This window comes from Orcinus orca, chromosome 16 (assembly GCF_937001465.1).
Source record: "Orcinus orca chromosome 16, mOrcOrc1.1, whole genome shotgun sequence".
Taxonomy (NCBI): domain Eukaryota; kingdom Metazoa; phylum Chordata; class Mammalia; order Artiodactyla; family Delphinidae; genus Orcinus; species Orcinus orca.
The window spans coordinates 79,573,175-79,798,231 of NC_064574.1; the positions used below are offsets into that span (position 1 = coordinate 79,573,175).

General features: G+C 54.5%; 9 protein-coding genes across 37 annotated transcripts; 7 read left to right on the forward strand and 2 right to left on the reverse strand.

The window, feature by feature from the left end:
• Nucleotides 1–5,373: 5,373 nt before the first annotated feature.
• ZP3 (zona pellucida glycoprotein 3) lies at nucleotides 5,374–12,526 on the forward strand. Its single transcript, XM_004268822.1, has 8 exons — nucleotides 5,374–5,699; nucleotides 7,693–7,811; nucleotides 8,523–8,626; nucleotides 8,703–8,880; nucleotides 8,974–9,091; nucleotides 11,605–11,696; nucleotides 11,833–11,960; nucleotides 12,296–12,526. The coding sequence occupies exons 1-8, from the start codon at nucleotides 5,391–5,393 to the stop codon at nucleotides 12,511–12,513; spliced, it is 1,266 nt and encodes a 421-aa protein (XP_004268870.1). The 5' UTR covers nucleotides 5,374–5,390; the 3' UTR covers nucleotides 12,514–12,526.
• A 10,224-nt stretch (nucleotides 12,527–22,750) lies between these two features.
• Nucleotides 22,751–56,637, forward strand: DTX2 (deltex E3 ubiquitin ligase 2). Of its 4 annotated transcripts, XM_033426370.2 has the most exons (11): nucleotides 22,755–22,902; nucleotides 24,095–24,259; nucleotides 35,209–35,565; nucleotides 37,469–38,105; nucleotides 44,439–44,539; nucleotides 49,427–49,567; nucleotides 51,928–52,001; nucleotides 53,120–53,278; nucleotides 53,966–54,127; nucleotides 55,355–55,444; nucleotides 56,093–56,637. In XM_033426370.2, exons 3-11 carry the CDS (start codon nucleotides 35,298–35,300, stop codon nucleotides 56,318–56,320), a joined length of 1,860 nt encoding a protein of 619 aa, XP_033282261.1. In that variant the 5' UTR covers nucleotides 22,755–22,902; nucleotides 24,095–24,259; nucleotides 35,209–35,297; the 3' UTR covers nucleotides 56,321–56,637. The 4 variants fall into 4 exon arrangements, with proteins under 4 accessions (XP_004268872.1, XP_033282261.1, XP_033282260.1 ...); XM_004268824.4 differs by lacking the exon at nucleotides 24,095–24,259 and having other exon boundaries at nucleotides 22,751–22,902; XM_033426369.2 differs by lacking the exons at nucleotides 22,755–22,902; nucleotides 24,095–24,259 and adding an exon at nucleotides 24,285–24,951.
• Nucleotides 56,638–56,721: 84 nt separating this feature from the next.
• Nucleotides 56,722–63,565, forward strand: UPK3B (uroplakin 3B). 2 transcript variants are annotated; one of them, XM_004268827.3, is made up of 6 exons: nucleotides 56,722–59,847; nucleotides 59,998–60,147; nucleotides 60,385–60,622; nucleotides 61,858–61,937; nucleotides 62,676–62,805; nucleotides 63,275–63,565. In XM_004268827.3, the coding sequence occupies exons 1-6, from the start codon at nucleotides 59,766–59,768 to the stop codon at nucleotides 63,432–63,434; spliced, it is 840 nt and encodes a 279-aa protein (XP_004268875.1). In that variant the 5' UTR covers nucleotides 56,722–59,765; the 3' UTR covers nucleotides 63,435–63,565. The 2 variants fall into 2 exon arrangements, with proteins under 2 accessions (XP_004268875.1, XP_033282266.1); XM_033426375.2 differs by lacking the exon at nucleotides 63,275–63,565 and having other exon boundaries at nucleotides 56,722–60,147; nucleotides 62,437–62,819.
• Nucleotides 63,566–72,848: 9,283 nt separating this feature from the next.
• On the forward strand, nucleotides 72,849–79,642 carry LOC101277338 (uroplakin-3b-like protein 1; the record flags this gene model as incomplete). The annotated part of the gene is given in 6 exon segments (XM_033426802.2): nucleotides 72,849–73,338; nucleotides 74,851–75,003; nucleotides 75,173–75,392; nucleotides 75,961–76,037; nucleotides 76,313–76,433; nucleotides 77,283–79,642. Coding segments are annotated over 6 exon segments (1,170 nt in total), but the record flags the coding sequence as incomplete, so codon positions are not given.
• Nucleotides 79,643–94,305: 14,663 nt separating this feature from the next.
• RASA4B (RAS p21 protein activator 4B) lies at nucleotides 94,306–124,710 on the forward strand. Of its 14 annotated transcripts, none has more exons than XR_007472005.1 (22): nucleotides 94,307–94,548; nucleotides 98,767–98,823; nucleotides 100,259–100,372; nucleotides 100,870–100,931; nucleotides 102,075–102,204; nucleotides 104,335–104,416; nucleotides 105,002–105,133; nucleotides 105,356–105,447; nucleotides 106,755–107,275; nucleotides 107,592–107,656; nucleotides 107,976–108,088; nucleotides 108,337–108,529; nucleotides 108,759–108,896; nucleotides 109,486–109,630; nucleotides 109,864–110,033; nucleotides 111,688–111,825; nucleotides 113,001–113,136; nucleotides 114,945–115,065; nucleotides 116,408–116,472; nucleotides 118,521–118,627; nucleotides 118,973–119,122; nucleotides 119,504–124,710. XR_007472005.1 is itself a non-coding variant. In XM_033426381.2 (21 exons), the coding sequence occupies exons 1-21, from the start codon at nucleotides 94,484–94,486 to the stop codon at nucleotides 119,003–119,005; spliced, it is 2,679 nt and encodes an 892-aa protein (XP_033282272.1). In that variant the 5' UTR covers nucleotides 94,307–94,483; the 3' UTR covers nucleotides 119,006–124,710. The 14 variants fall into 14 exon arrangements, 10 of the variants coding, with proteins under 10 accessions (XP_033282269.1, XP_033282272.1, XP_033282270.1 ...); XR_007472006.1 differs by having other exon boundaries at nucleotides 119,544–124,710; XR_007472004.1 differs by having other exon boundaries at nucleotides 118,521–121,531; nucleotides 122,015–124,710.
• POLR2J (RNA polymerase II subunit J) lies at nucleotides 124,573–128,579 on the forward strand. Its single transcript, XM_012532653.3, has 4 exons — nucleotides 124,573–124,709; nucleotides 125,914–126,003; nucleotides 127,433–127,607; nucleotides 128,387–128,579. The coding sequence occupies exons 1-4, from the start codon at nucleotides 124,657–124,659 to the stop codon at nucleotides 128,420–128,422; spliced, it is 354 nt and encodes a 117-aa protein (XP_012388107.1). The 5' UTR covers nucleotides 124,573–124,656; the 3' UTR covers nucleotides 128,423–128,579.
• A 317-nt stretch (nucleotides 128,580–128,896) lies between these two features.
• On the reverse strand, nucleotides 128,897–135,456 carry LRWD1 (leucine rich repeats and WD repeat domain containing 1). 2 transcript variants are annotated; one of them, XM_033426388.2, is made up of 16 exons: nucleotides 135,322–135,456; nucleotides 134,577–134,811; nucleotides 134,361–134,477; nucleotides 133,771–133,911; nucleotides 133,421–133,525; nucleotides 133,037–133,159; nucleotides 132,844–132,958; nucleotides 132,535–132,644; nucleotides 132,127–132,334; nucleotides 131,551–131,623; nucleotides 131,316–131,456; nucleotides 129,957–130,172; nucleotides 129,780–129,871; nucleotides 129,440–129,595; nucleotides 129,248–129,360; nucleotides 128,897–129,153 (listed from the first exon to the last, which is right to left on the reverse strand). In XM_033426388.2, the coding sequence occupies exons 1-16, from the start codon at nucleotides 135,399–135,401 to the stop codon at nucleotides 129,007–129,009; spliced, it is 2,172 nt and encodes a 723-aa protein (XP_033282279.1). In that variant the 5' UTR covers nucleotides 135,402–135,456; the 3' UTR covers nucleotides 128,897–129,006. The 2 variants fall into 2 exon arrangements, with proteins under 2 accessions (XP_033282279.1, XP_033282280.1); XM_033426389.2 differs by lacking the exon at nucleotides 129,957–130,172.
• ALKBH4 (alkB homolog 4, lysine demethylase) lies at nucleotides 135,400–213,127 on the forward strand. 10 transcript variants are annotated; one of them, XM_049698874.1, is made up of 6 exons: nucleotides 135,400–135,735; nucleotides 138,656–138,853; nucleotides 141,818–142,036; nucleotides 146,590–146,684; nucleotides 152,061–152,185; nucleotides 212,919–213,127. In XM_049698874.1, the coding sequence occupies exons 1-5, from the start codon at nucleotides 135,400–135,402 to the stop codon at nucleotides 152,164–152,166; spliced, it is 954 nt and encodes a 317-aa protein (XP_049554831.1). In that variant the 3' UTR covers nucleotides 152,167–152,185; nucleotides 212,919–213,127. The 10 variants fall into 10 exon arrangements, with proteins under 10 accessions (XP_049554831.1, XP_049554826.1, XP_049554824.1 ...); XM_049698869.1 differs by lacking the exon at nucleotides 212,919–213,127 and adding an exon at nucleotides 197,820–198,367; XM_049698867.1 differs by lacking the exon at nucleotides 212,919–213,127 and adding an exon at nucleotides 192,398–193,183.
• ORAI2 (ORAI calcium release-activated calcium modulator 2) lies at nucleotides 144,642–154,480 on the reverse strand. 2 transcript variants are annotated; one of them, XM_004268833.4, is made up of 3 exons: nucleotides 153,745–154,480; nucleotides 150,234–150,471; nucleotides 144,642–146,482 (listed from the first exon to the last, which is right to left on the reverse strand). In XM_004268833.4, the coding sequence occupies exons 2-3, from the start codon at nucleotides 150,456–150,458 to the stop codon at nucleotides 145,943–145,945; spliced, it is 765 nt and encodes a 254-aa protein (XP_004268881.1). In that variant the 5' UTR covers nucleotides 150,459–150,471; nucleotides 153,745–154,480; the 3' UTR covers nucleotides 144,642–145,942. The 2 variants fall into 2 exon arrangements, with proteins under 2 accessions (XP_004268881.1, XP_033282283.1); XM_033426392.2 differs by having other exon boundaries at nucleotides 150,234–150,519.
• Nucleotides 213,128–225,057: the final 11,930 nt, after the last annotated feature.

A 225,057-nucleotide genomic window follows, 5' to 3' on the forward strand; every position in this document is an offset into this window, starting at 1 on the left:
TGTGCTTTTTTGTTGGGGGAGGGCATGGGGGTCATATTTAGCAAATACCCTTCACCTCACTTTGCCCTGGGAGGCTGTATTTCCTTCTAAAAGTTTTAAAGTTTTGTTCTTTCACATTCAGCTCTTTAATCTCTCTAGAATTCATTTTTATGTATGAAGTAGAAATCCAGGTTTTTTTCCCATATGGATAATACTTGTCACAGCTTTTCTTACTGAGTTGTCCATCTGTTCCTTCTGTCATGTATCATATTTCCACTTATGCAAGTGGCTGTTTTGGGGCTCTCTCGTCTATTCCACTGTATTTTTTTCTTGTCCTACCAGCACCCTGCTTTCACTACCATGGCTCTATAATATGTCTTAGTATCTGTTAGGGTGTGTCTCTCACATTGTTCTTTTTCTTCAAAAGTCTTGGTTTCCTTGGCCCTTAGCCCTTCCATATAAATTTTAGGATCATTTTGTCAAGTTCCACACAAACACACAACCTGTTGAGATTTTGATAGAACTTATAAATTAATTTTGGGAGAATTGATATCTTTGAGGTTGCATTTCCCATCCATGAATATGGAATCTCTCTCTGTTTAGGCATTCTCTGATGACTTTCAGTAAAGTTTCATAAATTATTTCTCAAAGATCTTACACATCTTTTTGTTTCCTACCTATAACCTCATACTTTGTTTCAGCCACTGCTTTTGGAAACTGGTTAACAGCCTTCTTCTGAGAACGAATCCCTTTGTCCTCTCACTTGAATCTGACCTAGAAAGGGTTTATTTTTAACCTTTTATTTTGAAATCCTCTTTACCCTTTACCCAGATATAGCAAATATGAACATTTTGCTACATATGCTTTTTCTATCTCTGTATGTATGTAATATGTATACACAAGTAATTTTGTGTGTATGTACATATATACCCATACACATATACACACATATGTATACACATACATGTGTGGTATACACATACATGTGTGTTACACACATATTTACACATACATAACTTTTTTCTAAACCCTGGGTATCATCTCACATCAGGAGGCACGTGATGTCCTTTTATCCCACCAAATAAATAATAATGTTTATTCAACTAATAGTTTGACAATGTGGCTAAAGTGCTATTTGCCAGATTTATCCACTGTAAAGTAGCCACTTATTCCTTTGTAATTTTTTTTTTTTTTTTTTTTTTTTTTTTTTGCCGTACGCGGGCCTCTCACTGTTGTGGCCTCTCCCGTTGCGGAGCACAGGCTCCGGACGCGCAGGCTCAGCGGCCATGGCTCACGGGCCCAGCCGCTCCGCGGCGTGTGGGATCCTCCCAGACCAGGGCACGAACCCGTGTCCCCTGCATCGGCAGGCGGACTCTCAACCACTGCGCCCCCAGGAAAGCCCTGTAATTTTTTAAAAAATTTATTTTCTTTCTTTCTTTATTTTTGGCTGCTTTGGGTCTTCGTTGCAGCGTGTGGGCTTTCTCTAGTTGCGGCGAGTGGGGGTTACTCGTTGCGGTGCGCAGGCTTCTTGTTGTGGAGCACGGGCTGTAGGCGTGCAGCTTCAGTAGTTGTGGCACGCGGGTTCAGTAGTTGTGGCTCGCGGGCTCTAGAGTGAAAGCTCAGTAGTTGTGGCGCACGGACTTAGTTGCTTCGCGGCATGTGGGATCTTCCCGGACCAGGGCTCGAACCCGTGTCCCCTGCATTGGCAGGCAGATTCCCAAACACTGCACCACTAGGGAAGCCTTTATTCTTTTGTAATTAATAAAGAATCCTTAAGGAGAAACTTCGAGACTATGTATTCTAACTTCCATCAACTAGTTTTGCGTTGTTTTTATTGTGGTGAAACATCCATAACATAAAATTGACCGTTTTAACCATTTTTAAGTGTACAGTTCAATAGCATTCAGTATAGTTGTGTAACCATCACCACCGTACATCTCCAGAGCTTCCCCCCCAGCTTTATCAATATATAATTGACATAAAACATTGTATAAGTTTAAGGTGTACAGCACGTTGATTTGACTTTATACTGCAAAATGATTATAGGGTTAGCTAACATCTTCATCACAGAATCAGCTCATTTTTTTGGTTTATCATGGGATATATATATATATATATAAAATTTTTAATAGGTGATAGCGAACATTTTAGAAGAGTTAACTTTGGCTGCGCCGTGTGGCTTGCAGGATTTTAGTTCCCCAACGAGGGATTGAACCCGGGCCTTCAGCAGTAAAAGGGCTGAGTCCTAACCACTAGGCCACCAGGGAATTCCCTATCATAGGATATTGAATATAGTTCCCTGTGCTACACAGTAGGCCCTTGTTGTTTACCCTTATTTTTTTTTTGTTTAGTCGCGCTGAGCGCCTTGCGGGATCTTAGTCCTAACGGGTATATAATAGTTTGCATCTGCTAATCCCAAACTCCCCATCCATCCTTCCCCTACCCACTATCAGCTGATCTTTAAAAGGCTCTAATGCTTCTTGCCTGAATCTATTAGTACTGTGATGATTGCAAATGGTTATTTTCTGAATCTATCTTCCTTCCACGATCATTTGTTGGCATTGTATCGTAAGGAAGTTTCCCTTTTATGGGAAAAGTTTTCTCATTCGTGGGTTTTTATGTTTGTTCATCAGCATAGACACTCACGAATTCTTTTTTTTTTTTTTTTTTTGCCGTACGTGGGCCTCTCCCTGCTGTGGCCTCTCCCGCTGCGGAGCACAGGCTCCGGAAGTGCAGGCTCAGCGGCCATGGCTCACGGACTCAGCCACTCTGCGGCATGTGGGATCTTCCTGGACCGGGGCACGAACCCGCGTCCCCTGCATCGGCAGGCGGACTCTCAACCACTGCGCCACCGGGGAAGCCCAGGAATTCTTATTTTATTCAATGTGTAGTCCTTACTGTCCTTATTCATTCTGATGTACAGTTGTCCCCAATTTGGCCAGTCACCCCCCCACCCCATTAATTTGACTCCTGTGTTCTTTTGACACGTTCTCATCATTTTGCGAGCATTTTAAAATTTTTATTTATTTATTTATTTATTTTATTTTTGGTTGTGCTGGGTCTTCGTTGCTGCGCGCGGGCTTTCTCTAGTTGCGGCAAGCAGGGGCTACCCTTCATTGCAGTGCGAGGGCTTCTCACTGCGGTGGCTTCTCCTGTTGCGGAGCACAGGCTCTAGGCATGCTGGCTTCAGTAGTTGTGGCGCACAGGCTCAGTAGCTGTGGCTCGCGGGGGGTGCTTAGTTGCTCCACGGCATGTGGGATCTTCCCAGACCAGGAATCGAACCTGTGTCCCCTGCATTGGCAGGCAGATCCTTAACCACTTGTGGGCATTTTCTGGCATGACAAGATGTTCCAGATTCACCCTGTCTTTCCTGGCCCTAGCCCTGGAATCAGCCATTTCTCCCAGAAGAGCTGGGTCCTGCTTTTAAAGAGGAATAGTGTTTAGAAACCACTATCTGGGCTTTCAAGAATTTTAAGGAAAATGCTCTGAGCCGGTGGCCGTGCTTTGGTGCATTCTGGACACCAGGGGGCAGCACTTCTCAGAAAAATGTAAAAGACCCAGAATCCGGTCTGGGTTGGGTTCCTGGGGGCTGGACTGGCCATGCTCCCTGAGGGAGGTGTCTCTAGTCCTCCTTCTGGACAAGGGGAACACACATGCTCACCACCACCCCGTGTACGTCCAGACTCTCCCCCATCCTCACCCAGATTCCCCCTAGCAGTACATGCCTCACCCCCGCCCCCCACCCCCCGCATAAATTTCTGTCTTGTTTTTCCTGAAGCCCTCTAAGGGGGGTTAACTCCAAGGCAGAGAGGGAGAGAGGCTGACGGATGTGAGGCTTCAGGGAGGCTCATCCCCAGCCCACCACAACCAACCCACGGCTGTGGGTAACAAGTTCTGAGGGGTCCCTTCCCCTCTCTCCAGCTGTCTGTCCCTCAGGGGCCTCAGGCCACAGCTGGCTCCCTCCCTCTGGGCCTGCTGGGCAGGAAACCCAGGTGGGAGGGTTTCTGCTGCCGTAGGCCACTCAGGCGAGCTTGGAGCCTGACCTCTCACCTGCTTCTCTCTGCTGGCTTCCTCCCCCTCCCCCCTCCCCCCACCCGTGTTGATCAGGTCAGAAGAAGTTGTGCAGGCAGTCTCTCCCCTGCATTTATTTATTTTTGCAAGTAGAGTATTAAAAAAAAACACCAAGGAAGTATAGTTAAGCGACTTAGATGTATGGTTCAGTCACATTAGAAACAAGCATTTGCTGGAGAGTACACACTTCTGCCCCTGGCAATTCAGTGCCGTGAATTTTTCTGTATTCTTTCTCCCCTCCTGAAGGAGTCTCACCCAGGCCTGGCACAGAGTAGGCCATGAGTACAGGCTGACCCTGTCTGTCAGTCCTTCTCTACCTCCTCCGCCAGGACTGGTGCAGTAGCCCCCTGACCCTCGTCTCCAGTCCTACCGCTCCCCAGCCAGAGCTCGCCAGATGGTGCATCTGCTTCAGTACCCTTCTGTGGCCTTCCCCGCCCCGCCCCCCAGAGCAAAGTCCAGCATCTCAGCCCAGCACCTTCACGATCCTGCCCCACCCACCTCCCCAGCTCCCTAAGCTGCCACTTTTGCCCCCCTGGGGACCTGAGGCTCCAGCATCTCTGAGTTCCTGAGGGTTTCCCCCAAGCCCACCCAGTGCCCCATCTACACCTTTGTTCACACAGCTGCCTCTGCCTGAACCGCCCTTCCCTCCTACCTCCCATAAAGTTAAGCAGCGGCTCACAACATACCCTGGTCTCCTAATGATGCCTCCGATTCTCTCTGAAAGAGCTCCCATCTCTGATAAAATCCTCCTCATCCTTCAATCAAGGCCTTTCTCCAGGTCCCCCCACCCCGCCCCAGCAATCCAGGATATCTCTCAGCTCCCTCTCTAGGCAATGAGGGCAAGGCCTTGCAAAGGGTGGGCCCCTAGGGGTGGGAATAGGGAAGGGGTGAGAAGTTATGACTGACTAGGCTGCCAAACCTTAATGTGAATACACATCACTTGGGGAGATAGCAAACAATCAGATCCTGACTCCATCATCCTGGGCTGTGGCTGAGAGTCTGCATTTCTTTTTTTTGAGGGGGGGGGCGTGCCACGCGACTTGCAGCATCTTCATTCCCCAGCTAGGGATCGAACCTGGCCCCCCCTGCAGTGGAAGCGTGGGGTCCTAACCACTGGACAGCCAGGGACGTCCCAGCGTCTGCATTTCTAACAAACTCCCAGGTGATGCCGATGCTGCAGGACCGGGAGCCACTTTGAGCAGCGGAGGCCTAGCCCACTGGATTGGCTGGGGAAGGGAGGCAACTGGGAGCCCAGGTGTGAGTAACCATCCCCCAGGGTATAAGATGGCGGGGGTGGCGCCTGCCCCGGAGTTGCCAGTGGGAGCGGTTTCGTAGGCACCATGGGGCCGAGCTGTAGGCTCTTTGTCTGCCTTCTGCTCTGGGGGAGTCTGGAGCTGTGCAACCCCCAGCCTGTCTGGCATGATGAATCCCAACATCTCATGCCATCGAAGCCACCCGCCGTGATGGTGGACTGTCAGGAGGACCAGCTGGTGGTTACTGTCAGCAAAGACCTTTTTGGCACCGGGAAGCTCATCAGGCCTGCAGACCTTACCCTGGGCCCTGACCACTGTGAGCCGCTGTTCTCTATGGACACAGATCCCGTGGTCAGGTTTGAGGTTGGGCTGCACGCATGCGGCAACAGTGTGCAGGTGAGGCTTGGGCCCCCTCGGCAGCCCCGGCCTCGGTGGGATGACGTGGGAGGGGGCCGGTGATGGGGAGTGTGGATGCAGAGCCGGTGTCAGGCGGGGCTGGGGTGAATTCCTTTCATTTGTGGGGTCGGGTGGCTGGAGTAGTTGAGGCCTGAAGCTGGGCCTCAGTGGCATGGGGATGCGGGGGAGTTCCTGCCTCTAGCTGCCTAAGCTGGGGAGGTGGGGTGCAGTCCAGAGGTGGCAGTGCACTTTGGGCCAGACTGGGCACCCCCACTCCGATTCCTGAGGATTTATGAACCCCTGGAGGGCATCCAGGAGAGATGTAGCTGATGTAGGGGAGGAGGGTGTGATAGGATCCCCTGTGGGTAGCCCAGCCCTTGTGAGGGGCCCTAGAAATTTGTATGGAAGAGATGAACTTTGACACCTCAGAAAGCTCGGAAGTCATCTCAGAAAAAAAACACACCAGAATTTTGGCCTCCCTCATTCATGTTTAATGGCTTTGAAGCCTTGAACTAAAAGTGATGTTGAGGGAGGGGTCAAAGGGCATCGTGTTCATCTGTGTTGAAGAGGCTCAAAGTGGGTCGCATAGGAGCAGTCCCAAGTAGGGGGCATGTACAGGAAGAGAGCTGAGTAATATTCGGGCCAGACGCCTCCCAAGGAGAGTGGGGAGGGGCAGAGCCTCAGACTAGAGGAGGGGCCTTTCAGCAAGGCAGGGCCGGACCGGGCCCAGCTGGTGCACGATTCCCTGGACCGACTTCTGCTCCGGCTCAGAGAGCCTGTCCTTCCCTCTGTCATGCCCCCCGCCCACCTGGCCTTGAAGCACCGTCAGCCCCCGGAGTCCTCCTCTGGGGCTCTGGTCTCAGTGTGGTGCCCAGGGCTGTCCTTGAAGCCTCCTGGGCCTTGTTTCCCTGGGGAGAGCATAGGGAGGCCGCAGGAGTTAAGGAATAATCCTAATCTAGTAACGCCCAGCCTTGGGGCATTAGAATCACCTGGGGAGTGGTTAAAACTCCTGATTCCCACAGCCCACCTTATATCGGAATGGAAGTGGGGACAGACATCAGTAGCTTTAAGATCCCCAGCTGACTCCACTGTGGAGCACAGCCTGATGACACCTCTCCCCAGGACAATGTTGCCCAGTCTCGCCAGATGAGAATCCTGCGGGGACGGGGTGGCTTCCTGGGAACGCTACCTGTGCCGGTTCTCGGGGCCCACACTCGGTTTAGTGAGCTCTGCTGTCCTGAAATTCTTTCCTTTTGAACAAGGAGCCCCACGTTTTCCCTTTGCACTGGGTCCCACGTATATGCAGCGCTCCACCTGGGACCCTTGCTGATAGACAGGATTCTCCCCTGACGTTTGAGCGGGCGGAGGGCAGGGCAGCCGTTCACTGGGGGGCCAGGGTCGGGGGGCAGGTGCTGCAAACTGCCCCAGCAGCACCTGCTTGTGCTCTTCCGGCCTCAGGCAACCGCTAAAAACCAGCTTCCCCTTCTGTGAAATGGGCTTGAGAATAAGTCAGAAGGGGGAGGGCGAGTTAGGTAGTAACTGCTGTGGCAGTGAGTTAAATTCCTGGAAGTTTCTCGCCTCTTCCTGGAGGCTTTCTTGGCTTCAGGCCTCTCCTGGAAAAGGAAGGGGTGTGTGTGTGTGTGTGTGTGTGTGTGTGTGTGTGTGTGTGTGTGTGTGTGTGTGTGTGTGTGTTAGGGTGGGGTGAGGGCAGCAGTCTGAGAAGGGAGCATACACCCGATGTCTCTGGTCATTGGGCGCTGCTTGGTGATGACACGGAGCTGATCCAGACTCCCTGCGGTGGTGTCACCATTTTGGGGTGAAAAGAGGTGCGAAGGGGGTGCCTGTCCAGGCTCTCCCACGTTGTCAGCGGCAGAGCAGGCTTTGAGCCCAGGGCCTGTGTTCTCTCCACCACCAGCGGACGGCCCTCCTGCCCCTGGCCGGGCACATCAGGGCAGGTGATGCCGGGAGAGTTAACCCCTCCCCTTTCCCTCAGGTGACCGATGACGCCCTGGTGTACAGCACCTTCCTGTTCCATGACCCCCGCCCTGTGGGAAACCTGTCCATCCTGAGGACTAACCGCGCGGAGGTCCCCATCGAGTGCCGCTACCCCAGGTCCGTGTGGGATGGGCCTGTTGCTGCCCCTGACACAGAGGTCCCTCGGCAGGCACGTCAGCCTCCTGGCAGCATCTAGCTGTGAGGAGGGGGAGGTGCTTGGGCTGCGGTCCCTGCCCTCAGTCCTGGCGGGAATGGAGGGCCTGCTGCCTCTGCTCTGAGCCTCTGAAATTGGTCCGGGCCACAGCTGCCTCTTGGTGGAAGCTGCGAGGCTGCCCGGCCACTGGCGCCCTCAGAGCTCAGAAGTGGTCTTTCAATAGCGCAGGGGTGGGTTCCAGGCTCTGACTCTGGCCATCACAACCTGCTCTCTCCCTCTGGCTTTCCCGCAGTGGCTGAGCAAGGGTGGGGAGGCCCCAGCATGAAGCATGTGCCTGTGAACTGGGGCATCGAGGTGGGAGGACAGGGCGACTGGTTTATAACTACAACACCTGGTCCTGTGCTGGGCGGAGTGTGAAGGCCTTGAACCCTGCCCTCCTATCTGGGAGTGGGGAGGGGAGATGGTGTTGATACCACGAGGAAACAAGGGATGAGGCATGTGTGGAAGGGCTTCCCAGAACAAGATCCTGGAGAGGGGGGCCTCGGACAGTGGGCAGACACATCTGGGCAGAACCGTACACACCCCAGAGGAGGGCAGTGTGTCACTAGTAGGGGCTGCAGCCCAGGGACCTGGAGCCCCGGGCCAGGTGTGGACGGTTGCTGTTCTCTTCCCAGGCAGGGCAACGTGAGCAGCTGGGCCATCCTGCCCACCTGGGTGCCCTTCAGGACCACGATGTTCTCGGAGGAGAAGTTGGTTTTCTCCCTGCGCCTGATGGAGGGTGAGCAAGGAGAGCTGGGAGGGAGCAGCCGGCAGGGGGCGTTCTGGCAGACCCTCACCCTGGCCGTGCCTTGCAGAGAACTGGAGCACCGAGAAGACGACGCCCACCTTCCAGCTGGGAGACAGAGCCCACCTCCAGGCCCAAGTCCACACCGGCAGCCACGTGCCCCTGCGAGTGTTCGTGGACCACTGTGTGGCCACGCTGACGCCGGACTGGAACACCTCCCCTTATCACACCATCGTGGACTTCCACGGGTAAGGCTGGGCTACCTCTCTAGGGAACGCTTGTGCAACACGACCTGTGTCACCCTCCTCAATCTTTAACTGTTTCACTTGTTCTCTTTCAAGTTGTCTCGTGGACGGTCTCACCGATGCCTCATCTGCTTTCAAAGCACCCAGACCCAGACCAGAGACCCTCCAGTTCACAGTGGATGTGTTCCACTTTGCTAATGACTCCAGAAACACGGTAATGGCTTAAGAGCCTGGAATAAGGCTGAACTCATAGGGTCAGGCTGACCAAGCTTACTAGCCGGTGTGGTCACTCACTAGCTGTCCCCTTAAGCAGTGATTTAATAGTTCTGCCCTATCCTAGTAACTTATCAAGTAGAAAAAGCCATGGGCTCTAGTGAGATCTTTGGGAAGGCACAGGCCCTAAGAGACCGGTAGAAAATCCATGAAGGATGGAGAAATTCAGGGATCCTGGAAAGAGAACGAACTAGGAGAATAGGAGCGCAGGAGACCTAGCTGACAGCTCACATCGGATGAGCACCAACGATGCAGCACCTGATGACCAAGTCACTGACTTTGTCCTCACCAAGGTCAGCAGGGCCAGAACCCAGACGGGTTGAGTAAAGGACTTAATAAGAGCAGGTGTCAGCCTTCCTGGAGGCTTTCTAGAAGGGCAAGGGAAGCAGGGGTGAACTTTTCATGGTAGGTAGGCTCTCGAACTTGATCACAAGCTAGACCTGTGACTTTTTGAAACCTGACTGCATCAGCATCACCTGGAGGGCTTGTTGAAAGAGACCACTGGGCCCCCCACCCAGGGTTTGGTTCAGAAGGTTTGGAGTGGAGCCTGAAATCTGCATTCCTAATAAGTTTCCAGGTCCTGGTGATGCTGCTGCTCTGGGGTCCACCCTTTGAGAACCACTAAGCTAGGAAGCTCAACTTGACACTCAGGGTGGCAGAGGGGGGAGGGAGCTAAAACGTGGATCACTCGTGATGGCTGGGCAGGAAGCACAGGTAGGACTGGCCTCTAGCCAGAAAGTGCTGGTAGAATCTTACAAACGAAAATCAAGAAGATTTAAACAAGTTTCCTGAGATAGGATTGGGAGGATGTGAACTTTGGAATAGCTGGTCAGGAAGGATTAGTGACTACAGCAGGGGTTTTCAGCTCTGGCTCTGTACTAACCACCTAAGGATCATCAAAATACTGATACCTCCCATATATTTTCATTTCACTGAGGTGGGACCTGGCATCAACTTTTCCAGTTTCTTAAAATCTTCAAAAGTGAAGCCAAAAGGATTTCACAGCAAACAGCTGTGTACCTACCATCTAGGTTCTACCACTAGTATCTCACCATACCTAGCCACTAGTCTCTTTATTTAGAAATGCATCAGGAGCCCTTTAAGCTCCCTGGCGCGTCTAACCAGCGGCTACGTTTACAAACTGCCAAGCCAGAGGCTTACGTGGCTGGCTGGCATTGAGGGACGAGCGGTGTGAATTTTTAGACTTCGCTGTTGCTACCTCACCTCACCCAGAAGTTCTGTTCGGAGAACAGAAGTTATCTGCTACAGATGGTAGACAGATAGAAGAAGGAAGGGCACAACTGAAGCAACTGGGAGATGTCCTGGAGCTTTCTGATGGCAGGTCCTGGGTTGAATGGGGCTGGGGATAAAAGAAAATAGACTCGGGAATGGTGCCAGTGCCCAGCTCGGTGACCCTGGGGGGCCCAGGGTAGAAGATGCTGGTTGGGGTAGGGAGTCGACCTCACAGGTGGTCCAGGGGTGAGGAAGGAGGGGATGAGGCTTCACACAGGTGGTGGCCATCAGCATGGGTGACGCTTGAGCCGGTATCTGCCTCTCCAGGGATGGGCTGGGGGTGGCTAAGATCAGAGGACGATCCTGATCAACGGAAGGCAGCCTTGAGCTCTCGGACGGCTCTCCCTCAAAGGTGGGCGGGTGGCTTGGCTGATGGCGCGGCTATGGCACAAGGGAGAAAGCTAACGAGGAACCACCCTGGGATCTGAGGCCCCAGTTAGCATCGGCAATATGTTCTGGGAAGAAGCTGAGGCTCAGAGCGGTTCCCTTCCTGGAGTGGGAACACTAAGGGACGTGGAAGCCCTTCTTTGGTGAGGGGGCTGGGGTGTGTGTGCAGATGGAAGGCAGAGGCAGCCAGAAGTGCAACCGGGCTGGTTCAAGTTTCGGAAACGGTTACCCTGCAGGCACGCTTGGCCACTAGGTGGCGGCCGAGGCTTGTGGTTCTGCAGGAGACTTTAGGAAAGGCGGTGCACCTCGGTTTCTTTGCAGGATTTGGGGTGTGTGTGCATGTGTGTGTTGAGACCCTGAAGTATGAAGGGGGACCTCTGACTGTGGGGAACCTCTTCCAAAAGGATGCAGGCTGACCTGAGCTCTGGTTTTGTCAAAATCCCCACCACTCGAGCTGGTCGGGTGGGATTTTGGCCCTTGTGGACTTGATTTCCTGTCCCTGAGGTTCTGCCTTAATGGGCCCCGGGGCTTAGGCATGCTAAGTGATTGGAAAAGTAGGGGAAAGACCAGAGGAAAAAAGATGATGGTGCCGATTTAGAATCCAATTTGCGACTTGCTCTGAAGTTTGAGGAGGGTTAACCTCTGAGCCTGCACTATCCCATCGCTAAAGTGGGCTTCCCCTCCCCCTCAAGGGTTAAGGGTTAGAGAAGAACTGGCTTACTAGTCACTGCACTGCGTAGAACTCCACCTCGTAACAGCTGCTCTTATTTCCAGATATATATCACCTGCCACCTGAAGGTCACTCCGGTTGACCGAGTCCCGGACCAAATAAGCAAGGCCTGTTCCTTCAGCAAGTCCTCCAATAGGTGAGGAGACCAGATTGGACATAACCGGGGTAGCAAACTGGCCACACTCCTGTTGATTCCCCCAAGGTGCCTACTATCAGCAAACCGCTTCCTGCAGACTGCACAGCCGTCTGACCCTTGTGTCTTTCCCTCTCAGATGGTCCCCGGTAGAAGGCCCTGTTGATATCTGTCGATGCTGTAAGAAGGGGAGCTGTGGCGTATCAGGCCGTTACAGGAGGCTGCGCCACCTGGAGGGACAGTCTGTTCCCCGCAGTCGCAGGCATGGTAGGTCTCCAGAGGGCCCCAGGTCTATTGCCCTCCCCTCAGTCTAGGGCACCGGATGTCACTCTAGGGTGACACTTGTTCCCCATTTAAGGCTGCTTACCCCTAGGGGGATGCCATTTCGGGGCTAAGTGAGAGAGGCCCCAAGCCTTCACCCTGCTGTCGGCTGGGGCCATTCTGCAGTCATCCTGGAGTCGTGATACATAATCAGGGGTGTGGGAGAATAATGCAGCTGTTAGAACTAAACCTACTGGTCTAGAACCCACTGAGCAACCCCAAACCCCTAACCTGACTCCTGTGTGGGGACTAAGGTGACCCTTGGATGTCTTGTCTTTCAGTGACAGAAGAAGCAGATGTTACAGTGGGGCCACTGATCTTCCTGGGGAAGACTAGAGACCACAGTGTGGAAGGGTCCACCTCCTCTCCCCCCTCGGTGATGCTGGGCTTAGGCCTGGCCACTGTGGTGTCCCTGACTCTGGCCACCATCGTCCTGGGTTTCACGGGGAAGCGTCGGGCTGCTTCCCACCCCGTGTGCCCTGTGTCTGCTTCCCAATAAAAGAAGAAAGTGACCTCTGGGGTGTGGCACCGTAACTAGATGGGGGTGAATTGGGAGGGGCTGTGTAGGGGCGGAGGGTGGACTGTAACAGGGTCGTGGGTGCAAGCAGCGAAACTGAAGTACCATTGTGTCTTTAGCAAGTCTGTGTATCAGAGCGGGTGGGGCTTGTCTTCCCAGGGCAAGTATAATCCCACATCTCCAAGGAGGCCGAGATGAGAGGTGCTGGGGGCTAAAGAAGGGTGGGCCCTGCCAGCCCCGCTTCTAGGGGGCCAGAGGGTCCTGGCTCTGGGCCCTATGGGTCTGATGCCAGGGCTGGGAGCAGGGAGGAAAGGACTTCTAGTCGCCTTCCCTAATGGCAGCAGGCACGAAGCCACATGTCCACGTGCTAGAAGCCCAAAGGCCAGAAGTGATGGTCTAGGGCTTGGTCACCTGGGACCTGAAGTTGCTGTAGGGGAGCCCTTCTGGGGGGTGAGTGTCGTGGCCAAGTCACCAGCTGTGGGTGCTTCAGGCCTTCCTGTGACCGAGGGAGCTGCCTCCCGGCCTCCCTCACTTTCATCACTCCCCCCCAGAAGCTGCCGTGCTCCCCCAGGCCCTGGCCACAGCCTCTGGGAGTGCTCAGCAAGGGAATGGTGCCCCGGTGGTGCCCAGGAAGCTTGTGGCCCCTCTCCAGGGGAGGTGGCCGTGCTCCCGCTGTTGAGGGCTGTGACGTCCCCACCATCGGCTGCCCCTTAGCTCCCCAACCTCACCACCAGCTGCGACTCATTCTCACTGGGTGAAGATCTCCTTCACCGTGGAATCCCAGCTTTGCCAGTCACCTGCTGTGAGCCTGGGCATCCTTGGGGGCAAAACGGGGCTGGCACCTGCTGGGCAGGGCTGTTAGGCATAAACTGATTGGAGTCAAATGGCACTTAAATACGTTCAGAGCAAGATCTGTGAGATTCTGGGCCTCAGAAGTACAGGAAGGCCTAGGTCCTTCCCCTCCAAGCATGGTTTTATGAACACCATTGGGCATCACCTGGGGATTTGTGGGAAAGGCAGAGTTTGGGGCCCCATCCCAGACCTAAGAATCTGCATCTCAACAAAATCCCCAACTGATTCAGGTGTGTGAAGTACTCTGGGCCAGCGGAGTTCCATCAAGAAGGAATCCTGTCCCCTGCCCCCATCAGGTGTGCTGTACAGGAGTAAAAGACTCAGGGGTAGAAAGGGTGGGCTTCCTGGAGGTGGTGATCCTGGAGCAAATCCTCAAACAACGAGCAGGTCCTAGCTGGGCAAAATGGGGGAGGTGGGTGTGGAGGGAGGAGAGGATGGTGAGAACCTGTGGCTGTAGGAATAGAGGACCTGGATGTCCAGTAAGGGGGAGAGTGGAGAAGCTGGCCACACAGGGCTGATAACATGAAAAAGAGCCACTGAAGGGCTGAGTGCCATGGATGGGCCGTCTCTGTCAGGGAGATCGAGCAGCAGAGTAAAACCTGGAGGCTGACAAAAAGCCAGCCTGGCTCCCTGCCACGGCCGGGCTGGCAGGTCACTTCATCTGTAAGATGGAACTGTCTGAAGACTGAGTAACAGAGCACTTGGTGGAATCCTGGGTCATGCAGCACGACCCCTGGGCCAAATGGCCTGTCTCACATCCCACCCAGCTCTATCCCTGCCCGAGCCCGTTTCCTCCTCCTAAGAATCATCCTGTTTCAGATGGGGGAGTTCTCGACTTCAGGATTATGGTGAGGATTCATGTGACACTTGGAATGCTGTGTGTGTTCAGAGCTGGTCTCCAAGCAAAGGCTACTCCCAGGACCCCCTGGGAGACGGTCCTCGCTAGGACCACCCACCTGTTACTTGCCCTCATTGTCCTGGGTGTTGCAACATCTCGGGAACTCTTTTCTCATTCAACTTCTGCTGTTCTCAGAGGAAGTGGCTGCGTGTGGTATGGGGAGGAAGTGTGCCGAGGATGTAACCTCAAGTGTCAGCCCCAGCTAGTTCCAGGAGGTGGGTGCCCTCAGGTCGGGCGGAGAGGCCACCTCCAGTGGTAATGTCAGAGGACCCTGCCTTCCCGCCTCAAGGTGGAGCTTCCGCGGGAAAGGGAGGAAGATGGCAGGCCCATTGCTCAGACCGCCTCTTTCCCGGGCATTTGGGGAAAGTCCCTATTATATCCTGGGGAAACTCTCGGTTAATCAACACTTTGAGTGTTTAAAACTGCGCCCAGAGTCACATAGCACATCCTGTGGGCTCCAAGTGCACCTGTTCACTCTCTTGGGCGACCCCACACTCCACCCTCCTGGACCAGCTTGCAGCTCCAGCCTATGGGTGTGCCCCCATGGTAAAAAGTTTAAAAAATAAGACAACTTAATCTTAAAATTTTGCCTTCCTAATAGCAAGGGGTAAAAAGGGAGATATGAGCTATGTTAAAGAACAACGAAAAAAAATCATCCCACAAATATAAAATTAAAACATGTCAGAGATCTTGTTTGAACTCATTCATTGAGGGAAACTGCAAGGTGGAAAAAACCGGTTCAAAGGAGAATCCAAAAAACAGATTTACAAAGGTGATCAGGAATGCAGGCATGAATTTGCTGATAGAGGCAAAAATGGCTTTCACAGACAGAAATCCATTGCATCTCTATGGGTAAGAGTTTTTGCATTACTATTGATTTTGTAAAATACCTTAGTCAAAGACTAGGAAAGGCACAGATTCTTATAGAATCAGATACCTAGGTGTTCTCTAACACCCTTCCAGATTAACTGTTTGCCCATTTCAAAATTGTCTTTTACAATTTTTCCTGACAGGTGTGAGACTTATCAGGTATTTTAATCAATGGATTCTGAGCAGTTCCTAGGGGCTAATGGAAGTTTCCAGGAGGAGGTTGGATATCACCAGAAAGATAACACTGTGCCTCCCAAGGGACCACCTGCCCTCAGCCTTCAGGTTAGGACACCTTGCTTGTCCACACATCACAACTGATCCCTTCTCTTGAGCAACTCAAGATTCCAAATGAGTGTTAAAAATAAAGTTCAGGGCTTCCCTGGTGATGCAGTGGTTGAGAGTCCGCCTGCCGATGCAGGGGATGCGGGTTCGTGCCCTGGTCCGGGAAGATCCCACATGCCGCGGAGCGGCTGGGCCTGTGAGCCATGGCCGCTGAGCCTGCGTGTCCGGAGCCTGTGCTCCGCAACAGGAGAGGCCACAGCAGTGAGAGGCCCACGTACCACAAAAAATAAATAAAAAATAAAGTTCAACTGAGTAAATTTAATCTTATTGGCTTCATTCCACAATTCAGGAGTTCGGCAGCATTCCATCTAGCAAATAGAAAGGAGCTCCAAAGAGCTGTACAAAGTGAAAGGCTTTTATAGGCAGAAGCGGGCGGGAAAAGGAAGTTTCTAGCAAAGAGTGGATTGTTTCAGGCAAAGTCACCTTCCTATGGGGGACAGAAAGGGTCTATGGGGCGAATTACTTCAGTAGTGCTGGCCAGGTAATTCCAGATTGACTGGTTAAAGGTTACTTTCCTGGGAGAGGCTGAAACTGCAATTAGGTAATAAGTCTTGGTTTGCTGACATGCGGCTTAGCACAATTGACTCCATTTTGGGCCTGATCTCCGGTGGCCTCGGCCTTGCAGCAGCTTGAAGCAGGGTTTCAGTTCCTGGCCAGTGATTGAGGTCGGGTCACGGCAGTGAGAGCACCAAATCTTAGCCACTAGACCAGTGGTCAGTGACAAGGCCCTGGCCCGTCAGCTGTGTAGAAATGAATTTCCACACAGAGACGGAAAGTAGTGAAGCAAGTGTTTATTAGGAGAAAGAAGTGTACACGTGGATAGACACGCGGGTGGGCTCAGAGAGAGAGTGACACACTCGTGGCCATTTGAATCACTCATATGGGGCATTTCTTCTGGGTTTCCTTTGACCAATCATGTTGCTTTACCTGGTTCTGAGTCCATATTTGGTATATCTCAGGGTCCTCCCTGTGTGCGTGTGTATCTCTTAGCCAAGATGGATTCCAGCGAAGAGGCCTATGGGTAGTTGACATCACTTACTATGAGTTGGTGCCCCCTCCCTTTTTGACCTCCAAGGAGCCTTTCTGTGCATGTGTAGTCAGGGAGGTCTCCTTGATTTCAAGAATAAGGAATATGTCGTCTATTATCTCTTATCTGGGCAGGGCCCAGCCTCCTCCATCATCCTGCTTTTATGGAGTTTCTGTCCACAGGGGAGAAACTGTTCAGCTTGGGGCCCATCTATCTCCCGCCTCAGGCTTGTTGTCTTTTTTTTTTTTAACAGCAGGGTGCTAGAGCATTAATTTATAATAAGAACAATAACTGTGGGGTGGAGGCTAGAGGTCAAGTGGGATTGCTTAGATTTAAAACAAACTTCTCCAATGAATTAACTGTGAGTTCACATCAGTTATTTCAGACTGGCAGCAAGGGAACTAGCAAGAAGGACAAACCAGTTCACCAAATTGGGCTCCCAGGGACTGGGAATGACATAAGATGGTGCTTTCAGGTGAGACTGCTTCCCTCCTCAGGGCTGCAAAACCACTGCGATTTTGTTGGCTGTGTAGGTCGCACCTGGGTCCTGAGCGAGGCCATCACCCAGAGATGCCAGGTGCTGTCACTTAATCAGAAATAATGAGCAAGGCAGCTGTGGCTTCTAATCAGACGAGCCCTCCAGAGTGTCAGATGGAGACCCATTAGCTGAGGCACCAAGTGGCAAAATTCTGCCTTTCCAAGCAAAACATCAGAAAGTGCTCGAGCCCCTCAGTGGTGTCGCTGGGCTCTAATGTCTCGCCTTTTCCCAGGTTGAAGTCGATCTTTTCTTGCTCCAGCGTGAGCCAGGGGCTGGTTCCAAGATTGGAACCTTTGGAAGCAGTAAACCCTGACACCTGGAGTGGAGTTGAAGAACTTTGTTTTTTAATCTAAGTTCCTTTGGCCCCCACCACTCCGCCTTCTATGGCCACTTCTTTCCTGGGCCACATCATTCATTCTCAGTTGCTTGGGAGCCCTCAAGGCCGGTGGGTGGCACAAATGCTAGCCTGTGAGACCTTAAAAAATAAAAGTCTTCCTGGGACTTTCTTGGTGGCACAGTGGCTAGGACTCTGTGCTCCCAATACAGGGCGCCTGGGTTCAATCCCTGGTCAGGGAACTAGATCCCACATGCATGCCGCAACTAAAAGTTCACATGCCACAACTAAGGAACCTGCCTGCTGCAACTAAGACCCAGTGCAACCAAATAAATAAATATTTTTAAAAAAGGGCTTCCCTGGTGGCGCAGTGGTTGAGAGTCCGTCTGCCGATGCAGGGGACACGGGTTCGTGCCCTGGTCTGGGAAGATCCCACATGCCACGGAGCGACTGGGCCCGTGAGCCATGGCCGCTGAGCCTGCGCGTCCAGAGCCTGTGCTCCGCGGCGGGAGAGGCCACAGCAGTGAGAGGCCCGTGTACCGAAAAAAAAAAAAAAAGAGTTCTCAGCACAAGAAAAATTAAAAAAAAAAGTCTTCCCTTCTGGGCAGACGATTTAGTACAGAGCCTCCACCTGGAATGTTTCAGCTCCCACAAGGCATACCTAACCTACTCTACTGTGTGTATGTGTTGGGGGGCATTCTCATATTTTTGTGATAGAAAAAATCAGCATGAATGCATACTAAATAAAATAAAAATCCTCAGCTCATCCCTTACCTTCTTGGAGCATCTTAGGTTTCCTCTCAGAAAATATCTATGCCTCCAAGCCTGTGTGTGCATTTAAAACACACAAACGTACCCCAGTGTTCACTGTAGCACTATTTACAATAGCCAGGACATGGACGCAACCTAAATGTCCATTGATTGAGGAATGGATAAAGAAGATGTGGTACATATACACAACGGAATATTACTGAGCCATAAAAAAGAATGAAATAATGCCATTTGCAGCAACATGGATGGACCTAGAGATTGTCATACTGAGTGAAGTAAGTCAAAGACAAATATCATACGATATCTCTTACATGTGTAATCTAAAAAAATGGTACCAATGGACTTATTTACAAAACACAGAGTCACAGATGTAGAAAACAAACTTATGGTTACCAAGGGGGAAGTGGGGGGAGGGATAAACTGGGAGATTGGGATTGGGAGAGTGGGATATAAACACTACCATATATAAAATAGATAACTAATAAGGACCTACTGTATAGCACAGGGAACTCTACTCAATACTCGGTAATGATCTACATGGGAAAAGAATCTAAAAAAAGTGGATATATGTATATATATATAACTGATTCACTTTGCTGTACACCTGAAACTAACACAACATTGTAAATCAACTGTAGTCCAATAAAAATTAAAATGCACACACACACACACACACACACACACAAGTGCCCATTCTACTCTAACCCTCTGCTCTGAAAGTTCCTTTTTTACTTAACAATAGATCTTGGCTACCAGTTCCATCAGCACCTGTGAGTCTTCCTCATTCTTTCTACCTAGTGTTCCAGGGTTATTTAACCAGCCCCGTTCTATGTGTATTGGCTTAAAGTTCAGTTTGCAAGTGGCCAGTCCAGTTTCCCTCATTTCCAGCTAACTGAGGGACAGCCTGCTGCAGGCTCAGAGCACAGCACACTCACTCTCTCCTGCCTAAAACTTCAAAGTCCCTGTCCCCCATTCTCCCTCTCGCTGTTGTCCTATTTCGCTTCTTTTCACGACCGGAACTCTTTACTTTTCCCCAAATAAAAATAGTCTTTCTTTTTAGGTTACAAAAATGGAAACTATTCATTGGGACACAGTGAAATGCTACAGGAAAAGTACAAAGAAAGTGACTATCACCTGTTCCCCCCGCCCTTTGGGCGTCTTCCCAAGCGCACACGGCCACGGGCATCCTTACGTAAGTGGCATCATTCCACACGTGTGGATTTATCCTCTGCCACCCCCTTCAATCTCCTCCTCCCATGTGTGGAACGCAAAGATTGCTCTTGGAACAGCTGCCTATGCTTCCAGACTGCATTCCTAACCTCCATGGCCTCAGCTCCTGCCTCTCAATGGAAGCCACTGTGTGGTCACCAATGGCCTTCCTGTCCCTAAGTCAGAAGTTTGGGACCTTTCTGGACATCAGCCGGTTGACTGAAAAATGAGGGAACCCAAGACTGGGAGGCAGGAGCCCTGGGTTCTGGGATGGGCTCCCCACCAGGGGACCAGCTGGTTGGGCCTCTCAGAGTGTCTGTCACCACTGAGCTCCCCCTTCGTGGAACCCTCCCCTTGGTTCTCTGCCATCATGTTCACTTGGTGTCCCCCAGTCCAGCCTGTTCCCCAGACACTTCTGCTTCTCATCTGTCCTTCAAAAGTCAGCATTCCTCAGCCCTGGACTGACCTTTGCGCCTCTTCTGCGGTCTTCCCAGGTGATCTCAATTTCATCGCCTGTGACTCCAAAATCCCCATCTCTAGCCCAGATCTCTCCAGAGCCTCATACCTGGCTGTTCGACCCCTCCCCCTACCTCACACTCTGCGTGAGGTTGACTGACTGACCTCCCCACTTTTCTAGCATGCTCTACCTAATGGGAGGACACTCCCATGCACCCAGTCTTCCAGACCGTGTCCTACTTCCTGTCCCTGTGGAACTTCGCCTCAGCCTTCCCCCTGGCCTCCCACACTGGTTCTCAACCTTGAGCCCCTGAGACTTCCCCAGAGCTCCAACAGTCTGCGTTTAGAGGTCCTCCCCTCTCTAGAGCCTAGGTTCCAGAACCTTCCCAGCCAGCCTCTCACCATTGTTCTACCCATTTGAGTGTCTACGTGTATGTGCAGTGGGGTTTTGGACAAACACTCCAGTGTTTCACTGAGGAAAAAGGAAACACTTAAAATATCTTTTGGGTGTTGAAAGGCTTTTCTAATGCTTCAGACCATTTCATCTGCATCCCCACCTTTCCTGCAGTGAGGCCAGCCATATGCGGGTGCTCAAGTCTGGAGTCAGACACTACCTCGATATAAAAACCAGCTCTCAGGGCTTCCCTGGTGGTTCAGTGGTTAAGAATCCGCCTGCCAACACAGGGAACACGGGTTCGAGCCCTGGTCCGGGAAGATCCCACATGCTGCAGAGCAACTAAGCCCATGTGCAACAACTACTGAGCCTGCGCTCTAGAGTCCGTGAGCCACAACTACTGAGCCTTCGTGCCACAACTACTGAAGCCTGCGCACCTAGAGCCCATGCTCTGCAACAAGAGAAGCCACCGCAATGAGAAGCCTGCACACCGCAGTGAAGAGTAGCCCCCGCTCGCCACAACTAGAGAAAGCCTGCACGCAGCAACGAAGACGCAACGCAGGCAAAAATAAATAAATAAATTTATTAAAAAAAAAAGACCAGCTCTCAGCTGTCAACTATGTGACCTTGGACACATTGCTTAAGCTCTGTGTCCTCACTTAAGCCTCAGTGTCCTCATCTTTTTATTTTTATTTTATTTATTTATTTATTTTGGCTGTGCTGCATGGCATGTGGGATCTTAGTTCCCGGACCAGGGATCGAACCCGGGCCCCCTGCAGTGAAAGCTCAGAGTCTTAACCACTGGACTTCCAGGGAAGTCCTCAGTGTCCTCGTCTTTAAAATGGGAGTAATGAGGGAAGCACCTACCAGGTGATTTAGACATGTTGTTAATGATTATGGCTGAGAAAACTGAGGCTCTGAGAGGGGAAGGGAAGTGGTCCCATCCTAATCTGTAGCCGCGGCAGGCATCTAGTATAAATCACAGGTAAAACGCTACCCTTCATTTCTCAATGGAGAGCTGGCTCTGGGCATAATTAGAAGAACCTGACTTTGATGCCTCCCCAGTCTCAAAGCCTATGTCCTCTAAGTCACCTCTGGGTGGTATGGGGAGCTGACCCAGCTCTTGTACCCAGCCTAGGGTACAAGAAACTGGGCCCGCTGCAGTTGTTCCTTCTCTTCCTTCACTAGCTTTTGGTGGGTTACTCCCCCTCTCTCCTCCTCTATAAAATGAAGTGTTTGAACTGAATGTTGGGGGAGGGCTCTTTCCCCATCTCCAGCAATCTGAATCTTCCTCAAATCCCTGATAAAGTATGAGTGACATTAGATTATGTAAGGATATTCAACTAGAGTTCAAGATTCAGAGGACTCTGAATCCCCTGGAACTGTATGCAAAATGTATGTGTATACCCAGGTGTGAACACATCTGAGCATTTTTCTGGGAATAGCTTTCTTTAGCTTTCTACAGGAGGTCTATGATCCCAAAAGATTAGTCACCAGTCTGGTTTAGGCCTCATCACCTTCGACCTGAACAACAACCTCCAGACTGGTATCCCCACTCCTTTCTCTATCCTCCACCCACCGCAAGGGTATCCTTCTAAAATGCAATGCCTACTCTCATTCCCCTGCTTAATCTTCAATTGACTCCAGTGGCCTAAATTTCTTGCATGACATATAGAGTCCATCATAATCTTACCCAGACATTTCCCCATATCCTGCCACACCCTAATCCATTTTCTCTGTCCTCACCCCATCCATGTACCCTCTGCCTTGGCCACATAGAACATTTCCCTGCTTCCTGAATGCGTCAGGCACTTTCACATCTCTCATCCTTTGCAAGGGATTCCCTGTATTCCATCTGGCAAACCCCTATACAGGCTTCAAAATCCAATTCAGATGTCACCTCCTTTGCGATGTCTTCCTGACCTCCCCCCCACCCCGCATTAGGCACCCCCTTCTATGCTCTCACTCCTTTATCACATTTATCCTACTAGATTGTAGGTGTGTGTTTTTTTTAATTTAATTTTTTATTATCTATCTATCATCTATCTATCTATCTGTGGCTGCGTTGGGTCTTCGTTGCTGCACGCGGGCTTTCTCTAGTTGCGGTGAGCGGGGGCTACTCTTCATTGTGGTGCGCGGGCTTCTCATTGCGGTGGCTTCTTTTGTCGTGGAGCATGGGCTCTAGGCGTGCAGGCTTCAGTAGTTGTGGCACGCAGGCTCAGTAGCTGTGGCTCCCGGCCTCTGGAGCACAGGCTTAGTAGTTGTAGCAACGGCTTAGTTGCTCCGTGGCATGTGGGATCTTCCTGCACCAGGACTCGTACCCGTGTCCCCTACATTGGCAGGCGGATTCTTAACCACTGCGCCATCAGGGGAGTCCTGTAGTTGTATGTTTAAGTGTCTGTCTCCCCAGCTAGACACGAAGCTCTCTTGGGATACATACCCCCTAAACAGGTGAACGTCGAGTTCGGCCCCGCCCCCCGCTGTTCCGTGGAACTACGTTTCCCAGAAGGCCCAGCGTCCTGGGCATGCGCACTGGGACGCAAGGAAGGGACGCTGTTTCACTCCGGCTGCCTCTTCGTTAGGCTGGGAGGCAGAGCCTGAGACGTGCCCAGGCCCAGCGGGGGCTGCAGCCTGAGCTCGGCGGTGTCGTCCGCCTGCCCCCCCGCCCTCCTCAGCCTCGGTGAGAGGGGCGGACAGGCCACCTGCTCGTCGCCAGGGCTGGGGTCCCGGGGACGCGGGGGAGACCGAGCCGATCTGGGACCGGAAGGGGGCGGGCGTGGGCGTGAGGGAAGGTTGGGCCGGGCCGGAGAAGAGCCCCGGGGTGACGGGGGAGGGGGGGGATTGTGGGGACCGGCCTTCGGGTAGATGTCCCGGAGGAGGGAGTTGGGGGAATTGGGAGACGCTGGGAGCTTAGCACCGGACCTGGTGGGAGGGTGAACGCCGGGGTGGAAGCCGAAGGGCTACCGGGGGAGGGGCGCAGACACAGAGTTTGGTCCGTCTGTGGGAGTGTACCCTTTCTCACCGGACTTGGAGGAGGCGGTGGTGATAATGCCACCGGCTGCCCTAGTTAGCGTTTGGGTTCTGCTGGGGTCTGCCTCCCGGTGGACGGCTCACTGGAGCCAGGGGCTGTACTTTAGGGGAGTTTGCCTCCTTAGTCTAACTCCTAACTCGCCTTATGTAGGGTCTGACTTCCAGGAAGTGCCTATTTCCTGGGACCCTGGGTCACTTTCTTGCGGAGGGCATAAGGTATATGCTGTGGAAAGGATTTAGGACGCTTTTTTTTCCCCCCTGAAACTACCCTTTCTCAGCCAGCTGCTGTCCCCCACACTGGTTCCTCTTCTTTAAGTGCCAAAAGCAGTGGAAATAGTTTGTGCAGGGACGCTTGGACCCTTAAGAAACTCAGAATATTTCTGCATGCTATCCTAGCTCCTGTAGAGTTGTAGAAGGTGGTCTTTCGGGTAACCAAAATCAGGCTTTACTTAAACCATCAGTATGACTCTAACTGGGCTTCTTGTTCATTTGCCATGTGACCTTGGCCAAATTTTTTCCGTCTCAGGTGTGTTGATTCCCTGGATACCTACACTGCAGATCGGCTTTCGAAGTCCTTTCAGGCCTTTCTGTGGAAGGGCTTAGTGTGTGTGTGTTTGTTTTGTGGGGTGGTTGTTGTTGTTGTTGTTTTTAGCCATCCCCTTGGTTATTGAGTGGGTGGAGGGAGACTACTGTACCTTCTGCTCTGCCCAGGCTGTTGGAAAATGAATCTGGTGGTTTCCAGTCCCCAGCCACAGCACACAGACTGGACATCTGTGAATTCGTTTTCACTAACTCCTGTTTCTCAATTTAAAACCTGATCATCTTCTTCCTTGTTGGCAAAGGTGCCTTGGAATTTGTGTTGCTGAGTCAGCAAGCCTTTCAGATTTGCCCGGTTTTTGTTGTTTGAATTTTATATCAAGATGGGAACTCAAACAAGTCATTCCTCCTAAGGATCTGGTATCTCCACCAAGAAGGCACAGTTTGTGCCAGCTCTCCAGAGAGAAAAGGTGAGAGCCCTGGGGACTTTACATTGCTGCCTTCCCAATCTGGTTTTCAGTAGAGAAAGTGGGCACTGGGGAGGGTGGAACTTGAGGTCCCCAGGATGAAAGTGAGCCCTGGGAGTTGATTGTTGATTGCCAACTGTCTCAGATAAATTCAGGTGGCTTCCTTCCAGCAGCTTCTCCTGTTTAACCAGTCCTAGAAGATGCTTTCCGCCTTCAGACGCGCTTTATGGGACGAAGGACACGAGTCACAGTTTCTGCATTTGAACTGGAAATTTTAGTTTCTTTTGTTACTTGAACCTTTACTGGGTGCCTCCTTTTTGTCAAGCCCCATGCCCAGTGCTGGGGTTACAGTGACCAGGAGCAAAAGTTCTGTCTTCCAGGAGCTCATTGTTTGGTGGAAAAGATAAACAAACCATAGACAGTGACAAGGTGTTGTCAGTGTGATACATGTTGAGGAGTGGATAATCACAGGGCGGAGCCCAGCCCACCCTTGCCCAGGAGGGAAGGTCCAGAAGCCTCCAGAAGATGATAGCTAAGGTTGTGAAGAAGGAGTAGGCCCCAGGAAGTAGGGGAGCCTGGCAGAGGAGTCAGTATACGCAAAGTCGTGAAGAAACCTGGCATATCTGGGTCACTGTAAGCAGCTCAGTGTGGCCGAAGCGACAGCGTGTGGATGCGGGGCCGAGAAGCCTGGAAAGGTAGGCAGGGGGCTGAGCGGGGGCTTTTAGGGGTCATGCCAAGGCTCAGGGGAACAGAAGGATTTTAGTAGAATTCCAGGAAGGGCATTTTTTTTTTTTTTTTTTTTTTTTTTTTGCCGTGCCGCGCGGCTTGTGGGATCTTAGTTCCCCGAACAGGGATCGAACCTGAGCCCCCTTCGTTGGAAGCTCAGAGTCTTAACCACTGGACCACCAGGGAAGTCCTAGGATGGGCATTTTATGAGCCATGGCTAGAAATGAGCCAGATGAGCTCCCTGGCTAGAAAGCGTGGAATGGACTCGATTGGTCTCTTCGTGACTGTTTCCGTACACCACTGCCAGCTTCTGGTAGGGGGAGGTAGACAGGGGAGTTTGCCCTCTGGCTGCTCCGGGTCTTGTGAAAGAGAGAGAACTGTAGAGGACAGACAGAATGCCGTGGAAGTTGGTAAGAGGGGATTTTTCTTTCAAGTGGGCACATCCCAGCATCCTGGAGGTGTTTAAATGGGGCCTTGAAAGTGTGGGTCAGCTGAGGATGGGTGGCCAAGTGGGTGGGATTCCGGGTAAAGTCGAGGCACGGAGTTGGGGAAACTGGCGGTATGTGGGGTAGCAGCTCATCACTTACACTTTTTAGGAGGGGTCGGGGAGGGGAAGGTGTAGATGGAAGAGGATACTGAAGAGAGATGCTCTGGCAGCTACTGTTGATAGGAAGGGACCAGAATGTGATGGGCGTTCAGCATCAGCCGGAACGTGAACATTATTTCTAGAGCTCTAGGGGAGGTGCGGAAGAGAGAGGGTCAGAACTGCATCGGGAAGCTCAACCTCGCACCTGTCTCTAGGGTGGATGAGGAGAGACAGGAGTTGGAGAAGCCAGTTGGCAGAGAGTGCTTGTCAAGGTGAGAGGCAGAAAGGTCCCAACCAGATGCTAGCAGTGGGGTCTGAGGAGGCGAGGAGAGGGCAAGCCAGGGCAGCCGCTGGGCTGGGGGAGAAGGCGGAGGAGGGCCAGTGCAGAGCCAGGGAATCCAGGAGGAGAGGGGCGTCAGCAAGGAAGGTGGGTTTGGCTTCAGACCTGTTGAAGGTACCGAAGAGGCCGTCAGGAATGGGGCCACGGGCGAGGGAGGAGCATCCCTCATTCATTGCACACACGCTTAGGAAGTTGTGTGCCCGGGCTTGTGCTTGGCACTTGGAGTACAGAGAATTAAACAGTCCCTTCTGTGTGTTTGTTTTAATTTTCACCGCAGGTAAACGGAGAACTAGATTAATAAACACTGATCACCGTTCACGCCCAGCTTGCTTTCACTTGTTTCCGAAGTTTTTTGTTTTTTTTTTTTTTTTTTTTTTTTTTCCAGTACGCGGGCCTCTCACTGCTGTGGCCTCTCCCATTGCGGAGCACAGGCTCCGGACGCGCAGGCTCAGCGGCCATGGCTCACGGGCCCAGCCGCTCCGCGGCATGCGGGATCTTCCTGGACCGGGGCACGAACCCGTGTCCCCTGCATCGGCAGGCGGACTCTCAACCACTGCGCCACCAGGGAAGCCCCCGAAGTTATTTTTAATGTGTTGTAAGTTCCTGCATTTCAGCCATCCACAACAAAAGCCAGGATCTTGAAACAAAATACACATCCAATCATTTGATCTTTCCTCTCATTCCCATCCTGAGATAACCATTATCCCCTCACTTTCATTTTTATGTAGTTTTACGGTACCTGTGTATTCCTAAGGCACTTAAAAAAATATCGCTACAGTTTGTCCATAGTATTGCATGTCATCTGGTTCATTTGTCTTGAATATTGAATAATATTCCATGGTGTGGGCAAATCACAGTTTATGCGTCTGATCTTCCGTTGATGGGTACCTGCTCGTTTCCAGTTTTGCTGTCACGCGTGGACTGCTCTGAACATTTCCGTACACGTTTCCTGTTGCACATATGCAAGAGGTTTTGTTGGGTATGAGCTGAGGGGTGGTATTTTGCTGGGTCATAGGGTGAATAAATGTCCAACTTTCGTAGTTGTTACTAGACTTCTTCTGAAGTGATAGTACGAGTTTTCACTCCACCAGCAGCAGAACGTAGGCCTTCCACTTGCTCCACACTCTTGCCAACACTTGGTATAGGCTGACTTTTTTTTATTTCTGCCAATGGAATGGGTATAAAATGGGATCTTTGGGATCTTGATTTCTGTGTCCCTGAGCCCTGATGTCGAACATCTCTTCATAAGTTTATTGGCATGTGTGTTTCCTGTAAATTATATGTTCACTTTTTTGCAATTTTTCTGTGGGGTTCCTGGCGCTTTAAAAAGAAAATTGACTGTAAGAGTTCTTTATATATCCTTGATTTTAATCCTTCGTGCTTATTGTGAATATCTTTTTCCAGCTTTTAACTTTCTGCCTTCTTTGAGGCATGTTTTGTTGAACAACCATTCTTAATTTTAACACAGTGAAATGTATCTCTTCATGTATAGTCAGCGTTCTGTGCCTTGTTTGAAAAATCTTTTCCTGACCATAATCCTTGCCTTTTAGGAGTCTGTGCCCTAGTGGAGGGGACAAGTAGATAATTGCACTCAGATGTCACATGGACATTGGTGGTTAGAAGAGGCCACTTCTCCGTGCAGGGCAGGAGTGGATGTAGGAAAGATTTCACTGGACAGAGAGTCTCAGGCTGGGAATTAAGAATTGAGTAAGTGGACAGGTGGGATGGGTACTCATGGTGGGGGGTGAGGGGCATGAAACAGCCTGGCCGGTTCTGGGCTCTCACTGGAGTTGCCGATGGCTGGAGCAGAGGGCTTAAGGGACTCAGGCAGGACATCTGAAGAAAGATCTGGATGCTCTGCGTGCATGGGATTATGGAAGCCATGGGAGCAGATGAGAGGGTCACAGGGGAGGGAGGAGAGAAGAGAGGTAGGCCAGGGCCCAGCTGCCTGATGCAAGGAAAGGGAAGCAGGTTGGGCTTCCCTGGGGGTGGCCCTCACCACATGCTGCCTGCCGTGCTGTTGGATGCTGTCTTTCACCCTCAGGTGTTGGGCAAAGACTGACATGTCTACAGAGGGCAGGCATGTCATAGGGGAGGCTGGCCAGAGGCATAAGCACTCTCCCACTTTTCAATAGAGAAACGGGTTCAAAGAAGTATTTCTCAACTATAGTTCAGTGGGACCACAGTGAGGTCAGCAAACCGTGGCTCATGGACCAAATCCAGCCCACAGCCTCTTTTTTTTTTTTTTTTTTTTTTTGTGGTACACGAGGCCTCTCACTGCTGTGGCCTCTCCTGTTACGGAGCACGGGCTCCGGACGCACAGGCCCAGCAGCCATGGCTCACAGGCCCACATGTGAGATGTTCCCAGACCGGGGCACGAACCTGCATCCCCTGCATCGGCAGGCAGACTCTCAACCACTGCGCCACCAGGGAAGCCCCACAGCCTTTTTTTGTTAGTAAAGTTTTATTGGGACACAACCACGCTGGTTAGTTTATGTGTGGCCTTTGGCTGTTTTCACACTACAGTGGTGGAGTTGTGTAGTTGCAACAGACACCCAGTGTCCTACAAAGCCTAAAATATGTACCTTCCGGGCCTTTATAGGAAAAGTTTGCCGGCTCTGCCCTGGAGAGTTGTGGTAACTGTGGTAACCTTGAGAGTAGTACCGGCCACCACAGTGCTGCAGCTCATCGTTGCTGGCTGCATAACGAATCTGGGTCAGGCCTGCAAATGTTGCCAGGTTTTCTGGTTTTCAAGAGAAGCCGGAAGTCTGGATTTTTTTTTTTTTTTAATGGTGGATATTCCAGTTTTTAAACATTGGCTCAATTTGTAAAAACTAAAAACTGTGTAGTAGGTCAAGCAGACACATCTGGCAGGCTGATTCGTCCGCATCAGTGTATCCCTCTGCAAACTGATTTGGGTTTGCTTACACCTGTGGCTGCTCAGGCAAGTTGTTTATCTTTTGCCTCACTTTTCTCATCTGTGAAATGGAGATGATACCCTTTGCTCAGGAATGTAAGGACTAAATGAGAACACTTATAAGATACTTAGCACGGTGCCTGGTACCTAGTAAGCTCTTGGTTGGTGGCCACTGGTGTGATTATGGCCACTGTGCCTGCCACTGCTTCCGCTGCTCTCCCATTCTGGCCCCAGGATAGGCTCTGACGACCTGTGGGTGGTCAGGTTGCTCCTGGCAAAGAAGGAGCAGCAGGCTCTTGGTGCTGGTGGAGGAGGCTGCGCACTGGGGAACTGTTGGTCACTGGGGCCTGCCTCCTGGCCGCTGTGTGGCTTTCTGAGCCCCATTTGGAACGTTCTGCTCTGACCTGCCCCTGGAGGGCCCTAGTCGGGCACCAGCCAGGAGAGGAGTTATTTCCCTTCTAGCAGCCCCATGTGCAAGGGACAAATCATGTGTAGTTCCTTCCATCTCTCAGGAGCCTAGTCAGGCCTGGGTGGCACCAGCGTAAGCCATCTCTTTTCTAGACAAAAGCCCTACCTTGCAGTGCTCCCCTGTTGTAATAGTTTGGGCACCTGGATGGTGTGTTTTTTGCACTTCCTTGGAACTCATGGGTGGGACATGGTGTCTCTTGGCAAGGAGGTGCCGTGGTACTTTGACAGGCCTGTTAGTGAAACTCCACTGGGACGGGAGCAGCCGTCTGAAGTAATGATGGTAAGTAACAGTGGTGGGGTTTGTGTCATATTTACGATCTTTTGAAAGTGGTGGGCATTGTAGCGGTTTGTTTCTGAAAACAAAAGTAATAGTTTCCCACTTTAGAAAATGTGAAAAGTTCAGATATATAAGGAAGTTGAACCAAAGGTCTCTAATAGTTTCTGCACTCCAAGGCAGTCCTTAGCATTTTGGTACCGTTTCTACCGCGTTTTCTCTCTGCTTCTCTTTTACCGAGTTAAAATAGTGCTGTGGGGAGTATCTTTATGTTGAAGTTTTTCTCTCATCTCCTTTGATAGATTTTTTAATGATCATGTCAAAGCAAGTGAACATTTTTAAACCTCTTGATACGTGTTACCAAACTGTTTTCTGGAAAGGGTTTATCCGTCCCAGAAGTGTGACATCTCAGGGTACTCTCGCCAGCACTGAGTACTGAAATTATTTTTACTGCTTTGACAGGCAAAAAAATAATAGGCCATTGTTTTAAATTTGTATTAAAAACAACACGTCTAGCAAAGTAGAACATTTCTTTGGTGTGTTTGTGTGCAGTATTCGACTTTCCCATCTCCGTGGGAAGGCTTTCTGACAGTGCCTGGATGGCCGGCTGCCCTGTAACAAGTCTTTGAAGGTCATGCTCTGCTTACCGGTCATGCGCACCGTGTCAGCTGGTGGGGTGTGGAGTTGCAGGCCCATGCTTCTTGGAAAGCACCTGAAAGTGACGCAGCATGGAACTAGGGTTTGAAGTCCACCCGGTCTCACTGGTCTCCAATCCGTGCCCCTCAGAACGCCTCTGTCCCGCACAACAGCTTCCTGGACCTCTCAGGAAGTAGGAATGGAGGGCAGCCCTTGTGTCCATAAGAGCACCCCACTCTTCTGCGTTTTACATATCGATGGGCAGCGTACGGTCACATTTGGAAAAGGGTTCTGCTGCTTATGAGAGGCTGGAAAACCCATCCAACCGCCTGAGCAGTGGAGCCCAGGAAAGGGGAGGTGACTGTCCCAAGGTCACCGAGCATGGAGCCAAGGGTGAACTGCCCAGCTCAGGCCTGGGCCAGGCCACTCTGTATTTTGGTGGGCTTTGGGGGGAGGAAACGGGTCCTCACATGTTGGCAAATTGACAGTCGCCCAGTCTGGGCACCAGTTTAAAAGCCACGCTCGGGGCCTTCTTCCCGGAGGCCGCAACTGTAAGGGATCCATTTGTGTGGTTCCCCTACCCGTAGGCCCACAGTCAGGCAGGATGAGTTTCACTCAGATTCCTGCGTCAGCTCAGGTCTTGTTCTAAAGCTTTTGGAAATCCCCTGGGAATAGAAAGACTCTTGGACACATGCAACTTTTTTCCTTTGTGTGAAACCCCTCTCTGATAGGACAGTAGCGTCCCTCTGTGCCTCGGAGCCATGGGGCTGTGCACAGGCGTTTGTGGCTAAATCTGACAAGAGAATGCAAGAGAAGGCAGGATGGTTTTTCTCGTGGTCAAAGTTGTTGATACATTTTTTAAAAAATTTTTATTTATTTATTTATTTTGGCTGTGTTGGGTCTTCATTGCTGCGCGCGGGCTTTCTCTAGTTGTGGTGAGCGGGGGCTACTCTGCGTTGTAGTGTGTGGGCTTCTCATTGTGGTAGCTTCTCGTTGCGGAGCACGGGCTCTAGGCGCGAGGGCTTCAGTAGTTGTGGCACGTGGGCTCAGTAGTTGTGGCACGCGGGCTCTAGAGCGCAGGCCCAGTAGTCATGGCACACAGGCTTAGTTGCTCTGCGGCATGTGGGATCTTCCTGGGCCAGGGCTCGAACCCGTGTCCCCTGCATTGGCAGGCGGATTCTTAACCACTGCGCCACCAGGGAACCCCTTGATACAGTTTTTTAAAAATAACTTCTGTTCGATCATAATAAGTAATATGATCATTGTAGAACATTTGCCAGTACAGAAAGAGGTAAAGAATAAATATCCCATAACTCCATCACTCCTAGTAAAATGTCAGAGTTGTTCCTTTCCACCTTTTACAAATTAGCTTATATTAGAACCTGGTGTCACAGACTGGCCATCTGACCTTGAGTAAATTCTTAATTGCTTTTGGCTTTGGTTCTCATGTCTGTAAAATGGGGATAATCTTTACCTTCAAGGGCAGTTGAGGGTTGAGAGAGCTGGATGGCAAGAGCACCGGACAGAGTGCGTGCCACATAGTAGGTGCTCAGTAAATGGCACACCCGCCCCCTTGAGAGCATATAGTGTATATGGTTAAATATCCAGTATTTTTAACTTGTCAACAGCATTATCCTAGGTCTGAAAGCCTTTTAAAAACATTTGTCAAGGCTCGTATTCCATCATTGGGGTGTACCATAATTTATTTAAGAATTCCCGTATTCCATTATCATAAAGTGTTTAGGTTGCCCCCAGACTAAGGCTGTTTTCCCATGGCCAATTAGAATAATAACAATTTTCATAATTAAGAGCACCCTAAATAGCCCCATCATTAGGAGCCGAAACAAATTAGGTTTTTGAACTGCAGCTTGGGGATGGCTGAGGCTGTAACAGAGAATGGGTGCATTGACACGGCCACTGCGTGTGCATGGTTGCTGCGTTCCAGGGGAACATCAGTGGGTGTTCTGGGCATCGCGCCAAGTGTGCCCCAGGCGCCTGGAGCAGAAGGTGCTCCTCTCTTTCGGCGCGTGTGTTTTAGACCCTCTGGGATATTAGGCATTTGACGAGCTGCAGCCCCAGCTTTGGGTCAGCCCCAGCTCTGCCCTCAGGGAGTTCCTGTTCAGGGGGTGGTGAGAGGGGGGACAGATACTGAAACCAGTAAATGCAGTATGTTTGGATAAATGGAGAATGCAGTGAGGACGCACAGGAGGATGGGGTCAGCACTTTCTGTTAAAGGTGTGGCTCAGAGCGGGGTGCCGTGGCTGAGTCTGGAAGGATGGGCACATTGCTGGGGGCTTAGGCGCAGAGAGGATGGAAGTCTGGACGTGGGCACCAGCAGGATCAATGTCTGGGAGGTGGGAAATGGCTCCGAATGTTCTGGCACTTGCTAGAATTTGATGCATGTGGACAAAAGGTGGAGGCCTTGGTATTAGTGGGGACAGTGGCCGGTCGTGGAGGGGCCGTGTGCTGTGTCTTTCTCATCTCTGGGTCTCTAGTACCCTGACAGAGCCTGGACCGTCGTGTGCCTGCGGTCTGTAGGCCAAACACGTTCATGAAGAGCTTAGCTGAAGTTCTCGAGTGTAGTTCTCAGGCTGTTTGGCAGAGTTATCCGAGTTGGTTCATCTGGGGGTGTGTGGACATGCTGGAACATACCACGTGCGCCTGGTACATGGGAGGCCCCTGCTGCCCGAGAGATGAGTGACGCCTGCCAGGAGGTGCCGGGGGGAAAGTCTGGGCTCAGGAGTAATTGGCCCTGAAACCAGTCCTGTGATTTGTACCTGGATGTGGGTCCAGAGACCTCTAGTTGCAGGCGCTGAGCTAATAAGCTCGCCAGCCATCTCGAGGGCATCCCGGGTCTAATCCTCCATGGCGGGATGTGTGCTACTGTTGGAGCGGTTGGCAGCTCAGGGGTGGCCCTGGCCCCCCTATGTGTGCTCAGAGTTATTGCAGGCCTGACTCATCGCCCACGTTCTCAGGCCGGGTAGCTCAGTGCCGCCCTGGGCCGCCACTCCTCACCTAGACTTGAGGGGTGGGAGGTGCTGGGTTGGAGGGGAGCAGAGAAAGGGAGGGAGGCCAAGATTGGCTGATATCGGCTGTGTGCCTGGAGCTGTTCTGGGTGCTTTATACACACCTATCCATCTGAATCCCCTAGAAAAGCACTTAGAATAGAGGTTGATATGTCCACTTCCAAGCGAAATCGGGCTTGGAGGGCTTAGGTACCTTCACCAGGTGACACAGTGAGTAGAGTGCAGTGAATATGCGGCGTGTGGACACCACAGCCTGTGCCTCTTCCCTGTCACGTGCTCCTCCAGCTCTGCCTTCCTTGTGGGGCAGGTGGTATCGGCCTTCTCACTGAAACCCTGCTGGAGTACAATCTCAGGGACAGCAGCGAAAGCCCAGGCAGGGTCCCAGCCTCATTAGTGGCCATGAAAGTGAGTCACCAAAACCACTGGGGCCTCAGTTTTCTCATCTGCAAAACAGGGACAAAATTCAATGTCTGTACTTAAGGGGATGTGTGGGAATCGGAGCAGATGATGTGACTGGGAACCCTGTTGGCACCAGGGCCCTCTGTGGACGTAACAGCTGAGGGTGCTCGCAGCTTGAGATGCAGGCTCCTCTCTCCCTTCCTCCCCTCCCCCCACCGCTTTCCCTTTTCTCCCTCCCCCCTCTCTAAGCAAGTGGGGTGCAGAGAGGCTGAGAGGCTAGAGAGGGCTTAAGCGTCCCTAGGATTTTAACGTTTATTTAGGCGGAGCCCAAGGTAGAGCTCATGCTGAGCTTTCCTCGCTAAGCAAATGGGCCTTAGAGCCAGTTGATCTGGGTTTGCACTCTGTGCTACCACTTACCAGTGTATGTGGGACCTTCAATAAGACCTTGACTTCTTTGTTTTCCTGTCCATAAAGTGGGAGAAATACTGCCTTGTCAGTCTGTTTGGCCCCGTTCCTCTCTCACCCTAGGAGCTTCCACAGACCCCCTTTCTTCAAACAGCTGCAGGCACATAGAATCTTCATCTGCCTCCATTCAGTCGTGCTTTGAGCTAATCCATGTATAACACGTGCTACATGACACGGCCTGTGCTGGGGCTGGCGAGGTGGCTGTGGACAAGGCCGACTCGCTGGGTGTCTGCCTTCTGAGGGGGCAGAAAGACAGGGACCGCCATATGTGTATGTGGGCGTTAGAGTTCTGGTCAGGGCCGTGGAGGAGAAGTTCACGTGATGGATGGCCTGGGAAAACGCTGAGTGATGCAACTGGGCGGGAGTGACTGGGAGAAGAATGTCTTGGGAGATGGGTGTAAAGTCTTTGGAGCTGACCGCTGGTCAGCAAGGCCCAGGCCCAGGGAGTGGGGTGCAGAGAGGCCAGAGAGGGAGGGCTTCAGCACCCATAGGATGTTAATGTCTATCTAGGGTCTGCCCTCTGTGGTTAATGGTGCGGGAAACCAGGGCAGCCTGGAGACCTGGACAGAGCTAGGACCCACCCATGCTTAGAGTCGCAGCTCTTGGCTGTCCTTGAGCCCCTGGTCCTTTCTGAGACATAGTTTTTTTTTTCATCTATAGCATAGCAGGTGTTAATATGTGTCTCACAAACAGACCTGCTTTGGAAACCTGTGTGGCGTCCTCACAAAGGTATAAGGGGTCATGCTGGCCTCAGTCCACAAAGGATTGGGGTGACTCATGAAAATCATATAGTATAAGAGGATACACTTAGTAGTTGGGCCAGAGGGAAATTATTGGTAAAAGGACAGAAGCAGGGCTGACAATTAGCACCCAGAATTCACCCACTGTGTCTTCCTGGACATTTGCAGAGGTAAGGAGGCTGCTTGATTGACTCCGAATTCTTCCTGGCTGCCTAAGCAAAGAGACAGGATTAGGTACTTGGTTCACGATGCCCTTAAGGTATTAGGGAAAAAAGTGACTGCGGAAAAGCACGATCCCCCCCCCCCCCCCCCACTGAGACTGACTCTGGCAGGGCCACCGTGTGCGTCGGTAACTGCGTGTCTGTCTTGTTTCAGGTCTCCTGGAAGCGCTGGGCAATGAACCTGAGACTGCAGCCCAGAGTGGTCTGAAGTCGGTGGGGAGAACAGAGGGAGTCCTGGGGAAGATGGCCATGGCCCCAAGCCCTTCCCTGGCTCAGGTGTACACCAGCCCGGTGGCAGTGGCCGTATGGGAATGGCAGGACGGGCTGGGCACCTGGCACCCCTACAGTGCCACTGTTTGCAACTACATCGAGCAGCAGTTTGTCCAGCAGAAGGGCCAGCGCTTCGGGCTGGGGAGCCTGGCCCACAGCATCCCCTTAGGCCAGGCTGACCCCTCACTGGCTCCTTATATCATCGACCTCCCCAGCTGGACGCAGTTCCGCCAGGACACTGGTAAGGCACTTCCTGCCTCGAGTATGTGTCCAAGTGCCTGTTTCGGGCTGGGCGTCATGCTAGGTATTGGGGGTCACAGAATTGACTCTCAGTGTTATCCTGCCCCTGAAATGCACACGGTCAGAAGGCAGGTGGTGGGAGTGATAGCAGTGTGAGATGTTCCTTAGTGGTACGGGGTGCCTTGGGAACACAGTGCAGAGGCCGTTCCAGCCCCTTTCCCCCTTGTCTCCCAAACCAGAAATGCCTGCTTCCGCCCGCAGGGATTTGAGGGTCTCGCTGGCAGCAGGCAGGCAAGCAGGCCGGCTGGCATGGGGGTGGCACACCATGCTAGTTAAGAGGGCCTGGTGATGGGTTCCAGCTCCTGTATGATAGCTGTGTCACATGGGCAAGTTACTTCACTCTCCTGTGCACTCATGTTTCTTTCGTGTGTGTGTGTGTGTGTGTGTGTGTGTGTCTTTTGCTCAGTATCACTGAGAATGGGGCCACCAACTTCTTCCCAGAGCTGTGCACTATCCCTGTAAATCGGTGGTTTTCAGCTGGGGGCAATGTTTGGAGACATTTTTGATGGTCAGGACTGTGGGGTGGGGCGCTACCAGCATCTAGTGGGTAGAGGCCAGGGATGCTGCTAAACATCCTACAATGTACAGGACAGCCCCACAACAAAGAGTTATTAGCCCAGAATGTCACTAGTGCCGAGCCTGAAGACTCCTGCTCCAATCCCTGTAGCAGCCTCCTCGAGGGTGTGAGGACTCAGGCTTCCAGGCAGTGGATGCAGATAAAAGTCCCTGCCTTCATGATGTTTGCAGTCACTGAGAAAGGCAGCGCAGAAGATAAATGATTCGAGAACTGTGTATGAGTTAGGTAGCAATGAGTGTTTATCAGGGAATGGATGTGTAAAGCGCAGGGAGAGGTCGTTTTGAAGTTTGAGCTTGGGTGGCCTGGTCACCAGGAAGGGCTGGGGACAGATAAGGAGGGAGGGGCAGGTCGTTCAGGGCTTTTCCATCCCTTTAGGGACTTCGACTTTTCTTCTGAAAGGAGGAACCCTGGGAAAATTAGGGCAGAGGAGTGACGTAATCTGATTTGGGGGTTAAGAGTATCCCACTGGCTGCTGAGGTCGGGAGACCAGGTAGAAGGTAATCGCAGTGATCACCTTTTGACAAGTACTGTTGGAAGCATGGCCCAAATTGACTTTTTTCTTTCTCTCCTGAATCGTCAGGTTTGGTTTATTAATATAAGCTAACCACAGGTGTTTGCTAATAGTTGCTACCTGGGAAGTCCAAAGGAATCTAAGTACATCCATGTAAGAGAACTGTGTAACAGTTAATAAAGAGTTTTACAAAGTTTTAGAGACATAATAAATACTTATGGCATAATACATGAAAACAGGAAATTTTTCAGTATGATTGTCAGCTACACCTAAACATACATGCCTAGGAGACTAGACGGGAAGGAATATGTTACAATATACGATATATGTCCTGTGCTTTCCTCTTGGTGGTTGGATTATGGATTATTTAATTTTCTTCAGACATTTTGTTTTCAGTTTTTTAAGTCAGGCTACATAGGTTTCATCCTTAGGACTATTTTGAGCCACAGCTGGTCTTTGACCTAAGCGTCCAGCATCCCTCACTCCTGCTGAGAAGCGCTGGCCCCTCTCTGCCACTTGATCCCTTTGATCCACGGTTTCTTTGCGTAGAGAGAGCTCTCTACCCTTCACCCCAAATTTGGAGAGAATAGTCAATGCCAGCCTTTAGGTCAGACAGCAGCATGACCATATATGCACCGTGATCATGTTGTTTTATTTTGGTTGTAGGAAAAAAAGAATTTTTAAACTCCCTTTTTTTGGGAGGTGGTGAGTGGCTAGCAGATGAACTTTATATGTGCAACGCTCCTTTTAAAACAGGCACCATGCGGGCTGTGCGGAGGCACCTGTTTCCCCAGCACTCGGCCCCGGGCCGGGGCATCGTCTGGGAGTGGCTGAGTGACGACGGCTCCTGGACGGCGTATGAAGCCAGCGTCTGCGACTACCTGGAGCAGCAGGTGGCCAGGGGCGCCCAGCTCGTGGACTTGGCTGCCCTGGGGTACAACTACACCGTCAACTGTGCCACCCACACGCAGACCAACAAGACTTCCAGCTTCTGCCGGAGCGTGCGGCGCCAGGCAGGGCCCCCGTACCCAGCGACCACTGTCATTGCCCCACCGGGCCACACGGGAGTGGCCTGCTCTTGCCATCAGTGCCTCGGCGGCGGCGCAGCCGGCCCCATGTCAGGCCGCTACCGCCACTCCATGACCAACCTTCCTGCCTACGCAGTTCCCCAGCCACCCCACAGGACTGCCGTTGTTTTGGGGGCCCACCAGGCCTTTTCTCCGTACAACAAGCCCTCACTCTCTGGGGCCAGGTCTGCGCCCAAGCTGAGCACCGCCAACCTCTGGGCTGGGGCGCTGCCCTCCCTGGGGAACCAGCCCCTCTACCGCTCCAGCCTCTCCCACGTGGGACCTCAGCACCAGCCCCCAGGACTGTCCGCTGCCGGCGCAGCCAGGTATCTTGTGTTACGCGGACGGTCGTTTTGTCCACCCGCATGCCTTGTTAGCGTGCTTGGGTTTCTGCTCTTCTTTAGCTGGGAGGACTCCCCCCAAATGCCCGCAGGCTCGGCACCTGCCTCCTCGGCTGTCCCTGCTGCGTCATCCCCTCTGCACGTGCCCCAGCGCTGCACGTGTCACGTGGTGCTGAGGTGCCGCGCCGTGCACAGCCTTGTGTCCCGGGGAGCCTACCTGACTTCTGGCACTTGAGTGCTGGTAGTTGCCCCATGGGTTAAAACCAGTGATCCTTTCATTGACCCGGGAGAATTGGGCTCTCTGAGCAGTTAAAGATTTTTTTGGCTGTGCCTGTGTGCCACATAGCTGGGGCCGGGTACCTGAGGACATTTCTCTGACTCCGTCTATGTGCCTGGCCCTGGAGTCACAGACATGGAAGGTTCAGCCCTCTCCCTGATCCCACGGCCTCATCCAGGGAAGGCTGTGAGCCCAGCTTTGGTGCTTAAAAGTTGGTTGAGGAGAGAGCAAAGTGCTGAGTGTGTTGGGGGTGGCAGCAGGTGACATAGGGCAGCTGCTGTGCTGGTGCAGTCCATGTCTCATAGGGCACCCTGAGATGATAAAATGGGCCCCGTCCAGACCAGGTGGCGCTTTAAAGTGGGGAAACCCCTGAGTGGCCAGTGGCGGGTGCATCTGGGATGCTCAGAGACCTGTCACTGATCAGGGGCCTCATCATCGATTATTACTGAGGGTCTGGGGCCTGGAGAACATTTTGAGAACTCAGAGTGTTAGCCGGGATGGGGGCTGATTTCTGAGAGAGGGTGACCTGGGCGGGCGGTGACTGGCTGTGTAGGCCTGTGGCCGCCCTGTTTCCCAGGGAGTCAGCCTCTCGGTGCCACGTCACTCACCAAGCCCGCCCACCAGCCCACCTGACCACAGGGGGCGCTGAAGCGCCCCAGTGTGGCCGAGACTTCCTTGCCAGCTTCTAGTTAGGCTTCAGAGGACCTTCCAGCTTCGATAGGACAGTGACAGCTGGCACTCACCAAGCACATGTTATAGCCAGGCCCTGTTCAGCAGGCCGTGTGGGTGATTTCGTGAATCCTCCCAATGGCCATATGGTAGGGGGTGTCCCCAGCTTACAGGGGAGAACATTGAGGCTGACGAGGTTGGCAGCACAGCCAGGAAGTGGCAGAGCTGGGATCAAACCCAGGCCCCTTGTGGGGCATGTGGAGTTTTTTTTTTTTGAAAAAAAATTTTTTTTAATATTTTTTTGTATTTTGGCCATGCTGCGTGGCATGTGGGATGGTTCCCCGACCAGGGATCAAACCCGGGCCTCTACAGTGAAAGTTCTAAATCCTGACCGCTAGGCCATCAGGGAACTCCCCACGTGGAGTTCTTGAAGCTGTCTAAAAGGCAGAGTGAGAGGAAGGCAGAGGGCGTCCTGAGGGGTGCGCGCAGAAGCCGCCAATACATGGAGGAGGGGATGGGCCCCCTGGGTCTGGGTGTCTTCCTACGTGTCCTCCAGGAGTTGGGGCACGTGGATCTGAGATCTCTCTGGGAATCGGGAGCACAGGGAGGTATGGCCTGGGCCTTCTCTGTGGGCTTGCACAGAGACATAAGCAAGCTGGGCTCCATGCCAACCCAGTCCCTCCCAGTGCTCTGTGAGGCCCCTCCCATTGCTCTGTGATGCCCCTCCCAGTGTTCTGTGAGGCCCCTCCCAGTGCTCTGTGATGCCCCTCCCAGTGTTCTGTGAGGCCCCTCCCAGTGCTCTGTGAGGCCCCTCCCATTGCTCTGTGATGCCCCTCCCAGTGTTCTGCGAGGCCCCTCCCAGTGTTCTGCGAGGCCCCTCCCAGTGCTCTGCGAGGCCCCTCCCAGTGCTCTGTGAGGCCCCTTCCAGTATGTGAGTCAGTCTGTTTTAGAGAAAAACATGTCATGTTTGCCAGCCCAGAAGGATTATCAGCAAGGTTGGAGCTGCTTTTATGACTAGGTCGGCTTTGCCTAGCCTCCTGGGGCTTATGTTCTTACAAATTAACTGGCAAGTTTCTAGATGGTTCTAGAGCTGGGATGCTGGGATTGAGCCAGGCGACTTCATGGGCTTTGTTGCTTTCTTTTGGTATGGGGCACCCATCAGTCTCCCCTGATATTTCTCTGGTCTCCCCTCCCCAGCCTGAGGGCCCAAGAGGCTACTGAGGTGGGTCCCGTCAGTGCCATCCAGGCCAGTTACAGGATGGAAGGCTGCCGGGCCAGACGGCCTTACCTTTGCTGCTGAGTCGTGCGTGTTGCTGCTTACCCTGCTGCCCTGCGTTGTAAACCAGGAGGGAGCTGGGCCAGCAGGCTCTGGCAGGTGAAACAGCCTCAAAGGGACCTGCCGCCTGAAGCGGGTGTTCACCTTGACCTCCTGCAGCTCTTCAGGAGCTGGGAGGGGTGACATTCACTCGCAGGGGCCGGTGTTCTCCTGTCTAATTTGTAGTGTGGTTCTCTGCAGGTAACCCTTCTCTAATGGCTGTTGTAGAGCCAGAGGGGGTTTAATAAATCCCTGACCTCTTAACCCAGCAGGGCCGGAAGGATTTGAAAACACCTGGCACCTTAGTCTTCTAGCAGCTGTGATATAGTTCTCAAAGCCAAGTGAATGGCAGCAGCATCAGGTGAAGGTTACCGCGTGTGTGGAGGAGAAAGTGTTTACTGGTAGCTGTTGGGAAGGACATGTGAGTCAGTGAAATCAAAATTTGTGGAACCCATGTGGTTTTTTTTTTTGTAACCCACATAGTTTCAAATCACTTCTTGCTCAATCTGGGTAAAACCTTGGCTGACTGATTTGCCTGTTGCCCCAGGAGCCTTTCCGAGTAGGCAGTAATCCATGGAGAAGACACATGATTTGTCACTGAGCCGCTGGGTTTAAGTAAATTTCCTAGTAGCTGAAGTTTATCCCTTTAAGCACCAAAACTTGTGTTTCAGTGATGTTGGATGGAAGACTTTCCAAAATGTGTCACGCACAGATTCTGTAATAGAGGGTGGGCCGGCTGGTTTAGCCTTCTGATGGCTCGGGGTGGTGATTAGGGCCAGCCCTCTGTTGCAGCTTTGGTGTGGCTAGGCCTCGGGGAGCTTAGTCCCTGCACTAACCCGGCCTAGGAAAACGGCTCTCAGTTTGCTTCCGTCAGCTCTGTTCTTGCTGCTGCTGTTCTCCCAGCCTCTGAAAGCACCCCACGCCCTCCCAGTATCGGCCAGGCTCTTCAGACTTGTGGGATTGGGGTCCTGGGTTCCAGTGGGTCCTTGCCCCTGACTCGCTGTAGGCCCTCGGCTGCACTCTGTCCTCTTTCTGCGTCTCTTTTCCTCTCTGAAGGTTACAGAATTGGGCGGGTCAGTTTCTGAAGTTTCCTTCTGCTCTGATAGGGCTGTGGATTTCAGGATTTGGTGAGGGCCCTGCAGCTCTCCCGGAGCCGCCTGGCTCCGCTCAGACCTAGGAAACAGTGGGCACTTGGATGGTGCTGCAGATTGAGCCTCGCAGACACCCTGGGGGCCTTGGGGAATTGTTCACATCTTACAGAGAGAGAAAGTAAAACTCAGAGAGGGGACTCGACATGCACCAGGGCACCCAGCTTTTAAGCGCTGCGGGGGCTGGAAGGGGGTTGCCAGGTTCCACATCGTACGCTTCTTGTACTGCGCGTGCTCAGAGGTTCCCCGGTGGGTGGCAGCCTGTGGGGAGCTGGACCAGGCTTTGTGTGCCTCACTGTCCAGCCTTCTAGCTCTGCCCCCTGTTTGGGACTGTCCAGTCCTGTCTGCGGAGAAGACTAGAAATCTTCCTGTCTCGTGTTCCCAGCTCCACTTGGAAGCTCCTGGAGACGGTCCCAGACAGGCAAGGCAGGGAGGGCCTAGTAGGTAGAGCCAGGAACCCAGCAGGTGGGACGGGTGCATGAGGCAGGTGAGAGGGAACTCTCGGAAGGGCACTTCATGGGCATATGGTGCCCCCACATCGGGGAACACTCTGCCAGTTTGAGCCCTTTAGAGGACGGTGCAGGGAGATCAGCGACCTCTGAGGTTCTGTCCACCCCTGAGAGTCCCCATCTTGGGACCCACTGGATCCTTTTACTGCTCTGTTCCTTCTGATCACAGCAGAGAAATGCATGGGGGAGGAGCTGGGGAAGGTCGCAGGGCAAGTGACAACATCGTGAGACCCCTAAGCAGATTGAACTTAGCCATGGTTTCTGGTCCCAGTTCCAGGGTGAGCTGCTCATTGGAAGCCTTACTGCCTGTCTGCTTTCTGCTCTAGAACCTAGGCCTTCTCCCTCAGATACGTGCCTCTCACCAGCAAGGGAGGATCCCGCTTCTCCGACCCCTGCTGGGCCAGTGATGCCCAGCCCACTGAGTAGCCCAGTGCAGTGGCAGAGCCAGGCTTCGGCTTTCCAGCTTCCTGGTTATGGGCTGAAGCTTAGTGCTCCCTGTCGGGTTGGCTTGGGAGATGAAGGATGCCTCCAAGGGCTGTATCTTCTCAAATTCTTCACTTCTAGAACCTGAGAATTGAAGAAACAGGCTCAGGAAGGGGGTGGGGCGTGGCTTCAAATTAAACGGAGTTTAGTGGGGCCAAAACCTTAGCCCTATGTCCTACACACCTAACCCCCCCCCACCCCCCCGACCCCCACATCATCAGAGCGCCCTGATCCAGTTCCATTGTCTTCTTGGGGCTGAGGGTAGATAAGGGTGGCAGGAAGCGTGGCCGCACAGGTTATTCTGTTTGGGGAGAATAGTCCAGAAATGAAAACCAGTACCAGCCAGTATGAAATTTTCTGATTTGGGTCAGAACCAGCAGCTCCCTATTGTGTCCACCAGTGGGACCCGTGACCCCAGGCCAGCAGTAGGGAAGGATCTGGGCAGCTTCCAGAAGCATTTGCCGTAACCAGGTGGTTGCTGGTTTGCCGACCGTTGTAAGGGTGGCACAGCAGACTGGAGGCGTCCATCGTTTCCTGAGCACCTTCCCAGCTCCTGGATCCAGGCTGGGCCCAGTGGAACAGAGAGGAACATGCCCAGGGCCTGTCCTTGGGGAGCACCAGTGGAGGGACTGCGTGGAAGGGTTTCAAAACCCTTCCCACTGCGTCACCTTGAACATGGGCAGTGCTGGATTGGAGGACGCAGTCACTGGGAGGGGGAGGAGGTAGCAGGCATGGCGGGCCATCTACGCCAGCTGTCCCCAGGGCAGGGCTCCCTGAAACCATAATGGCACGGGTTTATTACCGTTTAAAAATATAACGGCTTAAAACCAAGTGAGAGACCTGGAATTAGTCACTGTGGGAAGCAAGACCTTCATTGAAAAAAAAATTTCCTGTATTTTGAACTAATTTGGGATTTACAGAAAAGTCACAGAAATAGTACAGAGTTTCCCCACCACCCTTACTTGACTTCTCGCGTTAACGTCTTTCGTAAACATGGTGCGGCTCAGAACCAGAGAGAGGCTCACCACTGGTGCAGGACTGTTAGCTAAAGACTTTTCCCACTTTCATCGGTGTTTCCTCTGCAGTTGTCTTTCTGTCCCACGATCCCACTTTGCGTCCAGTTGTCATTTCTCCTCCTCCACCTGTTCCTCCTCCTGTGGCCTCCTGTCGAATGGCCCTTAATTTGGGTTCGTCAGACGTTTTCTCATGACTGAGGTTATGCTGTTTTGGCAAGAACCACAAAAGAGGTGTTATTTCCTTCTTGGAGCATCTTCTCTTGGGGTTTCTGATGCTGGTTGGTCCTGTTACTGGTGGTACTGGTCTGGACCACTCAGAGTGGTTTCTGCTGGACTTCCGCTCTGCGGGGAACCACAGAGCCCTCCTTTTGATGAAGCTGGTGAGTTCATAATTCTTTTAGGTTTGTCTTCAGAGTCTCTGATTGTCCAGGAGAACATTTTTTGACAGCCAAAGCTTCATTCTCGATACCTTGTAAAAAAATGAAGTTCATCCCCAGCAGTGTTCTTTCGTGTCGCTGCCCCGTCCCTGCCTACGGTTCCTTCCCCTCCCCAAGGCCCAACTTGGAGTTTGACTTTTGTTGCTTGATTTTCACAGGGGAAGTGATGGCGGGCCGGCCTCTGGCTTAACATCAAGTATTCAGATTCTCTTTCTTGGTTAGTTTGGGTCTGAGAGGAGTGAACATCAGATCTCTTTGCTCCTCCTTCCAGATACTCTTCATCGGGATCTTTTCTTTAAAAAAAGAAAAAAACAGAAGCCCTCACTGTACAGAGGCAGCTGCGGGAAGTGAAACCACAAAGGGGCCTCGGCAGCACCCGTGTCTTCCTCACTCGGTGTTTCTCCGGCTCCTGTTTCTGCTAAGTTGGCTCCGCACATTAAGCTCTGCCCTCTCTTCTCCCCAAGTGCCTCCCTGCCCAGCGGTCCAGTGAGCAGCCCCAGGAGCGTCCCCGCCACGGTGCCCGTGCAGATGTCGAAGCCCAGCAGGGTCCAGCAAGCTCTCGCAGGTAGGCAGGCTGCTCCCTGGTCCAGGTTCCAGAACAGACTGTGTCTGGCAGGACCAGGACTTGGGGGCAGGGGAGAATGCGTGGGGTAGGGGGAGGAGATTGTGGGGCAGGGGTCTTGTTACCCTGTGTGTTCTCATGGAAACCCAGAGAGGCTCCTTGGGGGGCGGTGCCTTTTTTCAGTGATGGTGTATCCCCCAGCGGGTGAGCCTGGGTGGCTGTTCGTTTGTCTCGGTGTTGGGGCGGGCGGGGGGTGGCGGGTCATGCCTAATGACGGTGGGTGCCCTGGTGTGGCCTTTCCCCATCTTTTACGTTTTCACATCGCCTTGAATTATGGTTCAGGAGTCACTTTGCTGTCCCCAAATGCTTTAGGCATTTCCCTAAAGGGGCCCCCTGGGGAACTCATAGAACTCTTGGCTGGAGTTAACATTTTGAGTAAGTGCTTTTGTGTCTCTCTAGATCTTTTGTTAACCTTACACCTTTGAACTGTTGTTTTTTTAATTGATTAATTAATTTATTTATTTTGGCTGCGTTGGGTCTTCGTTGCTGCGCGCAGGCTTTCTCTAGATGTGGCGAGCGGAGGCTACTCTTCGTTGCAGCGCGCGGGCTCCTCGATGCGGTGGCTTCTCTTGTTGCGGAGCACGGGCTCTAGGCGCAAAGGCTTCAGTAGCTGTGGCACGTGGGCTCAGTAGTTGTGGCTCGTGGGCTCTGGAGCACAGGCTCAGTAGTTGTGGCGCACGGGCTTAGTTGCTCCGCGGCATGTAGGATCTTCCCGGACCAGGGCTCGAACCCATGTCCCCTGCATTGGCAGGCAGATTCTTAACCACTGTGCCACCCGGGAAGCCCCAAACTGTTTTTAAAATTCCTCTTGCGGGTATTAGGAAGCCACTGAAAGTTATTTTTTAACTTATGGGAAATGTAAAATCGTACCTGAAGATACACTGAGGAGTCTGGTGAGCCTCCATCATTTAAAGATGGAGGCAGAGGAGTGAGCTAACCAGACTGGGTGTTGGGTGAGTCACTGTGGTAGCACAGGGGGGATTGGAGGGGACCAGGCCTAGAGGCAGGGAGACCCTGTGGACCTGGACTTCATGCCTCAGGTGGGCCAGCCACTGACTAGGGTCGTGGCCGTAGATGGAGGTCAGGGCTTCTGACTTGGTGGTTGGATTGGTTGTGAGAGGGAAGGAATGGAATGAGGCCTGGTGTACCGCTGCCGACAGAGATAATAAATCATCATAATTAAGGAGGAAGGACTAGGGGTTTTGCATGTGTGGTAACTCATTTCATCCCAGTAGCAACTCTGTGGGGGAGGAACTTTGATTCCCATTTTATGTTTAAGGAAAGTGAGGCTCAGAGAACTCCGCAAACCTCCCAGGGCCAGCCAGCCAGCCCTTGGCAGAGCTGGGATTCAGCCCCAGGCATTCTTGGCCTCAGAGTCTGGGCTTCTTGCTGTGAGGCGATGGGGCGATGGGTGGGGTGATGGCTGTGGCTGTCGACAGGCGGAGCTGTCCCAGAGGCAGGGAGGTTTGGATGAGCAGTTCAGAAGAGCGGCGTGGGGTGGAGTGGGGCGGCCCGTGCCCGCCCCCCGGGAGTGAGCTTACGGAGACCCGGTTGGATGCCGGGAAGAAGAGCCCTTGAAGGACATGGAAGGACCAGTCAGAGGCGGTGAGGACGGTAGAGTGGGGCCGGGAAAGCCCCAGGAGGGGAGGCTTTCAGTCTGTCAGCTGCTCAGCCATCAGCCCTTTGCTGGGGCAGAGAGAACAGTGAGCAAAAATGTGGTGACTCGGAAGTCCCTGCCCAGTTTAGGTCTTCTCGTGGCATCCGACGCCACAGGTGTTTCAGGCCTGTGTGTGTGTGTGCGTGTGCGTGCGTGTCGTGCTGGTCTTGTTGGAGAGAGGTTGTGGGGGAATGGGCCCAGCCTGCACGCGCCCAGCCCCGTTCAGCTCTGCGGTCCCTGAGGCCTTAATACCAATGCCGTGATCACCTCTGCACACAGCTCAGAAGTGGTCGGTGCTGAGGAACTCTTGAGGCTGGACCCTCTGCAGGCCACATCCTCTGTGTCCCCTGCCGCCTGGGCTCTCACAGCGATCCTGGAGGCAGGCAGGTATTTTAATCTCCATTTGCTTGTCAGGGAAACAGACCCCAAAGGTTCAGGAACTGGGTCCCAGTGAGGAAAGAGTAGTAGACGGGCCAGCGGCCAGACGCCGCCCCGCCTGAATACGTGGCTCTGGCTCGTACCTGAAGCTGGGGCCGCTGTGTGGGGCACCAGGGAACCAGGGATCCTGCGCCCACCCCCAAGAAGCAGGGTCTGGAGAGACCTCTCAGCTGGGCTGCAGTTACAGATTCGATTATGGATTTGGGAACGCGCTCGCCGCATTGAGGTGAGCACCTGGGCACAGGGGTCTGCAGGTAGGTCTCCAGCCCGCGGATGTACTGCGGAAGGGCTGCGCGCCCCTCTCGCTGGTGGAAGATCTACCTCCGTGTCAGCCAGGCGCCTCAGGTGCTGGCTTTGCTGCCTGCAGCCCGGCCAGGGCCTCTTCTTAAGGGGGGTGGGGAGGAGTGGGCCTCCGAGACCGGGGCCAGGCTCCCACCCTGCGAGGGAGGAGGAGTGTCTGCATTTTACGCTACCAAGACCTGCCCAAGATCGGTCAGCCAGTGGGGAGTGGTACTGGCCTTGAGCCCAGCTTGGTAAGGCCAGGGCCAGCGGAGGGTAGGCTTGGACCTGAGCCCTGGTCACTAGACGGAAGGCGAACGCTGGACATCAGAAAGGGGGTGTCTGCACATCTGCCTATGTGCAGGACCTGCCAGGGGCTCCGGCAGATCAAGACGAGAGCAAGAAAAGCCGTGGCTATCCGAGCTGTTACGCCGATTTGGGGGGGCTGTCCCTGAGCCCTTGCTATTGGGGAAGATGTGATGGCCCCTCTTGGTCCCCCCCCTCCCCCCACCGCCCAATCCTGTCCGACGCCGCTTTTGTGAAGTGTTAGCTCTGGGGTGATTTTCACACTTTTTCACAAGAAGGCAGACCTGCAGGGCATGGGCTGCTTGCCTGTGGACGTCTAAGTTAGGACTTCGCTGTCTGTGTCTTGAGTTCGGAGGAGCAGTTCCTGCATTGAGAAGGGCAGGAGCGTTGTTCACGCTGGCCTCTTGCGGGGCTGATGTGGTCGCCTCAGGGATGTCTGCTTCCCAGCAGGCAGGGACCGGGCACCTCTTGGAGCAGCATGAAGGAGACGGAGCAGGAGGGGGATGTGGCTGTTTCAGATGGGCAGTCAGGGAGGGGCTGCCGCTCAGGGAGGGGCAGCCAGTGCAGAGGGGTCTGCTTGATGGGCGGGAACTGGTGCATGTTGGGGCAAGTACAAAGCTCCAGGGTTCTCCTGGAGAACAGGAGAACCTAAGGGATTGTTCTCTTTTTTTCCATCTATCTGCCCCCTGTGCCTGCTTGTCATTTGGCCCACCTGATGTCTAGTCCAAGGGAACCCACAATTTGAGCCCAGGAACAACCTTGGGATGCTGGTGGCATCGAATTACCTGATGAGCGGGCACCCAGTGTCCAGCCTCGGTCTTCTGATGTGCACTTTGGTGTCTCCTGGGTGTGACCACCACAACGCACCCTGTGCTGCCCAGGCTGCCGGCCTCTGCTTCTGTCCCTAACTGGGCGCATTTGCCCCATTGAGAGCCTTTGTTCTCTGGTGGAGGCCACAGTGGGCCCCAGTGGATCCTGAGGCCAGATCTCTCCTCACCGCTCTGGATCGCCTCTGGAGTGGGCAGCAGGTCCACCTGGCTTGTCCGCTGTGCCCAGACCCCTTGCCAGATTCTGAGCACCTAGAAAGCCCCCCTAAGGGAGGTGCCCGAGGGGAAGCCCAGAGCTCCCTTCCCTGGGGGAGGAGGTGCTTTTGAGACTGACTAGGGACAGGGAGGATTGGGTAGAGGGTGCTGTGGACAGCAGGGTGGCTGAGAGTGTGGCAGGAACGGGGACTCCAGCGGGAGGACGTGCTGTGTTCCAGGTCCCTGGGGAGCGCGGGTGAGGGTCCGGCTAGGATGCGTGTGGAGCGCCAGGCTGAGGAGTGAGGCATCCCTCCTGCAGGCATCAGGAAGGAGGGACAAGGTTGGACAGTCCACTCGGCGCGGCTGCCTGCTGCGCTCCCTCACGCTGTGGGCTGCCCCTGTGCTCCCACCCAGGGCAAAGGGGACCAGAGAAAGAAGCCACGGCCTGGGACCTCAACTGCTCCAGAGGAGCGGCCACAGGGGCCATGGGGACGCCTCGGTGGGGGAGCAGGCCCGGGGCAGCATTCCTGCTGGCCCGCCCCGCCCCAGCGATGGCGCTGAAGGCACCTAGGCGGGCCAGGTGCGGCGTGCAAAACAGGCAGCGCCGCACGGGGGCAAGGTGAGCAGGAGCTGAGGGGGCGCGGCCGAGGGGGCACAGAGCGAGGACGTGAGCTCCAGCCCATCTGCGTCTCCATAGCTTGGCTGCGCCCTTCTGTGTCGCCCGTCTGCTCTCCTTCCTCATGCCTGGCACAGAGAGGCGCCCACCAGAACTGCTGAGGAGGCTTCCGGGGGTGGCGTTCTGCCCTCTGCCCTCCCGAAGCAACAGACTCGCCCACTGCATGCTCCAGGCACGGGCTGATGGGTTGCTTGCACAGACCCCTTTGGAGCTTGGGGCCAAGGCTCCCACCAGCCAGGCATTTCACTGGTTCCCGACCCAGAGCTTAGCCCTGCCGGCCCGGATAGGCCCTGGCAGCCTCGAGCAGCCGGATTCCCCGGGGAGATCGGCAGGTCCTGATGGCCGTTGACAGTGCCAGCTGGACACAGCCGGGGTTTGTGGAGGTCACATGCTGAACGACTCCTTCTAACGTTTCTCCCCTCTCTGCATGTCTGATCTCGCACCCCGTGTAGGCATGACGAGTATTCTGATGTCAGCCATTGGACTCCCTGTGTGTCTTAGCCGCGCACCCCAGCCCGCCAGCCCTCCCGCCTCCTGTCTGGCCTCTAAAAGTCACAGCTCAGTTAAGAGATTGAGGAAAATGTCCATGAAAGGTAGTTCCTGCTCACAAATACTCTCTGGCCTCTGCTAAGCCTCCTCCGAGTCTTGCTGCCTCTGACTCTTCTGCACCGAACGCTCTTCTCTGACCACCACGGCCCTCCGCCGCTTCCTTCGAAGGGCCAGCCCATGTGGGGCTACTTCAGAGGGGTCCCCCGATGACCACTGCCCTGGCCGTCACACGGCCAGGGAGGAAGGGGTTTCAGAACCGTTGGAAGGTGCTGTGAGCTTTAACAGAACTCAGGTGGAGGGGCCTGTGGGTAGTAAGTTCTAAACCTGCCATTTCTAAAGCCGATGATGGCTCTGCTTCCATCGTTGGGCCAGAGAAGTGCGACCGCTCCGGTGACCTTCAGGATGGTGTGAGAGGGGGCATGGCTCTGGCTCCGCCAGTCCTGGGTTTCCAGAGCTCACGGGCTTTGTGAACTCACCCAAGCCTCCCGTTCATGAGCGGAGCGCCTCCTACAGGGCAGGTTGCTTGTGGGAGGAATAGGAAGTAAATCGCTTGGGAAGCGCCTGGCAAGTAGTAGTAGTACGGTGGTTGCTCTGATCCTGTTCACTGCCTGTCTAACCCCCGCCCAACGGGGGAGGAGGGAGGCCAGGGAGGGGCGGGGCTCATCCTGCCCAGCCCCCCCCCACCCCTAGCAGTCACTCCTGCCCTGCTCCCCCTTCTTACTCTGCCTCAGAGGCCGGCAGCTTCCTGAGGCACTCGGGTTTGCCCCGGGAAAACAAGGCTCTCAGCAGACGCTCTGGCCTTCCTGGGCTCAGATGTCCCTTTCGTGGGGTAGGCGGTCACCTGGCTGGCCCCCTTTGAGAAAAGTGGCTCCTGGAGAGTTACCTCCAGTTCTGAAAGGCTGCCTGGGCACAGGCAGGCAGAGAGGTAGGGGTGCTGAGCCAGGCCTCACCGGAGGGATCCCAGGGTCCAGCTGGAGACTGGCCTGTCCCTAGTCGATGTGACCTTCTAGACCAGTCTTTTCTAGAAGGCCTCCTCCCCTCAGTCAGAATAGAGTCCCAGCCAGCAGGATGGCCACCCGGTGCCGGTGGGGACTGTGCTTTTGCCTGGCTTTCTCCCCAGCGACCAGAGTCAGGGTCCTAGAAGTCTGTGTGTATGGGGGTGCGTGTGCGTGTGTATGGGGTGCGTGGTCTTCCTTTGCCTCTAGCTGTTTTTCAGGTCATAGCAGCTAATGCCCTTACAGTGATCACGGCTTTGGTTGGTATTGGGTCCACTTTTTAGATGAGAGGACTGAGACTCAGAGGTGACCTGATTTGGTCCCAGCCCAAGAGCCAGAATCCAACCTGACATCACCAGGTCCCTGCCCCTCTGCTCCCCTCATAACTGTCACCTGGCCTTCTCTGGTCTAGAAGGAGCTCAGGCTTGTAAGTCTTTGCAGCCACAGGCTGATGGCCGTGAGCTTGGGTTCACACCAGAGCCCCTCTGGTCTCAGGGTCTAGGACCAGGAGCTCCCCCTGACCTTGAGACAGGATGACAAGCCCTGCCGGGATCACTGTCCCCAGGCTGCGCTGGTCTCCCTGGTCCCTCCCCTGTGCTCCGCTTTGCTGTCCCTCTGTGATTCTGCAGCTGCCTCTGCCTGGAGAACCCCTGCCATGCTGATTCTCTAGCTGGGGGCGTTTCTTCTCCTTGGGGTGGGGCCTGTTTGGTGCAGGGCCTCCGCTCCGGGCTTCCTGCACAGGTGCACACAGAGGAGTGGGAGGTTTCGGGAGGAGGGGTCGGGGACAGAACTGTGGGCAGCTTAGGAATGGAGGAGGCATGTCACTGACACCCCACAGTCCAGGGACAAGCCCAAGAAGACTGGTTTGTTGTGGCCATGTGGCCGTCACCTGCAGTTGGTGTGCACACAGATGTCCCCATGGGGTAGGCACGCACTGCACACTTGACTCAGAAAACTTACTTTTCTTACCGAGACTTTCTTACAAGAATGATGAAAGCTGAGTAAAATAACACGGCCAGAATGTGCTCCAGAGTATCTGTTTTAGAAGCTGCTGTTTGACTCTTCCGCATGTCCTCTGAAGCCTGGGACGGGTTTCCTGAGTGAAGGTGTGCAGGGCCCCGTCGTGGCTCCTGAGGGCTGTGGCCAGCTGCTGTCTCTGCCCCTCTTCCGTCTCCTCCAGGGCTCCTGGGGCCGGGCCCCCGGCGTGGGCCGGGAAGGGCTCAGCTGGCAGAGCTCCGGAGCGTTCTGCGCCTGGCCCAGGCCTCTCCTCTCCTACACGCTAACCTTCCCCTCTGAGCCGCCCTAACATCCCTCCCAGCAACTTGGACCGCTCCCTGTCGTCCTTTCTCTCTCGTTCCAGCATCTCCAGTTCGCTCTCCTCGGGACACCGCTTATGTTCTCTCTTTTAGGAGGGCCTCCAAAGCCAGAGCCAGAGCAGGTGATAAAAAACTACACAGAAGAGCTGAAGACGGCCCTGGATGAGGTGCGTGTCACGGGAACCACGCTGCTTTTGGTTTTGTTTGGAAATGAGGGGTGGCTTAGACGAGGACGCCAGCCTGTCCCCCGCTGGAAGGTGCCTCGTCCAGAGAGCCGTCCTGCCCCCCGCTGTTGGGAGGGCCGGTCGGGGTTCCTGTGACTAACCCAGCCTGCCAGACCCCCGTCACGGCTGCGCCTGGGCCTCTCTCTGCTGAGCCTCGCTTCGGGGCTGTGGCACCACTTTTCTCCGATTTGCGTGGAGGGTCCTGGAGAATCTGGAGGGGCGGGGGTCAAGGTCATTCGTGCCAGTCCAGAGCCGAGGACTCTCTCACCTCTTTCTCCTGCAAACTGAGTGCATAGGAAGCATCTGGTTGGTAAAGGTTTGGACAGAAACCTGAAAGTCATCCTCACGTCGGCCCCTCCCTCCAGCCTGCTCTGCCCTCCCCCTTCACAGCTGTCTGTCTGTCTGCCTTTGTGCTCACCCAGCACAGCTGGGCTGCTTTGCCCCCCGCCACCACCCCCCCCCCCAAGCTGCCGGCTACACAGCCGACACGTGGCCACGATGACTTAGTACCCGCTGCTCACAGCCTCTCAGCCGGGCCCCGACGTGTAAGACGAAGAAGCCCCAGCCCCGAACATGGCCGTCAGGGCCTCCTGGGATCTGGTCCTCCCCCCACCTCGCCTTGTCTCCTGCACCCTGGTCGCCCCTTGCCCTGCAGGTGCGCCGCCCCTCCCAGCGGAAACGCTGGCTCCTGCTTCAGAACGCTTTCTTCTCTCTACCCGAGGGCCCGTTTCCATGCTTGTGCGTCTGACAAGTTCCCTTTCCCTTGTAAAGCCCAGCGCTGAGGGCCCCTCCCGTACTTACCTCTCTGCCTGGCTGTTCTGGCCGCCCTCTCCGCCTGTGCTTCAGTTGTTACACCGGCCCCCACGCTTGGTGCCGCCTGCCGTCCCCTCTGCTGTGGTGACGGTGAGCCCTCTGTGCTCCCAGCCTCCGGAACAAACAGCTGTCAGATTGAGTTAGACTGGGGTGAGGCACTTCAGCAGACGAAGGTCGGTCCTACAGGACTCACCCGCTGTGGCACAGGGGCCGTGGGTGAGCGTTCCCCGGGTTGGGTCTCCCTCCAGGACTGCATCATCTGTATGGAGAAGCTGTCCATGGCATCCGGCTACAGCGACGCGACTGACAGCAAGACCTTTGGGCCGGTGGCTGTGGGCCGCTTGGCCAAGTGCAGCCACGCCTTCCACCTGCTCTGCCTGCTGGCCATGTACTGCAACGGGAACAAGGTACCCATGGCCCACCGGGGCCAGGGGTGGGGGTCGGGGTCTCCTTCCCGCAGCCTGTACCCGTCATGTTGCACTTAAGCAGGTGACTAGGGCTGCCGTGTGAGGGGCCCAGGGCCTGCTCGGAGGCAGCCTTGAGATGTCTGCAGCCCTGGCCCTGCAGCAGGATGGGCCTGGGGGTGGCAGGCGATGCCTGGCTGCCCTGCCTTTGGTGTAGTTTAGCCGGAGTGGACAGGTTAGGGGGATGGAGAGAACGAAGGCCCGTGGTGGGCCTTGGGGCCTGGCCTTTGCACAGTGTCCCCGTGCCATCGTGTACCAGCCAAGATGCCAGCTTATCAGTCCATCGTTCACAGGGTTTTCCTTTTCATCTTAAACATGACTCGGCTGTGCAAGCTTTTGGTCATAAACCTCATTTTCTTACCTGATGCCAGTCTCTGGGTACCTTGTCCCTTTAATGAAAATTGCATGAGTTTCTGGGTTAAAACTTATCTTTCCAAGGAAGCTTCTAGAATAAAGTTTCTTTGCGAGGAGGCTGCCTGGGAGTTGGGCAATGCGCCTGGGACCCACTGTGTGACTTGGGGCCAAACTCGTGTCCCTGTGGGCCTCTTTCCCATCTAGCCAGCGGGGTGGCTGGCCTGGGTGCCCGCTCAGGGGCCCCGGCTCAGTCCACGGCATTCTGCCTTGTCCCAGGATGGAAGCTTGCAGTGTCCTTCCTGCAAAACCATCTATGGGGAGAAAACTGGAACCCAGCCCCGGGGGAAGATGGAGGTGTTCACGTTCCAGGTGTCCCTCCCCGGCCACGAGGACTGTGGGACAATCCTCATAGTCTACAACATTCCCCATGGCATTCAGGTAAGGGGCCCCGGCACAAGAGGAGCCTCCTCGGATCTTTCTGGAATCAGCCCTTCTCGGGTGCTGTCCTTTCTCTTCCGCCCCCTCCTAGCAGTCTGCGCACCCCGGGTCACTGTGAAGGTGCCTAGGCTGCCAAGTCAGGCCACCAGCAACCAGGAGGCACTGGTGCTGGGGGCTAGAGCCAGCTCCTAGGGTTGTGGAAGCAAAGAGGTGGCCCTAGCCCTTTCCTGAGCCAGGGAGGGCTTCCTGGAGGCAGAGGCATTTTCGCTGGACTTGTACTGGGTGGAAGGCCAGCAAGCGTCTAAGCAGGAGGAGCGCTTTTATTGGGCTGGCCGGCCGGCGAGCCCACAGGGGCAGAGCACAGGGTGGGGAGGGCTGGCTGGCCTGACTGCTCTCGAGGGACTCGCTCAGTGGCCTGATCCAGGCCTGCGTGGGGCGTGCGGGGACAGGAACCCAAGCTCACTGGGGACCCAGACGGGAGCCCTGGCCCCTGAGGTCTCTGCCTTGGACCAGGTGGGGGGATCTCAGAGCCTGGGCAGGTTGGGAAGATACTGGGTAGTGGGGGCCAGGAGTCTGAGGGGATGTCACTCGGTTTTGTCTAATTATGTGCTTCCCCTGGTTTCCCTCCAGTTCTCTGTGGCTCAAAGTGAAATTTAGAAACACTCCAGACAGCAGTAGAGCCACAGAGCGGGAGGGGACTTTGGAGTTGTACATGGCGTGTCACCATGTGGCCGAGGGCACAGCAAGGGCTGTGCGCGGTTCCAACCGCCAGCCTCTGTCCAGCCTGCCGCCACTGTCTCGGGCCCCACTCCGGCCACTTCTAGAGCGAGAGTGGAGGGGCTGTGTGCCCGAGTGAGGGTGTCAGGCGGCGGGCCCTGCCATCCGGTCCAGAGAGCCCCGTGCTCAGAGGGCCGCCAGCGAAGCAAGCGCTTCCGTCCCAGCCTCTAAGAGGTCCGGGCTCTTCGGGGAAGGGGAGGGAGTTAGCCGGAGTGTCTGACGCCAGGCTGAGCGGCCCGGGTTCAGGGAGGGCAGTCGTGGGTGGGCGCCGTGTTCACGGTGGGTCTTCAGAGCGAGATGTGAGACGGCAGTCGATTTGGTTGGTCACTTGAGCGCAGCAGTAGCCCCACCTGGAAGGCGAAGGGGTGAGGCTGGGCACCCGTGTCCGAGCACCTCTGCAGCCGGAGGGCCCCTCGGCTCCCACTCCCCGCATCTGTGTGCCTCCTGCAGGGCCCGGAACACCCCAACCCTGGAAAGCCGTTCACCGCCAGAGGGTTTCCCCGCCAGTGCTACCTTCCGGACAACGCCCAGGGCCGCAAGGTGAAGGCCCTGCCGACGCCCCTGGGAGTGGCCCCCCTTCCCCCCGGCTGGCAGCTCTGGGCCCAGCTGTCTGTGTGCGGTGGGAGGCGGTGGGGTGGGGAGGGCCCAGCTCGGCGGCCACACCAGATCTGCCTCTGCTCACCTTACTGCGACAGGCAGAGGGGGATGAGGCCTGGGGGCCGGCTGGGGTGTGGGCCACCCCTTCCCGGGGACCTGCTGTGCGTTAGGCATCCCAGGTGCCCGGGGTCCAGGGAGAGACGAGCTGACCTCACAGGTGCTCCAGTGGGAGGACGGGATGGGGAGGCGCTGGGGCCGTTCTACCTGGGTGGTGGGGGCGGTGGCCTGCAGAGCCACCTCTGCACTGAGACCTGAGTTGGGACTTCCCAGCTCTCCGAAGGCCAGGGAAGAGCATGCCAGGCAGACAGAAGAGCCGGTGTGGTGGCTTTGGGGTGGGGACAGCTCCGAGGGTGTGAAGAGGCTTAGGGAGGTGAGGGGGTGTCGGGGTGGGTGTCTGCTCTCCAGGCCAGCCCCGGGAGCTGGGGTTTGTTCTAAGCGCTTGTTCACGGCCACCTTCTTCCCCCCCCTCCCCGCCATTCCCTCCCCTTCCCCCTCTTCCTGCCTCCCCACCATCCCCTCCCCCTTGGGCAGGTCCTGGAGCTGCTGAAGGTGGCCTGGAAGAGGCGACTTATCTTCACAGTAGGGACGTCCAGCACCACGGGGGAGACCGACACGGTGGTGTGGAATGAGATTCACCACAAGACAGAGATGGACCGCAACGTGACAGGCCACGGCTACCCCGACCCCAACTACCTGCAGAACGTGCTGGCCGAGCTGGCCGCCCAGGGGGTGACTGAGGACTGCCTGCAGCAGCAGTGAGCTGGGGGCGCAGGCATGCCCCCCCGGAGCCCAGGCTGCTCCTGCCTGCCTGTCCCCATCCCCCGGCCCCCCCAGGCCCGGGTCTGTGTGGGAACTGGGCGAGCCTGGGGGTCATACTTGTGAGGGCTTTGGATGCAGCTACCTCAGTGCGTGGGCCCCTCCGTCCTCGGTGGGCCGCGTTGGGCCATCGGTGCTGGGGGCCCTGCAGGGGGTGAGGAGAGACTGCCTGCTGTGCCCCCAGCCAGGGGCAGGCCTGGGTCTGGGTCAGCTTCTCATACCTCAGATGTTCTATTTGCAATAAATGCCCTATAGCCAAAGTCAGCGGGCCCTGGTGGGTTTGTCAGTGGAGAGGCTGCGTGTGTATATGTGTGTGTGTGTGTGTGTGTGTGTGTGTGTGTGTGTGTGTGTGTGTGTGTGTGTGTGTGTAAAATCTGATGTGTGAAGGCCAGCACACACATGTCCTGCTGCGTCAGAACAGGAAGGGGCCTTACAGGCTGCCCATCCAACCCCCTAAATGAAGAAACCAAGGCTACAGTGAGGCCAGGAGCCGGGCGCTGACCTGAGCTGCTCCCGGGCCCCGCCCCAGTTCTCCTTGCAGTGCGCAGTCCAGCAGCTCTGCCAGGGCCCCTCCCATCTCTTTCCCCAGGGTTCTGGCTTTCTAAGCACTGCTCACATGGGGCAGGTGCTGCTGTCTTCATTCTACAGGTGAGGAAACAGGTTCAAGGGTACAGTGACAGCGGTAGAGCCGGGACAGGAATCCCGGACAGGATTGATCTGACCCCATCCTCAAAGTTCTCATCCTTCCCAACCTTCTTAGAAGGAGGATCCAATACTCTGCAGGCTTGCTGTCTGCCTGGCGGGGGTGAGTGTGGCTTGGGGCTGAAGAGACACACACCCGAGTGACGTAAGGGATGTGGGGGAGGGGGTTTGCGGGAGGGGGTTTGCTTTCACAAGCCCTTCTCGTATAAGAAAAGGACTGAAATTCTATGTTAGAACGTGCTGGTACAAAGATGAATATATGTTAGAGCATTTTCTTTCATCTAGAAGTTCCTTTTTTTTTTTCTTTCTGATTTTAAAAGAAATTTAAGCATTTTTGTGGACCCCTAGCAGTATCGTGGGCCCTGGGCACTGTGCCCACTGCCTCGTGGAGAAGTTGGCTGGGGAGGGCAGGGAGGCCTCCATAGAGAGGCTGGACCCCAATCCTGTTTGGTTCCACGGTGAGACTCGCTCCACTGCTCACAGGGCACAGGAGTTGGGTGGGCACCCGAGTGCCACCCTTATGCTCGGCTCCCACCATTACAGCACAGTGAGAGTCAGAATCGGAGAAAATGTTCGCAAATCTTATGCCTGATAGGGGTCTCGTATCCAAAAAATATCAAGAACTCTTACAACTCAACAATAAAAAGACAGATCCCCAATTTTTTTTAAATGGGCAAAGGACTTGAATAGATATTTCTCTGAAAAAGATACACAGATGGCTGACAAGCACATGGAAAATGCTCAACGTCATTAGGGAAATGCAAATCAAAACCACAAAGTGATACCACTTCATACCCATTAGGGTGGTTATTATAAAAAAAAAAAACAGGGAATAAATATTGGTGAGGATGTGGAGAAACTGGAACCCTCATCCACGGCCGGTGGGAATGTAAAGTGTAGCCACTTTGGAAAACAGCTGGGCAGGGCCTCAGAAAGCAGTTACCGTATGACTCCGCAATTAAAACTACCAGGTGAATATCCAAGAACTGAAAACATGTCCACGGTAACACTCACAATAGCCAGAAAGCGGGAGCAACCCAAATGTCCATCAGCTGATGCACGATAAACAAAATGTGATGTGTCCATGCAACGGAATGCTGTTCAGCCAGAAAACAGAATGCACTATTAACACATACAACATGGATGAGCCTTGAAAACATTATGCCAAGTGAAAGAGGCCAGACAGAAAAGGACGCACTGTGTGATTCGCTTCATATGAAATATCCAGAAGAGGCACATCCAGAGAGACAGAAAGTAACTTAGTGGTTGTCAGGGGGAGGGGGAGTTGGGAGTGACTGTTTTAATGGGGTGGTGAAAAGGTTCTGGAATCTGGTGATTTATGGCCAGTGAAATTTAAGAGGAAGTCTACAGGGGCTTCTAGGAAAGCTTATGTTTTTCTGATAAAAGAGAGAGATTGGATAACACCTCCCTGCTCCTCCCTTCTTCCTACTTTGATTGAGGATATGATGGCTGGAGCCACAGCAGCCATCTTGCTACAATGAGAAAAAGGCCAAGAGAATCTCAGAGACATTGACCCTATCGTCATTTGACCAAGCCCATGCCAGCAGCTGTCCTCCTCCAGGATTCTTGTAAATAAAAATAAACCCCTCCTTGTTTAAGCAAAACAAAAACAAACCCCCCCCAAAAAAACCAAAGCCCCCAGAAAACAAAAACCACTGAACTGTACATTTTAAAATGACATGGTATGTGAATTATATCTCAATTTTTAAAACACATATAGGGAATTCCCTAGCAGTCCAGTGGTTAGGACTCCACGCTTTCCCTGCCGAGGGCCTGGATTCAGTCCCTGGTCAGTCAGGGAACTAAGATCCCACAGGCCGTGTGGCACAGCCAAAAAAAATTAAAATTTAAATACTTAAAAAATAAATACTTAAAAATTTAAAAATACATATATAGTGAGAACCCGTGGGAGTAATGTAAGTAGGGCAGGTGTCCCCAACCCCCAGGCCGAAGACTGGTACCCATCTGTGGAAAAATTGTCTTCCACGAAACCAGTCCCTGGTGCCAAAAAGGCTGGGGACCACTGAAGTAGGGGGCTTGCTAGCTGTCAAGGGCTCTACAATCCTTTCTCTGAGTCCATGTGATTCCTTTGGACGAAGGAACTGGGGAGTGAGGGAGGATGTGGCCTCGTGGAGGAAGGGCAGGGTGCAGAGATGGCAGCAGGGCCAGGGGCGGTGATGGGGCTGGCGTCAGACAGGTTGGGGCTGCCCACTTCCTTCCCTGGGTGGGGATGGAAGGTCAGAGGGAGGCTCCTGGCACCTGGGGTGCAGGAATCTCTGGCATGTGGCCCTGAGCCCTTGTTTCCAGAGATCAGCCTTCCTCCCCAGGGCTGGGAGGCTGGGTGGGACCCAAATTCAGACATGGGCCCCTGGGGTGACCTGGCCTGCATCTTGGGGGTCCAATGACCTCTCTCGCTCAGCTCCAGCGGCCCTGCTCCTGCCCTCCTAACTGGCCCTGGCCTGCCCCACACCGGAGCCCTGCCCAGCTCCCTCCCCGTGGTGGGCTGGGCTGGGAGGAGGAGTGAGGGTGAACTTACAGTTTCAGGTCTTTCAAGCCCTTGGCCAGGGGGCAGCCTGACTAACCAGCTCCTCCAGGCCCGCGGTGTTGGGGGAGGGGGTGAGGCCGAGCCCCAGGCTGTGGATGCGTGGGTGCTCTGCAGGCCATCATGGGGCTCCCCTGGAAGCAGCTGCGCCCTTGTCTGCTGCTCCTTGTGGTGCTGGTGTGGCCCCAGCCCTGCATGAGCCTGGGTGAGTGGAGGTCCCGGGATGGGTGCCCCTGGCCAGATCCAAGGGGCTGGGGCACCTGCCGGGACCCTGGGAGCCCGCCCCCTCCGATTGGGAGAGGCAGCCCCAGGGGCAGTGGGCCCTGGGCCCTCACCCCTATCTCCTCGGCCGCAGAGCTCATCCCCTACACGCCGCGGATAACAGCCTGGGACCTGGAAGGGAAGGTCACGGCCACCACGTTTTCCCTGGAGCAGCCGCGCTGTGTCCTGGAAGGGCACGCCAGTGCTGCCAGCACCGTCTGGCTGGTGGTGGCCTTCAGCAACGGTATGTCCTGGTGCAGGCCTGGGGCTGAGGACAGCTGCAGGGGCCCTGGGAACCCGTCACAACTGGGTGTGGATTGGGAGTTTGGGCTTTATCCAGAGCGCGCTCTGAGAGGTGACAAAGTCTCATGTGAGGCTTGGAGGGCCAGGGCTGGAGGCCTTGGACCCAGCCAGGGGCTGTGGCGAGGTCCCGTCCGCTCCTCCCCTCCGGCCCCAATCTGTTTGTCCCTCACTCCTGCAGCCTCCAGGGACTTCCAGAGTCCCCGGACACTGGCTGAGATCCCAGCCTCCCCGAGGCTGCCGACGGATGGCCACTACATGACGCTGCCCCTGACCCTGGATCAGCTGCCCTGTGAGGACCCAGTGGGTGGCAGGGGGGGCGCCCCGGTGCTTAGGGTGGGCAATGACGCCGGCTGCCTTGCTGACCTCCAGCAGCCACCCTACTGCAACGCCCCCCTCCCCGGCCCTGGACCTTACAGGTGGGTCACCCAACCTGGACCTTGGGAGAGGGCTGTGCTGGGAGAGGAGGGGTTTTGGGGACCAGGGCTGCCCCCCCACCCCAGCCTCTCCCCAGGCCTCTGTCCTGGCCCGTCCCCTTCCCGGCTGCAGGCGGAGCAAGCCCCTCCCCTTCACAAGCCTGGGTTTCTTCCTCTGTGGGGTCCGACCAGCTGGGGGGGGGGGGCAGACAGAATGTGGCCCTTCCAGGAGGCCCACGAGGAGGAGATGGGCATCGCAGAGACGGTGGGGTGGGGTGGGGTGGGGGTTGGGGAGGAGTCTGCAGGCCCCACAAGGGGGGAGGGGAATGCTGCAGGGCCCACCGTCCCTCCCACAGGTAAATCTGGCGGGAAACTAAGCCTGGGGCTGAGGGTGGAGCCGGGGTGGGAGAGCAGGTGTCAGACGAGGGGACAAGGCCAGAGGTCTTCGGGGAGACCAAGTGCGGCTGAGGGAACCGGCAGGGGACGCAGGCAAGGCGGGCCGGGGCGTAGGCTCCACCCACGCCTCCCTCGCCCTCTCACCCAGCCCGGCCAGGTCCCCTCCCGCTCCCCGTGGCCACTCCCTGGCGCGGCCTCCAGTTATACCTGCCGCCGCATCCCTAGCGGCCCCCGGAGCCGTCCCGTCAGTGCCAGCCTGCCTGCGTTCCTTGCGGCTCGGAAACCTTCCAGAGCTCCGCCCCCCACCCGCGGACAAAGATACAACCGAGGCTTCGCATGGCTCCCGGTGCCCCCCGAGCTCAGCCTGCCCCCTCCCATGATCCTGGGCTCCGAGTGCGCCCTGATCACAGCCCTCCCTTCCTGGCCTTTGCCTGGGGTACCCGCCCTTATAGGGGGGCCTTCCAAGGCCTCACAGACTCCTCACAGCCAGCAGTTCTCTGGGAAGCCAGGGCCCCCCAGCCCCATGCGCCCCGCTGAGCCACCCTGAGGCACCCTGCATGTGACACTTAGTAATCGGGGCCACCTAAACCAGATAGAGTGTCTGGAGAGCGCCGGTTCAGATGGTTTGGGGCTGCTGGCACAGGTCACTGTGGCCAGAGAGGTCTCCGGGGGTCCTTAGAGCAGGGCCAGGCTTCAGCGGTGCTGATGGGCCCCACCCTCCCCTATACATGGAAAGGCCCATAGCCTGGCCAGCCAGCAACAGCTGCCTGGGGCCTGGCCAAGGTGGGTGCCTCGCCCAGGGCAGTCGAGGCTCGGAATCTCACCCTTCCTCCTCTCCCCAGGGTGAAGTTCCTCCTGATGGACTCCAAGGGCTCACCCCAGGCCCAGACGAGGTGGTCCGACCCCATCACTCTCCGCCAAGGTAGCGCTGGGGGAGGGGTGCTCCGGCTCTAGTCTGCCCCGTGTGGACTGGCCGCCCTCTCCACCATGGTCGTGCTCAGCCGGCCCCCGCCCCATACAGAACCTCGTGCTGGAGGCTGGGGCACCGGGTCGACCCCATCAGCAGAGACACCGGCTCTGTCCACCCCAAAATGTTTGCCAACCCTCGGGTGCCCCGGGCCCCAGCCCCGTCATAGACAGAAGCAGTCTTCTCCTCCTTCAAGGAGCCAACCCTGTGCCCAGCACTGCCAGGTGGAGGAGAAGGGCCAGGGCAAGGAGGAGGCTGGAGTCGGTCAGGGCCGTGGGTCCCGGGATAAGGAAACTGCACGTGAAAGGCTGGAGTGTCCCACATGTGGGCGCCCGGGAGATGGGCTGAGAGGCCGGGCTGGTGGTGTTGGTGGGTCTTGTCATGTGAGGGCCTTGAATGCCAGGCTCCAGGAGCAGGGCAGTCCTGAGCTCTGTTGCCACGCTTCCTGCCACAGGTGGGGCAGTGGGCAGGCACATTGGTGGGAACAGCCCAGAAGGTGAGACCAAGGCAGAGGCTGGAGCGATGGCTGGTGGTCCAGGCTGGCAGAACACAGATGCCTAGCTGAGAGGGACAGATGGATGGGCTCAGGAGGCTGGCTGGGGATGTAAGGCAGTCAGCCTTGGGTGGGAGCATGGTGGGGAGGTGACCGCCCTGGGGTCCAGGGGCAGCCTCTGAGAGCCACTGTGTGTGCAGGGAAGTTCCCAGGCTCCATTGACACGTGGCCAGGCCGGCGAAGTGGCGACATGATTGTCATTACCTCCATCCTCTCTTCTCTGGCCGGTCTCCTGCTCCTGGCCTTCCTGGCAGCCTCCAGCGTGCGCTTGTGAGTGCTGACACCCCCGAGGGCCCCTCTCTCACCCAGAACCCCTTCCCTCTCACTGGTCCCAGCACCTGGAAGCCCTCCATGAGCCCTGTGGTTCTGAGGTGGGCGGTGCCCCTTCCAGGGATGTGCAGGGAATTCCCCGCCCCCCCCCCAATATCTCTCACCTGGGAGGTCAGGGAGGTGGTCCAGCAGCTCCTCTGACGACAGGTTCAGAGAAGGGGCCACCTCGTTCTGACTGGGCCCTTCTCCTCCCTGACCTTGTTTTCTCTCCAATGAGCCCTCTATCATTTCAGTGAACTGACACCCAGGTAGTCAGGGTGGCCACCTGGAGGAGGCACACCTCCAGTTGGTTCTACAAGGGAGGAAAGGGAGAGCAGAGGCTGCAGGGGGAGGGCTCTGGGAGCGGGGAGCTCGGCAGCCTACTCCACCCAGCAGAATGACAGCTGCGCCTCTTCCTCTCCCCATCCAGCTCCAGCCTGTGGTGGCCGGAGGAGGCCCCAGAGCAGCTGCGAACCGGCTCCTTCATGGGGACGCGTTACATGACCCACCACATCCCACCCAGCGAGGCTTCCACGCTGCCCGTGGGCTGCGAGCCTGGCCTGGAACCCCTCCCCAGCCTCAGCCCCTAGCCTGGCCCATACAGCTGGGGCCGGGGCAGTGGGGGACCTGCACCTACGTGCCCCTCCCCCATCGCACCTCCCCACCCTGCCTGAAATCCATCCCACCACTAGCAGCCCTGCCTTGGGCTTTCCCAGTTCCCCCGCTCCAGGCAGTGAAGTTGCACTCAGGGGAGGGCTGTGGTCAGGCTGGGCATCCAGCCTCCGCCTCCATCTGCCTGAGTTCTGCCTGCCTCGAGTGAGGCTGAAAGGTGACATGGAGAGACCGCCCTGACAGGAAGCTTCCAGGCCCCAGGAGGAGGCCTGCAGGGGGCCTTGTCTGCCCCGTGCAGGGGGCTGGGCTGGGCCCATCCTGGGGTATATGAGGCCTCCCTCTGCCCCTCTGTCCCATCCACCAGCGGCTGGGGCTGCAGTGGAGCCTTTAGAGGTTCTTCCATTTTCCCTGGACGGGGGCCCTTTCTGAGGGTGGCACTCACCAGCTGTAAGGTCTGACAGTGTAGACACACGTTATGACTTTCCGGCCACCACTCCTAACCCCCTTGCACACGCTGATGGCTCACACACTTATCCACTCACTCTCACGCCACAAACATTTACTGAGCTCCTGCTGCATGCCCTGCAGTGTCAGACGCGGGCCCTCACGCAGAGCCCGGAGCTGTTCTTGGGAGCTCGCTCACTCACTGCTCTGAGCCTCAGATGACCACGTGTCCTGATGTGACTTGTTACTATTGGGAGGCTATCACTCCCTCACATTGTCACATACCCATGGGCTCACACTCCTCAGACGATCACCCCAATGGACTCTCTGGGGTCCGAGAGCCCCCATCACCCAGGAGGATACACTTAACTCAGCAGCGTCCGTCCGCCCGCCCGCCAGGCCGGTGGTTCCCACTGTGGCCACAAGGGGGCGCCAGTCCAACGCAGCCGCAGGGTCCCGCGCTTGCGCACTCCTATGAACTGCTGCGAGTCCCGCCGCTTGACCCGATGTCGTAGAGATACCGCCACTCAGGGGGGTCTCTGGAGGTCAGGGCTCCAGGTCCCACCTCGGCCAAGCCAGAGGGATGAGCAGTCACGCTCTTGCTTGAGGATCTACGATGTGTCGTCTGATCCGCACAGCCGCCACCGTTTTCTGGACGGAAAAACTGAGGCTCAGTACCCTCCCCGCCGCGCACTGTCCACTGTCACCGCACCACGTGTCCCTGGACCCAATCCCGGCCCCTCTAGTCTGACCGCGGCTCCCAGCAGGCAGGCCCCCCGAGGAGGGTGGCCAGCGGGGGCCCCTGCTTTTTGGAGATGAATAAATGCAGTCTGGCTCCTCCATCCTAGCAGTGCCTGTGCTGGTTCTGGAAGAGGAGAATTTACACGCAGGGCCCAGCCTGGCCCCGACACCAGACCCGGGACTGCCCTGAGCCTATGCCCTTGATCGCCAGCCCTAACTATACATTGAGGGTGCCCCATCTCCTGACGGGCCCAGGGAAACCCACCCACAGTGGGGGGCAGGGCCAGGAAGCCTCCCACCAACGCAGGTGGGTTTAGCAGTGCTCCCTCCCAGGCAAACACTTTAGGGGGGTCTACTTTGAAAACCCATGCACCCCTGGTCCCTTGTGGTCTCTCCCCCACCCTGCCTGCATCCCCACCAGCCACAAGACCCGCTCTAGGTGCAGACAGAAGCAGATTGAGATGCAGTCAGGAGCTCAGGCCCTGGTGTCCTGGGTGACACCTGGCCATGGGAACCAGCCCCTTCAGTCAGCCACTTTTGAAATTCTGCTACTGTAGAGCCCAGGACCCTCTTGGATTCTTGGAATTGGAGGACGGTTAAAAGTGCCCTCCCCCGCACCAGCTACCCCCAGAGGAGCCAGTCTCACACTGTCCAGCCCAGGCCTGGCTCCAACACCAGACAGGGAGGCCCTTGAGGCCCAGGATGCCCAGCTTGGGGACTGCCAGGAGGGATATGGTGGGGAGGGAGAGGGGTCCGCTCGTGTTTGCTGAGTGAAAAAATGAACAAACCTGCCCAAAGCTGGAAGATCAGCCAGGAGCAGGAACTGCCCCAGGCTCTTTCTGTCCCAGGGTCCTTTTGTGGCTTGTTCTTAGTGCCAGAATCTGTGCAGGTCCCAGGAGCTGCGACACCCTGTGCAGGCCTGGGGCTGCCCCTCACTTCTGAACAGCATCTTCGAACCCTCTGAGGAGCTGCTGTCGCCCCATCGGGGCCACTGGGGCTTAACCGTGGAGACAGGCTCTGAACACACATTGCAACATGGTGAGTGAAGACTGGGCAGGGGAGCCCAGGGGAGGCAACTGACCCCACCTGATGGTCAAGGGGACTTCCTAGGGCTGAGATGAGTCTCAGGAGGCAAATGCAAGTCAGTCAAGTCAGAGGAAAGAAGGAGAGGGTGTGACTCAGGGAGATCAGGTGTAAATGGTCTTGCCCTACGGTGGCACGGATGGTGCCCGGGACCGTGGCAGCAGGGACTGGGGGCCAGGAGGCCAGTAAGAGGGAGGGTGACCTCCAGGCCGATGGAATCAGCCCTGACCCAGCTGGGGCAGATGAAGCAGGTTGGAGGGGAAGAGTTGGATTCTAGAAATATTCAGGAGGTGGCTGGAGGAATCAGGCACTTCTGAGACTTGGGGGATAAGCCAAGAGGAGAGGTTGTGCTCTCCTTTTAAAAAAAGAGGCTTGTTTTTTAAAATAAATTTATTATTTATTTATTTTTGGCTGCGTCAGGTCTTCGTTGCTGAGTGTGGGCTTTCTCTAGTTGCGACGAGCGGGGGCTACTCTTCGTTGCGGTGCGCGGGCTTCTCATTGCGGTGTCTTCTCTTGCTGCAGAGCACGGGCTTTAGGTGCATGGGCTTCAGTAGTTGTGGCACTCGGGCTCAGTAGTTGTGGCGTGCGGGCTTAGTCACTCCGCGGCATATGGGATCTTCCTGGACCAGGGCTACGAACCCGTGTCCCTGGTGTTGGCAGGCGAATTCTTAACCACTGTGCCACCAAGGAAGTCCCTGTGCTTGAGTTTCTGATGTGGGGACGGGTATGAATGCAAAATGGGGCCCTTTATGTTCTGAAAGTGGTTCTATCACCCCAGCTTTAGAGCAGATCCCCAGAAAAGAGGGTTCTGGGAACATCATCTTAGGTCGGTGAATCCACAAATACACTAACAAATTGTTTGTTTTTTAATTAATTTATTTTATTTGTTTATTTGTTTGTTGCTTCGCGGCATGTGGGATCATCCCAGACCAGGGCTCGAACCAGTGTCCCTGCATTGGCAGGTGGATTCTTAACCACTGCGCCACCAGGGAAGTCCACAAATTGTTAATATTTTACAAAGATGGAAGCCAACGCTGGTCAGCGGGAGGCCACCCTGTGAGCCTGCCCAGCTGTGGGCGTGCTGCCCCAGGGCTGTGCTGACAGGTGTGCCCAGGCGCCACAGAGTCCACAGGGAGAAGGGGTGGCTGGCGGGACCAGTCATCGCCAACACAGGCACCGTCACGCTGGCCCCCGGGGAGCCGTGCCATGAGCCAGACGCCAGCCCGGCGAGGGTCAGCTCGTGACAGCCTTGAGCAGGGTGCTTAGTGAGAACCACATTGTGGAGAATTTTTCATTAAATAATGTTTTAAATTTTCTCCAGGGCTGTATTTGGGGAAGTGCCTCCAAATCCACTGGCCCATAACATAATGGCTCAGTGGCTAAAAACAAGCTCATTGTTAAAAAGGAAAAAACAGCAACGGTTGTGGGGGCGATGACTCGCAAATGACTCATCAGGCCAGAAATCGAAGGAATCAGGATGGAAACCAGGCAACCGGGCAGCATCCCTCCCTCCCTCTCACCCTCTGGGTTCACTTTACTCCTCTGTATCTCTGAACCACCCGTGTCACTCCATCATCCCGGCAGTCCCCAGGCCGGCCACCCTGGTCTCTTGCCGGGGTGTCAGCAGCTGCCCCTTTGCTGGTCTCCCGGTACCAGCGTCCCTGATCCCCACCCGCATTCTCCTCCCAGCATCCCGAGGGACCAGATTATACACCTAATGGTGTCACACCCTTGCTCACAACTCTCAGAGGGATTTCCTGCTGCAAGAACAGAATCCAGATTCATCACCTCAGTCCTGAGGCCCCATGATCCACCCCTTGCTGCCTGAATTCATGCCACACACACCCTCCGTTAGCCCCCATGCCACAGGGCCTTTGCACTTGCTTTTCCCTCAATGTAGACCATTCCTCCACTTCGCTCCCCTTCCTCTAGATCATTCCTCAGCTTCACTGTCGCTTCTTCAAGGAAGCCCTTCCTGACTCTCTCAGCTCTCCTAGAGCTGTGTTCTTTTCTTTCTCGGCACATTTTCTTTCCATTTTGTAATTAGACATTTAAAACGGTGAGCTTTTGCGTCTCCTCCACTAAACTGTAAACTCCAGGAGGGCAGGGATCGCGTCTGCTTTGCTCACCAGGGTACTCCTACAGCGAGCACAGTGCCCGGCTCCCAGTAGCTGCTTAATAAATATTTGTTGCCTGAATGCTTTATAAAAGGCGTCTTCACACCGACTGCAATCGGCTGGCCAGGGCACATGCTGCTTTGCCCGGTGCAGGTGTGTGACCGGTGGGTACCCTGGCTGCCCAGGAGCCTGGCACGTCCCGCCCTCTGGCTGCTACAGTGGGAGGTGCAGACTCAGGCTCCACCACAGGTGGGGTTCCTGGGTGGGGTGAGGGGGCCGAGTCCATGCAGAGAAGAGACACCTTTTTGTGATTCTTACAAAGACATCATATGGCTAGCGCTGGCCGGGGGACATGGCAGCAAGAAAGCCATGTCCCCGACATAATATGGGTGTTGCAGGAGCTGGGCAGTCAGAATGGCAATCATCTCTCATGCCCAGGAAGGTGGCCAGTGCCCAGGCACACACACTGTTATAGACAGAACCGTGTTCCTCACAATTCCTGTGTTGAAGCCCTAACCCCCAGTGCCTCAGAATGTGACTGTATTTGGAGAGAGGGTCTTTAAAGAGGTAACGAAGTTAAGAGGTCATTAAGTAAGTTCTTGAGGGTGGGATGTAATCCAGTCTGACTGGTGTCCTTGTAAGAAGAGATTGGGACACAGAGACACCCGGGATGCTGCAGAGGACAGACCATGTGAAGAGGCAGCAAGAGGGCGGCCGTGTGCCAGCCAAGGAGAGAGGCCCCAGAAGACACCAACACTGCTGATGTGATCTTGGCCTTCCAGCCTCCAGAACTGTGAGGAAGTGCTGTTTAAGCAGCCTGGTCTGGGGCCCTTTAGCTGGCACAGGCTAATCCACCCACCCACCATCACGGTGCTGTGGACATGAGCGGTGACGGAGGCGGAGTGCACAGGGCAGGGGTCAGTGATGAGAGCTGACGGGCAGCAGCGTGTGCAGAGGCTTGGAGGCAGGAAGGGCCATCACACTGGCCCCTTGACCCAGCTTTCCGGGCCTTCTCCTCCCCTCCCTGTGGAGAAGCCAGAGGCCACTGCAGCCGCGTCCTGGCCCTCCCTTTTCGGCCTCCACCACTGGTCCCAGGCTTGCATGCATCAAGGAAGAGCCACGGTGGCTGCCTCTTGGCCCTAAATTGTGAGATTTCACTCCAAGGGGGCATTCTACCAAAAGAGCTTTCTGGTTTATGATTCTGGGTTTACGATGCTTTAACTAAACAGGAGAGGTGGTGAGCTGCCTGTCATGAGGGGTATACAAGCAGACCTGGAAGGGGCTGGACCACTGTGCAGTAGAAAGATTCGGGGCAGGGTGGGGTCAGTGAACTGTAGGGTCTTTTCCCCTTGAAATTAGCACAGACGGGTGTCTGTTAGGGTCTGGTGAGTGGCCCCGAGGTCAAGCTGGTGGCAGGGGAAGGGACTAGGTCACCTGCCCTCTCCCTCTCTGCCTGAAACCCCAGGCTGCAGATCTGGTGTCTCACTCTGCTGGGGAGGGTGAGCCCAGAGCTTCTCCCTGTGCGCCTCCTCGGGGCAAGGTGTGATGCTTGCCATGGAGCTGGGGCCTTGTGTGGTAACACAGGGCTGGGTGGGCCTTTGGGAGCATTACCTGGCTGCCCTGTGTGTGTGTCGGGTGGGGGGGGTTGTTTGGAACCCCACCCTGTCCCATGAGTCACCCCAAAGGTACACAGCCAGGTAGGTCCTTGGGAATAGACTATTCCCCAGGGCTTGGTATGTCCCACTCACCACCACCCCCAGCCCTTCCTGGCCCCTCTGGGCATCCTGGTCCCACTCTCTTCTCATCCCCTGGTCTCTCTCTAGGCCACATGCAGCAGCCCTGGTTGAATGCAGGACCAGGAGGGACTCCTCAAGCCCTGTGGGTCTGGGAAGGAGCCCTCATACCTGGGCCTGGGGGGACAAATGGAGCCAGCTGGGGCCCCAAGTGGGCTGTGGGTATGGACACCCCTGGTACCCAAGGGAACTTGTCCCAGATCAAGCTGAGAGGGGATACTGAAGATTGCCTCCGTCTGTGGTGTGTGATTAAAAATAGCATTTCACATCAGTAGGGAAAGGACTGATTTTTCAGTATTTTAGGTTTTTTTCATTATTGGGGTTTTTTTTGGAGGCTTCGTTACGTAGGCATGATTGATTAACTCATTGGCCGTTGATGATTAATCTAACCTCCAGCCCCTCTCCCCTTCCCAGAGGTGGGGGGGATGCAGCTGAAAGTTCTAACCCTCTAATCAGGTGGCTGGTTCCCCTGGCAACCAGCCACCCCCTTCCTGTGGTTATCTAGGGGATTTCCAAAATCACCACATCAACATAAACTCAGGTGTGGTTGAAAGGGGCTTATTATAAAAAACAAAAAACAGGCATTTCACCTTTATCACTCTGGAGCTATTTCAGGGAACAAAGGATGCTCCTTTAGGAGCTGTGGGCTGCCCTACCACAGACAAAGACTATAATATATATCAGAGTAGCCATAGGTAACTGATACAAGGACACGTACCAAACTAAGGAGACTGGATGCCTGGGCGGGGAGGGCAGGAGTGGGATAGAGATGGGCGCGAAGAGAAAAAATTAAAAAATAAAAGCAGGACCTTGTGCAGAGCAGTAATGAAGGGTGCCACAAAAACTGAGAAGGAAAAAAAAAAAAAAACTGAGAAGGAAACGTAATCCTTTGCTCCTGCAAGGCCTCCCAATTAAACACAGATGAAAAGGGGAAAGAGAGAGAGTCCTGCCTGTGTATTAGAAGACCGAGGGTTGGTTTCCAGCCTTGCCACTGACCGTCCACGGGGCTGAGAAAGTTCCTCTCCCCGTGGGGGCCTGGTTTTCTCATCTGTATGATGAGATTAACAATCGTGCCTGCCCTGCCCGCTTCTGGGGATCTGAGATGAGTCGATGGGCAAGAAGGTACTTTCAGAAGGAAGAAGCTCTTCCCATGTTATGATGCCTGCTTTCAACTGCCTTTCAAAAGACAAAAAGAGGGGAAAAAAGTAAATCTATATACTTATCAATATACATTATATTACAAAATATATGTGTATTATAAGTATATATTATATATACATATGTTTTGTAAGTATACATATATTTACATATAAGTATATGTATTATATATACATATAAGTATATATTGGTATAGAGAGAGTAACATAGTGTGTGTGTATATATAGTAAATATATATATATATATGGGAGGGAGAGGCTTGAGAGCAAATACAGCAAAATGTTTACAATTGTTGAATCTGGGTGGAGGCTATATGTATGGGCATTCTTCGTACTATATATTTTCAACTTTCCTAGGTGTGACCATTTCTGTAATAACAGGCTGGCGAGATAAAGAAGCCTTTCCGGGGCTGGGTCTGACCGGGATTCGCCGGCTGGGCCCCAGCTGGACCGGCTCGTGTCCCCCTCTCTTCCACATCTGGGTCCAGGAGCGCTGGTCCCGCTCTCTCAGAGGCCCACACACCTGCTTAACGTTCTACCTGTGCGACCTCCGTGTCCCATGACTAAACGTTGACCTCAGGATGACCTGCATCTCAAGCCCGTCCAGGTAACCGCCAGACGCTGAAGTGGCTGCTTCGCGGACGGCCCTGTGCCAGCCCCTGCGAACCCACCCCCTCCTCCCTGCCACCCCGTGAGGAAGGAGGGCCGGTTCCTGCCTTGAGGAGCTTCCAGCGGGAGGAGGGCCGGGTGTGCACAGGGATGCACTTGATATAACAATACATTTTATTGCAATGATTGTAAGATGGAGGTACACGCCAGGTGCTGGGAGGACATTAGGGGAGGCACCAAAGCCAACCAGGGGACAGTTTCTAGTGGTGCCAGACCCTGGGGTAGGTAGGACTGAAGGACAAGGGTTCGCTGGGTACTTACTGCAAGGCAGCAAGGGCCCTGTGGGAGGAGCCTGGCCTGAGCCACCTGAGAGGGGAGAAGCCTTAGAAGAGGGGTGCCAGCGACCTTTGGCTTTATTGTGTTTTTTTGTTTGTTTGTTTTAAAATATTTATTTATTTTGTGGTTGCATTGGGCACACGGGATCTTTTTTGTTGCGGTGTGCGGGCTCTTCGATGTGGCGCACGTGGGGTCTTAGTTCCCCTGCACTGCAAGGTGGATTCTTAACCACTGGACCACCAGGGAAGTCCCTCAGCGGCCTTTTGGTTGAGGCTCTCCAGGCGCACACCCGAACTCCCCCGACCTCGTCTGCCTTCCCGAGTTTTTCCGCTCTGCTTTTGGCCCCCAGTTCCTTGGGGGCTGAGTCAGTCACTGGTGAATACAGTAATGTTCAATCTTGAAAAGTTTGGAACTAGCTCGTCCGAGTAAAGAGTTGGTCACAAAAAACCTACTAGGTGATAACATAGTGTGGGTAGGAATATTTTCCTTTTTCGAAGTTCACTGCAATAAACAATTTGCACAGTTTAAGTATATTGGGAAAGGAAGATAATGCAGGTGGGCTGGTAATCAAATAGATTATATATTTGATTAGATAGAGATATAAATTAAATGTGTTTTAATAACTAAAGAATATTTATAATTAATTGTTTAAAAAAGTTTTTAAGTGCTCCGCAAAGGAGTTTGAGTTTTAGGAGGGCGGCTCCAGTCAGCTATGGAGCTGGGCCGGCGAGGGTGGGGGCTGGTGCTCGGGGCAGGGGACCACCCTGAGGGTCTGCTGCTCCAGTCCAGGTGAGAGGTGGTCGGTACATGCTCTGCCCGCCGGCCCTGAGCCCCATCCTGGCACCTTCCGTCTCGAGGAGGGATTGCCCTGCTCTGGCAGTGGCCAGAGATGGAGGAAGGAGAGAGGGCAGGTCACCTGGATAAGGAGAGGAGGGAGGGTGATGTTGGGGAGCCCCCTTCTGGGGCCAGGCGGTAGGGGGACAGCAGGGACGGAGTGCCCCTAGGCTTGCCGTGGGGGGTGATGCTCCAATTCTGGGTCTGGCCCGGCTGGCTGGGTAGTCTTGGACAAGCCCCCTTCCCTGCTCTATGCCTCGTCTGAGAAATGAGGATAACTCCCTTCTGCAGAGGGGGGGCCATGGGGAGCCGTGGTTGCCAGGTTGGGGGACCATTTGGACGAGGAGATTCCACAAGGCGCGGCAGGGCTGTCCCTGGGGCTGCCTGGACCCCAGGACTGGCTCCTCTTTCCGTGGCCCCTCCCCAGCCAGGCCCTCCTGGAGCGGGGGTGGGGTGCAGTTTTCCTCTTCAGACCCCTCCCTTGCAATGCCAAAGCCTTGGGGCCAGCACATTCAGCCCCTAAGCGGTCCAACCAGTTGTCTGGGAGAAAGGGGGCACGTGGGAGGGGCAGCAGGAGGTGCCAGAAGCAGCCTCCCCCAGCCCAGCACGCACAGCGGAGCCTCTGGGGCTCCGGATGCTGCAGACAGACCCTCGGACTGACAGACAGTTGGACGCTTGGCCTGGCCGTGAGGCTCAGCGGGGGACAGTCTTCTCTTCTGACGGCCCTGTTGCCGCTGCTGACCTGCCTCCATCTGGGGATGAGTCTGGGTGAGTGAGGGTCGGGCAGGGCAGGGGTGCCCACTGTGCTTCGGGCTTAAGGAAGACAGACCCCACCTCCCCCGCCGCCTCCTGAGCCCCGAGTCTGGGGACTGGGTGCCAGGTGGGTCAGGGGAGACAGCACACCAGAAGAGGTCGCAAGACAGACACCTGTCCCCCTACCCCCCGCCCCAAGATTGGGAGCAAGGAATGCTTCCTCCCTCTCTTTGGGCTTCTCATCTCCGTGCCTCCTGAGCCCGATTCTCACCAAATGGCTCCCTCCTTCCCCTCCTTCCCCTCCTTCCCCTCCTTCCCCTCCTTCCCCTCCTCCCCGGCCCGAGGAGAGGTTTAAAGAAGTCTTCAAGGGTAACACTTACCCCAAAAGAAGCTCTCCAAGGGGGTCTACAGGCATTGTTCACTGTCAGGCTCTGAAACTGGAGCGACTTAGAGATGCAGCCCCCATGCCCCCATCTCTGCTGTTCCATGTCTTTCCTCTCTTTTAAGCAAACATTAAGTACCTGCTGTATGCCGTGTGCCCTGGGCCTCAGCGTTAGAGCCAGGAGCTCTGAGAGAGGAGGGTTCTAGCCCTGAACCCTTGGGGTTGAGCTGAATTAAATGGAAATGAATTGCATTGAACTGAACTGAAAGAGGGAGAGGGTTCTGGAGACGTCCATAACGCCCACCTCATCTTTCTTCTGCTCTCCAGTATCTGGGGCTGAGGGACACCTCAGGGGGCCTGGAGAGGAGTTAGGGGTTCTGAGCCCTCCAAGCAGAGCAGCAAGGCTAGACAGGGCTGTGAGGGGCTGAGAGGGGGACAGGTTCTCTAAGGGGAGGGAGCCTTGGGACGGGGTGGGAGGTGCAGAGCACTGGGTGGGCAGGAGAGGCCGCCCTAGGATCTGAGCCAGGACACTTCCTCGAGGCCCACCTCTGGGCCTAGGGTCTTCCTGTGTCACCCCCCCCACCCCCAACCAAGCCATTCATTCCTCTCATCAAGCAAACCAACCTGGACCGTGTGGATGGAGCTGGGGGGGTACTTGAGAGGTGGGTAAACTGAGGCCTGCAGAGCGTCAGAGCTCAAGGTCACTGGGCTCTGTCAAGAGCCCGGCCTAAGGTTTGGGCTTGGGCTCAGGCTGCCCCAAATCTGAGTGTCACCCCAGCAGGACCTAAGACGCCTCTCCCAGAAGAACTGTGCATGCAGCTGGGGAAGGGTCTCCTGTGCCTCCACCTGTCCTCCTTCCCCAGGCCCTGCCCATCACTGAGACCCCGGTGACGCAGGGGGGCAAGGCCTCCCCCCGACCTCCCACGGTGCCCACCCCTAATAGGCTCCCAAGGCAGGGGCCAGGGGCCGGACACGGAAGTGCCAAGGAGCATTCCTGGTTAATGCCTGACCAGAGCTCCCAGGAAAAGCCCTAACTCCTCCCACTGACGGGGGCTTCCAGGGCCATGAGCCCGTCCCCCCAAGACGAGGCGCCGGGGACCTGGTCATGCTGTCGAGCCTCTTCTCTCTGCCCGCAACGGCCCCAGAGCACATCAGCTACGCGCCCCAGCTCTCAAACGCCACCCTGGCAGGGAGACTTACCCAGCCCACCTTCACACTGGAGCAGCCGCGGGGCCAGTTCAGTCACTTTAACGTCGCCGACTTTGACGCCATCTGGCTGGTGTTGGCCCACAGCAATGGTGGGTGCTGCCGGGGCAGGCCTCGCTTTCCCCTCTGTGAAATGGGCAGGCGGGCCTGAAGGGAGCAGGGGTAGGTGCTGCCGGGGATGTGGCCAGAGGCTGTCTGGCCTGGCGGGATGGGGTAGAGCCCGTGCATCCCCCACCTTCTGACCCTCGGTGCCACCCTCAGCCACCCAGAGCTTCACTGCCCCACAGAAGGTGGAGGACACCCCGGTCCCTGCCAACTTGCCCCAGAGGGGCTACTACATCACGCTGAGGACCAGCTGAGCACTCTACCCGGGCGGCCAGCCCGGCAACGAGCTCCGGGTCCTCCGTGTCGCCAGCGATACCCGCTGCTCCCCGATGACAAGAGGCTGCCACCACCCCCTGCCGGGCCCGGGCCCCTACCGGTGAGCGGCCAGCCCCGCGCTGGGGTGGGAGGGCTCCTGCCTGTGTCCAGACCTGAGCCTGGATGGCTCCCAGCTGAGTGCCTGGGTTCCTGGCTCCAGTTCTGCCATTAGGAGAAGGGGGCTGGGGCCTGGGAGTCCACGGTGAATTCTTCCATCTTCTTGGGCAGAGGGCCAACTTGAGCCCCCGCCCCCATGGGCCATGTGGACCATGTGGGTGGAGTCTCCCCATCCAGGCAGGGTGGTGGGCCCTGGCCCCATCTCTCCTCATTCAGGGCTTGATTCACTGATGTTCTGTGCTGAGGCATCTAGTCCGCTCCACACACATTTCCCAAGAGAGGACCCTAAGGGTCGCAGAGAAGGCAAGGGATGCACCCAAGGCCACACAGCTGAGACATCCCAGTCACAGCTGGGATGGAGCCCCTGCCAGTGGGCTCTAAGACTGTGCTTTTAGCTCTAGGCTGTTCCCCCCAGGCCCTGGGAGTCAGGGGGAGAGACTGACAGCCACCAGGGTTGGAGGGTTTCAGGTCCTGGGGACCCCCCCACCCCCAATGCTGGGTCTCCTGTTCAGAGTGAAATTTCTGGTGGTGAGAGACAGGGGACCCATGGCTGAGACAGAGTGGTCCAGTGAGACCCACCTGCAGCAAGGTATGGGGCCAGGTGTGCAGCTCAAACTCTAGGGCTGGGGGCTCCTGAGGACTGGGGGTGGGTGGGGAGGAATGGGCCAGCCCCAGTCAGTCAGAGCCACCGTTACCATCCTGCTGTCTGCAGGTGCCCCTCCCCAGGCCGCCTGCAAGCCCCGCCCCCCTGGGGCTGCGGTGAGAGGTGGTTGGTCTGGAGGCTGTTCCAGGCCCCCCTTCTCAGGTCAGATCTCTTTCCTCCCTTCTCACCCCACCTGCCTGTGGGCACCCTCACACCCTCAGCCGAGGCACTCCAGGCTGCCCCAGGGCCCCAGAGCGCGGGCGCCGTGGTCATCGTTGCCATAGTGTCGGTCCTGCTGGCCGTCGTCCTCACCACCCTCCTCACCCTGCTCATCTACACCTGGTAAGTGGAGAGGGTCGGGACTGCCCTGGGAGGGGTGGAGTCCCTCTCCTGGGCCACCTCTATCCTTTCCCCACGCCCCGGCCCAAGCCCCCAGCCCAGGCCCCCAGCCCAGCTTGTTCTGCTGGAAGGGTTTTCCCTGAAGGCCGAATAGGGCTAACAATTATTGATCAAGGGATCCCCAAGGTTCTAGACCCTCTAGGTGGGGGTGGTGTGTGCATTAACCCCTCCCTCTCTTGTCCCTCTGCCTGACGCCTGCTGAGGGGTTGGGGGGGTGGGGGGCCACTTTTTCTGAGTGCTCACCATCTGCCCCCTGGTGGCAAGAGCTGGAATTGCGAGTGGGAGCGCAGAGCAGATGTTCCAGGTGGAAGACATCCAGGTGGAGGTGAATTGCTTTTAATCTAAGCGCTGAGCTTTGACTTGAGCGCTCAAGGCTTCATCTGGGGCCTGGTGGGGAGGGGGTGTCCACCAGGCTTCCTGGAGGAAAGGGACGTCTGGTCCCCGACGAGGATTTGGAGAGGAGGGGGAGGGTCTGGGGGCAGAAGAGTTGCCAGGAAGGCCTGGGCCTTGATCCCAGCTGAGGAAACGGGCTGTATGCTGAAAGCCAGAGAGCGCCAGTGGCCAGCTGTGATCAGGGGAAACAGGCAGATGGTGTTTTAGAGGCATCCTGGGTGTGGGGAGTGGGGGAGGGGAGCGTTGCGGTGGGGTGATGACAAAGGGCAGGGAGACAGAGCTGGATTTGTGAGGTTTAGAGGAGTAGCCTCCAACCTCTAGGCAATAGCCATCGGATTTCCATGAGGCCCTGCATTCTTCATTCTCTCCATCTCTCCTCCCCTCCCCCCTCCCCCCCAGCTATGACACCTGTGGGAGCACGTCCATCTCTGGTCCAGGGGAGCTGGCGTGCATGAGAAGATATAACACCCACCACATGTTCAGCCCTTCAGCCGAGGGGGGCTCCTGAGAGGCTCCAGGGGGCCCCCATCTGCCCTTCTGCCTCGCCCCTGGTCCAGGCTGCAGAGCATGGGCTGGGGGCTTGCCCTGCTGCTTCAGAGCCCTGGGAGAGAGTGTTTCCAAATAAGGAAGGGGGGGAGGGTGTCCTTAGTCCAAAGCTTGGGCCTGTCCCTGTCAGAAATAAATGTCCCCATTATTGGGGACAGCCCCCTGAATGGCTCTGTCATTGTACACCTGGGCAGTCTCCCTGCATCCCTGTCCCCAGCTCCTCTTGGGAGGATACAGCAACCGGGGGTGAAGCCCAGGGTCCTAGGCCAGCTGAGCCATTGGGGCAGGGCAAGCCTCTCTTCTGGCCTCAGTGGCCCTGTCTGTAAAGTGGGGGTGATTCCAGTGGTCCCCCTGGGCCCGATGGAGCCGAACCAAGGGGGTGGTCGTGCCCACCTGCCCTGCGCGTCTGGCGCTTGCTGGCGCCACCCCCGCCCCCACCTCCTCCTCTTCTTCTTCTTTTTTTTTAATATTTATTTATCTGGCTGCACCAGGTCTCAGTTGCGGCACACGGGATCTTCGTCGCCACGTGCGGGCTTAGTTGCTGTATGCGGGATCTAGTTCCCTGACCCAGGATCGAACCGGGGCTCCCTGCATTGGGAGCGCGGAATCTTAACCACTGGGCCACCAGGCAAGTCCCCCCGCCTCCCCTTTGTGGTCTCCCTCCATCTGGCCTCGCCTCCTGGCTGGAGGACGTAGAGCTTCTAGGCTTCACCCCGACCTCTGTGCTCACGCCGGGGTGGGGGTGTGGAAATGCGTGAGAAGCTGCAGCCCCTGGAGATGCCTGGGCTCAGACTCGGGCCCCGAACCTAATGCAGGGCACCAAGCACCTGTCGTCATCCACTCCACTCCAGGCCAGGCCCCCTGGGGCCAAGATGACCCAGCAAGGTTCTGTCCTCAGGTCACCCACCGCTGTGTGGGAGAGGAGGGGAAACCAGCCAGCACAAGGGATGGAGGGAGTGCAGAGGTTTGAGGGCCGGAGGAGGCTTCCTGAGCAGGCGTGGCCTTGGAGGAGGGGCCGCACTGTGACAGGTGGACCGGGGAAGGGGACCCAGACAGGATCAGCAGCATGTACAAAGGCCTGGAAACCATGGTGACTGCTGGGTGGGCAGGTTGGGGACAGCTGGAGGGTGGGGTGAGGGGCCGCGAGGAGGCCAGGGGATGCCCCTTGCTACGTGAAGGGCCTCACCCCCTGGGGCATGGGGCAGGGAAGAAGGGCTCTGGCTGCATGCCCAGGTGCCTGTGTCCGGGTGGTGCAAATGGCCCTAATGGGTTTATTAAGCCGGTGCACACACAGCTGGCTCTTGCTGTGGAGGAAATGGTCACATGACCAGCCTGGGAGGGGCAGGGAGGGGAGGGGGGCACACAGAATTCCAGCCTCTGCCCAGCTAAGCCTTGATCTCTCCACAGCCTTTCCAGAGCAGCCATGAGCCCCGACCCTGGGGCTGGGTGACCTTGGACATATCACTTACCCTCTCTGGGCCTGTTTTCCCCTTAATGTAAAAGCGAAGGTTGAACTGGGTAACTCTAAGGCCCTGCACTCCACCAGCACCCAGTATGGGTCGGACACTGGCAGGAAACAGATGGCACGCTGTCTAATGGGGCAATTGACAGCATTTACAAGGGTTTGGGCAGCATATTAAGGGGACCCAGGGCACCGATGGGGCCATAAGCACTCCTGTCCCTGAGGGGCTGGTGGTGTTTCCAGAGCCAGTGGGCAGGAGCCACGGGCAAGGGTCTGCCTGGCAGGAGCAGGGGGCTGTAGGTAGAGGGAGCCGGGGGACTAAATACCCCGGCCTTTCTCCTCTGGCCTTCTGATCGCGTGCTGACCACACCTAACCAGAAGCAAGAGGGCGGGGGGTCTGGACGGTGTGGTCCATGTGCCAGCTAGACCTGTGTCCAGAGCAGGACAGAGAGGGGCCAAGAATGGCCTTAGAGGGTACTGTGATCTGTTTTTTACTCACAGCACTTCTGACACCAAATGTGTGGGGGTTTTCTGTTTGTTTTTTATTTTTATTTTGGCCATGCCAAGTCTCAGTTCCCTGACCAGGGATTGAACCCGGGCCACAGCAGTGACAGCGCCGAATCCTAACCACTAGGCCACCAAGGAACTCCTCAAATGGGTGGGTTTTTCTCACACCAACCAATTCTCCAGCTCTCTGGACACCAACTGGGTGTCCTGCAATTGAATTCAATTCTGACACTAATTCCCTGGAGTTAGTCCCACAAGATCGCCCCCACCTAGATGCCAGGAATAAGTATGGGGCACCCGCACATCTATTGAACTTGGTTACAAATAGCTTATTCCCATGACCCCCTCCTCAGATTCCATAATTTACTAGAACGGCTCACAAAACTCAGGAAAACAGTTCACTTACTATTACTAGATTATTATAAAGGATACAACTCAGGAACAGCCAGCTAGAAGAGATGCACAGGGTGAGGTATGGGGGGAGGGGTGCTGAGCTCCCATGCCCCCTCTGGGTGTACCACCTCCCAGCACCTCTGTGTGTTCATCCACCCGGAAGTTCTCCAAATCCCATTGTCTAGGGTCTTTATGGAGGTTCCATGACATAGGCACAATTGATTAAATCATTGGCCATTGATGATTGAACCAACCCCAGTGCCCTCCCTGGAGGCTGCTTAGGAAGAGTGGGGGGATAGGGCTGAAAGTTCCAGCCCTTTAGTCACATGGTTGGTTCCATCCTAAAGCTATCTAGGGGGAATTCCCTGGTGGTCCAGTGGTTAGGACGCCACGCTTTCACTGCCAAGGGCTGGGGTTCGATCCCTAGTCAGGGAACGAAGATCCTGCGTGGGGCAGCCAAAAAAATTAAAAAAAAAAAAAAAAGCTATCTAGGGGCCCACCCAGAGTCACCTTATTAGCATAAACTCAGGCATGGTTGAAAGGGGCTCCCCTTATGGATAACAGAAGATGCTCCTCTCACACCAGCACTCAGAAAATTGCAGGGGTTTTAAGAGCTCTGTGCCCAAAAACCGGACAAAGACCAAATGTGTGTTACTTATTATATCACAGCATCACAGAGGGGGCACAGGCCGCCTTTGTGCTGATCCTGTGGAATCAGATCTTTCCCCACCTTTGTGGGCTCCAGACTAGAGAAAGGGGCCACAGAGTCCTGTCCCAGACAGAGGGCTGCCTGAGGCCAGGGTTGGGTGTGCAGAGGGGGCTCTGCAGAAGCTGACCCCTGAGTCGTGGAGGACAGCGATCCTGGCCACCTCTGACCGGATATCCCAGAGGGCCTTCAGGCCACCACGTTACCCCACAGCCAAACCTAGAGCTGCCCCCAGCCCCAAACCCCCTCCTGGTTCCCTGGTCCTCCAGCCTCCGAGTTGAGTTCTGAAGACGACCCTGATCAACCTCTGTCCTGGACCACAGGCCCCCACGGGGGACATGCACCACTTTCTGTGACAGGCACAGCCTGGCCACAAAGTTTAAGCCAGCTCCCTGGGACATGCCCAGTGCTGAGCTCAGAGCCCAGCCCGGGGCTGGTGGGATGCCCCACCCCCAACCAACCCAGGCTCCCCGTGGAACCTCAGCTGTGCCCGGCCTTGCTTCCCTGGGCTCTTCTGGGGCCTGGGAGTCCAGGACTGGCTGGAAGGGAAGGCCCGAGCCAGGGTGGCTGGCCCCATAGAGCTGCTGATGGTGACCCCTATGGAGCAGAGAGGGAGCATGGCTCCAGAGCTGTGTCGTGGGACCTGCTCTCAGGGAGCACTGTGCGGGGCAGTGCCCCGGAGCTGCCAGGGCCCTAGGAGGGTCCATATCCGGGCCCCAGCCCTGGCATCCTGTCTGACCCTCCTCAATTTTCTCATCCGTGAAAAGGATGGAAGAGATGAGCGGTAGGGCCCTCAGGTCACTCAGTCCCTCCGTGTTCATTCATTCACTCATTCATTCATTCCCACACTCAGGGGACAGTCACTGACTTCAGTGCTGGGCCTCAAGGACTGCATCAGTGAGAGGTAGACTTGCACAGAGATAACAAGGGGGCCATCATGGGACGGAGAGCGCTGACACTGCTGCCGGGAGCAGGGCCTGGTGGGGCGACACTGACCACAGGGTGCGGCACATCAACCCACTCAGCCCTCCAGCTCTCAGGCACACAAGCCTGAGGAAAACAGACTCAGGGACGATGGCCTCGAGCCATGAAGTGGTGCCACATGTCACCTGATGTCAACCTGATAAATGGACCAACAGATCAGGGCAGAGGACCTGCTGTATCCCGCTGCCTTTCTGCCCGTTTTTCTGGCGCTCTCTCGCTCGCGCGCTCTCTCTCTCTCTCTCTGTAACCTCCCCTCTTATGTTTCTCTGCCTCTGACTACAGTCCTTTGTCTCTGTTTTTAACTCTGACAAGCCATGGGAACTCTCTCACTCCCTGGGGGGAAGCCGTCTGAGCTGAGAGGTGGACACAACCGTTTCGCAATAAACACAAGATAAAATCAGAAAACTGGCTCCTGTTCCAGGTTTGGGCTCAGTAGAGGAAAAGGGCAAAAGGGAAGCAGAAGGACGAGGGAGAAAGACTATGTGTGTCAGGGATGGGGACCGTTCACAGCCCATCACCCCACCGGCAGGTACAGAGGGGTCACCCCGGGCCCCTCCCCCAATGCCCTTTGCAGCCTCCAGGCTCCCCATCTCCATGCCCTGGTTCCTCTCCAGACACCCGGTTGTCCCCTGCGGCGGGAGCCCAGGTGGCCCCAGGGGACTGTTCCGCCCCCCCCTTCCCCACAAGTGTGTGTTTGCACCCCCTCTTTGGCATGGATCTGGGGCTCTCCTGGGAATGCTGGCTCACACAGTAGAGTCTGAAGATCTCGGCGGTGCTGGAAGCCAGGCAGGCAGGAGGGGCTCTGAGGCCCGGGAGGGGAAGGAATCAGCTCATCTGGAGTCTGGGGGGGTGGGCTGCTTCTGGGTCCGACTCCATCAGCCTAAGCTCCCTGGGGGACGTTTCCACCTGGGACACAAAGATGCAAGAGTGTGACCTGAGAGAGGGGTCTCTCCAGGGTCCTGGCCACTCTGTTGGGAGGCCCCTCCCAGGAGGACAGTCCAGGCAGCGGGGGTGGCCGCCTCCACCCTCCCAGGCCCCGTCGGTTAAGCCCAGGCCTAGGTGCAGGCTGCTCGCTGGTGGCCCTGGGGACTTTCAGGGCTGCTGGGAATGTGGTGTGGTGGGAGCCGTGTCGCTTGCTAGGCGGGTTTGAGCTGCCCAGAGTCAGGCCCGAGGTTCCGGTGTCATTCTGATGACTCAGGGTTCACAAACGCTCTTCCTTTTGCCCTCCTGGCTGCCCACGAGGCTGCCTCTGCACCCATCCCTCGTGGGATGAAAGGACTGAGAGAGACAGATGGGGAGCAGAGACCCCCCCCTCCTCAGTCTCTGCGCCCCACCCAGTCACTCCAGCCCAAGAGAGCGAAGCCCACGCGCAGAGAGCAGTGCCTCGGGAGGGGCTGGTCCTCGTCCAGCACCTACTAGGCACCAGGAACGGGCCTGAACAATTCACGTACGTGAACCCCCAAATCCTTGGGGCAATCCCATGGTTAGCCTCATCTTACAGATGAAGAAATGGGGGTTGTGGTAGGTGCCACCAGGGTAGAAAACACAGGATGGGAATCCAGCAGGGGTGGCCCGGGAGGGGTCTCAGAACTCCGCTGGAGGGGAGCAGAGGGGTCTGCAGGACCCCTGGGGGGAAGGCAGGGGTGGTCAGCTCCCCTACCCTGCCTCTGATCTGGGCAGCAGCCAGGGTGGTCCCCCATCCTCCTCCCCGCTCCCCCCCCCCAGCTTCCTTCAGTGGGAGGATGAGGCCGGGCATTTCCACTTCTCTCTGGAAGGTTCCGGAGGTTAATGAGGGCAAAGCACGTAACACCACTCAGGGGGATGAAGTTCTGGGAAGAGAGGAACCTGGATCTGGGCTGAGGGCCAAGGGCAGGGTGGGAGACAGCACCTCTGCTCACGGAGCCTGACCGCCCGCCGTCCCAGGGCCACAGCTTGGCCCTTCTGCCCAGCCACCAGGCCCCTGAGGAGTCTCTGAGAACGTCAGAGACATTGACTGGAGGCCTTCTCTGCCTCGACAGGGCAGGAGGCCCCTTCTCTTCCCACCGTGGACCTGCTCCAGCCTGGGCTATTTGGGAGGTGGACTCCTGGGGCCTGGGAAGCGTGGCCGATATGGCTGTGGTTGTCCCCAGCTGGGCTGATTTACGTCTAAGGCGCAGTTGGCGGGGTGAAGGGAAGAGCAGGTTCTCAATGCCGCCTGGACCCCGGAGGGATGCCAAGCCCACAGCAAAGCCCCAAGGAGTTAAAAGCTGCAGGCAGACTGGACCTCAAACCTATACATCCAGGCTCAGTCCCCAAGGTGGGGACATTGATCTCAGGCTGTTCTCTCCCAACCCACCTTTCTGTGCATCCTCGGCTGCCTGGGCTGCGTGCTGGGCACCAGGGACAGGAACGGCTTGGCCACAGCCCGCTGTCCTATGGGAACAAGGTGGCCAAAACAGAGGGACAGACCCCAGGTAGGCAGTCCCAAAGTGCCATGGGAAGCATTCCCATGGCCCTCTTAGGGGAGAGGGCTCTCTCCTTGCTGCCCAAGCCAGTGGCCCCTTCTGCTGTGAAAGGGGCCCCTGGGCCCACAGGGATGGCAGGAGTGAGGTCAGGACAGCTGTCCAGCTCTCCCAAATAAGACCAAAGGATCTAGAGTTTCTGCTATTGGGCGGTGCAACACGGTGGGTCCACTGCGGAGAGGGTGGGGACAGGTGCGACGTGCCCACAGAGGGACAGCAAGAACTTACCTGCTTAGGACTCAGTGTCCTCATGTCCTCCTGGGACCCAGCAGTTCTGCTCATGGTATTTCCTCTATAGAGAGAAACTTGCGCTCTCGTCCAGCAGAAGTCATATCCGAGAATGCTCATGGGAGCCGTATTCATAACAGGCCCAAACTGGACACAGTACAGAGGTCCGTCCATGGGCGAAGGGCATTGTGGGAGCTCCATCCGCACTGTGGAATGCTATTCAGCAATGATGAAGTGTGGAGAGTTGACCCAGGCAACCACATGAGAGAAGCCTGACATGGAGGAATCTGCACCGTGTGATCCCATCCGTAGGGAGATCAGAACCAGGCAAGACTAACCAGGGTGATCAAGCTGGGGTAGAGGTTGTCCCCGGACTGGGGCACGAGAAAGTCTGCTGGAGGCTGCAAATGTTCTAGATCTCCATCTGGGGGATGGTTACCCGGGGGTATACCTGTGTAAAAATCCATCAAGCTGTTCACTTAAGATGTGTGCGTTTGGGCTTCCCTGGAGGCGCAGTGGTTAAGAATCCGCCTGCCAATGCAGGGGACACGGGTTCGAGCCCTGGTCCGGGAAGATCCCACATGCCGTGGAGCAACTAAGCCTGTGCACCACAACTACTGAAGCCCATGCGCCTAGAGCCCGTGCTCCGCAACAAGAGAAGCCACCACAATGAGAAGCCCGTGCACTGCAACAAAGAGTGGCCCCCGCTTGCCACAACTGGAGAAAGCCCTCACACGCAGCAACAAAGGCCAACGCAGCCAAAAATAAATTTTTTTTTAAAAATGTGCGTTTTACTGTAAGAAAAGGAGTCCATGTTTATTCAGCAAGTATCTGTCACTGTGTGCCACTGTGGCCACAGCAGGGAACAGACAGAGGCCTCTGCCCCTGGGGAGCTTGAGGGGTGGTGAGCTGTCTGCTGCCCTGGGAGGCCTGGTCCTTCTGTACTGAGCACACCATCAGCCTGGCTGCCCCTCACTCAGGCACAGGCCAGAGAGACATGGGTGGAGACCAGCAGGGGAGGGAGGGGACAGTCACATAGAAGGTCCCAGGGATGCTAGGAGGGACAGTGGAGGTCCTGCTGAGGGCAAGTAGGGCAGGGAGACCCCGGTGAGCTGAGGGCTAAAGGGTGCCCAGAGGCCAGGGTCCCAAGTGCCCAGGTAATAGGAAAGGGCCTTTGTATTCTATTACAAGTTAATCACTAAAGAGATGTTGCCTATACGCTTATATTATATATAATGGCCCATCTCTGGGAACCCTGCCTCCCGGGTAATGAGCGTTAAGCTAAAATACCTCTGATTAGTTCACGGGGAACATCCTGACCAGGCCCACCTGTGGATGACTGCAGGAAGGAAGAAATTAACACACCCCCTCCGCAGTCTGGCCGGAACCAGGACTTCACCTCCTTCCCTTTTAGTATAAGAGAAGCCTGGGGCTCCCCTGGTGGCGCAGTGGTTGAGAGTCCGCCTGCCGATGCAGGGGACGCGGGTTCGTGCCCTGGTCCGGGAGGATCCCACATGCCGCGGAGCGGCTGGGCCCGTGAGCCATGGCCGCTGAGCCTGCGTGTCCGGAGCCTGTGCTCCGCAACGGGAGAGGCCACAGCAGTGAGAGACCCGCGTACCGCAAAAAAAAAAAAAAAGAAGCCTGATTTCTAACCTGGGGAAGATGGTTCTTTGGGACCCGAGTATCCCATCCTCTCAGTCTGCTGCTTTGGGAATAAAGTCGCTGTTCCTCGCCCCAGCAACTCATCTCTTGATTTTGCGGCCTGCCCTGCAGTGAGCAGTACGAGCTGGGACTCGGTAACACCCACCGAGCACCGAAGCTGTGAAAGTGGAGAAGCTGACGTGGCGGCGTGGAGAGCCCTTTGAGCAGGGGTGAAGGGTGTGCTGGAGCCCTCCAGAGCCGCCTCCCCAACCTGTCCCACCCCCCTCCGCCAGCCGTCCACCCCCCACCTCACCGTGGCTCCAAGGCTCCTGGTGTCTGTCAGCCCAGCCAGGGCCTGTCCAGAGCTGCAGCAGGGAGGCGGTGGCGCCAGAAGCCACGACAAGTTTATGTTGTGGCTCCTGCTGTGCTGGCCCCAGGCCGAGGCCCCTGTCCTGCCCATAGTCATGCCTCTCGCCTGGGAGCTGGCAGAGGCTCAGCCAGGGTTCTGGAGTTCAGGGTCTCCTCAGAATCACGCCGTGCCCCCCCAGTTCTGGACCATCTCTGCTCAGGGGGTGCCCTGAGAGCTGTGCCTGGCCCCTTTGCCCGCACCTCCCAGCCCCAGCCCTGCTCCTTCAAGTCCAGCCTGGTGCCACCTCTTCCAGGAAGTCCACTCGGAACATGTCTACCCTCCATGGAAAGGGGGTGCCCTTGGTTGCTCTGAGAGGCTGGGCCAGAGATCTGGGCCCAAGACTCTGGATTCCCAACCCTCATCTTTCAAAACCCAAGTCTCTTGGTTTTCCACTTGCCTTGCCTCATTTTTCCGCTTTGGGAAGGGGCAGTTTTCACCCACAGGTGCTGGGGCTGAGGGGCATAAGTGACTGCAGCTCTGGGGAGGCCTCAGAGAAAGGGGACCCCTGAGCTCCTCCTAGTAGCCCTGCTCGGCCACTGTCGGGAACCCCATGCCCACAGGGCACCTTAGGGACACCAGTCAGCAGCTGTGTGCCTGCCCTGCCCGCCTAGGCTTCGGCCCAAGACCACTCTGGGCCACCTTGGGTTGCCCCAAGGGACCTGCAGTCTCTCCCCGGCCCCGCACAAGGGGTCCCTGGGGAGAACTGGCAGGGAGCAACATTCCACTTCGCTCTGCCCCCAGCTCAGTCAGGGTCTAGAACGTTCCCTCTGTCTCTGTATTTTCTCCTTCTGACTTCCTGTCTGTCTCTCTGCTTCTGTTTTTCTCCACTTGTTTCTCTTTTTCTCTGTCCTCCCAGGGAGATTGGGGGCCGTGCTAGGAGTGGGTGACTTTGTCAAAATGCCTTTGCAGCAACTTGTCTACAAAGCAGACATAACCCCAGCCCTTTGTCCCGGAGTTGTGGTGAGGACCAAGGACGATGAGGCACGGCCCGCACATAGTAGGGCCTCGGTCTGTGGCTTCCTTGTCCGTAAAAGGAGGATGATGGGAATAGCCCTGGCTCCTGGGAGGACTAGTGAGAGGATGTTCCCGAAGTTCTCAGCACAGAAAAGTGCCTCTGCTGACATCAGTGAGCTCTACTCATAGCCATGCTATGATGTGCCCCACTACCATTGCCCCACTTTACAGATTAGGCAAATGAGGCTCAGAAAGGCTGAGTTACTTGCCCACAGTCACACAGCAGGTCTTACTGTAGTAGTGTAGCCAGGATTTGAACTCGGTGGTGTGGCTCCAGGGCCCACGTGCTTTACTGTGGTTTTAAACTTGTATTTAATGCTCTCTGACTAAATGGGGAAGGCGGGGGTGTCGAGATTGGCCTGGCAGGGGGAAGCTGGGAACAGAACCTGCTGCCTGTGAATGACTCTCAGCCGGCCCCCTCCAGGCATCTCACAACTGGCCAGTCCAGACCTCTTGGCACACCGCTGTCACTCACTCGGCCTAGAGCCTGCCAGGTAGGGCTCTCCGTGGCCGCGGGCTCAGTCTAGAGCTCTGCACTCAGCCTCTGTGGGTCCATAGCTGGGCCCCTCTGACCCCTGTGTGTGGGGGTGCCCTTGCCCCCTCTCAGCACCTGCACCCAGCTCCCTCCCCCCACCCCCCTCCTCTTTGTGATCCACTTTCTCTGGCCTCCTCTCTAACTTACAGCAATGCCTGCGCTGCCCTATTCTCTTGGGTTCTGTCTCCTCCCAGAAGTCCTCTCTTGGGTCCCGGCCGAGACTTGGCATTGGGAGCGGGGAGGACAGAAGGGCGGCATGCCTTTCATCTGGGCAGGGACAGCTTCCCTGGGAGACCCTGTGGGCAAGAGGTCTCCAGTTCATTACAGTCCTTGAAGTCTGGGGAAGGGGAAGGGCACTTGGCTCCAAAATACAAAAAAAACCACCAAATTTTAAAATAGTAAATGTTTACTTAAATTTCTTCTAAATGTCAGTTTCATCCGTTGTTAAATTTAGCATTTTAAGACATGTCACTGTGCATGAAAACAATTTGTAGGTCACATTACATTCTCTCACTTTGGAAGAATCCCCAAGATTCCTAAGAATGCACGATGTTTGTGGAGAAATCAAGGCCAGCAGCAAATCAAATGAGTTCCTGGAATCCAAAGAGCTTCCAAAGCTAAACTGTAAAATTATTTTCAAATATTTTTACAGCCACAGAAATGCATATAAAGTTGGGGCATATGTGCATTTTTTTGATTGTGGTGAAAAAGAAAACAAAAAACATGTAACATAAAATGTATCACCTTAACCCTTTCGAGGGGCACAGCTCAGTACTGCTAAGTACGTTCATATTGCTGTGCAACCAGTCTTCCGAAGTTTATCATCTTGCAAAACAGACTCTATACCCATTAAACGACAACCCCCCATTCTCCCTCCCTGAGGCTCGAACCCTGGCAACCACCGTTCTACTTTCTCTTTCTGAGTCTGACTGCACTAGACATCACGTATCAGTAAAATTTATAGCATTTGTCTTTTGTGACTGGTTTATTTCACTTAGCATAATGTCCCCAAGTTTCATCCCTGTTGTAGCAGGTGTCCATATTTCTTCCTTTTTAAAGGCTGAATCATATTCCACTGTATGTGTATAGACCACATTATCTTTTTTTTTTTTTTGCTGTACGCGGGCCTCTCACTGTTGTGGCCTCTCCCGTTGCAGAGCACAGGCTCCGGACGCGCAGGCTCAGTGGCCATGGCTCACGGGCCCAGCTGCTCCGCGGCATGTGGGATCTTCCCGGACCGGGGCACGAACCCGTGTCCCCTGCATCGGCAGGTGGACTCTCAACCACTGTGCCACCAGGGAAGCCCCACATTATCTTTATCCATTTATCCATCACTGGACACTTAGATGGCTTCTACCTCTTGGCTACTGTGAAAAAAAAGCTACAATGAACAAGGGTGTGAAAACCCCTGTTTTCATTTCTTTTGGAAATATACCCAGAAGTAGGATTGCTGGATTATATGATAATCCTATTTTTAATCTTTTGAGGAACATGGTATGGGTGACTTTTTTAAAATTTATTTTCCAGTTTTACTGAGATATCATTGACACTCAACATTTGTTGTAGGTTAATGATTTGATATAGGTATGGACTGGGAAATGACCACCACAATAGCTTACATCCGTCACCACATATAGTTGCAAGTTTTTTCTTGTGAGGAGAACTTTTAAGATCTACTCTCTTTGCAACTTTCAAACATACAATACAGCATAGTCACTGTACATGACCTCCCCAGGACTTATTTATCTTATAACTGGAACTTTGTACCTTTGGACCACCTCTCATTTCCCCACACACACACCCCACTGGGTGCATTTTAAAATGTTTATTGGGGTGTGGAGTGGAGCCCTGGCTGATGCAGCTCCAAAAATAGTCCGTGTGATGGGCAAGGCATGCAGTACACAAGCTCAGGAGATCCAGAAATAAAATTCTAATTTCCTATCACTCAATGTAATCTTTATCAGACCCTCACTTCTCATCTCAGCCGATTCAGATCCGACCCCCTCCCTGGGGTAGCACCCAGGGGGCTCACCTTTGTCTAAGCCTCTTTCCTCAACCCTGGAAGAGGCCGGAGGGGCAGCTGGTCCTCCCGGCCCTTCTAAGTCTCCTCTGATGCTCAAAACCCCAGACTCTGCAATTCAAACACTTTTTTCTTTCTACGCTACTGATTTGCCGTGAATTTCATAGACATGCTTCGAAACTCAAGAGCTGCCTCCTGGCCTGTGCCAGGAGCACTAAGACTTTCACGAGGCTTAGGCACTTTTGCTCGTGTGGGTCAAGGTCTTAAACCATATTTTACGACCACTCTGGTATAGAGATGGATGCAATCCAGGCTGGATTCGTTGGTACATATTCATTCCTATTCATTCTTGCTTCTGATTCTAAAAGAAATTGAAACATTTTGTAGGTCCCTAAAAATATGTGGGCAGGGGTACTCGATTCAAATGACGTGGGTTAGGGGCACAGGAAGTTCAGGGTGGGAAGGAGACCCACATGCTAACATTTCAAATGTCAACCCACTGAATTTCCAGCACCCAAGTCCATCCACGTCACTCTGCTGCTCCGAACCCTGCCCAGGAGGACATCCGAGCCCCCTCCCAGCGGTCAAGACCCTCCGTTGGCTGGCTCTCATCTGCCCTCGCAGGCTCAGGTTCCATAGGCCTCTGACACCTCCCCCTTGGATGTTTCCAGAACACCCCAGGCTTCACCGCTCCCCACACCTTTGCTCAGGCTGCGCCCTCCACTGGGAGCATCGCCCCTTCCCACCTGGACCCCATCATGCACACCTGTGCGTCCTTTGAAAGCCAGCTCAAATGTCACTTCCTCTTTGAAGATCTTGGGCCCCTCCCTCCTCTGTATTCCTCATTCATTCTCTGCTGTAGCGCTTACCTGCCCTTCGATGTCCATCTCTTCCCTTTGACTGTGAACCCCCTGAGGGCAGTTGGTTTTCCCATGGATCCCCAGCACCAGTCCTTGAATGCTGACGACATAAGCAGATGACTGACTGAATGAATGAATGAATGAGGGAAATAGGAAATGAGAGCAGTGGTCCGCTTAGGAAAGGGATCCCCTCTGTAGCCCCCCCCCCCCGTAGATGGAGGGTCTGGACTGATGGTGGAGCCAGGCTGAGCTCCCCTCCCTGTCCCACCCTCTGACTCACCCCCTCCCCAGAGACTGGTTTCTGGGAAAGTGCTGGAAGCTCGGCTTGCCTCCCTGGCTGAATCCTCTGGGTAGACCCCATTCTGCCCCAGGAGTCCCTGTGCTCAGAGGCTGTGCTCTGAGGACACTGGGCCAGGGACCGGGCAGTGCAGAGGAAAGGGTCTTGCGTGTCAGTGGGGATGGGGTCAGGGTGGGCAGTAGCCTGAGGCCCTCCCGGCAGCCCCCACGGAGCCTCCTCCCTTTCTTCTGAAGTGGAGTGATGCAGGATGCCGGGCACCACGGGAACCACCGGGAAAAAAGGGATGACAGCACCTACTCGCAGGTTGTCATGAGAACCAAATGAGAAAACCGTGGGTGCCCAGAGTCCAGGTGGCATCTAGTGGGTGCTAAAGGGATGTCATCTGGGGTGCAGCATGGAGAAGTTCGAGACCCTGCAGGGACTGCCGTCACCTTTTGGGATGCCCATCACCCGAACCCCCTTTCTCTGTCCAGGGCCTTCCTCCCTCCCCCCACCCCATCTTCGGAGGCAGGCCCCTCCCAGCACAGTTGCCGCCCCAGCTTTCCCAGCTCCATGGGGTTGCAGGGGGTGCGGCTGGGTAACAGTTGTGTTGGCAGCACCTGGCGTCCAGAGTCGGCATGAGATGAGGGGTCTGGCCAGGGCGTCAGTGGGGGTGTCCGCGCCAAGCCGCTTCTGGCGTGTGATTTGGGGCGTTGTCCCTGGCTGGGTGTGGCCTTTGGGCCTGGTTCTCTGGCTCTCCCGGAGAATCCATGACACACTCATGATAGCCTCTAATGAACCCCTTTCTATTTAAATTAGTCCGAATTGGTTTCTGTTGTTTCAAACCAGAAATCTGGGAAGTGTGGCCCCCCAAAGCTAAGGGGATCGTGAGTAGCATCATTAAAGATCTAGTGCCCAGGGCTTCCCTGTGGGCGCAGTGGTTGAGAGTCCACCTGCCGATGCAGGGGACGCAGGTTCATGCCCCGGTCCGGGAAGATCCCACATGCCGCGGAGTGGCTGGGCCCGTGAGCCATGGCCGCTGAGCCCGCGCGTCCGGAGACTGTGCTCCGCAACGGGAGAGGCCACAGCAGTGAGAGGCCCGTGTACCACAAAAAAAAAAAAAAAAAAAAAAAAGATCTAGTGCCCAGAAGAAGGGCGGCTTTGATCTGTTCATGTCTGCTCTGTGAAGCAAGAGCACAGAAGGGAGGCCCAGCCCCACTCTGGAAGCTATACTCCAGAAGGGCTCGTGACAAACTGGAGGTTACTGGGGGACGATGACCAGGTCAGCGTGGGTCTAGAATTCATAGTGGGGGAGGGGAGCCTGGCTTGGAGCTGAGTAGGCTGAAGGCTCTCGGGAGAACAGCCCACGGTGGTGGGGAGTGAGCCCCAAATTTACCAAGAAGCCAACAAACTTCTTCTTACTCCCCAGGGGGCGTCGCCCAAACCCAGGGATGTGGGGGCGCATGCCTGAAGGATGAACAGGCAGAGGGGGCAAATCTCAGCAGCTGAGGATGACTGATAAGGGCCTTGATAAACCACCTGAAAAAATAGCCCTAAGTACGCTGAGAAACCATTATTTTCCTACTGATCACTTAGCCAAAGGTCACAGATTGATAATTAGCGTGCTAGCGAGGACACAGGGGAGCTGGCACTCTCCTGTATGTTGATGGCTGTGTACACTGAAACCACCACTGCAGCAGGAAATTTGGCACATCCTACGGAAGTCCCGCCCACACATGTCTTCTGACCTAGGGATTCCATTTCTAGGAATTTATCTTTGGTTACATTTGCTCACGTGCAAAATGACATGTGAGCCATGCTATTGTTCGGTGAAAGCAAATGATGGCGGCAACCTGCTCATCCACTAGCAGGGGACATCAAAGAGATGATGGATGGTACCTCCACACAACAGAAAACTGGGTAAGCGGCAAAGAGAACAAGGGTGTTTTTTGTGTACAGATATGCACGGCTCTCCAAGATAAAAAGAAGTGAAACTCTCAGTGTAACCACTAAGCTACTATTTGTATATGAACGAAAGAAAAGAAAACCACATGTTTGCTGATGCACTGTAGGCAGAGACTGTCCAAAAGGATGCACAAGGGATCAGGAATAGTGGCTGCCTCAGGGGAGTGGAAGTGGCTGGGAGAGAAGAGAGACTGACTTTTCACTGAAGGCATTGTAAACCTTCAATGCCTTCTGAATTTGGAAAAGCATGCATGTAGTGTATAAATAACAAAATAGGAAAAGAAAACAAAATGTGACAGGAAATAGAACCTGCTAGGCACCCCGACACGAAGTGTGTCCTGGGTGTTTTGGGCAGGTGTCACTGCTCCCTCTTTGCAGGTGATGAAATGGAACCAGCTCAGAGAGGTTCAGGGAGCCACCCAGCGTCACCCAGCAAGGGAGTAGTGGGGCTGGGGCTAGGACCCAAGTCTGCAGTCATGCTTGGGGCAATACCTTCACCGGGAGCCAGCTGCCCAGGGCCAGTTGTTGCTGTGCCAGCCCCGGACTGTGACCTCTAGATCTGGGAAGGGGGACAATTCTAGAAACTCAGCTCTAGACACCAAGTCTGGGAGAAAGGTCGTGCCCCCTGTGGAAAGGCCCTCAGTTACGGAGCTCTGGGGAAGCCAGGCCTAGCCCTGCCAGGGGACAGCTGTGTGACCTCCAGCAAGTAATTTCCCCTCTATGAACCTGAGCGCCTCATCCAGGTTCCCACTGAGGGGATGTAAAAGCCGTAAATGAGGTGAGACTGAGAAAGCTCCCTCCTCACAAGCAGGTTCACCCAAATAATCCAGGTCTTTCAGACTGGCCCCCGCACCTCTGGATCCCCCAAATCTCTGAGCTGTCCAGCTTCCCCTCCTTCTGGGTCCACGCAGCTCTAACACACACACTCCTATTGTTTACTAAGTTCATCCGATTATTCATCCATTCAATTTACTCCTTTGCAGGGCCTCCAAGCGTCAGCCTCGGGTGGCCAGGGCTATCCTCCTCTCACGACCCCCCCCCCTACCCGCGCATCCCCGCACTTGCTCACGCCTCCCAGAGCACACTCGGGCCCACAGCCCTTGAGCGCCTGGGTACAGGCACTCGGACCACGCCCGCCGCCCACAAGGACCCGTGGCGCAAGTCACCGGGGGCCCTACGGCTCCACTAGACTAGACGGGCGCCCAACGCCCCTCAGCTCCAGCCAGCGCTCCCCAACCCCTCAGCGCAGGCCCCTCCCCTAAACCGCCCCAGGTGCCCAATGAGCGCCGCGGCTCGGGCCGGCCCCGCCCACCCCCGGGAGCCCCGGCTTCCGATTGGTCCTCCCGGGCGCTGTGTCCCCCCTCCTCACATGGGGCGGTGGCGGGGTGAATGAAGTGGGAGCGATTCGTCCGCCCCCGCGCTTACCTACCAGGCCCAGCGGGGCCCGCCCCTCCTGCGCCCAGTCCAGCGCCCGCCAGACCGCCGCCTGCCGCTGCCCTGGACCCTGGCGTCCGGCTCCCCCCGTGCCAGGACCCCGCGTCGCGGACCCACGATGGCCAAGCGCAGCTCGCTGTTCATCCGCATCGTGGAGGGGAAGAACCTGCCCGCCAAGGACATGTGAGCGGCCGGAGGAGGGAACCCCAACTTTCCGGGGAGGGAAGCTGCCCCTTATGCTTGCCTGACCTTTCTGGGGTCCACACGGCCCGCCCACAAGTAGAGCAGTGGTGAGGGTGTGGCGAGTGTGGCTGCAGTGGGAGACTGGCTGGGAAATGGGGACAGTGAGATTTGCTGCGAGCACCGGACAGGGGGTGACAGGGAAGGGCCGGGGTCTGGGGAGGAGGCGGGGATCTGTAAGGGTCCTTAGTGAATAGGGAGAGAGAGAACGGCCCCTCAAGAGGGGAAGGGGCTTTGATAGGACAGGAGCTGGGCGTGGGGGAGACATCGAAAAGGAGTTGTCTCCATGCACTGCCGGCGGGGGAGGGGGAGCGGGGTGTGGCTGGAGGGTGTGGGGTGCCCCCCCTAGAAACGAGGGGTCTTCCTCAGTAGTTCTGGAACCCTTAGTACCTGGGAGTGCAGGGGAAACACCATGGGGCCCAGGGGCTGTCCTGGGGCTTCCTGCTGTGCATTTGGGAAGGGAGGGGCTGGCCTGAAGAGTGGACCTTAGGTCAGGAGGCTGGGACCGGTGCAGTATGGGGTGGCTGGGTAGTAGCTGCTCTTGTAGCCTCGGCTCTACCTGAGCCATTGCCTTTAATCCTCACAACCACCCAGCAAGGTCGTTCTCACCATTCCATTTTACAGATGTGGAAACCGAGGCTCAGAGACGTGAAATGCTGGCTCCAAGTGGCGGAGCAAGGCCTTGAGTCTAGGGCTGCTAACAAGCACTGACTCCTAGGACCTTCCCTGGCCCCTGGCCAGGTTTGAGGAGGTTTCTGAAGCCCCCACCCTCCTCAATAGGTACCAGAGCTGAACAGTCCAATCCCATCACTGGCTCCCTTGCATGGGCCTTAGGCAGCTCACTGTCCCCAAAGCCTCAGTTTCCCTGCTGTAAACTGGAGGTGGGAATCCCTCTCGGATAAGAGCGGTGGAAAGTACGAAGCTTGAGGGGCCTGGCTGCCTAGAGGAGGGGGCGGGGACGGGGGAGCCCGGAGGCAGCATATGGTCCAAAGTCTGGCAGCCTTCCCACCCCCGGCCTCCTCAGAGAGCTCCCGGATGCAGAGAGGTGGTGGACTGGGGAGTGGGGTGCAGGAGGACGGGCCAAGGGCATCTCCCTCACACGCACAGTGGCCCCTGTGAGTTTCCCAGCACTTTCAGCGCCATGAGCAGTTCCAGTTCAAGGCCCCCTGGGCCTGAGGAGGCCTGGCTCAGCAGTTGCCATGGCAATGGGTGAGGGAGGGTGCTGGGCGGGCTGTCTCAAGGTGGGTTTCGCTGCGTGAGGGGGAGTTGGGGCGGGAGCTGGGAATGTGGTCTCTCAGGTGGGAAGGCAGATGAGCTCTGAGAGGGGTCTCGGCCTCCAGGCCCAGCATCTAAGCGCCCCCCATGCGGGCACTGGTATCTAGGTCAGCTTGGCCTCCTCTGGCTGGTGGCGCCTGGGAGGAGCAGCCCCTCCATCTGTTGCCTCCCTCCCCATCCCTGCAGCGCTGGCCCTAGTGCCTGACTCTAGGCTTTCACCAGCCCAGGGCGGTGAAACTGTGGACTCTGCCTACCTGGGAGCCATGGTGCCCGGCTCCCTGCCCAGCCCTGCCTCTGCACAGCTGAGGGACACCACCAGGTGCTTCCATTCCCAGGGGAGGGGCCCCCAAGTTCTGAGCATTCTGCCTCCAGGATCTCTTTCCTTGCCCTGCCCTCCTGCCTCCTCACCTCCCCCTACCTCCTTTCCTCTGCCTTCCGCATAGAGGCTGGTGTGCACAGCTCTGACCGTCAACCATCTCTTAAATCCAGCTGTGAACCTCCGCCACCCCAGCCCCTCACATTTGGGCTACGGGCCTTCACAGCCCTGCTTCTGCACATGTGTGAGTCTTCTGCCTTCAAGGACTCCCCTTCAGGGTTCACTGGGAAACTCCTATTCACCCTTTAGAACCTCTTCCAAACTTCTACTCCTCTTCAGGACTTTCCCTGGTGCCCTTGGGCAGGGTTCCTTGCCCCTGCTCCATGCCTTCCGGCACTTCGGGTGAGCTGGAATTAGGACGAAGCCCTTGATAGCAATTGCTTCTTCGTGGGCTGCCTGCACCACGTGACTCTAAGGGCAGGAACCATGACTCATTCGTCTTGGCATGCCAGGTCCCTTGGGACGCCTGGTCCACAGTAGGGGAGATTCAGATGTGTCCAGGACCTTCCCATTTAATCCTCTTATTAACCCTATGACGTAGATATGCTCCATTTGTAGATGGGGAAACCGCGGCTCAGGATGGAAAGTCCTTTTCCAAGGCCACACAGCCAGTAGGGGGAGAAGTCAGGATTCAAACCCAGTCTGCTGCTGACAGGCCAACCGAGCTGGACCCAGGTTGCAAGCTTGCCGGGGGTGGGGCTCAGTGGGGACCAAGCCTCGCCAATGCCACGCAGAGCGTTGGCTCAGGCATGGCGGGGGTTTGGAGATCACAGGAGACCCTCCCCAAGTGCTGGAGGCACGGGGGGTGGTGAGCCTGCCCCACTGGACCTCATCAGCCCCAGCTTGTCTCCCGAGCAGCATCCCTTCCAGCTGGGACTTGCATGCTTCTGAGGACGGGGAGTTCACTTTCATCCATGGTGACCCATCTTGACTGAGGCAGTTCTGAGGAAGGGCGTCATCACACAGTGACCACTTGCCTCCCGGCCACTTCCACTCATGGGTTTTTAGTCCCCTTAAGGGCACAGAGCACAGCTGTGCACCCTATCACCAACAGCTTCCAGAGCCCACCTGTTTCTGTCATGCTTCCTGCCATCCTTGGGTGCCTGGGTCAGCCATACAGGAGCTGAGTCTCATGGTGACCAGTGACCCACTGGCTCCCACGCCCAGTGGCCCTGGGGACGGGCCCGGGGCTATTTTGGGGTTTACCCTGATCCTCCCCATTCCACAGCCTGGAGACTGCCAAGGCCCTAAATATAGAGGCCCCACAAGGAGCCAGGCTGGGCCAGCCACAGTTGGGCTCAGCCCACTCTTGACACTGCCCCTTCCGCCCCTCTGATCCAGCCCCCCAGCTCATGGCAGCCCTGCACACTAGGTCTGTTCCTGCCCGCAGGCCTTTGCCCACCCCAGTGACCCCGCCTGCAACAGGAGCCCCAAACCTGACTGTTCAGTAGGGATTCATTCGTTGAGCTGCGCAGTGGGCAGTGCCCAGTCTTAGGAGACATTTCCCATCAGTGTAAGGAGAACCTTTGGAGATGTTTGTCTCCAGTAGCTTCCTCTGCCGGAAGATCCCCTTTTGAGAAGGGAAGCTGGGCTTGGAATTCCCCAACCTCCAACATGCAAATACACTTCCTTTTTATGGATGCCAGGCCTGAAGGGCACTTCTGAAGACAGGCCGCCCCCGCTTCTTGCCCAACAGTGGCCCTGGGCCAGGCCGGTGCTGCCCTCAACCCCAGGAATCAATTCCCCACCAACAGAGACAGGAGGAACCAAGCGGTCTGGGTTGCCTGGCCCACTCGTTCTTTTCCAGATGGCTGGGAGCTTGAGGCCAATGGTTTTATTCGTTCATTCATTCATTCATCCAACAAACACTCAAGGGACCCTGTCAACACAGAAGTGGTCCCCACGCTCAGGTAGCTCATAGACAGGTAGGGGAGGCAGCTGACGACAGTACCTCACTAGCAGTGCTGGGATGGAGGGAAACGTGCCAGGGAGGGGGCTGGCGGGGGGATGGCAGGGGAGCCCTTACTCCGGGCCTCTGGGACAGGAGAGGGCTCTTAGTGAAGGGGACTGAGGAGGGGTCTTGGGAGGAGCGGGAAGACAGTCCAGGCGGGAGGCACTGGAGGAAGCAAGTCTGAGCGGAGAGAGTGAGGGGCTGACTTGGCTGGGGGTAGGCTGTTGTGACTTGTTTCTGTCTTCCCTGGCTGGGGCGGGACGGGGTGGGGGGGCTGTGGGAGCCAGCAGGAAGGAGAAGCACCTTCCCCCCCGCTGAAGGCCAGCAGCGGGCAGGGGAGCCTTGCCGCACGATCCTGCCTTTGCCTCACCAGCCCCCTCCCAGACCGAGGGTGGAGGTACTTTCCTACCTGAGGAATCTTTGGGTCCCAGCCCAGGACCTGGTGCCTCAGCCTTGACTGTCTTTTTCCTGGGGTCGCTGGGAGCCCCTGGAGGAGGAAGGAGGGGTGCCCACGGCCGGCCGCCCCATCAGTCAGCCCCTCCCCGCCTGTCTCTTGCAGCACGGGCAGCAGCGATCCCTACTGCATCGTGAAGGTGGACCACGAGCCCATCATAAGGTACCGCCCTTGCCCCACCCCCACCTGAGGGTGAGTGAGATGGGCTGCCCCCGGCCCGTTTGAACTCACACATCTGGCGTGTGTGTGTGTGTGTGTGTGTGTGTGTGTGTGTGTGTGTGTGTGTGTGTGTGTGTGTGAAATGTGCGTGGCGATTTGCGTGGCGAGGGCTTGGAGCGTCTGATCCCCTGGAGCCCATCAGGCCCTAACAGCCTGCTGGGAGGTAAGAAAGACCCGCTAGTCTTGCTAATTGCTGACCTTAACGCCCACGGAGGGATCATCTCACGGAGGGATCATCTCCCGTGGGCTGGGAGCTCAGGCAAGGGCCTCTCCCCGACTCTGTCGCTCTTTACAACCCGCAGAAGGGACAGATGATGATGACTAGTTACCACAGCCGTCACTTAGGGAATGTGGTCTCTGCCAGGCCCTGTGAGAAACCTTTTCCAGCCCGTTTAATGCTTCCAGTGAGCTCCGTACAATAGGGTCACATCCTGTTTACAGAAGAACTAACTTGTCCAGAAGGGCCGCTTCCCCTGGGCATCCCTTTCTCCATGGGCTCCATGATTCTGGCAGGGTCTTTGCTGTTTGGTCCCCTCTCTCACTCAGGCCTTTGCCTCAGAGTTCATGGCCAAAGCTCAGCTCAGCTCTTCTGCCCATCTGGGTGTCCACTGCTGATTGAGAACCAAGGCTGCCGTACAGAGTTCTTCTCACTGCAGACGCCTTTTTCCAGATTCTCTCCTGAGCATGGGCACCACGAGGGGGGAGACATGCATGCTTTGATTGTCTCAATGACAGACAGAGAAACCAAGGCCCCAGAGTTCAAGTGACCTGTCCAAGAACTGGTTGGGATGAAGGTGATCCCCTGAGCCTTCATCTGGGTCCTTGGGGAGTTGCAGCTTCCCCGCATCCACATACCCTGCTGAGCCCTATGTGATGAAGGTTCTGTCCTGGGGGGTTCGGCCAGAACTGGGTGAGGCTTTGCCCATACAGGACCTCTGTGGGTCAGGACCCAGACCTTGGCTCTCAGGGCCCCCAGGAGGACTCTCTGTCTCCAGAGTCAACTTGGCCATCCCCCTGCCTCTACAGTGAGTCTGTCCAGCATCAGGGGCCAGGGGGAGGCTTTGGTCCTGGCTCTGCCACTGTCCTGCTGTGTGACCTGAGGCCAGCTACTGCCAACTCTGGTCTCAGTTTCCCCCGATGGAAAATGGCCTGATAGACGCAGCCTGTGCCCCACCCAGGGCAGAAAGGAAGGTCAGGAGGGAATGATTGGTGATGGACGGTGGGTCCGGGACAGGGAGAATCATCACCTAGCAGAGCAGTTTTTCCCGGGAATGGAGGCAGCTGTGGGGAAAGGTGGGCTCAAGCCACACAGCCCCGCCTTGTCCCAGCCCGGGGCCTGCGGGCGGCCCAGGCAAGTGCTGAGGGTCCTCTCTTGCAGGACAGCCACTGTGTGGAAGACCCTGTGCCCCTTCTGGGGCGAGGAGTATCAGGTGCACCTGCTGCCCACCTTCCACTCGGTGGCTTTCTACGTCATGGACGAGGACGCCCTCAGGTGGGTGGAACCCCAGTCCTCAGCTGGGGCCCAGACCCCACCACTTGTCCCTCTCTGGCCCATTTCACTGCTGGGACTGCTGGTCACGGCATCCTCTTTACAGCCCGGAGGGAGGGGGAGCCCGGGGGGATCTGGAAGGTGCAGGGTTTGGATGTGCGGTGTCTGTGTGTGTGTGTGTGGATTCATTGTGCTCCCACCACATCACGCGTGTGCACGTGCACTGGGCTGTGTGTGCGCGGGGATGCAAGCTAGGAAACAGGCCCCCGGAGAGAAGAGCTTGGCATGTTTGTGGGCATGTGTGTCAGTCCATGTGCGGAAACATATCCCATGCCTATGAGAGGGCCTACAGAAGGGTCATGGGTCCGGCTCTGTGGGCTACGGTAAGTGACTGGAGTGTCAGTCTCCCTGCTCCCGCCAGGGGCCCCAACCTGTGTGGGAGGGGGTCCTGGGCTCCGCACCGAGCCCCGCCCAGCTCTGGCTCCCTCTCCACCCTCCAGCCGGGACGACGTCATCGGGAAGGTCTGCCTTACCAGGGACACCCTGGCTACTCACCCTAAGGGTAAGATCCCGGGAAGGAGCCCACTCTTTCTCCTCCCCTGGCCTCCCTCCCCTGGCCCCCCACTTGTCTGCCTAGTCCCCGGCCCATCCTCCACTCTGAGACCCTTCTTCTGGGCTCCTTCAGGCCCCCATGCTCAGGAAAAGCCATTTCTACCCTCCCCAGAAGGGCCTGAGGCCCTCTCCAACTCCTGCACCCCGGCCTCTGTGCCCCATTCTCCCCGCCCTCAGCTGGGACCACATCCCCCCAGGGCAAAGAGGGGCTGCTAGTGGTGGGATCTGAGGCCTCTGCAGGCAGAGGAAGGGGCCTCTTTATGTTGCATGGCCCAGGTGTGGGAACCCCTCCTCCCAATCTGGCTGGCTCTGTACCCCACGGGGTCCCCTCAGCCTGGGTCCTAGTGTCCTAAGTCTGAGGGGTCGGCCTGGAGCGGGGCCAGGCTGGAGAGCACCTTGGAGGATTCTGGGGATGCGGACATTGTTTGGAGGGGTCAGCCCTGCCCTAGCCTCGCCGTGTGACGTGGTGCTGCCTCCTCTGGACTGAGTCCCCATCTGCCAATGAAGGTTCAGACCAGGAGCTCTGAGATGCCTCAGACTCTGCTGGCCGGAGCCCCTGTGACTCTCAAGGGGCCTTCCCGGCACACACCTGCTCCTGTCCGTGAGGCTGGGGCAGGCCTGGGGGCAGGGGCGTCTGCTGACTCACGGAGCCTCTTGGCCCCTGCCAGGCCTGAGGCCTGTCCTGCCTGTGGCCCCAGCCAGCCCCTTGGGGGCCAGTGGCCCTAATGATGCCATTGCCTCGTCGCACCCCCGTCTGGGCTTAGGCCTTCCTCCCAGCACCCCTGGGTGAGAGCCACTCTCCCCCTGTTTTGAGATGAGGAAACTGAGGCAGAGAGGCCAGTCCCAGGATGGGTCAGGGTCAGGGCCACCAAATGCAGTGTGGCCCAAGGGTGAGGACTTGGACTTTGACCCAGGCTCTTTTAACCACTGTTGTTCAGCTTCTGAACTTCAGTTTCCCCATCTGTCGCTGGGGACAGCAGCCCCTGCCTCGTGGGAGCTTGACAGGCTTCCGAGGGAACTGTGCAGGGGCCCGTGGTGCCTGGAGGGGCTGAGAGAGAAGGGCCGGCGCCCTGGCTGAGCCGCGGCCCCTCAGGTTTCAGTGGATGGGCCCATCTGACGGAGGTCGACCCTGATGAGGAGGTGCAGGGCGAGATCCACCTGCGGCTGGAAGTGGTGCTGGGGACCCGGGCCTGCCGGCTGCGCTGCTCTGTGCTGGAGGCCAGGTGAGCCCTGGGAGACCAGGCAGTGGGCCCCACAAAACTAGAGAAACCCGGGCTTCCCTGGTGGCGCAGTGGTTGAGAGTCCGCCTGCCAATGCAGGGGACGCGGGTTCGTGCCCTGGTCCGGGAAGATCCCACATGCCGCGGAGCGGCTGGGCCCGTGAGCCGTGGCCGCTGAGCCTGCGCGTCCGGAGCCTGTGCTCCGCAACGGAAGAGGCCACGGCAGTGAGAGGCCCGCGTACCGCAAAAACAAACAAACAAAACAACTAGAGAAACCCACTGTGGACGCTGGGCCTCCTCTCCCCCGAGTCCGCCTCCTGACCCCATGCCTCCTCCCTGGACAGCGGGCTCTTGGGTACATGGGGGCGGCTTCTCTGACCTGAAGACGTTTCCCAGGTGACCCCACTCAGGAGGCTGTGTCTCTTAGGGGAAGGGATGATGTTCTAATGCCGGAAATTCAGGCATCCTAGAGCAGTGGGGGTGATGGGTGACAGGGGACCCTGAACCCTGATCATACAGCCCCAGTGCCAAGACTGGGCTTCCCTGGCTTTAACTTCAATATGAACTTGGCCCGACTTGTGAGGTGGGTGGGGGTCCTCGGTGGGGTGGGGGTCCTCGGTGGGGTGGGGGGGGTTGGAAGGAGTTGCTGAAAACCTCCAGGTGGGAGGGGCGGGGTTCTCTCCAGGAGCGACAGCGACTTGGATGGGAAGATGGGCCTGTCACCTGTGACAGGGAACCCCCCACCCCTAGCAGGGTGTTTTTAGCTGCAGGCCCCACTCCCACCTGGGCCTGAGTGTGAGTCACACATACTCCATGAGAAGCACCTTCCTGTCTGGCTCCAACTCACCTCCGCCGGCTGCTTGCCTGGCTCTGGGGTGGGAGCAGGCGGTGGCCCCCAGCCTCCGCCTGCGTCCCTTGGAGGCACACGCCGGCGGGCCGGCACCTGTGGAGGAGCCGCGGGGTGGCTGGCCACGCTGGGAGGAAGACCTCCCTCCTGAACATGAGGCCTGCGGCTCCACCGGCTTTATTTTCTGTCCTGGGGCGGGTATGTGGAAGAGGCAGGGCCAGCTGGAAAAGACTTGGCCTTGGGCAGAATCACAGTCACATCCCTCACGCTCTGTCATCCTCACGGGCCATCCACGCCTCTGCTCACCCACTTCCTCCTTCCTCAGCCTCGCCCGGGCCAGGCTCTCTGTAACCCGCATGCTCACACGCTCATGCACACTCGCACACACGCACACACGCTGCCCAGGCTGTCGGGGACACGACGGCTGGGCCAGCCCGGCCTCCTCTTAGCAAGTGCCTGGGTGGGAGAGGGGGGCAGTGGTCAGTCAGCCCTCTGTCTGGCGTGTGAGGGCACTCGTCCCCCAGGCTCCTTGGCTCCAACCCCCGTAAGGAGCTGCCTTCGTGGCAGAAACAGAACATTTCCTCCTCATCTTTCTGGGTAGATTCTCAAGGCCAAACTCTGGAATTTTATTAGACAGTTCTGAGGAGGAAAGAAAAGCAGTCACGAGAGGCATAAAATGGAAAAGACGGAAAAGAGCAGAAAATAATACTTCCAGGGAAGGGAATGGGGCTGGGCTTTGAGCTTCTTCCAGAGGGTTCTAAGCTGGGGGCACCGCGGCCAGCCTTGGGCTTCATAAAGGGCCGTCTGTGGAGAGAGAGCAGGATGGTGGTCGGGGCCGCCCACCAAGGCCTCCCTCAAGTGAGGGGGATATTGTGGGGACAGGCCTTCTAGAAGCCCATCATCTCAATGCAAGGGATTATCTTCTCCATTTTACTGATGTGGAAACCGAGCCTCAGGGAGGTGGCCCTTGCCCTGGAAAGGGGGAGGGGGGGGCGCCCCTGGCCCGGGCTGACCCACGGCTGAGCCTGCCTTGCCTGCCCCGCCCGCCAGAGGAGGTGCAGCGGCCGACCTGCAGCGGCCGAGTCAGAAGGAGCCTTGGAGGACGCCCCCACCCCAGGGGTCCATGGGGTGACCGTGGTGGGAACGGCTGGAAGGCTGACAGCCACCCAGCTGGCCAGGCCCAGGATGAGCCCAGGCCTTTCCAGCCCGGCGTGGGGTTACCCCACAGTGGTGGGGTGTTAGCCCAGGGGACGCTTGGTGACAAGTGGATGCTCTCCTCCCTCGCAGGGACCTAGCCCCCAAGGACCGGAACGGTGCATCTGACCCCTTTGTCCGAGTGCGCTACAACGGCCGGACACAGGAGACCTCGGTGAGGAGGCTGGGGGACCGGGAGGGGGCAGGGGGGTTTTCACCATCACCTGGGAGGTCAGGTTGGGCCTGCAGTCTTACAGAGGAGGCTTAGAAAAGCGGGGCCACCTCTCCAAGAGTGCACAGTGGGTCCAAGCCCTTCTGGTGCCAGCTCCTGTGGCCTCAGCCGCCTTTCACTCCTGGCCCAGATGGGCCGAGACAGCCCACCTGCGGTTAATCTGCAAAGTCCAACAGCTGCCCACGCGACTTTTCTCACCTCTGGGGAACAGCCAGGGTGGTGAGCTCAGTCCTGAGCGGGGAGGACGTCGAGACCAGGGTTCTCAGTGCAACCTGCTACCATTTTGCTGTGTGGCCTTGGGCAAGTGCCTTACCCACTCTGGGCCTCAATTTCCCCACTTGAGAACCGAGTGGGGGCTTGGACAGGAAGTTTTTACCTCTGCTATTTCGGGGCCTCTGCCCGGACCGAGGAGAGGAAGCTGCATCAGGACCCCTGCGGGGAAGGTGTGGTGTGGGGGGGTCTGTCCTTGGCTGGGCCTGGGGAGCTGCATGGCATCAGCCCTGCCCCCGCTGACCCCTTTCTGGGCAGATCGTGAAGAAGTCACGCTACCCACGCTGGAATGAGACGTTTGAATTCGAGCTGGAAGAGGGGGCGGCGGAGGCGCTGTGTGTGGAGGCCTGGGACTGGGACCTTGTCAGCCGCAATGACTTCCTGGGCAAGGTGAGCACCCTGCCCCTTCAGGCCACACCCGCCCGGCCTCCCTCCCGGCCATCCTGTCCGGCCATCCCCAGGAGGCCCGGGACTCCCCAGAGCCAGCCACTGGCGCTCAGGGACCCTCGGAAGGTACCCCCTCTTAAAAGAACAGTAGTTGGCAAGGAAGAGACCTGAGGATCCCAGCCCCAGGATGTCCCCCGACCCATAACGCCTCTGCCCCACCCCCAGGTGGTGTTCAATGTCCAGAGACTCCGGGCGGCCCAGCAGGAGGAGGGCTGGTTCCGGCTGCAGCCCGACCAGTCCAAGAGTCGGCGGGAAGAGTGAGTGCCTGTGGCTCGGTGGCAGGGTTGGCAGGGCTGGCGGGCTCTGGGCCCCAGGAGGCAGAGCGTTGGCGCCAGCAGGGAGACAGGTGTGCTGGTAACGGGTGGGTGATGCCGCCCCAGGTTTCTTGTGGCCCTCGCCCACCAGGCCAGCATCCTTCTCCATCTGGCCGGATCCCGCCTCTTCCCTCTTTCTCACAGTCCTGGACTCAGCCCTGCCCTCAGGGCTCCAAGGCAATACACGTCTCCTGCCTTCTGTCTTCTGTCAGATTCTAGAACAAGCCTTCAGATACCTTCCCTTTAAGGGTTTCTCTGCAGACCTTACTTAGCCCGGTGTTCAAGTCCCCAGAGCTCTGAGGCAGTGTCCCTGAGCCATAGCTCCTCCCAATTTTCCAGGAATAGGATTACCAGATAAAATACAGGATATTCAGTAAAACTGAATTTCAGATAAACCTTGAATAATTTTTTAGTGTATGTCCATCCAATATCTGAGACAAACGTATATTACAAATACTCAATTTATCGGAGTGTCTTGTATTTTTATTTTGGTAAATCTGGCAGCCTTATCAAGGGAGCCCTCTGGCCTCTTTGCCCACTACTTAGTCTGGAAGTGGAGGACCAGCAGTGTCCCCCCCTCGGATGCTTCAGCTCTGTCTCTCCACAGGAGGCCCCAGGCCCCCCCATCCCCACCCTCAGCAGGGCAGGGGCTGGGCACACGCCTGTGTCCAGCTCCAAGGCGTTTCCACAGAACCAGCCACGGCAGACTTGATGGCTTCTAGAAGCCACGTGTCACTTAGCCGTGCTGTGCTGTGGGTAGCAGAGGGCCGTAGAGACTGTCAAGCCTTGGTCATCAGCCTCCCCTAGAAGGGTCAGAGCAAGGGAGCTTGGAAGTTAGGTCTGATGTGGCCAGGTGCTTACCCTGTTTGAGCTTCAGTTTCCCCTGGCAGGTTGTTTTGAAGCTTGGGGATCTGATTTGCTTCCAGTGTAAAATATATACATGCAGGAGCTATTTTCTGGGAGTTGACAGGCTCAAGGCTGGAGAGTCCACATGGGTGAAGCCTAGAGTCCACAGGAGTATAGAGGTGGCGGGGAGCCAGGCCTTGAAGACGGATGGAGGATGGAGGCAGGAAAAGCTTTCCAAACAGAGAGAACAGCCCGGGCAGAAAACGGGAGGGGAGGCAGTGTAGGGAACCACGGTGGAGGGCACGCACGGAGAGACCGCAGGGAAAACGGAGGCAGTGGGGAAGGGGGCACGGCCCCGGGCAGCCTGGGTCCCTGGTGGAGAGGTCACAGGCTGCCCGTTCCAGGGGCAACCTGGGCTCCTTGCAGCTGGAGGTGCGGCTGCGGGACGAGATGGTGCTGCCCTCCAGCTGCTACCAGCCCCTGGTGCAGCTGCTCTGCCATGAGGTGAAGCTGGGCACCCAGGTGAGGGGGCCCCTGGGGGAAGGTGGGAGGGTCCAGGGACAGTACGTGTGTCCTCCCTGTCCTTCTAAACCCACTCTGAAGAGCAGAGACCTGAGTTGTCAGGATGGTAAGGCACCAGCCAGTGCCCAGGGCCCCTCCGTCCCTTGGGAAAGTGCCCCCCCCTTCCCCATGGTCCTCTGCGGTCCTCAGAGTGAGGGGTTTGGCTTCCCCTGTGCGTCCTGCAGCTGCACCTCTCCTTGCTGCCTCCCGCAGAGCCCAGGGCAGCTGATCCTACTCATCGAGGAGACGACAAGCACGGAATGCCGCCAGGACGTGGCCACCACCCTGCTCAAGCTTTTCCTGGGGCAGGGACTGGCCAAAGACTTCCTGGACCTGCTCTTTCAGCTAGAGCTGGGTCGCACCAGTGAGGCCTGGGAGGGAGTGGCCGGTCTGAGGGCATGGTGGGGGACCAGAGCCCAGGACTCCAGGGATGCTGGGAGGAGAGAAACCTCAAAGTCCTCCTGTAGGAGGCTGATGGGTCCAATTAAGGAGGGAGAAGGGTCAGATTAGGAGGCAAAAGAAAGAGCAAAAGGCAGAGGTGGGGTGCTGGGTTGGGAGGTGGCCAGGAGGCTCTTTACTAAGCATCCAGCCCCGAGCCCCCAGCCCCAAGGTCCTCCATCCTCCTCCCCAAAGCCTTGTCCCTCTGCCAACCCCCTACCCATGGGGACCTCTGCTCGTAGGTGAGGCCAACACCCTGTTTCGAAGCAATTCTCTGGCCTCCAAGTCCATGGAGTCTTTTCTGAAGGTGAGTTTGCATAGTATATTGTCTCTGTTTTATAGATGAGGAGACTGAGGTTCAGAGAGGCTAAGAGACAGAGTTGAAACTTAAACTTGACTCTTCTGTCTCCCGTCCAGGGCCCTTTAAGGATAAGAATTTCATTCACTCATTCACTCATTCATTCATTCATTCATGTAGCTGCAGTTTGTTGAGCCACCTTCCCCTGTGTGCCTGGCTCTATCCTGGGTGGATAGATGCCCGAGGTGGCTGGGAGGCCAGCTGCGAGGAAGATGGCGGGCAGCAGGAGGTGGGAGATGGGACCAATGCGGCTCGCGGTGGCCCCCAGGTGGCTGGAATGCGGTATCTGCACGGCGTCCTGGGCCCCATCATTGACAGGGTGTTTGAGGAGAAGAAGTACGTGGAGCTGGACCCCAGCAAGGTGGAGGTCAAGGATGTAGGGTGAGGCCAGGGGTGATCCCTGAAGGCGCGGTGGTGGGGGGCGGGGAGTCAGGCCCTTTCTTCAAGTGTGTGTTTAAGTGCTCTTTCTGCCTGGTCTACCTTTCGTCTGCACTGCCCACCTGGGCGTGGTCTCTGTGTCCGTCTTGGCTGATGTCTTTCTACGCCTGTGTCTCCGGGTGCCCCTGTCCGAGTCATGAGTGCAAGCGCTGACGTCGACCTTTCTGCGGGTCTGCCCCGGGCTCACTCAGGTGCTCCGGGTTGCACCGCCCGCAGACCGAAGCTGAAGTGCTGGAGCAGAGCGCGCAGACGCTGCGCGTCCACTTGGGGGCGCTGTTGAGCTCGCTCAGTCGCTCGGTTCGCGCATGCCCTGCCGTGGTCCGCGCCACCTTCCGCCAGCTCTTCCGGCGCGTGCGCGAGCACTTCCCCAGCGCCCAGGACGAGGTGCGCTCGCTGCCGGTGGGGCTGGGCGGAGGGGAGAAAGTGGGGGGGAAAAGAAGTGGTGGAGCCCCAAGATGTGGTAGGAAGGGCCTGATGGTTAGAAGCCGAGGGCGGGGCTGGGGCCCGGGGTGGGAAGTTGACGCGGAGTTGTGGGGACAGCGCCAAAGGGAAAGGGGCTGTCAGAGCCCAGGCTTAGGGGAGTCCAGCCCCCAACGCTCGCTCACCCCTCCAGAACGTGCCCTTCATCGCCGTCACCAGCTTCCTGTGCCTGCGCTTCATCTCTCCTGCCATCATGGCGCCCAAGCTCTTCCACCTGCGGGAGCGGCACGCGGACGCCCGCACCAGCCGCACCCTGCTCCTGCTGGCCAAGGTCCGGGGCTGTGGACGCTGGCGGGAGGTGCTTAGCTGGCTGCTGAATAGGGGTCCTTGCCTGGACTGCCGTGTGTTCCCCATTGGCTCGAGGAAAGCCTTGTGGCAGGCCACGGTAGCCTCATGTGACACTGCGCTTCACAGTCTACAGAGCTTTCTCATGGTCACCCAGTCTCATGGATAAGGGAACAGGTCCACAGCAGGAGGTCGCCCAAGGCCTCACAGCCTGTCAGGGGTGAACTGGAGTCTTCTAACCCCCAGATCTACTCACTCCCAGACTGCACTTATGTGTTTGGCACCAGGTTGGGGCCAGGGTACCCAGTGGAGCAGAATCTGTTGTTAAATCTGCAGAGGAAGGTCACCAGGTTGGGCCCAAGTGGTCTCAACTGTAAGTCCCCGAAAGGTCTCAAGCTGTGATCGTTCACCCCTGACCCCCAGTGGGGATAGAGTAGGCCCGTGAGCAGAGCCTGTGCCATCTCAACCTCCATGTCTACAGTGGGAGTAGTACAGACTGGGTGGGGGTGGGGGGAGCGGCAGTGGCCCGGCCTCTGACCCAGCAGAGCCTGGCCTTTCTTGCTGTCAACCCCCAGGCGGTCCAGAATGTGGGCAACATGGACACACCAGCTTCCAGGGCTAAGGAGGCTTGGATGGAACCGCTGCAGCCCACGGTGCGCCAGGGCGTGGCCCAGCTGAAGGACTTCATCACCAAGTTGGTAGACATCCAGGAGAAAGAGGGTGAGCGCTTCCCCGTGCGGCCCCGCCCTCACCCGCCGATCACGTTTGCCCCGCCCCCGTCCCATGGCCTCGCCGCCCCCCCCCCCGTGCCATGGCCTCGCCCCCTTCAGTGCCTCTCGCAGCTCCACCCACAACCTGCTGTTGAAGTTTGCTCCGCCCCAGTCCCCGCCCTCGGTCCGCCCCTCCTTCCCCTCCATTGGGCTCACCTGTCACCTTACCTCCCTGGCCTACAGAGCTGGACCTGCAGCGGGCCCTGAGCCTGCAGGCGCCGCTGGTGAAGGAGGGGCCGCTCTTCATACACAGGACCAAGGGCAAGGGCCCCCTCATGTCTTCCTCCTTTAAGAAGCTCCACTTCTCCCTCACCACGGAGGCCCTCAGCTTTGCCAAGACACCCAGCTCCAAGGTGGGTAAGGAAGGATGAGGGCAAGTAGCGCTCTGAGGGGTTATAACACCCTGGAGGCACCTTTCGCTTCCTCGGAGCCCATCCCAGGGTCCACCGGGATCAGAAGAAAGCCAGACAGATGCAGGCTCCTGGTGTCAGCCACAAGGTCACTTAAGACCCTGAGAAAGAAGGTCCTCTGTTCAGGGGGTCCTGGTGTGGGCAGCGGCTGCAGTGTCTAGCCCTGGCTTCTAGGTCAGGTGCATGAGGAAGATGGGGCACTGGGAGCTCAGGGAAGCAGAGAGGGGCTGAGAGGCGTCCTGGCTTCCTGCCCTGTGCACCTAGGGGAAGTGTGTCAACCTCTCTGAGCCTTGGTGTCTTGGCCTGTAAATTGGAGATAATGGTTCCTACTTACCAGGTTGTTGAGAATTAGATGAGATGAGCTCTCTAAGGGTCCAGAGCCTGGCACAGAGCAGGATCTAGACCAGTGGTATTACTGAAGACGCTACGTCCCCTGGGCTGGCCTCTCCTGAGCACTTTGCTCCCAAAAAGGGCTGAGCACATACTTCCTGAATGGACCTGTTGACCCCCTAGCAGGGCCAACCTAACCCCCAGTCAGCCAGGATCTGGGGAAGGTCTCCAGGGATGCCCAAACAGCCCGGTGCAGTTTGGGGTGGGGGCAGAGGGAGTGAAGGAGCTCAGGTGACCCTCAGCCCAGGCCTCCCACTTTCCAGCTTCTCTCACTCTGGGCAGCTGCCCGGCTCTCGGGTTCCCTGGGGAAAGCCTGGCTACCCACCCTGCTCTGGGCCCCTTTCCGCTCCTAGGCGCGGAGCTGTGCCATCCTCCGGGCACCCCCGTGTATCCCCCTGTGCAGCACCGCCCGCACTACTGCCTCGTTTCTGCCTCATCTCCAGCAGACACCCCAGTACACGCAGCACATCCTCCTCTGGGCTGTCCCTTCTATCCTTTGGGAAGCCCCACCCAGAGACAGCTCAGACATGGGTCCTCAGGGCTCCCCTCCAGGTTTCCCCACTCCTCCCAAGAGATGGCACTGCCCCTCTCTGCTTGTCCCTGAGGCCAGCAGGGGTGGTGAGCTTGGATGCCCGAGGGCCGTGGGGACTGGTCCTTCGGATGCTGAAGGGCGCTGGTGAGTTCCCGAAGCAAGGAGAACAGCGTCTGGGCGCTGGCAGCGTAGTTCAGCTTTAGCAGGTCGGGAGTCCCTCAGGGTCCTGGATGTTTTAGGTCCAGAGCTTCTGTCTGTCCCATTTGTATCTCATCAAATTCGATGACAGCAGGAGTGGGGCAGGGTCCGGCAGGTGGGATGTGACCTTTAGGGCCTGCGAGAACAAAGGTGAGTTGGGAAAATAAGTGCAAAGGCACAGGGCCTGGTCCACAGCAGGCAGTGCTCTCCAGCCCCGGAAAGCTGCGTTTCCTGGCCCTTTGCTAAAGCTCAGACCTCCCAGGACTGCTGGGAGCCCACAGAGGCCAGGCACATGTGTCTGCACTCTGTCCTGGCTGAGGTCACTCTCAGAGTAGGCTCCTGGGAGGGCAGGCACTCTGGATCCCCAACACCAACCCCTGATGCTGCAGAAGGGGAGACTGAGGCCCAGAGATAGGAAGTGGAGTGACCCCGGCTAGAACCCTGAGCCTCCTCTCCCCTGTTCCCCCTCTCGCTCAGAAAAGCACCCTCATCAAGCTTGCTCATATCCGGGCAGCAGAAAAGGTGGAGGAGAAGAGCTTCGGCAGCTCCCACGTCATGCAGGTCATCTACACGGACGACGCGGGCAGGTCCCAGACTGCCTACCTGCAGTGCAAGGTGTGGGCCAGGCCGAGGGGGCACCTGCAAATAGGGGTGCTGTGGGAGAATGCCTGGGTGGGCTGGAATGAGGATCGAGTGAGCCTCCCACCCCTTGTCGGCCACATCAGGCACAGCAGGGGTGTGAAATCTGACGTGAGTGCAGCGTGTGTGTCTCCTGGGGGCTGGGTGCCTGGGAGGCCGTGCCCATGTCTCTGCGTGGCCCTGCTTTGGCACCCGCACGTAGGTCTGGGTGTGGTCCGGTGCGTGGACTGGCGCGTCCCCACGTCTTGAAGCTTCACGTCGTGCATGTTTTTGGCAACTGTATTTCCAAGTATCTGAGTTGCTGCTTGTGTGTTTCTCTGTGTGTGTGTGTGTGTGTATCTACACATAACAGTCACACACTTATGCGAGTGTGTGGCTCTGGGTGCACACTCTCAAGTCCCTTTCTCCTCTGTTCACGTATTAATCCATTCATTCACTCATTCATTCATTCATTCACTCACTCATTCATTCATTCATTGATCTAAAAAATATTTATTGAGCACCTTCTGGGTTCCAGGCACTATTCTAAGTGGTGGGGTTACAGCGGCAGACAAAACAGCGTCCTTGCCCTCGTGGAGCTTCCATCCCAGGGGAGAAGATGGACCCATAAATAAATATTTAAAATGTCAAACGGGAACCAGTGGAGACTGAGAGAGACGGGGAGAGGACAGAGTGAGGGTGTAGCAGAAGCGGTGCTCAGGGAGGGCCTCTGATAGGCAGCACCTGAGCAGGGACATTGAGCAAGGAGGAGGGTGAAGTGGGAGGGGGCGTGCTTTGTTCCCCCGAGTGACTGTCCTGGGCGCACAGGCCCCACCTCTAAGGACTCCCTGTTGGGTCAGAGTCTAGAGCCACAGGGAAAAAATGGTGACAGCAGAGCCACCACATATAGTTGGCAGGTTGTGGATTGCCCAAGGGCATGGCCGAGGGGGCCAGTGGTGGCTGAAATCCAGCCCACACTCTGCTCACCAAGCCATGTGCCAGGTGCGGGCTGCATCCGTCTGGAGAAAGGGCAGCCTTTCCTAATTCACCCAAAGCTGCCGAGCGGGCTCACGGGGACTGTGTAGTCCTGAGAGATAGGGCAGCTTCAAGGATGGAGAGCTTCCTGGAGGAGGTGACCTCTCATCAGTGCCCACCCCCCATGCCCCCTGTAGTGTGTGAACGAGCTGAACCAGTGGCTGTCTGCACTGCGGAAGGTCAGCATCAACAACACCGGCCTGCTAGGCTCCTACCACCCTGGAGTCTTCCGCGGGGACAAGTGGAGCTGCTGCCACCAGAGGGACAAGACAGGTGGGATGGAGGCCAGGGCCCCATGACACTGCGTCTGTCCCCGAAAGGCCCCTGGAGCCCTGCCTCGCTGGCCTGGCGGGGAGCTACCTGGGCACCTGTGGGCACTCACCTGAGGCCAACCAGGCCCCGCAGGTGCTCTGGGCAGAAAGGGTCCTGTGACCAGGTGGTTTGGGAAATGCCACTTGATGTGTGTGATGCATGTGGGTACCTCAGAGGCCCTGGAGGAGGCCTGAAAACGAGTTAGAATCCCATATCTGACACCGTGTAGCCCAGCACTTCCCAAATTCCTTTGCCAGGGACCACTTTTCTGGCCCAGTGAATGAGCTTCTTGCAGAACCAGTGTTCCAAGGAACACACTTTAGGAATTCCTTGCTAATGAGGGCTGAAGACAGCCCCCTAATTTGCATATTTCCATACTGGCAGCCCAGTACTGGAGCTGTGAGTTGGGGGCACCCTGGGCCTTGGGCACTGAGGGATGGCAGAGAGAAGCTTCTCCTAGAACTTTCAGTGATGATGGAAATGGTGTGTATCTGTACTGTCCAATACTGTGCGTGTGCCAGGCCTGAACATGTGGTTATTGAGCACTTGTGATGTAGCTAGTGCAGCCGAGGAACTGAGTTTTGAATTTATTTTAATTTCAATTAATTTAAATATGAATGGCCTCATGTGGCTAGTGGCTACCCTCTTGGATAGTAAAGTTCTAGAATGCTCAAGATCTTCCTTCCTTATCCCTACCTGCTTTACAAAATTTTTTTTTTAATAAATTTATTTATTTTTGGCTGCGTCGGGTCTTCGTTGCTGCACGCGGGCTTTCTCTAGCTGCGGCGAGCTCTTCGTTGCGTTGCTCGGGCTTCTCACTGCGGTGGCTCCTCTTGTTGTGGAGCACGGGCTCTAGGTGCGCGGGCTTCAGTAGTTGTGGCACACGGGCTCAGTAGTTGTGGCGCACGGGCTTCGTTGCCCCACAGCATGTGGGATCTTCCCGGACCAGGGCTCGAACCCGTGTCCCCTGCATTGGCAGGCGGATTCTTAACCACCGTGCCACCAGGGAAGTCCCCTTTGCTTTACAAAATTCTTGCACCCCAGTCACAGAGGAGACTCAGCACTTGGAGCCCCTGGCCTGCAGGCCAGGCTGACCCTCGAGCCCGGTGGGGTCCAGGCCCTCAGAAGCTGGCCCACCTGCTGTAGCCCAGCCCTGGCTCTGAGGTTGAGCAGTGGCAGCTTGTCACGAGGGCGTCCCTGGCTGGTTGACCTGACCTGCAGCCTCTGGCTGTAGCCTTGTGACAGTAACCCTTGTCATCGGTGCAGTGGGGCTCCCCAGGGCGCTACGAGGCAGGGCTGGGCAGCCGTATTTTGTGGAGCAGGAAACCGAGGCTTAGCAAATGCAGGCGTCTCTGCCCAGGTTGTAAAGCAGCACGTGGCAGGGCCGGCTCATTCCAAGGCACAGAACCCCGGCTCCCCTCACCATGATCTCACAGTTCCAGGCTGCTCCCTGCTTCCTTCCAGGCAGGAATCTTCCAGAAAGTGGTCCAGCTCCCTAAGTTGTATTCTGCACAACTCCCACATCCTGCAGTCACGGCTCAGGAGCTGAACCCGAGAGAGATGAGGGGCTGCCCCCTGGAAGTGTGGGGAGCCACAGGCAGGCCCTGGGCCAGACTTCCCGGCTGTGCCCCCAGCCCAGCTCCGCCCTGGGGGCCCCTGAGTGCGTCCCTTGCCCTCTCTAGGCCTCGGTTTCCCCATCTGCATTCCAGGAAGTTGGACATAAGCGCTCACAGTGCCTGCCTGTAACTCTGTCCTCTCTCTGCCCCCAGATCTGGGTTGCGACAAGACGCGGTCCCGGGTGACCCTGCAGGAGTGGAATGACCCTCTCGACCATGACCTGGAGGCTCAGCTCATCTACCGGCACCTGCTGGGTGTAGAGGCCACGCTGCGGTGAGGAGGCCTGTGCAGGGGCAGCGAGTCCCACGCGGCAGAGCCTGGGAAGCCCCGGGGGATGTACCGGCGGGTGCTGGAGCCGGGATTCGGGCTCAGGGCCCCTCCGCAGTGGCTGGTCTCTTCCCTCGTAATCAGGCTCTGCCCCTCCCTGCCTGTGGCAGCCACACCGGAGGGCATCTGGATCTCTGCAGCATGAGGCTGGCTCATCTTAGGTTGAAGGTCCCAGGGGCTGTGGAAGCCCAGGGTCAGGCTGTAGCTGCTCTGTGCCCCCGGCTGACCCGGCCCCCTCATCTGCCCAGCCCTCCCTTGGTGCCCTCAGAGCGCCAGGATTGCCCTCAGCCAACTCGCTTAATTCAGTGGTTCTCAGCCCTGGCTCCAGCTTAGCGAACACAGAACGCTTTTTAAAAACAGGATGCCTGGGCCCTACCCCACTGACTCAGAATCTCTGGTCGGGGGCGGGTTCAGCACGGGGATATTTTAAAGCAAGCCATCGCTTCCTGAGAGCACTGCTTCCCGGAGTCTGTTCGAAAGGGGGCAGTTTTCTCTCCCACACCCCTGCCCCCGGGGCCTGGAGGGGCGCCGCGCATCCTCCTTGCCTCCTCAGCAGCTCTCCTAGGGTTTGTCTCCTGTGGCTACTGTAGCGCGTTACCATACGCTTCGTGGCCTAAACAACACAGGCTTATCCTCGTACAGTAAGAGCGGAAGAAGCACGTGAGCAGAGGGGTCAGGGGTCAGGCGACCCTCTAGGGCCTAGGAGGCAACTGACGAGGAGGAGTTTGATCTGTTTTATCCAAAGTAGATCAGGGAGATGGTCAAAGCGCTGAGCCAGCAGAGTTCCTAAATAAGGAGCTTCAAGCACAGGGTCCGCGAGGCTGCCCACCATCCCTCCGTGTAAGCGCACAGGATTGTACCTGAGCGACCTGGGGACCTTTGGTGAACCCCGGGTAGGAGCCGTGCTTAAAATGTCCCTGTCTCCTGTTCCCATAAGAATGAAACTCATTCCGTGGCCAGGTAACACGAGGGGATTTTCAGGCCCCGCTTGCATCTCTCCCCAAGGGCCCTCTGAAAAGGAAGTGACACGGTTCAAGCTTGGTTTCCAAAGTGCCTTCCGCTGATCCACCTTTGCTGAGGTGGAGGATGAGGGGGGACCAGAGGAGGAGGCTGGACGGCGGGAAGCGGGAGGCGACCGGGGGCCGAGACCTGGGTCCACACTTTTTCCTGTACATTGAAGCAGCCCCCTGCCCCCAGGAGCCCCCTCCAGCTCAGGAGGCCCACCCTGGGTCACCCAGCCTTCTGGGCGAGGGCACCAGAAGCCCTCACATCCTGTCCTCACCCACAGGGAGAAGCACCGACAGCTGAGTGCGGACCCAGAGGCAGACCCTGTGCTCACGGGCCCCGGAGGAGGTAGGTGCTTCCCACCTGAGCCCCCTTTCGGGGATGGTGGGTGGGGCCTCCCTCCCAGGGGCCCTCCGGCCTTCCAGACAGGCGCGACCCTACCTGCTCTGCCCTCATCCTACATCTGCCTCCAGCCCCCGAGGACCCAGTGGCCCAGCTGCTCCAGGTACTGCAGGACCTCCGGGAGGCCCATAGGTCCAGCCCAGCTGGCTCCCCACCCTTGGAGCCCAGCCGCGTCCTGGAGCTGCAGACATGAGGCCGCCCCGCACAAGGCGCTGAGCCCCGCCAGGTGCTGGGAGACCCCCGCGCACTCTCAGCTTTTCACCTCGGTCCCTCTCGCTGGGGTGCACGGCCTGGGTCTCTCCTGGGCTGAGTGAGCTGGGGGAGCCAGGGGCCCAGGGGGTCCGGAAATCCAGAGCTGATACGGTTTTGGCCCATCATCACCCACCTGACATCTCCAGGGGACTTCGGGGGTTCCTGCTCCTCTGTGAGGCCTGGCTGCTCCCCGCCAGCCCCACAGCCATCACTGCCACTAGCCCAGACTCCCCAGGGTCCCTCCTCTCCTGCCCAGGGTGGACCCAGCTAGAAAGCCCCCTCTAGGGTGGTCCACACCCAGATGGACTGATGCTTCTTGGACCCAGAGAGGCAGGAGGGAACACGGGGCCCAGGAGACCAAGCCTGGACCTCAGCACCCCCTTTGCTCCTGGCCACCACCACCCCTGCTCCCCTCATGGCCACAGCTGTGCTCCCCGGGACAGCATCGCGACGCTCTGTTGCCAACAATAAACCTGCCATGACTGTGGAGGCTCTGGGATCTCGAGATGGGGGTCAGCTGCGGGTGGGGGTGGCCAAGCGCCGGGCCGCCAGCACAGTCTCTGCGCATCCCCACTGCCCCGCTCTGTTTCCCCCCGTCCTGGGGACTTGCTTTCTCCTCCCACCTGCTCTCCCTGCCACACCCCTGGGTCCCACTCGTCCGTCTCCCACAGGCTACAGAGCCTGATGTGTCTCACCAGCTGGCCCCTCCTGGCAGCCCCCAAACAGGCCCTTCCTCCAAGTGTCCTGAAGACTGCAAGTGGGGGCAGGTTCAGAACCTCAAACCACATGGCCTGGCCCTGGCAGTGGCCCTTATGCCAGCCCCCTCGTCCCAAGCAAGGCTTCCTCTGGTCATCACCTCCCCACTCTCCTCCGAATCCATCCCTAGGGACACAGTAGCTTTCAACATAATTAACAAAACAGGGAAGGGACAGGGTCTTCCAGCACGTTCTTAAAACTCTCATTCAACCAAGCTCAGAGCCTCACCTGTGAATCCCAGACCTGGGACAGTCCCCAAGGGCCCAGGTCACAGGCAGGACCCTTGACCCAGCTGACTAGCCGGAGTCTGGGGCAGGACCATCTGGACAGGCTGCATGCTGGATTCTTTGAGGGATAGCATAGAAAAGCAAAGGGGGCTGCAGATGCAGGGGGCTGCCCCGCTCCCCTGTACCCCATGGCTTTGGGGGCCCTATCGACCCTTTCTCCTGGTCACAGCCCACCAACCCAATCCCTTGGATGTTCATCACTTCTTGGTCGTGATGCTACCATCCTATGGGCCTCGTGAGCCTCTTCACAGGGCTAGGCATCCCCTCACCCTTCCTGGCCCAGGGCTCAGGTCCAGGGTGACTGAGCCTGCTCCCCCCCGCCCCCATCACCGACCGCTGCTTCTCTGGCTACTTCCTTAGGGCCTCACACCGGTCCTCCTGCCTGGTGGATCTTCTTGTGTTTCAAGGACATCATGGTCAGGAAGTATGGACCCTGGGTCTCCTGACCCCCAAGGCAAGGAGGGAAGGGGAAAGAGAGGTGTACACTTGGGTGTGCACTTACAGAGCCTGCAGCAAGTAGATCTGTGGATTTAACTGCACACGTGCAGCCGCCCACCGGCAGCACCCGCCACCCTTTCCTCCAGTGGATCTCGATGTGGGCACGGCCACTGCAGCCAGAGGGGCATTTAAATGAGTAAGTGCCTGGCTCCGCCCCCCACCTCTCCCGTGGGTACCAACACCCCTAGGTTCTCCTCACAGGTTCCAGGCAGAGCTACCTACAACCCAGGATGCCGCATTCTTTTTGGAAGCCACCTGGAAAAAGGAGAGGGACAGAAGAGACTCCTGCCTGCCCTCAGTACAGGCAGGTACTGGAGGTCACCTCCTCCACCTGCCCAGGGATTCCACACCACCACTCCCCCAGGATCGCCAGGCCTGTTATTCATCCGGGGCTGGGGCAGATGCCCCAGATGTCTTGAGGGTCTGATTGGGCCCTCAGAGGCCTACAGCCCAGGGGCTGGCATTCAGTACAGGGCAGGCACCCCGGGAAGCCCTGAGTGGGCCCAGCTCACATAGCATATGCGCCTTTGGGCCCAACTCGTAGGAAATCTGGGCAAGTTCCCGCCAACCTTCTCTTGGGAAATTCTTGTCAAAGTAGAATTTTCAAATATGTTTTTAAAAATGACTCATAAAAATGAAACTGTGCACCTCAGACTGGACTTGAACCCACACGGCTGGGACTTTGACCCTGCCAAGACCCACAGTCTTCCAACTGAGATCACACACCTGGTTTCAGGACTTAATGACGCTCAGGTTCTTGATGTCTCATCTCAGAAAGAATTCAGTGAGAGACAAAGTGATAGGTAAGAAGTGGATTTATTTAGAGAGAAACACACTCCACAGACAGAGTGTGGGCCATCTCAGAAGGTGAGAAGGCACCAGGGTACAGGGTTGTCATTTCTTATAGGGGTGGGTAATTTCATAAGCTAATGAGTGGGGGGAGTATTCCAGCTATTTTAGGAAGGGGCGGGGATTTCCAGGAGTTGGGCCACTGCCCACTTTTTGATCTTCATGGTTGGTCTTGGAACTGTCATGGCGCCTGTGGGTGTGTCATTTAGCTTGCTGATGTGAGCGTATACTGAGGTTGAAGGTCTAGTGGAAAAAGTCGACTTGTCCGCCATCTTGGACCCATTGGGTTCTAATCAGTTTATATCATGTCCTTGGGCTATGTCATTCTTTCAAAGGTTGTGCCCTGCCTCCTTCCCTCCCGTTTCAAAAATATAGAATGGGCCTTCCCTGGTGGCGCAGTGGTTAAGAATCCGCCTGCCAATGCAGGGGACATGGGTTCGAGCCCTGGTCTGGGAAGATTCCACATGCCGCGGAGCAACTAAGCCCGTGCACCACAACTACTCAGCCTGCACTCTGGAGCCCATGTTCCACAACAAGAGAAGCCACCGCAATGAGAAGCCCGCGCACCGCAATGAGTAGTAGCCCCCGCTTGCCGCAACTAGAGAAAGCCTGCGCGCAGCAACGAAGACCGAACACAGCCAAAAGTAATAAATAAATAATAAATTTATTTAAAAAAATGTATAGGGTATGAACATGTATCAGAGATTTATTACACTCCAAGGAGGAAATGAATGTTTGGCAAAGCTAGTTCATAGACTATTTTGAGAGTCTGGGTAACGTTAGAATAAGATTGTGATATTAGATTACAAAACTGGTTGATGGAATTATCTTCTCTATGGGATGGAAACCTACAAGTTAATAAGTGACTTCAACGTCTGGGCTCTAATTGAATAATAAATTTCAAAGTCAAACACAGGTGGCTTCCCTGGTGGCACAGTGGTTAAGAATCCGCCTGCCAATGCTAGGGGACATGGGTTCGATCCCTGGTCCGGGAAGATCCCACATGCTGTGGAGCTACTAAGCCCATGCGCCACAACTACTGAGCCTGTACTCTAGCGCCCATGAGCCACAACTACTGAAGCCCACGCGCCTAGAGCCCGTGCCGCACAACGAGAGGCCACTGCAGTGAGAGGCCCGCACATTGCAATGAAGAGTAGCCTCTGCTCGCCACAACCAAAAAAAGCCCGCGCAGCAACGAAGACCCAACGCAGCCAAAAATAAGTAAATAAAAAATTAAAAATTAAAAGAAATAAATTCTTAAAAAAAAAAAAAGTCAAACACAGGTCCATTCCCCAAGCTTAGGGATTGGCAAACTTTTTCGGCAAAGGCCCAGGCATGCAGGTTTTGGTTACCATTACTCTTGTAGCACAAAAGCAGCCACAGGCAATGAGGAAACCAACGGGCATGGCATATTCCAATGCAACTTTAAATACAAAAACAGGTGGCAGGCTTGATTTGGTCCCGGAGCCCTCACATTTTGACGATCTCTGCCCTAGATATTTATTTATTTGTTTGTTTGTTTCTAAAACCCCTGTTTTTTTTTAATGTATGCTTTTTTAAATTTTTATTTATTCATTTTATTTATTTTTGGCTGCGTTGGGTCTTCGTTGCTGTGTGCGGACTTTTCTCTAGTTGCCGTGAGCCGGGTGGGGGGGCTACTCTTCGTTGTGGTGCTCTGGCTTCTCTTGTTGTGGAGCAGGGGCTCTAAGCACGTGGGTTTCAGTAGTTGCGGCATGCGGGCTTAGTTGCCCCACGGCATGTGGGATCTTCCCGGACCGGGGCTCGAACCCACGTCCCCTGCATTGGCAGGCGGATTCTTAACCACTGCGCCACCAGGGAAGCCCTGCCCTAGATATTTAAATAACCCCTGGTCAGGCCTGTTCAACAGTGCTCCAGTATGGCATTGTTGGGATATGCCACACACTCCCCCTTCCCCTTATTTCCAAGGTTGGAAAATGTTTCTTAGCACCCCATGTTCTAGCCGCCCATTCCACAGTGGTGCCAGGCAGACCTGTCTCCCTTAGACTAAGGAGAAGACGGGAATGGCCATTGGGACTCCTCTCGGGGCACACCAAAATTGAGCTGCTGAAAACTCTTTGGGGGGCTGACAACTTCTGGAGCTCAGGATCTCATGTTGGTCAGAGAATCAAAGGGCAAGTGTGACCAGAACTCCCTAGAGAGGACAGACTTCCACAGTGGCAGGGAGGGAAGCCCCTTCAGAGTTAAAATCCTCTCCCCATCCTGTCCCGTAGCCCAGTTAAGACCAGGCCAGCCTCATCACCGCCAGGTCCCTGCAATCCTGGCAATGGTAGTGTTGCAAGAAAAGGTGGGGCACAAGAGGATGGTCAGGTCCCAGGTCTCAGGTGAGTTCCTGGGACGGGTGGCCAAGTATGGGTTCTCGGCTTCTTGCAGGAAAGAATTCAAGAGCGAGCCACAGTAAAGTGAAAGCAGGTTTATTCAGGGAGATACACATTCCATAGACTGAGTGTGGGCCAACTCAGAAGGCAAGAGGCCCCAGGGTATGGGGTTGTCAGTTTTTAGGAGGAGGGGAATTTCATAGACTAATGAGTGGGAGGATTATTCCAACTATTTGGGGAAGGAGCGGAGATTTCCAGGGGTTGTGACCCACTTTTTGGCCTTTTATGATCAGCCTTAGAGCTGGCATGGTGCCTGTGGGTGTGTCATTTAGCATATGCTGACGTATCGCAATGAGCGTATAATGAGGCTCACGTTCTACTGGAAGTAGATTCTTCGCCATCTTGGGCCTAATCAGTTCTAACTACTTTATGTCCTCAGAGGCTATGTCATTCGTTTAAAGTTTGTGCCCTGCCCCCTTCCTTTCTCAGTAGTGTCAACTGAAAAAAGAAATGCGCAACCTAAAGGTTGAGAGTTATGTTTTATTCGGTGGACATACTGAGGACTTCAAGCCGGGGAGGCAGCATCTTAAGTAACCCCGAGTCGGAAAAAAAAAAAAAAGTAACCCCGAGAAAACTGCTCTGAGGAGGTGAGGGGGAGCCAGGATATATAGGAGTTTTGCAAAAAAGGGCAGGTAGTCTGAACATCAAGAGATTACTGTTAATTAAAGAAAACCAGATACCTCAAGTTAAGGAATTTAGCGCTTTTCTTTGTATGGGAAGATGTAAGAGTCTGGGCTCACCAAAATCATTCCTTTGATATGTACCTCAGCTATGTGGGGCCAGTATCCCGTGCTTTCACATCCTGCGTTTCATCAAGCTGACCCTTGGGGTTGGCTGCAGTCTGATGATGGCTGGCTGGCCGATATTCTTTGTTTCCTTCCTGAGTTCCCTCAGGGCTCACCGTTGGGGGCAGGGCTGCAATGGCTGACAGCTGCGGCATCTTTTGTTTACTGACATGGCAGGCAACATTTTATTTCTCAGTAGCGTCCTTGGCCCAAACTTTCCCAGGATGACTCAGACGGGTGAAGGGGCATCATTACTGTCATTGCCTTCTATTCCTCCGCAGTTAAAGAGGCCCCCACCCACTTGGCCTGGAGAGTCAAGGTTGGTGTGGGCCTCCAGCAAATGACATTTTCTCACCCCAGGTCTCAAAGCTTAAGTAGGAAAGAGTCCTTCCCGGGAAGTGGTGGGGGAAGCTCCAGATTTCCTTGGGGGCTCCTCAGCTGTTCCCCAGCCTTGAAGAAACAGCTGGAAAGCTGTTAGGGCTTCAGTAGCTAATCTGAGACCCCAGCCCCTGTTGCTTCAAACCGCTCAGGTGGGACTTTTATGCTAAGCTGTAGTCTGCAAAATATCAACCAACCAAAACCGACTCATACACTTACCCCTTCAAGTTCCTCTCATACGTGTGTTGACTGAAAACAAAACAAAAACAAAAATGCACAACCTAAAAGTTGCGAGTTATGTGGGATTTAAAAAATATATTTTTTAAATTTTAATTTATTTATTCATTTTTTGGCTGTGTTGGGTCTTCGTTGCTGCAAGTGGGCTCCTCTTTGCTGCGGTGCGCGGGCTTTTCATTGCGGTGGCTTCTCGTGTAGCGGAGCACGGGCTCTAGAGCGCAGGCTCAGTAGTTGTGGCGCACGGGCTTAGCTGCTCCGCGGTATGTGGGAACTTCCCGGACCAGGGTTCGAACCCGTGTTCCCTGCACTGGCAGGTGGATTCTTATCCACTACGCCACAAGGGAAGCGCCTTATGCGTGATTTTTTGGGTTTTTGGCCGTGCCACGTGGCTTGTGGCATTCTAGTCCCCTGACCAGGGATCGAACCTGGGCCCCAGCAATGAACGCGCCGAGTCCTAACCACTGGACCTCCAGGGAATTCCTGCGAGTTGTGGGGGTGGTTTTTTGTTTGTTTTCTGCGTGGTTTTTTTGCCGCAGTGAGCGGCAAGCGGAACTTCCCCGACCAGGGATCAAACCTGTGCCCCCTGTGGAAGCTCAGAGTCTTAACAACTGGATCACCAGGGAAGTTCCTGCGAGTTATGTTTTATCGAGGACCTTACTGAGGACAATAGCCTGGGAGACAGCCTCTCAGATTGCTCTGCGGAACTGTTCCAAAGAGGTAAGGGAGGAGCCAGGATATATAGTTTTTTGCTGAAAAACAAACAAAACACTTGTAGTCAAACATCAAAAGATTACCGCTAATCACAAAAGAGAGACATCTCAAGTTAATGATTTCAGCAGTTTTCTTCGGAAGATGAAAGAATCTGGGCATTGAAATGATTCCTAGATATGCATTTTAACTATCTACGCCCAGTATCCTGTTTTTCTCCATCCTGAATTCCCCTCAGGGCACACCGTCAGGGGCTGATGGCTTGATGGCGGCAACATTCTTTGTTTATTGAAATGGCAGGCAACATTTTTTTGTCCCCACCAGCATACACTTGCCGCCTCCCCGGCCCTCACCCAACTGCTCCCCTAACAAGGACCTCGCTAGGCTACAAGCCCACCTGGTAAACCAGTAACAACCCAGCCAGGAGTCTTGTAGCAGCTTGCCTTGGCAGGTGGATTATCCATACACAACAGTCTAGCCCAGGGGAGGCTTCTTCTGCCCCGGCTGGTCACACCTGCCCACTAACCCAAGGCTCCATTCTCCATTCAAGAACCTCTTGCCATGTATTCCAAGGGCACATTTCCAAAGAGGGATCAAGGGGCAAAGGGAGCAGAGAGAAGAGTTCAGGGTTCCGGCTTAGCCTAGACAGAGATGTCTCAAAAGAGCTGCCCCCAGCGTTAGGAGCATGCGTCAAAACATGCCCGCAGGTAAGCCCAGGAGAGGACCTTCCCGACTCACGCATGCGCAGAGCCACCAGCTCCTCTCCCTCCGGCAGGCTTTTCTCGCGCCTGCGCAAGATCCTCCAGACCGATAGAGGGCAACGAGCCGATCCTCACACGGGTTTGGCACTACCGGCATAATCCGGAAACAGCCGCTAACCCGGAAGTGGCCGAGTTATATAGGTCGAGTTCTGGAGGTGGTGGCGGCTGTGTGTGAGGGTTGGGAGGCTGCTGCGACGCTAGGATGAACGCGCCTCCCGCCTTCGAGTCGTTCTTGCTCTTCGAGGGCGAGAAGAAGTAAGTGGAACCGGCCTCGGTGGGAGAGGGTCGCGGACCCTCGACCGTCAGCGCCCGCAGGTTCTGGGGCTTCTCTGCCCGTCCGCTGCCGGGGGGACAGAAGGTTTTGCTCTAGCTCCACAGAGCGCTTCACACTTGAGTCTGCCAAACTTAAGACAGTCCTAGGTGTTGGTGAGTCTCCCCATTTTGCAGATGAGGAAACCGAGCTTCAGAGAGGTTAAGTAACTTTCCCAGGCGCACAGAAAGTGGCCGGTCTGTATTCGAACCCAGTGTGTCTGGCTCCAAAGTCCTTTTCCTCTGGGATCTGGTAGCCCCCCTCACTCGTCTTCCCGCCCACCACCTTTATCCTTGCTGCAGCCAGAATGATGGCTCTGAGACTCACACCGGATCTTCATTCGCCGGTGTAAAGCCTCCAGTGACGCCTCATTGCCTGCAGGTGAAGGGAAATGTAATCCAGTGCTCAGATAGCCTGGACTTGGCTCCTGGATCCCCCACTTGAGAACTCTGTGCCTTTGGGCAAGTGACAGTCTGCCTGAGGCCCACTTTCCTCATCTGGAAAATGGGCTTATTACTGTATTAAATCACAGAATTTTCTCTAAGGGGAGATTAAATTAGGTAATTTATGTAAAGCGCTTAGTCCAGGGCTCAGCACAAAGAAGACCGTCTTAAACGCTGGCTTTTCCTTCTCTTAGCTGTCTGGTATCCAGGGCTCTGCTCTGCGGTCTAGCCCCTGCCCGGCACTTCACACTCCCTTGAGAGCGGTGGTTCTTAACCGGGGGCCATTTTGCCCCCCCAGAAGACTTCGGCAGTGTCTGCAAACATTTTTGGTTGTCATAAAGGGGATGCTCCTGGCATCTAGTGGTAGAGGTACTGCTAATACCCCACAGTGTACCAGACAGCCCCCATACAGAAAAGAATTTTCTGGCCTAAAATGTCAGTGGTGCCAAGGTTGAGAAGCTCTGCTTTAGGAAGAAGGAGTAGTCCAGAGGTGAGATGAGGGTCCCACAGAGCCAGGCGTGGCTGGGTTTGGGGTATAGCCACGGTGCTACTCTGAGTCACAGAGGACGTTATGGGATGAAGAGATGGGAAAGTCTTCCAGGAGGAGGTGGGACCTGAGCCTGCCTTGAAGGGCAGGGTTTAGACTCTGGGGAGGAGGGAAGCCGCGGCCCTCCCCACCAACCTGTTGCCTCTGCCTCTCCCTTAGGATCACCATTAACAAGGACACCAAGGTACCCAATGCCTGTTTGTTCACCATCAACAAGGAAGACCATACGCTAGGAAACATCATTAAATCGTAAGTTCCAAGTCAGAGGCTTTTGGGGGTTATGTTGCTCTTTGAGAGGCCAAGCTTAAGTTCCAGGAGATGTTCTCAAGTCTCTCTGAGCTCCAGGAAGTCCTTCTGGGTGCTGGCTCTAGGAATTCACACATCCCAGTACCTTTTCTTCAAAATGACAGTGACCAGTTTCTGTTCACGTAGACACTTTCCTGTGTTGGCTCAGTTATCTGACTAAAGGAGGAGAATGTGCAGCGAGCCACAGGAAAGAAGGCCCGCTTGGGGCTCTGCTCACAAGCACGGAGACGCATTCAGCTTTGGCCACCCACCCCGCCCCCATTTGTGACAGTGACCTCAGTGACACCTGGCATTCTAAGATGTGTGTGCCAGAGATTGTAACTTAGTAGAATAAGGGAAGGAAGTGGGAGTGCGCCTGTGTGGTCATCCGGTGCCCTGGTGGGTTCCTGGTAATTGGATGGTGGGTGTTTGCACCGGTGAAGTCCTGGCCTGGTAGGTGGCCAGCAGTAGGATTGGCCAGAGACTTGTCATTTCGCTGCTGAAAAGTGCCATCAGTGAAGCCATGCCTTTCCCAGGTTTGCATGTTTGAGACCGTGGGCAGGAGCTTGTCCGGTCTTCTGGTATAAGTAGGGGACGGAGTTGCCCATCTTCTTTGTGGATGCCTCCTGCCCAGCGCCAAGCCAGTGGTGCACCCAGGCTTTCCTGGGGCCCTGCTGCCCCCCACCCTCCCCCACTGTGTGAGCCCAGTGTTCCCACCTGTGCCAGCCCCCCCCCCCCCCCAGTGCTCACATTTCAGGGAGCTGATCTGGAGAAAACCCCCACACGCCCAGGGCACAGCTCACGATTCAGGCTTCGCTTCCCCATAGCCTCGCGGACCAGGACCCCATGCGTGTGGACGGCAGCTGCCAGCCTGCATCGCCCAGAGGATTTCCGTTTCCACTTTATTAAGTGCTCAGAGCCTGGGGCCTTCTCCCCCTGCTGCCTTTATTTGCTGTGCCAGATGCTCTTTGGGGGCTGGGAATGGGGCTTTTTTTTCCTGAACACTAGCTGGATTTTTACTGCCTAGGGAGGTTTCTTTGGGGCCCTTGAGGGTCCCTGACGTCTCGTGAGGGAAGAGGTTGCTGGAAACTGTGTTTACTAGGTAGGGTCGTTGATCCTCATGGATGTAGCTGTGTGTATGGGAGGAGTCCCCACATGCTGTACCTTCTTCACATGTCTGTCTTACTTGGACATTTTTGCAGGGGCTGTGGGGTGGTGACAACGACATCACACAACACAAACAACTAAAGATCGAGAGCAGCTGCATTTGCTTATAGGCCCCAACCCAACGGGAAGACCCTTGGTTAGAAGGCCTGGAAGGTCACAAGGGGCCAGAGCCCCAAGGGCCCTAGGCTCACCACCCACCCCCACCCCACCCATCCCTGTGTCTCAGGCAGCTGCTGAAGGACCCACAGGTGCTGTTTGCTGGCTACAAAGTCCCCCACCCCTTGGAACACAAGATCATCATCCGCGTGCAGACCACACCGGACTACAGCCCCCAGGAGGCCTTCACCAACGCCATCACAGACCTCATCAGCGAGCTCTCCCTGCTGGAAGAGCGATTCCGGGTGAGGAGCTGGGTGTGCCGGAGGGGCTGGGGTCAGTCTGGACGCCAGCCTGTATGGTCACAGCTGCAGCGTGCTCATGCCCACACCTAGGACGATCCCCGGGTTGTTTCCTCTGATTTATTCAGTGGGGGAGATGGGGGCTGGGCGGAGGTGATGACAGAACAGGGGTGTATACCACAGCATCCGGTAAGTGTGGACTGAGGGGTCATGGAGGTGAGGCCTGGGGCCTGCTGTCTGCACCCAGGGTGGGACCTCACCCAGTGCCAGGGTCTCCCTTTGTGCTCTCATGGTCCCCGTGGAAGCAAGGGGCCTGCTGCCTGGGGCTGTCCCTCCAAGCCTCTTCCCTGTGGTGCCACTGCCCTGTGGTTTATCTGTCTGGGGGCAGCTCATCTTATCATAGGGTACCACCATCAAGAAGGCCAGATGGGTGTGGTCACATCTCACGCAGGGGGCTTCAAAGTCCAGACACGATTTAGAGTGGGAAGGATCCACGGCTTGTCAGATTTTCAGTCTGTCAGTCACAGGCTCACCAGGAAGCACCCCTACTCCCCCGCCTCCCTGCCACGCCAGGCAGCAGGACCTGTGCTGCAGGGAAGTCATGGTGGCGTGAGTAGGGCTGGCTAGAGGGTCCCTGGGGTGCTGGCTACCCGGTGCCTGGAACCGTTTGGGGCCCCTGGCCAAGGTCCTGGCAGCCCTTGGTCAGGGAGGCTGAGGCTGCGTTCCCAACATCCTCACCCGGCCATTCCAGCTCAGGGCGCCGCCTCCTTCCTCCCCCTCAGGTGGCCATCAAAGACAAGCAAGAAGGAATCGAGTAGTGGGCTGCACCCGGCCCTTCTCCAGGCACCAGGTGGACAAAAGCACTTCCTCCAGCCGTGGGCCTCCTTGTAGAAAGTCCCTCACCCCTGACACCGATGTGTCCTGTACACAGAGTCTGTCTTACCTTCCTAATAAAGTGTGGCAGGAAAAGACCCAGCTGTGGGCTGAAGCAGAGGTGACTTCACAGCCTTGGGTCAGTCCAGTGGAGGTGGGGGACCTGTTCCGGAGCCACTCGGGGGCCTCATTTCAGGACTAGCCCAGGGAGCCAGATTTCTGTCTGAGAGGGTGGCAGGAACAAACTCATTCTGGACAAAACCCGGGAACCTGGGGCTGCCCGGCGGCGTCTCAAGCAGAAGGAACTGAAAGCTCGTGTGCTTCCAGGCGTCCCTGCCCTGGGAGCCTCAGCTGCCGGGCCTGCCTGCCTTACTCAGCGGCGGACACCTGATGGGGCCCACAAACAGCTCCCCTCAGGCTTCTCTTACACAGTAGACTTTAATATAAAATAGTCACCAAAAAAAAAAAAAGTCACCGATAAGAAGGTCCCCCTCACGACCCTAAAAGCTGAGTAAGTTGCGTCCCACAGTCAAGGCTGGTTTCTCCTCCAGATGGCGACAATGTTGGAGTCCGTCAGTGCCGTGAGGTAGGTAAAGGTGGGGTCGGCCACCACCGTGTTCACCATGGTCCTGCTCACTGTCTGGCCCAGGGCCCGGGGCTGGGGCCACTTAAGGATCTGGAGGGGAGAGAGAGGGCGCTGGGCTCCTGCTTCCTGACACGGGCCCCCAGGCAGCCCCAGCCCTGGCGGGGACCGCAGTGCGCATGCCTACCTGCGTGGGGGCCTGCGGGGTGGCCGGCGGCGGGGGCCTCTGCGCCACGAGGGGCCTGACGTCGTAGATCCACACGTTGCCCTCCTCGTCCCCGCAGAGCACCATCCCCTCACCTGCCAGCACAGAGACGGGAATCAGGTGGGGCGGAGCTCCCAGAGGTGCAGGGTTAGGGGTGGCCGGCAGGCGACTCACCAGGACAGGTGCTGAGTGAGAAGTAGGCGAGCTCGGTGGGCGACCACTGCAGCCGGGCCAGGACCACGACAGCCACTGTGGACTGGCTGCCCCGGCCCTGCCACGTCTGGCTCCAGCTCCACAGGCAGATGGTGCCCAGGCTACTCCCTTTGGAGGCTGTCGGGGAGAGTGAAGAACTGTGCCCGGGGGCCCCTCTCCGGGCAACTCGTGTCCCACAGTGGGGACCCCTCCGAAGCCCTCGGACCTAAACCCCAGCCCAGGGAGAAGTGACCCCAGAAGGCCTGACCAGGGCCCATCTGGGTCCCAGGAAGCCAGACTGTCCCGAGCTAAGCTCGCTCACCCACGACGTCCTCGTTCACGAACGCCAGCCCGTCCACTCTCCGTCCAGTTGCCTCAGAGCCCTCGGAGAAGACGAACTCCACCTCACACACCCTGTGGGGCAGCGGAAGTGCTGGTCAGCCAGGAAGGCTGCACACAAAGGGCCGCTCGCTCATTCAGACACCTGCTGGGCACTTACTCTGGGCCCTCCCTGGCTTCCAGGCCCTGGAAGGGGGGAGCCAGCACCTGAGTGTGCCGAGTCACAGGCGGTGGCAACTTAGGGGGCGCAGGGACATGGCCAGGAAGGGCTCTGGAGTGAGGCAGCGCTTCCGAGGCTGAGTGAGGTGAGCAGTTCACTGGCCGAGTGGGTGCTTCTAGGCCCAGAGACTTGGTGGTGCGGGGGGTTGCTCTGACGCTGAGGACAGTGGGGAGTGGCTGCGGGCACACTGCTTGGAGAGGCCACCCAGCAGCTGCCCGGAGTCCTGGAGCCAGAAAGGCAGCCGAGTACCAACCACGAGCAGCAGACACATCTGAGACGTGGGGGAGACGCCACAGGACTTGGGGACCAGGCAGGGAGGGAGAAGGCAGGCCCAGGACTTGACTCCCAGGTGTGGCAGGGGGACACCACCAACACCTGGCTGGACAACTGCCACGGTCTGTGCTGAGGTGTCATTACAGTTCCCTCCTGCCACCTGCCCTAAAATTCTTCCCACGCTATTCCCCATGCTCAGGATAAAATTCAAGATCTCACCAGGGCCCACAGGGCCAGTATATCCTCTGGCCCAGGCAACCTTGCCACATCACCTTGTGCCAATCCCTCCAGTTCTCCAAGCTGTGGCCAGCTCTCCCTGGTCAGCCAGCTGTCCCTGCCACTGGCCCTTTGCGCTTCCCCCGTGTGAGCACCCTTCCTGCCTCTGTCCACCTGACTCCCTCGGGACTCATGGAGAGCATGAGCCTGAGGACCTGTCCATCCGCCACTGGTCACCTCGGAGTCCCCTCGGCCTCCCTGCTCCTCTCGGAGCACCTTACTCTCCTTCCTCTGTAGCTGACATCAATCACACTCTGGGGGGTTTTAATGCCTGTCTCCCCCACCAGGCTCTGGGCCTCACAAGGCCAGGGGACCCCTGCCGAGCACTGTCTCAGGCCTTCCAGGTGATACAGAAGAGCCACACGCCTCCACCAGGCCCTTCTGGCCCTTCTCCTGGCCCAGACACCGTCCCGTTGTCCTCCACTAGCCCTGGGATGTGAGTTACTGTCCCCACTTTGTGGATGACAAAATCATGTTGGGCAGAGGAAGGTCACACTGCTGGTGAGTGGCAGGACCTGGGCAGTGATGAGGTGATCAAGCCTAGAGAGGGAATGGACCTTTCCTCAAGAGATGGGCAGGAGGTGGGGACAGGGCAGCTCTGAGGAGGCCCGTGAAAACAGCCTCTGGCTGCCCAGGGCAGGGGGCGTGTTGCGGGCATCACTGCAGCAGGTGTGCCTGGGGTCAGACACCTGGACTGGGGGCTGCCCGGCTCCGAGGACTGGCTTTCAGGGCACCCCTGCCCGTTCTCACCTCCTCTTCTGAGGCTGGTCCAGCCGCACGTCCCAGCAACGGCAGCCGCCCTCACAGCCAGCCAGCAGGTAGGCATCCGGGCAGGAGGCGACGGGGCAGAGACGCAGGGCGATGGAGGTGGTGTCGAGTGTGAGCAGCTGGCTGCCGGCAGGTGAGAGGGAGGGCGTGAGGCCACAAACTCAGGTGTGTGCCCACCCCCATGCCCATCCCCCGAAGTCCTGCCGCAAAGCATCACCTGGCTTGGAATTCGTAATCGTGGTTGGGCACCCCGATGTCCCAGAGGATGATCCGCTTGTCATAGGAGGCCGCTGAGGAGGGGATGGGAAGGAGAGAGGTGGCCCTGAGGAGGCCCTGCTCCCTCCTGCAGGCTGTATCCCAGGCTGAGACCACGGCCCCAAGGCAGGGAGGGAGGGCCACGGCTGGGAGAAAGACTCCAGGGCCTACCATCCTTATCTTACTCTAACCTATGTGCCCCATGCCACGCAGCCATGTCCCGAAGTCTCTGCTCAGATATCACCCTCATCACACCCAGAGGGCCAGGGGATCCACCCAGGTCCCCAGGTCACAGACGTGGCCCAGGTTGTCAGAAACCTCCAAAGCCACAGAGCAGGTTGGGGGAAGAGACAGAATCTGAAGCCTGGTCAGTTGTCCATGAAACCCTGATGTTCCTACCGGTCTGCGCTGACCTCGGCAGCCAGCATGAGGCCCGCCAGCCACAGGAGCTCCCTGCCATCCCAGGAAGGAGTCCTGAGGAGTCAGGCTGCAGGACGGCTGCTAAGGGAGCCCCGGAGGTTCGGGGAGGGGGTCTTACTGAAGAGGTGGGTCTCGTGTGTGGGGCTGAAACAGAGAGTCGCAATGGCCTTCTTGTGGGCCCGGATGAGCCCGCAGCAGAAGCCGGCCTGCACGTGCAGCAGCCGGACCAGGCCCCGCAGGCCTGCAGCTGCCAGCACGCTCCAGCGCTTCTTGTGGCCTGCCTGTGTGACCACCGTCAGGGCTGTCCAGGCCACTGAGAAGAACTCCTGGGGAGGGAAGGGGAGGGCTCACCAAGGGGCAGAGCTACACGCGTGCAGGATCAGGCCCGGGAACAGGAGCCCAGCATCAAAGAAAAAGGTCACCTGGTGAGTAGATGGCCGAGTCTGGCCCCCCGACCCCAGCGCTCCTACCCCCAGGAGCCAAGGCTCTGCCTGCCACCCTGCAGGAGCAGGGCACCGGCACTCACCTCACTAGGCGCCTTGTACTTGTGCAGTACGATGCCCGTCTGGCAGTCGATCACACACACGGCCTCCCCACCACACGTGGCCACGGTCTGGGATGTGGCCCCTGCCTGCCCTGTTTGAGAGGTCAGCCTGGTGACACACTGCAGCCCCTCCTCCTGACCCTGAGGACACTCTGAGCTCTCTGTCCCTCCCGATTCCCCTGTCCACCCAGGCGGCCCCTGCACGTGGTATTCCCAGGCCCCGTGCCCAGAAAGCTTGCCCTGCTTGTTCCCTGTGGCCCTCGCCCCGCCTGCCCCCCGCCGAGGACGTGCCCTCGTCCCAGGCTGGCTCGAAGGCGCAGGCCCAGAGCTGGGTCTCCAGGTCACGAGGGCTGTTGTTCTTGCTGTGGCACTGCAGGAAGTGCAGGGGCTCCAGCTGCAGGGCAGTCTGTGGGAGCAGAGGGGGGTCATGGCTGCCCCCGGGCCTTGCTCCCACCACACACCCCCTGCCACCTTGGTAGCTCACCTGGCTGCCAGCAGAGCCCACAGGGCTGCCCTCCACCTGGGCCAACGGGGAGGTGCACACCCGCTTGTTGGGAGAGAGGTTGACTGGGCCATCACCTGGCCGCTTCGAGGCCACTGGCCCGGCCTGTGGAGGAGGGGGCGGGGGCAACCCGAGGGCCTGGTGACCATGTGTCCATCTGCCCAGGGCTTCCTTCCTCCCCATCAGAGGCTGGACTGCACTCTCCCATGGGTACGGGAGGCCAGGGGTACCAGGGTCAGAGGGAACCAGCTCGAGCATAGAAGGCCATCTCCTGGGCACACTGCCAGGACGCCTTCCTAATGCCTCCCTAGGCAGGAAGGGCCAGGGCAGGCCCTGGGAGCCCGGGAGCCCCATGGAACCACTCACCCTAGGCTCCTGGATAGTGGTGGCTTTTGGGGGCCTCTCTGAGATGTTTGCCTCATGCACCTGAGTCCCACCAGAGGCCACCAGCTCCTCAGAGATCATCCGCACCTGGGTGGAGCCAGGCCATCAGGAAGCTGAGCACATCCCGGGGGCCTCCAGCCCCTCCCCAGACGCCCAGTCAGAGGGTGCTTCCCGAGCTGGGGAAGAGTCCTTCCAGCCCATAGGGCTTCCTTCCCTGACCTGCCCACTCCCCACATCCCCTCATGGCCAGAGACCTCCAGGGTGGCTCAGGCTATGGCAGCCAGGGAGGAGCTGGGAGAAGCGACTCCCAGCACAGCGGGGTGAGGACATACCCTCCACTGGGTGAAGTCGCTGAGGGACTCGGGCCCATAGCGGACGTCTCTGACGGCCGACCTCACAAAGTCTGCCTGGGCCTTCTCAGCCTCCTCCTCTGGGCTCAGTGCGGCCATGAACTTCTCCCAGTGAGCTGTGACCTGGCACGAGAGGGACCAGATTCAGGCTCAGCCCACCCCGGCTCTCCTGGACCTTCTGTGGCACCTTTGCCTCTAATCTCAGGGCCAGAGCTGCCTCAACCTCACCGCCTCTGGGATGCCTCCCCGAATCACAGCTTTCTCAGCTGCAGGTTGCACAAACCCAAGCAACACAGAGGGAGAGACAGGCCCCTGAAGGGAGGAGCTGGCCCAGGGTAAAGTCACCGTGAAAGCATCCCAGCCTCCCCTGCCAGGGCACGACCTCCAAGGACAAGAGGCCAAGCGCCACAGCCAAGCTCAAAGCAACAGGTCGGGCTAGGGGCTCAGGGCCACTTGGGGTTGGGACAGAGAGCCCCTGTAACCCCCCTTGGTGTCCTCCAAATGTCCAGTTCTGTCACTCCTCAAGGCCCCCGACTGCTCCCAAGCACCAGAGACACCGCCCCGCCCCTTACCCTGCTGGTCAGCTCCCGGTTCAGGTTCTCCACCTGAGAGCAAGTGGAGGAAGCGTCCTTGCCGTTGACCTTACGGAGCTTGGGCAGGAGGAAGGAAACTTTCAGGTTGTCACTGACCTGGGGGATGAGGGAGGAGAGCGGCTCGGGGTCACCCCAGCCTGTGGCTGAGCCCGAGCCCCCAGGGTGCTGGCCCGGGATGCGGGGCCGCCCACTTACTGTCAGAAAGGGGTTGCCCTCCAGGCTGAGCTCCTCGAGCTGTGGGAACTGGCACAGGACAGTGACATCGCCCAACTGGTTGTTGGCGCAGCGGAGGATGCGCAGGTGGGACAGGCCCAGGTTGGCGGGCAGCGTCTCCAGTTGGTTGTTGGAGAGGTCCAGCTCTTGCAGCTGCTTCAGGCGGCTCAGCAGCTTGGGGTCCAAGTGCTCTGAGAGCAGATTCATCCCTGACAGGCTGGGGAGAGGGGCAGACAGGGCGGGCTCAGGGGGCAGGCAGGCCTCCCACCCCGCACGCACGGCAGCCCAGGTTGCCTCCGACGGCTTTGGCACCTGACATTTCTCCTGCGTGCATGGCCGATCCGCAACATTCCCCCACTTACTTTAACCCTGTCCCTACTTTATAACTTGGGGCAGCTGGCCCCCTCCAGGATGCTTTTCCTGATCCTCTAGGGGGGCTTTCTGTGCTCCCCAGTCCTCTGTAATTCTCTCAACAGGTTGCTCCATATTCTTTCTGCAAGACTGTCTCCCTAGCAGCCTGGACCCTCTTCTGAGGTAATGCCGCTCCGGGCCTACCTGACCCATCTCATAACGACAGAACGGCGTTTGTCCCGAATGATTAAAGACTCTGTCGAACCGACAGGCTGATAACGGGGCCGGGCAGGGAGAGAGGAACGGTCCCAGGCTTTCTTCCCGACCGTCCGCCGACCCAGGCCCTGGTGGAGGGCGGTGTGGCCCCGGCCCTTACTCCAGGCTCCGGATCTTCCCCAGCCGGTCGCACTTGGGTCGCCCCCGCTGGATCAGCAGCCGCGCCGACAGGGGGCCCATGGCGAGGAGGCGCGGCCCGCGGGGACCTGATCGACGGCACGCGAATCCGGTGCTGGCGCCGGCGGTTGTCCGATTCCAGGAGGTGGCGCCGCGCGAATCCGTCGGCGGCGGCGACCGGAAGGAAGCGGCCGCGCGGACCTCGTACCCTGTGCGCGCACTACAACTCCCAGCGGCGCCCGCGGTCCCGCGCCTGCGCCCCGGCTGCCGGGACGCGGCGATGGCGGCTGCGGCGGTGGCGGCCCCAGAGGTCCTTCGGGAATGTGGTTGCAAGGGTATCCGGACCTGTCTAATCTGCGAGCGGCAGCGCGGAGGTGACCAGCCCTGGCAGCACCAGGTGAGGGCTGGGAGAGGGGCCGCGCCCACAACTCCGTTCTTCATCCGGGGAAACTGAGGCCCGGGTTGACCGTGAAGACGGGCTCCGGATCAAACCGTGTCAGCGGCCCTGGCGATGGGGGCGTTGCGGGGTGAGGAGATGAGGGCTTTGAGCAGTGGGCCTGGAGTGGGAAAGGGGCTGGGACGTGGATGCAGTCCGACCACAGCTCACCTCTGGAACCCGGGGGGAGTCTGACAGCAAACGTAGCCCCCCCGTGTCTGGGGCTGGAAGCTTCAGGGGCTCGTGGTTAGACGACACGGAGAGAGTAGGGGGTGCTGAAAACCAGGGCAGAGGGCCCCAGAAGGCCTTGGACGGAAACGGGCAAGGAGGAAACTCATTCCAACGAATTAACAAAAAAGGACTCAGAGGCTTTGAGCGGGGCAAGGGCCTTCCAGCCGGGCCAAGGCCTGGGGAAGGCGGATGATGCTTCAGGTGAGGAAGATGAGGTCGGTGGGGCCTGACCACGGAAGGCGGGCGGGACCTGTTCTGAGGGCCATGCGAGCTCTCGAGGGTTTTAAAGGAAGTTACCTGTGAATTTTAGAAAGATCCTGGGAAGGGGAGGGGTGGATAGGAAGGAAAGGAGGCTGGGAAGCCAGTGAAGAAACTGTCACAGTGTCCGTGACAAAAGCTCAGAACGTCCTGTGAAAAACAGTGGCGGTTCCTCAGAAAATTAAATGTAGAGCTACCATATGACCCAGCAATCCCACTTCTGGATATGGTCCCAAAAGAATTGAAAGCAGGGTCATGAAGAGATATCTGTACACCCATGTGCATAGCAGTTACTCACAATAGCTAAAAGGTGGAAGCAGCCCAAGTGTCCACGGACAGATGAAAGGAAGAACAAAATGTGGTCCATCCGTACAGTGGAATATCATTCAGTCCTAAAAAAGGAAGAAAGGAAAGTGTGGCACGTGCCACCACACAGATGAACCCTGAGGACGTTATGCTGAGTGAAATACGCCAGTCGGAAGACATACCGTATGATTCCACTTATGTAAAGCCTCCAAAGTCGTCAAATTCACAGAAACAGAAAAGAATGGTGGGTGCCAGCAGCGGGGGGAAGGGAGGGGGAGAGGTGTTAATGGGTAGATTTAGTTTTGCAAGGTGAGAAAGTTCTGGAGATTGGTTGTACAACAATGTGAAATACTTAACACACTGAAATGTGCACTTAAAACGTGGCTGAGGATCAATTTTAAATGTGTAACGTATATGTGGTTGTATATATTTGACCACAGTTTAAAACTTTCTTAAAAAAGAGTTTTTCAGACCTTGCCAAAGGTCTGAACTGTGCCCATGGCCGTGGGCGTGGAGGCTCAGGGCACCGTGGGGGTAGCATCTTCCCAACCTGATGGCTGAGGGACGAGTGAAATGTACGGGATGACCCCTTAACTTTCCGTGTGTCCCATGTGAGGTGCCAGGAGACAGAGACACGGTGGTTCAGGGTTGGGGTGTGGGTGCTGGCGATGCCTGTAGAACATAAAGCGGGAGGACGCAGAATTCACTGGGCAGGGAACACCTCAGACTGCCCTGTAGATCTGACAGAGTCCTGGCCAACACAACCGGAAGCTCCGGAGCAAAGACGGCCTGGTAGGCAGTCCCACGCTGGGCAGAAATGGCCAGGCCTGTGCTGGGTCACTGGCTGGAGGCCCAGGAGAAGGGTGGCCTCTGCTCAGAACCAGAGGCAGATCCTGAAGGCTCTGCCACAGGAGGTTGTCAGCCTGGCACTCCTCTGGGTGACTGGCAAGTTCTCCTCTGTTTTTTGTGAGGTTTTTTCCCAAAATTTTATGTACGTATGTATGTATGGGGCCGTGCCACTCAGCTTGCGGGATCTCAGTTCCCCGACCAAGGATTGAACTGAGGCCATGATGGTGAAAGCACCTAATCCTAACCACTAGACCGCCAGGGAACTCCCAGTTTTGATCTTTCGTTTTTTTTTTTTTTTGCGGTACGCGGGCCTCTCACTGTTGTGGCCTCTCCCGTTGCGGAGCACAGGCTCTGGACGCGCAGGCTCAGCGGCCATGGCTCATGGGCCCAGCCGCTCCGCAGCATGTGGGATCCTCCCGGACCGGGGCACGAACCCGTGTCCCCTGCATTGGCAGGCGGACTCTCAACCACTGCGCCACCAGGGAGGCCCTGCTCTTTTTTGATGGGAAATTCAGGCAGCGCCAGTGGCTGCCACAGTGTAGGGCAGGCCCCAGAGATACCCACACTGTGGCCGGAAAGGGCTTCTCCCTCTGGCCTCCCAGCATGTGCTGCTCACCTCCTGGGCAGGCCCGTGGCCTCAGCTTTAGGGGAGCAGATTTCTCCAGCTCCTGGTCAGGGCTGGCTGCCTTCACACAGTCCTCCTCTTTAGCCCTCACCAGCCTGGGGAGGGCAGACAGTGCCCCACAGCGGCACAGGAACAGTGTGGCCTCGGAGGCTGCGCCCCAGCTGTGCAGCCTCAGGCTAGTTCCTTAACTTTGCGGAGCCTCAGTCACCTCATCTGTAAAATGGAGGATGAAAGAATGGTTCTGCGTACTCTCTTCCCTTTTACAGCCGGGAAAGTGAGAAAGGCAGGGGCTGAGGGCCTTTCCCAGGAGGCGGCCCTGGGCAGGGGTCCCGCCTCCCTCTAGACTCCAGCTGCCTCCCAAAGTGCTGCAGGGGATGGTGCAATGCTGGGTGGGGCTGCCTCTCGGGGCGTGTGTGTGCAGTGTGTGGAAGGGCTCCAGTGACTCCAGGACCCCTGTCCCCTGTCTTTTTTTTTTTTTTTTTTGCCGCACCAAGTGGCATCCGGGATATTAGTTCCCTGACCAGGGATCGAACCTGGGTTCCTCGCAGTGAAAGCGCCGAATCCTAACCACTGGACAGCCAGGGAATTCCCATCCCTGTCTTTCTTTTGCAGAAAACACACCGGTTCATTTACTACGCCGACACCGGCTGGGCTGTGGGGGCCGAGGAGTCCGACTTTGAAGGCTGGGCCTTCCCCTTCCCAGGCGTGACACTGATCGAGGACTTTGTGACCCCGGTGGAAGAAGCTGAGATGGTACGGCTGATGGACCGCGACCCCTGGAAGCTCTCACAGTCCGGGCGGAGGAAGCAGGTAGGCTGGGCCAGAGCTGGGCCAGAGAGGGCAGTCACACCACGGGGCCGTGCCAGGCTCCTGACCCCAGAGCCCCTTTGCTCACCTCCCTCTCAGGGCCTTCCTTTGCAGCCACCTCCCACCACTCCCCAGGGCCATTAGGTGACAGTCGGCGGGGGTGGGGGGTGGGGGCAGGGCTGCTGAATGGGGTGTGTTGGGAAGGGGCAGGGCCAGGGGCCTGGGCATGGCCTGCTCACCTTCCCATGAGGCGGGGCTCAAAGGCAGATGGCCACTCAGCTCTCTCTGCCCTCTCCCCAGCTGGCCTAGTGCTGGTGACCCTCACAGAGGGTTTCTCGAAGGCTGCCAGTTGCCCCCCATCCCCCTACCCCCCTGTCCAAAGTTCTCCCCATCAGTTTCTAGTCTCCCCAGCCCTCTTCCCACTGATACTTGGGCCTCCAGATCCTGAACCTTCCCTTGCCGGGCATCACAGTCCCCTCCTCCCTGGGTCCGCTCTTCTCCTTTTCTGTTCCTCACCCCCAGCAATCCTCGCCCCCTCCAGGACCTGCGAACCAGCCATCGGCCACCTTTCCACATTCCCTCCCCCTCCTGTCATGTGTCCTCACCCATCTTCAGTTCTGTGACCAGTTAGTACAGGCACTTGCTCAGGTGCCCCTCGCCCTTTCTCCTCTTGCTTGCACAGGCTCTTTCTGCTCACCCACAGCCCTGGTCGGGTCCAGCACCCGCGCCCCCTGCTGGTGGCCGCCCTGGCTCTGGCTCTCCATCCCGAGCCGGGCCCTTCCCGCTCGGCAGGTCGTTCGCTTTGCTGCCCTCTTTCCAAACCTCTCCTTCCCCTCCTCACTCCCCCGTGACGACCAGGCCTCTCTGAGGGAACAGGTGCATCTACAGACGTTCCCTTCTCGCCTGTGCCCAGCTTCTTCCCGAGCCCCACTCCAGCTGCGCACCGGATGCTGCCCTTCTCCTCGGAACTCCTTGTCCCGCATCGCCCCCTTCTGTCCTCAAGGCTGGCTCTTTCCCACCGGCCTCCCAGTAAGCTCTGTCTCTCTCGTCTCTGCAGCAGAGCTTCTCAGGAGAGCTCTCCGTTCTCTTCAGGTCCTCTCTTCTTGCTGCCGCTTAACCCTCTCAAAAACTGCCTCCATCGCCCACCTCCTGCCTAAAGCCTGCAGCTGGTTCTCGGGCTCAGTCCTCAGGCCTCTCCTTTTCCTTCTCCAGACACTCCTTACTGATCTCAGTGAGGCCCGGCCCCGCACGTCGGTGAGTTTGGGGCTCCCGCACTCGTATCTCCAGCCCTGGCATCCCTAAGCTGAGCCGTGGCTCCACCTTGGCAAATTCCATCTTTCACCTGCTCAGGCCAGAAACGCTGGATCTTTCCACGTTTCTCTCTTTCATTGGTAATTCCTGTCAGCTCTGTATTCCTTCAAAACATATCCTGAATCTGAGAACACACACCCCCTGCTGCTGCCACCACCTGCCTCTAGCACTTCCTGGGCAGCCCTCGGTCCTCCTCAGTTGGTTTCAGTAGGGAGGAAGTGATCCCACCGACATCCGGTTGGATCGAGTCACTGCTCTGTTACAGGCCCTCCAGGCCTCCCATCTCAACGCAAACACAGAGGCCTTACCATGCCCCAGGAGGCCCTGCCCTGGCCGCCAGCCCGATCTTTGTCTTCTCTGCTGCTGTCTGCTGTCCCCACGGCAGTCACCCCCACCTCCTGGGTTCCTCGGAGTCTCCTGGCCGCAGCCCGCCTGTCCCAGCCTTTCTGCGTGCTGCTGCCAAGGAGTTGGGGTGGCCCGCAGGAGCTGGTGGGCCCCGGCACTGAGCCATGCGGAACAGGGAAGGAGAAAGACTCCAGCAGCAGATGGAGCCACCCTCCACGAGGCAGGGACCCGAGGGAGCAGGGGTGCGGCTAGATGCCCCCCATCCCTCAGGCCACAGACCTGAGGTGTATCTACAAGGCTCCTCCCTAGGGTGTCTTTGTTTTGTTTTTTAAATAGAAGCCACCCATCATAAAATCCACCCATTTCAAGTGTATAATTCACTGGTTTGGTTTTCAGTGTATCCACAGTGTTGTGCAACTATCGCCACTGTCTAGTTCTGGAACATTCTCATCACCCCAGAGGAAATGCGTACCCATTACCAGTCCCTGTGCATTCCCTCATTTCCCAGCAAGCACTAATCTACTTTCTGTCTCTGTGGATCTTCCTCTTCTGGACATTCGTATACCTAGGGTTATGTAACATGTGACCCTTTGTATCGGGCATCTTTCACTGAGCATAATGTTCTCAGGGTTCATCCCTTTGCAGCCTGTAGCAATGCTGCATTGCTTTTCGTGGCTGAATATTATTCCATTGGATGGATGGACCACTCTTTGTTCATCATTCATCTGTTGGTGGACACTTGGGTTGTTTCTACTTTTTGGCTGTCATGAATACTGCTGCTGTGACTAGTCTAGTACAGACTTCTGCGTGGACGTGTGTTTTCAGTTCTCTTGGGTGTGAGGCTAGGGGTGGAACTGCTGCTGGGTCCTGTGGAGACTCTTCTCCCTTGTGGTCCTGAAGCCCAGTTGCACCCAGTGTTGACCAGATGGGTAACGCTGCCGTGGGCTGGCCTGCCCTGCCTCGCTCGGCTCCTTCCCGACTCCCCAGCACCACGTCCTGGGGACGCCACCCGTGCATGGGCCTCTTGTCTCCAGCTCTGCTTCCTGGGGTACCTGGGCCGACGTTCCCCCGATGCTTCACATCCCCCCCCGCCCCGCTTTGTTTTCCTCCTCAGCATTTACCGCCATCTGATGTCTGCTGTTTATATTTATCTCCTTGGTGTTGGCCTCCTCCTGCCAGAATGTCAGCTCCATGAAGTCCGAAATCTTTGCTGGTCTTGGTCACTGTGCTTGGATACTTCAGCCCTGGCGTGTGATGCCATTTCTGTAAACTCAGACAATTTCCCACTTCCTTTTTGTCCTCATCCTTCAGGACTACGGCCCCAAAGTCAACTTTCGGAAACAGAAGCTAAAGACCGCCGGCTTCCGGGGCCTCCCCAGCTTCAGCCGGGAGGTGGTGCGGAGAATGGGCCTCTACCCCGTCCTGGAGGACTTCCGGCCCGTGGAGCAGTGTAACCTGGACTACTGCCCGGAGCGGGGCTCGGCCATCGACCCCCATCTGGACGACACCTGGCTGTGGGGGGAGCGGCTGGTGAGCCTCAACCTGCTGTCCCCCACTGTGCTGTCCATGTCCCGGGAGGCGCCCGGCAGCCTGCTGCTCTGCCTGGCCCCGTCCGGCTTCCCGCAGGCCCTGGTGGAAGGCGCGACGGCCCCCGGCAGGTCTGTCCCGTGCCGGGAGGTGGAGGTGGCTGTCCCCTTGCCCCGCCGCGCTCTGCTGGTGCTCACGCGAGCCGCGCGGCACCAGTGGAAGCATGCCATCCACCGCAGGCACATCGGGGCCCGCCGCGTGAGCGCCACCTTCAGGGAGCTGTCAGCCGAGTTTGGCCCCAGCGGGAGGCAGCGGGAACTGGGGCAGGAGCTCCTGCAAACCTCGCTCTCCTTTCAGGGGAGACCCACGTGAGCCGCCTCCCCGGGGACGGGAGCTGGCGCCAGAGTGGACCATTAGCCGGCATTGAAGGGGGCGCCCAGCCCGAGGGTCTTTCTCAGGTCTTAAGAGGAGACTGCTTGACACCCCGGTGCCCGGCAGCGCGAGCCCTGTCCGCGAGCTGGCTCGACGGGAACGGGCCTCAAGTCGGTCCCCTTTGACCTGCGCCGCGGCCACTTGCCTGGGTTGTTTAGTTTGTCACAGCTTGAGGGCAGTGGCATACTTTGAGCTTAAAAATCGTTGGTACCACTTCAGGTCATTTTCTCCTTTATCTGTCTCTCTTAACAAGGTTGCCCGATGTCCCAGCCTGCAAGGCCCTTCATTTATTTATTTATTATTTTTTATTTTATTTACTTTTGGCCATGCCACGCAGCTTGCAGGATCTTAGTTCCCTGACCAGGGACTGAACCCAGGCCCACGGCAGTGAAAGCGCAGAGTCCTAACCACTGGACTGCCAGGGAACTCCCAGGCCCTTCATTTAGGGACCGTGTTGGATTGGAGAACAGGATGGGTAGAAGATGTGAGGTTATTACTGTTACTACTGACTTCAGAGCTGCTGACAGCTTCAGAGTTGCACTCTGCCCGGATCATGCTTGACCCCATGGGGTGCAGGATACGGAACACTGGTGACCAGCGGTTGGCAGGGAGGGGCTTCCAAGCATCACTTCTCTCCACAGTGCTCCACCAAGAGCAGAGAGCAATTCATAACTTAAGTACTTATTTATTCAGTTCAGTCCAGGGCAACTGTTTTAAAAATCCATACACAGGACAGGGGGTGTGCACACCGCATGTGGTCTCCACAGCCTCATGCATAATGAATCAATCAGCACAAGACAGGTGAGCAGTGCAGATGAGCCTCGATCTGCCCAGGCTTAGGCAGTTTTATCCTCAGCAGACCTTCCTAGAAGAGACCCTGAAATACATTCTGCCCTGGCAGTCTGTCTAAAATAGAAACGCTGGAGTTTTGAAACTCCTGGTCAGGTACTAAACGGAGACCGTGTTCCACTTTGGAAGGGGCCTCAGCGTATCTGCGGGCACTTGTTTTAATGAGCACCAGGAAGGCTCTGCTCAGAGGAAAACAGGGCGAGCCCACGCTGGCTCCGGGGCGGCCTGTGGCGCCTCTCACTCAACACAGAAAGGCCACTGCACTTGGAACCCCCTTCACAGTCAGGTTAGGCCTCCAGAAACCAAATTTCTAGCCTGCAATTTGCTTCCCTCCCCTCCGCAGACTGCCCTGCTGCAGCTCCAAATGGCAGCTTATTCTCCAGTCCTGAGGGCGCCCCCCGATCATCAGTCCCCAGGCCCACAGTCATCTCTGTTCTCACAAATTCAGTTTGCCTCATGCCTCTGGGAACTAGAAAGGCTGGAGCTGGGAGAGCTCGCTGGAAGGAAGAACAAGAAATTACAAGAACATTATTCTCCTCATCAGTGTCGAAAACGTGATTATGTGGCATCCTTCCTACCCACGTGGCACTGTCACTGGCACCTAGTGTCTGACCCTGATGTGGCCAGGCTAGAAAAACTGCCCATGGGCCAGGTGTAACAGCTGGCCCCTGGCTGACACCCAGAGTGTGCTCGCCGCAGGCTGGGGAGCTCGGCACTCTGTGGGCCTGGCACACAGGGCAGGGGCACCAGATGGCCCAGGAAGGTGGCCGAAGTGAGCCCAACAAGGCCCCTCTCAAAAGCCTGAGGCCAGAGGAAGGGGCTGCCGTCCCCTCCCAGCAGTGGGCAGGAGCCAGCCTTTCTAGTCCCTGCCAGGACACAAAGTGGCCGTCTTGCAGTGCCGCTGACATTCTTTTGCAAAGCAAACGCATTACACCTTTTCAGCAAGGCTCTGGGAGAGGAGACATGCGCTAGGGAGCAAGCAAGTCACGACAGATGTCTGCAGAGGATGCGAGGGACACGCCCTTTGGAAGGCGCTAGGGCTCTCCTCCGGCCCAGCAAGACACGATGTCCAGGCTCCCCGTAAATGCCATGACTTGCACTGGTGATTCTCAGCATTCAGTTACGTGTTAAGGTTCAGGTTCTCAACAGGATGTCACAGTCCCAGAAACCTCAGCCAGGCTTGCCCGCACTTCTTGGTACAGGCAACCCAGACCCCACAGAGATGTCAGGCTGTGGACAGAAATGCCGTCAGAGCATGAAGTCCAGTGACTGAAACAAAAGAAAAGGCACCACTCTCTGGTGGCTGCTGGCCAGTGTGGTAAATGTGGTTCTTAAAAGCGGCCCAGGGCGCAGCAGGCTCACACGTAAGCTGAGCTGTAGCATGTATGTGTTCGGTCCAAGAACATGGGCTCAGGTCTACCAGACGCCCTTCTGAAAAACACCAGAACCTGTGCTGTGCATGGCTGCATAGAAGTGTGAGCTGGGCCTGTGCTTGCGGCCAGGAGGCCCAGGAGGGGAGCTCTCCACAGGGTCTCACCTTCCCTGCCGTCATTATAAGCAGGACCCACGTTTGGCCAGGGCTGGCCGCTGATGCTACCACCCACAGACCAGGCCCGGTCACGGCCTTGTCTAGACAGGAAGTTCCCTGGCTGCCCCCTCCCGCTGCCGGGGGCCACAGGCAGCAGGGAGGTGGGCGGGCTCGGGTGCCTGGGCGAGAGTGCCACTGCCTTCTGCAGCCACAGCCTGGAGGGTCAGCTGGCGGCTCAGGGGACAGTCTGTGGCCGAGAGACGGAAGCCTCTGGACGTTGGGCCCTTTCCCCAGCCTGGGGGCCTCGCTGGGTCAATGTGGCCAAGGATCCAGCTGGCAGGGAAGAAAGAATCTGAGCCCAGTGTGCCTCAGAGCACCCCTCAGTTAACAGCCACCTCCAGTGGGCGCCCACAGACTGGCCTCCGCCCTTGGACGGCTCCCCCAGGGCCTGGCAAGTCTGATGCCTGCTGGGCCACGTGCCCTGGGCTCCTGCCTTCCTTCCCCAGCCCCACGAGCCAGGCCGCCCAGCTCCCTCCAGGGCAGGGAGGGAAGCACCAGGCCAAGCTGTAAGCCTGTGCCCCATCTAATTGTAGCAGGGTGGTACCATCAGACGTGCCACCCGGCTGCCACCAGCCCAGCTCAGGAGTCACGGGGCAATCCCTTCCCTGAACCCATGGTGCTACCCCGACTCTCCAGGTCCCTGCCAGGCTCCCAGCCCCTGCTGGCCGCTCACTCCAGGTCTCCGAGGTGACCCGTGACCACCCGGTGCTACTCGGAGCCCGGCCTCCAGCCTCAGGAAGTACCCAGGGCCAAGGACTTGTCCTTTCTTTCCCCTGAGCTCTTAGCATCAGTCTCCCGTTTAACTGAAGATTTCCATCTTCTGAAGGAAAACGATCCAGGTCTTACAGCATGAAGACAGGAGTAGAACTTTGGTCTTGAACCACCTGGCAGTGTCTCGGCAGCCCCGTTGGCAATTTGCATTTCTGAAATTCCCCATACCGCAAGCGAGTTCTGTTCCCTCCCAGCGAGGCGTGGACGCTGAGCTGACGCGGATGCGGCCGTGGACACACGGCATCGGCCCCGCCCAGGAGCGCGCACGCTCACACCACCTGCAGGCTGCGCTCGTGCCCATCCAGCTGCACTTTGAGCTTGTGCAGCTCCTCGATCTCGCGATTGTGCCGCTCGGTTTTGTGGCGCACCAGCGAGCGGTAGAAGTGGATGGTGAAGACCACGAAGATGAGGCCCACGGGCACCATGATGATGGTGGACACCAGGGCGGCCTGCCAGCCCGTGTGGCCCCCGGGGCCAGGTGGAGGGCCGGGCTGGTGGCGCGCGTCCACGGGCAGGAACTTGATCCAGCAGAGCAGTACCACCTCGGCCAGGAAGAGCAGGATGCCCAGCACGGTGGAGAAGCCCCAGGCCAGCTCGATGTAGGGGTGCATGCGCTCGTGCGGAGACTCGCTGATGGAGTTGAGGTTGTGGATGTTGCTCACGGCCTCCACGTTGGGCAGGATGCACGTGCTGATGAGCAGCGCGAACAGGTGCACGGCCACCAGCACCGTGGTGCACGCGCTGAAGGCGATGAGCAGCGGCCGCGGGTATTGGTACTGAGTCTCCAGCTGCACCTCCACCATGGCCACCTGCAAGGCAGAGGGGGCGCTGGGTCGGGGCGCCCACAGAGCAGAGGGCGCCCTCCTCGCTGATCAAATATTTTGAACTTTACTCTTTTTTTTTTTTTGCTGATTAGCTAAAGAAGATCTCATTCAGGGAACATCTAAAAAGTACAGAAGAGGCCAGAGAAGCACTGGGCAGGGCGGTGATCGCACCCTGGATGCCAAGAACGTAGGTATATTGGGGTGCCGGGCTCTGGCCCAGGGCAGAGGCCACGCTTCCCTGGGAACATGCGACTTTGCTGTTGATATCAGAGCCGGGCTGCAGTGGAGCTTAGCTGCAAAACAACTGATATTTCTCAAAAAAACAAACCTGACCTTTCAAGAGGTAAAAAGAAGTAATGATGGAGGCTCCTGACGGTCTCTAGGCTCAGAGCCACACACTGGGCGGCCTCACACAAGCCACAGGGTGCCTCTCAGCTGAGGCCAAAAGCGGGAGCGAGCAGCCACGTCTCCAAAGGCCGGGAATGGTCATAGAAATGACGGTGAGGAGGGGAAGCTGGGAAGGGGCTGGGCTGGGACAACTGAGCTGAATCGACGGGAGCAGGAGGCCAACAGGAAATATGTAAAAAGGGTAAGTCAAGAGACAGCAATTCCCAAACATCATTAGAGAGGTGGAGGCGGAGGGGCTGCCAGGGTTTGTCACAAGCCCTTTGCAGTACTTAATTTTAAACTGCGCATGTGCTAACTTTGAAAAAATAAAAACGACTTTTAAATGAAAGGGAATAAAAGGCTCACAGAAGGACCAGAAGCCCCTGCTTATCTCTGTAGCAGTGAGTGTCTATTTAGGCTGGGATATGCTCACCACGAGCCCTAAGGGGCTTTCAAAGTCCAGACTGGGCGCCAGGCTCCTGCCACGCTTCCCCAGGTCACACCCAGTCCACTCCGCTGCAGCCCACATCCCACCCCAGCTCTGTGGACCAACCCCAGTAGAGGGTTTAGTCCAGGCTCACCAAGGGCCTTCTTCCAGGCACCCAAAGCTAAGAAACCACACCCGTCAAGGAAGGGGGGACAGGGAGGCAGAGAGAAGCCAGAAGGCTTTTCCACTCACACTGTTTGTCTCCTAGAGCTGAGCCATCCCTTTTTTGTTGTTGTTGTTTTGTTTTGGGGCGTGCTGCACGTCTTGGGGATCTTAGTTCCCCAACTTGCCACCAGCCCAGCTCAGGAGTCACGGGGCAATCCCGTGGGAACCCCGGGGCCACAGCAGCGAAAGCGCCAAGTCTCAACCACTGACCATTGGACCGCCAGGGAACTCCCAGAGCCATCCCTGTTTTAAAAAATTTACAAGAAAGATTTCATAACTTCTAGCAACTACTGCCTCTTAGAGTGAGGACCTCATCCTCTCACTCCGTCTTCAGTGAAGATGGAACATTTGGTAGGTAAAAAGAAGATATGCCAGTCCTAGTGGACCACAGCTGAACAGAAACTCAGCAGTGATTATTGCTCCAAAGAGACAGCAGCCACACTACTGAGAGGAGGGGTGGTCCTTTCTCAGTGCCCTTTTAGCCTGGGTAGGCTCTTGTGACCACAAAGGATATGGCCCAACAAAAAAGGACGTTGTAAACTTCAGAGGGTGCAGAGATGAGAAACAAAGACGATTAAAAGGCCTATGAGGAAAGCAGTTTTGTTCCACCTCAAGAGGAGAAAAGGCCAAAGGCCATTTTTCAGTGTATTTATGCAAAGATTTTTATGAAGGGGTCCTGGATCACTGGTTCTCTGTGTTAGGGGCAGGATAAACATGAAGAAATAAGCTTAAGGTCAGGCATAAGCACTTGCTGGAAGAAGGAGCAGCTCTGCAATTCTAATTAGGGAATACATAATATGGAGAGGGAACTCTACCTACAGAACGGCCTGGTCATTTTCCCACGTCCCTGCCCTTATTCAGCTATGGTTTCCACAGTGGACATGCTGATACTAGCTGACGATCTGTATTCATCACTTCTTTCTCCTGGGCTGCTCTGCAGTCTGAATAATTATCTGATTTACTGGGGTCTGTGGCTTCTGAAATGTATCCCCAACGGCTTAAGGAAGCACTTGCTACAGAGGAGATACTCCATAAATGCTGAAGAAATGAATTATTATAATAATTCATTATTATTGAATGAATAATAATGAATTATTATTATTATTCAACGGGCACTGTCCTCATTCTAAGGCCACTTCACACCCCTGAAGGCTGCCATTAAGTCTCAAACTACTCCTCCAGAATTCACTCTTTGCTTTACAGCTTTATTCACAGGGCTTGTTTGCAAATTTTAATGAGGGGTGTTGTAGCCTTCAAACTCGGGTGAGCAGACTCTTCCCTAAATTTGGAAGTCCAAATGTTTGGAAGACCGGGGTCTCAAGGGACAGCTGCAGACGGGAAGTGATTTCCGAGACCCAGGCCCCGCACAGAAAGGAAACCGTCCTACTTCATTATATCATGCAGTACTTCTCAGTTAGTTTTCCAAAGTTAAAAAATATATAATAATAAATATAGGCCAGAAAAATTCAATGCAGTACATGCAGAGTATTACTATGCATTATACCCTACTGGGAGGGTAGAAAACAAGATCTAATTTTAATGATGACGTCTAAACTTCTCTTGCTATTTCTTAAAGTTAAGCTTGAGAAAATGTTCCTCTTTTAATGTGATGGAAGGAAATCATTTTGAGCCAAAGTTATGTCCCATATGATTGTACACTTTTGTAATTACGTTTTAAGCAATAAAATGCAGGACGTAAATAAGCCTTTGCTTTGAACTACAGACCTCAACCCAAACTGACTGCCCTCTAGACGTGGTGACCTCTGCCCTGCCCTGCCTGAGGTCACGCCCTGACTACAGAGGTCTCATTTTTCCATGGGTGACCAGTGCCGATGACGGGCAGGCCCTTGTCATGGGAGTGGCCGCACTGGCTCGCTCGGACAGCTTTTTTATTTTCTGCGTATCCATTTGACAGCTGAGGCTCTGAGATATGGAAAAACAATTGTTTTTACATTAAAAAAAAAAAGGCTTCCAGCCCAATAGGACCTCTGAGCAGACAACAGAGAAAGAAAAAGGAGGGGCGGCCGCAGTTCTCGCTGGGAATCCGGAATCCTGACATTCCCCCCTCTCTGGGACAATCCCCTGAAGGGATGAAGGTCTGCAGGCTTTGAAGTCAACAGGGGATGTGGCCCTTTTTCAGGGCCCACGGTTTTTCCCCAGACAGACTCTTGTCCTGGGGGATGACTCAGAAGGAAAGCACAGCCGGGCAGCCGGGTGTCAGGCCAGAGGCTCTGCTTTGTCACCCCAGAGACCACATTCAGGGAGCATCTGTGTCCCCAGCTGGGCTAAACTGAGCAAACGCAACCCATGCCACAGTTTCTGCTCAAATTCCCAAACTCTTGGGTGGTGCCTGAGATGTGCAGATGTCGGGACTTTTTCCTGGGAAACCTTGTACCCTGAAGCTATTTTAATTACCCCACTAACTTCCTTGCCAAGTAAATACTGTATGTGAACGTGAGAGTGGGCTTTCTGAGGGCTCTGGGGCTTGGGGACTCCCCTGGATGCCCCAGGCCACCCCTCCAGTTGCCAGAGCAGTCCCCTTGGAGGAGGTGGGACCTGGGCAGAGACTTACTAACGGTCCATCCTGGCTGTCAGCAGGGCCCGGAGGGAGTGCTTTGCTCCCTGAAGCACCACAGGATTTCAATTAGCAAAAGCCCACTTCACAGGCTGTGTTTCCCACCACGTGTTTCCACTCACCATGGCAAAGCCCGAGAGGAGGGCGGACGTCCGGCTGGAGGCCTTCAGCTTGGCCCTGCTCAGGTAGAGCTTCCTCCAGGAGAGGGCCTGCACAGAGTGGTGGTTGGAGGTGACCAGTTCCAGGTAGCTGCGGCGGACCCAGTCCCGGTAATCCATGCCCTTGTGGCCGGGCTCCGAGCAGGCGGGAGTGGAGGGGTCCACAGGTACGTTGAGCTCGGCGCTCATGGTGGGAGCCAGCCTGTGGGCGGCAGAGACACACTCAGGCATCCCAGAGGGTTCCCGGGGCCTGGAAAAGCCAGAATCCAAGTCCCTTTAACTTTCCCTGGGGGCCCACTGTATACACCCTGTGCCAGGGCCATGGGATCCAGAGGTGCACGGGTATGGGGCCCTGGCCTCTGAGGCAGTCCTCACACAGGAACGTGGGGACCACCTGCAGGAAAGGAGGGGCAGGAGTGCATCTCCGGGAACCATCGCAGCATCCAGTGTTCCTCCACAAAGCAGGAATCTGGCCTCCCACCCCGAGCTCAGAAAGGCTCCAACTGAGTGTGGCTCTTGGGTGAATGGAATTCCAAGGTTGACCAAAAGCACCTAAAGACTCCTCAGAGGGGCACCTATCTTCAGGGAGTAGGGAGCTGTAGTAGTTAGGAAGCTTTTAGGACCTAAACTTCTGGATTTGACCCTGCCATGTGAGCGTGACACCTGACCTTTCCAACCTGCTTATCTTCACCTAGGGACATCCCCACCCTACCGGGCTCTTAGACAAGAGAGTGGAACCAAAACTGCTTTCCAATGGCCAGGTGCCAACCATGAAATCAACATTTCCAAGCAGCCGCTAGGTTCTCAAATCCAACTTAGATTTTAATCAGCACAGTTCGCCCTGAAAATACCTGGTTTGTATAACTAAGGCCACATCCAGGCTGCAATGGAAACCTTCAGCAAAATGAAAAACTGAATTGGCCAATTGACGTGAGCATGGTTTTTTGTGGGGTTTTTTTGTTTTTGTTCCGAGAAATGGAGGCTGGAGACCCCTCGAGTATCCCAGTAGACATCTGGTTTGACAATAACACACGATGAAGATCAGAAGGGCTGATCTGTCGAGATTTGTGAATTTAAACCCAAACCTCCAAATAGGGGATTGGCGGTCTTGCGTGGCCCAAGGGGCCGGCCCGTGCAGCAGCCCGCGGGATCAGCTCGAATTAATCTGCAGGGCAGGCTTCCAGGGCACAGGCACCTCACAGCTCACTTGGCATCAGACATTAACTTGTACCTTCAAGCCCGCATAGGCCCCGTGAAAAGCCTTCTTAAGGCTACCACAAAACAGAGCAGTGTTCCCAGGTTCCAGGGAGCCTGGCTGGGGGTGGGTGGGCGGAGTAGGGGGTGTTCACCAGGGTCAGCGGCTGAGGAAATGCCCCACACTTGATCTGTCCACGCCAATCCCTAAAAGGATTCTCTGGGAAGGTCCTAGGGGCGGGGAAGGCCTCTCTCTTTTGGGGTGCCTTCCTCTTTGTCTTCCACCAGGCTGCGGAGGCTCGGCTTTTACCAGCCAATAGGGCCCCGGGAAACAGTTCTGTGCTCTTCTATTTCTGCCTGGGATGCCAATTACTAGGTCATTTACAGGAGGGCCGACTTGGGAACCTTGGTCACCCCGTCCACATCTGCAGCCAGCAGCACTGCTTGCAAGCACTTCAATCACAGGAATGTCCCGTCCCTTGGGGAGGATTCAGAGAAATGTTGTTCACTAACCAATCCATTGGCTGGCTTCAAATAACTGAGAATGGCGTCATTTGGAAATACACTTTTTTCTTTTTTTCTCCCCCTACGTATCAGAAGTGAGCCCACAGGTATGATGAAGACACTGTCCAGTGTGTGGTGGGGTGAAAGGCACAAGCTTTGCCCCCTCAGAGGATCCGTCTCTCCATCCTGCATCCAATAAATGCTTCCTGAGCCCGAAGGTAAGACTGCATTTGGTACTTAAGGATCAAAGATGAAAGGTGAGGATGTCCCATGGGGGAGTGAGATAAGGGCAGGGGGATTCTCATCCAGTGAGTTAAATGCTGCTTTAGTGGAGGGGGTGTGAGGGTTGAGGGAGTGCAGGGGGGGCTGGCTGCCTCTACTCTTGACCCAGGAGAGGGTCCCTGCTAGGGAGCCAGGACAGGGACAAGGACATAGGTAGTGAAGGTAGCATTGGCAAAGTGGGACCCTCCCTCAAAGACAAGACGCTGCCCACATGGGAGCTTCTGAGAGGCAGGGCAGAAAAGCTAGCTGCAGAGGGGTCAGGGAAATGGGGGTGGAAGGCAGGATGCAGAGAGTACGTGGAGCCTGGAAAGTATGACTGTGCTGGACTTGCTCTGGAGGTGCCCGGATGCAGGGGCTTGGACGGAGCTGGTGAGGGAACAATGCAGGCTCAGTCTGGCCTGTGTGCTCAAACGCTTGGCCGACTGGGAGGGGCAGGAGGGCCTGGTGGCCTCCAAAGGGATGTATGGGGTGAAGAAGAGGGAAGCACAGGGACCTTCAATGAACGAGAGCTGAGCTCAAATTGGAAAGTGGAGAGCTTCATGGGCAGTGAGGTCTGACGGTGGCCTCTGGGCCATGGTGGCCTCTGGGCAATAGGCAGGCCGGCCTCAGCCCTGCAGATGTCCTTCGAGTGGCAGGGTTTGGGAAGGAAGGGCTGCCTGTCTGCTTGGAGCCTGGGTCCTGAGGCAGGCCTGTGGGTCCTGAAGACAGAAAAGCCACTTCCTGCAGAGGGAGCAGCCCAGACTGGATTCAGATCCATCCGCACCCTTCCAGCCCCAGCGTCCTACCCTGGGCCAGGCCTCCTCCCCCTGCCTCCCCAACTCCAGGGGCAGAGTCTGGTCCTCACACTCCGGGGCTGGGCTCAGGCAGCGGGTGGGGTGGGTCAAGATGGAGCCCTGCGTTTCTGTCAGGTGGCAGAGGCTCCAAAGGATGCTCTCCTGGCTGAACCTTGTGGGTTTTTTGGTTTTGTTTTCATATAAGGGGCAGGCAGAGAAAAGAGGTCTTGTAGCATAACAGTGATGCTCTCTCTAAAGATTAGCTATTCTCCTTGGCAGGGTTGTTGGAAACATTTCCGGGCGGTAGGTTTTGGGGTTTGCCTGTCTGAACTTCCTTTAAACATCTGGGGCACGAGCAATGGCCGAGTGCCACGCAGAAACGCCTGTTTCTGACTCTCTTTTTGTCACACCCGTGCAGGGCGGGGGCCCAGCCCCTCCTGCTCCCCTGGGTCTCCTAGAGGAGTCCGCCTGCATCCCTGTCCCTTCCCCTCAGGAAGCCCCAGCAGCCGCAGGACCCGCATTCTGCCCGCACCCGCGACCTGAGTCCTCTCGGCGCCGCACCCTGCCCGGGGAGCCCGCGGAGTTGGGGTCACCTGGCCGCCTCCCAACCCCGCAGACGTCGCGCGTCCCAGGCCTGCCCAGGAGGAAGCCGGTCCCCTCCCCCGTCGAGTCTCCTGGTGCAATTCCAGTCCCCCGCCAGACCCCCCGCGGCGAGCACTCACCGAGCTGCTCTGCCCGCCCGGCCCGGCTCCGGCTCGGGCTCGCGGCAGGCGGCGCTGGCGTGGCCGTGTGGCCGTGTGGCCCAGTGGCCCTGTGGCCCGGCCGGGGCGCCGAGCGCGGCCCCCACCCTCCTTCCGCCCGTCCCTCGGGGTCCCCCGGCCCCGCCCCCGCCAGCTGCCCCGCCCCCCGCCGGCCCGCCGCAGCCGCTGCCCGGGCAACGGTGCGCCGCCGTCACGTGACCGGCCCGCGGGGGCGCTGTGGGCCACGTGACACTGCGGGCCGGCGGGGGCGGGGCTCGAGGCCCCTCCGGGGGGGCCCCGGGGGTCCCAGCTGCGTGAATGCTGCTCCCGCCGGGGCACCAAAAACCCGCGAAAGGTTGCTCACGTCTCCTTCTCCCTGGGCGCGCCGCGGGTAGCAGTGAGCAGGGATCCGCGCGCGGCGGCGAGGAGAGCCGGAAGCCTGGGCATCCCTCGCTCTCCCGCCCCGCCGGCCGCACGAGCGCCCTGGGCCCTGGCGACAGAACGGGGAGGCTGCGCTTTCTCTGCCCCCTGGGTCTGGCCAGCAAGTCCAGGTCAGGGTGAGCCCTGCTTGGCCCGAGGTGTGGGGGTCTGAGCGCCGAGTGGGAGCACGGGGTTCCAGGGTGAGCCCCGGAGAACGTCCGGGACCGGTCACTGACCCGGTGGTGGGGTGGGATCCCGTTATCAGACTGCAGGGTGTGCGGGGGGTGGGGAGCGGCGGGGGGCGTGGGGAGAAAGGGTGTAAGGGAGGCTCTGTTCGGGGAGATGTGGGTGGCCACGCCCGAGTTTGCCGGGCGGACGGTGGCACCAGGCAGAGCGCGCCCCGGAGCTGGTCGCCCAGACTGCACCCTCACCCAAAGTCCCAGCGAGACCTGCCGGGTCCTAACCCGGGTGCAGCATGCTTGGCGCGCCGAGAGCTGTTCCCAGTGGGCAGAGCACTGGGGGAGAAAGTGTTTCTGCGGTGCCTCTGGCTCCTTCCGTCCGATACTGCAGGGAACCTCTCCCCGGCAATGGTGAACTCTCCGGTTTTACAACCGAGACCTTCAAACAGGAACGGTCTTTTAGGGAAGTACACGTGAATAATTCACTAAGAGAAGAGATGGGTTCCTATCAACCCACCGTGCCACGCGGGCCCTCAGAGTACTTCCTGCGTGCCCTACATAGGATTTTTCCATCTGTCACAACATTGGACCGTGACACATTTATCCAAACGGAAGAAAAAAGAGAAAAATTCCGCTCGTGTCAACCAGTCCAACTTTTCTGACAATTGGAAGAGTAAACGTTAGCAGATGCCAGGGCAAACCCATTTATACTGCAAGACGCATTTTAGGGGCCAGTGCTGAGAGCCAGGATGATACCTTTTAATCCAGGAGGACACTTAAGAGCAGACTAAGCCAGTTTCCCCCTGGTTACTGCCCTAATAAAGGGCGGAGGAAAAGCCCAGGGTCTGATTACCGCCCGCTCCCATGGCTGCAGGAAAGAGATCACGGGATTTCAGGGAGCAAAGTCCTCAAAAAGCATATAGTGTGGCTTCCACACCTCAAGCAGCTGGAAAAGTGGACTGGAAAACAGGAAGAAAACACTTTGTAAACGTCAGTAGTTGCCTCACAGATGAACATTCTTTCAGCAGCAGAGTCATTCGCTTTCGTTCTCACCCTTGAACCCTGACTGCACATCCTTTAGAAACCTTCTAAGCCAGTTAGCCACGCCCCCACCCCCGAGCACATTTATGCAGCATGTCTGGGCAGAAGCAGAAGGTAAGTCACAGTTACCAGGGCTTTTCAGAGCTCGTTTCCTAACCAAACCCAGAAAATGGCTTTCCCCACCCTGGAAGATTAAGGGTGGTGACTGTGTTGAAAGGAGAGAGATTTAATGATCACAATACAGTAGTTGCAGGCCCCCCTCAGGCGCCCAGGCAGTTGAGTTGGGGCTACACAGAGGCGAGGAGGTTCAGGTACAGGTCCACGGTACCAGCCACTCAGCCGGGATGTCTGGGCTCCAGTTTGTGCTGTCATTCTCGGCAAGTCGCTTCCTCTCCCGAGGCCTCGGCTGCCCCACATTTGAAAAAGACCAACTCTGGGAGGCATATCCCAGGGGTCAGCCACCTTCTAGTTGCCTCATCTATGCGTGCCCCCTCGTTCAGTGAATGCCATGGTCCTTGCTGTTTTCCTCTCTCCCCTAGGATGGCCTCACACCTGGTATGGACAATGTATCCAGTCCCCTGACACGGCAGTTCTGTCCCCTTGGCCATCCGCTCCTATGGCCTAGCCCTTATTATCATCACCTTCTGTGAACTCCCCCGACCAGGGATCGAACCCAGTCCCTGGCAGTGAAAACTCTGAGTCCTAATCACTGGACCGCCGGGGAATTCCCAGCGTGAACGCTTAAATTCAAATATCCCACTATCTGACGCTTCTTCCTTACTCAGTCCCCCATCACTCTCCTGACTCTGACACCTATTTTTCTCCCTCTCAGCCTCCTTTCGGCTTCTCCTACTGACACCTCTCCCCACTTCTCAGAGAGCTGTCATCACTTCCTTTGTTTCCTCCTCAGCCATCTGCAGTCTGCTGCCCTTTGTGCTGCTAAGTCCAGATGTCTCGGCCACTGCCCTGTCTGTCACCGGGTCCCCCTCCTTCCATCTGGAAACACTCCTTCCTTCTCTGGTGAGGCCACCGGACATTCCCCGGTGCAGGCCTCTCCTCTGCCATCTGTCCACTAGATACGGCTGTTTCTCAGGGTCCTGCCTGGGTCCCGCTCTCCACGTTTCTGTCTGAGTGGTCTCACCCACTCCCGTTTTGCCTGAGGGCTCCCAGATCATCACCTGCAACCCCAGTCTCTTCCCAGCCTGGCAGGGCGTGTCCCAAGGCCGGGCCAGCGTCACCAGGCCCTCAGCTGAATTCCTCATCTTTCCCTCACACACCTGCCCCACCTCCTGGTCACCTGTCCCAGGGCAGTTCCACCACCCGCCCAACTGGTGATGCTGTAGATCTGGTGTCATTCCTGACTCCCCTCCTCCCCATCAAGTCCTGTGAATTCTCCCACCTACATGTCTCTGAAATACCCCCTCCCACCCCTGTGTCCCCCTCCTGCCCCTGCATCCCCCTCCTCCACACACTTCTTCCTCCCCCCGTCCCCCCCACCCCTGTCTCTATTCTTTTTTTTTTTTTTTTTTTGCGGTACGCGGGCCTCTCACTGTTGTGGCCTCTCCCATTGCGGAGCACAGGCTCCGGACGTGCAGGCTCAGCGGCCATGGCTCACGGGTCCAGCCGCTCTGCGGCATGTGGGATCTTCCCGGACCGGGGCACGAACCCGTGTCCCCTGCATCGGCAGGCGGACGCTCAACCACTGCGCCACCAGGGAAGCCCTATTCTTTTTTAAAAAAATAATAAATTTATTTACTTATTTTTGGCTGTGTTGGGTCTCCGTTGCTGAGCGCGGGCTTTCTCTAGTTGCAGCCAGCGGGGGCTATTCTTCATTGCGGTGTGCGGGCTTCTCATTGCAGTGGCTTCTCTTGCTGCGGAGCACGGGCTCTATGCGCCCGGGCTTCAGTAGTTGTGGCACGTGGGCTCAGTAGTTGTGGCTCACAGGCTCTAGAGCGCAGGCTCAGTAGGTGTGGCGCACGGGCTTAGTTGCTCCGCAGCATGTGGGATCATCCCGGACCAGGGCTCGAACTCACGTCCCCTGCATTGGCAGGCGGATTCTTAACCACTGCGCCACCTGGTCTGTATTCTAACTCAGGCCGTCGTCATCCCAGGTCTGCGTTACTGAGCTACCCTCCCCTTGTCCAGAAGTCCTGGGTCCCATGCCCACGCAGCACCCTGTGCAACACGCCACTGATCTTCTCTCGTCTGTGTCCCTGACCGGGTCTGGAGCGCCTTGAAGGTGAGGACTGTGTTGCCTAGCCAAGTGCACTTAGGAACCCTTTGCATTTAGCCCTTAGTTCTGCTCAATAAACGTTTACTACATTCTAGGGAATAAGAAAACTGCCTGAGGACTCGCCCCAGGTTAATTTCTAAGAGTGTTCTCCTTACTGAACTAGGTTAATATATAGTTATTGTAGCTCACTTTAGTCAAGTATGCCAAACAGTAAACATAAACTTCCAAAAGGGGAGGAGAAGAAAACATACCTATTTCCAGTGATGATGCCAAAAGCAATGGTTCCCACACAGCTCTGCTTCCACGCAGCCTGGAAACCAGGTTTAGCTACATTCCTATTTCCTAAAGTCAATAGAACATCACTCCTCTAACACAATTTATTTTTTTCCCCAAAAGATAAATGTTGAAAACAGAGAATTCAAAATAGTTATGGTACTTTGTATGCTCCAAACCAGTGTTTCACAAGGTATGGAGGGGGAGGGGAGCCATAGTGGGATCCCCTGAGGTACCTGCTTAAAATGCCTAATTAGGGCCTGAACTGTAATGAATCAGTCTCGGGGGTGTGTCTGGGGTCTGGATATTTAAAAAATATTTATTTATTTGGCTGCCCGGGTCTTGAGTTGCACCATACAGGATCTTTGTTGCAGCACGCGGGATCTTTAGTTGTGGCATGTGGGATGTAATTCCCCATCCAGGGACCTAACCCCAGCCCCCTGCATTGGGAGCACAGGAGTCTTACCCACTGGACCACCAGGGAGGTCCCTGGGGTCTGGATTTTTTAGGTAGGCTCCTCCCCTGCTGCTGCACTGCGGGCATCAAGGCAGAGAAGGTGACTAACTGTGTCTACTCGTAGGTCCTTCCTGCCGTAGGAGCAGTTTTTCAGGTGTGAACAACTTACCGGCTTGCTCTCAGTCACTGAGATTTGCTCAGTGACATTTATTGAGCACCTATTGCGTCCCAAGCACTGTGCTGGCGCTAGGGGTCAGCAAGTAGCGGGACTAGCAGGTCCTCACTGTCACGAGCTCAGCTGAGTCTGGGGGCATGCGGGCTGCTAGTATGACGGGGCCCGGGCGGGGGAACGAGTGATGGGGCTGTGGAAAAAATGAAACAGGGTGGGTGGAAAGCTGAGCCCCACGGGGGAGGAAGAGGCAGAGCCAGTGTTCCTGAGGCAGGAACTGCTTCCCGGGGTGGGGCCATCGGGAGCAAGAGGGAGGGAGGGGATCCGGCACGAGAGGGAAGCAGGCAGGGGCTGGATTGAAGGCCTTCAGCTCCTATTGTAAGTGTGAGGGAAGCCCTTGCGGACTTAAGCCAGAGGGATGGCAAGATCTGGTTTGCTTTTTTTTTTTCTTTTTTGGCCACGCCACAAGGCATGTGGGATCTTAGTTCCCCGACCAGGGATCGAACCCGTGTCCCCTGCATTGGAAGTCTTAACCACTAGACTGCCAGGGAAGTTCCTGGTTTCTGCTTTTTTAAAAGATCACCCTGGCTGCTTTGTGGAGAACAAAGTTGGGGAGTGGGGTGTTGTCAAATTCAAGTTGTTGTGCCCGACACGCAGTGAGGCCCAAACAAACCGAAACGTCAGAGTTTGGAGCAGAGAAGGTTAATTAGTCCAGGAGGTGCCAACCTAACAGATGAGAGACCTAGGCTTGTCTCAGATCCATCTTGCTGCCTGGCTGGGGCGCAAGGTTTTTAAAGGTGAAAAAAAAAAAAAAAAAGGTAAAGAGGGTCTTTGTGATTTCATCTTCCTGATAAGACCTTAGTTGCAACCTCCTGGCCCTCATACGTCTTGTGACCCCATGTGTCACTGGTGATCAATCTGTCTGTTCCTGCAAAGCAAACTAGTAAATCATGGTCTTTTGATCCCTTAATTTCTTTCTAAGAGAGAGCAAAAGTAATGCTTGAGGTGTTTTATTATTTACGTAGAGCCTATGTGACTGGTTACGACTTTCAATTCCCGCTGGGACCCTGCTGTTTTCTTTAGGACTTTTGGGGCCTGCTCTTTCCTGTGTTTCTGTGTTCCCCCACTTCCCTAATTAGTAACTGCTTGAATCTGCTCTTTGGAACTCAGGGAAAGTCTAGGAGACTAAAGCCTTTTTCTACAAACAAGAAACAGGAGACACGGAAAGGCTTTTGTATCCAGGAGGGCCCCGTAGGGTCCTGATTGACTTCAACCGCCCCTTTTCTTTGATTCTCCTCAATCTTGAGGGGGACAGGAGCAGGACAGAAAGGATATAAAGTTTTGGATAGAGAGCTTAATCATAGACTCGGCAGAAGAACTTGGTTTTGGGGGGAGTTGGTTTCCCCCAAAGAGGGAGTAGAGTAGAAAGAGGCTACAGCATCCATCCAAGCTAGAGACGCTGGCGGTGTGGACAAGGGTGAACAAGGCAGAGACCATGAGAGTGAGCAGGCCCAGCGAGATGGATGGACGTGGGGAAGCCGTGAGCAAAACAGGAAGCAGCGATGACCCTGACTCCTAGGTTAGGGGCCCAAGCAACTGGGTGGCAAGTGGTGCAACTCATCAAGGTGGGAAGATAGAGGAGGAACGTGCTTAGGGGGTGAAATCAAGGTTTTCTTATGCTGAGCTCACGGCGCTCATTAGCTATCCAAGGGGAGACATCGGGTGGGGGGGTGGACACGAGTCTGGGCTCCAAAAGGAAGTTGAAGCCAGAACCTCAGACGACATCAGTGAAGCTAGTATTTAAAGCCACCTATTAGAGATGATCTCCTGGGGCCTGAGTATTGACAATAGAAGACTGTGCTCTGTGTCACCCCAATATTCAGAGTCTGAGCGGCAGCGAAGCAAGGGAAAGGCGGAAAGCGAGCCAGGAGGCAGTGCCGGCAGGAATGCTAACAGGAGAGCGGGAAACTGAATAGGATGCCACCGAGGGGCTGGACTGGGCAAAACTAGAGGGATTTCAGTGGGGTCACGGGGAGGAAAGCTCGCAGGATGAGAGCGAAGAGGTGGAAGCAAACGCAGAGAACCCTGGGGGAGTTTAGCCGAGAAGGGGAGGAGGTGAGTGGGGTGACAGTGGCAGGAGGGCACGGGGACAAGGGCTCCTGTTCTGTTGCTTCTCAATGGGAAGCACCGGGCTGCTCGCTGCCGGGAAGGGGCCAGGAGACCCGGGATGAAGTGCTTCTGTGAAACAGTTACCGCAAGGGGTGGGGAAAGGGAGAGGCCTGGGGAGGGAGGACACGAAAAAATGCCTTTTAGAAAGTGGGAGAGTGACTCTACAGGGTAGTATAAGACCTCAGGAGAGGAGGGGAGTGCTGGGTTCCTGTGCGACCCCCCGCCCCCACCGTGATCCCACATTCACCTGGGACTGGTCAGTCCAGCTGCCTGGTTGGGTGAGATAAAGGATTGATAGCCCCAGGGACTGTGGCTCTAAAGTACAATTCCTTGTTTAGGGAACATCTGTCCCTGTCACTGCAAGGCTGCACACCCACGTCCCCTCATTCTCCAAACACACGCACAGTTAACTCTCATTCATGGTAGTTAGATTCCATAAAGTGGCCGCAGACACTGGATTAGCAGACACTGAACCAACCATTCCTGCCTGGGGAAAAACAGGGTGAGGTTTCTGTGAGCCTCGGGCCACATCCACCAATCAACATACAGCCTTGTTTTATGTGGTTTTTTTTTAAATCTTTTTTTTTATTGGAGTATAATTGCTTTACAATGGTGGGTTAGTTTCTGCTTTACAACAAAATGAATCAGTTATCTATATACATATGTTCCCATATCTCTTCCCTCTTGCGTCTCCCTCCCTCCCACCCTCCCTATCCCACCCCTCCAGGCGATCACATAGCACCAGCTGATCTCCCTGTGCTATGCGGCTGCTTCCCACTAGCTATCTACCTTACGTTTGGTAGTGTATATATGTCCATGCCTCTCTCTTGCTTTGTCACAGCTTACCCTTCCCCCTCCCCATATCCTCAAGTCCATTTTCTAGTAGATCTGTGTCTTTATTCCTGTCTTACCCCTAGGTTCTTCATGACATTTTTTTTTCTTAAATTCCATATATATATGTGTTAGCATACGGTATTTGTCTCTCTCTTTCTGACTTACTTCACTCTGTATGACAGACTCTAGGTCTATCCACCTCATTACAAATAGCTCAATTTCATTTCTTTTTATGGCTGAGTAATATTCCATTGTATATATGTGCCACATCTTCTTTATCGATTCATCCGATGATGGACACTTAGGTTGTTTCCATCTCTGGGCTATTGTAAATAGAGCTGCAATGAACATTTTGGTACATGACTCTTTTTGAATTATGGTTTTCTCAGGGTATATGCCCAGTAGTGGGATTGCTGGGTCATATGGTAGTTCTATTTGTAGTTTTTTAAGGAACCTCCATACTGTTCTCCACAGTGGCTGTATCAATTTACATTCCCACCAACAGTGCAAGAGGGTTCCCTTTTCTCCACACCCTCTCCAGCATTTATTGTTTCTAGGTTTTTTTTATGATGGCCATTCTGACTGGTGTGAGATGATATTTCATTGTAGTTTTGATTTGCATTTCTCTAATGATTAGTGATGTTGAGCATTCTTTCATGTGTTTGTTGGCAGTCTGTATATCTTCTTTGGAGAAATGTCTACGTAGGTCTTCTGCCCATTTTTGGATTGGGTTGTTTGTTTTTTTTGTTATTAAGCTGCACGAGCTGCTTATAAATTTTGGAGGTTAATCCTTTGTCAGTTGCTTCATTTGCAAATATTTTCTCCCATTCTGAGGGTTGTCTTTTGGTCTTGTTTATGGTTTCCTTTGCTGTGCAAAAGCTTTGAAGTTTCATTAGGTCCCATTTGTTTATTTTTGTTTTTATTTCCATTTCTCTAGGAGGTGGGTCAAAAAGGATCTTGCTGTGATTTATGTCATAGTGTCCTGCCTATGTTTTCCTCTAAGAGATTGATAGTTTCTGGCCTTACATTTAGGTCTTTAATCCATTTTGAGCTTATTTTTGTGTATGGTGTTAGGGAGTGATCTAATTTCATACTTTTACATGTACCTGTCCAGTTTTCCCAGCACCACTTATTGAAGAGGCTGTCCTTTCTCCACTGTACATTCCTGCCTCCTTTATCAAAGATAAGGTGACCATATGTGCATGGGTTTATCTCTGGGCTTTCTATCCTGTTCCATTGATCTATCTTTCTGTTTTTGTGCCAGTACCATACTGTCTTGATTACTGTAGCTTTGTAGTATAGTCTGAAGTCAGGGAGCCTGATTCCTCCAGCTCCGTTTTTCGTTCTCAAGATTGCTTTGGCTATTTGGGGTCTTTTGTGTCTCCATACAAATTGTGAAATACTTTGTTCTAGTTCTGTGAAAAATGTCACTGGTAGTTTGATAGGGATTTCATTGAATCTGTAGATTGCTTTGGGTAGTAGAGTCATTTTCACAATGTTGATTCTTCCAATCCAAGAACATGGTATATCTCTCCATCTATTTGTATCATCTTTAATTTCTTTCATCAGTGTCTTATAATTTTCTGCATACAGGTCTTTTGTCTCCTTAGGTAGGTTTATTCCTAGATATTTTATTCTTTTTGTTGCAGTGGTAAATGGGAGTGTTTTCTTGATTTCACTTTCAGATTTCTCATCATTAGTGTATAGGAATGCCAGAGATTTCTGTGCATTAATTTTGTATCCTGCTACTTTACCAAATTCATTGATTAGCTCTAGAAGTTTTCTGGTAGCATGTTTAGGATTCTCTATGTATAGTATCATGTTATCTGCAAACAGTGACAGCTTTACTTCTTTTCTGATTTGGATTCCATTTATTTCCTTTTCTTCTCTGATTGCTGTGGCTAAAACTTCCAAAACTATGTTGAATAAGAGTGGTGAGAGTGGGCAACCTTGTCTTGTTCCTGATCTTAGTGGAAATGCTTTCAGTTTTTCACCATTGAGGACTATGTTGGCTGTGGGTTTGTCATATATGGCCTTTATTATGTTGAGGAAAGTTCCCTCTATGCCTACTTTCTGCAGGGTTTTTATCATAAATGGGTGTTGAATTTTGTTGAAAGCTTTCTCTGCATCTATTGAGATGATCATATGGTTTTTCTCCTTCAGTTTGTTACTATGGTGTATCACGTTGATGGATTTGCGTATATTGAAGAATCCTTGCATTCCTGGAATAAACCCCACTTGATCATGGTGTATGATCCGTTTAATGTGCTGTTGGATTCTGTTTGCTAGTATTTTGTTGAGGATTTTTGCATCTATGTTCATTAGTGATATTGGCCTGTAGTTTTCTTTCTTTGTGACATCCTTGTCTGGTTTTGGTATCAGGGTGATGGTGGCCTCGTAGAATGAGTTTGGGAGTGTTCCTCCCTCTGCTATATTTTGGAAGCGTTTGAGAAGGATAGGTGTTAGCTCTTCTCTAAATGTTTGATAGAATTCGCCTGTGAAGCCATCTGGTCCTGGGCTTTTGTTTGTTGGAAGATTTATAATCACAGTTTCAATTTCAGTGCTTGTGATTGGTCTGTTCATATTTTCTATTTCTTCCTGATTCAGTCTTGACATTATGTGTGTTTTTCGTTTCAAGACACTTTCATTAGTATACATTACTGATTCACTAGTGTTGAACTCAGAGCATCATGACTCAGGCCTGAGCGAAGGTGCTCTAAGACACACCCCACCCTCCTTGTGCTTAGAAACACTAGCTGGAGCTTCGGCACGGTGCCTGGGGGCCATTTTGTTTAAATGGCAAAATCATCAAGAAAAAGCAGAAAAATGCAAAGAAAGGCCTGCGATGAAGTAGGTTTGAGCTAAAACAAGAAGGCCGAGTGTCGCCTTGTTTGGCCTCAGCCGGGAACACGTGCATCGGGCAACTCAAAATGTTGCTACTTTGCTCATGCAAACGGCAGCAAAAGCACCAGGAGTATTGATTTTGGGGTTACGAATAACACTGAGTGAATAGGCCAATTCACAGAAATAGAACCGGTGGGCCATGAGGAGCGACTGTATTTAAAACTATTAGATATTATGACACACATTATGCGAACACACACACACAACACACAGGGGTCTCACTAAAGGAACAGCCTTATGCCTGGCACCCTCCCTGCCAGGTTTGGGCTCCGCATGCCTCTCCCTGAAGCGGCACAGCCCTGTGGGGCTGGGACCGGCAGGATGGACTCTGCAGTCATACTGCCTGGGTTCATGTGGCGGCTCTAACACTTCCTTGCTGGGTGATTATTGGTCAAACCCATTTCACCTGCCTTCACTAATCAAGGCCATTTAAGACTTGCAGTCATCCAAGCAGCACGGAGCCTACACAATAAGGTGTTTCCCCGAGTTGTCTTCCAGGAGCTTGGAGTCAGCTGTGTGTAGTTTGAGCTGAGCTGGTTAAGACTGGATAGGACCACTGACCCTCCACATGGGTGGCCTTTTGACGTCAGAGAGCCACCCTCAGATCATGCTAAGCACCTCTTTTTTTTTCTTTGGCCACGCCGCTTGCAGGATCTTAGTTCTCCGACCAGGGATGGAACCCGTGCCCCCTGCAGTGGAAGCGCAGAGTCCTAACCGCTGGTCCGCCAGGGAATTCCCACCCCTCTAGTTTTGAAGGTGCAGAGGCCTGCAGCTGAGCCACACCTGCTCAGGATGACGATGACCACGCCTTTTCGCAATCACCTATCCCCACGCTCCCCACGCCTCGGACCACCCTGCTGCTTTATTGGTCATCCCATAATATACCCCGAGCATCTTGCCTTCCGGGAGGCAGGTCTGAGCGAGCCTTTCTCTTCTGTCTCTCCGCGTGGCTGCCTTGTGAACTAAACCCTCTGTGCTGCAAACCTCGGCGTCTCAGCGATTTGGCCTGCTGCACGTCACGCAAAAGGTTCGGGGACAAAGATGGTGAGCCGGCCGGGGGTGAGTCCAGACGGACCTTTCGCCCGTGGCTGGTCGGTCCCTTGCTGGTATTTTGAGTCCAAGCAGCTGCGTCATCCTTCTGTTCCGGGGACTGTGCCCCGGGTTTCCTCAGTGAGACGCCGTGGGCCTTCGGCACCTAGTTTTGTTTTGCAGCAAAGAAACGGTTTTGGGTTTGGAAGACGTCCTTTCGGTGAGTAACACACCTGTGCCTAGGTTGTTTGGCATTCCCGTCCGGATTCGGGGGTGGGAGAGGGGGGAGAGGGTGGAGGCCCACCTGGCAGGATTTTGGTAGAAAATATAAAAGGTTCCAGCTGCTCAGGTGCTCCATACCTGGGTTGGAGGCCCGGGGCGCTCGGTTCGGTCTTTTTTTTGGTCTGGTTGGTTTGTTCCACGATATCCTTTAGACTCTGGAGCATAATGGCCTAAAAATGGATCCTTAGGTTACAGTACAAGTTTGCAACTAGATTTATTTTGTAAATGGGAAGAAAAATGGGATGAAGTACCTTACGTACAGTCTTTTACGTTATTGTGTCGGAATAAACCACGTGCAGAGAAGATGAAGGCCCAACAGGAAGGGAAGGCAAAGAAACGTGTTTTGCTTGATTAGGAGGAGGCGGACTTGCTGTGGGCTCAGCTGGGCACCCCGGCTGCTCTTCCCCCGCCCCTATATGATGGCGCCCCTGCTCCTTCGCTGCTGCTGCCTGAGCCACAGCCTCCGGCTTGGGGTGGAGGGCACCCTCCCAGTCTCTGAGAATGGAGAAGTAGGCATGGTCTCCCCGCTCATACCTGCAGGGCACTGGATTTGGCCAGGGAGCTACCCATTCTCAGGCAGGGCAGTCTCCATTCAGGTAAGTCCCGGATGGGGTGTGGACACTGAGACTGGGCAGCTGAGGGGGTGGATCTGGGTCCATCCCCCCTTGGCAACTTCGGATTTATTTCCTTGGAAGAACAATATGCCACCTTCCGGAGATGACCCAAAGAGAATGGAAAATCTTTTTTCATCGGTATTATTATTATTACTATTTTTTTTGCGGTACATGGGCCTCTCACTGTTGTGGCCTCTCCCTTTGCGGAGCACAGGCTCCGGACGCGCAGGCTCAGCGGCCATGGCTCACGAGCCCAGCCGCTCCGCGGCATGTGGTGTCTTACCGGACCGGGGCACGAACCCGTGTCCCCTGCATCGGCAGACGGACTGTCAACCATTGCGCCACCAGGGAAGCCCAGTAAGACTCTTGAAGAAGGAAAACAGGTGGCACATCAGATGCCAGAGTTAACTGACAAAGACAGTGACCAAGAAAGACTGGGCCCAGAGGCTCCTTTAAATCCTGTCTCAGTATCTCCCCTATGGAGCCCTGGGTGATTATGGCAGGGGGCCACTTACTCGGTTTAAAATACAAGACTTACTAAATTTTGTTCTGAGTCTTATGTTAGCAACTGGGGTGTCCAGAGAAACCTTGAAAAAGCCTTTTCTCCAGCTGCTAGACTCTCAGGTGGAGGAGGGCCCATCTGAAGCATAGCTTTCTGGACAAGCCTGAATGCCCCAGTCCCCTTCCGGGATGAGATTTACCAACTTAAATGCCAAGGTTACCTTTGCACCTGGAGGAGTGGACACCACAGTTCCACCAGAGCAGGCTTGTACATCGCAGGCTCTATTGCTCCGACCTCAAAGGGAACAGCCGGCAGCCATTTTGGAAGAGGTACTGCAGAAGGTGAGTCCAGAGGTATGGGCAGATGGGAGGCTGGGAAAAGCAAAGATAGCTACACCCGTACAGCTGAGGCTCTGCCCTGGGGCAAAAATTCCAAACTTCATGCAGTACCCAGTGAAGGAGCAGGCAAAGCATGGAATTCATCTCCTGCTAACAGCCTTCCTCGAATATGATTTAACGCGTCCCTGCGAGTCACCTTATACTCCAGTTTTACCAGTCTAGAACCAGGTAGAGATGAATATTGGTTTGTGCATTACTTAAAAGCAATTAATCGAATTGTGGAAGATACTCATCCAGTAGTCCCTAATCCATACACTCTCCTCCCTACTGCTCACCAGAGATTTTTGTTGGTTTACTGAACTGGATTTGAAGGAGGTTTGGGGGTTTGTTTGTTTTGCATACCCTTGAGATTTGACCCCCAAGAATGGTTTGCTTTTAATGGGAAGATCTAGATACAAGGGTAAAACAACAGTATTCCTGGACAGGAAGTCGTCAGGGACTTAAAAATTCCCCCATGGGGCTTCCCTGGTGTCGCAGTGGTTGAGAGTCCGCCTGCCGATGCAGGGGACACGGGTTCGTGCCCCGGTCTGGGAAGATCCCACAGCCGCGGAGCGGCTGGGCCTGTGAGCCATGGCCGCTGAGCCTGCGTATCCGGAGCCTGTGCTCCGCAACGGGAGAGGCCACAGCAGTGAGAGGCCCGCGTACCGCAAAAAAAAAAAAAAAAAAAAAAAATTTCCCCACGATGTTTGTAGAAATCCTGGCGAAATATTTGAAGGCCCTTCAACTAAACGAGGGAGCCCTGTTCCAGTATGTGGATGGTATCGTTCTGATTGCCAGTAAAACAAAGGACACCTGAGGCCAGAATACAGTTTTGATTTTGAACTTTGTGACTGAATGAAGCTATAAGGTGTCCAAGAAAAAGGCGTAGTTCTCTGCCCTCTGTTAAATACTTGAGTTTTGAACTCCCGTAAGGACAGAGAGACTTGCTCCCTGACAGAAGGGAAGCTCTAGCCTGGGTTGCAGTTTCCACTATCAGGAGGCAATTGTGGGGATCCCGGGGAATAGCTTGGTTCTGCTGCATTTCGATCCCCAACTTTGGATTCGTGGCAAGACCATGTTAGGAAGCTCTTAGAGGAGGAGGAGATGACCCTCTAGACTGAAATCTTGCAAGAGTAAACATCCGGAAGACCAGCTTCATTCTCCCTAGACTGGACCTTGTGTGGAACGTGACGGGAAATGGAAACCATACTGCAGAGAACTGTCGACTGAGATCGTCCAAGCCTTGGCTGGCTCCAGACCCCCTACACTGACTTCTCCCAGTGGGCAAGTGAACCCCTAACAGATTTTAAGCGGCTTTTCAGAAAGAAGCCACAAGAAAGAAATTAAGGCTTGCAAGGACAATTCAATGATTAGGACTTCTCATACTTGGGCAAAAGCAGGTACTCTCTCTAGCTGTTGGATATTTCATCCAAAACCTTTTTCTGTATTTGATCATGCTGACCCCTTGATCCTGCCTGTCATTAATTTTGTTTTTAATTATTTGTTTTGGCCGCACCACGAGGCATGTGGGATCTTAGTTTCCCAACCAGGGATTGAAACTGAGCCCCCTGCTTTGGAAGCATGAAGTCTTAACCACTGGACCACCAGGGAATTACCTGTCATTAATTTTTTGACTGTCCTTAACCTCACTGTAACATATCAGATTAGGCTAATCAACAGAATTTCCTGTCGTGTTTTTCCTTGTCTAAGGTGAAATTTGGTCCTTGGGACCTCAGATTTAAAAAAAAAAAAAGACTGTAGTCTACCCCTGTCAAGGTTATATTAGGTGAGGACAGAAAACATTTTTCCCCAGCCTGTGTTCCTTCCATATTTAAGTGTTTCAGCCAAACTGATAATGATTGGGACTCTCCAATATGTCAAAAGGTAAGATACTGATCGCTGGCTTGACCTTGTCCTAGATAAAATCCCTAAAATAAGCCTTCATTTTAACAGTGTGTGCCCCCTCAGGGTACGTATTTGTCCGCCGTTTCAATGATCAATCTTGGGCCTATGATAGCTGGCACGTAGGTAGTATCTGTTTCTTGGGATCAAAGTGCTAACTTGAAACTGGGAACAAGAGAATGGTTTCAAGTGAGCACTAAACAGTTGCATTCGTGAAGCTTTGGTTAGCCCTCTGCTTTTGTTGTTTTTAATTGGAGTATAGTTGATTCATTGAATACAGTGCTGTGTTAGCCCTATGCCTCTTCTCGGCAGGAATTACATTCAGTCATCGCCCCCTCTTCCCTCGAGATGGAGGAATGATGTAAAGATGGGGGGGGGGTGGTAAAACCGGGTAATTATCAGTCAAACCCATTTCACCTGCCTTCACTAATCAAGGTCACTTAAGACTTGCAGTCCTCCAAGCAGCACGGAGCCTCCACAATGTTTCCCCGAGTTGTCTTCCAGGAGCTTGGAGTCAGCTGTGTGTAGTTTGAGCTGAGCTGGTTAAGACTGGATAGGACCACTGACCCTCCACATGGGTGGCCTTTTGACGTCAGAGAGCCACCCTCAGATCGTGCTAAGCACCTCTTGTTTTTTTCCTTTGGCCACGCCACGCCGCTTGCAGGATCTTAGTTCTCCGACCAGGGATGGAACCCGTGCCCCCTGCAGTGCAAGCGCAGAGTCCTAACCGCTGGTCCACCAGGGAATTCCCACCCTCCACTTTTGAAGGTGCAGAGGCCTGTAGCTGAGCCACACCTGCTCAGGATGACGATGACCACGCCTTTTCGCAATCACCTATCCCCACTCTCCCCACGCCTCGGACCACCCTGCTGCTTTATTGGTCATCCCATAATATACCCCGAGCATCTTGCCTTCTGGGAGGCGGGTCTGAGCCTTTCTCTTCTGTCTCCCCGCGTGGCTGCCTTGTGAACTAAACCCTCTGTGCTGCAAACCTCGGCGTCTCAGCGACTTCACCTGCTGCACGTCACGCAAAAGGTTCGGGGACAAAGATGGTGAGCCGGCCGGGGGTGAGTCCAGACGGACCTTTCGCCCGTGGCTGGTCGGTCCCTTGCTGGTATTTTGAGTCCAAGCAGCTGCCTCGTCCTTCTGTTCCGGGGACTGTGCCCCGGGTTTCCTCAGTGAGACGCTGTGGGCCTCCGGCGCCTAGTTTTGTTTTGCAGCAAAGAAACGGTTTTGGGTTTGGAAGACGTCTTTTGGGTGAGTAACACACCTGTGCCTAGGTTGTTTGGCATTCCCGTCCGGATTGGGGGGTGGGGAGGTGGCGGAGGGTGGAGGCCCACCTGGCAGGATTTTGGTAGAAAATATAAAAGGTTCCAGCTGCTCAGGTGCTCCATACCTGGGTTGGAGGCCCGGGGCGCTGGGTTCGGTCTTGTTTTTGGTCTGGTTGGTTTGTTCCACGATATCCTTTAGACTCTGGAGCATAATGGCCTAAAAATGGATCCTTAGGTTACAGTACAAGTTTGCAACTAGATTTATTTTGTAAATGGGAAGAAAAATGGGATGAAGTAGCTTATGTACAGTCTTTTACGTTATCGTGTCAGAATAAACCACGTGCAGAGATGATGAAGGCCCAACAGGAAGGGAAGGCAAAGAAACCTGGTTTGCTTGATTAGGAGGAGGCGGACTTGCTGTGGGCTCAGCTGGGCACCCCGACTGCTCTTCCCCCGCCCCCATATGATGGCGCCCCTGCTCCTTCGCTGCTGCTGCCTGAGCCACAGCCTCCGGCTTGGGGTGGAGGGCGCCCTCCTAGTCTCTGAGGATGGAGAAGTAGGCATGGTCGCCCCGCTCATACCTGCAGGGCACTGGATTTGGCCAGGGAGCTACCCATTCGCAGGCAGGGCAGTATCCATTCAGGTGAGTCCCCGATGGGGTGTGGACGCTGAGACTGGGCAGCTGAGGGGGTGGATCTGGGTCCATCCCCCCTTTGCAACTTCGGATTTATTTCCTAGGAAGGGCAGTATGCCACCTTCCGGAGATGACCCAAAGAGAATGGAAACTCTTCTTTCATTGTTTGTTTGTTTTTTGGGTACGTGGGGCTCTCACTGCTGTGGCCTCTCCCTTTGCGGAGCACAGGCTTCGGACGCGCAGGCTCAGCGGCCATGGCTCACGGGCCCAGCCGCTCCGCGGCCTGTGGGATCTTCCCGGACCGGGGCACGAACCCGTGTCCCCTGCATCGGCAGGCAGACTCTCAACCACTGCGCCACCTGGGAAGCCCTCATCGGTATTTTTTTGCAACCCACAGCCCAACTTGGGCAGGTGTTCAACATTGAATAAATACCCTCCACTTCAGAAGAATGTTGAGTGGTGCTGAGGAGGGAGATGGGCTTCATACAGAATCCCCTGGCAGCCCCCTATGGGCTGCTGCAAGCGGAGCTGTACCAGCAGTGGATCCTAACTGGACTGTGAATGCTGGAGATGGGCTAAAACTTAAGCATCATGGAGACTGCATTCCTGCAGGCTTACGAAGAAGGGCGCCGAGACAGTGAAGCCTCAGTGAAGTACAGGAGGTAAGACAGAAACTGAATGAGGATCCTTCAGAATTTCTAGAAAGGGTCTTTAAAGCTTATAGGCAATATACAGATAGAGACCCTGAGGCTCCAGAGAATCTAAGGATGGTTAACGTGACTTATTGATCAGAGTGCTCCCAGCATACAGAAGCAACTGCAGAGGTGGGAGGGACTTTAGGGATGTCTTTGTCTCAACTTGTTGAAATTGCCTTTAAAGTTTGTAATGGCAGGGAGCAGGCTCAGGAGAAAAGGGAACACTGGAGAATGAAACAGCAGACCGCTCTGCTGGCGGCTGCCTTAGCAGAGGGAAGAGCTGGACCAAATGGAGGACCCCCCCGCCGAGGGAGCCGGCCAGAGGTAGCAGGACATCTGATAGTGGGATCCCGCCAATGTGCATATTGCAAACAGCAGGGACATCCTAAGTAAGACTCTTGAAGAAGGTAAACAGGTGGCACATCAGATGCCAGAGTTAACTGACAAAGACAGTGACCAAGAAAGACTGGGCCCAGAGGCTCCTTTAAATCCTGACTGTCTCAGTATCTCCCCTATGGAGCCCTGGGTGATTATGGCAGGGGGCCACTTACTCGGTTTAAAATACAAGACTTACTAAATTTTGTTCTGAGTCTTATGTTAGCAACTGGGGTGTCCAGAGAAACCTTGAAAAAGCCTTTTCTCCAGCTGCTAGACTCTCAGGTGGAGGAGGGCCCATCTGAAGCATAGCTTTCTGGACAAGCCTGAATGCCCCAGTCCCCTTCCGGGATGAGATTTACCAACTTAAATGCCAAGGTTACCTTTGCACCTGGAGGAGTGGACACCACAGTTCCACCAGAGCAGGCTTGTACATCGCAGGCTCTATTGCTCCGACCTCAAAGGGAACAGCCGGCAGCCATTTTGGAAGAGGTACTGCAGAAGGTGAGTCCAGAGGTATGGGCAGATGGGAGGCTGGGAAAAGCAAAGATAGCTACACCCGTACAGCTGAGGCTCTGCCCTGGGGCAAAAATTCCAAACTTCATGCAGTACCCAGTGAAGGAGCAGGCAAAGCATGGAATTCATCCCCTGCTAACAGCCTTCCTCGAATATGATTTAACGCGTCCCTGCGAGTCACCTTATACTCCAGTTTTACCAGTCTAGAACCAGGTAGAGATGAATATTGGTTTGTGCATTACTTAAAAGCAATTAATCGAATTGTGGAAGATTCTCATCCAGTAGTCCCTAATCCATACACTCTCCTCCCTACTGCTCACCAGAGATTTTTGTTGGTTTACTGAACTGGATTTGAAGGAGGTTTGGGGGTTTGTTTTGCATACCCTTGAGATTTGAACTCCAAGAATGGTGTGCTTTTAATGGGAAGATCTAGATACAAGGGTAAAACAACAGTATTGCTGGACAGGAAGTCCTCAGGGACTTAAAAATTCCCCCATGTTTGTAGATCCTGGTGAAATATTTGAAGGCCCTTCAACTAAACGAGGGAGCCCTGTTCCTGTATGTGGATGGTATCGTTCTGATTGCCAGTAAAACAAAGGACACCTGAGGCCAGAATACAGTTTTGATTTTGAACTTTGTGACTGAATGAAGCTATAAGGTGTCCAAGAAAAAGGCGTAGTTCTCTGCCCTCTGTTAAATACTTGAGTTTTGAACTCCCGTAAGGACAGAGAGACTTGCTCCCTGACAGAAGGGAAGCTCTAGCCTGGGTTGCAGTTTCCACTATCAGGAGGCAATTGTGGGGATCCCGGGGAATAGCTTGGTTCTGCTGCATTTCGATCCCCAACTTTGGATTCGTGGCAAGACCATGTTAGGAAGCTCTTAGAGGAGGAGGAGATGACCCTCTAGACTGAAATCTTGCAAGAGTAAACATCCGGAAGACCAGCTTCATTCTCCCTAGACTGGACCTTGTGTGGAACGTGACGGGAAATGGAAACCATACTGCAGAGAACTGTCGACTGAGATCGTCCAAGCCTTGGCTGGCTCCAGACCCCCTACACTGACTTCTCCCAGTGGGCAAGTGAACCCCTAACAGATTTTAAGCGGCTTTTCAGAAAGAAGCCACAAGAAAGAAATTAAGGCTTGCAAGGACAATTCAATGATTAGGACTTCTCATACTTGGGCAAAAGCAGGTACTCTCTCTAGCTGTTGGATATTTCATCCAAAACCTTTTTCTGTATTTGATCATGCTGACCCCTTGATCCTGCCTGTCATTAATTTTGTTTTTAATTATTTGTTTTGGCCGCACCACGAGGCATGTGGGATCTTAGTTTCCCAACCAGGGATTGAAACTGAGCCCCCTGCTTTGGAAGCATGAAGTCTTAACCACTGGACCACCAGGGAATTACCTGTCATTAATTTTTTGACTGTCCTTAACCTCACTGTAACATATCAGATTAGGCTAATCAACAGAATTTCCTGTCGTGTTTTTCCTTGTCTAAGGTGAAATTTGGTCCTTGGGACCTCAGATTTAAAAAAAAAAAAGACTGTAGTCTACCCCTGTCAAGGTTATATTAGGTGAGGACAGAAAACATTTTTCCCCAGCCTGTGTTCCTTCCATATTTAAGTGTTTCAGCCAAACTGATAATGATTGGGACTCTCCAATATGTCAAAAGGTAAGATACTGATCGCTGGCTTGACCTTGTCCTAGATAAAATCCCTAAAATAAGCCTTCATTTTAACAGTGTGTGCCCCCTCAGGGTACGTATTTGTCCGCCGTTTCAATGATCAATCTTGGGCCTATGATAGCTGGCACGTAGGTAGTATCTGTTTCTTGGGATCAAAGTGCTAACTTGAAACTGGGAACAAGAGAATGGTTTCAAGTGAGCACTAAACAGTTGCATTCGTGAAGCTTTGGTTAGCCCTCTGCTTTTGTTGTTTTTAATTGGAGTATAGTTGATTCATTGAATACAGTGCTGTGTTAGCCCTATGCCTCTTCTCGGCAGGAATTACATTCAGTCATCGCCCCCTCTTCCCTCGAGATGGAGGAATGATGTAAAGATGGGGGGGGGGTGGTAAAACCGGGTAATTATCAGTCAAACCCATTTCACCTGCCTTCACTAATCAAGGTCACTTAAGACTTGCAGTCCTCCAAGCAGCACGGAGCCTCCACAATAAGATGTTTCCCCGAGTTGTCTTCCAGGAGCTTGGAGTCAGCTGTGTGTAGTTTGAGCTGAGCTGGTTAAGACTGGATAGGACCACTGACCCTCCACATGGGTGGCCTTTTGACGTCAGAGAGCCACCCTCAGATCGTGCTAAGCACCTCTTGTTTTTTTCCTTTGGCCACGCCACGCCGCTTGCAGGATCTTAGTTCTCCGACCAGGGATGGAACCCGTGCCCCCTGCAGTGCAAGCGCAGAGTCCTAACCGCTGGTCCACCAGGGAATTCCCACCCTCCACTTTTGAAGGTGCAGAGGCCTGTAGCTGAGCCACACCTGCTCAGGATGACGATGACCACGCCTTTTCGCAATCACCTATCCCCACTCTCCCCACGCCTCGGACCACCCTGCTGCTTTATTGGTCATCCCATAATATACCCCGAGCATCTTGCCTTCTGGGAGGCGGGTCTGAGCCTTTCTCTTCTGTCTCCCCGCGTGGCTGCCTTGTGAACTAAACCCTCTGTGCTGCAAACCTCGGCGTCTCAGCGACTTCACCTGCTGCACGTCACGCAAAAGGTTCGGGGACAAAGATGGTGAGCCGGCCGGGGGTGAGTCCAGACGGACCTTTCGCCCGTGGCTGGTCGGTCCCTTGCTGGTATTTTGAGTCCAAGCAGCTGCCTCGTCCTTCTGTTCCGGGGACTGTGCCCCGGGTTTCCTCAGTGAGACGCTGTGGGCCTCCGGCGCCTAGTTTTGTTTTGCAGCAAAGAAACGGTTTTGGGTTTGGAAGACGTCTTTTGGGTGAGTAACACACCTGTGCCTAGGTTGTTTGGCATTCCCGTCCGGATTGGGGGGTGGGGAGGTGGCGGAGGGTGGAGGCCCACCTGGCAGGATTTTGGTAGAAAATATAAAAGGTTCCAGCTGCTCAGGTGCTCCATACCTGGGTTGGAGGCCCGGGGCGCTGGGTTCGGTCTTGTTTTTGGTCTGGTTGGTTTGTTCCACGATATCCTTTAGACTCTGGAGCATAATGGCCTAAAAATGGATCCTTAGGTTACAGTACAAGTTTGCAACTAGATTTATTTTGTAAATGGGAAGAAAAATGGGATGAAGTAGCTTATGTACAGTCTTTTACGTTATCGTGTCAGAATAAACCACGTGCAGAGATGATGAAGGCCCAACAGGAAGGGAAGGCAAAGAAACCTGGTTTGCTTGATTAGGAGGAGGCGGACTTGCTGTGGGCTCAGCTGGGCACCCCGACTGCTCTTCCCCCGCCCCCATATGATGGCGCCCCTGCTCCTTCGCTGCTGCTGCCTGAGCCACAGCCTCCGGCTTGGGGTGGAGGGCGCCCTCCTAGTCTCTGAGGATGGAGAAGTAGGCATGGTCGCCCCGCTCATACCTGCAGGGCACTGGATTTGGCCAGGGAGCTACCCATTCGCAGGCAGGGCAGTATCCATTCAGGTGAGTCCCCGATGGGGTGTGGACGCTGAGACTGGGCAGCTGAGGGGGTGGATCTGGGTCCATCCCCCCTTTGCAACTTCGGATTTATTTCCTAGGAAGGGCAGTATGCCACCTTCCGGAGATGACCCAAAGAGAATGGAAACTCTTCTTTCATTGTTTGTTTGTTTTTTGGGTACGTGGGGCTCTCACTGCTGTGGCCTCTCCCTTTGCGGAGCACAGGCTTCGGACGCGCAGGCTCAGCGGCCATGGCTCACGGGCCCAGCCGCTCCGCGGCCTGTGGGATCTTCCCGGACCGGGGCACGAACCCGTGTCCCCTGCATCGGCAGGCAGACTCTCAACCACTGCGCCACCTGGGAAGCCCTCATCGGTATTTTTTTGCAACCCACAGCCCAACTTGGGCAGGTGTTCAACATTGAATAAATACCCTCCACTTCAGAAGAATGTTGAGTGGTGCTGAGGAGGGAGATGGGCTTCATACAGAATCCCCTGGCAGCCCCCTATGGGCTGCTGCAAGCGGAGCTGTACCAGCAGTGGATCCTAACTGGACTGTGAATGCTGGAGATGGGCTAAAACTTAAGCATCATGGAGACTGCATTCCTGCAGGCTTACGAAGAAGGGCGCCGAGACAGTGAAGCCTCAGTGAAGTACAGGAGGTAAGACAGAAACTGAATGAGGATCCTTCAGAATTTCTAGAAAGGGTCTTTAAAGCTTATAGGCAATATACAGATAGAGACCCTGAGGCTCCAGAGAATCTAAGGATGGTTAACGTGACTTATTGATCAGAGTGCTCCCAGCATACAGAAGCAACTGCAGAGGTGGGAGGGACTTTAGGGATGTCTTTGTCTCAACTTGTTGAAATTGCCTTTAAAGTTTGTAATGGCAGGGAGCAGGCTCAGGAGAAAAGGGAACACTGGAGAATGAAACAGCAGACCGCTCTGCTGGCGGCTGCCTTAGCAGAGGGAAGAGCTGGACCAAATGGAGGACCCCCCCGCCGAGGGAGCCGGCCAGAGGTAGCAGGACATCTGATAGTGGGATCCCGCCAATGTGCATATTGCAAACAGCAGGGACATCCTAAGTAAGACTCTTGAAGAAGGTAAACAGGTGGCACATCAGATGCCAGAGTTAACTGACAAAGACAGTGACCAAGAAAGACTGGGCCCAGAGGCTCCTTTAAATCCTGACTGTCTCAGTATCTCCCCTATGGAGCCCTGGGTGATTATGGCAGGGGGCCACTTACTCGGTTTAAAATACAAGACTTACTAAATTTTGTTCTGAGTCTTATGTTAGCAACTGGGGTGTCCAGAGAAACCTTGAAAAAGCCTTTTCTCCAGCTGCTAGACTCTCAGGTGGAGGAGGGCCCATCTGAAGCATAGCTTTCTGGACAAGCCTGAATGCCCCAGTCCCCTTCCGGGATGAGATTTACCAACTTAAATGCCAAGGTTACCTTTGCACCTGGAGGAGTGGACACCACAGTTCCACCAGAGCAGGCTTGTACATCGCAGGCTCTATTGCTCCGACCTCAAAGGGAACAGCCGGCAGCCATTTTGGAAGAGGTACTGCAGAAGGTGAGTCCAGAGGTATGGGCAGATGGGAGGCTGGGAAAAGCAAAGATAGCTACACCCGTACAGCTGAGGCTCTGCCCTGGGGCAAAAATTCCAAACTTCATGCAGTACCCAGTGAAGGAGCAGGCAAAGCATGGAATTCATCCCCTGCTAACAGCCTTCCTCGAATATGATTTTACGCGTCCCTGCGAGTCACCTTATACTCCAGTTTTACCAGTCTAGAACCAGGTAGAGATGAATATTGGTTTGTGCATTACTTAAAAGCAATTAATCGAATTGTGGAAGATTCTCATCCAGTAGTCCCTAATCCATACACTCTCCTCCCTACTGCTCACCAGAGATTTTTGTTGGTTTACTGAACTGGATTTGAAGGAGGTTTGGGGGTTTGTTTTGCATACCCTTGAGATTTGAACTCCAAGAATGGTGTGCTTTTAATGGGAAGATCTAGATACAAGGGTAAAACAACAGTATTGCTGGACAGGAAGTCCTCAGGGACTTAAAAATTCCCCCATGTTTGTAGATCCTGGTGAAATATTTGAAGGCCCTTCAACTAAACGAGGGAGCCCTGTTCCTGTATGTGGATGGTATCGTTCTGATTGCCAGTAAAACAAAGGACACCTGAGGCCAGAATACAGTTTTGATTTTGAACTTTGTGACTGAATGAAGCTATAAGGTGTCCAAGAAAAAGGCGTAGTTCTCTGCCCTCTGTTAAATACTTGAGTTTTGAACTCCCGTAAGGACAGAGAGACTTGCTCCCTGACAGAAGGGAAGCTCTAGCCTGGGTTGCAGTTTCCACTATCAGGAGGCAATTGTGGGGATCCCGGGGAATAGCTTGGTTCTGCTGCATTTCGATCCCCAACTTTGGATTCGTGGCAAGACCATGTTAGGAAGCTCTTAGAGGAGGAGGAGATGACCCTCTAGACTGAAATCTTGCAAGAGTAAACATCCGGAAGACCAGCTTCATTCTCCCTAGACTGGACCTTGTGTGGAACGTGACGGGAAATGGAAACCATACTGCAGAGAACTGTCGACTGAGATCGTCCAAGCCTTGGCTGGCTCCAGACCCCCTACACTGACTTCTCCCAGTGGGCAAGTGAACCCCTAACAGATTTTAAGCGGCTTTTCAGAAAGAAGCCACAAGAAAGAAATTAAGGCTTGCAAGGACAATTCAATGATTAGGACTTCTCATACTTGGGCAAAAGCAGGTACTCTCTCTAGCTGTTGGATATTTCATCCAAAACCTTTTTCTGTATTTGATCATGCTGACCCCTTGATCCTGCCTGTCATTAATTTTGTTTTTAATTATTTGTTTTGGCCGCACCACGAGGCATGTGGGATCTTAGTTTCCCAACCAGGGATTGAAACTGAGCCCCCTGCTTTGGAAGCATGAAGTCTTAACCACTGGACCACCAGGGAATTACCTGTCATTAATTTTTTGACTGTCCTTAACCTCACTGTAACATATCAGATTAGGCTAATCAACAGAATTTCCTGTCGTGTTTTTCCTTGTCTAAGGTGAAATTTGGTCCTTGGGACCTCAGATTTAAAAAAAAAAAAGACTGTAGTCTACCCCTGTCAAGGTTATATTAGGTGAGGACAGAAAACATTTTTCCCCAGCCTGTGTTCCTTCCATATTTAAGTGTTTCAGCCAAACTGATAATGATTGGGACTCTCCAATATGTCAAAAGGTAAGATACTGATCGCTGGCTTGACCTTGTCCTAGATAAAATCCCTAAAATAAGCCTTCATTTTAACAGTGTGTGCCCCCTCAGGGTACGTATTTGTCCGCCGTTTCAATGATCAATCTTGGGCCTATGATAGCTGGCACGTAGGTAGTATCTGTTTCTTGGGATCAAAGTGCTAACTTGAAACTGGGAACAAGAGAATGGTTTCAAGTGAGCACTAAACAGTTGCATTCGTGAAGCTTTGGTTAGCCCTCTGCTTTTGTTGTTTTTAATTGGAGTATAGTTGATTCATTGAATACAGTGCTGTGTTAGCCCTATGCCTCTTCTCGGCAGGAATTACATTCAGTCATCGCCCCCTCTTCCCTCGAGATGGAGGAATGATGTAAAGATGGGGGGGGGGTGGTAAAACCGGGTAATTATCAGTCAAACCCATTTCACCTGCCTTCACTAATCAAGGTCACTTAAGACTTGCAGTCCTCCAAGCAGCACGGAGCCTCCACAATAAGATGTTTCCCCGAGTTGTCTTCCAGGAGCTTGGAGTCAGCTGTGTGTAGTTTGAGCTGAGCTGGTTAAGACTGGATAGGACCACTGACCCTCCACATGGGTGGCCTTTTGACGTCAGAGAGCCACCCTCAGATCGTGCTAAGCACCTCTTGTTTTTTTCCTTTGGCCACGCCACGCCGCTTGCAGGATCTTAGTTCTCCGACCAGGGATGGAACCCGTGCCCCCTGCAGTGCAAGCGCAGAGTCCTAACCGCTGGTCCACCAGGGAATTCCCACCCTCCACTTTTGAAGGTGCAGAGGCCTGTAGCTGAGCCACACCTGCTCAGGATGACGATGACCACGCCTTTTCGCAATCACCTATCCCCACTCTCCCCACGCCTCGGACCACCCTGCTGCTTTATTGGTCATCCCATAATATACCCCGAGCATCTTGCCTTCCGGGAGGCGGGTCTGAGCCTTTCTCTTCTGTCTCCCCGCGTGGCTGCCTTGTGAACTAAACCCTCTGTGCTGCAAACCTCGGCGTCTCAGCGACTTCACCTGCTGCACGTCACGCAAAAGGTTCGGGGACAAAGATGGTGAGCCGGCCGGGGGTGAGTCCAGACGGACCTTTCGCCCGTGGCTGGTCGGTCCCTTGCTGGTATTTTGAGTCCAAGCAGCTGCCTCGTCCTTCTGTTCCGGGGACTGTGCCCCGGGTTTCCTCAGTGAGACGCTGTGGGCCTCCGGCGCCTAGTTTTGTTTTGCAGCAAAGAAACGGTTTTGGGTTTGGAAGACGTCTTTTGGGTGAGTAACACACCTGTGCCTAGGTTGTTTGGCATTCCCGTCCGGATTGGGGGGTGGGGAGGTGGCGGAGGGTGGAGGCCCACCTGGCAGGATTTTGGTAGAAAATATAAAAGGTTCCAGCTGCTCAGGTGCTCCATACCTGGGTTGGAGGCCCGGGGCGCTGGGTTCGGTCTTGTTTTTGGTCTGGTTGGTTTGTTCCACGATATCCTTTAGACTCTGGAGCATAATGGCCTAAAAATGGATCCTTAGGTTACAGTACAAGTTTGCAACTAGATTTATTTTGTAAATGGGAAGAAAAATGGGATGAAGTAGCTTATGTACAGTCTTTTACGTTATCGTGTCAGAATAAACCACGTGCAGAGATGATGAAGGCCCAACAGGAAGGGAAGGCAAAGAAACCTGGTTTGCTTGATTAGGAGGAGGCGGACTTGCTGTGGGCTCAGCTGGGCACCCCGACTGCTCTTCCCCCGCCCCCATATGATGGCGCCCCTGCTCCTTCGCTGCTGCTGCCTGAGCCACAGCCTCCGGCTTGGGGTGGAGGGCGCCCTCCTAGTCTCTGAGGATGGAGAAGTAGGCATGGTCGCCCCGCTCATACCTGCAGGGCACTGGATTTGGCCAGGGAGCTACCCATTCGCAGGCAGGGCAGTATCCATTCAGGTGAGTCCCCGATGGGGTGTGGACGCTGAGACTGGGCAGCTGAGGGGGTGGATCTGGGTCCATCCCCCCTTTGCAACTTCGGATTTATTTCCTAGGAAGGGCAGTATGCCACCTTCCGGAGATGACCCAAAGAGAATGGAAACTCTTCTTTCATTGTTTGTTTGTTTTTTGGGTACGTGGGGCTCTCACTGCTGTGGCCTCTCCCTTTGCGGAGCACAGGCTTCGGACGCGCAGGCTCAGCGGCCATGGCTCACGGGCCCAGCCGCTCCGCGGCCTGTGGGATCTTCCCGGACCGGGGCACGAACCCGTGTCCCCTGCATCGGCAGGCAGACTCTCAACCACTGCGCCACCTGGGAAGCCCTCATCGGTATTTTTTTGCAACCCACAGCCCAACTTGGGCAGGTGTTCAACATTGAATAAATACCCTCCTCACTTCAGAAGAATGTTGAGTGGTGCTGAGGAGGGAGATGGGCTTCATACAGAATCCCCTGGCAGCCCCCTATGGGCTGCTGCAAGCGGAGCTGTACCAGCAGTGGATCCTAACTGGACTGTGAATGCTGGAGATGGGCTAAAACTTAAGCATCATGGAGACTGCATTCCTGCAGGCTTACGAAGAAGGGCGCCGAGACAGTGAAGCCTCAGTGAAGTACAGGAGGTAAGACAGAAACTGAATGAGGATCCTTCAGAATTTCTAGAAAGGGTCTTTAAAGCTTATAGGCAATATACAGATAGAGACCCTGAGGCTCCAGAGAATCTAAGGATGGTTAACGTGACTTATTGATCAGAGTGCTCCCAGCATACAGAAGCAACTGCAGAGGTGGGAGGGACTTTAGGGATGTCTTTGTCTCAACTTGTTGAAATTGCCTTTAAAGTTTGGAATGGCAGGGAGCAGGCTCAGGAGAAAAGGGAACACTGGAGAATGAAACAGCAGACCGCTCTGCTGGCGGCTGCCTTAGCAGAGGGAAGAGCTGGACCAAATGGAGGACCCCCCCGCCGAGGGAGCCGGCCAGAGGTAGCAGGACATCTGATAGTGGGATCCCGCCAATGTGCATATTGCAAACAGCAGGGACATCCTAAGTAAGACTCTTGAAGAAGGTAAACAGGTGGCACATCAGATGCCAGAGTTAACTGACAAAGACAGTGACCAAGAAAGACTGGGCCCAGAGGCTCCTTTAAATCCTGACTGTCTCAGTATCTCCCCTATGGAGCCCTGGGTGATTATGGCAGGGGGCCACTTACTCGGTTTAAAATACAAGACTTACTAAATTTTGTTCTGAGTCTTATGTTAGCAACTGGGGTGTCCAGAGAAACCTTGAAAAAGCCTTTTCTCCAGCTGCTAGACTCTCAGGTGGAGGAGGGCCCATCTGAAGCATAGCTTTCTGAACAAGCCTGAATGCCCCAGTCCCCTTCCGGGATGAGATTTACCAACTTAAATGCCAAGGTTACCTTTGCACCTGGAGGAGTGGACACCACAGTTCCACCAGAGCAGGCTTGTACATCGCAGGCTCTATTGCTCCGACCTCAAAGGGAACAGCCGGCAGCCATTTTGGAAGAGGTACTGCAGAAGGTGAGTCCAGAGGTATGGGCAGATGGGAGGCTGGGAAAAGCAAAGATAGCTACACCCGTACAGCTGAGGCTCTGCCCTGGGGCAAAAATTCCAAACTTCATGCAGTACCCAGTGAAGGAGCAGGCAAAGCATGGAATTCATCCCCTGCTAACAGCCTTCCTCGAATATGATTTTACGCGTCCCTGCGAGTCACCTTATACTCCAGTTTTACCAGTCTAGAACCAGGTAGAGATGAATATTGGTTTGTGCATTACTTAAAAGCAATTAATCGAATTGTGGAAGATTCTCATCCAGTAGTCCCTAATCCATACACTCTCCTCCCTACTGCTCACCAGAGATTTTTGTTGGTTTACTGAACTGGATTTGAAGGAGGTTTGGGGGTTTGTTTTGCATACCCTTGAGATTTGAACTCCAAGAATGGTGTGCTTTTAATGGGAAGATCTAGATACAAGGGTAAAACAACAGTATTGCTGGACAGGAAGTCCTCAGGGACTTAAAAATTCCCCCATGTTTGTAGATCCTGGTGAAATATTTGAAGGCCCTTCAACTAAACGAGGGAGCCCTGTTCCTGTATGTGGATGGTATCGTTCTGATTGCCAGTAAAACAAAGGACACCTGAGGCCAGAATACAGTTTTGATTTTGAACTTTGTGACTGAATGAAGCTATAAGGTGTCCAAGAAAAAGGCGTAGTTCTCTGCCCTCTGTTAAATACTTGAGTTTTGAACTCCCGTAAGGACAGAGAGACTTGCTCCCTGACAGAAGGGAAGCTCTAGCCTGGGTTGCAGTTTCCACTATCAGGAGGCAATTGTGGGGATCCCGGGGAATAGCTTGGTTCTGCTGCATTTCGATCCCCAACTTTGGATTCGTGGCAAGACCATGTTAGGAAGCTCTTAGAGGAGGAGGAGATGACCCTCTAGACTGAAATCTTGCAAGAGTAAACATCCGGAAGACCAGCTTCATTCTCCCTAGACTGGACCTTGTGTGGAACGTGACGGGAAATGGAAACCATACTGCAGAGAACTGTCGACTGAGATCGTCCAAGCCTTGGCTGGCTCCAGACCCCCTACACTGACTTCTCCCAGTGGGCAAGTGAACCCCTAACAGATTTTAAGCGGCTTTTCAGAAAGAAGCCACAAGAAAGAAATTAAGGCTTGCAAGGACAATTCAATGATTAGGACTTCTCATACTTGGGCAAAAGCAGGTACTCTCTCTAGCTGTTGGATATTTCATCCAAAACCTTTTTCTGTATTTGATCATGCTGACCCCTTGATCCTGCCTGTCATTAATTTTGTTTTTAATTATTTGTTTTGGCCGCACCACGAGGCATGTGGGATCTTAGTTTCCCAACCAGGGATTGAAACTGAGCCCCCTGCTTTGGAAGCATGAAGTCTTAACCACTGGACCACCAGGGAATTACCTGTCATTAATTTTTTGACTGTCCTTAACCTCACTGTAACATATCAGATTAGGCTAATCAACAGAATTTCCTGTCGTGTTTTTCCTTGTCTAAGGTGAAATTTGGTCCTTGGGACCTCAGATTTAAAAAAAAAAAAGACTGTAGTCTACCCCTGTCAAGGTTATATTAGGTGAGGACAGAAAACATTTTTCCCCAGCCTGTGTTCCTTCCATATTTAAGTGTTTCAGCCAAACTGATAATGATTGGGACTCTCCAATATGTCAAAAGGTAAGATACTGATCGCTGGCTTGACCTTGTCCTAGATAAAATCCCTAAAATAAGCCTTCATTTTAACAGTGTGTGCCCCCTCAGGGTACGTATTTGTCCGCCGTTTCAATGATCAATCTTGGGCCTATGATAGCTGGCACGTAGGTAGTATCTGTTTCTTGGGATCAAAGTGCTAACTTGAAACTGGGAACAAGAGAATGGTTTCAAGTGAGCACTAAACAGTTGCATTCGTGAAGCTTTGGTTAGCCCTCTGCTTTTGTTGTTTTTAATTGGAGTATAGTTGATTCATTGAATACAGTGCTGTGTTAGCCCTATGCCTCTTCTCGGCAGGAATTACATTCAGTCATCGCCCCCTCTTCCCTCGAGATGGAGGAATGATGTAAAGATGGGGGGGGGGTGGTAAAACCGGGTAATTATCAGTCAAACCCATTTCACCTGCCTTCACTAATCAAGGTCACTTAAGACTTGCAGTCCTCCAAGCAGCACGGAGCCTCCACAATAAGATGTTTCCCCGAGTTGTCTTCCAGGAGCTTGGAGTCAGCTGTGTGTAGTTTGAGCTGAGCTGGTTAAGACTGGATAGGACCACTGACCCTCCACATGGGTGGCCTTTTGACGTCAGAGAGCCACCCTCAGATCGTGCTAAGCACCTCTTGTTTTTTTCCTTTGGCCACGCCACGCCGCTTGCAGGATCTTAGTTCTCCGACCAGGGATGGAACCCGTGCCCCCTGCAGTGCAAGCGCAGAGTCCTAACCGCTGGTCCACCAGGGAATTCCCACCCTCCACTTTTGAAGGTGCAGAGGCCTGTAGCTGAGCCACACCTGCTCAGGATGACGATGACCACGCCTTTTCGCAATCACCTATCCCCACTCTCCCCACGCCTCGGACCACCCTGCTGCTTTATTGGTCATCCCATAATATACCCCGAGCATCTTGCCTTCTGGGAGGCGGGTCTGAGCCTTTCTCTTCTGTCTCCCCGCGTGGCTGCCTTGTGAACTAAACCCTCTGTGCTGCAAACCTCGGCGTCTCAGCGACTTCACCTGCTGCACGTCACGCAAAAGGTTCGGGGACAAAGATGGTGAGCCGGCCGGGGGTGAGTCCAGACGGACCTTTCGCCCGTGGCTGGTCGGTCCCTTGCTGGTATTTTGAGTCCAAGCAGCTGCCTCGTCCTTCTGTTCCGGGGACTGTGCCCCGGGTTTCCTCAGTGAGACGCTGTGGGCCTCCGGCGCCTAGTTTTGTTTTGCAGCAAAGAAACGGTTTTGGGTTTGGAAGACGTCTTTTGGGTGAGTAACACACCTGTGCCTAGGTTGTTTGGCATTCCCGTCCGGATTGGGGGGTGGGGAGGTGGCGGAGGGTGGAGGCCCACCTGGCAGGATTTTGGTAGAAAATATAAAAGGTTCCAGCTGCTCAGGTGCTCCATACCTGGGTTGGAGGCCCGGGGCGCTGGGTTCGGTCTTGTTTTTGGTCTGGTTGGTTTGTTCCACGATATCCTTTAGACTCTGGAGCATAATGGCCTAAAAATGGATCCTTAGGTTACAGTACAAGTTTGCAACTAGATTTATTTTGTAAATGGGAAGAAAAATGGGATGAAGTAGCTTATGTACAGTCTTTTACGTTATCGTGTCAGAATAAACCACGTGCAGAGATGATGAAGGCCCAACAGGAAGGGAAGGCAAAGAAACCTGGTTTGCTTGATTAGGAGGAGGCGGACTTGCTGTGGGCTCAGCTGGGCACCCCGACTGCTCTTCCCCCGCCCCCATATGATGGCGCCCCTGCTCCTTCGCTGCTGCTGCCTGAGCCACAGCCTCCGGCTTGGGGTGGAGGGCGCCCTCCTAGTCTCTGAGGATGGAGAAGTAGGCATGGTCGCCCCGCTCATACCTGCAGGGCACTGGATTTGGCCAGGGAGCTACCCATTCGCAGGCAGGGCAGTATCCATTCAGGTGAGTCCCCGATGGGGTGTGGACGCTGAGACTGGGCAGCTGAGGGGGTGGATCTGGGTCCATCCCCCCTTTGCAACTTCGGATTTATTTCCTAGGAAGGGCAGTATGCCACCTTCCGGAGATGACCCAAAGAGAATGGAAACTCTTCTTTCATTGTTTGTTTGTTTTTTGGGTACGTGGGGCTCTCACTGCTGTGGCCTCTCCCTTTGCGGAGCACAGGCTTCGGACGCGCAGGCTCAGCGGCCATGGCTCACGGGCCCAGCCGCTCCGCGGCCTGTGGGATCTTCCCGGACCGGGGCACGAACCCGTGTCCCCTGCATCGGCAGGCAGACTCTCAACCACTGCGCCACCTGGGAAGCCCTCATCGGTATTTTTTTGCAACCCACAGCCCAACTTGGGCAGGTGTTCAACATTGAATAAATACCCTCCACTTCAGAAGAATGTTGAGTGGTGCTGAGGAGGGAGATGGGCTTCATACAGAATCCCCTGGCAGCCCCCTATGGGCTGCTGCAAGCGGAGCTGTACCAGCAGTGGATCCTAACTGGACTGTGAATGCTGGAGATGGGCTAAAACTTAAGCATCATGGAGACTGCATTCCTGCAGGCTTACGAAGAAGGGCGCCGAGACAGTGAAGCCTCAGTGAAGTACAGGAGGTAAGACAGAAACTGAATGAGGATCCTTCAGAATTTCTAGAAAGGGTCTTTAAAGCTTATAGGCAATATACAGATAGAGACCCTGAGGCTCCAGAGAATCTAAGGATGGTTAACGTGACTTATTGATCAGAGTGCTCCCAGCATACAGAAGCAACTGCAGAGGTGGGAGGGACTTTAGGGATGTCTTTGTCTCAACTTGTTGAAATTGCCTTTAAAGTTTGTAATGGCAGGGAGCAGGCTCAGGAGAAAAGGGAACACTGGAGAATGAAACAGCAGACCGCTCTGCTGGCGGCTGCCTTAGCAGAGGAAGAGCTGGACCAAATGGAGGACCCCCCCGCCGAGGGAGCCGGCCAGAGGTAGCAGGACATCTGATAGTGGGATCCCGCCAATGTGCATATTGCAAACAGCAGGGACATCCTAAGTAAGACTCTTGAAGAAGGTAAACAGGTGGCACATCAGATGCCAGAGTTAACTGACAAAGACAGTGACCAAGAAAGACTGGGCCCAGAGGCTCCTTTAAATCCTGACTGTCTCAGTATCTCCCCTATGGAGCCCTGGGTGATTATGGCAGGGGGCCACTTACTCGGTTTAAAATACAAGACTTACTAAATTTTGTTCTGAGTCTTATGTTAGCAACTGGGGTGTCCAGAGAAACCTTGAAAAAGCCTTTTCTCCAGCTGCTAGACTCTCAGGTGGAGGAGGGCCCATCTGAAGCATAGCTTTCTGGACAAGCCTGAATGCCCCAGTCCCCTTCCGGGATGAGATTTACCAACTTAAATGCCAAGGTTACCTTTGCACCTGGAGGAGTGGACACCACAGTTCCACCAGAGCAGGCTTGTACATCGCAGGCTCTATTGCTCCGACCTCAAAGGGAACAGCCGGCAGCCATTTTGGAAGAGGTACTGCAGAAGGTGAGTCCAGAGGTATGGGCAGATGGGAGGCTGGGAAAAGCAAAGATAGCTACACCCGTACAGCTGAGGCTCTGCCCTGGGGCAAAAATTCCAAACTTCATGCAGTACCCAGTGAAGGAGCAGGCAAAGCATGGAATTCATCCCCTGCTAACAGCCTTCCTCGAATATGATTTTACGCGTCCCTGCGAGTCACCTTATACTCCAGTTTTACCAGTCTAGAACCAGGTAGAGATGAATATTGGTTTGTGCATTACTTAAAAGCAATTAATCGAATTGTGGAAGATTCTCATCCAGTAGTCCCTAATCCATACACTCTCCTCCCTACTGCTCACCAGAGATTTTTGTTGGTTTACTGAACTGGATTTGAAGGAGGTTTGGGGGTTTGTTTTGCATACCCTTGAGATTTGAACTCCAAGAATGGTGTGCTTTTAATGGGAAGATCTAGATACAAGGGTAAAACAACAGTATTGCTGGACAGGAAGTCCTCAGGGACTTAAAAATTCCCCCATGTTTGTAGATCCTGGTGAAATATTTGAAGGCCCTTCAACTAAACGAGGGAGCCCTGTTCCTGTATGTGGATGGTATCGTTCTGATTGCCAGTAAAACAAAGGACACCTGAGGCCAGAATACAGTTTTGATTTTGAACTTTGTGACTGAATGAAGCTATAAGGTGTCCAAGAAAAAGGCGTAGTTCTCTGCCCTCTGTTAAATACTTGAGTTTTGAACTCCCGTAAGGACAGAGAGACTTGCTCCCTGACAGAAGGGAAGCTCTAGCCTGGGTTGCAGTTTCCACTATCAGGAGGCAATTGTGGGGATCCCGGGGAATAGCTTGGTTCTGCTGCATTTCGATCCCCAACTTTGGATTCGTGGCAAGACCATGTTAGGAAGCTCTTAGAGGAGGAGGAGATGACCCTCTAGACTGAAATCTTGCAAGAGTAAACATCCGGAAGACCAGCTTCATTCTCCCTAGACTGGACCTTGTGTGGAACGTGACGGGAAATGGAAACCATACTGCAGAGAACTGTCGACTGAGATCGTCCAAGCCTTGGCTGGCTCCAGACCCCCTACACTGACTTCTCCCAGTGGGCAAGTGAACCCCTAACAGATTTTAAGCGGCTTTTCAGAAAGAAGCCACAAGAAAGAAATTAAGGCTTGCAAGGACAATTCAATGATTAGGACTTCTCATACTTGGGCAAAAGCAGGTACTCTCTCTAGCTGTTGGATATTTCATCCAAAACCTTTTTCTGTATTTGATCATGCTGACCCCTTGATCCTGCCTGTCATTAATTTTGTTTTTAATTATTTGTTTTGGCCGCACCACGAGGCATGTGGGATCTTAGTTTCCCAACCAGGGATTGAAACTGAGCCCCCTGCTTTGGAAGCATGAAGTCTTAACCACTGGACCACCAGGGAATTACCTGTCATTAATTTTTTGACTGTCCTTAACCTCACTGTAACATATCAGATTAGGCTAATCAACAGAATTTCCTGTCGTGTTTTTCCTTGTCTAAGGTGAAATTTGGTCCTTGGGACCTCAGATTTAAAAAAAAAAAAGACTGTAGTCTACCCCTGTCAAGGTTATATTAGGTGAGGACAGAAAACATTTTTCCCCAGCCTGTGTTCCTTCCATATTTAAGTGTTTCAGCCAAACTGATAATGATTGGGACTCTCCAATATGTCAAAAGGTAAGATACTGATCGCTGGCTTGACCTTGTCCTAGATAAAATCCCTAAAATAAGCCTTCATTTTAACAGTGTGTGCCCCCTCAGGGTACGTATTTGTCCGCCGTTTCAATGATCAATCTTGGGCCTATGATAGCTGGCACGTAGGTAGTATCTGTTTCTTGGGATCAAAGTGCTAACTTGAAACTGGGAACAAGAGAATGGTTTCAAGTGAGCACTAAACAGTTGCATTCGTGAAGCTTTGGTTAGCCCTCTGCTTTTGTTGTTTTTAATTGGAGTATAGTTGATTCATTGAATACAGTGCTGTGTTAGCCCTATGCCTCTTCTCGGCAGGAATTACATTCAGTCATCGCCCCCTCTTCCCTCGAGATGGAGGAATGATGTAAAGATGGGGGGGGGGTGGTAAAACCGGGTAATTATCAGTCAAACCCATTTCACCTGCCTTCACTAATCAAGGTCACTTAAGACTTGCAGTCCTCCAAGCAGCACGGAGCCTCCACAATAAGATGTTTCCCCGAGTTGTCTTCCAGGAGCTTGGAGTCAGCTGTGTGTAGTTTGAGCTGAGCTGGTTAAGACTGGATAGGACCACTGACCCTCCACATGGGTGGCCTTTTGACGTCAGAGAGCCACCCTCAGATCGTGCTAAGCACCTCTTGTTTTTTTCCTTTGGCCACGCCACGCCGCTTGCAGGATCTTAGTTCTCCGACCAGGGATGGAACCCGTGCCCCCTGCAGTGCAAGCGCAGAGTCCTAACCGCTGGTCCACCAGGGAATTCCCACCCTCCACTTTTGAAGGTGCAGAGGCCTGTAGCTGAGCCACACCTGCTCAGGATGACGATGACCACGCCTTTTCGCAATCACCTATCCCCACTCTCCCCACGCCTCGGACCACCCTGCTGCTTTATTGGTCATCCCATAATATACCCCGAGCATCTTGCCTTCCGGGAGGCGGGTCTGAGCGAGCCTTTCTCTTCTGTCTCTCCGCGTGGCTGCCTTGTGAACTAAACCCTCTGTGCTGCAAACCTCGGCGTCTCAGCGATTTGGCCTGCTGCACGTCACGCAAAAGGTTCGGGGACAAAGATGGTGAGCCGGCCGGGGGTGAGTCCAGACGGACCTTTCGCCCGTGGCTGGTCGGTCCCTTGCTGGTATTTTGAGTCCAAGCAGCTGCGTCATCCTTCTGTTCCGGGGACTGTGCCCCGGGTTTCCTCAGTGAGACGCCGTGGGCCTTCGGCACCTAGTTTTGTTTTGCAGCAAAGAAACGGTTTTGGGTTTGGAAGACGTCCTTTCGGTGAGTAACACACCTGTGCCTAGGTTGTTTGGCATTCCCGTCCGGATTCGGGGGTGGGAGAGGGGGGAGAGGGTGGAGGCCCACCTGGCAGGATTTTGGTAGAAAATATAAAAGGTTCCAGCTGCTCAGGTGCTCCATACCTGGGTTGGAGGCCCGGGGCGCTCGGTTCGGTCTTTTTTTTGGTCTGGTTGGTTTGTTCCACGATATCCTTTAGACTCTGGAGCATAATGGCCTAAAAATGGATCCTTAGGTTACAGTACAAGTTTGCAACTAGATTTATTTTGTAAATGGGAAGAAAAATGGGATGAAGTACCTTACGTACAGTCTTTTACGTTATTGTGTCGGAATAAACCACGTGCAGAGAAGATGAAGGCCCAACAGGAAGGGAAGGCAAAGAAACGTGTTTTGCTTGATTAGGAGGAGGCGGACTTGCTGTGGGCTCAGCTGGGCACCCCGGCTGCTCTTCCCCCGCCCCTATATGATGGCGCCCCTGCTCCTTCGCTGCTGCTGCCTGAGCCACAGCCTCCGGCTTGGGGTGGAGGGCACCCTCCCAGTCTCTGAGAATGGAGAAGTAGGCATGGTCTCCCCGCTCATACCTGCAGGGCACTGGATTTGGCCAGGGAGCTACCCATTCTCAGGCAGGGCAGTCTCCATTCAGGTAAGTCCCGGATGGGGTGTGGACACTGAGACTGGGCAGCTGAGGGGGTGGATCTGGGTCCATCCCCCCTTGGCAACTTCGGATTTATTTCCTTGGAAGAACAATATGCCACCTTCCGGAGATGACCCAAAGAGAATGGAAAATCTTTTTTCATCGGTATTATTATTATTACTATTTTTTTTGCGGTACATGGGCCTCTCACTGTTGTGGCCTCTCCCTTTGCGGAGCACAGGCTCCGGACGCGCAGGCTCAGCGGCCATGGCTCACGAGCCCAGCCGCTCCGCGGCATGTGGTGTCTTACCGGACCGGGGCACGAACCCGTGTCCCCTGCATCGGCAGACGGACTGTCAACCATTGCGCCACCAGGGAAGCCCAGTAAGACTCTTGAAGAAGGAAAACAGGTGGCACATCAGATGCCAGAGTTAACTGACAAAGACAGTGACCAAGAAAGACTGGGCCCAGAGGCTCCTTTAAATCCTGTCTCAGTATCTCCCCTATGGAGCCCTGGGTGATTATGGCAGGGGGCCACTTACTCGGTTTAAAATACAAGACTTACTAAATTTTGTTCTGAGTCTTATGTTAGCAACTGGGGTGTCCAGAGAAACCTTGAAAAAGCCTTTTCTCCAGCTGCTAGACTCTCAGGTGGAGGAGGGCCCATCTGAAGCATAGCTTTCTGGACAAGCCTGAATGCCCCAGTCCCCTTCCGGGATGAGATTTACCAACTTAAATGCCAAGGTTACCTTTGCACCTGGAGGAGTGGACACCACAGTTCCACCAGAGCAGGCTTGTACATCGCAGGCTCTATTGCTCCGACCTCAAAGGGAACAGCCGGCAGCCATTTTGGAAGAGGTACTGCAGAAGGTGAGTCCAGAGGTATGGGCAGATGGGAGGCTGGGAAAAGCAAAGATAGCTACACCCGTACAGCTGAGGCTCTGCCCTGGGGCAAAAATTCCAAACTTCATGCAGTACCCAGTGAAGGAGCAGGCAAAGCATGGAATTCATCTCCTGCTAACAGCCTTCCTCGAATATGATTTAACGCGTCCCTGCGAGTCACCTTATACTCCAGTTTTACCAGTCTAGAACCAGGTAGAGATGAATATTGGTTTGTGCATTACTTAAAAGCAATTAATCGAATTGTGGAAGATACTCATCCAGTAGTCCCTAATCCATACACTCTCCTCCCTACTGCTCACCAGAGATTTTTGTTGGTTTACTGAACTGGATTTGAAGGAGGTTTGGGGGTTTGTTTGTTTTGCATACCCTTGAGATTTGACCCCCAAGAATGGTTTGCTTTTAATGGGAAGATCTAGATACAAGGGTAAAACAACAGTATTCCTGGACAGGAAGTCGTCAGGGACTTAAAAATTCCCCCATGGGGCTTCCCTGGTGTCGCAGTGGTTGAGAGTCCGCCTGCCGATGCAGGGGACACGGGTTCGTGCCCCGGTCTGGGAAGATCCCACAGCCGCGGAGCGGCTGGGCCTGTGAGCCATGGCCGCTGAGCCTGCGTATCCGGAGCCTGTGCTCCGCAACGGGAGAGGCCACAGCAGTGAGAGGCCCGCGTACCGCAAAAAAAAAAAAAAAAAAAAAAAATTTCCCCACGATGTTTGTAGAAATCCTGGCGAAATATTTGAAGGCCCTTCAACTAAACGAGGGAGCCCTGTTCCAGTATGTGGATGGTATCGTTCTGATTGCCAGTAAAACAAAGGACACCTGAGGCCAGAATACAGTTTTGATTTTGAACTTTGTGACTGAATGAAGCTATAAGGTGTCCAAGAAAAAGGCGTAGTTCTCTGCCCTCTGTTAAATACTTGAGTTTTGAACTCCCGTAAGGACAGAGAGACTTGCTCCCTGACAGAAGGGAAGCTCTAGCCTGGGTTGCAGTTTCCACTATCAGGAGGCAATTGTGGGGATCCCGGGGAATAGCTTGGTTCTGCTGCATTTCGATCCCCAACTTTGGATTCGTGGCAAGACCATGTTAGGAAGCTCTTAGAGGAGGAGGAGATGACCCTCTAGACTGAAATCTTGCAAGAGTAAACATCCGGAAGACCAGCTTCATTCTCCCTAGACTGGACCTTGTGTGGAACGTGACGGGAAATGGAAACCATACTGCAGAGAACTGTCGACTGAGATCGTCCAAGCCTTGGCTGGCTCCAGACCCCCTACACTGACTTCTCCCAGTGGGCAAGTGAACCCCTAACAGATTTTAAGCGGCTTTTCAGAAAGAAGCCACAAGAAAGAAATTAAGGCTTGCAAGGACAATTCAATGATTAGGACTTCTCATACTTGGGCAAAAGCAGGTACTCTCTCTAGCTGTTGGATATTTCATCCAAAACCTTTTTCTGTATTTGATCATGCTGACCCCTTGATCCTGCCTGTCATTAATTTTGTTTTTAATTATTTGTTTTGGCCGCACCACGAGGCATGTGGGATCTTAGTTTCCCAACCAGGGATTGAAACTGAGCCCCCTGCTTTGGAAGCATGAAGTCTTAACCACTGGACCACCAGGGAATTACCTGTCATTAATTTTTTGACTGTCCTTAACCTCACTGTAACATATCAGATTAGGCTAATCAACAGAATTTCCTGTCGTGTTTTTCCTTGTCTAAGGTGAAATTTGGTCCTTGGGACCTCAGATTTAAAAAAAAAAAAAGACTGTAGTCTACCCCTGTCAAGGTTATATTAGGTGAGGACAGAAAACATTTTTCCCCAGCCTGTGTTCCTTCCATATTTAAGTGTTTCAGCCAAACTGATAATGATTGGGACTCTCCAATATGTCAAAAGGTAAGATACTGATCGCTGGCTTGACCTTGTCCTAGATAAAATCCCTAAAATAAGCCTTCATTTTAACAGTGTGTGCCCCCTCAGGGTACGTATTTGTCCGCCGTTTCAATGATCAATCTTGGGCCTATGATAGCTGGCACGTAGGTAGTATCTGTTTCTTGGGATCAAAGTGCTAACTTGAAACTGGGAACAAGAGAATGGTTTCAAGTGAGCACTAAACAGTTGCATTCGTGAAGCTTTGGTTAGCCCTCTGCTTTTGTTGTTTTTAATTGGAGTATAGTTGATTCATTGAATACAGTGCTGTGTTAGCCCTATGCCTCTTCTCGGCAGGAATTACATTCAGTCATCGCCCCCTCTTCCCTCGAGATGGAGGAATGATGTAAAGATGGGGGGGGGGTGGTAAAACCGGGTAATTATCAGTCAAACCCATTTCACCTGCCTTCACTAATCAAGGTCACTTAAGACTTGCAGTCCTCCAAGCAGCACGGAGCCTCCACAATAAGATGTTTCCCCGAGTTGTCTTCCAGGAGCTTGGAGTCAGCTGTGTGTAGTTTGAGCTGAGCTGGTTAAGACTGGATAGGACCACTGACCCTCCACATGGGTGGCCTTTTGACGTCAGAGAGCCACCCTCAGATCGTGCTAAGCACCTCTTGTTTTCTTCCTTTGGCCACGCCACGCCGCTTGCAGGATCTTAGTTCTCCGACCAGGGATGGAACCCGTGCCCCCTGCAGTGCAAGCGCAGAGTCCTAACCGCTGGTCCACCAGGGAATTCCCACCCTCCACTTTTGAAGGTGCAGAGGCCTGTAGCTGAGCCACACCTGCTCAGGATGACGATGACCACGCCTTTTCGCAATCACCTATCCCCACTCTCCCCACGCCTCGGACCACCCTGCTGCTTTATTGGTCATCCCATAATATACCCCGAGCATCTTGCCTTCTGGGAGGCGGGTCTGAGCCTTTCTCTTCTGTCTCCCCGCGTGGCTGCCTTGTGAACTAAACCCTCTGTGCTGCAAACCTCGGCGTCTCAGCGACTTCACCTGCTGCACGTCACGCAAAAGGTTCGGGGACAAAGATGGTGAGCCGGCCGGGGGTGAGTCCAGACGGACCTTTCGCCCGTGGCTGGTCGGTCCCTTGCTGGTATTTTGAGTCCAAGCAGCTGCCTCGTCCTTCTGTTCCGGGGACTGTGCCCCGGGTTTCCTCAGTGAGACGCTGTGGGCCTCCGGCGCCTAGTTTTGTTTTGCAGCAAAGAAACGGTTTTGGGTTTGGAAGACGTCTTTTGGGTGAGTAACACACCTGTGCCTAGGTTGTTTGGCATTCCCGTCCGGATTGGGGGGTGGGGAGGTGGCGGAGGGTGGAGGCCCACCTGGCAGGATTTTGGTAGAAAATATAAAAGGTTCCAGCTGCTCAGGTGCTCCATACCTGGGTTGGAGGCCCGGGGCGCTGGGTTCGGTCTTGTTTTTGGTCTGGTTGGTTTGTTCCACGATATCCTTTAGACTCTGGAGCATAATGGCCTAAAAATGGATCCTTAGGTTACAGTACAAGTTTGCAACTAGATTTATTTTGTAAATGGGAAGAAAAATGGGATGAAGTAGCTTATGTACAGTCTTTTACGTTATCGTGTCAGAATAAACCACGTGCAGAGATGATGAAGGCCCAACAGGAAGGGAAGGCAAAGAAACCTGGTTTGCTTGATTAGGAGGAGGCGGACTTGCTGTGGGCTCAGCTGGGCACCCCGACTGCTCTTCCCCCGCCCCCATATGATGGCGCCCCTGCTCCTTCGCTGCTGCTGCCTGAGCCACAGCCTCCGGCTTGGGGTGGAGGGCGCCCTCCTAGTCTCTGAGGATGGAGAAGTAGGCATGGTCGCCCCGCTCATACCTGCAGGGCACTGGATTTGGCCAGGGAGCTACCCATTCGCAGGCAGGGCAGTATCCATTCAGGTGAGTCCCCGATGGGGTGTGGACGCTGAGACTGGGCAGCTGAGGGGGTGGATCTGGGTCCATCCCCCCTTTGCAACTTCGGATTTATTTCCTAGGAAGGGCAGTATGCCACCTTCCGGAGATGACCCAAAGAGAATGGAAACTCTTCTTTCATTGTTTGTTTGTTTTTTGGGTACGTGGGGCTCTCACTGCTGTGGCCTCTCCCTTTGCGGAGCACAGGCTTCGGACGCGCAGGCTCAGCGGCCATGGCTCACGGGCCCAGCCGCTCCGCGGCCTGTGGGATCTTCCCGGACCGGGGCACGAACCCGTGTCCCCTGCATCGGCAGGCAGACTCTCAACCACTGCGCCACCTGGGAAGCCCTCATCGGTATTTTTTTGCAACCCACAGCCCAACTTGGGCAGGTGTTCAACATTGAATAAATACCCTCCACTTCAGAAGAATGTTGAGTGGTGCTGAGGAGGGAGATGGGCTTCATACAGAATCCCCTGGCAGCCCCCTATGGGCTGCTGCAAGCGGAGCTGTACCAGCAGTGGATCCTAACTGGACTGTGAATGCTGGAGATGGGCTAAAACTTAAGCATCATGGAGACTGCATTCCTGCAGGCTTACGAAGAAGGGCGCCGAGACAGTGAAGCCTCAGTGAAGTACAGGAGGTAAGACAGAAACTGAATGAGGATCCTTCAGAATTTCTAGAAAGGGTCTTTAAAGCTTATAGGCAATATACAGATAGAGACCCTGAGGCTCCAGAGAATCTAAGGATGGTTAACGTGACTTATTGATCAGAGTGCTCCCAGCATACAGAAGCAACTGCAGAGGTGGGAGGGACTTTAGGGATGTCTTTGTCTCAACTTGTTGAAATTGCCTTTAAAGTTTGTAATGGCAGGGAGCAGGCTCAGGAGAAAAGGGAACACTGGAGAATGAAACAGCAGACCGCTCTGCTGGCGGCTGCCTTAGCAGAGGGAAGAGCTGGACCAAATGGAGGACCCCCCCGCCGAGGGAGCCGGCCAGAGGTAGCAGGACATCTGATAGTGGGATCCCGCCAATGTGCATATTGCAAACAGCAGGGACATCCTAAGTAAGACTCTTGAAGAAGGTAAACAGGTGGCACATCAGATGCCAGAGTTAACTGACAAAGACAGTGACCAAGAAAGACTGGGCCCAGAGGCTCCTTTAAATCCTGACTGTCTCAGTATCTCCCCTATGGAGCCCTGGGTGATTATGGCAGGGGGCCACTTACTCGGTTTAAAATACAAGACTTACTAAATTTTGTTCTGAGTCTTATGTTAGCAACTGGGGTGTCCAGAGAAACCTTGAAAAAGCCTTTTCTCCAGCTGCTAGACTCTCAGGTGGAGGAGGGCCCATCTGAAGCATAGCTTTCTGGACAAGCCTGAATGCCCCAGTCCCCTTCCGGGATGAGATTTACCAACTTAAATGCCAAGGTTACCTTTGCACCTGGAGGAGTGGACACCACAGTTCCACCAGAGCAGGCTTGTACATCGCAGGCTCTATTGCTCCGACCTCAAAGGGAACAGCCGGCAGCCATTTTGGAAGAGGTACTGCAGAAGGTGAGTCCAGAGGTATGGGCAGATGGGAGGCTGGGAAAAGCAAAGATAGCTACACCCGTACAGCTGAGGCTCTGCCCTGGGGCAAAAATTCCAAACTTCATGCAGTACCCAGTGAAGGAGCAGGCAAAGCATGGAATTCATCCCCTGCTAACAGCCTTCCTCGAATATGATTTAACGCGTCCCTGCGAGTCACCTTATACTCCAGTTTTACCAGTCTAGAACCAGGTAGAGATGAATATTGGTTTGTGCATTACTTAAAAGCAATTAATCGAATTGTGGAAGATTCTCATCCAGTAGTCCCTAATCCATACACTCTCCTCCCTACTGCTCACCAGAGATTTTTGTTGGTTTACTGAACTGGATTTGAAGGAGGTTTGGGGGTTTGTTTTGCATACCCTTGAGATTTGAACTCCAAGAATGGTGTGCTTTTAATGGGAAGATCTAGATACAAGGGTAAAACAACAGTATTGCTGGACAGGAAGTCCTCAGGGACTTAAAAATTCCCCCATGTTTGTAGATCCTGGTGAAATATTTGAAGGCCCTTCAACTAAACGAGGGAGCCCTGTTCCTGTATGTGGATGGTATCGTTCTGATTGCCAGTAAAACAAAGGACACCTGAGGCCAGAATACAGTTTTGATTTTGAACTTTGTGACTGAATGAAGCTATAAGGTGTCCAAGAAAAAGGCGTAGTTCTCTGCCCTCTGTTAAATACTTGAGTTTTGAACTCCCGTAAGGACAGAGAGACTTGCTCCCTGACAGAAGGGAAGCTCTAGCCTGGGTTGCAGTTTCCACTATCAGGAGGCAATTGTGGGGATCCCGGGGAATAGCTTGGTTCTGCTGCATTTCGATCCCCAACTTTGGATTCGTGGCAAGACCATGTTAGGAAGCTCTTAGAGGAGGAGGAGATGACCCTCTAGACTGAAATCTTGCAAGAGTAAACATCCGGAAGACCAGCTTCATTCTCCCTAGACTGGACCTTGTGTGGAACGTGACGGGAAATGGAAACCATACTGCAGAGAACTGTCGACTGAGATCGTCCAAGCCTTGGCTGGCTCCAGACCCCCTACACTGACTTCTCCCAGTGGGCAAGTGAACCCCTAACAGATTTTAAGCGGCTTTTCAGAAAGAAGCCACAAGAAAGAAATTAAGGCTTGCAAGGACAATTCAATGATTAGGACTTCTCATACTTGGGCAAAAGCAGGTACTCTCTCTAGCTGTTGGATATTTCATCCAAAACCTTTTTCTGTATTTGATCATGCTGACCCCTTGATCCTGCCTGTCATTAATTTTGTTTTTAATTATTTGTTTTGGCCGCACCACGAGGCATGTGGGATCTTAGTTTCCCAACCAGGGATTGAAACTGAGCCCCCTGCTTTGGAAGCATGAAGTCTTAACCACTGGACCACCAGGGAATTACCTGTCATTAATTTTTTGACTGTCCTTAACCTCACTGTAACATATCAGATTAGGCTAATCAACAGAATTTCCTGTCGTGTTTTTCCTTGTCTAAGGTGAAATTTGGTCCTTGGGACCTCAGATTTAAAAAAAAAAAAGACTGTAGTCTACCCCTGTCAAGGTTATATTAGGTGAGGACAGAAAACATTTTTCCCCAGCCTGTGTTCCTTCCATATTTAAGTGTTTCAGCCAAACTGATAATGATTGGGACTCTCCAATATGTCAAAAGGTAAGATACTGATCGCTGGCTTGACCTTGTCCTAGATAAAATCCCTAAAATAAGCCTTCATTTTAACAGTGTGTGCCCCCTCAGGGTACGTATTTGTCCGCCGTTTCAATGATCAATCTTGGGCCTATGATAGCTGGCACGTAGGTAGTATCTGTTTCTTGGGATCAAAGTGCTAACTTGAAACTGGGAACAAGAGAATGGTTTCAAGTGAGCACTAAACAGTTGCATTCGTGAAGCTTTGGTTAGCCCTCTGCTTTTGTTGTTTTTAATTGGAGTATAGTTGATTCATTGAATACAGTGCTGTGTTAGCCCTATGCCTCTTCTCGGCAGGAATTACATTCAGTCATCGCCCCCTCTTCCCTCGAGATGGAGGAATGATGTAAAGATGGGGGGGGGGTGGTAAAACCGGGTAATTATCAGTCAAACCCATTTCACCTGCCTTCACTAATCAAGGTCACTTAAGACTTGCAGTCCTCCAAGCAGCACGGAGCCTCCACAATAAGATGTTTCCCCGAGTTGTCTTCCAGGAGCTTGGAGTCAGCTGTGTGTAGTTTGAGCTGAGCTGGTTAAGACTGGATAGGACCACTGACCCTCCACATGGGTGGCCTTTTGACGTCAGAGAGCCACCCTCAGATCGTGCTAAGCACCTCTTGTTTTTTTCCTTTGGCCACGCCACGCCGCTTGCAGGATCTTAGTTCTCCGACCAGGGATGGAACCCGTGCCCCCTGCAGTGCAAGCGCAGAGTCCTAACCGCTGGTCCACCAGGGAATTCCCACCCTCCACTTTTGAAGGTGCAGAGGCCTGTAGCTGAGCCACACCTGCTCAGGATGACGATGACCACGCCTTTTCGCAATCACCTATCCCCACTCTCCCCACGCCTCGGACCACCCTGCTGCTTTATTGGTCATCCCATAATATACCCCGAGCATCTTGCCTTCCGGGAGGCAGGTCTGAGCGAGCCTTTCTCTTCTGTCTCTCCGCGTGGCTGCCTTGTGAACTAAACCCTCTGTGCTGCAAACCTCGGCGTCTCAGCGATTTGGCCTGCTGCACGTCACGCAAAAGGTTCGGGGACAAAGATGGTGAGCCGGCCGGGGGTGAGTCCAGACGGACCTTTCGCCCGTGGCTGGTCGGTCCCTTGCTGGTATTTTGAGTCCAAGCAGCTGCGTCATCCTTCTGTTCCGGGGACTGTGCCCCGGGTTTCCTCAGTGAGACGCCGTGGGCCTTCGGCACCTAGTTTTGTTTTGCAGCAAAGAAACGGTTTTGGGTTTGGAAGACGTCCTTTCGGTGAGTAACACACCTGTGCCTAGGTTGTTTGGCATTCCCGTCCGGATTCGGGGGTGGGAGAGGGGGGAGAGGGTGGAGGCCCACCTGGCAGGATTTTGGTAGAAAATATAAAAGGTTCCAGCTGCTCAGGTGCTCCATACCTGGGTTGGAGGCCCGGGGCGCTCGGTTCGGTCTTTTTTTTGGTCTGGTTGGTTTGTTCCACGATATCCTTTAGACTCTGGAGCATAATGGCCTAAAAATGGATCCTTAGGTTACAGTACAAGTTTGCAACTAGATTTATTTTGTAAATGGGAAGAAAAATGGGATGAAGTACCTTACGTACAGTCTTTTACGTTATTGTGTCGGAATAAACCACGTGCAGAGAAGATGAAGGCCCAACAGGAAGGGAAGGCAAAGAAACGTGTTTTGCTTGATTAGGAGGAGGCGGACTTGCTGTGGGCTCAGCTGGGCACCCCGGCTGCTCTTCCCCCGCCCCTATATGATGGCGCCCCTGCTCCTTCGCTGCTGCTGCCTGAGCCACAGCCTCCGGCTTGGGGTGGAGGGCACCCTCCCAGTCTCTGAGAATGGAGAAGTAGGCATGGTCTCCCCGCTCATACCTGCAGGGCACTGGATTTGGCCAGGGAGCTACCCATTCTCAGGCAGGGCAGTCTCCATTCAGGTAAGTCCCGGATGGGGTGTGGACACTGAGACTGGGCAGCTGAGGGGGTGGATCTGGGTCCATCCCCCCTTGGCAACTTCGGATTTATTTCCTTGGAAGAACAATATGCCACCTTCCGGAGATGACCCAAAGAGAATGGAAAATCTTTTTTCATCGGTATTATTATTATTACTATTTTTTTTGCGGTACATGGGCCTCTCACTGTTGTGGCCTCTCCCTTTGCGGAGCACAGGCTCCGGACGCGCAGGCTCAGCGGCCATGGCTCACGAGCCCAGCCGCTCCGCGGCATGTGGTGTCTTACCGGACCGGGGCACGAACCCGTGTCCCCTGCATCGGCAGACGGACTGTCAACCATTGCGCCACCAGGGAAGCCCAGTAAGACTCTTGAAGAAGGAAAACAGGTGGCACATCAGATGCCAGAGTTAACTGACAAAGACAGTGACCAAGAAAGACTGGGCCCAGAGGCTCCTTTAAATCCTGTCTCAGTATCTCCCCTATGGAGCCCTGGGTGATTATGGCAGGGGGCCACTTACTCGGTTTAAAATACAAGACTTACTAAATTTTGTTCTGAGTCTTATGTTAGCAACTGGGGTGTCCAGAGAAACCTTGAAAAAGCCTTTTCTCCAGCTGCTAGACTCTCAGGTGGAGGAGGGCCCATCTGAAGCATAGCTTTCTGGACAAGCCTGAATGCCCCAGTCCCCTTCCGGGATGAGATTTACCAACTTAAATGCCAAGGTTACCTTTGCACCTGGAGGAGTGGACACCACAGTTCCACCAGAGCAGGCTTGTACATCGCAGGCTCTATTGCTCCGACCTCAAAGGGAACAGCCGGCAGCCATTTTGGAAGAGGTACTGCAGAAGGTGAGTCCAGAGGTATGGGCAGATGGGAGGCTGGGAAAAGCAAAGATAGCTACACCCGTACAGCTGAGGCTCTGCCCTGGGGCAAAAATTCCAAACTTCATGCAGTACCCAGTGAAGGAGCAGGCAAAGCATGGAATTCATCTCCTGCTAACAGCCTTCCTCGAATATGATTTAACGCGTCCCTGCGAGTCACCTTATACTCCAGTTTTACCAGTCTAGAACCAGGTAGAGATGAATATTGGTTTGTGCATTACTTAAAAGCAATTAATCGAATTGTGGAAGATACTCATCCAGTAGTCCCTAATCCATACACTCTCCTCCCTACTGCTCACCAGAGATTTTTGTTGGTTTACTGAACTGGATTTGAAGGAGGTTTGGGGGTTTGTTTGTTTTGCATACCCTTGAGATTTGACCCCCAAGAATGGTTTGCTTTTAATGGGAAGATCTAGATACAAGGGTAAAACAACAGTATTCCTGGACAGGAAGTCGTCAGGGACTTAAAAATTCCCCCATGGGGCTTCCCTGGTGTCGCAGTGGTTGAGAGTCCGCCTGCCGATGCAGGGGACACGGGTTCGTGCCCCGGTCTGGGAAGATCCCACAGCCGCGGAGCGGCTGGGCCTGTGAGCCATGGCCGCTGAGCCTGCGTATCCGGAGCCTGTGCTCCGCAACGGGAGAGGCCACAGCAGTGAGAGGCCCGCGTACCGCAAAAAAAAAAAAAAAAAAAAAAAATTTCCCCACGATGTTTGTAGAAATCCTGGCGAAATATTTGAAGGCCCTTCAACTAAACGAGGGAGCCCTGTTCCAGTATGTGGATGGTATCGTTCTGATTGCCAGTAAAACAAAGGACACCTGAGGCCAGAATACAGTTTTGATTTTGAACTTTGTGACTGAATGAAGCTATAAGGTGTCCAAGAAAAAGGCGTAGTTCTCTGCCCTCTGTTAAATACTTGAGTTTTGAACTCCCGTAAGGACAGAGAGACTTGCTCCCTGACAGAAGGGAAGCTCTAGCCTGGGTTGCAGTTTCCACTATCAGGAGGCAATTGTGGGGATCCCGGGGAATAGCTTGGTTCTGCTGCATTTCGATCCCCAACTTTGGATTCGTGGCAAGACCATGTTAGGAAGCTCTTAGAGGAGGAGGAGATGACCCTCTAGACTGAAATCTTGCAAGAGTAAACATCCGGAAGACCAGCTTCATTCTCCCTAGACTGGACCTTGTGTGGAACGTGACGGGAAATGGAAACCATACTGCAGAGAACTGTCGACTGAGATCGTCCAAGCCTTGGCTGGCTCCAGACCCCCTACACTGACTTCTCCCAGTGGGCAAGTGAACCCCTAACAGATTTTAAGCGGCTTTTCAGAAAGAAGCCACAAGAAAGAAATTAAGGCTTGCAAGGACAATTCAATGATTAGGACTTCTCATACTTGGGCAAAAGCAGGTACTCTCTCTAGCTGTTGGATATTTCATCCAAAACCTTTTTCTGTATTTGATCATGCTGACCCCTTGATCCTGCCTGTCATTAATTTTGTTTTTAATTATTTGTTTTGGCCGCACCACGAGGCATGTGGGATCTTAGTTTCCCAACCAGGGATTGAAACTGAGCCCCCTGCTTTGGAAGCATGAAGTCTTAACCACTGGACCACCAGGGAATTACCTGTCATTAATTTTTTGACTGTCCTTAACCTCACTGTAACATATCAGATTAGGCTAATCAACAGAATTTCCTGTCGTGTTTTTCCTTGTCTAAGGTGAAATTTGGTCCTTGGGACCTCAGATTTAAAAAAAAAAAAAGACTGTAGTCTACCCCTGTCAAGGTTATATTAGGTGAGGACAGAAAACATTTTTCCCCAGCCTGTGTTCCTTCCATATTTAAGTGTTTCAGCCAAACTGATAATGATTGGGACTCTCCAATATGTCAAAAGGTAAGATACTGATCGCTGGCTTGACCTTGTCCTAGATAAAATCCCTAAAATAAGCCTTCATTTTAACAGTGTGTGCCCCCTCAGGGTACGTATTTGTCCGCCGTTTCAATGATCAATCTTGGGCCTATGATAGCTGGCACGTAGGTAGTATCTGTTTCTTGGGATCAAAGTGCTAACTTGAAACTGGGAACAAGAGAATGGTTTCAAGTGAGCACTAAACAGTTGCATTCGTGAAGCTTTGGTTAGCCCTCTGCTTTTGTTGTTTTTAATTGGAGTATAGTTGATTCATTGAATACAGTGCTGTGTTAGCCCTATGCCTCTTCTCGGCAGGAATTACATTCAGTCATCGCCCCCTCTTCCCTCGAGATGGAGGAATGATGTAAAGATGGGGGGGGGGTGGTAAAACCGGGTAATTATCAGTCAAACCCATTTCACCTGCCTTCACTAATCAAGGTCACTTAAGACTTGCAGTCCTCCAAGCAGCACGGAGCCTCCACAATAAGATGTTTCCCCGAGTTGTCTTCCAGGAGCTTGGAGTCAGCTGTGTGTAGTTTGAGCTGAGCTGGTTAAGACTGGATAGGACCACTGACCCTCCACATGGGTGGCCTTTTGACGTCAGAGAGCCACCCTCAGATCGTGCTAAGCACCTCTTGTTTTTTTCCTTTGGCCACGCCACGCCGCTTGCAGGATCTTAGTTCTCCGACCAGGGATGGAACCCGTGCCCCCTGCAGTGCAAGCGCAGAGTCCTAACCGCTGGTCCACCAGGGAATTCCCACCCTCCACTTTTGAAGGTGCAGAGGCCTGTAGCTGAGCCACACCTGCTCAGGATGACGATGACCACGCCTTTTCGCAATCACCTATCCCCACTCTCCCCACGCCTCGGACCACCCTGCTGCTTTATTGGTCATCCCATAATATACCCCGAGCATCTTGCCTTCTGGGAGGCGGGTCTGAGCCTTTCTCTTCTGTCTCCCCGCGTGGCTGCCTTGTGAACTAAACCCTCTGTGCTGCAAACCTCGGCGTCTCAGCGACTTCACCTGCTGCACGTCACGCAAAAGGTTCGGGGACAAAGATGGTGAGCCGGCCGGGGGTGAGTCCAGACGGACCTTTCGCCCGTGGCTGGTCGGTCCCTTGCTGGTATTTTGAGTCCAAGCAGCTGCCTCGTCCTTCTGTTCCGGGGACTGTGCCCCGGGTTTCCTCAGTGAGACGCTGTGGGCCTCCGGCGCCTAGTTTTGTTTTGCAGCAAAGAAACGGTTTTGGGTTTGGAAGACGTCTTTTGGGTGAGTAACACACCTGTGCCTAGGTTGTTTGGCATTCCCGTCCGGATTGGGGGGTGGGGAGGTGGCGGAGGGTGGAGGCCCACCTGGCAGGATTTTGGTAGAAAATATAAAAGGTTCCAGCTGCTCAGGTGCTCCATACCTGGGTTGGAGGCCCGGGGCGCTGGGTTCGGTCTTGTTTTTGGTCTGGTTGGTTTGTTCCACGATATCCTTTAGACTCTGGAGCATAATGGCCTAAAAATGGATCCTTAGGTTACAGTACAAGTTTGCAACTAGATTTATTTTGTAAATGGGAAGAAAAATGGGATGAAGTAGCTTATGTACAGTCTTTTACGTTATCGTGTCAGAATAAACCACGTGCAGAGATGATGAAGGCCCAACAGGAAGGGAAGGCAAAGAAACCTGGTTTGCTTGATTAGGAGGAGGCGGACTTGCTGTGGGCTCAGCTGGGCACCCCGACTGCTCTTCCCCCGCCCCCATATGATGGCGCCCCTGCTCCTTCGCTGCTGCTGCCTGAGCCACAGCCTCCGGCTTGGGGTGGAGGGCGCCCTCCTAGTCTCTGAGGATGGAGAAGTAGGCATGGTCGCCCCGCTCATACCTGCAGGGCACTGGATTTGGCCAGGGAGCTACCCATTCGCAGGCAGGGCAGTATCCATTCAGGTGAGTCCCCGATGGGGTGTGGACGCTGAGACTGGGCAGCTGAGGGGGTGGATCTGGGTCCATCCCCCCTTTGCAACTTCGGATTTATTTCCTAGGAAGGGCAGTATGCCACCTTCCGGAGATGACCCAAAGAGAATGGAAACTCTTCTTTCATTGTTTGTTTGTTTTTTGGGTACGTGGGGCTCTCACTGCTGTGGCCTCTCCCTTTGCGGAGCACAGGCTTCGGACGCGCAGGCTCAGCGGCCATGGTTCACGGGCCCAGCCGCTCCGCGGCCTGTGGGATCTTCCCGGACCGGGGCACGAACCCGTGTCCCCTGCATCGGCAGGCAGACTCTCAACCACTGCGCCACCTGGGAAGCCCTCATCGGTATTTTTTTGCAACCCACAGCCCAACTTGGGCAGGTGTTCAACATTGAATAAATACCCTCCACTTCAGAAGAATGTTGAGTGGTGCTGAGGAGGGAGATGGGCTTCATACAGAATCCCCTGGCAGCCCCCTATGGGCTGCTGCAAGCGGAGCTGTACCAGCAGTGGATCCTAACTGGACTGTGAATGCTGGAGATGGGCTAAAACTTAAGCATCATGGAGACTGCATTCCTGCAGGCTTACGAAGAAGGGCGCCGAGACAGTGAAGCCTCAGTGAAGTACAGGAGGTAAGACAGAAACTGAATGAGGATCCTTCAGAATTTCTAGAAAGGGTCTTTAAAGCTTATAGGCAATATACAGATAGAGACCCTGAGGCTCCAGAGAATCTAAGGATGGTTAACGTGACTTATTGATCAGAGTGCTCCCAGCATACAGAAGCAACTGCAGAGGTGGGAGGGACTTTAGGGATGTCTTTGTCTCAACTTGTTGAAATTGCCTTTAAAGTTTGTAATGGCAGGGAGCAGGCTCAGGAGAAAAGGGAACACTGGAGAATGAAACAGCAGACCGCTCTGCTGGCGGCTGCCTTAGCAGAGGGAAGAGCTGGACCAAATGGAGGACCCCCCCGCCGAGGGAGCCGGCCAGAGGTAGCAGGACATCTGATAGTGGGATCCCGCCAATGTGCATATTGCAAACAGCAGGGACATCCTAAGTAAGACTCTTGAAGAAGGTAAACAGGTGGCACATCAGATGCCAGAGTTAACTGACAAAGACAGTGACCAAGAAAGACTGGGCCCAGAGGCTCCTTTAAATCCTGACTGTCTCAGTATCTCCCCTATGGAGCCCTGGGTGATTATGGCAGGGGGCCACTTACTCGGTTTAAAATACAAGACTTACTAAATTTTGTTCTGAGTCTTATGTTAGCAACTGGGGTGTCCAGAGAAACCTTGAAAAAGCCTTTTCTCCAGCTGCTAGACTCTCAGGTGGAGGAGGGCCCATCTGAAGCATAGCTTTCTGGACAAGCCTGAATGCCCCAGTCCCCTTCCGGGATGAGATTTACCAACTTAAATGCCAAGGTTACCTTTGCACCTGGAGGAGTGGACACCACAGTTCCACCAGAGCAGGCTTGTACATCGCAGGCTCTATTGCTCCGACCTCAAAGGGAACAGCCGGCAGCCATTTTGGAAGAGGTACTGCAGAAGGTGAGTCCAGAGGTATGGGCAGATGGGAGGCTGGGAAAAGCAAAGATAGCTACACCCGTACAGCTGAGGCTCTGCCCTGGGGCAAAAATTCCAAACTTCATGCAGTACCCAGTGAAGGAGCAGGCAAAGCATGGAATTCATCCCCTGCTAACAGCCTTCCTCGAATATGATTTTACGCGTCCCTGCGAGTCACCTTATACTCCAGTTTTACCAGTCTAGAACCAGGTAGAGATGAATATTGGTTTGTGCATTACTTAAAAGCAATTAATCGAATTGTGGAAGATTCTCATCCAGTAGTCCCTAATCCATACACTCTCCTCCCTACTGCTCACCAGAGATTTTTGTTGGTTTACTGAACTGGATTTGAAGGAGGTTTGGGGGTTTGTTTTGCATACCCTTGAGATTTGAACTCCAAGAATGGTGTGCTTTTAATGGGAAGATCTAGATACAAGGGTAAAACAACAGTATTGCTGGACAGGAAGTCCTCAGGGACTTAAAAATTCCCCCATGTTTGTAGATCCTGGTGAAATATTTGAAGGCCCTTCAACTAAACGAGGGAGCCCTGTTCCTGTATGTGGATGGTATCGTTCTGATTGCCAGTAAAACAAAGGACACCTGAGGCCAGAATACAGTTTTGATTTTGAACTTTGTGACTGAATGAAGCTATAAGGTGTCCAAGAAAAAGGCGTAGTTCTCTGCCCTCTGTTAAATACTTGAGTTTTGAACTCCCGTAAGGACAGAGAGACTTGCTCCCTGACAGAAGGGAAGCTCTAGCCTGGGTTGCAGTTTCCACTATCAGGAGGCAATTGTGGGGATCCCGGGGAATAGCTTGGTTCTGCTGCATTTCGATCCCCAACTTTGGATTCGTGGCAAGACCATGTTAGGAAGCTCTTAGAGGAGGAGGAGATGACCCTCTAGACTGAAATCTTGCAAGAGTAAACATCCGGAAGACCAGCTTCATTCTCCCTAGACTGGACCTTGTGTGGAACGTGACGGGAAATGGAAACCATACTGCAGAGAACTGTCGACTGAGATCGTCCAAGCCTTGGCTGGCTCCAGACCCCCTACACTGACTTCTCCCAGTGGGCAAGTGAACCCCTAACAGATTTTAAGCGGCTTTTCAGAAAGAAGCCACAAGAAAGAAATTAAGGCTTGCAAGGACAATTCAATGATTAGGACTTCTCATACTTGGGCAAAAGCAGGTACTCTCTCTAGCTGTTGGATATTTCATCCAAAACCTTTTTCTGTATTTGATCATGCTGACCCCTTGATCCTGCCTGTCATTAATTTTGTTTTTAATTATTTGTTTTGGCCGCACCACGAGGCATGTGGGATCTTAGTTTCCCAACCAGGGATTGAAACTGAGCCCCCTGCTTTGGAAGCATGAAGTCTTAACCACTGGACCACCAGGGAATTACCTGTCATTAATTTTTTGACTGTCCTTAACCTCACTGTAACATATCAGATTAGGCTAATCAACAGAATTTCCTGTCGTGTTTTTCCTTGTCTAAGGTGAAATTTGGTCCTTGGGACCTCAGATTTAAAAAAAAAAAAGACTGTAGTCTACCCCTGTCAAGGTTATATTAGGTGAGGACAGAAAACATTTTTCCCCAGCCTGTGTTCCTTCCATATTTAAGTGTTTCAGCCAAACTGATAATGATTGGGACTCTCCAATATGTCAAAAGGTAAGATACTGATCGCTGGCTTGACCTTGTCCTAGATAAAATCCCTAAAATAAGCCTTCATTTTAACAGTGTGTGCCCCCTCAGGGTACGTATTTGTCCGCCGTTTCAATGATCAATCTTGGGCCTATGATAGCTGGCACGTAGGTAGTATCTGTTTCTTGGGATCAAAGTGCTAACTTGAAACTGGGAACAAGAGAATGGTTTCAAGTGAGCACTAAACAGTTGCATTCGTGAAGCTTTGGTTAGCCCTCTGCTTTTGTTGTTTTTAATTGGAGTATAGTTGATTCATTGAATACAGTGCTGTGTTAGCCCTATGCCTCTTCTCGGCAGGAATTACATTCAGTCATCGCCCCCTCTTCCCTCGAGATGGAGGAATGATGTAAAGATGGGGGGGGGGTGGTAAAACCGGGTAATTATCAGTCAAACCCATTTCACCTGCCTTCACTAATCAAGGTCACTTAAGACTTGCAGTCCTCCAAGCAGCACGGAGCCTCCACAATAAGATGTTTCCCCGAGTTGTCTTCCAGGAGCTTGGAGTCAGCTGTGTGTAGTTTGAGCTGAGCTGGTTAAGACTGGATAGGACCACTGACCCTCCACATGGGTGGCCTTTTGACGTCAGAGAGCCACCCTCAGATCGTGCTAAGCACCTCTTGTTTTTTTCCTTTGGCCACGCCACGCCGCTTGCAGGATCTTAGTTCTCCGACCAGGGATGGAACCCGTGCCCCCTGCAGTGCAAGCGCAGAGTCCTAACCGCTGGTCCACCAGGGAATTCCCACCCTCCACTTTTGAAGGTGCAGAGGCCTGTAGCTGAGCCACACCTGCTCAGGATGACGATGACCACGCCTTTTCGCAATCACCTATCCCCACTCTCCCCACGCCTCGGACCACCCTGCTGCTTTATTGGTCATCCCATAATATACCCCGAGCATCTTGCCTTCTGGGAGGCGGGTCTGAGCCTTTCTCTTCTGTCTCCCCGCGTGGCTGCCTTGTGAACTAAACCCTCTGTGCTGCAAACCTCGGCGTCTCAGCGACTTCACCTGCTGCACGTCACGCAAAAGGTTCGGGGACAAAGATGGTGAGCCGGCCGGGGGTGAGTCCAGACGGACCTTTCGCCCGTGGCTGGTCGGTCCCTTGCTGGTATTTTGAGTCCAAGCAGCTGCCTCGTCCTTCTGTTCCGGGGACTGTGCCCCGGGTTTCCTCAGTGAGACGCTGTGGGCCTCCGGCGCCTAGTTTTGTTTTGCAGCAAAGAAACGGTTTTGGGTTTGGAAGACGTCTTTTGGGTGAGTAACACACCTGTGCCTAGGTTGTTTGGCATTCCCGTCCGGATTGGGGGGTGGGGAGGTGGCGGAGGGTGGAGGCCCACCTGGCAGGATTTTGGTAGAAAATATAAAAGGTTCCAGCTGCTCAGGTGCTCCATACCTGGGTTGGAGGCCCGGGGCGCTGGGTTCGGTCTTGTTTTTGGTCTGGTTGGTTTGTTCCACGATATCCTTTAGACTCTGGAGCATAATGGCCTAAAAATGGATCCTTAGGTTACAGTACAAGTTTGCAACTAGATTTATTTTGTAAATGGGAAGAAAAATGGGATGAAGTAGCTTATGTACAGTCTTTTACGTTATCGTGTCAGAATAAACCACGTGCAGAGATGATGAAGGCCCAACAGGAAGGGAAGGCAAAGAAACCTGGTTTGCTTGATTAGGAGGAGGCGGACTTGCTGTGGGCTCAGCTGGGCACCCCGACTGCTCTTCCCCCGCCCCCATATGATGGCGCCCCTGCTCCTTCGCTGCTGCTGCCTGAGCCACAGCCTCCGGCTTGGGGTGGAGGGCGCCCTCCTAGTCTCTGAGGATGGAGAAGTAGGCATGGTCGCCCCGCTCATACCTGCAGGGCACTGGATTTGGCCAGGGAGCTACCCATTCGCAGGCAGGGCAGTATCCATTCAGGTGAGTCCCCGATGGGGTGTGGACGCTGAGACTGGGCAGCTGAGGGGGTGGATCTGGGTCCATCCCCCCTTTGCAACTTCGGATTTATTTCCTAGGAAGGGCAGTATGCCACCTTCCGGAGATGACCCAAAGAGAATGGAAACTCTTCTTTCATTGTTTGTTTGTTTTTTGGGTACGTGGGGCTCTCACTGCTGTGGCCTCTCCCTTTGCGGAGCACAGGCTTCGGACGCGCAGGCTCAGCGGCCATGGCTCACGGGCCCAGCCGCTCCGCGGCCTGTGGGATCTTCCCGGACCGGGGCACGAACCCGTGTCCCCTGCATCGGCAGGCAGACTCTCAACCACTGCGCCACCTGGGAAGCCCTCATCGGTATTTTTTTGCAACCCACAGCCCAACTTGGGCAGGTGTTCAACATTGAATAAATACCCTCCTCACTTCAGAAGAATGTTGAGTGGTGCTGAGGAGGGAGATGGGCTTCATACAGAATCCCCTGGCAGCCCCCTATGGGCTGCTGCAAGCGGAGCTGTACCAGCAGTGGATCCTAACTGGACTGTGAATGCTGGAGATGGGCTAAAACTTAAGCATCATGGAGACTGCATTCCTGCAGGCTTACGAAGAAGGGCGCCGAGACAGTGAAGCCTCAGTGAAGTACAGGAGGTAAGACAGAAACTGAATGAGGATCCTTCAGAATTTCTAGAAAGGGTCTTTAAAGCTTATAGGCAATATACAGATAGAGACCCTGAGGCTCCAGAGAATCTAAGGATGGTTAACGTGACTTATTGATCAGAGTGCTCCCAGCATACAGAAGCAACTGCAGAGGTGGGAGGGACTTTAGGGATGTCTTTGTCTCAACTTGTTGAAATTGCCTTTAAAGTTTGTAATGGCAGGGAGCAGGCTCAGGAGAAAAGGGAACACTGGAGAATGAAACAGCAGACCGCTCTGCTGGCGGCTGCCTTAGCAGAGGGAAGAGCTGGACCAAATGGAGGACCCCCCCCCCGAGGGAGCCGGCCAGAGGTAGCAGGACATCTGATAGTGGGATCCCGCCAATGTGCATATTGCAAACAGCAGGGACATCCTAAGTAAGACTCTTGAAGAAGGTAAACAGGTGGCACATCAGATGCCAGAGTTAACTGACAAAGACAGTGACCAAGAAAGACTGGGCCCAGAGGCTCCTTTAAATCCTGACTGTCTCAGTATCTCCCCTATGGAGCCCTGGGTGATTATGGCAGGGGGCCACTTACTCGGTTTAAAATACAAGACTTACTAAATTTTGTTCTGAGTCTTATGTTAGCAACTGGGGTGTCCAGAGAAACCTTGAAAAAGCCTTTTCTCCAGCTGCTAGACTCTCAGGTGGAGGAGGGCCCATCTGAAGCATAGCTTTCTGGACAAGCCTGAATGCCCCAGTCCCCTTCCGGGATGAGATTTACCAACTTAAATGCCAAGGTTACCTTTGCACCTGGAGGAGTGGACACCACAGTTCCACCAGAGCAGGCTTGTACATCGCAGTCTCTATTGCTCCGACCTCAAAGGGAACAGCCGGCAGCCATTTTGGAAGAGGTACTGCAGAAGGTGAGTCCAGAGGTATGGGCAGATGGGAGGCTGGGAAAAGCAAAGATAGCTACACCCGTACAGCTGAGGCTCTGCCCTGGGGCAAAAATTCCAAACTTCATGCAGTACCCAGTGAAGGAGCAGGCAAAGCATGGAATTCATCCCCTGCTAACAGCCTTCCTCGAATATGATTTAACGCGTCCCTGCGAGTCACCTTATACTCCAGTTTTACCAGTCTAGAACCAGGTAGAGATGAATATTGGTTTGTGCATTACTTAAAAGCAATTAATCGAATTGTGGAAGATTCTCATCCAGTAGTCCCTAATCCATACACTCTCCTCCCTACTGCTCACCAGAGATTTTTGTTGGTTTACTGAACTGGATTTGAAGGAGGTTTGGGGGTTTGTTTTGCATACCCTTGAGATTTGAACTCCAAGAATGGTGTGCTTTTAATGGGAAGATCTAGATACAAGGGTAAAACAACAGTATTGCTGGACAGGAAGTCCTCAGGGACTTAAAAATTCCCCCATGTTTGTAGATCCTGGTGAAATATTTGAAGGCCCTTCAACTAAACGAGGGAGCCCTGTTCCTGTATGTGGATGGTATCGTTCTGATTGCCAGTAAAACAAAGGACACCTGAGGCCAGAATACAGTTTTGATTTTGAACTTTGTGACTGAATGAAGCTATAAGGTGTCCAAGAAAAAGGCGTAGTTCTCTGCCCTCTGTTAAATACTTGAGTTTTGAACTCCCGTAAGGACAGAGAGACTTGCTCCCTGACAGAAGGGAAGCTCTAGCCTGGGTTGCAGTTTCCACTATCAGGAGGCAATTGTGGGGATCCCGGGGAATAGCTTGGTTCTGCTGCATTTCGATCCCCAACTTTGGATTCGTGGCAAGACCATGTTAGGAAGCTCTTAGAGGAGGAGGAGATGACCCTCTAGACTGAAATCTTGCAAGAGTAAACATCCGGAAGACCAGCTTCATTCTCCCTAGACTGGACCTTGTGTGGAACGTGACGGGAAATGGAAACCATACTGCAGAGAACTGTCGACTGAGATCGTCCAAGCCTTGGCTGGCTCCAGACCCCCTACACTGACTTCTCCCAGTGGGCAAGTGAACCCCTAACAGATTTTAAGCGGCTTTTCAGAAAGAAGCCACAAGAAAGAAATTAAGGCTTGCAAGGACAATTCAATGATTAGGACTTCTCATACTTGGGCAAAAGCAGGTACTCTCTCTAGCTGTTGGATATTTCATCCAAAACCTTTTTCTGTATTTGATCATGCTGACCCCTTGATCCTGCCTGTCATTAATTTTGTTTTTAATTATTTGTTTTGGCCGCACCACGAGGCATGTGGGATCTTAGTTTCCCAACCAGGGATTGAAACTGAGCCCCCTGCTTTGGAAGCATGAAGTCTTAACCACTGGACCACCAGGGAATTACCTGTCATTAATTTTTTGACTGTCCTTAACCTCACTGTAACATATCAGATTAGGCTAATCAACAGAATTTCCTGTCGTGTTTTTCCTTGTCTAAGGTGAAATTTGGTCCTTGGGACCTCAGATTTAAAAAAAAAAAAGACTGTAGTCTACCCCTGTCAAGGTTATATTAGGTGAGGACAGAAAACATTTTTCCCCAGCCTGTGTTCCTTCCATATTTAAGTGTTTCAGCCAAACTGATAATGATTGGGACTCTCCAATATGTCAAAAGGTAAGATACTGATCGCTGGCTTGACCTTGTCCTAGATAAAATCCCTAAAATAAGCCTTCATTTTAACAGTGTGTGCCCCCTCAGGGTACGTATTTGTCCGCCGTTTCAATGATCAATCTTGGGCCTATGATAGCTGGCACGTAGGTAGTATCTGTTTCTTGGGATCAAAGTGCTAACTTGAAACTGGGAACAAGAGAATGGTTTCAAGTGAGCACTAAACAGTTGCATTCGTGAAGCTTTGGTTAGCCCTCTGCTTTTGTTGTTTTTAATTGGAGTATAGTTGATTCATTGAATACAGTGCTGTGTTAGCCCTATGCCTCTTCTCGGCAGGAATTACATTCAGTCATCGCCCCCTCTTCCCTCGAGATGGAGGAATGATGTAAAGATGGGGGGGGGGGTGGTAAAACCGGGTAATTATCAGTCAAACCCATTTCACCTGCCTTCACTAATCAAGGTCACTTAAGACTTGCAGTCCTCCAAGCAGCACGGAGCCTCCACAATAAGATGTTTCCCCGAGTTGTCTTCCAGGAGCTTGGAGTCAGCTGTGTGTAGTTTGAGCTGAGCTGGTTAAGACTGGATAGGACCACTGACCCTCCACATGGGTGGCCTTTTGACGTCAGAGAGCCACCCTCAGATCGTGCTAAGCACCTCTTGTTTTTTTCCTTTGGCCACGCCACGCCGCTTGCAGGATCTTAGTTCTCCGACCAGGGATGGAACCCGTGCCCCCTGCAGTGCAAGCGCAGAGTCCTAACCGCTGGTCCACCAGGGAATTCCCACCCTCCACTTTTGAAGGTGCAGAGGCCTGTAGCTGAGCCACACCTGCTCAGGATGACGATGACCACGCCTTTTCGCAATCACCTATCCCCACTCTCCCCACGCCTCGGACCACCCTGCTGCTTTATTGGTCATCCCATAATATACCCCGAGCATCTTGCCTTCCGGGAGGCAGGTCTGAGCGAGCCTTTCTCTTCTGTCTCTCCGCGTGGCTGCCTTGTGAACTAAACCCTCTGTGCTGCAAACCTCGGCGTCTCAGCGATTTGGCCTGCTGCACGTCACGCAAAAGGTTCGGGGACAAAGATGGTGAGCCGGCCGGGGGTGAGTCCAGACGGACCTTTCGCCCGTGGCTGGTCGGTCCCTTGCTGGTATTTTGAGTCCAAGCAGCTGCGTCATCCTTCTGTTCCGGGGACTGTGCCCCGGGTTTCCTCAGTGAGACGCCGTGGGCCTTCGGCACCTAGTTTTGTTTTGCAGCAAAGAAACGGTTTTGGGTTTGGAAGACGTCCTTTCGGTGAGTAACACACCTGTGCCTAGGTTGTTTGGCATTCCCGTCCGGATTCGGGGGTGGGAGAGGGGGGAGAGGGTGGAGGCCCACCTGGCAGGATTTTGGTAGAAAATATAAAAGGTTCCAGCTGCTCAGGTGCTCCATACCTGGGTTGGAGGCCCGGGGCGCTCGGTTCGGTCTTTTTTTTGGTCTGGTTGGTTTGTTCCACGATATCCTTTAGACTCTGGAGCATAATGGCCTAAAAATGGATCCTTAGGTTACAGTACAAGTTTGCAACTAGATTTATTTTGTAAATGGGAAGAAAAATGGGATGAAGTACCTTACGTACAGTCTTTTACGTTATTGTGTCGGAATAAACCACGTGCAGAGAAGATGAAGGCCCAACAGGAAGGGAAGGCAAAGAAACGTGTTTTGCTTGATTAGGAGGAGGCGGACTTGCTGTGGGCTCAGCTGGGCACCCCGGCTGCTCTTCCCCCGCCCCTATATGATGGCGCCCCTGCTCCTTCGCTGCTGCTGCCTGAGCCACAGCCTCCGGCTTGGGGTGGAGGGCACCCTCCCAGTCTCTGAGAATGGAGAAGTAGGCATGGTCTCCCCGCTCATACCTGCAGGGCACTGGATTTGGCCAGGGAGCTACCCATTCTCAGGCAGGGCAGTCTCCATTCAGGTAAGTCCCGGATGGGGTGTGGACACTGAGACTGGGCAGCTGAGGGGGTGGATCTGGGTCCATCCCCCCTTGGCAACTTCGGATTTATTTCCTTGGAAGAACAATATGCCACCTTCCGGAGATGACCCAAAGAGAATGGAAAATCTTTTTTCATCGGTATTATTATTATTACTATTTTTTTTGCGGTACATGGGCCTCTCACTGTTGTGGCCTCTCCCTTTGCGGAGCACAGGCTCCGGACGCGCAGGCTCAGCGGCCATGGCTCACGAGCCCAGCCGCTCCGCGGCATGTGGTGTCTTACCGGACCGGGGCACGAACCCGTGTCCCCTGCATCGGCAGACGGACTGTCAACCATTGCGCCACCAGGGAAGCCCAGTAAGACTCTTGAAGAAGGAAAACAGGTGGCACATCAGATGCCAGAGTTAACTGACAAAGACAGTGACCAAGAAAGACTGGGCCCAGAGGCTCCTTTAAATCCTGTCTCAGTATCTCCCCTATGGAGCCCTGGGTGATTATGGCAGGGGGCCACTTACTCGGTTTAAAATACAAGACTTACTAAATTTTGTTCTGAGTCTTATGTTAGCAACTGGGGTGTCCAGAGAAACCTTGAAAAAGCCTTTTCTCCAGCTGCTAGACTCTCAGGTGGAGGAGGGCCCATCTGAAGCATAGCTTTCTGGACAAGCCTGAATGCCCCAGTCCCCTTCCGGGATGAGATTTACCAACTTAAATGCCAAGGTTACCTTTGCACCTGGAGGAGTGGACACCACAGTTCCACCAGAGCAGGCTTGTACATCGCAGTCTCTATTGCTCCGACCTCAAAGGGAACAGCCGGCAGCCATTTTGGAAGAGGTACTGCAGAAGGTGAGTCCAGAGGTATGGGCAGATGGGAGGCTGGGAAAAGCAAAGATAGCTACACCCGTACAGCTGAGGCTCTGCCCTGGGGCAAAAATTCCAAACTTCATGCAGTACCCAGTGAAGGAGCAGGCAAAGCATGGAATTCATCTCCTGCTAACAGCCTTCCTCGAATATGATTTAACGCGTCCCTGCGAGTCACCTTATACTCCAGTTTTACCAGTCTAGAACCAGGTAGAGATGAATATTGGTTTGTGCATTACTTAAAAGCAATTAATCGAATTGTGGAAGATACTCATCCAGTAGTCCCTAATCCATACACTCTCCTCCCTACTGCTCACCAGAGATTTTTGTTGGTTTACTGAACTGGATTTGAAGGAGGTTTGGGGGTTTGTTTGTTTTGCATACCCTTGAGATTTGACCCCCAAGAATGGTTTGCTTTTAATGGGAAGATCTAGATACAAGGGTAAAACAACAGTATTCCTGGACAGGAAGTCCTCAGGGACTTAAAAATTCCCCCATGGGGCTTCCCTGGTGTCGCAGTGGTTGAGAGTCCGCCTGCCGATGCAGGGGACACGGGTTCGTGCCCCGGTCTGGGAAGATCCCACAGCCGCGGAGCGGCTGGGCCTGTGAGCCATGGCCGCTGAGCCTGCGTATCCGGAGCCTGTGCTCCGCAACGGGAGAGGCCACAGCAGTGAGAGGCCCGCGTACCGCAAAAAAAAAAAAAAAAAAAAAAAATTTCCCCACGATGTTTGTAGAAATCCTGGCGAAATATTTGAAGGCCCTTCAACTAAACGAGGGAGCCCTGTTCCAGTATGTGGATGGTATCGTTCTGATTGCCAGTAAAACAAAGGACACCTGAGGCCAGAATACAGTTTTGATTTTGAACTTTGTGACTGAATGAAGCTATAAGGTGTCCAAGAAAAAGGCGTAGTTCTCTGCCCTCTGTTAAATACTTGAGTTTTGAACTCCCGTAAGGACAGAGAGACTTGCTCCCTGACAGAAGGGAAGCTCTAGCCTGGGTTGCAGTTTCCACTATCAGGAGGCAATTGTGGGGATCCCGGGGAATAGCTTGGTTCTGCTGCATTTCGATCCCCAACTTTGGATTCGTGGCAAGACCATGTTAGGAAGCTCTTAGAGGAGGAGGAGATGACCCTCTAGACTGAAATCTTGCAAGAGTAAACATCCGGAAGACCAGCTTCATTCTCCCTAGACTGGACCTTGTGTGGAACGTGACGGGAAATGGAAACCATACTGCAGAGAACTGTCGACTGAGATCGTCCAAGCCTTGGCTGGCTCCAGACCCCCTACACTGACTTCTCCCAGTGGGCAAGTGAACCCCTAACAGATTTTAAGCGGCTTTTCAGAAAGAAGCCACAAGAAAGAAATTAAGGCTTGCAAGGACAATTCAATGATTAGGACTTCTCATACTTGGGCAAAAGCAGGTACTCTCTCTAGCTGTTGGATATTTCATCCAAAACCTTTTTCTGTATTTGATCATGCTGACCCCTTGATCCTGCCTGTCATTAATTTTGTTTTTAATTATTTGTTTTGGCCGCACCACGAGGCATGTGGGATCTTAGTTTCCCAACCAGGGATTGAAACTGAGCCCCCTGCTTTGGAAGCATGAAGTCTTAACCACTGGACCACCAGGGAATTACCTGTCATTAATTTTTTGACTGTCCTTAACCTCACTGTAACATATCAGATTAGGCTAATCAACAGAATTTCCTGTCGTGTTTTTCCTTGTCTAAGGTGAAATTTGGTCCTTGGGACCTCAGATTTAAAAAAAAAAAAAAAGACTGTAGTCTACCCCTGTCAAGGTTATATTAGGTGAGGACAGAAAACATTTTTCCCCAGCCTGTGTTCCTTCCATATTTAAGTGTTTCAGCCAAACTGATAATGATTGGGACTCTCCAATATGTCAAAAGGTAAGATACTGATCGCTGGCTTGACCTTGTCCTAGATAAAATCCCTAAAATAAGCCTTCATTTTAACAGTGTGTGCCCCCTCAGGGTACGTATTTGTCCGCCGTTTCAATGATCAATCTTGGGCCTATGATAGCTGGCACGTAGGTAGTATCTGTTTCTTGGGATCAAAGTGCTAACTTGAAACTGGGAACAAGAGAATGGTTTCAAGTGAGCACTAAACAGTTGCATTCGTGAAGCTTTGGTTAGCCCTCTGCTTTTGTTGTTTTTAATTGGAGTATAGTTGATTCATTGAATACAGTGCTGTGTTAGCCCTATGCCTCTTCTCGGCAGGAATTACATTCAGTCATCGCCCCCTCTTCCCTTGAGATGGAGGAATGATGTAAAGATGGGGGGGGGGTGGTAAAACCGGGTAATTATCAGTCAAACCCATTTCACCTGCCTTCACTAATCAAGGTCACTTAAGACTTGCAGTCCTCCAAGCAGCACGGAGCCTCCACAATAAGATGTTTCCCCGAGTTGTCTTCCAGGAGCTTGGAGTCAGCTGTGTGTAGTTTGAGCTGAGCTGGTTAAGACTGGATAGGACCACTGACCCTCCACATGGGTGGCCTTTTGACGTCAGAGAGCCACCCTCAGATCGTGCTAAGCACCTCTTGTTTTCTTCCTTTGGCCACGCCACGCCGCTTGCAGGATCTTAGTTCTCCGACCAGGGATGGAACCCGTGCCCCCTGCAGTGCAAGCGCAGAGTCCTAACCGCTGGTCCACCAGGGAATTCCCACCCTCCACTTTTGAAGGTGCAGAGGCCTGTAGCTGAGCCACACCTGCTCAGGATGACGATGACCACGCCTTTTCGCAATCACCTATCCCCACTCTCCCCACGCCTCGGACCACCCTGCTGCTTTATTGGTCATCCCATAATATACCCCGAGCATCTTGCCTTCTGGGAGGCGGGTCTGAGCCTTTCTCTTCTGTCTCCCCGCGTGGCTGCCTTGTGAACTAAACCCTCTGTGCTGCAAACCTCGGCGTCTCAGCGACTTCACCTGCTGCACGTCACGCAAAAGGTTCGGGGACAAAGATGGTGAGCCGGCCGGGGGTGAGTCCAGACGGACCTTTCGCCCGTGGCTGGTCGGTCCCTTGCTGGTATTTTGAGTCCAAGCAGCTGCCTCGTCCTTCTGTTCCGGGGACTGTGCCCCGGGTTTCCTCAGTGAGACGCTGTGGGCCTCCGGCGCCTAGTTTTGTTTTGCAGCAAAGAAACGGTTTTGGGTTTGGAAGACGTCTTTTGGGTGAGTAACACACCTGTGCCTAGGTTGTTTGGCATTCCCGTCCGGATTGGGGGGTGGGGAGGTGGCGGAGGGTGGAGGCCCACCTGGCAGGATTTTGGTAGAAAATATAAAAGGTTCCAGCTGCTCAGGTGCTCCATACCTGGGTTGGAGGCCCGGGGCGCTGGGTTCGGTCTTGTTTTTGGTCTGGTTGGTTTGTTCCACGATATCCTTTAGACTCTGGAGCATAATGGCCTAAAAATGGATCCTTAGGTTACAGTACAAGTTTGCAACTAGATTTATTTTGTAAATGGGAAGAAAAATGGGATGAAGTAGCTTATGTACAGTCTTTTACGTTATCGTGTCAGAATAAACCACGTGCAGAGATGATGAAGGCCCAACAGGAAGGGAAGGCAAAGAAACCTGGTTTGCTTGATTAGGAGGAGGCGGACTTGCTGTGGGCTCAGCTGGGCACCCCGACTGCTCTTCCCCCGCCCCCATATGATGGCGCCCCTGCTCCTTCGCTGCTGCTGCCTGAGCCACAGCCTCCGGCTTGGGGTGGAGGGCGCCCTCCTAGTCTCTGAGGATGGAGAAGTAGGCATGGTCGCCCCGCTCATACCTGCAGGGCACTGGATTTGGCCAGGGAGCTACCCATTCGCAGGCAGGGCAGTATCCATTCAGGTGAGTCCCCGATGGGGTGTGGACGCTGAGACTGGGCAGCTGAGGGGGTGGATCTGGGTCCATCCCCCCTTTGCAACTTCGGATTTATTTCCTAGGAAGGGCAGTATGCCACCTTCCGGAGATGACCCAAAGAGAATGGAAACTCTTCTTTCATTGTTTGTTTGTTTTTTGGGTACGTGGGGCTCTCACTGCTGTGGCCTCTCCCTTTGCGGAGCACAGGCTTCGGACGCGCAGGCTCAGCGGCCATGGCTCACGGGCCCAGCCGCTCCGCGGCCTGTGGGATCTTCCCGGACCGGGGCACGAACCCGTGTCCCCTGCATCGGCAGGCAGACTCTCAACCACTGCGCCACCTGGGAAGCCCTCATCGGTATTTTTTTGCAACCCACAGCCCAACTTGGGCAGGTGTTCAACATTGAATAAATACCCTCCACTTCAGAAGAATGTTGAGTGGTGCTGAGGAGGGAGATGGGCTTCATACAGAATCCCCTGGCAGCCCCCTATGGGCTGCTGCAAGCGGAGCTGTACCAGCAGTGGATCCTAACTGGACTGTGAATGCTGGAGATGGGCTAAAACTTAAGCATCATGGAGACTGCATTCCTGCAGGCTTACGAAGAAGGGCGCCGAGACAGTGAAGCCTCAGTGAAGTACAGGAGGTAAGACAGAAACTGAATGAGGATCCTTCAGAATTTCTAGAAAGGGTCTTTAAAGCTTATAGGCAATATACAGATAGAGACCCTGAGGCTCCAGAGAATCTAAGGATGGTTAACGTGACTTATTGATCAGAGTGCTCCCAGCATACAGAAGCAACTGCAGAGGTGGGAGGGACTTTAGGGATGTCTTTGTCTCAACTTGTTGAAATTGCCTTTAAAGTTTGTAATGGCAGGGAGCAGGCTCAGGAGAAAAGGGAACACTGGAGAATGAAACAGCAGACCGCTCTGCTGGCGGCTGCCTTAGCAGAGGGAAGAGCTGGACCAAATGGAGGACCCCCCCGCCGAGGGAGCCGGCCAGAGGTAGCAGGACATCTGATAGTGGGATCCCGCCAATGTGCATATTGCAAACAGCAGGGACATCCTAAGTAAGACTCTTGAAGAAGGTAAACAGGTGGCACATCAGATGCCAGAGTTAACTGACAAAGACAGTGACCAAGAAAGACTGGGCCCAGAGGCTCCTTTAAATCCTGACTGTCTCAGTATCTCCCCTATGGAGCCCTGGGTGATTATGGCAGGGGGCCACTTACTCGGTTTAAAATACAAGACTTACTAAATTTTGTTCTGAGTCTTATGTTAGCAACTGGGGTGTCCAGAGAAACCTTGAAAAAGCCTTTTCTCCAGCTGCTAGACTCTCAGGTGGAGGAGGGCCCATCTGAAGCATAGCTTTCTGGACAAGCCTGAATGCCCCAGTCCCCTTCCGGGATGAGATTTACCAACTTAAATGCCAAGGTTACCTTTGCACCTGGAGGAGTGGACACCACAGTTCCACCAGAGCAGGCTTGTACATCGCAGGCTCTATTGCTCCGACCTCAAAGGGAACAGCCGGCAGCCATTTTGGAAGAGGTACTGCAGAAGGTGAGTCCAGAGGTATGGGCAGATGGGAGGCTGGGAAAAGCAAAGATAGCTACACCCGTACAGCTGAGGCTCTGCCCTGGGGCAAAAATTCCAAACTTCATGCAGTACCCAGTGAAGGAGCAGGCAAAGCATGGAATTCATCCCCTGCTAACAGCCTTCCTCGAATATGATTTAACGCGTCCCTGCGAGTCACCTTATACTCCAGTTTTACCAGTCTAGAACCAGGTAGAGATGAATATTGGTTTGTGCATTACTTAAAAGCAATTAATCGAATTGTGGAAGATTCTCATCCAGTAGTCCCTAATCCATACACTCTCCTCCCTACTGCTCACCAGAGATTTTTGTTGGTTTACTGAACTGGATTTGAAGGAGGTTTGGGGGTTTGTTTTGCATACCCTTGAGATTTGAACTCCAAGAATGGTGTGCTTTTAATGGGAAGATCTAGATACAAGGGTAAAACAACAGTATTGCTGGACAGGAAGTCCTCAGGGACTTAAAAATTCCCCCATGTTTGTAGATCCTGGTGAAATATTTGAAGGCCCTTCAACTAAACGAGGGAGCCCTGTTCCTGTATGTGGATGGTATCGTTCTGATTGCCAGTAAAACAAAGGACACCTGAGGCCAGAATACAGTTTTGATTTTGAACTTTGTGACTGAATGAAGCTATAAGGTGTCCAAGAAAAAGGCGTAGTTCTCTGCCCTCTGTTAAATACTTGAGTTTTGAACTCCCGTAAGGACAGAGAGACTTGCTCCCTGACAGAAGGGAAGCTCTAGCCTGGGTTGCAGTTTCCACTATCAGGAGGCAATTGTGGGGATCCCGGGGAATAGCTTGGTTCTGCTGCATTTCGATCCCCAACTTTGGATTCGTGGCAAGACCATGTTAGGAAGCTCTTAGAGGAGGAGGAGATGACCCTCTAGACTGAAATCTTGCAAGAGTAAACATCCGGAAGACCAGCTTCATTCTCCCTAGACTGGACCTTGTGTGGAACGTGACGGGAAATGGAAACCATACTGCAGAGAACTGTCGACTGAGATCGTCCAAGCCTTGGCTGGCTCCAGACCCCCTACACTGACTTCTCCCAGTGGGCAAGTGAACCCCTAACAGATTTTAAGCGGCTTTTCAGAAAGAAGCCACAAGAAAGAAATTAAGGCTTGCAAGGACAATTCAATGATTAGGACTTCTCATACTTGGGCAAAAGCAGGTACTCTCTCTAGCTGTTGGATATTTCATCCAAAACCTTTTTCTGTATTTGATCATGCTGACCCCTTGATCCTGCCTGTCATTAATTTTGTTTTTAATTATTTGTTTTGGCCGCACCACGAGGCATGTGGGATCTTAGTTTCCCAACCAGGGATTGAAACTGAGCCCCCTGCTTTGGAAGCATGAAGTCTTAACCACTGGACCACCAGGGAATTACCTGTCATTAATTTTTTGACTGTCCTTAACCTCACTGTAACATATCAGATTAGGCTAATCAACAGAATTTCCTGTCGTGTTTTTCCTTGTCTAAGGTGAAATTTGGTCCTTGGGACCTCAGATTTAAAAAAAAAAAAGACTGTAGTCTACCCCTGTCAAGGTTATATTAGGTGAGGACAGAAAACATTTTTCCCCAGCCTGTGTTCCTTCCATATTTAAGTGTTTCAGCCAAACTGATAATGATTGGGACTCTCCAATATGTCAAAAGGTAAGATACTGATCGCTGGCTTGACCTTGTCCTAGATAAAATCCCTAAAATAAGCCTTCATTTTAACAGTGTGTGCCCCCTCAGGGTACGTATTTGTCCGCCGTTTCAATGATCAATCTTGGGCCTATGATAGCTGGCACGTAGGTAGTATCTGTTTCTTGGGATCAAAGTGCTAACTTGAAACTGGGAACAAGAGAATGGTTTCAAGTGAGCACTAAACAGTTGCATTCGTGAAGCTTTGGTTAGCCCTCTGCTTTTGTTGT

Coding starts and splice junctions, on each gene's coding strand:
- UPK3B (XM_004268827.3), top strand. CDS start 59,766: ATGGGGCTCCCCTGGAAGCAGCTGCGCCCTTGTCTGCTGCTCCTTGTG. Junction 59,848..59,997: donor CCAGCCCTGCATGAGCCTGG/GTGAGTGGAGGT, acceptor CCTCGGCCGCAG/AGCTCATCCCCTACACGCCG. Junction 60,148..60,384: donor GGTGGTGGCCTTCAGCAACG/GTATGTCCTGGT, acceptor TCACTCCTGCAG/CCTCCAGGGACTTCCAGAGT.
- RASA4B (XM_033426376.2), top strand. CDS start 94,484: ATGGCCAAGCGCAGCTCGCTGTTCATCCGCATCGTGGAGGGGAAGAAC. Junction 100,373..100,869: donor ATGGACGAGGACGCCCTCAG/GTGGGTGGAACC, acceptor TCCACCCTCCAG/CCGGGACGACGTCATCGGGA. Junction 108,530..108,758: donor TCCCCAGCGCCCAGGACGAG/GTGCGCTCGCTG, acceptor TCACCCCTCCAG/AACGTGCCCTTCATCGCCGT.
- POLR2J (XM_012532653.3), top strand. CDS start 124,657: ATGAACGCGCCTCCCGCCTTCGAGTCGTTCTTGCTCTTCGAGGGCGAG. Junction 124,710..125,913: donor CTCTTCGAGGGCGAGAAGAA/GTAAGTGGAACC, acceptor CCTCTCCCTTAG/GATCACCATTAACAAGGACA. Junction 127,608..128,386: donor TGCTGGAAGAGCGATTCCGG/GTGAGGAGCTGG, acceptor CCTCCCCCTCAG/GTGGCCATCAAAGACAAGCA.
- LRWD1 (XM_033426388.2), bottom strand. CDS start 135,401: ATGGGCCCCCTGTCGGCGCGGCTGCTGATCCAGCGGGGGCGACCCAAG. Junction 134,478..134,576: donor AGGGCAACCCCTTTCTGACA/GTAAGTGGGCGG, acceptor CTCATCCCCCAG/GTCAGTGACAACCTGAAAGT. Junction 133,526..133,770: donor GCGACTTCACCCAGTGGAGG/GTATGTCCTCAC, acceptor GGCTCCACCCAG/GTGCGGATGATCTCTGAGGA.
- ORAI2 (XM_033426392.2), bottom strand. CDS start 150,500: ATGCCTGAGTGTGTCTCTGCCGCCCACAGGCTGGCTCCCACCATGAGC. Junction 146,483..150,233: donor TCCTCTCGGGCTTTGCCATG/GTGAGTGGAAAC, acceptor TCTGCCTTGCAG/GTGGCCATGGTGGAGGTGCA.
- DTX2 (XM_033426369.2), top strand. CDS start 24,927: ATGCGGGGCCGAGAAGCCTGGAAAG. Junction 35,566..37,468: donor GCAGTTCCGCCAGGACACTG/GTAAGGCACTTC, acceptor CTTTTAAAACAG/GCACCATGCGGGCTGTGCGG. Junction 49,568..51,927: donor GAGGAAAATGTCCATGAAAG/GTAGTTCCTGCT, acceptor TCTCTCTTTTAG/GAGGGCCTCCAAAGCCAGAG.
- ALKBH4 (XM_004268832.3), top strand. CDS start 135,400: ATGGCGAGGAGGCGCGGCCCGCGGGGACCTGATCGACGGCACGCGAAT. Junction 135,736..138,655: donor ACCAGCCCTGGCAGCACCAG/GTGAGGGCTGGG, acceptor TTTCTTTTGCAG/AAAACACACCGGTTCATTTA. Junction 138,854..141,817: donor AGTCCGGGCGGAGGAAGCAG/GTAGGCTGGGCC, acceptor CTCATCCTTCAG/GACTACGGCCCCAAAGTCAA.
- ZP3 (XM_004268822.1), top strand. CDS start 5,391: ATGGGGCCGAGCTGTAGGCTCTTTGTCTGCCTTCTGCTCTGGGGGAGT. Junction 7,812..8,522: donor ATCGAGTGCCGCTACCCCAG/GTCCGTGTGGGA, acceptor TTCTCTTCCCAG/GCAGGGCAACGTGAGCAGCT. Junction 11,697..11,832: donor TTCAGCAAGTCCTCCAATAG/GTGAGGAGACCA, acceptor TTTCCCTCTCAG/ATGGTCCCCGGTAGAAGGCC.